Genomic DNA, 288,358 nt, shown 5'->3' on the forward strand with positions numbered 1-288,358 from the left:
TGCTAAAATGGACCAGGCCTCCCACTGCAGTTTCTGACTGAGCAGAATGGGCATTCTACCAGTATTATCAAGGAGTCAAAATTCCCCCTAAAATATCCAGTTGACTTCACAAGGCCTTCATTTCATCTGGTAAATGCACAATCTCAGAGACAATAGCACAAAATTCAACCCACTGTACCACCAGAGAGAGAAGTCTTAATTCTCTGTGTCTGGGCTATATTTAAATAAGTTCCAAAGTGAAAGCGCTGTATCCTAATTTTTTTATTGTATGATCATTAGGGCTTGAGTTATCTGTAGCATCATGACATCCGTCAGACATATCATGTTAGCATGAGCCTGCGCTGAGAATTAAGGCCAAAATCCAGCCTGGAGAGAACTGAGACAGTAAAAGTGGCCATCAACCTTTTGGCTTTCTGATTGCTGTTCAAAAACAACAGTTAAAAGGCCACCTTATCTAAGAATCAACTGCAGTATTTGGAGGAAATAAAGATCACTTACCTTTTCAGGTCTAGTTGTCTTTGCTGCCAATGACTCCCTGAACCTCCTTTCTAAGGAAGGCCAACACATAAGGCGTGTTGCTAACTTCTTCTGGTACTCCTGGGTACCCACCTGAAGTACCTCCAGGCGAGTGAGGTAGAGGATCTGTGCTCCACAGAAGCCAATGAGCGTAAAATCAGGTGGGCTGTAAAATGGGCATCTGGCCCGTTAGGCGGGTTAAGTTAAAATTACCCACAATGGATTTGGATTGTCTCCAGGTTATTTTTAACAATGAGAAACAAAAACATTTAATATCACCCAATTTCCTGTTAGATACTGGAAGCCTGTCTCTCCTCTGTCAAGGTTGGGTTTGAATCCAGACACTAGAATCAAGAAGACAATTAAGTTAACCCACGTATGGCACCATTTGACCTCATTGTCAAGAAAAATTCAAAGTGCGGTTGGGCAGCGTTAGCAGAAAATGTTGGTGGCATTCATTCATCCCAATAGGATTCTACATCTTTTAACAGCTACATTACCTTTTGAATAATAAAATCCATAATTAAACACATTTTTAAATTGTAGATAGACTTTAAGACTGCGCAAGAACCGTTGGTAATAAGTAACAGCTTTTCCCCAAGTCCATCAAGGCTCACACATTCATCATTTGAAGATCAGCCTGATACCAACAGTCTAACCCTTCTTTATTTTTAATCAGACATAACAGTGAATGCATCAGTGCACGACTTACATTAAAGACAACAAAATAAACTAAACAGTGCAAGCAGAGGATAAGTTAATACAAAATTTATTTCATGCTAGATTTCGTTGCATATCATATTGTGCATGCACGTATTCAGAACTAAATTGCATACAGTGCTGAAGTATTGATTCCAACTTTAGGAGACCAAATTGGAGTGAAGTCATTCGCTGACTTGGACTGGCAGTCCTGCCACGGAAAACGACACAGATAAATTGGTACTGTTCAACGGAATGCACACTTCCTAATTGAGAGTCTGCAAGTCTGAAAATATACAGTGGTGAATGGAAAGAGGCCCGGACCATCTGGATGAAGAGTTAATATCCATAGAGATACACATGTCCAGAAAATACAAGTTCACTAGTATGCCAACCTAATCAGAGACAGGGGCAAAAGTGCTTTCTGAATACATGGTTTTAACGGTTTGTTTCTGATGTAGCTCTGAAGCATGGAGGAGTGGTCAATATGACCAATTGCCACCTACACATATTTTTCTCTAATCTTGCACTGATTCGTGAATAATACAAAAAAAGCAATCCATTGCAAATAAATGTAGTTAATTATAATCCTTTTACATTATGATTACATCAAAGTATGTAAAATTAAAGGAATTTGGAAGGAAACAGAACTTCTGACTTAAAGGTTAATCATAGAATTACAGTTTCGATAACATGCAGTTCATGCTGGCAAATAATTACAAATCTTCTACAGTTTTTGTTTTCAGAAACAATATGCTTTAGAAACATCCAACAACTCAGGGTCAAATCTGTAACACACAATGGTCCTTAGAAATCTGTTTGGCTTGGAGTAGTTTTGCTTGTCCTAAAGAGGTTGGTCTTCTTCTCTTGAAATGTTCCCAGTGGGCAGATAATTGCCCACAGAGCGTCCAATTCTGTCCCAGCACATTAAGTTACTCTGACTGCCCCTGCTTGCATATATTTAGCAATGACAGGGCTGCCTTTGCAGAAATCTGCATGCAAAGAATACAGTGAATACTTGAGCTTCCTTCCCCTGCCCTTCAACATAAACGTGGCATTTTGTTCTGTTAAATAAATTGATAGCTACATGCAGAGGCAGCAGTGTCCATCTTCTAATGGCCTTTGCATGCACCCGGACTAACTGGCACCTCTACAGTGTATTGCTTGCAACTGGTTTGGCTTCCATGCATTGGCACCTCAAACTGTGCATGTTTGCCTGAACTCCTTCAGGGTCCAATGGCTCAAAAGATCCTGAGAAAGAAATCTTCAAACGTTGACCAGGTGCAGCAGCAGACATAAAGGTTACCCATTCTCAAAGAGCCAGTGTATTCATAATTGGACAGCTATGCTTCGATAGCAATGGGCTGCACCATCTATTATTGGGAACTGTATGTAGCTGCATCACCTCCATCTATGCACCAAACACATGCAGCATTCGGACCTCCAGTGCCACTGTGTGCCTGCGTAATGTCATCTAGAAACTACCACGGCTTGTTCCAACTAACGTCAACAGTAGAACCGCCAGAAGCAAGGTGCTACCCAGAGACATGCGTTCTTCAGACTTATTACCTGGTTTTATGCAAGACAGTATAGGCTGTAGGACTAAAGCTTTGGACCATTCTCAGCTACTAATCCATGCTATAAAATGGATGGTATGGGAGACGGAGAATGCCTCAATGGACAAGGAGAGCTGTAGAGCGAAGAAGACACTGAAGGCAATTTTAGTATATTTCTGCTCATGCCAGCTCTGTTGTTTAGGCTTCTTGAGTTTTCAAAACCTTTATGTAAGGAAAAATGCAAAGTACAGCATTGGATCAACAATAGAATGGATAATGATGAGTCTACATCATTGCCAGTCTTGTAAAGCATCTCCATGCATTTGCATGCTCAGAGCAGTATCACTGTTAATGAAAGACAAAGAGTAGTTACTAGGGATTGCTTCCACCTCCCAGTGTTCCCAACTCTCATTTCACCAGACAATATTTCCTAAGAAAGCACTTAGGTGATGTGATATTTATGAATATTACATTGGATATGCTGTTCATAGAGCTTACCCCTGTGATAATCTGATTATCGTTCAGTTTTAGGGAACAATTAATCTCTGTTTAGCCATAATATGATTTATTATATAATTTTAAGAGATTAGGACTGTAAGTTTTCGAGTAAGTTATTACTTCAAAACAGCTAACAGGTTAAAAAAATGAGCAACGTAATGTCTTTGTGTCATCCCTGAGATGGCAACAATTCAATCAATCGCCAAGTCAAATTGCAGCAAAATGAGCAACAAAAATGTAACTGCCAAGTCCAATTCCACTCAGCTTCTGATCTCCACAGATAGACAACAACCACTCTGTGCGCCCATATTTTCTTTGCCGCTATTGACTATTTATATTAAACTGATTGTGTGCAAAACAGTTGGCATTTGTTTCAAGTGGGCTGAGGGAAGAGTTGTCCAAATCAAGATTACGTCAAGGCTGGTGATGTGAATAAAAAAGAAGGTAGCCCTGATTCAAAAGCAGAATCTACATGCCAGGACAATATGGAAAGACTGGTCTTTTGAGACTTAAATTGTCGTGCACAGATGTCTCCAGCACATCAAACAGGGCAATTTTGAACTGGTAAATATTGATTTAAAGATAATTTTTGATTAGAGAACAAAAATACAGAAAGTAAATAAAAGGTTGCTATGTTGTGTTAAGGAATTTTTCTGAGGTAGGAATTATAATATAAAATGAGAAAGACAACTTAATTATTATCAGGCACCTAGTTATTAGTTACCCTTGGAGCCAGGCGGAAAGTGAAATGAATCTAAACTGTTGCCATAGCAACAGCATTGGCTCAGTGGAGATATTAGGCGGAAATATTTTAAAAGGTTTATCCATACTGCTTACATTTAAACCTTCTCATGTAAATTTTGTACACATCAAGGGGAATGATTTTAAAGCTGAGGAAATTCTTTCCATTCAGCCATGTCCATATCAAGCATTCCCGGGTCAGGTATTGCTTCGTATATTTAGAGACAGAATAAAACTCTTTCTAATCTGCTTCTGCAACATCTCACAATGCCTACCTCAGAGCACTTTATTTCCATTTTCTACACCCCCAGTGTGCAAGATTGCCAAATTAGTGAGGTTTCAGCACAGAACCAATCCCACCCAAATGTTATTGAGACTGTCCAGATTTGTTTTCGATATTAGTCAAGAGAGAGCGGAGTCTTTCATCATGTGAATGTGATTTGAAACCCAGGTGCAGAGGTCAAAGGCGAGCGTATAACTCACCAGATCACTGTTGCTTAATCCCCCACTCTCTTTCCAAATGTCAATTTTCAGCTTTCCAACCAGGAAAGTGCCACAGTTTTACATAAAACAGGGATGTGATTAAAATTGCTTTGCATCTGCAAATGAACGCCTCAGAAATATGAGTTCATTAAGTTAACTTTGAGTTAATGTTTTGACCTAGTCAGCAAGGTATTGCAGAGTTGACTCTATTCTGATTATTCACCTCCATAAGACCTGGACAATGAAAGTCAAACATAGCAAACAAACATTAAACCAACTGAACAGAAAATGTAATGGTCAGGATACTAGTAAAATAAGCTATGCCAAAGTCATTCTATTTGGATATTTTTTTTATATGAGTGAATAACTAGAAAATGTACTAACCAATTGAGTTTACCAAATTTAAGGTCATGAAAGCCCTTACGTAGGTCTTCGGTGTCAACTCTGTGGGGGGAAACCAGATTGAAATGTATTTGCTTTGAGGTTAAGCCTCGTAATATCTCACTCCATATAATGCCAATAATGACTGAAGGAATGCTTGGGAACTCTTTAGTCTTTCATATGAGTAGGAATTGACCTCTTTTGGATGCCAATTTGATACTATTCTGAAGTCCATTGAAGCGTTTAAAGACTAGACATGCAACCAATTCCATTTCAAACATGCACAAAAACTTAACATTGAACTGATCTACAAGAACACGTACAGGATGGATTTAAGCTGAAAGGTTTCCATCGTTCATGCTGGTAGAAACATACTTCCACGGGCCAACAATATGCTGACATTGAAACACACTAGTGAATTACTCTTTAGCCAATCTGTCCAATACGGAATCAAATTCAACACTTTGCTACAAAGGTAATTTTAGCTGAGGTTTTTGAGCTACTTTCTTATGAAAGTGTTGTGATCAAATTTTTAGTCTGGCTTTTAATTTACTTTATAAATTATATTTACATATTAAATGTTCTCTATAGAAGACTGTCCATCAGAAATGGCACATGAAGCTCCTATATACCACACCAATGGCATGGTTTGAATAATACTGTCTCTCTATGTATAGATCTATATATATACATATATATATACAATACACCAGTGAGAGGACTTGAATGAAATTCTACACTTTAATTCATGGCGCTTAGCGTCTTTCTAAAATCTCTATGGAATTTCATAGACAATTACTCTACACAACTAAGCATTGTTTATTAATCCATGATATACTTTCTCCAATGCAGCTGTATATCCTAGCAATACTAGATTTAACAGATTGATATGTATACCTATAAGGTTACTGTATCTTGCCTGTGTATTACGTACCCTTTCTTATTCCTCCATCGGGTGGACATGCAAATTCCCCGGTTGATAAGAGGAAGCAGGGTCCGTCTCTGGCATTCCTCTCCCTGGTGTTAGAACGAGTGAAGGGGAGGTGATCCTCAGGCGTCAGTGCCTGGTCAATATGAGGACAATCTTCGTTTGCCAATGCTGCATTTGCTGCATCACCGTTCTGTTTAAAATCTTCAAATATACAAGCAAAAGCTGAATGAAATGCTAGGTACTATGTTTGCGTTTCTTACTAAAGGTTAGTAGAATCTACGCTTTGTAACGTTCTATGCAATCTACTAAAGTACTCCAGAGGCAGCACATTCAGCCAATAAAATATTTTGCATTGGCAAATGAAATCACACTAGTAAGCAAAGGCACCAAAATTTGAGAGATAGGTTTCATAGTTCTAACTGCAAGTAACTAACTGCAAGATGCAACTTTGAGAGACAGAAACAATTAAGTTCTAAAACATTGGCTGATGGAGGAATATAAATACACACCACTATGATAAATGTGTTGTACAGGGATATCTTTATGTAATTTCTATAGTGGGAGACATCCATTTAGAAATATTGATTGCGGATACTCTGGTCAGTGGGCTTAAAGTGACTGGGGGATAGATCAGTGCCTGTAGGCCAAAGATTAATACTCTGTTTAATGTAGGCTAAAACTGTAAAGTAATTTTTGTTCACACCCAGTCATGTGTTCAATTTGTTTTACAGACAGCAAGGCTTTTAATCAGCTGTGCCTATTACCATATGGCAGTAAGTAGCAACAGTCTGATCCATCAGCCACTCACATCCCTCAGTAAAATCAAGTGCCAACTGAATGAAGGGTTATTGTCTTTGTTGTGAATAATTACTTCCCTTTGACCACTAATACATGTCCCATTATCATAAAATGCATCGTCACACATCATCTATCACCTGCACATGGCATTGTCAGAATGAAAAGGGTACATTTCTCCTCTTGCCCCACCATCCAGAAAAAAACCCGCTAAATATGGCAAGTAATGCTAGAATGGCGAAGAGCATTGTGAACATGGGAACAAAGGCTTGGAGGAAAATACTGAAGTAGTGGTGAAGGTATTAATATAGAAAGAAGATGACAAATACTATGAAGAGCATTGAAAATATGCTGAAGAAGGTGTAGTGGAGCTGGGGGAGGACAGTGGGCCACAGACTTCTCCAGCATTATGTATTTGGCTGCATCCTAATTGGATCGTTTAAGTACCAGCTCATTAATTAAACATGTTTAATCTTGTTTGTATTATGTTGCCAGACAGCAAGCAGAATGATTCATATGTATTAAGATCTCAACCTTGTGATTCTTCTCCTTTCTTTCTCTCCATCTCTCTGGTGACCTTTATCTATCTGTCAATATATATTGGCCATGTGTGGATAGTATAGGGGCACCATGTGGGTAAGTGAGCTTTGCCAGCTGGAGAGTTAGCTATAGAAATTAAATGCAAAATATGCATTATGTTTTGGCTTTGTTCAGTCAAATGCAACTGCACAGGGAAGACATAACCCTTAGGAATATTAGCTCATCTGGGAATTAAGTCATATGCTTTATTCTGGAGCACAGTTAATGAGGTATTCAACTAATCATTCTCACTATGCTGCTAGTTCCATGAACAGAACTGAGTTCCACATACAGGTACAAAAGCAAAATACTGTAGATGCTGGAAATCTAAAATAAAGCCGCAAATGCTGAAAATACTCAACAGGTCAGGTAGCATCTGTGGAGAGAGAAACAGAGTTAACTGACCTATCGTCAGAACTGGAAAAAGTTAGAAATGTAGCAAGCTTTAAGCAAGGACAGAGAGAGGGTAAGGCATCCGCGGGTAATGACAAAAAGGAAGGATAGTGATAGGGTAGAGAACAGAAGAGATTAAATTACAAGAGGAATGATGGTGTAAGGCAAAAAGGGATGGCATTGGGACAAGTAAAGAAAGAAAAGATAGGTGTAAATGGGGAATAGCAGAGTCATCACCAATGTCCAAAAACTGGGACAGAGACGATGCTCTGACATTGTTGGACTCAACGTTGAAGGTAGTAAGGCGCTGAATCAAAATATGAGGAGCTGTTCCTTGAGTCTACATTGAACATTATCGGAAACATCTAGGAGGCAGAGGACAAAGTGGTCAGAGGGGAAGTGGGGCAGAACGTTATGGTCACAGGAGACTGGAATCTCGGGATCACATTTGTAAACTGAACAAAGGTGATTCGCTAAGCAGTCACCCAGCCTGTGTTTTGACTCTTTAATGTAGAGGAGACTGCATCATGAGCAGTGAATGCAGTATACTGAATTCAAAGAAATACAAATATTGATGTTTCACCTGAATGGATTGTTTGGGGCCCTGAGCAGTGAGAAGAGGAGATAAAAGGACAAGTATTTCATCTCCTATGTTTGCATGAGATGGTGCCAGGAGAAGGGGAGGGGATTTTGGGAGTGATGGAGGATTGGACCAGGGTGGAGAAACTGTCTCTCTGGAGTGCTGAAGTGGATGTGTTCAGAGCTGGAGTAATGGAAATGGGCGGAGGATAATCTGTTCATATGGAGGCTGGTGGAGTAGAATGTGAGGACAAGGGAAACTCCATTATGGTTCAGGGAAGGAGGAAAATGGATGAGAGCAGAAGTGCAGGGATGGGATGGACAGGTCTAGGGCCCTGTAAACCATGCCGAAGTTGAGACTTCCAGTGGTGGCCATGGAGTGAACAGTCGCACATTTAGCAGCTCTACTCACCTCTAGTGGTCTTTTAATGGCTTTTAAGCTGGATTTTTGCAGGAATTTCTCAACAAAAGTTGCTAAAGGTGCACCTGGGAAGAGTCAGAGATCCGGGTGTATCAGGATTGGGGAGCAGACCTTACAAAGAGGAGGACGAGTTTTAATAAAGTTAAGGCGGCCCTGTATGCGAAAGACGTAAAATTTGGACTGCTCTACCCGGCCCGTCTCTGGGTGACCGACGAGAACCGGGAGCTATACTTTGGCTCGCCGGAAGATGTGGAGGTCTTTATGAAAGACAAGAACTTGGTGGATGCATAAGGACTTTAAAACCTGAACTGTGGTGGACTGAATTTTTTGTAAGAAAGTGGGCGGGGGGGAAAGTTTAGTGCGGTTCTTTCTTTCTCTGTCTGGAAAAATCTCAATCTTTCAATTCTGTAATTAAGTTGTGACTTTCAGGAGAAGGGCTTTTTCTGCTTGATTTGATTTTGATTTGTTGTTGTATGTGTCGAACTTCAGTGACAAGGGTTTTGAGTTGCGATGTTTTTTCTCTTCTATCGGAAAAAAGATGGTTGAGTTTCTGTATGCATAATTTTTTTCCGTTTGATGTTTCTTCTATTGTTTTGATTCTGTTTGAAGGTGATGGGATAGATAAGATTCTGTTAAGGGAGTGGGGGTGGGCCTCTACCCCTGGGCCTTGGGGGAATGTTTGTTTGTTTTCTGTATTGGATGTTACTGTGTTGAGAACTTATTTTCAGAGTGGGAGAGGAGATCCGGCAGGTTGTAGAATGTTAGGTGCTGGGGGAGAGAGCTACTAGGCTAGCTGGATAGCTAGTTAATGGAAGCAAAGTGGGGGGAGAGCTGAGGAGAGATGGAGTAGGGGAGGAGGGGAGGATTGGGGGATGGGAGGGGACTGCTGACGAGTAAGGGACCTTCGGGGGATTGGAGATAGAGAGCAGAGGGCGGTTGCTGCCGAGGGGCAGACCAAGGGAGGTGCGGGGCATGGGCTTAGGGCTGGCCTAGGAAAGGTCATGGCTGATCGACGGGGAGGGGGGAGCCCCGCCCCGACCAGACTAGTTATGTGGAATGTTTGTGGACTGAATGGGCCGGTCAAAAGGACCTGTGTGTTTGCACACCTGAGACTGAGACATGGGATGTGGCCATGCTGCAGGAGACACACTTGAAGCTGGGAGACCAATTCAGATTGAAGGAGGGATGGGACGGACAGGTGTTTCATTCGGGACTGGACTTTAAAACAGGGGATGGCCATCCTGATTAACAAGAGGGTGGCATTTGAGATTGGGGAGGATAGAGGGAGACCGGGGGGTAGATTTATTATAGTCAGTGGGAAGCTGGAGGGAATGGCAGTGGTAATGGTAAATATATACGCCCCAAACTGGGATGATGTCGCATTTGTTAGGAAGGTGCTGGGAAAGATCCCTGACCTGGACTCGGACTGGCTGTTTATGGGGGGTAACTTCGACACGGTCCTGGATCCGATACTGGGCCGGTCGAGTTCTAGGTCAGGGAAAGTATCAGCAATGGCCAAAGGGGGTTCATGGAGTGCATGGGAGGGGTGGATCCGTGGAGATTTGGGAGGCCAAAGAGCAAGGAATATTCATTTTACTCCCATGTGCACAAGGTATACTCCAGGATAGATTTCTTTGTACTGGATAAAACACTGTTAGCGGGGGTGAAGGACAGAGTACTCAGCAATTGTGATGTCAGACAATGCGCCACATTGGGTATGCCTACGGGCAAGCACGGGAAAGTCTCAGCGCCCACAGTGGAGATAACATGCCGGGCTGCTAGCGAACGATAAGATCTGTGAGGGAGGCCATCCGGGGGTACATGAAAAACAATGATACAGGAGAGACTGCGGCGGGAGTGGTTTGGGAGGCACTGAAGGCAGTTATCAGAGGGGAATTTATTTTGATTCAGGTCCATAGGGAGAAAACTGAGTGGGGGGAGCTGGACAGATTGGTAGGAGAAATCTTACAGGTGGACAGGAGGCACGCGGAGTCTCCGAATGAGGAGCTCCTGGGGGACCGTCAGAGACTCCAAATGGAATTTGGGCTCCTTTCCACAGGTAAGGCGGAGGGACAGCTGAGGAGGGCAAAATATGTATATGGGGAGAATGCTAGCAGGATGATGGCACATCAGCTGAGGAAGCAGGAGGCGGCGAGAGAAATAGGGAAAATAAAGGATATGAAAGGGAAGGTAGTGATAGACGTGGGGGGCGGTGAATGACGTGTTCCGTAAATTTTATAGTCGGTTATATGAGTTGGAACCCCCAGCTGGGATGGAGGGTATGAATCAATTCTTAGAGAGGCTAGAGTTCCCGAAGGTAGGTGAGGAGCTGGTGCAAGACCTGGGGGGCCCAATTTGGCTCGGGGAGGTGATAGATGGGTTGAGGGCAATGCAATCAGGTAAGGCCCCGGGACCTGATGGAGTCCCAGTGGAATTTTATAAAAAGTTCTCTGGGTTACTGGGGCCTGGTTAAGGCTTTTAACGGGTCTAGGGAACTAGGAATACTCCCCCCAACGCTATCACAGGCATCAATCTCTCTCATCCTGATGCGAGATAAGGACTTTTTCAGTTAAAAGTGCAGTGTAGATTAGTGTCTGATTGGCTGAAGCTGCCCCCACCCTAATTGCTGAGAGGCAGTTATCTGGCAGTCATCTGAGGCCTGTTAAGGGGCACAAAGGTACACATTGTTTTCTTCTCTTTGAAGTTTTAGTGTGAGTCGTCCTAAAGTCTGTATAAAAGACAGACAGAAAGCGCACATTAGTAAGCATTGCGCAGGTCAAGGAGACACAGCCTGAGTGAGTGAGACACAGACAGAGTGAGAATTTGGTAGTTTGGTGCAGTGAGGTAATTCGGTGAAGAGTGGGAGAAGGTGCTTTTTCCCTACTGTTTTGTTCTCTCTTTCTTCGGGCCTAATTTCGGGAGCCGTTCGGAGGAGGAGGAGCAGTCTCTGTGAGTATAAAAACCTAATGGAAACTTCCTGTTTTCCAGTTTTTTTCCCAAAGGTGACGTCAGAGGGAAGCTGTGATCTGATTGGTTGATAGCAAATCTGGCCCAAATTTTAAAAAAAACGCAGCTAAACTCATAAACTTAAATTAAACTAATTAATTAATTAGTGATGGCTGGTCAGGTGATGTGCTTGAGCTGCTTGATGTGGGAGCTGGCAGATCCCATTGCGAGCTGCAGCGACCACATCTGCAGTAAGTGTTGGCTGCTCGAAGAGCTCCGGCTCAGAGTTGATGAGCTGGAGTCTGAGCTTCAAACACTGAGGCACATCCGGGAGGGGGAGACTTACCTGGACACTGTGTTTCAGGAGGCAGTCACACCTGTCAGAGTAAGTAGTTTAAATCCTGCCAGTGGCCAGGGACAGCAGGGTGTGACTGCAAGTCAGGCAGGTAAAGGGAACCAGCAGTCAGGAACTCAGGAGCCTCAGCCCTTGACTCTGTCCAACAGGTATGAGGCACTTGCTCCCTGTGTGGATGGTGAACAGGGCTGCAGGAAGGATGAGTCAGCTGACCAAGGCACCATGGTTCAGCAGGCCATTCAAGGGGAGGGAGTAAATAGGCAAGTTGTAGTTGTAGGGGATTCTATTATCAGGGGGATAGATAGTATCCTTTGTGAGCAGGATAAAGAGTCCCGCATGGTATGTTGCCTGCCCGGTGCTAGGGTGCGGGACATCTCTGACCGGCTTGAAAGGATACTGGAGAGGGAGGGGGAGGATCCAGTTGTTGTGGTCCATGTCGGTACCAACAACATAGGCAAGTCTAGGAAAGAGGACCTATTTAGAGATTATAAAGAGCTAGGATTCAAATTAAAAAACAGGTCCTCAAGGGACATAATCTCCGGATTACTGCCCGAGCCATGTGCAAATTGGCATAGGGAGGTAAGAATAAGGGAAGTTAACACGTGGCTGAAAAAGTGGTGTGGGAAAGAGGGGTTCCTTTTCATGGGACACTGGCATCAGTTTTGGGACAGGGGGGACTTATACCGTTGGGATGGTCTCCACCTGAACCGAGCTGGGACCAGTGTTCTGGCGAAAAGAATAAATAGGGTGGTCAATAGGACTTTAAACTAAAGATTGGGGGGGAAGGGAAAGTCAGGGAACCAAGAGGTGAAGTAATCAGTGGGAAGCGTAGCTGCTTAGGAATACAAAAAAGCACGAAAAGACAGAACTCAGGAGAGGTTACGATAGTCCCCATCCCACAAAATATGACACAGTGTATGGAAAGGCTCAGTAAACAAAGGTCCACCACACTAAGAAAACAAAAAGGGACGGTCAATAGAGAATTAAAGGTGCTATATTTAAATGCGCGCAGTGTACGGAACGAGGTAGATGAACTTGTGGCCCAGATTGTGACTGGCAGGTATGATGTGGGAGGCATCACAGAGACATGGTTGCAGGGGGTTCAGGACTGGCATTTAAACATCCAGGGATTCACAACCTATCGAAAAGACAGGGAGGTGGGCAGAGGGGGCGGGGTTGCCTTGTTAATTAGGAATGAAATTAAATCAATAGTACTAAATGACATAGGGTCAGATGATGGAGAGTCTGTGTGGGTAGAGTTGTGGAACCACAAAGGCAAAAAAACCATAATGGGAGTTATGTACAGGCCTCCTAACAGTGGTCAGGACCGGGAGCACAAAATGCACCACAAAATAGAAAGTGCATGTCAGAAAGGCAAGGTCACAGTGATCATGGGGGACTTCAATATGCAGGTGGACTGGGTAAATAATGCTGCCAGTGGACCCAAGGAAAGGGAATTCATTGAATGTTTACAGGAGGGCTTTTTGGAACAGCTTGTGATGGAGCCCACGAGGGAACAGGCCATTCTGGACTTAGTATTATGTAATGAGCCAGACTTGATTAAAGATCTTAAAGTAAGGGAGCACTTAGGAGGCAGTGATCATAATATGGTAGAATTCAATCTCCAATTTGAAAGAAAGAAGGTAGAATCAGATGTAAAGGTGTTACAGTTAAATAAAGGTAACTACAGGGGCATGAGGGAGGAACTGATGAAAATCGACTGGGAGCAGAGCCTCGTGGGAAAGACAGTAGAACAGCAATGGCAGGAGTTTCTGGGAGTAATTGAGGACACAGTACAGAGGTTCATCCCAAAGAAAAGAAAGGTTATCAGAGGGGGGGGATTAGGCAGCCATGGCTGACAAAGGAAGTTAGGGAATGCATCAAAGCAAAAGAGAAAGCCTATAATGTGGCAAAGAGTAGTGGGAAGTCAGAAGATTGGGAAGGCTACAAAAACAAACAGAGGATAACAAAGAGAGAAATAAGGAAAGAGAGGATCAAATAGGAAGGTAGGCTAGCCAGTAACATTAGGAATGATAGTAAAAGTTTCTTTAAATACATTAAAAACAAACGGGAGGCAAAAGTTGACATTGGGCAGCTCCAAAATGACGCTGGTAATTTTGTGATGGGAGACAAGGAAATAGCTGAGGAACTAAATAAATACTTTGCGTCAGTCTTCACAGTAGAAGACATGAGTAATATCCCAACAATTCCGGAGAGTCAGGGGGCAGAGTTGAATATGGTAGCTATCACAAAGGAGAAAGTGCTAGCGAAACTAAGAGGTCTAAAAATTGATAAATCTCCGGGCCCAGATGGACTACATCCTAGAGTTCTAAAGGAGATAGCTGAAGAAATAGTGGAGGCGTTAGTTATGATCTTTCAAAAGTCACTGGAGTCAGGGAAAGTCCCAGAGGATTGGAAAATCGCTGTTGTAACCCCCCTGTTCAAGAAGGGAACAAGGAAAAAGATAGAAAATTATAGGCCAATTAGCCTAACCTCGGTTGTTGGCAAGATTCTAGAATCCATTGTTAAGGATGACATTTCTAAATTCTTGGAAATGCAGGGTCAGATTAGGACAAGTCAGCATGGATTTAGTAAGGGGAGGTCGTGCCTGACAAACCTGTTAGAGTTCTTTGAAGAGATAACAAATAGGTTAGACCAAGGAGGGCCAATGGATGTTATCTATCTTGACTTCCAAAAGGCCTTTGATAAGGTGCCTCACGGGAGACTGCTGAGTAAAATAAGGGCCCATGGTATTCGAGGCAAGGTACTAACATGGATTGACGATTGGCTGTCAGGCAGAAGGCAGAGAGTTGGGATAAAAGGTTCTTTTTCGGAATGGCAACCGGTGACGAGTGGTGTCCCGCAGGGTTCAGTGTTGGGGCCACAGCTGTTCTCTTTACATATTAACGATCTAGATGATGGGACTGGGGGCATTCTGGCTAAGTTTGCCGATGATACAAAGATAGGTGGAGGGGCAGGTAGTATGGAGGAGGTGGGGAGGCTGCAGAAAGATTTAGACAGTTTAGGATAGTCCAAGAAATGGCTGATGAAATTCAACGTGGGCAAGTGCGAGGTCTTGCACTTTGGAAAAAAGAATAGAGGCATGGACTATTTTCTAAACGGTGACAAAATTCATAATGCTGAAGTGCAAAGGGACTTGGGAGTCCTCGTCCAGGATTCTCTAAAGGTAAACTTGCAGGTTGAGGCCGTAATTAAGAAAGCAAATGCAATGTTGTCATTCATCTCAAGATGCTTGGAATATAAAAGCAGGGATGTACTTCTGAAGCTTTATAAAGCATTAGTTAGGCCCCATTTAGAATACTGTGAGCAATTTTGGGCCCCACACCTCAGGAAGGACATACTGGCACTGGAGCAGGTCCAGCGGAGATTCACACGGATGATCCCAGGAATGGTAGGCCTAACATACGATGAATGTCTGAGGATTCTGGGATTATATTCATTGGAGTTTAGGAGGTTGAGGGGAGATCTAATAGAAACTTACAAGATAATGAATGGTTTAGATAGGGTGGATGTAGGGAAGTTGTTTCCATTAGCAGGGGAGACTAGGACCCGGGGGCACAGCCTTAGAATAAAAGGGAGTCACTTTAGAACAGAGATGAGGAGAAATTTCTTCAGCCAGAGAGTGGTGGGTATGTGGAATTCATTGTCACAGAGGGCGGTGGAGGCCGGGACGTTGAGTGTCTTTAAGACAGAAGTTGATAAATTCTTGATTTCTCGAGGAATTAAGGGCTCTGGAGAGAGAGCGGGTAAATGGAGTTGAAATCAGCCATGATTGAATGGTGGAGTGGACTCGATGGGCCGAATGGCCTTACTTCCGCTCCTATGTCTTATGGTCTTATGGACTCGGAGAACTGTGGATCGTACAGGCCAATTTCCCTGCTGAACGTTGATGCTAAATTGCTGGCAAAGATCTTGGCCACTCGAATAGAGGATTGCGTCCCGGAGGTAATCGGGGAAGATCAGATAGGATTTGTGACGGGCTGACACCTGACGTCCAATATTAGATGGCTTATTGTTATAATGATGCCAGTGGAGGGGCGCGAGGTTGAGGTGGTAGTAGCCATGGATGCGGAAAAGGCTTTTGAGCAGGTGGAGTGGAAGTTCCTATGGGACATTTTAGGCAGGTTTGGGTTCGGACAGGGATTTGTGGATTGGGTCCGGCTGTTTTATCAGGCTCCGGTGGCGAATGTAAGAACCAACCGAGTCCGGTCAGAATACTTTAGTCTCTGTAGGGGGACAAGGCAGGGATGCCCGCTCTCCCCATTACTGTTTGCCCTGGCCATAGAGCCCTTAGCGATGGCCCTTAGATCATCAAATGCCTGGCGGGGGGGATAGTGAGGGGCGGGGTGGGTGGAGCACAGAGTCGCTCTATATGTGGACGATTTGTTGCACAGACCCAATGGGGGGGGATGGCCAAAATCATGGAGATACTAGGAGAATTGGGGCGATTTTCAGGTTACAAGTTAAATATGGGAAAGAGCGAGATGTTCGTGATCCAGGCGCTGGGGCAGGAAAGGAGACTGAGGGAGTTGCTGTTCAGAGTGGTTGAGAGAAGTTTTAGATATCTAGGGATTCAAGTGGCTACGGATTGGGGGCAGCTTCACAAGTTAAATCTGGGCAAAGCGGTGGATCAAATGAAAAGGGATTTTTGCAGGTGGGACATGCTCCCGCTGACGCTGGCGGGGAGGGTCCAGACGGTGAAGGTGACGGTCCTTCCGAGACTGCTCTTCTTTTTTCAATGTCTTTCGATTTTTATCCCAAGGCTTTTTTCAGGAAAATGAATGCGATCTCGGGTTCTGTGGTGGGCCGGTAAAACTCCGAGAGTAGAGAAGGCACTCCTGGAACGGGGTTGCGAAGAGGGGGGTTTGGCCCTCCCGAGCTTTATTAACTATTACTGGGCGGCCAACATATCGATGGTCAGGAAGTGGGTAGTGGGGGAGGGATTGGTGTGGGAGCGAGTGGAAGCAGCATCCTGCAAAGGTATGAGTTTGGAGGCCTTACTGACGGCACCCCTGTCATTTTCGCCGGTTTGGTACTCTATGAGCTTTGTGGTGTTGGCAGCCCTTAGGGTGTGGCGGCAATGGAGGCAACACATGAGATTGGAGATTGGAGATTGGAGATTGGCGTCAGTGTGGTCACCGATTTGTAATAACCACCGGTTTGCCCTGGGGGGTGCTGGATGGGGGCTATAAGGGATGGCGTCGGGCAGGAATTGAGAGATTTGGGGACCTATTCATTCAGGAGGGTTTCCCTACCTTGGAGGCACCAGAGGAGGAGTTTGAGTTGCCGGGCGGGAACGGGTTTCGGTACCTCCAGGTACGGGATTTTGTCCGGAGGCAGGTTCCTGGCTTCCCTCGCCTCCCCCTGAGGGGGTTACAAGATAAGGTGATGTCAAAAACAAAGGTTGGAGAGGGAACGGTCTCGGAGATATACAAGGGGTTGATGGAGTGGGAAGGGGTCCCGATCAGGGAGATGAAGAGCAAGTGGGAAGAGGAGCTGGGTGGGGAGATAGAATTCAAGCTTTGGGAAAAAGTTTTGAAGAGAGTTACTTCATCCTCGTCGTGTGCCAGACTTAGCTTGATCCGGTTCAAGGTGGTCCACAGAGCCCACATGACGGCAGCCCGGATGAGCAGGTTCTTGAGGAGGTGGAAGACAGATGTGGGCGGTGCGGGGGTAGCCCGGCAAACCATGTACATATGTTTTAGACATGTCCAAAATTGAGGGAATTCTGGCAGGGATTCGCTGACGTTATGTCAGAAGTCCTGGAAGGAAGGGTAACTCCGAGTCCAGAATTGGCAATATTTGGGGTATCGGAAGATCCGGGGGCCAAGGGGGGAGGGAGGCCGATGTTCTGGCCTTCTCCTCCCTGGTGGCCCAGAGATGGATTTTGCTGGGATGGGGGGACTAGGAGCCCCCAAAGTCAGGAGTGTGGGTCAGTGATATGGCAGGGTTTCTCAGGCTAGAGAAAATTAAATTCGCTTTGAGAGGATCAATTCAAGGGTTCGCCCTGAGAGGGCAGCCTTTCATAGACTACTTCAAGGAAAATTGAACGTCAGCAGTAAGCGGGGGGGGGGGGTGGAAACCAGAAGGCATGGCAATGTTACAAAAGGACAGAATACAGTTTACAGGCAGCTAGGGAATAGAACGGGGGGAGTTAGGGGGTGTTGTTCTGTAGGTCGTTTTTTTTTCTTTCTTTACGTGTGTTGGCTGTTGTTTAAGAGATGTGAATGTGTTAAACTGTGAAAATTACAAATGCTTCAATAAAATATTTTCTAAAAAAAAACCATGCCGGAGTTGAATCCTCAGTTGAGGAATAAGAAAGACAGATACTTGATGAATTCAAAATTAGACATTGGATTTTTTGGGAGGTGAATTATGCTGGAGAGAGGCGTGAGTGAATATGAGTTGTGGCAGGATTAGGTGTGGAAATAGGAGTTAGAAAGAGTGTGGAGTTGTGCATGGTGCTCAATTAATGGGGTTTCTTGTTGGACGTGCGACTAGAAGTGGAGGTGACCCATGTTTCCCATTGCCAATGGCCTTTACTCCAACAGGTGAAGAGTCATTTTTGTATCAAAAGCATCCCAACAGTACCCATAGGCCGTGTGGAAATGTACAGGATATCAGTTTACATTCTAATCACCATAGAAACATTCATTTAACAGACCAGAAATATAAAACATGCTAAAGAGAGGTCCACTATCAAAAGACAGTGAACTTGAAAGTAAAGCCAATAAGATGGAAATGATTATTGACAGTGTTATGGTATGATTGCTTCCTGCATTTATTTTAGTCTTGTCTCTGCTGTTTTAATGGTGATGATCATTGGTAAAGTTCATTGATTAACTTTACTATTAAAAAGATAAATAAATTTGTATGATAACGTTGCCAACCGTAATGCCAAATCCTTTGTTTTAGAGACTTAGTTCATTGCCAAATATTCTAGGATTAACTTCTCTATTTATACTTTAATATCTCTTTTTCTCTCAGAAGACAATTTGCTGAAGCAAAATAAGACATTTCTGTTTGTGATATTAGCAGATATCCGCACACTTAAAGCAGTTGCTTGACACTCCTATTTTAATGCAGGTGTTAACCTGTTTATTTTAAATGTGTCCATTAGTATACAAATAGCAATTTCTAGGCTAAAAATTTTTAATACTAAAATAGGTGTTAGAAACATCTTAATCGGATGTGATTATGTGACTATATTTCTCTCATTGAAAGAGTTAAACATCTTTTGTACTAAAATGCACAATTATTTTATGCTAATTCACTCAGAAACAACAGGGTAAGTGGCTTCTTTTCACATTAGGTAGCAGAGATATAATATTATTTGCACTATTGCACTATGTTTGTTCAAGGAGAATACACAGCAGACTTTTAAGAGCAACGGAGATATATTCACAGAAAGCCAAACTAAGGTCAGGAGTAATATTCTTTGCTGTGAACTCCTCTATGCTACTATTCTAGGAGTTTCAAGCCTAACCCTGTAAATATTTTCATGCAGCAAGATTTCTGCAGCTGAAGCAGTCATTAAGCTCCAGAGAAATTATTTGGAATTAATTTTCATTAATCTCGCATTTCCTTATACCCAGAGATTATTGTTTTCCCCCAATCTTGATCCTATAGATGACTAACCAGTAAACTATGAATAATGCTAAATACTTAAGGTAAATGCAGGTTTCTGTATCCGTTCTGGGATATAAATCGTCTACATATTTTGTTCTTTTTACCTAAAAGAAAAATTGGCACAAGTCATTAATTTACAGATTATACTAAGAATCCACAAAAGGCTGACGTTTTTGAATTATCTTGATGTTGAATGATTTGGTCCAAAGTAGAATCTACTGGGTTGACTGCACCCTATTTGGTAACATGCTTACTAAAAGGACATTTCTTACAAAACACTGGCATGGCTTAAATGTGCTGCCTTTCTAGAAACCCAAAGCTGGTTGGGATATAAAATGACTATCAGGGGTAGGTGCAAAGGAGGCATTTGAGGGTCAGATGGACATTCCTCTAAGAGGTTTCCTACCTGCTCTGTTTATTTCTAAAATCTCTTCCTGAGCGAGTGGGCATGTGTCACTCTGTGTACTGTGATGTGGAGAGTTTACACCAGATTTACAATAATTGGGGGATCCCAGCTGGGGCGGTCTCGGTATATGCTTCTTTTTCTTCTTTGGTAATTTTTGTTTGGCCATCGCTAAGGAGTAATACATTCCAAAATTATTGACAATGACAGGGACTGGCATAGCAATGGTCAGCACGCCCGAAAGAGCACAGAGGGCTCCTACCAACATGCCCGACCATGTCTGAGGATACATGTCTCCATAGCCAAGTGTAGTCATGGTTACCACGGCCCACCAGAATCCAATCGGAATATTTTTAAAGTGTGTATGTTGATCGGCTCTCAGGTCATGGGGGTTAGCACCTATCCTCTCAGCATAGTAGATCATGGTGGCAAATATCAGGACGCCAAGTGCCAAGAAGATGATGAGCAGCAGGAATTCATTGGTGCTTGCACGCAAAGTATGTCCTAAAACTCTCAGTCCCACAAAATGGCGGGTCAGCTTGAAGATTCGCAGGATTCGGACAAAGCGGACCACTCTCAAGAAGCCCAGAACATCCTTAGCAGCTTTGGAAGACAAAGCACTGAGTCCTACCTCCAGATAGAAGGGAAGAATAGCCACAAAGTCTATGATATTGAGAGAATTCTTGATAAACTCCACTTTGTTGGGACAGAAAGTGATCCTCATGAGAAATTCAAAGGTAAACCATACCACACAGACTCCTTCGATGTACATTAAGAAGGCTTCTGTTTCAGTTTCCTGAATAATTTCCATCCGGGTTTCATTTCCATTCCTTACAATCTCTGTTCTGTTAACGATTGGATTGAATGCCTCGTGGGTCTCAAGGCAGAAAGTGCTGATTGACACCAGAATGAAGAAAAGTGAAGCGAAAGCACAGTACTGTAAAGAGAAAAAGAATAGGAAAGTCACTTTCAATATTTGGAAGATCGGATCAAAGCATGCACAACGAATCATAAGAACATAATTATTTCTGTGAACAGAGAAAAATTCTAATTTCCCAACTAGCCTGCTCCTTACTAATTGCTCACAGCCCCACTTACTTGCTTTCTCACCATCAGGTAAGTTTAGTGGTCCCATGGTCCCAGTAGAAAATCCTGTTCAAAAGAAACACGGTTTGGAAAATCAGCACTACGAAGTAATGCTGTAGCTCGTAACTGTGGTCACCATGATCATATCTACTTGCTCAGAGCAAAGGACTACTCAATTTGCTCTCATATCATTCAAAACCCTTCCCCTCAGAAATGCATCCCATTTCCTCTTGAAGCCATGTATAGTGTCTGCTTCAATGGCCTTCAATAACTTATTCTGTAAACTCCAGCTTGGATTGTAGAAGTTTCATTTGATTACCCCTTGATTCCCAACGTCCTTATTTTTTTTTAAACTTATGCTCCTTTTAATTGGAGTGAATAATTTGCTTGGATCAATTTGCTCAATTTCTGTGCAATTTGGAAAACTTTACTTAAGTTCAATTAAAGTTGCCTTTCCAAAGAAAATCAGTCCAACTTTCTTATTCCACCTTCATAATTAGACTCCCGACACGTGGCATATTTGCGAAAGTCCCTTTACTATCTGATAAGCAATGTTAACCTTTGTACGATTGGTTGAACCAGAGCTGCACAGGAGACTCCAAATATAGCAAATTATAATTTTCACTTCAGAGATATGGGGCGGGATTCTCCGAGCCTGCGCCAGTTCGGAAAATCGCCGGGGGGGGGGGGGGGGCCTGAGAATCTCGCAACGCTGTTCTGACGCTGGGCTGCCGATTTTCCGGCGACCAGAGAATCGGTGGCAATTACGTCCGCGCAGTTCCCACGGCGATTCTCCGCGCTCGACGGGCCGAGTGCCGCCGAGTCCCACCGGCGTGGTTTACATATGGTCCCACCTGGCGGGACCTCGCCGTACTTGCTGCGGCAGTCGTCCTGGTGGGGGGGGGGGCGGTGGTATCCGACTCCAGGGGGGGCCTCCATGGTGGCCAGGCCCGCGATCGAGGGCTACCGATTGGCAGGCACGCTCATTCCGGCGGGGATCTATGTTCCTCCGCACCAGGCCCCTGTAGGGCTCTGCCATGTTGTGTGGGGGCAGGCCGGAGACAGCAATTTTAAAAAAATTATATTTTTATCAAACATTTTTTAGTAAATACAAAACCATAAAACAAAACAAACAACCAAACACAGCAGCATCAACCCCTCCCCCTCTTAACAGTTGACGGTGACTAGCTCCTTAATGAACACAATAAAAGGCCGCCATCTTTTGTAAAACCCCTCACTCCTTAATGTGTATTTAGTTTTCTCAAGATGCAAGAACTCCATGAGATCCCCCAGCCACATTGAGGCACTGGGTGGAGAAGCTGACCTCCACTCCCAACAGAACCCGCCTGCGAGCGATCAACGAGGCAAAGGCTAAGACATCTGTACCAGTCTGCAACTCTGGCAGGTCTGATACCCCAAATCTGGCCACTCGGGGACTGGGCTCCAAATCCCTCCGTAAAATCTCTGACATGGTGCTGAAGAAGGAGACCCAAAATCTCATCAACTGAGGACACACCCAGAACGCATGCAAATGATTTACCCCGCCCCTCCCAAAGTGCTCACACTTATCTTAAACTCCCTCAAAAACTGACTCAACATAGCCCTAGTTAGGTGTGCCCGGTGTACCACCTTCAGCTGTATCAACCCCAGTCTCGCGTACGACGAAGTGGCCTTCACCCTATGCAAGGACTCACTCCACCCCCTTCTTTAATGCTACCCCCAGCTCCTCCTGCCACTTAGCCTTAATCATCACCAGGGGCAAGGTGTCCTCCGCCATTATCCTCCTGGTAATTCTGGAGGTACTCCTCTCTTTCAACCTCACAGGCATCAAAACTCTTTCAAACAGTTAGGACGGTGGTTCTACCGGAAACGGCAGGAAAACCTTCCTCGCAAAGTCCCTCGCCGGCAGATAGCTAAAGCTTTCCGCCTGTGAAAATCTGAGCTTCTCTGACAGCTCCTCCAGGCTTGAGAACCGCCCCTCCAGAAACAAGTCCCTCACACCATCCACCTCGTTATCCACCCAGCCCAAAACCTGGCATCCAGTCCAACATATGGGGCGTCATTCTCCGCCGGCGGGAGTCTCCGTTCTGCCGGCGCCCGGGGGTTTCCCGACGGCGTGGGGCTGCCCCACAATGGGAAACCCCATTGACCGGCCGGTGTTACGGAGACTCCCGCCGGCCGGTCGGGGCAGGAATGTGGCGGGGCGGGAAGGAGAATTTTCGCCCATGGAGTGGGATTTTCCGTTGGCTGGCGCCAAAATTGTGAAACGCGATTGGGCGGAGAATATGTTCCGATGCCAAAGTCGCGGCAGGTGCCGATTTGAAGCCAAATCGCAATCCTATCACATCGACAGCGGCGTCAATGCGGTCCGGAATGCTCGTACAGTAGACACTGTTTGCAATGTAGCACAGGTTAGCACTGTTGCTTCACAGCGTCAGGGACCTGGTTTAGATTCCCAGCTTGGGTCACTGTCTGTGCGGAGTCTGCACGTTCTCCCTGTGTCTCCGTGGGTTTCCTCCGGGTGCTCCGGTTTCCTCCCACAAGTCCCGAAAGACATGCCGTTAGGTGAATTGGACATTCTGAATTCTCCCTCTGTGTACCCGAACAGGCACCGGAGTGTGGCGACTAGGGGATTTTCAGAGTCACTTCATTGCAACGGTAATGTAAGCCTACTTGTGACACTAATAAAGATTATTATTAAATTATTAGCGGGCCAGACCCGGTATTCTCCAGGGCCTAGGTGATTCTCCGCCTCCGATGGCTGAGTTCCCAATGCGGTTCCCTTGTGCTTTTAAAAATCTGAATCCAGCGTCGTGGCTGATGAGGGAGAGGGACAGGAGGTAGAACACAGAGAGGAGCGACTGCGGGCTGCCGGGCCGGTCACTGGCCGGGCTGGCTGGGGTGGGGGAGCCCTGCCAGGGCCGGGGGAGGGGGTTGACTGGGGACCAGGCCGAATGGCTGGGGTGACCCCCCGCCCACAGGACTGGGGCGGTCCAGGCCCTGACTGCCATTGCATCGGCCTGCAAGGCAGCCATCTTGTTGCGCATCTTACTGACCACCCTCTTTAGCTCCTGGTTCTGCAGAGTAACACCGGCCAGATGGGTGCCCCCACCCCACCATCCACCATACCCCCCCATCCGGCCGCCCTCCACTGGCGGGGCATCAGGCGGCACACCCATGGGCAACGCCTACTGTAGCCCCTAAGGGGTGCCAGATGGCGGCCGGGGAACATACCGCTACAAGGGCAGTACCAGCCGACGATACCCCTGGCTTCAGGGATAGGCGCCTGGGCCAGAGATCCCCATGGTGCCGGCCACCAATGGGGCACTGCGGACATTGTGGGTGAACATGCAAGGGTGGAGCCCGCAGTGCCATCCGGGGGCAGCATGTGGCCCGGTGAACCTGGTTGGGCACAGGGGTATGTAACATGCTAACATGTCGGTATTTCACCCCCTACAGACAATGGATATTGGAATCCAATCAGCAACGATATCCTTCCTGCTGGTCACCGCTGCCCTGGGGGGTGTCTTGTGGCTGTACGAGCTGCCGCTGCTTGAGGTGGAGGAGGAAGCTGCAGCAGCAGAGCGTGCCGCAGAGGAACAGGGGGCAGCTGCCCAGGATTGAGAGCGAGATACCAGAGCAGGCCGAGAAGGAGGAGGTGCCAAGGAGGCAACGCCTGTCATTCGAGGACCTGCGGGCACAACCGTTGAAGACTCCGGTTGAACAGCAAGGCAGTGCGACATATCTGGCAGATCATGGCATATCTGGCACCGCGGTGGTATGGGGGAGGACACCCATTCCTGCTGGCCGTCAAGGTGATGGTCGTCCTAACCATTTATGCGACGGGGTCATGGCTGATGACACCTATCTGGAGGCCACAGACTGACGCAGAGGCTACAATGACGCCCATGCAGAGCTGTGATCGAGCGGTGCTTCAACCTCCTGAAGATGCGGTTCATGTGCCTGGACCGCTCTGGAGGGGCCCTCCAGAATAATGCTGAGAGAGTCGCCCGCATCATGGCGGCCTTCTGCGTCCTCCACAACATCACACAACAGAGGGGCAATATGCTGGAGGAGGAGGAGGAATGCCAATCATCGTCCGACGAGGAGAATGCAGAGGAGGGGAAGGATGGCAGGACATGGAGCCCTGGCAGGCACGGAAGGCCGCATGACATGTCCGCAGGGCCAATGCACACGGGACGCTCTCGTCGCCTCCAGATTCACCAACCAAGCGGTGGGGGGGACTGGCCAGAGGCACGGACACCGAATCCCAACCCCACACATCTCCTCCACCCCCTTGCTTGCAACACCCTCTGTGATCCCTATCTGCCGCACCACGAGTGCGGGCCCTGGGTTGTCAGTAACACTGGCAGGAGTCAGACATCATCAAGCGATGTGGAGCACCAGAGCTCATCGCAGAGCGTGTTGTCATAATCCTCCATCCCATGGACAACATGGCGCCGGCCGTGCGCGGACCCAACCCGCCATCCGTGACCTCACAGGCCATCCCCTGGCCACCCCCCCAACAGTCCCCCGCCCCAGCAGAAGCTCCTCAGCCAGCAGCACGGATACTGGCCGAGTGTGACGGCGCTGGCCACAGTCCGTAGCCGTCACGCCGGCTTCATGATTTGTGGGACCACACGTGGTCTGCGCCATCGGGAACTCAGCCCATCGGGGCGCAGCATCGCAGGTGGGCCGGCCGATGGTGTGCCAATGCCGTTGCAATGGCACGCCGTGCGTCACGATGATGCCATTTCGGAGGGGGCGGAACATGGCTGACCGGCGTCAAACCAGCGGCGGCCCCAATTTCAGCATCAGAGCCGATTCTACGCCCGATCGCCGAACACAATTTCAGCATCGGGCAACGGAGAATCCCACCCCCTCTGTTCCAATTCTCCACACCCCTCACTATCCCCCGCCACTCACCCAAATTCCTCAATGCAATGCCCAAAGGCTCTATCACCAACGCAAATAAGAGAGGGGACATAGAGCATGCCTGCCTAGTTCCCCTATACAAAGAACAAAAGAACAAAGAAAATTACAGCACATGAACAGGCCCTTCGGCCCTCCCAGCCTCCGCCAATCCAGATCCTTTATCTAAACCTGTCTTCTATTTTCCAAGGATCTACTTCCCTCTGTTCCCCACCCGTTCATATATCTGTCTAGATGCATCTTAAAAGATGCTATCGTGCCCACCTCTACCACTTCCGCTGGGAAGGCGTTCCAGGCACCCACCACCCTCTGCGTAAAAAACTTTCTGCGCACATCTCCCTTAAACTTTCCCCCTCTCCCCTTGAAATCATGACCTCTTGTAATTGACACCCCCACTCTTGGAAAAAACTTGTTGCTATGCACCCTGTCCATACCTCTCATAATTTTGTAGACCTCAATCAGGTCCCCCCTCAACCTCCGTCTTTCCAACGAAAACATTCCTAATCTACTCAACCTTTCTTCATAGCTAGCACCCTCCATACCAGGCAACATCCTGGTGAACCTCCTCTGCACCTTCTCTAAAGCATCCACATCCTTCTGGTAATGTGGCGACCAGAACTGCATGCAGTATTCCAAATGTGGCCTAACCAAAGTCCTCTACAACTGTAACATGACCTGCCGACTCTTGTACTCAATACCCCATCCGATGAAGGCATGCTTGCTGTATGCCTTCTTGACCTGCGTTGCCACCTTCAGGGTACAATGGACCTGAACTCCCAGATCTCTCTGCACATCAATTTTCCCCAGGACTCTTCCATTGACCGTATAGTCCGCTCTTGAATTAGATCTTCCAAAATGCATCACCTCGCATTGGCCTGGATTGAACTCCATCTGCCATTTCTCTGCCCAACTCTCCAATCTATCAATATTTTGCTGTATTCTCTGACAGTCCTCCTCGCTATCTGCAACTCCACCAATCTTAGTATCATCTGCAAACTTGCGAATCAGACCACCTATACCTTCGTCCAGATCATTTCTGTATATCACAAACAACAGTGGTCTGAGCACGGATCCCTGTGGAACACCACTAGTCACCTTTCTCCATTTTGAGACACTCCCTTCCACCACTACTCTGTCTCCTGTTGCCCAGCCAGTTCTTTATCCATCTTGCTAGTACACCCTGAACCCCATACGACTTCACTTTTTCCATCAACCTGCCATGGGAAACTTTATCAAACGCCTTACTGAAGTCCATGTATATGACATCTACAGTCCTTCCCTCATCAATTAACTTTGTCACTTCCTCAAAGAATTCTATTATGTTTGTAAGACATGACCTTCCCTGCACAAAACCATGCTGCCTATCACTGATAAGTCTATTTCCTTCCAAATGTGAATAGATCTTATCCCTCAGTATCTTCTCCAACAGTTTGCCGACCACTGATGTCAAGCTCATAGGTCTATAATTCCCTGGATTATCCCTGCTACCCTTCTTAAACAAAGGGACAACATTAGCAATTCTCCAATCCTTCGGTACCTCACCCGTGCTCAAGGATGCTGCAAAGATATCTGTTAAGGCCCCAGCTATTTCGTCCCTCGCTTCCCTCGGTAACCTGGGATAGATCACATCCGGACCTGGGGACTTGTCCACCTTAATGTCTTTTAAAATACCCAAAACTTCCCCCTTCCTTATGCCGACTTGACCTAGAGTATTTAAACATCCATCCCTAGCCTCAACATCCATCATGTCCCCCTCCTTGGTGAATACCGACGCAAAGTACTCATTAAGAATCTCACCCATTCCCTCTGACTCCACGCATAAATTCCCTCTTTTGTCTTTAAGTGGGCCAATCCTTTCTCTAGTTACCCTCTTGCTCCTTATATACGAATAAAAGTCTTTGGGATTTTCCTTAACCCTGTTAGCCAAAGTTATTTCATGACCCCTTTTAGCTCTCTTTATTGCGCGTTTGAGATTTGTCCTACTTTCCCGATATTCCTCCAAAGCTTCATCAGTTTTAAGTCGCCTAGATCTTATGTATGCTTCCTTTTTCATCTTAGCTAGTCTCACAATTCCACTCGTCATCCATGGTTCCCTAATCTTGCCATTTCTATCCCTCATTTTCACAGGGACATGTCTGTCCTGCACTCTAATCAACCTTTCCTTAAAAGACTCCCACATTTCAAATGTTGATTTACCCTTAAACAGCTGCTCCCAATCCACATTCCCTAGCTCCTGCCGAATTTTGTTATACTTGGCCTTTCCCCAATTTAGAACTCTTCCTTTAGGACCACTCTCGTCTTTGTCCATGAGTATTCTAAAACTTACGGAATTGTGATCGCTATTCCCAAAGTAATCACCGACTGAAACTTCAACCACCTGGCCGGGATCATTCCCCAATACCAGGTCCAGTATGGCCCCTTCCCGAGTTGGACTATTTAAATACTGCTCTAAAAAACTCTCCTGGATGCTCCTTACAAATTCTGCTCCATCTATGCCTCCAACACTACATGAGTGCCATTCAATGTTGGGGAAGTTAAAATCTCCCATCACGACCACCCTATTGCTCCTACATTTTTCTATAATCTGTCTACATATTTGTACCTCTACTTCAAGCTCGCTTTTGGGAGGCCTGTAGTAAAGTCCCAACAATGGTACTGCACCCTTCCTATTTCCTCCTATACAGCTGAAAATATTTGGAGTTCATATTATGTGTGCGAACAATAGCCTTAGGTTCCATGTAAAACAGTTACACCCGCGAGACAAACTTGAGCCCAATCCCAAACTGCTTCAAAACCGCAAAATAACTTCCACTCAACCGTATCAAAGGCCTTTTCCACATTCAGCCCCACAATGATCTCCTGCTCCCTGCCTCTGGTGGGGATCGGATCACAATCAACAGGCATTAGAGGACAACCACCTACTCTTCACAAATCCTGTTTGATACTCCACAACAATGCTCAGGAGACACTCCTCTAATCTGAGTGGCAGCATCTTTGCCAGGATCTATGCATCCACATTCAGTAACAAAATTGGCTGATACGACCCACATTCTACTGGTCCTTCTCATTTTTCAGAAGGAGCGAAATAGATGACTGCATCATCGTCTCCAGGAGTGACCCCCGAGCCATTGACTCCACTAACAATGGTTGCAGCCGGTTGGAATTTTATAAAATTCCATCGGGAACCCATCTGGCCCCAGCACCTTACCCATCTACATATTTCCGATTTCCTTCCGAACTTCCTCCGACCCCAGTGGTTCTCTAACTCTTCCCGATCCTCCTCCTCCAATGTGGGACACTCCAACCCCTCCAAAAACTCCCCCATATCCAACTCATCCTCAGGTGGTCTAACCTATACAGCCTCTCATAGAACGCCTCAAAAGCCGCATTCACCTTCTCAGGCGTAGCCACCAGCCCACCTCCCATATCCCACCCCTGAAAAATCTGCCTGCTGTCTCAACTGGCAAGCCAAAAACCGGTTTGCCTCCTCCCCATATTCGTACATCACCCCCTTTGCATGCTGCAGCTGGCGCGCCACCTTATCCGTGGTCGGCACGTGAAACGGCGTCTGCAATACCTTCCTACTAGCCAATAGCTCCGGGGTGGGCGCTCCACATATCTACTGTCAAAACCACCTTTTGAACGGGCTCCGGGGTCCTGGGGGGGGGGGCGCGGGGCAATCTGGCCCCGGGGGGTGCCCCCACGGTGGCCTGGCCCGCGATCGGGGCCCACCGATCCGCGGGCGGGCCTGTGCCGTGGGGGCACTCTTTCCCTTCCGCCTCTGCCACGGTCTCCACCATGGCGGAGGCGGACGAGACTCCCTCCACTGCGCATGCGTGGGAAACTGTCAGCGGCCACTGACGCTCCCGCGCATGCGCCGCCTGGGGATGTCATTTCCGCGCCAGCTGGCGGGGCACCAAAGGCCGTTTCCGCCAGCTGGCGGGGCGGAAATTCCTCCGGCGCCGGCCTAGCCCCTCAATGTTGGGGCTCAGCCCCCAAAGATGCGGAGCATTCCGCACCTTTGGGGCGGCGTGATGCCCGTCTGATTGGCGCCGTTTTGGGCGCCAGTCGGCGGATATCGCGCCATTTTGGGAGAATTTCGCCCAAGGTCCCAGTTACAATAAAGAAACCACAAAACACAAAGCCCTCCAACATCCCTCCTTTTTCACAACAAAGTCTCTCTTCCACCATTCTCAGTTCAATCCAAAACCCTCAGTCTTTACAAATGCCTCCATCATGAAGAATTGATCCCTCGAGGTGCGCGTGACACTGCTGGGCAGACCACTCCAAATACACTCCACTTTTGTAAAGTTCTGCCATCACCTTGTTGAAGGCCACCCGCTTTCCCCCCAACTCCACCGTGACATCCTGGTAGATGTGAATACCACTGCCTTCCCACCTCACCGCATGGTTCTGCTTAGCCCATCACAGCACCTTCTCCTTCATCTGGTAGCTGTGGAAGCAACTATAGCAGCTCGTTGCTCGTTAGCCTGTGGCTTTGGCCGGATCGATCGATGGCCCAATCCAGCTTGAAGGGGGAGGGTTCTTCCTTCTCCCTCAACAGCTTCCCAAACATTGCTGAAAAGTATTCCATTGGCCTCGGGCCCTCCATACCCTCAGGCAGCCCCACGATCTGCAAGTTCAGCCACAGACCTGTTTTTCAGATCCTTGACCTTTGCTGTCAGGCCCTTGTTACTGTCCTCCACCTTCAACAGCTTGGCTTCCAAAGAAGTGAGCTGGTCACTGTTTCTCGAGAGCGCTGCCTCCACCGCCTCACCATGCTCCCGCACTGCCTCTGACATCTTCCCAATCACCTCCCTCTTCGGGGCCAACGAGTCCTCCACCGACTGTTTAAAACTTTCCAGCATTTCCCTACCAAGCCACTCAAAATGCTTGCTGAATGGCTTCTCAAACTCAGCCGCCAGCAAATCCGCCAGCACTACCATCATTACCAGAGCGACCCCACCCAGTGAGCTCACCTCTACCATCTTTCCTCCCACCGTACTCCTCACTGGACCCGATCCTGCTGACGGACTATCGCCCACAACTTTCTTTATAGTATTCTTTCTTTGGTTTTTAGACATCCTTTCATAATCAACTTTCAATTAGGAGAGGTTTCCAATCAAATTCTCTCCAAAAATTGGGTGGAAAAGGCCAAAAACCGAGGACTCTGGTGGGAGCTACCGAACGTGTGACCTCCTCTACATGTCACCACCGGAAGTCTCCCCCTGAGGTGTAATTTTGTCCAGTGGCTTGGTACAAATTTGTGGTTTGTGAGGTCATTTCAGAGTTAACCTCATATTTCTGAATCAGGGGCGTCATTCTTCGACCCCCCGCCGGGTCGGAGAATGGCCGTTGGCCGCCGTGAATCCCGCCCCCGCCCCCGCCGAAGTCTCCGGTACCGGAGATTGGGCGGGGGCGGGAATCGGGCCGTGCCGGTTGGCGGGACCCCCCGCTCAATTCTCCGGCCCGGATGGGCCGAAGTCCCGCCCAGAAATTGCCTGTCCCGCCGGCGTAAATCAAAGCTGGTATTTACCGGCGGGACCAGGCGGCGTGGGCGGGCTCCGGGGTCCTGGGGGGGGCGCAGGGTGATCTGACCCCGGGGGGGGTGCCCCCACGGTGGCCTGGCCCGCGATCGGGGCCCACCGATCCGCGGGTGGGCCTGTGCCGTGGGGGCACTCTTTCCCTTCCGCCTCCGCCACGGTCTCCACCATGGCGGAGGCGGAAGAGATTCTTCCCGCTGCGCATGCGCTGGAAACTGTCGGCGGCCGCTGACGCTCCCGCGCATGCGCCGCATTTCCGCGCCAGCTGCCGGGGCACCAAACGCCATTTCCGCCAGATGGCGGGGCAACAAACGCCATTTCCGCCAGCTGGCGGGGCGGAAATCCTTCCGGCGCCGGCCTAGCCCCTCAATGTTGGGGCTCGGCCCCCAAAGATGCGAAGCATTCCGCACCTTTGGGCCGGCGCGATGCCCGTCTGATTGGTGCCGTTTTTGCCGCCAGTCGGCGGACATCGCGCCGTTGGGGGAGAATTTCGCCCCAGGAGTCACAGGTATGTCAAACTGGTTAAGAATTGCGGATTCACTTCCATAAAGGACATTTGTATTTACGACAATTCAATAGTTTCACAGTCACTGTTACTGAGACTAAACTTTTTTAATTCTAATTTTACTCAAATAATAGTATTTTTAAATTCCACCAGGCCCATGGCGGGATTTGAACACATGTTGTCGGGGTATTAAATAATAAATAATAATCTTTATTGTCACAAGTAGGCTTACATTAACACTGCAATAAAGTTACTGTGAAAAGCCCCTATTCGCCACATTCCGGCACCAGTCCGGGTACATTGAGGGAGAATTCAGAATACCCAATTCATCTAACAGCATGTCTTTTAGGAGTTGTGGGAGGAAACCAGAGCATCCGGAGGAAACCCACGCAGACACAGGGAGAATGTGCAGATTTTGCACAGACAGTGACCCAAGTCGGGAATCGAATTTGGGACCCTGGCGCTGTGAAGCAACAGTGCTAACCACTGTGCTACCGTGCCGCCCAGTCCAGTATTAGTCCAGCCCTCTGAATTATTAGTCCATTGCTACCATGTTGCCATTTCCAGTTAATTCATTTATTGTAAGCATTTTGATGCCAGGATCACAAGCAAAATAATTTCTATGCTTGTAACCTCTAGGTGTCTTTCATGGTTGAGAGAACTGTTATAGAATTGTTCTATTTAATTAAAACTCCTCCTTGTATCCTTGCTTTGAGATTAATGAGAGAGACACACTCAGCCCAAATCACCAGGATTTTCTTATAATAGCATAAATGTTCAGAGCAGTGTGTGGGAGAATGCATGAATCCAGAAACGCTTTCTAATGAATCCTTTTCTTTTTTAAAAAATATATTTATTAAAGTTTTTTTAACACAATTTTTCTCCCTCACAAACAATAACCCCCCCCTCGTAACAAAAAAACCCGAGAAATCGCGCAGAGCAAGATATATACATGGCAAAATGATATATTTACCCAGCTTTGTACACTGGCCCTCACCCGTACGTGCCAGTTTCCCCAACCCTTCATGTTATCTCTTGCTCATCCACCCTCCCAGGCAGTCCCCCCTTTCCCCCCCCCCCCGCCAAGGTTGCTGCTGCTGCTGACCGACCTTCCTCTAACGCTCCGCGAGATAGTCTAGGAACGGTTGCCACCGCCTGTAGAACCCCTGCGCAGACCCTCTCAAGGCGAACTTAATCCTCTCCAACTTTATGAACCCAGCCATATCATTTATCCAGGCCTCCAGGCTGGGGGGCTTCGCCTCCTTCCACATTAGCAAGATCCTTCGCCGGGCTACTAGGGACACAAAGGCCAGAATACCGGCCTCTTTCGCCTCCTGCACTCCCGGTTCGTCCACTACTTCAAATATTGCTAGCCCCCAGCTTGGCTTGACCCGGACTTTCACCACCTGAGATATTGCTACCACCGCTCCTCTCCAGAACCCCTCCAGTGCCGGGCATGACCAAAACATATGGACATGGTTCACTGGGCTCCCTGAGCACCTTCCACATCTGTCCTCTACCCCAAAGAACCTACTCAACCTCGTCCTTCCACATCTGTCCTCTACCCTAAAGAACCTACTCAACCTCGCCCCCGTCAAGTGCGCTCTGTGGACCACCTTAAATTGTATCAGGCTGAGCCTGGCACACGAGGAGGAATTAACCCTACCTAGGCCATCAGCCCACAGACCTTCCTCGATCACCTCCCCCAGCTCCTCCTCCCATTTACCCTTCAACTCTTCTACTAGCGCTTCCCCCTCTTCTTTCAACTCCTGGTGTATTTCCGACACCTTGCCCTCCCCGACCCATACACCCGAGATCACCCTATCTTGAACCTCTTGTGCCGGAAGCAACGGGAATTCCCTCACCTGTCGCCTCACAAAAGCCCTCACCTGCATATATCTAAAGGCATTTCCCGGGGGTAACTCGAACTTCTCCTCCAGTGCCCCTAATGAATCCTTTTCTAATAGTTGTAGCTGTCACTGTTACGAATAGCAAGATTCTGGGCGCAATTTACCGGCTGCACCCCACCAGAATTGGGGTGCGACGTGGCCAGGCCTCTCCCGGGATTCCTGACGGTCGTTATGCCTCATGATCTTGCCCGGTTAAGTGAGTTTAAAAACCCACTTAGCCATGCTGATGCCGGATTGAACGGCCGCCCGGCATCTTTAGGCCTCACAGAACCAAGCGCTGATTGCTACTAGTCCCCACAAATGACAACCAGGCCTACCGGCACTTGGTGGGGTCTCCCAGGTATTCGGAGGTCTCCGAGGTTGGCTGGGAGGCCAGACTGGAACCATGGCACTGCTGATGCCACCCAAGCACCTTGGTACTGCCAACCTGGTGCCCTGACAGTGGGATTGACGATTGGCTGTCAGGCAGAAGGCAGAGAGTTGGGATAAAAGGTTATTTTTCGGAATGGCAACCGGTGACGAGTGGTGTCCTGCAGGGTTCAGTGTTGGGGCCACAGCTGTTCTCTTTATATATTAACGATCTAGATGATGGGACTGGGGGCATTCTGGCTAAGTTTGCCGATGATACAAAGATAGGTGGAGGGGCAGGTAGTATGGAGGAGGTGGGGAGGCTGCAGAAAGATTTAGACAGTTTAGGAGAGTGGTCCAAGAAATGGCTGATGAAATTCAACGTGGGCAAGTGCGAGGTCTTGCACTTTGGAAAAAAGAATAGAGGCATGGACTATTTTCTAAACGGTGACAAAATTCATAATGCTGAAGTGCAAAGGGACTTGGGACTCCTAGTCCAGGATTCTCTACAGGTAAACTTGCAGGTTGAGTCCGTAATTAAGAAAGCAAATGCAATGTTGTCATTCATCTCAAGAGGCTTGGAATATAAAAGCAGGGATGTACTTCTGAAGCTTTATAAAGCATGAGTTAGGCCCCATTTAGAATACTGTGAGCAATTTTGGGCCCCACACCTCAGGAAGGACATACTGGCACTGGAGCGGGTCCAGCGGAGATACACACGGATGATCCCAGGAATGGTAGGCCTAACATACGATGAACGTCTGAGGATCCTGGGATTATATTCATTGGAGTTTAGGAGGTTGAGGGGAGATCTAATAGAAACTTACAAGATAATGAATGGCTTAGATAGGGTGGATGTAGGGAAGTTGTTTCCATTAGCAGGGGAGACTAGGACCCGGGGGCACAGCCTTAGAATAAAAGGGAGTCACTTTAGAACAGAGATGAGGAGAAATTTCTTCAGCCAGAGAGTGGTGGTTCTGTGGAATTCATTGCCACAGAGGGCGGTGGAGGCCGGGACGTTGAGTGTCTTTAAGACAGAAGTTGATAAATTCTTGATTTCTCGAGAAATTAAGGGCTATGGAGAGCGGGTAAATGGAGTTGAAATCAGCCATGATTGAATGGCGGAGTGGACTCGATGGGCCGAATGGCCTTACTTCCGCTCCTATGTCTTATGGTCTTATGGACCTGGGCACCCTGGCAGTGCCACCTGGGTGCCACCCTGGCTGGCAGTGTGGAGGTGCCAAGCTGGCATTTGGCCCAAGCTAGAGGTGCCCTGCTGGAATGTGGTAGGGTGCGAGGGGGCTCAAGGACCCTTCAGCAGATGAGTTTGGGCGCTGGATGAATCTGGGGATCGCGTTGGGGGTGGTCACGAGATCAGGGTGCCATTGGCATCCTGATCCCTTCCTATACTGAGGAGCTTCGCTCGTCGTAGCTCCTGAGTGCAGGAAATGACGTTATGTGCGGCCTCGGGGGAGCCGAAATAGCAACAAAGTGTCATTAGATAGCGTGGTCGTTACGGGCGCGACAAGGGAACGAGCCTGCTAATCCCGCCAGAATGGACTCCGATTTCTTTTGGTCCGATCACGCCCTCCATTTGCAGCTTGGAAGTTTTTTAACTCTGTACTCCTCTCTCGAATAAGTCTTTGCCTATAGCAATGATCTCATTTGGACAAAGTTCTTAAATCCCAAGGAATTATCCTATACAGAAATGGAAGGAGAATCTGTGATTCAGTAGATTGAGTAGGGCTGTGAAATTTGACAACCCCTGAAAATGGTCTTGGACATCACGTTGCACAAGTAACTCATGCCTATTGTTTCCGATGCAGGCTGCCTGCTATTTGAAATGGTTGTTTCATGTATCCGATGCTGAGCACACTGCTGAAGGGCTGCATGCATGACCAGCAGTTGTAAAATCTTGGGAGGATAGCAAGGCTGCAAGCTCACCACTATTTAAACCAAGTCTGAACCCCGTAAGGGAGAGGTTTATTTTGGCTGGAGCAGGGGCTGTAAGTCATTTGAAAGTGATATTGACATAGGAAAGACACAAAAATGGCACCGCATGGCAAAGAATGGGCACCAAGAGTTTCTGACAATGTACTGGAGGCTTCGCGAAGGTGGATAAAGGAAAGATGTCATCTAGGCACAGATGACTTCCTCCCCACTGACTCCACACCAGACAAATTTGACAAAGTAGGGCCTGATAGCCATGGTAGTCAATGTCAGGGGTCCAACCCCAAAGGCCTGGAAGGAGAACCCCAAAGAATTCAATGACTCACATGAGTGATCAAGGTCTGTAAATGTATCTTAAAATGCCATCTTCAATGGTTGGTCTGTTGGACAGAAAAAAGAACAGGGGCAGGATTCTCCATTAGCCGACACCGAAATCGGGAAAGGCGACCGGGTGGAGAATCGGCTCCGATGCCAAAATTGCAGCAGACGTGAATTTGACACCAAATCGCAATGCTCCAACACTTCGACAGTGGCATCAATGCGTTCTGGAACTCACGCACAGTAGCTACCGTTTGCATACCATTAGCGGGCCTGACCCGGTATTCTCCAGGGCCTCCACAATGCTCAGCCTCCGATGGCCTGAGTTTCCAACGACGCAGTTCATTTGTGCTTTTAAAAATCCAAAAACCGGCGTGGCGGCTGCTGAGGGAGAGAGAGAGAGGGTACGGAAAGTGTCCAGTTGTGTCGCTCGCCGGGGAGTTTCTGGCAGGGCTGGGGGAAGAAGCGGGGGGTGGCCAGGAGGTGGGCTATGGGGTGGGGGTGGGCGGGCCTGGAACACCATAGCCACAGCCAGCAAGGCAGCCATGCAGGGGTGGACACCGCTAACAGCCCACTTTGAAATAGTGCAACGGGTTTCATAGATCCGCCCCCCCCAGGGCACCCTGCTGGGTGCCCTCTGGCCCGAGCCGACCCATCAGCTGTATGGGTGCACTCCAGCACAACCAGTGCCATCTTGTGAGCTGGGATGAGTGTGCATGGGGATTGTAATATGTATGTGCGGCTGCAGCTTGTCAGTCTCCCAAGTGTCAATCGTGGACCCGGCGAATCTCGCACCGTTTTTTATTGGAATCGATTGTGTTCCACATGGCACCGGTGTTAGCCCCTTAACAGTAGTGGAAATGGTCCAGGTGTGGCGCCAGTTTTTCTGTTGTGAAAGTCCACAAATTCTGCACTGGCATCAACGCTTAAGTCTCAGAAATGGAGAATCCCGGCCCATACATTTACGTTGCCTAGCACTGGAAGAACCTAGTGCCATCTCTGACTACAAGAGATTTGTATTTCTGTATTCCTTCTCCTTGAAGGGGGTGAGATATGGTTGGGAGACCCCCTCCAGTGCCAAAACATATTGTACCAATTTCTCCTGCAGGAAGACAGGCAAATGGACATAAGACTAGCAGTTCAGGAGCATGTGCCAAGTGGCTGGGAGAAGCAAGGACATTTTGCTCAGACTTCCTAAATCACTGATGAGACCTCAGCAAGAGTATTTTGTCAAATTCCAGGAACCACACTTTAGGGCGAATGTCAGGAACACAGAAAGTGTGGAAGGGAGATTTACTAGGATAGAAGTGGGGTGACGTCCTTCAATAGAAAAGCTCAGAACATAGATAATTAATGGGAGATTTAATAAAAGTATTAAAAATTATAATAATGTCTCACAGAGTAAATAACAAGAAGCCTGTTTTAATAGGCAAAAAGGTCACAAACTAGAGATTTAAGATAATTATCAAATTACTCGGCAGGGTTGGGTGCAGATGGGTGATTTATTTTACATGGCAAGTTCTGATCCTTTGGATCCTTCTGGTTATGTGATTTTAGACAAAGTAAGGGGGTGTGGAGTAATGTGGCTGTTATAGAGTGGAGGCTGAGGATTCAAGCCTATGTGATTGTTGTGTGCGGAAGCCAAATTGGAGCCCCTCCCCCCCACCTCACCCCCCCACAATCTTAAAGAGAGAGTACGGCAAAGGATTAACTGAGCAGTTGTTGCTTTAAGGGGGTGAAGACTGGAAATTCCCAGGCTGGGCAAGGAAGAAAAAGTAGACATGCAGTATGTTACCCTGAGGATAATCTTGAGGCGCTCTTCTGCAGGCTTGGAGTGAAGGAATCACCTCCGGTCAGATAGCCCTGATGATAATTCTGGGCGACTTGGTGGAAATATGTTTATTTTGCCTTCAATGCTGCCCAAGAGGGCTTGGGAAGTCTGAATGAGGGATGATGGCTTGGCACTATGTCCTGATGAACTCTGGCCATGGTGGGGTTTGACTGGCCATAATTCAGTATAAATATTCATAAAAATATTGCTGCAACAGCATGTGAAGTTAGAAGAGTGACATGAAAAAGCCACTGTGCCTCTACCTGTTTGTTCACCAATCTGATGATGATGAAGAATGTAGGCTCAATTGTCTTTGTTAAATAGCTTTACAGAAGTTTCCTAGTAGCTGAGCAGCTCCACCAGTCTTATACCAATCAATGCACCATGGGGAATGAAATTGAACAGATCAAGAAAGTCATGTATAACTTCCTGTCCTGAGGACCCGGGTTTGATCCCGGCCCCGGGTCACTATCCGTGTGGAGTTTTCACATTCTCCCGTGTTTGCGTGGGTTTCACCACACAAACCAAAGATGTGCAGGTTAGGTAGATTGGCCACGCTAAATTGACCCTTAATTGGAAAATAAATAATCGAGTACTGTAAAAAAAAATTTAAATGTATAACTTCCTGTCAAAGGCATCCAAGGGTGCAAATTATTTTAAAAATGCAACGACATCATGGAAATTTTAAGTCAGCAAATAGTCAACCATTTCTGGGGCAGAATTCTCTGATAATGGGGCTATGACCTCATGCCCGTGAGAAAAAGGGTGCAAATCACTCTGGACTTTCCTGGAGAAAGTCCAGAGTGATTCTCCGTTTTGCAGGGGGCTAGTAGGGCCCTGGAGTGCTCCTCGCAGCTCCGGCTGCCGACACGGGGCCCTGCACTGCGGCGGCAGCCCCGCGCAACATGACGGACCTACACCATGGACCGGCCCCAACAATATAGGCCCCCCCCGCCGAGATCGCCCCAGCCCGCCGATTGGTGGCCCCCGATTGTGAGCCTGGCCGTCCTGGAGGCCCCCCCAGTGATGGATCCTCCCGCCCCCCACCAGGGCGGCCGCGGACTGAGTCCGCAGCTGCCACTTCGAGCTCCCGCCAGGTGGAACCATGAGTGAACCACGCCAGCGGAAACTCAGCCAGTTGTCGGCGGCAAATCTCCGCGGGTGCCTCTTTCAATGGCCCCCGACTGGTGCTGCGTCGATCGCGCGTGCGCGATTGGGGCCGATTCTCCGGTCCCCGGAGAAACGCGGGAGTGGCGTCGGACCCGATCGTGGGTCTGACGCCCATTCTCCACCCCCGCACTGAGCGCGATTGCGGCACGGAGGCTCGGAGAATCCCGGCCCTGATGTCCGGTTGAGGTAAGAATTGAAATCCCAAAGTTACCAGAACTGTTATAAATGGCGCTTTGCGATTCCCGCCCCTCTTCAAAATCTTTGACTTTACTTTCAGTAAAGAAAAAAGCCACCCACCATCAGCACCACCCACCTCTATTCCACCTCATGATAATAAAGGCTCACTTAATCATTTAAAATTCCATTTGTCGTGTCAATGACAGTCCTGTTAGAGAATTTAAACAATTACATTGACTTTATTCGTCAACGTAATAATCTAAAGTCCACACCTGGACCATCATGATGGCCTAGCACAGCTGCTGCTCAGAGTTTGATGTGTGGCATATTTCCAAGTTAATTCACAAGTAACTCTGATTTGTATCTAACCTTGTCATCTTGGCCTGACCATGCAACAGCGTTAAATGATTCTGTGTTTCATTCTGAATACTGACAAACGCACCAAGGATAAAGGAGCTCACTTGGCAAGAAAACAGTGTTGGACCTCCATACCACGCTGCAATATTATGTGGAAATATGACCAAGAGAGTGGGTTATCGTCGTTCTAAAGCAGCTTACCTAAAGATCAAGAGAAGCGCATACCTTTTTTTCCCCCAGGGATGGGAGTGCGGGTCATTGCCAGGGATGGGAGTGAGGGTCATTTTCAGGGATGAGAGTGAGGGTCATTCCCAGGGATGGGAGTGAGGGTCATTTTCAGGGATGGGAGTGAGGGTCATTTTCAGGGATGGGAGTGGGAGACATTCCCAGGGATGGGAGTGAGGGACATTCCCAGGGATGGGAGTGAGGGTCATTTTCAGGGATGGGAGTGAGGATCATTCCCAGGGATGGGAGTGAGGGTCATTCCCAGGGATGGGAGTGAGGGTCATTCCCAGGGATGGGGGACATTCCCCGGGATGGGAATGAGAGACATTCCCCGGGATGGAAGTGAGGGTCATTCCCTGGGATGGGAGTGAGGGACATTCCCAGGGATGGGAGTGAGGGTCATTCCCAGGGATGGGAGTGAGGGACATTCCCAGGGATGGGAGTGAGGGTCATTTTCAGGGATGGGAGTGAGGGTCATTTTCAGGGATGGGAGTGGGAGACATTCCCAGGGATGGGAGTGAGGGTCATTCCCAAGGATGGGAGTGAGGGTCATTGAGAAGCGCATACCTGATGTTGTGAGTTAAGTCATGACATTTGTGACTTCCGGTTGTGGCTATGCCAAGGTAGGTCGCACGGTCGGCAGCTCCCGCCGATAACGGACTTTTGGGCCCATTTAAGAAGCTGCAGCGGCACTTTGACGATGATTCCCGGTGTGGGAAGGAAACAGTGAGGGCCCCCCAGCGCTGTATGGAGTGGACCAGGTGTGGGGCGGTCAAAAAAGCGGCTTTGGAGAAGAGAGACGAACGGGCACGAAAAAGCAAGATGGCGGCTGGCGGGGATCAGGCAGCGTGGGCCCAGTGGTCACGGGAGCAGCAGGAGTTTTTGAGAAGCTGCTTTGCGGATTTAAAGGCGGAGATGCTGGCCCCTATGACGGCGTCAATTGAAAGGTTGGTGGAGACCCAGAAGATGCAGGGGACGGCGATCAAGGAGGTGCAGCAGAAGGCCTCTGGTAATGAGGACGAGATTCTGGGCCTGGCGGTTAGAGTGGAGGCGCACGAGGCGCTGCACAAAAAATGGCAGGAGAAGCTAGAGAATAGGTCAAGGAGGCAGAACCTGCGGATTCTGGGTCTCCCTGAAGGCGTGGAGGGGTCGGATACTGGGGCGTATGTGACCACGATACTGGGTACGCTGATGGGCACGGGGGTTTTCCCACGGCCCCTGGAGCTGGATGGGGCGCACAGAGTCCTGGCAAGGAGGCTGAGGGCGAACGAGCCGCCAAGAGATATGGTGGTAAGGTTCCACCGCTTCACCGACAAGGAGTGTGTCCTGAGATGGGCGAAGAAGGAGCGGAGCAGCAAGTGGGAGAATGCCGAAATCCGCATCTATCAGGACTGGAGTGCAGAGCTGGCCAAGAAGCGTGCGGGATTCAACCGGGCCAAGGCGATCCTCCACGGAAAGGGGGTGAAGTTCGGGCTGTTACAACCGGCGAGGCTGTGGGTTACATATCAGGACCGGCACCACTATTTCGACACGCTAGATGAGGCATGGACTTTCATCAAGAATGAGAAGCTGGACTCGGGTTCATGGACTGCAGTATGTTGTGGGGGTTGTTGGTGGGGGAGCGGGGGCTGGGGGCGCGGGCGATGTTATGTTGGGGTTTTCCCCGTGTTTTTGTTTTCCCTTTGCCCTGGGCCCTCGAGGCTTTGGGCGAGGTCGCAGTTGGGAAGAGCTGCGTCACAGGAGGTGGGGTCGGCCCAGACAGTGAGCGCGGTTCACCGAGCAAAATGGTGGGGGTGGCACCTGAAGCTGGGAGTTTGAGTGTACCTTTGTTTTGTTTTTCTTTCTCTGTTCACACGGGGTAGGGGGGGGACTCTCTCTCCCCCACTTAGGTGGGGGGGGGGAGATTTGCAAGGGGAACCCACAGGGGGATTGGAGGTGGAGGCGGGAGCACGGGGTCAGCATGAGTCAGCTGACTTACGGGAGTGCAATGGGAGGGGTAGGGGGGTTAAGCGGATGCTTGACTGGGGGGGGGGTTAAGGGGGGGGCTGAGATGCTGCTGTGCTGACTGAGGGGGAATCGATGTTAAAGGGGAGAGTCGGGACGGGGAGCCTCCGCCTGGGGGGCTGGAGGGTGCGGGAGGCGCGGGCACGTGGCTGGCCTAAAAAAGGAGATGGCTAGTCAGCGGGGGGGGTGGGGTAGCCCCCCGACCAGGCTGATCACATGGAACGTGAGAGGCCTGAATGGGCCGGTCAAGAGGGCCTGTGTGTTTTCGCACTTAAAGGGGCTAAAGGCAGAAGTAGCCATGCTACAAGAAACGCACCTGAAGATCGCGGATCAAACCAGGCTGAGGAAAGGATGGGTGGGACAGGTTTTTCACTCAGGGCTGGATGCGAAGAACAGGGGGGTCGCAATTTTGGTGAGCAAGCGGGTGGCATTTGAGGCAGTGGGTATTGTGGCGGATAAAGGGGGCCGCTATGTTATGGTGAGTGGCAGGTTGCAGGGGGCCCGGGTGGTGCTAGTGCATGTGTATGTTCCGAACTGGGACGATGCAGGGTTCATGAAGCGGATGTTGAGTAGGATTCCGGATCTGGAGTCATGCAGTTTGGTAATGGGGGGGGGGGACTTTAACACAGTCCTGGATCCGGCACTGGATCGGTCTAGGTCGAGATTGGGTAAGAGGCCGGCTGCGGCCAAGGTCCTGAGGGGGTTCATGGACCAGATGGGGGGAATGGATCCGTGGAGCTTTGCCAGGCCAAGGGCGAAGGAGTTTTCCTTCTTCTCCCATGTGCACAAGGCGTACTCGTGGATTGATTTTTTTCGTGGTAAGCAGGGCGCTAATTCAGAGAGTGGAGGGGGTGAAGTATTCGGCCATTGCAATCTTGGACCATGCCCCGCACTGGGTGGAGTTGAGGCTGGGGGAGGAGAGAGGACAACGCCCTCTGTGGAGAATGGACGTGGGACTATTGGCGGACGAGGAGGTCTGTGGGCTGGTTCGGAGGTGAATCCAAAGCTATGTGGAGACCAATGATAATGGGGAGGTTTCGGTGAGTGTGGTCTGGGAGGCGTGAAGGCAGTTGTCAGAGGGGAGCTAATTTCAGTCAGGGCCCACAGAGAGAAGAGAGATAGGATGGAGAGGGAGAGATTGGTGGGGGAGATACTTAGGGTGGACAGGAGGTATGCGGAATCCCCCGAGGAGGGGTTGCTGAAGGAGTGTCGGAGCCTGCAGGCGGAGTTTAACTTGCTTACCACGGGGAAGGCTGAGGCTCAGTTGAGGAGGGTACAGGGAGCAGTGTACGAGTATAGGGAGAAGGCAAGTAGGATGCTGGCGCATCAGCTGCGGAAGAGAGAGGTGGCCAGGGAGATTGGGGGAATTAGAGATGGGGGGGGTAACACGCTGCTGAGCACGGCAAGGATTAACGAGGTCTTCAAGAACTTTTATGGCAAATTGTATGACTCAGAGCCCCGGGGGGGGGGGGGGGGGGGGGGGGGGGGGGGAGGAGGAGGAGATGAGGCAGTTCCTGGACCAACTGAGGTTTCCACAGGTGGAGGAGGGGCGAGTAGATGGATTGGGGGCCCCGATTGAGAAGGAGGAACTGGTTAAGGGGTTAGTGGTATGCAGGCGGGCAAGGCCCCGGGACCGGATAGGTATCCCGTAGAGTTTTATAGGAAATTCTCGGAGCTGCAGGGTCCGCGGTTGTTGAGGACTTTCAATGAGGCTAAGGAAAAGGGAACCCTTCCCCCGACGATGTCGCAGGCTCTGATCTCGCTTATCCTCAAGCGGGATAAGGATCCGTTGCAATGTGGCTCCTATAGGCCGATTTCGCTCCTTAATGTGGATGCCAAGCTGTTGGCCAAGATTTTGGCCACTAGGATTGAGGACTGTGTCCCGGGAGTGATCAATGAGGATCAGACGGGGTTTGTGAAGGGAAGGCAGTTAACACGAATGTGCGGAGGCTCCTGAATGTGATCATGATGCCCTCAGAAGGGGGGGATGCAGAAGTGGTAGCGGCAATGGATGCGGAGAAAGCCTTTGATCGGGTGGAATGGGAGTACCTGTGGGAAGGGCAGCACGGTAGCATTGTGGATAGCACAATTGCTTCACAGTTCCAGGGTCCCAGGTTTGATTCCGGCTTGGGTCACTGTCGGTGCGGAGTCTGCACATTCTCCCCGTGTGTGCGTGGGTTTCCTCCGGGTGCTCCGGTTTCCTCCCACAGTCCAAAGATGTGCAGGTTAGGTGGATTGGCCATGATAAATTGCCCTTAGTGTCCAGAATTGCCCTTAGTGTTGGGTGGGGTTACTGAGTTATGGGGATAGGGTGGAGGTGTTGACCTTGGGTAGGGTGCTCTTTCCAAGAGCCGGTGCAGACTCGATGGGCTGAATGGCCTCCTTCTGCACTGTAAATTCTATGATAATCTATGAAAAGTGTTAGGCAGATTTGGGTTTAGAGAGGAATTCATAGGGTGGGTCAAATTGTTGTATCAGGCCCCGGTAACGAGTGTGTCGACGAACCGGCTGCGGTCGGGGTACTTTAGATTACACCGAGGGACGAGGCAGGGGTGCCCCCTGTCCCCCCTGTTGTTTGCCCTGGCCATCGAGCCGCTGGCCATGGCGTTGAGTGAGTCCAGAAACTGGAGGGGGCTGGTTCGGGGGGGAGGGGGGGGGGGGGGGGGCACGGGTTTCACTGTATGCGGATGACCTGCTCCTGTACATTGCGGATCCGGTGGAGGGGATGGGGAGGTCATGCAGATTCTTAGGGATATTGGAGACTTTTCGGAGTATCAGCTGAATGTTGGAAAAAGCGGGCTTTTTGTGATACATGCGAGGGGCCAGGAAAAGAGACTGGGAGAGCTACCGCTTAAGGTGGTGGAGAGGAGCTTTCGCTACTTGGGCATTCAGGTGGCTAAGAGTTAGGATGTCCTGCACAAGCTCAATTTAGCGCGGCTGGTGGATCAGATGGAGGAGGACTTTAAGAGGTGGGACATGCTGCCGCTTTCCCTGGCGGGCAGGGTGCAGTCCGTAAAGATGACGGTCCTCCCCAGGTTCTTGCTCATCTTCCAGTGCCTTCCCATCCTCATCCCCAAGTCCTTTTTCAAGTGGGTAAATAGGATTATTACAGGATTTGTGTGGGCAAACAGGACCCCACGTGTTAAGAGACTGTTCCTGGTGCGCAGTCGGGGGGGGGGGGGGGGGGGGGGATTGGCGCTGCCGAACGTTTGCAGCTATTACTGGGCAGCGAATATATTCAGAAATGGGTAATGGAGGGAGAGGGGGCAGCGTGGAAACGGTTGGAACCGCCGTCTTGTAAAGATACTAGCTTGGGGGCACTGATAACGGCACCGTTGCCGCTTCCGCCGACGCGGTATACCACGAGCCCAGTGGTGGCGGCGACATTGAGAATCTGGGGGCAGTGGAGACGGCACGGGGGGAGGCAAGGGCTTCAGTCTGGGCCCCGATACGGAACAATCACAGGTTTGTTCCAGGTAGAATAGATGGTGGGTTCCTAAGCTGGCACAGAGCGGGTATCAAAAGGATGGGGAACTTGTTTATTGATGGGACTTTTGCTAGTCTGAGGGCGCTGGAGGAAAATTTGGGTTGCCCCGAGGGAATACCTTTAGGTACATGCAGGTTCAGGCGTTCGTGAAAAAGCAGGTGGGGGAATTCCCGCTGCTGCCTTCCTGGAGGATACAGGACAGTGTGGTCTCGGGCGTGTGGGTAGGGGATGGCAAGATATCGGAAATATATCAGGAGCTGCAGGAGGCGGAGGAGGCCCCGGTGGAGGAGCTGAAGGGCAAATGGGAGGAGGAGCTGGGTGAGGAGCTGGATGAGGACCTGTGGGCTGACGCCCTGGGCAGGGTCAATTCCTCCTCATCTTGCGCCAGGCTTAGCCTAATTCAGTTTAAGGTGGTGCACCGGGCGCATATGACAGAGGCGAGAATGAGTAAGTTCTTTGGGGTGGAGGACAGGTGTGTGAGGTGCTCAGGGAGCCCAGCAAATCATGTCCATATGTTCTGGGCATGCCCGGCACTTACAGGATTTTGGAAAGGGTCACAAAGGCTATGTCCAAGGTCTTGGATACTCGGGTAAAACCGAGCTGGGGGATAGCGATATTTGGGGTATCAGACGATCCGGGAGTGCAGGAGTCGAAAGAGGCCGGAGTTCTGGCCTTTGCCTCCTTGGTAGCCCGGAGAAGGCTCTTGTTAATGTGGAGGGACGCGAAGCCCCCAAGGTAGAGGCTTGGGTCAGTATCATGGCGGGATTTCTCAGGTTGGAGAGGACAAAGTTTGCCTTGTGAGGGTCCTTGCAGGGGTTCTCCAGGCGGTGGCAACCGTTCCTTGACTTTCTCGCGGAACGTTAGGTGGAGGTCAGCAGCAGCAGCAAACCAGAGGGGGAGGGGGGGAGGGCAGAGAGGGTGGGGGGCGGAGGGAGAGGTGGGGGGGGGTGGTTTGGGCGGTGGATGGATTTCATTTGTAAAGGGCAGATACCCCACCTTGTTTTGTCAAATTGTTAAATGGTTAAATGGTTACGTTGTTTTCTGTTTTATTGCTATATTTTCTTTTCGTAGTGGTTTGTAAAAATTATTGAAAAATTTTGAATAAAAACAATTAAAAAAAAAAAAAATAGTCATGACATTTGCACTCGTAGTACTTCCTGGAATACTGGAAAAGCTATTGCTGTAAGTGTGACAGCTGTACTGGAAATGGTGTATTCTGTAAAGTGTATTGATTCTCAGAGCATTAATCAACTCTATAAGGCTTTCTTGATTAATGAGTAGCACAATCCCAAGTTAAACCTTTATCATGATAAACACTCAGAAATATACTCCTCCTCAACTGTGCGACCTGGTGATTTTCCTTCCTTCCACCACTGAATATTCTCTGACTCCCATTGTATAATTTACTGAATATTCTCCTCTTCCTTACTGTATAATTCAATGAATATTGCCCTCCCCTATGTGTTACTGTCAATATTCTCCCTTCCCCTTGCATAACAAGCCAGTGAACATTTCTCTTTATAAAGTAGGATGGGAGGGGCGGGGGTGTGTAGGAATCTTATGAGTTAATTAATATTCATCTCCCGAAGTAATATCTGTGGATATTCCCCTCTCTCTCACTGCAGCCCGTGAATATCCACTCATATAACCATTATGTAAGAACAATATTTTGAAACCAATTTGTCTTAACTATGCTGTTATTGGCGAATTGAATTTTGATTTTCGCCATTCAAATTAGAAGTTCACCTTGAAACCAGTCCCTGAAATCTCCCAGTGACTTATCGACACTCAAATAAAATCATTATTTAGATGGGGCACAACACCACCCATTAATGACAGGAACAATTGAAGCTGGTCAACCTGAACCGTTTGTCTCACCATTGACCAGTCAGGTTGAGCATCTAAGGTCTGTCGTTTGCCCTGTGATGCTTCTCTAAATGATGGCCTCTCTTTTATACGTCAAAAAGTAAATTACCCCAGAACAAAACTGGTTGGTGAGTCTATGGACATGATTGTCTGGAAAAAATTCGAGTGTGCAGCGAGCGGGAATTGCCTTGCGTTTCCCAGCACTGGGTCCAGCGAGGCCGGCAATGCTATTCAACGTTAATTGGTCCACTTAACGAGGCCTGACAGGCTTCTCGCCACACATGAAGACTCGCCAGCTGATTCGTCGAGACCGCACTCGCCAGCCCCCCTGCTATCCAGGTCAAGCAACACTTAAGCTGCACTTGCTCAGCCATCCCCAGCCAGCGCGCAATAATGGCGCTGAGGAGACCAGCTCCAAGAATGGAGATACTGACCTGTGGAGGCTCCTAGACGCGGTGGAGGCCAGGAGGGATGTCCTGTTCCCCCGTGGGTCCTGGAGGGTGAGCACAAGTGCTGCATGGGACGAGCAGGCGGCAGCTGTGAGCTCGGGGAGCGTCACCAGGAGGACTGGCCTCCATTGCTGAAAAAAGGTCAACGACCTACACCAGGCAGTACAGGTGAGTAGACACCAATGCCCCAAACCTCCACCAAGGGCGCATCCACACCCCAACTCCCCACGTGATCCCCAATCCTCCGCCCACTACCTACCCCTTCAACCCCCTCAACCCTCCCTCCATCCACTGTGAACCACACATGTGGCGTGTGGCTAACGATGCCCCTCTGTGTCTCCTCAGGAAAAACTATCCCATAATTGAGGGAGATGGCCCAGATTGGTGGAGGGGTGCTGGACTTAAGAATCCTCACCTCCTTCGAGGAGCGGGCCCTGGAGGTGACTGGTGTGGCCAAGGACAGGGCGGTCACCTACATGGAGGCTGGCGGACGCTGTAGAGGTGAGGAACCACCAGGGGGACTTGTCAAATGTGAGCTGTTATTGCCTTACTGACTGACCCATGCCCATTCTCCCGCAGGTCCTCCAGCCGACAGCGCCAGCCCATCCCGGGCGGCCCCCTCTCCAGCCTCCCAGGACAACACCTCGAAGGAGAGCTCCGAGGATGCAACCATTATAGTCGTGGCACAGCTGTCACCCCCACCCTCCACCAGTGCAGATACACACACCTCAGTGGGGCACAATCTGGTGAGCATCACACTGCTGCTGATGTACATCAGGTGGAGGCAGGAACCCCCAGGCGAGACAGCAGTTGGAGGGCTGCTGGATCTCTGGACCCAGCTGGTTCCCAGTCTGATGCTGAGCCTGTGGTACAGAGGTACCCAGAGCTGATGGAGACGATAAGGAGCAGTCAGTGACGGCAATGGCTGAGGGTCTCGGCAGAATATTCGACTCGTCGGGGGATGTCACCCGTACCAGGCTGACCTTGATGAAGTTCTGCAGAGCTTGTCCCAGTCACAGTTGGGCATTGCTGAGGCACTGTAAAGCATGGTCCAGTCACTGAGGAGCATCGCCGAGGGCGTCGAGGACATCATGGTGCAGATCATGGGGAACCACCAGGGCTGGCAGAGCCAGATGATGCATGGGCGGCAGTGCTTGAACCAGATGCTTTTCTGTTCCAAGGTGAACCCCAGGGCCCTATGGACATCAACCAAAAGGAGGGGGGGGGGCGCTGTGTGCCAACCCGGACCCGTCCCATGGAGTGGCGACAGTGGCAACCAGCTGCCCCGAGTTCCACCCCTCTCATGAGGCGGCACCCTGGAGTCAGCACATGGGACAGGACGGCTTCATCACCGGGGCCAAATTTAGGGGGGATGCCATTTATGGTAGCGAGGGATAGGTTTAGGTATTTGGGGATTCAGGTAGCGAGGGAATGGATGGGGCTCCATAAGTGGAACTTAACAAAGCTGGTGGAGGAAACGATGGGAGGATCTTAAGAGGTGGGATACACTGCAGTTGACCTTGGCAGGGAGGGTCCAAGTGGTGAAAATGAATATTCTGCCACGGTTCTTAATTATTTTTCAGGCTCTCCCGATTTTAATACCAAAGGCCTTTTTTCAGAAATTGGACATGATCATTTTGGACTTTGTATGGGCGGGGAAGGTGCCGAGGGTGGGGAGGACCCTGCTACAGATGCAGAGGCAGCTGCGTTGCCGAACCTGCTTCATTATTATTGGGCGGCGAATGTAGGTAAGGTGCAGCGATAGTGGGAAGGAGGTACAGTGGGTTAGGATGGAGAAGGAATCTTGTAAGAGATCTCATTTGAGGGCGATGGTGATAGCAGCGTTGCCAATGACTCCGAGTAGGTATTCAGGGAGCCCAGTGGTGCAGTCCACGGTGAAGATATGGAATCAACTGAGGAGGCATTTTAGGATGGAAGGGATGTCGGTGCTAACGCCGCTGTACGAGAATCATGGGTTTGAGCTGGGGGGGATGAGTAGTGTATACATCATAGATCATAGAATTTACAGGGCAGAAGGAGGCCATTCGGCCCATCGAGTCCGCACCGGTTCCTGGAAAGAGAACCCTACCCAAGGTCAACACCTCCACCCTATCCCCATAACCCAGCAACCCCACCCAACACTAAGGGCAATTTTGGACACTAAGGGCAATTTACCATGGCCAATCCACCTAACCTGCACATCTTTGGACTGTGGGAGGAAACCGGAGCACCCGGAGGAAACCCACGCACACACGGGGAGGATGTGCAGACTCCGCACAGACAGTGACCCAAGCCGGAATCGAACCTGGGACCCTGGAGCTGTGCCGCAATTGTGCTATCCACAATGCTACCGTGCTGCCCTCCATGAGGTGGAAGAAAGTAGGGCTTGTAGCCATCTCAGATGACCACCTGCAAAGGACCATGGGAATTATGGCCAACCCAGAACTCAGACAGACTCAGAGCTTGTGTGTGTATTTGCAACCCAGATAGCTAGACGCAATCGAAACCCCCGCTCGTTTGCATTCTAATGGCCCATTTCCCCAGAACAAAAGAACTGTACTCAGGTAACCGATACAGATACAGACTAATCGGCGCCACTCCCTTTACTAAGGGAGCCCAAACAGCCAAGGTCAATGACCGCTAAGGTCACGCCCAGCCATCAAGGCACCCGCTCCTTCATTGGCCAAAATCGAAGGCAGTGTTCGAAGCCTGTCGAATTATTGGTTCCGAGTTAAGGACCGCCCCAAACAGCACGAAATCCCAGAGCGATAAGAAGAGACACAGCCATATGCTCGGTCTCTCTTGGATTTGGCCTATGCAACCCAAGTGCAGCAGAACGACCAGACAGACAAGTTCAAGACCAATGATCGCTACCAGATGGATGAGCCCAGCAGAAACAGAGCCACTTCTTCCACCCGTCCACGCAAGATCTGGACAAAGGCCTTGTCCATCTGCACAGAGCCGGTTGCCCTCAAGTTAACTATCGGTTATTGTAGTTGTTTAAAAAAATATATATATTTATTAAAGTTTTTTAACACAATTTTTCACCCTTACAAACAATAAACCCCCCCCCTCGTAACAAAATAGAAAGAAAACGCACATAGCAAGATATATACATGGTAAAACGATATGTTACAGAGCTTTGTACACTGGCTCCACCCCGTACATGCCAGTTTCCCAAATCTTTCATGTGTTCTCTTGCTCAAACAACCCCTAGGCAAACCCCCCTTCCACAGGGCATCCCCCCCCCCCCCTCCCGGGTTGCTGCTGCTGACCGACCTTCCTCTAACGCTCCACGAGATAGTCTAGGAACGGTTGCTACCGCCTTTAGAACCCCTGCGCAGACCCTCTCAAGGCGAACTTAATCCTCTCCAACTTTATGAACCCAGCCATGTCGTTTATCCAGGCCTCCACGCTGGGGGGCTTCGCCTCCTTCCACATTAGCAAGATCCTTCGCCGGGCTACTAGGGACGCAAAGGCCAGAATGCCGGCCTCTTTCGCCTCCTGCACTCCCGGCTCGTCCACTACTCCAAATATTGCTAGCCCCCAGCTTGGCTTGACCCGGACTTTCACCACCTGAGATATTGCTCCCGCCACTCCTCTCCAGAACCCCTCCAGTGCCGGGCATGACCAAAACATATGGACATGGTTCGCCGGACTCCCTGAGCACTTTCCACATCTGTCCTCTACCCCAAAGAACCTACTCAACCTCGCCCCCGTCAAGTGCACTCTGTGATCCACCTTAAATTGTATCAGGCTGAGCCTGGCACACGAGGAGGAGGAATTAACCCTACCTAGGGTATCAGCCCATACCCCCTCCTCAATCTCCTCCCCCAGCTCCTCCTCCCATTTACCCTTCAGCTCCTCTACCAATGCTTCCCCCTCTTCTTTCATCTCCTGGTATATTGCCGACACCTTGCCCTCCCCGACCCATACACCCGAGATCACCCTGTCCTGAATTCCCTGTGCAGGGAGCAACGGGAATTCCCTCACCTGCCGCCTCGCAAACGCCCTCACCTGCATGTATCTAAAAGCATTTCCCGGGGGTATCTCAAACTTCTCCTCGAGTGCCCCTAGGCTCGCAAACGTCCCATCAATGAACAGGTCCCCCATTCTTCTAATCCCCGCCCGATGCCAGCTCTGAAACCCCCCGTCCATCCTCCCCGGGACAAACCGGTGGTTACCCCTGATCGGGGACCACAGCGAGGCTCCCATTGCACCCCTGTGTCGTCTCCACTGGCCCAAGATCTTTAGCGTTGCCGCCACCACCGGGCTCGTGGTATACTTTGACGGCGAGAGCGGCAGCGGTGCCGTCACCAACGCCCCCAGGCTCGTTCCTTTACAGGACGCCATCTCCAACCTCTTCCATGCCGCCCCCTCGCCCTCCATCACCCACTTACGGATCATCGCCACATTTGCTGCCCAGTAGTAGCTCCCTAGGTTCGGCAGCGCCAACCCTCCTCGGTCCCTACTGCGTTCCAGAAAGCCTCTCCTTACCCTCGGGGTCCTATTCGCCCACACAAACCCCATAATACTCCTACCTACTCTTTTAAAAAAGGCCTTGGTGATCACGATGGGAAGGCACTGAAACACAAACAGAAACCTCGGAAGCACCACCATTTTGACAGACTGCACTCTACCCGCCAGCGAGAGCGGTAACATGTCCCATTTTTTGAAGTCCTCCTCCATTTGCTCCACCAACCTCGTCAGATTCAGTTTATGTAGGGCCCCCCAACTCCTGGCTATCTGGAGCCCCAGGTACCGAAAGCTCCCCTCCGCCCTCCTCAGCGGTAGATCCCCTCTCCCCCTTTCTTGGTCCCCTGCCTGTACTACAAAAAGCTCACTCTTCCCTACATTGAACTTATAGCCCGAAAAATCCCCAAACTCCCTTAGAGTCTGCATGACCTCCAACATCCCCTCCACTGGATCCGCCACATACAGCAACAGGTCATCCGCATATAGCGACACCCGATGCTCTTCTCCGACTCGGACCACCCCCCTCCATTTCCTAGACTCCCTTAATGACACGGCCAAGGGTTCAATCGCCAATGCAAACAACAGGGGGGACAGGGGGCACCCCTGCCTCGTCCCACGGTACAGCCGAAAATACTCCGACCTCCGCCGATTCGTCACCACACTCGCCATCGGGGCTCTGTAAAGGAGCTTAACCCAACTGATAAACCCTCCCCCGAACCCAAACCTACGCAGCACTTCCCAGAGGTACTCCCACTCTACTCGGTCAAAGGCCTTCTCCGCATCCATAGCTGCCACTATCTCCGCCTCTCCCTCTACCGATGGCATCATTATCACGTTTAGGAGCCGCCGCACATTGGTGTTTAGTTGCCTGCCCTTTACAAATCCCGTCTGGTCCTCGTGAATCACCCACGGGACACAGTCCTCGATCCTCGTAGCCAGCACTTTTGCCAGCAACTTAGCATCCACGTTGAGGAGCAAGATCGGCCTGTACGATCCGCATTGCAGTGGGTCCTTGTCCAGCTTTAGGATCAAAGAAATTGTCGCCTCTGACATTGTCGGGGGCAGGGTCCCCTCCTCTCTTGCCTCATTAAAGGTCCTCACCAGTAGCGGGGCCAACAGGTCTACGTACTTCCTGCAGAACTCCACCGGGAACCCGTCCGGTCCCAGGGCCTTTCCCGCCTGCATACTCCCCAAACCCTTGCTCAGCTCCTCCAACCCAATTGGTGCCCCCAAACCAGCCATCTCTTGCTCCTCCACCCTCGGGATTCTCAGTTGGTCTAGGAATCGTCTCATCCCCTCTTCCCCCGCTGGGGGCTGGGATCTGTACATCTCTTCATAGAAGGCCTTGAATGCCTCGTTTATTTTCATCGCACTCCGCACCGTGGCTCCCCTTCCATCCTTGACTCCCCCTATTTCCCTCGCTGCCATCCTCTTACGGAGCTGGTGTGCCAGCATCCGACTCGCCTTCTCCCCATACTCGTAGGTCGCCCCCTGCGCCTTCCTCCACTGTGCCTCTGCCTTCCCTGTGGTCAACAGGTCAAACTCCGTCTGGAGACGTCGCCTTCCCCCAAGTAATCCCTCCTCAGGGGCCTCTGCGTATCTCCTGTCTACTCTTAAAATCTCTCCCACTAACCTCTCCCTTTCCATGCCCTCTATCTTCTCCCTATGAGCTAAACTTAATAATGGTTAAGTTTTCTTAACCATTCATGGGGATATACTTTCTTCAATAAAGTATTGAAGAACTTTAAATACTTCCTCAACTCTTCTTCCCATATGGGGCACTGCTCTGCTCTGTTGGTCGCTGCGACCTTGGGTTCCTGTGGGTTCATTAAACGTTCCATCGCTTTTGTGGCCATTGCTTCTAATATCTCTTTTCCTACCGTTAATTTCTGTTTCCTATCGTTAATTTGAGACAGGGGGATAAGGCGGCGATTTGAACTGCGGGTATGGCCTAAGCTATTTTCCGGTGCACAATTCCCTCGATAGTTTTGACACAATCTAACGAGTTTACCTTATAATCCCTGTTAGTACGCATGCAGGTTAGATGAGGAAGATGCCTCCAATTGGCAAGAACTAAATTAAACCGCCCAGAGATATGTTGAGAATACAGAAAATCACCATAGAGCCCCCCATGGCCCGAAAAGGAAAGCGCCCTGACTGCACAGGCAGCATACACCCCCATGAATCTGGTGACCACACAGCGCAAGTCATCAGATCGGGAGGAGCCCGATTGCGTTTACACCACCCCATTATCCATCACCCAATTGAGAGATGCCTGCGCTAAAATTGATCCATTCGAATCCACCGCAGACCCGCATAATTTATTTGAGAGAGTACGCCAGCAAAAGATTATGTACGGTCTAGATGAAAGGGAGGAAGTTAAACTTATAGTAATGAGCCTTGACCAGTCCGTCAGCTCAGCTTTACCAGAATCCCAGAATGTAGGAGGAGGAACCCTACAGGAGATGAAAACGGCCATTTTAGATGCGATCGGGTACAACAAGGGAGACCCCGTAGAAGGTTTGAACTGTTGTAGGCAAAAGAAGGGAGAGCATCCGACCGCATTTGCAGGTTGCCTTTGGATCCATTTTACAGCAGTATTTGGGGATTTGAACCGCGCACACTTAGATAACGTCAACACAACTAAATGGGCCCATACTTTAGTCTCCCACGCCACAGAAACAGGTCAAAAGGCTTGTGTGAATGACTACCCCGCAGACTCCACACACAATGAAGTTTGGGTAATAAAGAGACTCTCCAGAGCTTGGGAACAATCCCTACACAGGAAGGCAGATCAGGAACAGGTAGAAGCAAATATGCACCCAGTTAGAACTAACCAGGACCCAGCATGGATAAATGAGGGTAGACATGAAGGACAGCTCCCCTGAGCACAGGCACTACGAGGTTTCTATAATTGTGGACACATGGGACATTACGCCCGCGAATGCTGACAAAACCCCCGAACCAGCAACCAGGCCCCCCCACCTAGGAACAACGTTTGGCCCATACATAGTGTTAGCGCCCGTTCAGATAATTCAGCAATCAACACCACAGATTGACGGTGTTCGGACTCCCCAACTTGGGTCTGCGACACACGCTGGGACAAATCAGGCAGACCAGTAGTCACAGGCACAGTCCGGGGGCATCCAGTAGAATTTCTTTGGGACACAGGAGGGCCCCGCACCACTTTAAACTCCTCCACAATGGCCCACCACAGACACCATCACCCTTAGTGGATTTACCGGACACGTACAGCAGGAATACATCACAACCCCCGTAGATATTCAGATAGGAACCATAAGCACCAGGCACCCCGTTTTAGTCCACTTGCCCCAAACAGCCGAGCACATTCTAGGGATCGATTTTATGAGCTCCCATACTCTTTCCTTTGATCCCGTGAATAGGTGTGTATGGAAAATGGTCAAAGCAGCGAAAGCCCCTGCTACGCTCACAGTAGGGGACTATGAACATAGGATTTGCTCAGTAGGAGACTATTGGTTTGATCCCGCAAACAATTAGTACTGACCAGACAATTAGAGAGGTCCTCAGGAAACATAAAGCTTCCTTCGTCCAACACAAACATGATTGTGGGAAGATCCCAGGAATGGTCACAATTTCAGGTCCCAATCCTAAGCCACAGAAGCAATACGGTTTCCCATAGCAAGCCGAGGGTGAGATTTCAAAAGTCATCAATAGCTTATTAGATCAAGGAGTAATTCGGCTGGTAGCCTCAATAAATAATGCCCCAATTTGGTCAGTAAAAAAACCCGATGGTTCTTGGCAGCTGACAATCGACTACCGAGAACTTAACAAGGTCACCCCTTTAGCAGTCCCCACCGTTGCCACAAGTCCCGAGACCATGCTCAAGCAGGGAGTACAGGCAAAGTACTTCACAATGGCTTTTGGTCCATCCCGCTAGACAAGACCTGTCAATATAAGTTTGCGTTCACATTTCAAGGGCAGCAGTATACATGGACATGCCTGCCGCAAGGATTCCACAACTTTCCCTCCATTTTCCACCGACAATTGGCCAACGGACTTTCCAAATTTTACCGCTCCGAGTGCCTTATACAGTATGTAGACGACTTACTCCTACAGACGGACACAAGGGAAGAGCATGTAAAGCTTCTTTTGGAATTACTAGGTCTTTTGCAATCCATTGGATGCAAGGTCAACCCCAAAAAAGCCCAGATCTTAAAAGAAAAGGTCCTTTATTTAGGCATCATTATCACCCACGGGGAGATTGAACAGAAGCGAATTGAGTCAATGGTTAAATTGCCCCTGCCCCGCAATATCACTGCACTCCGGTCATTCTTAGGATTAGTAGGATATTGTAGGAAATATATAGATGGTTTTGCCACAAAGGCAGCCCCACTCTCAGAGCTCCTTAAAAAGAACACCCCATGGGAATGGCTTCCGCAGCACACAGGCGCCATCGATGAATTAAAACGTGCCCTAGGCAGCCCCCACTTTGCAAGTTCCAGACCCACACTCTCCCTATGCCATAGAAGAAGCAACCACCGACCAAACTCTATCAGCAGTACTCCTACAGGAAAGACATGACCGCTTAGGACCCGTAGCCTACGCCTCACAAATTTTGGATCCCGTAGAGCAAGGATTTACAGCCTGCGAACGGCACTTGCTTGCAGTCTTTTGGGCAGTACAGTATTTTGCATACATCACAGGCCTTAACCCAGTAACGATTGTAACCGAGCACACCCCAACGCAGCTATTGTTAGATGGTAGGTTAAAGGACGGTTCAGTCAACCAGATCAGAGCAGCTCGTTGGACACTGTTGTTACAAGGAAGGGACACTACAGTCAAACGTACAAAGACCCACACATTTCTAGCAGATAACCTTCAGTATGCAGGGACCCCACATAAGTGCCAGATCATAGCAGCCCAACACCACACAGGACCCTTTATTCCGAAGTCACTGCCCACATGAGCAGGCAGTAAAACGCAGAATCCATACACCATAGACAACGCTTTAAAGATTTATGTAGACGGTTCCTCCATGATAGAAAATGGAAAGAGAATAACTGGTTGTGGAATTTATGTAGAAGATGCACAGGGACGCGCATTAGAAGAAGTATCTTTAAAATTGCCCGGCCACCTAGGATCACAAGCAGCAGAACTAGCATATGTAGTGCAGCCCCTCGATTCCTTTCCAACCCCCGCAGACATACATTCGGACAGTTTATATGTGTGCAATAGCTTGACAGAATTCCTGCCCCTGTGGGAATCTCAAGGATTCGTATCCGCTGATGGTAAACCCCTACCCTCAGCCCCATTGTTGAAACACATTCTTAGGACAGCTAAAGACCGCACGTACGGTGTTATTAAAGTGAGAAGCCATCATCGTTCCTCCCCATCCGGTAATGTAAAGGCAGACGCCTTAGCCAAGGCAGGATCACGCCACAGTCACTTTTGGCAACCCCCCGAAAGTGAACCGATGCACACAGTCGAAGTTTCTCAGACCAATATCGAGGATCTATCCCAGGCCCAAAAGGCAGACAACACTCTCAAAAGGTTTGACAAAAAGTACGACAAATGCAAGGACTCACTGACGGTACAGGAGGGTATAGTTTTGAAAAATGGAATTTATGTGGTCCCCACCCAGGACAGAAACCAGATAATTTACCAGTTTCATGACGGACACGGACATCAGGGGATAGACAATACCATTGCCCATTTAAAACCTTTGTGTTGGTGGCCCGATTTAAAAGCAGATGTCACACATTATGTTGAGAATTGTTTAATCTGTGCACAGAACAATACTGAAAGGTACTCCAAGAAGAGACAATTGATACACACCCGACCTGTTAATGGCCCTTGGACAAATTTGCAACTCGACTGCATTGGCCCCCTCCCCCTTGCAGGAATGGTTTCCAATACGTATTAGTGGTAATCGACACCTTTACAAAATGGATAGAAGCATTTCTCTCCCGCACAAACACGGCAAAGGCCACAGCTAAGATTTTGACCCAACAGATATTTACACGCTGGGGACTCCCCTGCAGCATTGAGTCAGACCAAGGTTCCCATTTCACCGGTAGAGTAATGCAAAACGATTTTCGGAATCAAACAAAAGTTCCACATAGCATATCACCTCCAATCCAGCGGCATTGTTGAGAGAATGAACCGCACTTTAAAAGCAACCATCAGAAAAATGGTGCAACAGAATAACACCACATGGGACACAGTTCTCCCATTCGCCCTTATGATTATCCGGAACACAGTATCCAGTTCCACAGGTTTCACCCCCCACACTCTCATGACCGGACGGCCCATGAAGGGAATTGAATATTTATTAGGTCTCGATTTGGCAAGCCCCACAGTCACCACCCTCACCCATGAAAAAGCGGTCCAACAAGTCACAAACAATATTAAAGCAGCACAGCTCGTTGCAGCTGTCCGACTAGATGCTACAAGGAAGCAGAGTAAAGCCTGCTTTGACAAAACAGTCCACCACACAGAGTATACAGTCGGTCAGCAAGTAATGGTTTCCCTTTACAATCACAGTTCTTTCCTCTCCCCCAAATTTCCAGGACCCTACTCCATTTCGGACAAAGTACAAGTGTACAAGATAACGTACCCCAATGGTAAAACTGGTTGGTTCCACATCAACCAGCTCAAAGTCTATGGAATCAAATGTAGCCACTCCCACCACATCTCTCTAGCAATAGCAGCCAATTCCGCCCTGTTCTTCGACAACCTAGTCCAACCCTCCCCCAGCCCTGACAGCATGTCCACGCCCACAGACCCGACCTTGTCTCTGCCCACAGGTACGACCTTCCACCTTGAGCTTGACTCCGACGACAGCGCTAGCCTCCCCGAATTGACCACGATCACTGACCACTGGTACAACCTCCCCGGCCCCAGTCACTCCAGCCCCCGGTACCATGACCAAGACATGTTTGGCCCTCTATACCCCCTTCCACAACCACAGCCATCGCCACCGCCCGACTACAGTAACTTGCCCTTCACTGCCACCGCCCCTACGCCTCATGACAAACGAACCGCTTTTTGGCACCGCGACAACTCTTGTAGACTGGTTAGACATGACGATTCGGATTCCACGACGTCCCACGCGGCCACGGCACTAAAATGGCAGACACGATTCTGGGAACCGGGAGATGGTGATGATTCGGATCCTGACTCTCGTTTCGTTAATCCTTTTAAAACGCTGTTTGGTACAGAACCCTGAGGTGTCCAGATGATGAGAAAAAGGAGCCGCATAAGAATTACGGTGTCCTACTTCCTGATGGAGCCTGCCCGCCTTTTTATTTTCCTTCTTTCTTTCTTCTGGTTACATGGATTTAATTAATGTCGGCCTCACACCCAATTTCTTGATACAGTCATAGTTACTCTTCCGACGCCACTTGCTGACCAATGGCCGTTAAAGGAACAATTGTTGGATCTCACATGTGGTACAAATTCTTTCCGCACGTTTAGGTTACCCAGGTAGGGAATAACGGCATTAATCCCCGCCCTGCCTGAGGACTCCAAATGCATTCGGTCAGTTAAGCTCGGGTAGTGGAGCAACGGCACTGATCACTGCCCTACCCGGGGATTCCACCCATTCTTGCCCTGCCGCAGCCCACACGCACCTCATGTCCTGTCACTTTGAGTACTCTGGAATGGTACTTTACACTTCGCACTGTCTTTGGCGGGTCTTAGTTTTCCCTTCTCTGCTTTTCATTGTGGTTTAAAGAATGTCCTTTGCCACAGTCTGTACACTCATCCCTTTACCTTCCGCAACCCTCTGGTCGTTCCCCACCTGCTATTTACACGTTTGACACACTTGGTTGCCACATATGCTGCTACACGCGAACTACCTCTGGACCCTGGGATGGCGAAACTCTATAAAACTGGCCGCCCTAAAATTCGGCTAGTTAAGATGAGCCTCAGCCATCACTGGTTGCAGTAAAGGAAAGACTGGATGGAGAAATTGTCCGCCCACTCCCCACATCGACCACCAGCTGCGAGAATCTCTGCACTTACAAAGAAATGTTTTTGGCAATGTCTTGTCTCTCAAAATGTTATTTCAAAATGAGGGAGTCACACATGGTGCCGATTCTAATGGGTAATTGGAGTTAAGGAGAGAAAGACAAATAAACAAGATATTAACCAAAGATAATAACAGATATTATGCTTTCACCCCCAGGAATATACGGAAAACGGAAGACAGAAGACAAGATGATGATGACCTACATTGTGATCATCGCTGGACTTCTACAATTGCGCGCGTTACAAGCCTCTGTACCACACACCACACCAGCCCCGAACACCACCACACATGACACCCCTAGCCCGGACACCACACCACACATAGAGATAGACACTGAAACCACCACTTGGTGCAAAAACATTGCCAAATGGTACCCCCTTTCATACACAGCAGAGGCCCTTCTGGTAATTGCAATAATCTGCAGTGTCATCCAGACACTTATGAGACTCCGCAAATGGCGAAAAAGAGCCTCCGGCTCCCCGATATATACACGCCCAGCCCCCTTCCTTGGAATTCACCCAACTCAACAAACTTTGTAATCGCTGATAAAAATAAAGACCGTAAACCTCTGTAACTTTGATAAAGTAGAAATGTGATGCTGCTGTTTTGAAATCTTGTATTGTACATGAGTTCATTTTAATATTTGTCAGCAGCATGAGAGTAGCTTAGATAGTGATCGTTAGATATCCCCTTGTGCAATTAAGTTAAATGTGTAATAGTGAAATGTTTATAGTGACCCGTTAGAAATTATGAATGTATGATGTATTAATAAAAATGTTCGGTAAATGCTCCAAAAACATAGGGCAGAGTAGTGTAGAACCTGTCCTTGACCAAGGGTAACCGGCACACCAGAGATGGATAAGGGATCAACAGTGTGTTTCACCACGTTTTGCGTTCAGGATCAAGAGGACGGGATGTAGCCATCTCAGATGGCCACCTGCAAAGGACCATGGGAATTATGGTCAACCCAGGACTCAGACAGACTCAGAGCTGGGGCGTGTATTTGCACCAACACATACCTGTCCAACCTAAAATTCATTAAAGCATGCCATTAAGTGATGGTCAATTGTAGTGAGGCATGTTAAGCAGCAATCAAGGTTTATTCTGTGTGAACCCATAACGTTGATGGTCACAAATGTAATTGTATGGAATCTTGCTTTATTTGATCCATAACGTCAAGTTGATTAGCTGGTCTAAGTGCATTCTAATTACAGCCAGTAAATAGTCATGTACCAATGGCATCGAGAGTATGAGGTTCCTTCACTTGTTTCCAATCCCACAATTCACCAGTCCCTACAGCCTAGTGAGACTTTATGTAAACTGGCACTGGTTAGAGATTGTGCAAACTGACTTTCACAGAAAATCATAGAATTGTTACAGCACAGAAAGGGACTATTCAGCCCACTGCCGACTCTCCAAATGAGCATGTCACGCATTGCCTCTCCCTCATCTCCCCATTACCCTGCAGGTTCTTTCTTTTCAGATAATCCAATTCCTTCTCGACTGCCTCAATTGAACCTTCCTCCACCACACTCTCAGGCAGCTCACCCATTCTTTTGCCAATTACCTTGAATCTGCCCTCTTGTTCTAGATCCTTCCACCAGTGGGAACAGCTTATCCCTATCTACCCTGTCCAGATCCTGCACGATTTTGAATATGTTTATCAAATCTCCAATCAAGGTCCCCAATTTCTTCCCTCCTGTGCTGAAGTCTCTGAATCTTGCTGGATAATGGTACCTTGATAACTCTTTGCTTCTTCACCAAAGTGACAATCTTCATATTTTTCATTCACCGTTGCAGCAGCCACAGTTTGTCCATGTTGGAAGGGTGGGTATTGCTTCCGGTGACAGAGGAGCAGATCAAGGTCTCTCTTGGAAAATGTTGAATTTCTTTATTGTCATTACAGGTTCAGCTATCCAGACAAATGGTGACATTTCCATCAATCCCTAGCTTGAGCCGTCTCTGTGGAGACAGGAGAGAGGGCAACGGAAACAACTTACCAAAGTCACAAACAACATCCTTGTTGACTGCAACTATCTCTGTTCGACTTGTCTGCAGCCTTTAGCTGAATCTGTCATAGCCAGAGAACCACCCGCAATAGCTTTCCTTCCCACTCCAGTCCCTTCCCAAACCATGACTTTTGGTATTCCCACGCTCTGTTCTCTCACTCTCTCTGTAGTCTCCTTCAGCCCTACAACCCCAAAAGATCTCTACATTTCACCAATTCTGATCTCTTCAGCACTCCCAATTTTTATCACTCCACCAATTGGCAGCCAAGCCTGCAGTCGCCTAAGCCCTATGCTGAGGTATTTTCTCCCTATTTATCTCCGCCTCTTCATCTCTCTTTCATCCTTGAAGAGGCCCCTTAAAATCCACTACTTTACTGAAGCTTTTGCTGATCTAGTCTAATGCCTCCTTACGTGACTCGGTGTCAAATACTGTTTCATAACACTGCTGTAAAGCACTTTGGGACATTTTAATACTGTAAAGGAGTTATATAAATGCAAGTTGTTGTTATGATGGAAGGAAATTCATCGATGATACAGTTGATAATGATAATCTTTATTATTGTCACAAGTAGGCTTACATTAACACTGCAATGAAGTTACTGTGAAAAGCCCCTAGCTGCCACAGTCCGCGCCTTTTCAGGTACACAGAGGGAGAATTCAGAATGTCCAAATTACCAAACAGCATGGGCGAAATTCTCCCCCACGCCGGATGGGAGAATCGCCCGGGCGGCGCGCGAGTTCCGCCACGCCGTCCCGACGCCCGCACGCGATTCTCCCACCCCCCCCCCAAACCGGCGCGGCGCGAATCACGGCTGGCCGCTGGGAGAATTGCCGCTTGCCGTTGGTAATGGGCGAGCGGCGATTATCCGGCCCGGATGGGCCGAGTGGCCTGCCCAACACGACAGGTTCCCACTGGCGCCATCCACACCTGGTCGCTGTTGGCGGGAACAGCGCGGGAGCGTTGGGAGGGTTGGCCTGTGGGGGGGCGAGGGGGGTTCCTGCACCGGGGGGGGGGGCGCTCAGAGGGGTCTGGCCCGCGATCGGTGCCCACCGATCGGCGGGCCGGCCTCTCTGAAGGAGGACCTCCTTTCCTCCGCTGCCCCGCAAGATCGATCCGCCATCTTCTTGCGGAGCGGCCACGGGGAGGACGGCAACTGCGCATGCGCGGGTTGGCGCCGGCCAATCCGCATATGCGCGGGTGACGTCATTTACGTGGCGCCGGTCGCGTCTTTTATGCGGCGCCACTTTTACGCGGCGCCACTTTTACGCGCGCCAAGGCCCGGCACGCATAAATGACACGGCGCCGCTCCTAGCCCCCCGGAGGCGGGAGAATAGGGGGGCGGGAGAATAGGGGGCTGGGAACCGCCTCCGACGCCGGAGTGAAACACTCCGGTTTTCACTCCGGCGTCGGGACTTAGTCTCCCGATGGGAGAATTGCGCCCCATGTCTTTCAGGGCTTGTGGGAGGCAACCGGAGCACCTGAAGGAACCCCACGCAGACATGGGGAGAACGTGCAGACTCCGCACTGACAGTGCCCAAGCCGGGAATTGAACCTGGGACCCTGGCACTATGAAGCAACAGTGCTAACCACTGCGCTACCGTGCCGCCAGTTGAAGATAGTTGGACTGGGGACACTACTGTAAGGTGATGCAACAAGTAATTAGGAGGGCAAGCGGCATGTTGGCCTTTATTATAAGGGGATTGCAGTACAGGAATGAAGTAACCTTGATGCAATTGACAGGTTTTCGTGAGATCTGGGGCGAAATTCTCCCCCAACGGCGGGATGTCCGCCGACTGGCGCCAAAGACTGGCGCCAAAGACGGCGCCAATCAGACGGGCACCGCGCCGGCCCAAAGGTGCGGAATGCTCCGCATCTTTGGCGGCCTAGCCCCAACATTGAGGGGTTAGGCCGACGCCGGAGAGATTTCCGCCCCGCCAGCTGGCGGAAATGGCGTTTGTTGCCCCGCCAGCTGGTGCGGAAATGCGGCGCATGCGCGGGAGCGTCAGCGGCCGCTGTCAGTTTCCCGCGCATGCGCAGTGGGGAGAGTCTCTTCCGCCTCCGCCATGGTGGAGGCCGTAGCGGAGGCGGAAGGAAAAGAATGCCCCCACGGCACAGGCCCGCCCGCGGATCGGTGGGCCCCGATCGCGGGCCAGGCCACCGTGGGGGCACCCCCCGGGGTCAGATCGCCCAGGACCCCGGAGCCCGCCCACGTCGCCTGGCCAACGGCGATTCACGGCGGCCAGCAGCCATTCTCCGACCCGGCGGGGGGTCGGAGAATGACGCCCCACATCTGGAGTACTGTGTGCGGTTTTGGGAAACACCCTTTAAGTACCCAATATTTGGCCACTTATGAGTCTCAATTGAAGTGAGGGTGGGATCTAGCACTGTTCTGGTCCCATCATGCACCAACAGTGCATCCTGGAACTCCCGCTCTGCCCTTCTTCCTCCTCACTCTCCTCCTCCTCTTCACTAGGCGCTGGGTCTCCCACCAAGACCACAATGCCCATTTTCCCCTGTTACTTTAATGCCTGGGGTGAAGGACAAGAAATACATACAACACTCAACGAGCACTCCGCAGCAGATAAAAGGCCTCTAATTAATATAATTTTCCAATGGAAATTCTGCACCTTGAAAGAAGCACTCCCAGCAGTTACAGAAATCTGGGGCGTGATTCTCTGAAATGGAGACAGAGGGCGAAATTCTCCGTTATCGGCGGAAAGTCCGCCGATCGGCGCAAAAAACGGCGCAAATCCCACTTGCGTCACGTCATAAAAATGGGCCGATAGTCTGCAGCCCGAAATGGGCTAGCAGCGACGTAACGGGATCCGCGCTTGCGCAGTGGTTCACGCCGTGCAGCGTCATACGCGCTGCACGGCGTGACGGCTCATAAGGCCGCGCAGCTCCCCCCCACCCGACCGGAACAGCCGACCGCAACACCCGACTTGAGGACTAGTCGTCGCTCAGCCCCGAGGTTCGAGTCACGCGATGTGGAGGCGCTCCTGGACGCGATGGAGCAGAGGAGGGACGCCCTGTATCCCGGGCACGGCCGCAGAGTTGCCCCACGCCACAGCCGGCGTCTGTGGAGGGAAGTGGCAGAGGCCGTCACCGCTGTGGCCCTGACACCACGGACAGGCACCCAGTGCCACAAGAAGGTGAACGACCTCGTCAGAGCAGGCAGGGTGAGCCTCCCCCATATCCCCCTCCCCCATATCCCCCCCATATCCCCCTCCCCCATATACCCCCCTCCCCCATATCCCCCCTCCCCCATATCCCCCCCATATCCCCCCCTCCCCCATATCCCACCCCCCATATCCCCCCATATCCCCCCTCCCCCATATACCCCCCTCCCCCATACCCCCCTCCCCCATATTCCCCTCCCCCATATCCCCCCTCCCCCATATCCCCCCCTCCCCCATATCCCCCCCATACCCCCCTCCCCCATATCCCCCCTCCCCCATATCCCCCCTCCCCATATCCCCTTCCCCCATATCCCCCCTCCCCATATCCCCCCATATCCACCCTCCCCATATCCCCCCTCCCCATATCCCCCCTCCCCCATATCCCCCCATATCCCCCCTCACCCATATCTCCCCTCCCCATATCCCCCCTCCCCATATCCCCCCTCCCCCAATATCCCCCCTCCCCCATATCCCCCCTCCCCCATATCTCCCCTCCCCCATATCCCCCCCATATCCCCCCTCCCCATATCCCCCCTCCCCCATATCCCCCCTCCCCATATCCCCCCTCCCCCATATCCCCAAGTGAATCCAGCCCTAACCTTAACCTCTGCAATGCACGCGCAACCGATGGCGTGCATTCATATACCTGCCTAACACTGTTGCCTTTTACCCCTGCCACCACCCCCCCCCCCCCACAGGAGAAGCGCGCACACAACAATAGGGAGCATGTGAGGACTGGAGGAGCGCCCGCTGATGAGAGGCCACTGACCGTACACGAGGAAAGGGCCCTGGAACTGGCTGGCGGACCTGAGGACCGGGAGGTTGCTGATGCAGAGGTCGGGGGCCCACGAGCAAGTCAGCCATCAACAGCCCGTCCCCATATCCCCCCTCCCATATATCCCCCTCCCCCATATCACCTGATCACTGCCTGATGTCTAACCATGCATGCTTCATTGTGTATCGCAGGACCAAACGTCCAGGCACCCATCCCCGCAGATGCACACCGCCCGCAGGATGCCCCTCGGAGACCACAGGAGACGGAGAGACCCGCACCCTCCAGCATGCGACGCCCGCAGGATGCCCCTCGGAGACCACAGGAGACGGAGAGACCCGCACCCTCCAGCATGCGACGCCCGCAGGATGCCCCTCGCACAACACGGGAGACGGAGAGACCCGGACCCTCCAGCATGCGACGCCCGCAGGATGCCCCTCGGAGAGCACAGGAGACGGAGAGACCCGCACCCTCCAGCATGCGACGCCCGCAGGATGCCCCTCGCACACCACGGGAGACGGAGAGACCTGGAGCAACAGGGAGACGACACCCCCGTCACGTGCGGGAGCGACCACCCAGCGATGAGGGGGGCAGCCACAGGCCCCCGTCACATCCGAGCCAGGACACCACTACCCAGGACACCACTATCCAGGACACCCCTACCCGGGACACCACTACCCAGGACACCCCTACCCGGGACACCACTACCCAGGACACCCCTACCCGGGACACCACTACCCAGGACACCCCTACCCGGGAAGACGAAATACCGGACAGTGACTCAGAGTGGATGGGTGGAGACGAACCCCCACCCCAAAGTGCCATGGAGTCAGAGTGGGACGAAGAGCACGACACAACGCCACTGCTGTCACCAACACCCTCCACCATCGCAGAAACACTCACCACGGTTGGGCACTTTAGTGCTGAGGCGTCTGGTACACTCACTGGTGCGCACAACACAGCCGTCCCGGTACAGCAGGTGGAGGTAGGAGCAGCAGAGGGACCGGGTGGTCGGAGGGCAGCCCAGGCCAAGCGAACATCTGCCGCCCAGATGGATCCCGGGTTCCTGCAGTTACCACACCCACACATAGATCCGATGCAACCACCGACACGGAGACGAGCGAAAAGGGTGACGGGTGGCTTGCGGCGGCTGCGGTCGCAGGTGGAGGAGTCCACCCGCGTCCAGGAGCTGGGAGTGGTCCCGGTCATGCGTGCCACCCAGGCTGACACCGCACGGGTGGCGTCCGCGGTGGAGGCAATGGGTGCGACGGTGTCAGACATGGGGAACGGTTTGCGAGGCCTGATGCCTTCCGTGCAGGCGGCGTCTGTGGCCCAGGAAATGGCTGCCCTCTCACAGGAGGCCATGAGCCAGTGCCAGCGCCAGATGGCAGAGGCGCTCAACGCCATAGCCCAGTCTCAGCAGGCCATGGCCCAGTCTCAGCAGGCCATCGCTGAGGGCATCGGCGCCAGTGGCCATGTGCGAGCCGGCGTCGCACTGTCACAGACAGGGTTTGACAACCCCCTGGGCTCCATGGCTGCAAACCTGCAGACCCCTGTCGATACCAGCACGGGCCTCCAGGACTGGCAGCGCCAGATGTCGGGGGCGCGTCGGATGGCCAGTCCGTTCGCATCCCCCACCCATGTAGAGGCCTGGGGGCCATCGGGCACCCCAAGGGAGGAGGAGGTGGTGTGGTCCGTCCCGGCTCCCGCTGTAGGGGAGGTCCCGGTACACCGCGACACCTCGGACTCCCCCCCTTCCGTCCCAGGTGCATCGGGTGGGCAACGGGCAGGACAGGCTGGCAGCTCGCCATCCCAGTCGCCCGGGCCGCAGCCTGGCCCATCTAGGCCAGGACGCCCCAGGAAACGGCCGCCAAAGGGATCCAGTGTCAGAGGGCAGGAATCACAGGAGTCCACCTCCAGTTCTGCTGTACCGTCTGGGGAACCACGTAGACGTAGTCAAAGGGCCCGTAAGGCCAAACAATTAGACACTGAGTAAGTTGGCATGGGTGCAGGGCACAGATGAGTTTTAGGGGCTAGGGCACGTGCATGAACTCCTTTGGTTATTAAAGTCAATGTTACACCTACCGAAGCTGCCTTTGTGCTCTGTCCAAAGTGTGCGGGCGTGTCATGTACGTTGAGCGCAAGTGTGTGTGTGACGGGTTGTCTTACCTCAGCTCCAGGTGAGTCTGCCCCCTTCCCCCTGGGCCGCCATCAACATCCCCCAGGCAGAGGACGGGACCGTGCGCTGCAGTGTCACAGCCGCATGCAGGGATGGTCCGGGTGGATGGTGGTACTGTGGCCATGGGTCAGACATAGTCCAACGATGTAGAGCCAGGAGCTCATCGGAGGCGGGTTGTCATCATCCTCCATGGCCTGCGATAGACACGCGTCCACCCGCAACTGGGTGAGCCCGGCCCGTTGTGTCGCCGGTGGATCGGCAATTGGGGGGGGGGGGTGGTGTGCATGCGGGTGGGGTGTGTGGGGTTGGGGAGGGGGGTGAGGGTGCTGGGTGGGTGGATGGGTGGGGGGTGTGGGTGGTCGGCTGTTGCCATGGTGTGCGGTCTGTGGCCATACTACCCGATTCCCACGCCCATCTAGTCAGTGAAGCGGGCGTCTATCAGTCTGTCCCATGCCCGCTGGGCCAGCCGGTAACGGTGGACAGCCACCCGCCTGTGTCTACCCCGTCTGCCCTGACCATTGCCCCCATCCCCCTCATCTGGGGAGGACTGCGCCTCTTCCTGCTGCTCCTCCACTCCGCCCTCCTCTGCCTGCGGCACATCGCCCCTCTGCTGGGCTATGTTGTGCAGGACGCAGCACACCACAATGATGCGGCCGACCCTATCTGACCGATACTGGAGGGCGCCCCCAGAGAGGTCCAGGCACCTGAAACGCATCTTCAGCACGCCAAAGCACCTCTCGATCACTCCCCTTGTCGCTACTTGGGCATCATTGTAGCGGTTCTCCGCCTCATTGCGTGGCCTCCGTATAGGCATCATCAGCCACGATCGCAATGGGTAGCCCCTGTCGCCCAGCAACCAGCCCCTCAGCCGGGGATGGCGTCCCTCGTACATGCCGGGGATGGATGACCGCGACAACACGAATGAGTCGTGTACACTGCCTGGGTGACGGGCTCAGACGTGCAGGATCATCATGCGGTGGTCGCAGACCACCTGTACGTTCATCAAATAGGTCCCCTTCCTATTAGTGAACACGGCCCTGTTCTCTGCAGGTGGCCGCACGGCGACGTGCATCCCATCGATCGCGCCCTGGACCATGGGGAACCCGGCAACGGCAGAGAAGCCCACGGCCCGGGCATCTTGGCTGGCCCGGTCCACGGGGAAGCGGATGTAGCGGTGCGCCATGGCATAAAGGGCATCTGTCACTGCCCGGATGCAACGGTGCACCGATGTCTGCGATATGCCGGACAGGTCCCCACTCGGTGCCTGGAATGACCCCGTTGCATAAAAGTTCAGGGCCACCGTAACCTTGACGGACACGGGGAGAGGGTGTCCCCCGCCAGTGCCACGCGGTGACAGGTGTGCCAGCAGGTGGCAGATGTGTGCCACGGTTTCCCGGCTCAGCCGGAGTCTCCTCCTGCATTCCCGGTCCGTGAGGTCCTGGTATGACTGCCGGGGCCGGTACACACAGGGCGCCCTCGGGTGCCTCCGTTGCCGTGGGGCCGCGACGTCCTCCTCCCCCTCCTCGTCCTGTCGGTCAGGTGTCCCTCCAGTCTGGGCGGCTGCCGCCTGCCCCTCTGCGGCAGCCTGCGCCGCCTCTCTGGCACGCTCCTCCTCCTCCTCCTCCTCCTCATCCAGGGCAACATAGACATGAGCGGCTGCCACCACGGCGGCCAACATCGCTGGATGGTCTGAAAACATGACGGCCTGGTGGGGGGGGAGGGGAGCGACGACATGTCATCATTGCCCATATCCCCTCCTCCCCCCAGCCAGGTGGCATGGACCGCATGGGTCCAACTGTTGGAGGCTGGCACCTGGCCAGGTGGACCAACTCATTTGCCCTCCCATCACCCACCCCGGCATGGACCCCTCCCCCCCAAACTCCACCCCAGCACGGACCCCCCCCCAACCTCCACCCCAGCACGGACCCCACCCCCCAACCTCCACCCCAGCACGGACCCCCCCCAAACCCCAACCTCCACCCCAGCACGGACCCCCCCCCCCAACCTCCACCCTAGCACGGACCCCCTCCCCAACCTCCACCCCAGCACGGACCCCCCCCCCCAACCTCCACCCCGGCACGGACCCCCTCCCCAACCTCCACCCCTGCACGGACCCCCCCCCCCATCCTCCACCCCAGCACGGACCCCCCCCCCCATCCTCCACCCCAGCACGGACCCCCCCCCCCTAACCTCCACCCCGGCACGAACCGCCTCCCCAACCCCCAACCTCCACCCCAGTACGGACCCCCCCCAACCCCCACCTCCACCCCAGCACGGACCCCCCCCCAACCTCCACCCCAGCACGGACCCCCCCCCCCCAACCTCCACCCCAGCACGGACCCCCCCCAACCTCCACCCCAGCACGGACCCCCCCCCAACCTCCACCCCAGCACGGAACCCCCCCACAACCTCCACCCCAACACGGACCCCCCCCCAACCTCCACCCCGGCATGGACCCCCTCCCCAACCCCCAACCTCCACCCCAGCACGGACCCCCCCAACCCCCAACCTCCACCCCAGCACGGACCCCCCCCCCAACCTCCACCCCAGCACGGACCCCCCCCCAACCTCCACTCCGGCACGGACCCCACCCCCCAACCTCCACCCCAGCACGGACCCCCTCCCGGCACTCCCCCGGAGCCCAGCCTACTCTAACCACCCCCCCCGCCGCACACACACACACACAAGCCGAGACACACCTCTCCTCATGCAATCAGTCTGAGGCAACGCCATTTCCTGCCCAGAGCCAACCCCCCAGGCCGTCACTCACCTCCTCGCTGGTCGGCGTGAGCCTGGAGCACCGGGTCACGCCGATGAAAAGGAGGTTTAATTCACGTCGACGTGAACGGTCATCACGTCGACGGGACTTCGGCCCATCCGGAAGGGAGAATATCGGAAGGCCGAAAATCGGCTGCCTTGCGCAGACCCGTGACATTCTCCGCGGCAGCGGCGCCATTAACGCCCCGCCAACTTTTTTCCCTTCGGAGACTTCGGCGGGGGCGGGGGCGGGATTCACGGCGGCCAACGGCCATTCTCCGACCCGGCGGGGGGTCGGAGAATGACGCCCAGAGTGTTCGCACCATCGTGAACGGCGTCGAGGTTCACGACGGCGTGAAACGGCCCCTATCCCGTCCGATTCAGGGCCCGAAAATGGGCTAGGAGCGGCGCTGCGTCATTGACGCGCGCCAGGCTTTCGCGCCGCGTAAAGACGGCGCCGCATACATGACGCGGCCGGCGCTGCATAACTGGTGTCACCCACGCATGCGTGGTTGCCGTCCTCCCCGAGTCCGCCCCGCAAGAGGATGTCCGACGGATCTTGCGGGGCTGCGGAAGAAAGGAGGTCCTCCTTCAGAGAGGCCGGCCCGACAATCGGTGGGCACCGATCGCGGGCCAGACCCCATTTGATGCCCCCCCGGGTGCAGGATGCCCCCCCCACCCCACAGGCCACCCCCCCCCCCTCAGCGTTCCTGCGCTGTTCCCGCTGGCAGCGACCAGGTGTGGACGGCGCCGGGGGGAACCCGCCGTTTTGGGCAGGCCGCTCGGCCCATCCGGCACTGAGAATCGCGGGGGTACTGGTGAATCGCCATTTTGGCTGTCTCAGGCGATTCACTGGACCGCGCCGCGCAAAACGCGATTGTGCCGATCTGGCCGCATCCGTGAATAGCGGGAGGGCGTCGGACTGGCGTCGCGGGAAAATTTGGCGACCCAGGCCATTCTCTGAAACGGCACGGGAGCAGAGAATCGCGCCCACAAACTTCTAGGATGAGACTTAGGCCTCAGCTGAACATTTTAACTGCCCTAACAAGCTTCCTCATGAAAAAAATGGAAACTCACAAAGGTAAAACAGACTCTGCAAGACTACGTTGTGTCAGCAATAATATGTTTGCAGTTGGTGGGGTTATTAATTACCTTGAATACCTAATTAAATAAAATTGAATAGTGCGGATGACCTCCCGATTTACCAGTAATACATCGGCAGGGACGGGGAATGCTTCCATTTTCAGGAGGGTATTATTTAGCCCACAGTCACCTTTGATCAGTGGGAATTTTGGTAAGAGACTAAGTAGAATTTTTCACTCTGCATCTCCAGCTGAAGATGCTTATAAACACTTTAGCCTTGTTTTGCACCCGTCTGCTGGGTTCCACTATAATTCACAATGCAAATGTTAAACCTCCTTTTCCTCCCACTAATTATAAATTCTGAAGTGAATGGGGTGGCGCTAGAGTATTTAGCTGTGATTCATGGCTGGTGATGCTACTTACTTCTGTCTATAGTCTCCTGCCTTTGATATTTAATACGTAGGTACAGCTTTAGCTGCACTAGATTACAATGATTAGTTCTTAGGCCGTACAACATAATCTGAGATCACCAGTGGAACTTCTGTAATAATCAATGAACAGCCAGTACAATAACGTACCAATAAGTCACTACCCAGTATAGTGAGTTAAACTAACCATGATTACACAGTGCAGAGGAACTGAGTCACAAAATAAATACAAATCTTGCACCAATATAGTCCCTTCAAGTTCTCTGGATGTCATAAAGTCTTTAATAATCAATCAACTAATTTTGAAGTGCAGTCACTGATGTAGGAAAATATGACAACCAATTTTACACGGAGTAAGATCCCCCAAACCAATGAGATTGATAATCAGTTAAACTTTTGGTGAAGCTCTTGATCGGGGTACCTCTCCTGCTCTTTATTAAACAGTTCCATGGGAGATTTTAGAGCTGACTGAACAAACATCATCTGAATACAGCACATCCTCAAACATAGCACTCTTTCAGTTATGTACTGAAATATCAGAGAAAGATCTATTCCTGAGGCAAGCTGACAAATATCGTACTTGTGATTCACTAACAGAGTTTTCTCCAATAATCACTGAACACAACATGTTGTAACAATCATTGCGAGTTCGCTTCAATAATCGCCAAGCACAGTTTATTTCAGCTGCTATTGATCAACCACAAGAGTGCAAAACAGCGATTGCCAACCACTATAACTTGCATTAACCAACAATGCCCAGTAGATGTGAGTCTTGCATGGTGTGTTGCTTCACTGATGCCAGGATAAAATGAATCAAGAAATGAGTGAAGAACATTCAAGTGGGGGAGGGGAGGGAAATAGGAAGATCCAAAAGTCATGGGCCATGTTGAAATAAGCCACTTCGGAAGGAAGAATATTGAGACCGTGTAGTCAGAGTTCCAGCATGCAGTTAAAGAGTACAACATCAAAGCTAGTAATCTCTGGATCAATAGACGTCTGGAGACCCCTGGAGATCTGGAGAGACCAGTCCAGGGTCCACCATGCAGGGCCAAAGGAGAAATACAGTGGACAGAGGGCTGGTATAGACAATCCAATCCAGTCAATAATACTCAGGAAGCTCAACACTATGGGGGATAAAACAACCAGCTCAAACATTCACACCCTGTACCCCTGGCATACTATGGTAGCAAAATGTACCATCTACACAAAGACTACAGCAATTCACCAAAACGCTCCATCTGATAATTGCAATTGTATAAGGTGTTAGTGAGGCCACACCTGGAGTATTGTGTTCAGGTTTGGTCTCCTTACTTGAGAAAGGACGTACTGGCACTGGAGGGTGTGCAGAGGAGATTCACTAGGTTAATCCCAGAGCTGAAGGGGTTGGATTACGAGGAGAGGTTGAGTAGACTGGGACTGTACTCGTTGGAATTTAGGAGGATGAGGGGGGATCTTATAGAAACATATAAGGGAATAGATAGGATAGATGCGGGAAGGTTGTTTCCACTGGCGGGTGAAAGCAGAACTAGGGGGCTTAGCCTCAAAATAAGGGGAAGTAGATTTAGGACTGAGTTTAGGAGGAACTTCTTCACCCAAAGGGTTGTGAATCTATGGAATTCCTAGCCCAGTGAAGCAGTAGAGGCTCCTTCATTAAATGTTTTTAAGATAAAGATAGATAGTTTTTTGAAGAATAAAGGGATTAAGGGTTATGGTGTTCGGGCTGGAAAGTGGAGCTGAGTCCACAAAAGATCAGCCATGATCTCATTGAATGGTGGAGCAGGCTCGAGGGGCCAGATGGCCTACTCCTGCTCCTAGTTCTTATGTTCTTATAACACCTTCTAAACTTATAACTACATCTAGAAGAACAAGAGCAGCCAGCACATGGAAACACCACCAACTGCAAGTGTCCTCCAAGTGACACGCATACTAACTTGGAAGTATAGCACTGTCGCACAGTTGCAAAGTCAAATTCCTGGAACTCCCTCTCTAACAGCATCATGGGTGTACCTACACCATGTTGTCTTCAGGTGGTTCACCACCATTTTAAATAAAAGCAATTGGAGATGGGCAACAAATGCTGACCTTGCCAGATACACACACATGAACAAATAAAAGATACTGTATTAGAATTAAGAGTAGTTAAGAATTGGGGGTTATCAGATGGAGAGGGAATGTCAAGCAGACTAGGATGTGTTTTGAGTGCATTAACAGAGATGCACGGGGCATGGTTAGTAAGTTGGCAAGCTGCAAGCACAAATTATCAGGTGGGATCATAATGTTGTGGCAGTAATGGAAACCTGGCTCAAATCAAAGAGAGAATTGGTAACTTAATATTCCTGGCTATGCCGTATTCAGGAAAGATATGGATGGCAAAGAATGGAGAGTGGGCACTGGCAGTTGAGATCAAAGGTACTGTTACAGCACTACAAGTGGATGACGTACTTTAAAGTTCAAAGGCAGAATATATTTGTTTAGAATCAAGGAGCAATAGAAGAGAGTTATGGATGAATATTAAAGACTATCAATCTTGGGACAAGATAAAGGAGCAAAATTTGCAAGATTTCAGTAAGATGAAAGAACTATAGAGTAGTGAAGATGGAGGACTTCAATTATCCTAACATAGATTGTGAACATATGACTGTTCAGGCAAGAGGAGGAGGAATTTCTGAAATGTAGGCAAGAGAATGTTCTTGCTCAGAATGTTTCCATCCCAGCAAAAGAAGCCATGCTGGAACTAGTTCAGGGGAACAAAGTGGGGCAAATGGATTATGTTTCAGCGGTGGAGCATTTGGGAAACAGTGATCACAGTACTATTAGGCTCCGAATAGTTAGAAAATTATAGAACTCCCCGGATGACTATGGATATAGAGATTAAAATCAAACCAAAAAGGGAGGGTTATAGCAAGTGTCAGGCTCAAAGTACAAGAGAGAACCAAATTGAACACAGATGTGCAGTGGAAAACTGGAAAGGAAGTGGGCCAAAGAGTGTGGATGAGAATAGTGTTATGGGCCAGGGTTTAGAGAACCCCAAAGTGTATCATGGAGTTCACCTGACCCACAACTTTTACTAGATTGTGGTATGGGGAGCACACGGCCCACTCTACAGGTGTGGTACAGCAGAAACGGATAAGTATTTTTTAAAGCAAACAATGTTTATTCTATGAACTCAAGTTAACCTTTTTAAAACATACAGTGAACATCTTAGCAACCATTAATTCAAATACTACCTCCAAAGAATACAACACTTTTCTTAAGGTGTCCTTTTAACATCCAGAAGACTTAAAGAAAAACATTTCAGCAGAAGCACATCAGGTTAAAGTCACTACTAAGAGCAATTATTAGTTTTAAATCACCAAAGGATCGATTTACATTCTTTAGATTACAGAGGGAGACTCTAATGCACCTTCTGGCTGTGACTGCAGCTATCCAGCTCTGAGAACGAAACTAAAACACACCCCACAGCAAACAGCCTAAAATTAAAGCAAAAAGCTGACAGACAGCCCAGCTCCACCCACTCTCTGACATCACCGCAGTAATAAACACCCATTTCTTTAAGGTACTCTCATTACAGATACTTATATACACACCCATTTATTAACACCCATTTCTTAAAGGTACTCTCACATGACACCTCCCCCTAAGAAAAAAAATAAACCATCAACTTCAAGGTGGTTTCATTTTTCACCTTTTCACCATCCTTTAAGAAATGCACACAGTAAATATACTTTATTGTTTCAAAAAACAACACACGCAAACAGGTATAATAATATAATCCATTTTTCTTTCTTCCTTCCAACTGAAATCCTTCTTGATTGACAGTCTCTTTGAACAAGAAGGTCTCTGCACGATCCGTCCATTTCTCTACGCCTCGGCATTTCTCTTTAAAGTCGGATACTTTAGTTCAATCTGATCATAGAGTCTCTTGTAACTCCAACACAAGAACATTGGTTATCACAGCTTTCAGGCCATTAAATGCCTGTTGAAACTCCGCTGTCCACTTGAATTTGTTACGCTTATTGAGCAAGTCTGTCAGTGGAGCGACCACGCTACAACATTTTTCACCAATGTTCGAACAAATCCACTCGTGCCAAGAAATCGCATTATTTCCCTTCATCCTGAGGGTATCAGAAACCCCTCAATAACTGTTGGTTTCACATCCATGAGGGGCAGCACGGTAGCATTGTGGATAGCACAATTGCTTCACAGCTCCAGGGTCCCAGGTTCGATTCCAGCTTGGGTCACTGTCTGTGCGGAGTCTGCACATCCTCCTCGTGTGTGCGTGGGTTTCCTCCGGGTGCTCCGGCTTCCTCCCACAGTCCAAAGATGTGCAGGTTAGGTGGATTGGCCATGATAAATTGCCCTTAGTGTCCAAAATTGCCCTTGGTGTTGGGTAGGTTACTGGGTTATGGGGATAGGGTGGAGGTGTTGACCTTGGGTAGGGTGCTCTTTCCAAGAGCCGGTGCAGACTCGATGGGCCGAATGGCCTCCTTCTGCACTGTAAATTCTATGATCCCATGTGACCATTCGACCCTGTCCAATTGTGTGGCCAAAGAAAGTGATTTGGGCTTTGTCAAATTCACTTTTGGCTAGGTTTATCACCAAACCCGCCTCTTGAAGTCGATCGAATAACTCCATCAGATGTTTCAAATGTTCTTTCCATGTCTGGCTGAAAATGACCAGATCTCGATGTATACCGCACAATTGGGTAATCCTGAAACAACTTTGTTAGTTAACCGTTGAAATGTGGCTGGGGCGTTTTTCATGCCAAATGGCATAACTTTGAATTGGTATATACCATCTGGAGTCACAAAAGCTGAAATTTCCTTCACCCTTTCGGATAAAGGTACCTGCCAGTAACCTTTAAGGAAATCCAGTTAGGAAATAAAAGCTGATTGTCCCACTTTCTCAATGCAATCCTGCAAACGTGGAATAGGATAAGAGTCCGTTCTTGTCCGTGCATTCACCTTTTTATAGTCCACACACAACCGTTGGGTACCATCTGGTTTAGGTACCATCACTATGGGTGAGCTCCATTGGCTGCAACGTACTTCAATTATGCCATTTTTAAGCATACTCTCAATCTCTTTGTTAACCTGCGCCAATTTTAAAAGGCTAAGTCTGTATGGATGTTGTTTGATTGGGACAGCATTTCCCACATCTACATCATGTATAGCCATTTTAGTACTTCCCAATTTATCTCTTCAAACTTGCCCACATGATATCTCTTTCAGGTCAGTCCGTTTTTAATTTGGAAGGTAACTGAACAATTTATCCCAATTTTTAAGAACATCCTCATTTTCCAATTTAATTTGAGGTATGTCAAATTCACAGTCATCTGGATTTGCTTTGTCACTTTGAGTTAGAATCATTAAAACCTCCTTTTTCTCTCCTTCCCTTTCAAAGTAACTTTTAAGCATATTCACATGAAACATTTTCCTTCCATCTGGCGTTTTTAGCACATAATTCCTTTCAATCTGATAAGATCCACAAAACCATGCTTTTAAAGGCTCACCTAAAACTTTGGACGCGATTCTCCCAGCCCCGCGCCGTGGCGGAGAATCGCCGCAACTGCGCCACGCCTCCCCGCGCCGCGCGCGATTCTCTGAGTTGCAGAGAATTAGCGCCATTTGCGCTGGCGCGTTTGGCGCAGCGCCGATCACGGGCCGCTCTCCACGGCCAGGCCGCTGATGCTCCGGCCCGGATGGGCCGAGCGGCCGCGCGGAAACGGCAGAGTCCCGCCGGTGCCATTCACCCCTGGTCGCTACCGGCGGGAACTCTGCGCGAAGGGTCGGGGGGCAGCCGGGGGGGGGGGGGTTCCGATGGGGTCTGGCCCGCGATCGGGACCCACCGATCGGCGGGCCAGCCTCTCCCACCCAGGGCCTACTTTGTTGCACGGCCGGACCCTGAACTCCCACGCCATGTTGCGTTGGGGCCGGCACGCTTACGAAGTCCCCCACGCATGCGTGGGTTGGCGCAGCGCCCATTTGGCACCGGGAAGGGAGGTTGGAGCGACGTGAACCACTCCAGCGCCGTGCTGGCCACCTATGGGAGCCAGAATCGGTTGTCCCTGCGCCCGTTTCGCCCCATCGTGAAACGCGACGATGTTCACAATGGCGCGAACACTTAGTCTCCATTTCGGAGAATTGCGCCCTTTATCACCACTGGCAAAACCATGAATTTTGGATTTCTTGTCTGCTACCCGTTTCATCACATTTTGTGCACCTTTTAAATGCTGTGTTGTCAATTCTCCTGCTCTATTTAATCGTTCCGTAACCCAATAATGTAACTTCTGATTTCTCACTCACCAATTTTTCCTTAATCAATTTAAGTGGCCCTCTTACCTCATGACCAAAAATTAGTTCAAAAGGACTGAATTTGGTTGATTCATTAGATGCATCCCTAATTGCAAACAGTACGAATGGAATTCCTTTATCCCAATCCTTTGCATAATCGTGACAATAAGCCCTCAACATTGTCTTTAATGTCTGATGCCACCTTTCTAACGCTCCCTGCGATTCTGGATGGTACGCAGTTGATTTAAATTGTTTTATTCCTAAGCTATCCATAACTCTTTGAATAACCTTGAGGTAAAATTCGATCCTTGATCCGATTGTATTTCTGTGGGTAGTCCATATCTGGTAAAGAATTTAAGTAACTCCTCCATGATCTTTTTAGCTGTAATATCATGTACTGGAATGGCCACTGGAAATCTAGTAGACATATCCATTATAGTCAAAAGATATTGATTCCCACTTTTTGTTTTAGGAAGTGGTCCTACACAATCAATTAGGACCCTTGTAAAAGGTTCCTCAAATGTTGGAATGGGTATTAAGGGCGCTGGTTTTATCATTGCTTGAGGTTTCCCTATCACTTAACATGTGTGACATGATTGACAAAATTTAACTACATCTTTATGTAGTCCAGGCCAATAAAAATGTTTCTGGATTTTAGCTTGAGTTTTCCTTATTTCCAAATGATCTCCCACTGGTACCTCATGTGCAACTCGCAACACCTCCTTTCTATACCCTACCGGCAATACTACTTGATGAACTTCTACCCACTTTTCATCCGCCTGCATATTTTCTCATCAAGACATCACTTTTACGGTAATAACACTCTGGTATACACTCAGATTCCTCTTCCGTGTCTGCTTTCTGATACATCCGTTTTATTTCTATATCTTTTTGTTCTAACTCCGCCAATTTTCCTGAACTAAAAATATCCGCCTCATCCTCCACCTGTTCTTGTTCTTTTTCAACCATCTGATCAAAAATCGTTTTTGATAATTGTACTTCAACTTCATCTTCACTCTTTGATTTCTCCTCTTGTCTTAACCTGTGACTTTGCAACCTTGTTACTACACAATCTGGAAAAACCCCAGGCTATTCATCCTTCAACACTTCAGTTGTCTGATTTTCCACTGGCTTATCAACCATAGTAGGTATCACTCCCACCTGTGATCCAGCTATAATCATTACCCAAGATAAACTGTATTCCTGGACAAGATAGTTTCTCTGTTACTCCTACTACCACTTCACCACTCTTCACTGGACTTTCCAACCTTACCTTATATAATGGAACACTACTCCTCACCCTGAATTCCACATATTACCACCTTTTCTGGTAATATTCTTCCCAAACTATATAACTCCTCATCTCTTACCATTAAAGATTGACTAGCTCCCGTATCTCTTAAAATTGTGACTTCTTTATCTGCTCCTCCTGATACACATGAGTAAACTTTACCCACACAAGTAAATTCTTCAAAGAGATCTGGCACCTTCTTATCAATCACCTCTTGATCAGGCTGTCCAATCGTTTGCACCTCCTTCGCTTCACTTGGGCTTTCCTTTACCACTTTAACAAACCCCACTGTCTTATCCTGTTTTGCCATATCAGCCTTCCCAGTGCTTTTCTTCAACCACCAACACTGTGACTTTACATGGCCTAGTTTATTACAGTGAAAACATTTGAAACTTTTCATTTCTTTTCCATCCTCCTGGATTTCTTTTTTAATCTGAGCTACACTCTCCTTATTATCTCCCATCTGATCATCTTTACCTTTACCACTTGAGTATTTCTCATGTCCTTAGTTTCTATCCCTCACAGGCTGAAAATTATGTCGGAAACCAAGCTTTGATTTATGAACTAATTCATAATCATCTGCCATTTCTGCTGCTAATCTCGCAGTTTTAACCCTCTGCTCTTCCACATGAGTTCTCACTACATCAGGAATTGAACTTTTAAACTCCTCCAAAAGTATACTTTCTCTGAGAGCTTCATACGTTTGGTCTATTTTCAAAGCCCTTATCCACCTCTCAAAATTACTCTGTTTGATCCTTTCAAACTCCATGGGCGTCATTCTCCGACCCCCGCCGGGTAGGAGAATGGCCGTTGGCTGCCGTGAATCCCGCCCCCGCCCCCGCCGAAGTATCCGGTACCGGATATTCGGCGGGGGCGGGAATCGGGCCACGCCGGTTGGCGGGACCCCCCGCTGGATTCTCCGGCCCGTATGGGCCAAAGTCCTGCCCAGGAATTGCCTGTCCCGCCGACGTAAATCAAACCTGGTATTTACCGGCGGGACCAGGCGGCGTGGGCGGGCTCCGGGGTCCTGGGGGGGGGGGCGCGGGGCGATCTGACCCCGGGGGGTGCCCCCACGGTGGCCTGGCCCGCGATCGGGGCCCACCGATCCGCGGGCGGGCCTGTGCCGTGGGGGCACTCTTTCCCTTCCGCCTCCGCCACGGCCTCCACCATGGCGGAGGCGGAAGAGACTGTCCCCACTGCGCATGCGCGGGAAACTGACAGCGGCCGCTGACGCTCCCGCGCATGCGCCGGGAAACTGACAGCGGCCGCTGACACTCCCGCGCATGCGCCGCATTTCCGCGCCAGCTGGCGGGGCAACAAACGCCATTTCCGCCAGCTGGCGGGGCGGAAATCCCTCCGGCGTCGGCCTAGCCCCTCAATGTTGGGGCTAGGCCGCCAAAGATGCAGAGCATTCCGCACCTTTGGGCCGGCGCGATGCCCGTCTGATTGGCGCCGTCTTTGGCGCCAGTCGGCGGACATCCCGTCGTTGGGGGAGAATTTCGCCCCATGTATTTTGACCAAATTCCTTCCTTAAATTTCTAAACCTTTGTCTGTAGGTTTCAGGCACTAGTTCATATGCACCTAAGATGGATTTTTCACCTCCTCATACGTCTCAGATACCTCCTCCGGCAGTGATGCAAACACTTCACTAGCCCTACCTACCAGCTTTGTTTGGATCAGTAATACCCACATGTCCTGTGGCCATTTCATTTGTTTAGCTACCTTCTCAAATGAAATGAAAAAGACTTCCACCACCTTCTCATCAAACCTTGGCAATGCTTGGACATATTTAAATAGATCCCCCCCCCCCACTAAGCCTTCGACTATGATGCTCTTTCTCACTATCCTCATCACTACCTTCCAACTGTACATTTCCCTTAATGTCTGCCAATTTTAACTGACTGTCATGTTTCATGCCCATTTTCTGAAGTTCAAACTCTCTCTTTATCTTTTCTCCTGATCGGTATCTCCCTTTCTCTTTCTTTTTCTTCTGCTTGGGCTATTCTTTCTGTTTTCCTTTCTTCGCTCTCTTTTTCCTCTCGCTCTCTTTCTCTTTCTTTTTCCTCTCTCTCTCTTTCGTATTCAAGCTGCTTTAATTCTTTCTCATGTTCCATTTGTTTAATTTGTAACTGAATTTTTGCCGTTTGCAATGAGTCAAACTATATCTCAGGCAACTTTAAATGCTTAGTCACCACCTTAATTACCTCATCTTTTTGCATTTTGTCAGGTAATGTTAACTGCAATGTTTTTGCCAAATCTAACAGTCTGCTTTTAGTCTCTGTCCGTAAGGTACTGCATGTGACCGTCTCCATGCCCAAAAACTTCAGAGCCTCTGAATGAGCCATTGTCCACAACACACTCCCTACTTAAACTGAAATACCACACCTGAAAATCAACCACAATATGCTTACCCCTCACTGTCTTTAAGTTCACTAAGCCAATCAATAGATTGACTTTTATCCCGGACAAGCCCCCAATTTGTTATGGGCCGGGGTTTAGAGAACTCCAAAGTGTATCATGGAGTTCACCTGACTCACAACTTTTAATAGATTGTGGTATGGGGAGCACACTGCCCACTCTACAGGTGTGGTACAGCAGAAATGGAAAAGTATTTTTGAAAGCAAAACAATGTTTATTCTATGAAGTCAAGTATACCTTCTTAAAACATACAGTGAACATCTTAGCAACCATTAATTCAAATACAACCCCCAAAGAATACAACACTAAGTAATTCATAAGCTGTCTTTTTAACATCCAGAAGACTTTTTTTTTAAACTTTCAGCAGAAGCAAACCAGGTTAAAGTCACTACTAAGAGCAGTTATTAGTTTTAAATCACCAAAGGATCGATTTACTTTCTTTAGATTACAGAGAGCCTCTAATGCACCTTCTGGTTGTGACTGCAGCTATCCAGCTCTGAAAATGAAACTAAAACACACCCTGCAGCAAACAGCCTAAAACAAAAGTAAAAAGCTGACAGAAAGCCCAGCTCCACCCACTCTCTGACATCACTGCAGTAATAAATACCCATTTCTTAAAGGTACTCTCACTACAGATACTTATATACACACCCATTTATAAACACTCATTTCTTAAAGGTACCCTCACACGACAATAGATTTGTGGGTAACATAAAAGAGATTGCAGGAATTATTTTATAAACATATAACTATCAGAACTGTAGTCAAAAGGGACCAAAAGGAAATCTTCCAGTGGTGGCAAAGGGCATAATTGAAGTACTAAAAGAGTATTTGCATCTCCATACGACCATAAAACATAGGAACAGAATTAGGCCATTCGGCCCATCAAGTCTGCTCCACCATTCAATCACGGCTGATATGTTTCTCATCCCCATTCTCCTACCTTCTCCCCATATCCCCTGATCCCGTTATTAATCAAGAACTGATCTATCTCTGTCTTGAAGACACTCAGTAATTTGGCCTCCACAGCTTTCTGTGGTAAATAGTTCCACAGATTCACCAGCCTTTGGCTGAAGAAATTCCTCCTCACCTTATTTTTAAAAGGATTGTCCCTTCAGTCTGAGGCTGTGGCCTCCGGTTTTAGTATTTCCTACCAGTGGAAACATCCTCTCCACGTCCACTCGATTTAGGCCTCTCGGTATCCTGTAAGTTTCAATAAGATCCCCCCCCTCATCCTTCTAAACTCCAATGAGTACAGACCCAGAGTCCTTAACTGCTCCTTATATGGCAAGCTCTTCATTATAGGCATCATTCTTGTGCACCTCCTCTGGACCTTTTCCAAGGCCAGTATATCTTTCCTTAGACACCAGGCCCAACACAGCTCACAATACTCCATATGGGGTCTGACCAGAGCCTTATACAGCTTCAGAAGTACATCCCTGCTCTTACATTCTAGCCCTCATGACATGAATGCTAACATTGCGTTTGCCTTCCGAACTGCCGACTAAACTTGCAAGTTAACCTGAAGAGAATTTTGAACTAGGACTCCTAAGTCCCTTTGTGCTTCTGATTTCCTAAGCCTTTTTCCATTTATAAAATAGTCAATGCCTCCATTCTTCCTACCAAAGTGCATAACCTCGCACTTTTCCACATTGTATTCCATCTGCCACTTCTTTGCCCACTCTCCTAGCCTGTCCTAATCCTTCTGCAGCACCCCCATTTTCTCAATACTACCTGTCCCTCTGCATATCTTCGTATCATCCACAAACGTAGCAACAGTGCCCTCAGTTCCTTCTTCCAGATTGTTAATGTATTTTCAAAAATGTTGTGGTCCCAACACCGACCCCTGAGGCACACCACTAGTCACCGGCTGCCATCCTGAAAAAGACCCCTTTATCCCCACTCTCTGCCTTCTGACAGTCAGTCACTCCTCTACCCATGCCGGTATCTTACCCTTAACACCATGGGCTCTTAACTTATTTAACAGTCTGCTATACAGCAACTTGTCAAAGGCCTTCTGCGAATCTAAATAGATTACGTCCACTGGTTCTCCTTTGTCTAACTTCCTCATTACCTCTTCAAAGAACCCTTGATGAAGCCGTGTTGACTCAGTCCTATTTTATCATTCTTCAAGTGCTCCGCAATCTCATCTTTAATACTGGACTCTAAAATCTGACAAATGGGCTTACCAAGGGGCTGGTTTAGCTCACTGGGCTAAATCGCTGGCTTTTAAAGCAGACCAAGGCAGGTCAGCAGCACGGTTCGATTCCCGTACCAGCCTCCCCGAACAGGCGCCGAATGTGGCGACTAGAGGCTTTTCACAGTAACTTCGTTGAAGCCTACTCGTGACAATAAGCAATTTTCATTTCATTTCATGACCGAAGTCAGGCTAACCGGACAATAATTTCTCGTCTTCTGCCTCCCTCCCTTCTTAAACAGGGGTGTTAAATTAGCCATTTTTCAGTCTTCTGGGACCCTCCCTGATTCCTGAAAGATCACCATCAATGCCTCCAATCTCTCACCATTAAAGAACAGGATGCTGCCATTGTCATAGCATAGGAGGAGATAGTAGACAAATTGAATAGAATAAAAATAGATAAAGCGGAGGTACTTAAAAGATTGGCACACTCAAAGTAGAAAAAAATCATCTGGTCCAGATAGGATGCAGCAAAGGTCGCTGAGGAAATACGGTTGTAATCTTCCATTCCTCCTTAGATATGGGGATGGTGCCAGACACTAGAGGATTGCAAATGATACACTCTTGGTCAAAAGAAAAGGAAGAGAGATAAACCCAGTAACTGCATGCCAGTCAGCCTAACAATTGTGGCGGGCAAATGTTTAGAGACAGTAACCTGAGACAAAATTAATTATTATTGTTTGGAAAAGATATATTAATAAATGACAGGTAGAACAGATTTTTAAAGGCAAGTTATGCTTGACTAACTTGATTGTATTCTTTGATGAAGTAGCAGACCAGGTTAATGAGGATAACATGGCTGATATTGTGCTTAAGGTCTTTCAAAAGGTGTTTGATAAAATACTATACAAGAGGATTATTACAAAATTTGAAGCCCAATGAGATTAAAGGGACAGTGGAGCCTGGATATTGGCTAAGGATTGGATTTTGTTTATTGTTACGTGTACCGAGGTACACTGAAAAGTATTTTTTTGCAAGCAGCTCAACAGATCATTAAGTACATGAAAAGAAAAGGAAATAAAAGAAAATACATAATAGGGCAACACCAGGTATACAATGTAACCTTGTATACATAACACCGGCATCGGGTGAAGCACACAGGGGTGTAGTGTTAATGAGGTCAGTCCATAAGAGGGTCGTTTAGGAGTCTGGTAACAGCGGGGAAGAAGCTGTTTTTGAGTCTGTTCGTGCGTGTTCTCAGACTTTTGTATCTCCTGCCCGATGGAAGTAGTTAGAAGAGTGAGATAGCTGGGTGGGAGGGGTCTTTGATTATGCTGCCCGCTTTCCCTAGGCAGCAGGAGGTGTAGATGGAGTCAATGGATGGGAGACAGGTTTGTGTGATAGACTGGGCTGTGTTCACGACTCTCTGAAATTTCTTGCGGTCCTGGGCCGAGCAGTTGCCATACCAGGCTGTGATGCAGCCAGATAGGATGCTTTTTATGGTGCATCTGTAAACGTAGTAAGAGTTAATGTGGACATGCCAAATTTCTTTAGTTTCCTGAGGAGGTATAGGCGCTGTTGTGCTTTCTTGGTGGTAGCATCGACGTGGCTGGACCAGGACAGATTTTTGGAGATGTGTACCCCTAGAAATCTGAAACTGCTAACCATCTCCATCTGATGCTGACAGAAATGTGTACGGTACTTTGCTTTCTGAAGTGAATGACTTGCTTTTTAGTTTTGTTGGCATTGAGGGATAGATTGTTGTTGCTGCACCACTCCACTAAGTTCTCTATCTCCCTCTTGTATTCTGACTCGTTTTTCGAGATCCGGCCCATTATGGTCATATCGTCAGCAAACCTGTAGATGGAGTTGGAACCAAATTTTGCCACGGAGTAAAGTAGGGGGCTAAGTACACAGCCTTGCGGGGCCCCAGTATTGAGGACTATTGTGGAGGAGGTGTTGTTGTCTATTCTTACTGAGGGAGCATGGCCTCAAAATAAGGGGAAGTAGATTTAGGACTGAGCTTAGGAGGAACTTCTTCACCCAAAGAGTTGTGAATCTATGGAATTCGCTGCCCAGTGAAGCAGTTGCGGTTCCTTCATTAAATGTTTTCAAGATATAGATAGATAGTTTTTTGAAGAATAAATGGTTATGGTGTTTGGGCGGGAAAAGGGATCTAAAGGACAGAAAGCAGAGTGGTGAATCGCCTTCTTAACTGCATAAGAACATAAGAACTAGGAGCAGGAGTAGGCCATCTGGCCCTTCGAGCCTGCTCCGCCATTCAATGAGATCATGGCTGATCTTTTGTGGACTCATTCCTTTATTCTTCAAAATCTATCTTTCTTTATCTTGAACGCATTCAATGAAGGAGTCTCAACTGCTTCACTGGGCAGGAAATTCCATAGATTCACAACCCTTTGGGCAAAGAAGTTCCTCCTAAGCTCAGTCCTAAATCTACTTCCCCTTATATTGAGGCTATGCCCCCTAGTTCTGCTTTCACCCGCCAGTGGAAACAACCTCCCCGCAACTATTCTATCTATTCCCTTCATAATTTTATATGTTTCTATAAGATCCCCCCCGCATCCTTCTAAATTCCAACGAGTACAGTCCCAGTCTACTCAACCTCTCCTCGTAATCCAACCCCCTCAACTCTGGGATTAACCTAGTGAATTTCGTCTGTACATCCTTTCTCAGGTAAGGAGACCAAAACTAAACACAATACCCCAGGTGTGGCCTCACTAACACCTTATACAATTGCAGCATAACCTCCCTAGTCTTAAACTCCATCCCTCTAGCAATGAAGGGTAAAACTCCATTCGCCTTCTTAATCACCTGTTGCACCTGTAAACCAACTTTGTGCGACTCATGCACTAGGACACCCAGGTCCCTCTGCACAGCAGCATGTTTTAATATTTTATCATTTAAATCATAATCCCTTTTGCTGTTATTCCTTCCAAAATGGATAACCTCACATTTGTCAACATTGTGTGCCATCTGCCAGACCTTACCCATTCACTTAAACTATCCAAATCCCTCTGCAGACTTCCAGTATCCTCTGCACGTTTTGCTTTACCACTCATCTTAGTGTCGTCTGCACTTGGTCCCCAACTCCAAATCATCTATGTAAATTGTTCTTGTGGGCCCAACACTAATCCCTGAGGGACACCACTAGCTACTGATACCACTAGTTACAGAGAAGCACCCATTAATCCCCACTCTTTGCTTTCTATTAATTTACCAATCCTCTATCCATGCTACTACTTTACCCTTAACGCCATGCATCATTATCTTATGCAGCAACCTTTTGTGTGGCACCTTGTCAAAAGCTTTCTGGAAATCCAGATATATCACATCCATTGGTTCCCCGTTGTCTACCGCATTGGTAATGTCCTCAAAAAATTCCACTAAATTAGTTAGGCACGACCTGCCCTTTATGATCCCATGCTGCATCTGTCCAATAGGACAATTTCCATCCAGATGCATCGCTATTTCTTCCTTGATGATAGATTCCAGCATCTTCCCTACTACTGAAGTTAAGCTAACTGGCCTATAATTACCCACTTTCTGCCTACCTCCTTTTTTAAACAGTGGTGTCACGTTTGCTAATTTCCAATCCTCTGGGACCACCCCAGAGTCTAGTGAATTTTGGTAAAATATCACGAGTGCATTTGCAATTTCCCTAGCCATCTCTATCCTTCTATGATTCTCTAAAGTATATAAAAAAGCAATAAATGAGCCTAGTAGTGTATTCTAATAATAGTGTATTCTAATAATCAACAATCACTCAGTAAAGTTTATTTTAACAGCCTGAAAGATCATTCAGAGCAGTGTCGCAAAGCACAGCAGGAAGGGATCATTGTATTACTGCCACCAATACTCTTTATTAAAGCACCATTGTAGTTCATTGCAATTATCAATAACCAATAAATGTTGCAGCAATCAGTGAGAAAGCAGTCCAGTATGTTACAAGGAATCGATTACCCAATGCTAAGTATTATAGTAATCAATGTTCACCAGCACAATGTATTATCTCAATAAGTCATCACCCAGTAACATGTTATGAAAATTGACGGCTATCCACTGAAGTCTAATACAATAAAGAGCAATCACTCATTACAGTTGTCAACGTATCAGATCTAATATACTGTACAACAGTAAACAGTGAGTGTCCAGTGGAGTTTAAGACAATTATCAGTGTTTATAGTTGTAAGTATTAATGTAATTAGGGAACACCTTGCACAGTGACAGTGGATCGTAGCAATCAGCGATCGCTCAGTGTAATTATAGAATCTTATAACATAGCGGGAGGCCTTTCTGCCCATCCTACCTGTGTCTGCTCTTTGGAAAGGGTTATCTAGTTTGGTGCCACTCGCCCATACTTTCCCCATATCCCTGCAGGTTTTTCTTTTCCTGCAATGAACGGTCATTGTGTTGATGGAAACAAAAGATTGCTTAATGCAGTGTATCGCTGTGGCTGGTGATTGTCCAGTGAGTAAAATTGTATTACAGTAATTGGTGATCACTTAATGCAGCATATTTCAGGAATTAATGATTGCTCAGTAAAGAATATTACATTAATACAGTGTATAACAGTAGTGATTGACGAGTACTTTGTATTTCAGTAATTAATGATCACCCTGAGCAGTGTATTACAGTAATCAGGTAATTGCAAAGTGTACTATGTACTTGGACAATTTATTGCGGTTATTACTAATTTAGCTAGCATGGTATTAATCTAATCCAAAAACAAGTATTACTGTGTAATACAATAATCAGTGATCATTCATTACCATGGAACTCGGAGATCAGCGATCATCTGGTATAGGAGTATACAATAATTTACTATCAGCAAGTATATGTTACAATAATCAATAGTCACCTAATTTAATCCATTAATGTAATTAGAGTTTGCCCAATGTACTGGACTATATGGTCACTGAACCCTCAGCAGTTCATTACTGAGTGCAGTGTGCTGTAGTAATCAGTAGTCACCTACTTCAGTTTCCCACAGCACATCTTCCCCAACCCCAATTAAGATCAATGGTAAGATCCTGGAAAATGTGACCCATTTTGCCATATATTGGAAACCTCCTCATGCCGAAGGCAGGCATAGATGACAAAATTCATCATCATCTCCAATGTGTCAGATTAGCCTTGATTGAGGAATGAGGACCAGGGGGCGAAATTCTCCCCCAAAGGCGGGATGTACGCCGACTGGCGCCAAAAACGGCGCCAATCAGACGGGCATCGCGCCGGCCCAAAGGTGCGGAATGCTCCGCATTTTTGGGGGCCGAGCCCCAACATTGAGGGGCTAGGCCGGCGGCGGAGGGATTTCCGCCCCGCCAGCAGGCGGAAATGGCGTTTGTTGCCCCGCCAGCTGGCGCGGAAATGCGGCGCATGCGCGGGAGCATCAGCGGCGGCCGACACCTTCCCGCGCATGCGCAGTGTGGAGAGTCTCTTCCGCCTCCGCCATGGTGGAGGCCGTGGCGGAGGCGGAAGGGAAAGAGTGCCCTCACGGCACAGGCCCACCCGCGGATCGGTGGGCCCCGATCGCGGGCCAGGCCACCGTGGGGGCACCCCTCGGGGTCAGATCGCCCCGCGCCCCCCCCAGGATCCCGGAGCCCGCCCACGACGCCTTGTCCCGCCAGTAAATACAAGCTTTGATTTACGCCGGCGGGACAAGCAATTTCTGGGCTGGACTTCGGCCCATCCGGGCCGGAGAATTGAGTGGGGGGTCCCGCCAACCGGCGTGGCCCGATTCCCGCCCCCGCCCAATTTCCGGTACCGGAGACTTCGGCGGGGGCGGGGGCGGGATTCATGGCGGCCAACGGCCATTCTCCGACCCGGCGGGGGGTCGGAGAATGACGCCCAGGATCTCAAATCCAAGTTTACTAGGCAGCAATGATCACCGCACTCCCATATGCTTCAGGGACCTGGACAACTTGAAACAGGTAGCTCAAGGCATTGGCAAAGTACCACAACAGTGCCTTCACAAGATCCTCCAGATCCAGTGGCGAGAAAGACGAGACAACAGTAACACCCTCTCCCAAGCCAACTTGCCTAGCGTTGAGGAGCTAATCAATCAAAACCAGCTCCACTGGGTGGGTCATGTTGTTCATATGCTTGGCACCAGACTCTTAAAGCAACTGCTCTAACTCAGAATATGGTTGTACACCAGACACCCAGGGTGTGTCAAAGCATCCCTAAAGAGCTGAAACATCCCTGCTGATTCTGGCCAATTTTTTTGAAAACTGTATTTTAAGATTATATTTAAAAAACAATGAACGGATATAAAACAAAACTGAATGTCAAATAGCTCCAAGCTATCAGACAGATTTGTGGATCAGACTTTCAAGAAGACAAAGACAATGACAATCATTAAGTACAGAACCTGAGTATTTCTGAAAAAAGAGACATGCTGTCAAAGCTTTTCATCTTGAACTCATCAGACCAGATTAGCAAGAATAAAAATAGTAAAGGGACAACAATTTATACTGCATCAGAAGAGGGTGCTGATTGGTTGAAAAGTGGACTTTGATTGGTAGACGCATTGCTATGGAGAATGTACCAGGGCACAGTAAACAGCCAAAATGTTGTTCTTTGCTGTTCTTTATATTCTGTTCAATTTTCTGACTTGCCATTAATGTTTGCAGAATTATGCGCCTTTTTCTTTCAATTTGATTCTTATAACTTCTTTAGTGAGCCACGGATGGTGTGTCCTTCCCTTAGGATCTTTCTTTCTTTCTCACTGGAATGTATCTTGTCTGAGCATTCGGAAACATCTCCTTAAATGTCTGTCACTGCATCTCTGATGACCTATTCCTAAACTTAATCTCCAAGTTCACTTTAGCCGGATCTGTCTTCATTCCCTCATAATTGCCCTTATTGAAAATACTCAAAGAACCTATCATCCAGGCTACTTTTGCCAATCCAATCTGTCCATTCTATATGTAGATTAAAATCACCCATGATTATTGCCATACCGTTTTTACAAGACCCCATCAACTCCTCTGGTATACCCTGTTCTACAATGTAGTTATTGTTAGGAGGTGGGGGGGGGGGGGGGGGGACATAAACTGTTCTCACAGTTAAGAGACTTCTTACCTTTACTATTTTTCCTGTACCAATGACTTTTTTTTATAGAAATCGAACATTGCCATAAGTCTCCATTCAAGCCTGAAAACTGAACATTTCTCCTCGTACCTTAGATTTCTAATACTGGGGGTAAACCTCAGAGTTTATTGTAACCTTTGTAATGCTTTAACATCTCTCTTCCATTTTGGTGACCAGAATTGGACATAGTATTCAAAGTGCAATTTGATTGGAGAATCATTCAATTTGATTGTGATTTATATTCTACTCTTTTAATTATGTATTTCATTACGCAATTAAATTTGATTGTAGCTCCGCATTGTTTGGACACATTGAACGTTGTCGCTACAAAAGACTTGTAGATTTTTATGCATTCTTGGGATGTGGGCGTATCTGACACAACCAGTATTGATTGCTCATTCCTTTTTTAATTAAATTTAGAGTACCCAATTCTTTTTTTCCAATTAAGGGGCAATTTAGCGTGGCCAATCCACCTACCCTGCACATCTTTGGGTTGTGGGGTGAAACCCACGCAAACACGGGAAGAATGTGCAAACTCTACACGGACAGTGACCCAGAGCCGGGATCGAACCTGGGACCTCGGCACCGTGAGGCAGCAATGCTAACCACTGCGCCACCATGCTGCCCTTTGATTGCTCATTCCTAGTTACTCTCACATAACGGTGGTATGAATTGATATAACTGAGTGGCTTGTTACGACACCTCAGAGGGACGATAAGAGTCAACCCATATTGTTGTGGCTTTGGAGTCACATATAGAGCATACCAAGTAAGGGTGAGAGTTCCACTTTTGTAAAGGATCTAAGTGAACTAGTTATTTTTTTATTCTAAGTCCTGGTGCAGGATGGTCGACTACAACGGGAACGTTATCCCGGCTATGGGATCCTGCCAGCTCGAGGTGACATGCAACACACACACGGCCACACTCGTTCAAGATAGTAGGCTCATCAAAGGATTCCCTGCTAGGCGCACAGGCATGCAAGGCTCTCCACCTCGTGCAACGAGTCCACTCTCTCTCTCCAGACGGCACGTCTGACTTCCCGGATGCAGAGTTCAACGCACAGCTCCAATCGCTCCTCGCCCACAACCAGGAGGCATTCGAGGGCATGGGAACACTGCCATACACCTACCGAATTCGCCTCAACCAGACGCCATCCCGGTCATTCACGCACCTCGCAGAGTCCCTGCACCACTCAAAGACCGCCTCAAGCAGCAGCTGCAGGATCTCCCGGACCAAGGGGTCCTATCCAGGGTCACGGAGCTCACGCCGTGGGTCAGCTCCATGGTGTGTGTCAAGAAGCCCTCCGGCGAACTCCGGATATATATTGACCCAAAAGACCTCAATCACAATATCATGAGGGAACATTATCCCATACCCAAATGGGAGGAGATCACGAGCGAAATGGCACAGGCGAAAATATTTACGAAACTGGATGCCTCTAAGGGGTTTTGGCAGATCCAACTCGATCCGTCCAGCCGAAAGCTGTGCACCTTCAATACCCCTTTCGGCAGGTTCTGCTACAACCGGATGCCATTTGGCATCATCTCGGCATCCGAGGTCTTTCATAGGATCATGGAGCAGATGATGGAAGGCATTGAAGGGGTGCGCGTATACGTGGACGACGTCATCATCTGGTCCACCACACTACAGGAGCACATATATCGTCTCCAACGCGTTTTTGCCCGCATACGGGAAAACGGCCTGCGCCTCAACCGAGCCAAGTGTTCTTTCGGCCAAACCGAGCTGAAGTTTCTGGGAGACCATATTTCCCGGTCAGGGGTCCGTCCGGATGCAGACTAGGTGAGCGCCATCACAGCCATGCCGCAGCTGGCAGACAAGAAAGCAGTGCTAAGCTTCCTTGGCATGGTCAACTTATTGGGGAAGTTCATTCCCAACCTTGCCTCCCACACGACAACTCTGCGCCACCTCGTTAAAAAGTCCACAGAGTTCCAGGGCAGCATGGTAGCATTGTGGATAGCACAATTGCTTCACAGCTCCAGGGTCCCAGGTTCGATTCCGGCTTGGGTCACTGTCTGTGCGGAGTCTGCACATCCTCCCCGTGTGTGCGTGGGTTTCCTCCGGGTGCTCCGGTTTCCTCCCACAGTCCAAAGATGTGCAGGTTAGGTGGATTGGCCATGATAAATTGCCCTTAGTGTCCAAAACTGCCCTTAGAGTTGGGTGGGGTTACTGGGTTATGGGGATAGGGTGGAGGTGTTGACCTTGGGTAGGGTGCTTTTTCCAAGAGCCGGTGCAGACTCGATGGGCCAAATGGCCTCCTTCTGCACTGTAAATTCTATGAACACACACACCAGCTGGAATGGGAGGAGCTCAAACTCACCACTGCACCGGTATTGGCGTTTGTTGACACGTCTCGTGCCACCAAAATCTCGACTGATGCCAGCCAGTCTGGCATTGGGGCAGTGCTCCTGCAGTGGGATGACACGGCGTCATGGGCCCCAGTTGCCTATGCATCGCGAGCCATGAGTCCCACAGAGCAGCGCTACGCGCAGATCGAAAAGGAGTGCCTGGGCTTGCTAACCGGTTTAGACAAGTTCCATGATTATGTGTATGGTCTTCCCCGGTTCACTGTTGAAACTGACCACTGCTCCCTGGTCAGCATCATAAACATGGACCTGAACGAGATGACCCCTCGCATCCAGCGCATCCTACTTAAACTCAGGAGGTACGACTTCCAACTGGTCTACACCCCAGGGAAGGAACTGATCGTTGCGGATGCCCTATCGAGAGCAGTGAGCACGCCGCCAAATGCAGAGGGGTTCGTATGTCAGGTCGAGGCGCAGGTGGCTTTCACATCGGCAAATCTGCCAGCTGACGACTCCAGTCTGGCCCGTATTCGCCAAGAGACTGCGGCTGACCCCCTTCTACAACGTATGATGCGCCACATGATGGGAGGGTGGCTCAAAGGGCAGTGCCCGCAGTTCTACAATGTCCGAGACGACCTGGCCGTCAGTGATGGTGTCCTTCTGAAGCTGGACCGGATTGTGATTCCGCACAGCATGCACAAGCTGGTTCTCGACCAACTACACAAAGGCCACCTGGGGGTCGAGAAGTGCAGACGGAGGGCCCGAGAGGCGGTATACTGGCCGGGCATCAGTGACGATATTGCCAACATGGTGCTCAACTGTACAACCTGCCAAAGGTTTCAGCCGGCACAACCTCCTGAAACGCTTCTGCCCCATGAGCTGGTGACGTCCCCCTGGGCGAAGGTGGGTGTGGACCTATTTCACGCACTCGGCAGGGACTATGTCATCATCGTTGACTACTTCTCCAACTACCCAGAAGTCATACGCCTGCACAATTTGACGTTGTCTGCCGTCATAAGGGCTTGCAGACACCTTCGCTCGCCACGGCATTCCGATGACTGTCATGTCGGACAATGGGCCCTGTTTCGCCAGCCAGGAATGGTCATACCATTTTGCTGCCTCGTATGGCTTTACACACGTGACGTCTAGCCCTCTGCACCCCCAGTCCAATGGAAAGGCGGAGAAGGGCGTTCACATTGTCAAGCGGCTCCTCAGCAAGGCTGCTGCTGCCGGGTCGGACTTCTACCTCGCCCTGCTGGCCTATCGCTCGGCCCCACTAGCCACTGGTCTCTCACCAGCCCAGCTGCTGATGGGTCGCGCCCTCAGGACCACTGTGCCTTCCATCCTGGCACCCACAATAGACCATGCTCCGGTCGCCAGAAGAGGTCATATGACACACGGGCAACTGATCTTCCCGCCCTGGCCCCTGGGGACGAAGTCCGCATCCACCTACCAGAAGGTGGCTGGTCAGCACCTGCCGAAGTTCTCCGACGCGTGGCTCCCCGCTCGTTCCTGGTTCGCATTCCTGATGGATCCGTTCGTAGGCGCAATCGCCGGGCTCTTCGCCTACTTCCACGCTCGGTATGCGACCTTACACTGACACCGTGTCCTCCTGTTGTTCCTGATAGCGACTTCTTGGAGCTGCCTGCTACCATGCCCCTTCCGTCGTCGCCCGTGGCCAGGCCCGCACCTCAGCCGGTGGTTCCAGACCTACCCTTGAGGCGGTCAACCCGAATTCGTCGCCCACCTACTAGACTGGACTTATGAGACTGTTTACACGTTGAACTCATGCAACCACTGTATTAACATGTTTATGTTCTTATCGTTACAGGAATTCGTTTTATCGTTCCACATTTCCCCGTTTTTTGTTATGGTACAACCTCATTATTATGTCACTCCCGACATCGCCCCTTGTATATAGTTAAGCCCCATGTACATGCTGTAAATATTACACACACACACATTTAGCTGCACTTAGTACACATCTCTATTTATAACCCCGCAGGCACATAATCTTGTAAAAAAGGGGGGATGTCATGCTATTCAAGTGAACATCACAGCACATACATACATAATGATGGACAGATCAACGGACCAATTAGCGCACACAACACGCCAGCCAATCACAGACAAGAGCATACACAGTACAAAACAAGGAACATGACACTTCCTGGGCAGTCCAGCAGGAGACTGCTCAGGGCACAGACCTCATTGCCAGCCACTCAGACAGTCACTATGTGCTGAGTACCAGAGTTTACTATGTCAATAGTTAAATGAAATAAAACTGCGTTGTACCATTCGCAACCGTGTTGGTTCGTCTGTGTCTGAGAGTAGCAACACTTCAAACTGTCTGTGTGGAGTTTGCATATTCTTCACGTGTCTGCGTGGGTTTCCTCCGGTGCTCCGGTTTCCTCCCACAGTCCAAAGATTTACTGGTTAGGTGGATTAGATATGCTAAATTGTCTGCTAGGCGGGGTTACAAAGATAAGGTGGAGGATTGGGTCTAGGTTAGGGTGCTTTTTCAGAGGGTCAGTGAGACTTGATGGGCCGAATGGCCTCTTTCTGCACTGTAGGGATTCTATGATTCTAAGACTGCGTCTCAACAGAGAGATGGTGTGGCAATTGTGCCACGTCCTCGCAGACATGGCACCCATTGGAGGAGGAGGACACCGGTTCCCAGTAGCCGTGAAGGTCACTGCAACCCAAACTTTCTATGCCACCAGTCACTCCAGGGCTCGAACGAAGACCTGTGTGGCATATTGCAATCTTCAGCCCACTGGTGCATCCGAGAGGTGAAGTATGCTCTGAATCCCCGGGCATCCATTTATATCACCCTCGACCTGGGCCAACCACCCAAGATGCCCGGGCTGCAGGATTCACCGTCATCGCCAGGATGCCCCAAGTCCGGGGCCATCGATGACATGCAGGTCGCCCTGCGAGCACTGGGGCATCAGGGAGTGCGCTGTATTAACAGGAAGGGGGTTCCACTCCCTGAATGGTCAGATCGTGTATGACCACCACCTCAGGATCGTGCGTGTGTGCCCGCTATCCTGGGAGCGTGCATGACCACTACATCCTGGGCATTTAGAGATCCCTGGTGTCTTCGAGGACCACCCCAGGATAATGGGGTTGGCTCATGGGACGAGAGACACTCGTCAAGGTCATGGCTGAACACCTGACTGCGTTTCAAGTGCTAACGGTTTGAGCACAAATAGGTATTCCATTCCTCTAAGAATGAATTATAGTTTCAAGAAGCTGGAATAGTTTGTGCTATTGATTTGGTTTCTGGTTTGTTGACACTGGCAAATAGGATTCTAAGTATGACAAGGTGTCTTTTTAACTTGCCACAATGCATGTTTTTCCCATAGTATCAATGATATGGGAGCCTTTATGAGAAAGTGAGAGGGTCATTTGATCCTCCAAGGAATGTGAAATATTCCCCATTGATATTGCAAGGAAACCTAGGACTGTGTATAAAGTGTGTCGTGTGTCATAATATCCACTCATGTATATAATGAGATGCAGACAGGCAGTGATTGACACACAGGATAACCAAAGAAACACACGACACATAACAACCAATCACCAGACAGGACACCACCACTATAAAGCACACAGGGCAATAAGACTCTCCCTCTCTCTACAGGACACAGCTACTCTGATAGTAAGTGTGTACAAGCCAGTGAGCACTATCACCATGAGGTAGAGAGTTAGTCTGGTCAAGCCAGTAGGGAGGTTATCAGTTAGATTGATAGAGTGTCAACTCACAGCAGACTATGTACAGCAATCAGGAAGTTCAGTCAAACAGTGTTAGACCATCTCCTGTGTCAGAAGCCTGTTTCTAGTTTCACTGCATCCAGTTGCAGTCAACGTTGAACCAACTTACTTAACACATCATACTGAGTGAGTGATTATGATTAGAAGTTACTATCAGAACAGCCATAATCTTATTAAATGGCAGAGCAGGCTAGAGGGGGCGAATGGCTTACTCCTCCTTGTTCATATGTTTTGTCGGATACATGGGAGGCAGAGAGTTGGCATGAGGTAGTGAGGCGTAACTGAGGAGGATTCTGGGAGAAGTCGGCTTGCTCACCACAACTGAGAAGGGCATTGCGGAGGACCCAGTGTCAAAGAACGGTAAAGCTCCAAACACCATGTTGCTGTAGTGTTTCCTTCCTTCCCTCCTCCTCAAACCAAAAAGAGGGAGGGAGAGAGAGCTCTTCATGGGGAGAGGGTGGATATCCTGGCCTTTGCTTTCCGAGTCACCCTGCTCGGCTGGCAATTGACAGCAACACCCAAGGCTGCAGGCCGGCTATCCGACCTGGCAGTTTCCCAGGCCAGAGAAAATAAAGTATGCCGTCCGAGGATCGGAGGATGGTTCCACTAATTGTGGAAGCTGTTTTCATTTCATTTCAACTTGTTCATAACCAGTGCTCAGTAAGGCAAGTAGAGTGGGAGGGAAACACAGGACATGTCACGAAATAAGGAAGGGGGAAGAGCAAAGGAGGTGGGGGGAGGGGAGGGCAGGAAGGGGAGGGAAGAACTGGAGAAGGGAGGGATAAAAGCACCAAGGGAAAACGTTGGGCATGTAGGAAAGGGGAGAACAGCAAGGGACAAAGGGTAGCAAAAGAAAGAGCGCACCCAGCGGGCGTGTTCCCCCCTCTTTCCCCCACAGCACGGCTAAGTGCTGGGAGGCAACCAGGGCGAGTGGTAGGCCGCATAGCGACGACGGCCGACCACCGTGGGCTCCCACACAGGGACCCCTGCACTATAGCTGTGCGGGGGCTCCCTCCCAGGGAAACAAACCCAGTTATGGCCCCCTCATGACTGAGTGGATGTACTCCGGGCCACTGTCTCGCCCAGCCAGGGCTTACCAGAAGTTTTTATTTTTGTGTAAACCACTTCTTTCTGTATCTGTCTTGATCAGCTTGGGCTGGATTCTCCGATTTTCAGGCTATGTCCCACGCCGGAGTGGGAACAGTGGTGTTTTACAACCAAAAATTCGGCGCAAAACGGCCATTTGTTTGGTGGGGGGCTAACAGGAAGGCAGCGTAAAACACCCGGCTCTAGCTGCTGATACGGCCGGAGAATTGCCGGGTCGGTGGCCGTGCATGTGCATGGCGGCAGCCTGCAGCAGCCACGCTGTGCAACATGGCGGCGGCCGCGCGCAGACCTGGCCTGCAAAATAGTGCCCCCCCGCCCCCTTTGGCTGTCTCGCGAGACCCAGGAATCCCCCAACAGTGCCCCCAGCCCCTGCCGAAGACCTCCCTGTCCGCGGATCGGCTCTCCCCTGACTGTGGCGGTGCTGGATTGAGTCCAGTCACCACGCCGAGTTCCTGACAAATGATAGCACATGCGGCGGATGCCGTTGAGAACTCGGCTGGTCGGTATCATAATATACACCAGTATATCATGGTGCAGACACACACTGATGGACACACAGTGGGACCAATCAACACACACAACACCGCAGCCAATCAACAGTGAGAGCACACGCACTATAAAGACAGGGGGCATCAGAGTTCCCGCTCATTTGAGTTGCAGCTAGCTAGGAGGATAGAGCTCACAGCCTGCAACACCGACATTCACCATGTGCTGAGTGCATCGACTGGTTAGGGCAAGGCCTTTAGTTAAAGCTGGTATCGTATTAACCCACAGCTTAAGTAAGTTTAAACAGTTAATGATTCAATAAAATAGTGTTGCATTATTTCAAGTGTTGGTGACCTGTATGTGATCCAGAACACCCAACACATCAGTCGGGGGCGGAGTATAGGGGGTGAGGGCCTCCGGCATTGTTCTGAGGCCGTTGATACAGTGTGCGGTATACTCCTAGAGTATGCCGCATTGGAGGGGGTGGAGCAATACAAACGTAGCACCAACCCTGATTTCGTTAAAAATATTGATTCTTCGACCGATCGCCGAACGTGATTTTCGCCGTCGGCGACCGGAGAATCCCGCCTCTTGTGCCTTAAATGATTGAACCTAATATGACAAGCCCCACAGGCCGAGATGAAAAATCGGGGGCAGTATTCTCCGTAGCCCGACGCCGAAATCGTGATCGGCGATGGGACAGTGAATGGATTCCGACACCGGAATCGGGGCCGGTGCCGGTTTGACATGCTCCGCCTCCTACAAACAGGTGTCATCGTGACGTGCGTTTCAACAGGATTGGTGCATCATCAGCAGGCTCACCCGTGATGCTCCGGCCCTGATGGGTCAAGTTCCCAATGGAGCGGGCCACGTGTGGCCCCGTGCGTGCGGGAAACTGGCATGCCGGCTACGGACTGTGTCCAGCACAGCCACACTCGGCCGGGATCCATGCCGTTGGTCGGGGTGCTTCTGCTTGGGCTGGGGGGACTGGTGCAGGGTGGCCAGGGTTGGGTTGTGGGGTCGCAGGTGGCGGGTTGTGATCATACACGGCCGGCGCCATGTTGTACGGCTCGGCCGGTGCAGGTCATCAGCCGTGCGTATGCGGGGTCCGAGAACCGACCATTCTCCGGCCGTTTTCGGCGCGGGCAGCGGGAGATTCAGTCGGTGCCGGTGCTAGCCCATCTCCGGCAACAGAATCGGTGAGGGTTTTGTGTCAATTTTTCAGTCGTGTAAGTCCATACATGCTCCGCTGGCATCTGGACTTAGTCTCCCAAACAGAGAATCCAGCCCCATATGTACAGTAGTTAAAGCTAGTAGCTGTGAAATTCATGCAACTATATATTTTGAACTTGAAAAAAATAATTAGTCACCATCAGCTGTTCAAAGAGGGGAGTGAGCGAGTGGTGCTGGTTATTATTATTGTTGGGAGTAGGTAATTTTTGCTGGTGGGAGATACAAGCTGTTGGGTGTTTTTTTTGTGTTGGATTTTTAAAATATATTGTTATTATGACACGGTACTATGTTGGAACCGCTTTCTGGACTGTTTGATGTTGATGTTGTGTTTGTTGTCAGTGAAAAATCTGGCCCTGGAACGGGTCGCTAGCCTGAGGCCAGAGGCTATGGTTTGAGGGGGCTGTGGGGTGTAGGGAGCTTTTAACCAATTTTGGGAGCTGGGATATTGTATTCAAGAACCGAGGTGTGCCTTCTAAATGACCCACCTCCACACTCACATTCCTCTGGCTCACAAATCGCACTGCAAATCTGATGCCGGTGGAGAGACAGAAATGGCAGGTGAAGTTACACATGGGTCAGGTGTGCAATTTGAAAGCCCAGGGGAAGATTGGGCCCAGCAGAGAGTGCAGATATATGGAATAACAGACTAGCACTTGGAGCTTGTCGTCAGGATGACCACATCGCTGACATCAATGACCTTTCTGGCCTTGCAATTGTAGAAGTTCGGGGAGATGAATGCTAACCTTATGCACCAATCATCTGTTTGATATATTGGCAGCGGGTGGGAGGGATTTGGGGGGTGGGGGGGGGCGGGTGGTAAACCGGTACTCAATAATGACAGGTGTAGGCACTGAGCACTGGCACCTGTTAATTTCCCGGCATGTTGTCTCATGTTGTATAATTCGAACATGAAATGCTGAATCTGAGGCATTCCAGAACTAATCGATATTTTAATCTTGATTTGCCAATCTCTGGAGGACTCTATAGCCGGACCTTTCAGCCCTGCTGAAGGCAATGGAATTTTGGCTGGCTCGACACATTTTCCAGCCCTGCCACCGGGTAACTCCAGCCGATGTTTCTCTCTTGTTGCTCCCTAGGTCCCTGTGAAAAGTTTATATTAAAGCATTTCTTATTGATTTGCCGTCTTTTTCACACATTTCTATTCTGTTCAAGTCTTTTTGCAATCATCTTTTCAATGAAACAACAGATAATGTTTGGCTTCTAAAGTTCAAACTGTTTTTAAAATTAACACAATTAAATGCATAAATATGTACTGGTAAACTGCAAACGAAAACCATCTGAAAATGAAGGCCTCTACCCCTTTAAGAGCTCTGTCAGACACAGATGGGCCTTTCCAGATAGACTCAGTATTCTAGGTGCGCTATACTGTTGAGAATCATAGAATCTACAGTGCAGAAGGAGGCCATTCAGCCCATCGAGTCTGCACCGGCCATTGGAAAGGGCACCTTACTTAAGCCCACCCCTCCACTCCATCCCCTTAACTCAGGAATCCAGCCTAACCTTTTGGACACTAAGGGGCAATTTAGCATGGCCAATCCACCTAACCTGCACATCTTTGGACTATGGGAGGAAACCGGAGAACCCGGGAGGAAACTCACGTAGACATGGGGGAAAGGTGCAAACTCCACACAGTCACCCGAGGCCGGAATTGATCCCGGGACCTTGAAGCTGTGAGGCAGCAGTGCTAACCACTGTGCCACCGTGTCACCCGAGAAGAATGGGAAATTATGTTTTTAAACTTTTAATTATTTTTACATAATTTCCTCCCCCTAATAATGACCCCACATATTTCAAACATGCGCATTCTTAAGTGATCTTGGGGACCAAAATAAAAGGTAAAGTCACCATAGTCCCAGATGACCATAGACTGCTTTCCCCTTTGAGGGGGGAGAGCAGACTGGTGGTGATTTAACCTAAGGATTACCACACTTCAGGTAAGTGGCAAGGCTGAGAATGAATAGCCTCAGCTAGTAAAGGAATTGAACCCACGCTACTGGCCTTGCATCATGAACCAGGGGCGGGATTCTCCAATCCCCCGCCGGGTCGGAGAATCGCTGGGGGCTGGCATGAATTCAGCCCCCGCTGGCCGCCGAATTCTCTGGCACCGGATATTCGGCATGGGCGGGAATCGCACCGCGCCGGTCGGCGCCCCCCCGGCGATTATCCGGCCCGCAATGGGCCAAAGTCCCGCTGCTGTCATGCCTGTCCGGCCGGCGTGAATCAAACCACCTACCTTCCCGGCGGGACTAGGCGGCGCGGGCAGGCTCCAGTGCCCTGGGGCAATCTGGCCCCGCGGGGTGCCCCCATGGTGGCCTGGCCTGCGATCAGGGCGCGCCGATCTGCAGGCGGGCCTGTGCCGAGGGGGCACTCTTTTCCCTTCGCCTCGGCCACAGCCTCCGCAATGCCCGACGCGTAGGAGACCCCCCCCCGCACATGCACGGGGATGACGGCAGCAGCCGCTGACGCTCCCGTGTATGCGCGGACTTCCGCCTCCCAGCGAAGTCCTTTCGTCCCCGGCTGGCGTGGCGCCAACGGCCTTCCACGCCAGCCGGTGGAGCGGAAACAACTCTGGCGCGGGCCGAGCCCCTCACGGTAAGTGCTTGGCCTCTAAAGGTGCAGAGAAATCCACACCTTTGGGGCGGCCCGACGCCGGAGTGGTTCACGCCACTCCATCCTGCCGGGACCACCTGCCCCGCCGGATAGGGGAGAATCCTGGCCCAGTTGTCTAGCCAAGTGAGCTAAACCAGCCCCCAAAATAATGGTGCCTAACATGAGACCAAAATCTTGACAAATGGATATAGCAATGATTTCAAGGGACAATTTGATGCATTCTGCAAAAAAAAAAACAATTGAGGAATTTAATCAGAAGCAGGCTAGGGGGGGGGAGATTGTTCTCCAAAAAAGGAGACAAGCTCTTTGGGCCTACTGTCTTTTCATCTGTTTCTAAAGCATACTTACGTTGTAAGATCATTTATAAATACTGTGAACAACAGAGATGCAGAGATAATTGTAGAGCTCGTCTGTGGATCACAGCTGTTCAATTAAACCTATTCCCATTGATCCCAATTTGCTATTTCCTATTCGCCAGTCAGTTCATTACTCACATTGCCACATCCTCCTTTTGGGTTGTATTACAGAGCTGTTCAACTGACTTCTGAAAAAAAAACTGGATCATTTGCCCGAAGAACCCCAATGCATTTTGCCACACAAGTTATTTTTCTTCAACCCATGCTGGCACACAAATATTTCGACCGTTTTCCTTAAATGCTTTTGTTCTGACCCACTGGGGAATAGGGAGCGTGCTCCATCCAATTCTCATTACTCATAACGAATATGAACTCTTGCGGTAATTGGGGGTGGACCTAACCCATTAACTGGGAAGGCTCCACAGTATGGCCTTTCGGCAAAGGTGAGCGTGAGGTCAGGTGTAAAGCCTGGATCTGCTATGTCTCTCTTGTGGGGACCATGAATTGGATTCAATTAGAATTGTTTTTTGGAGCAGGCAAGGAGCTGGACAGTATGGGCGGGATTCCCCTCTCCCGAGACAAAGTGCCAGCGCCGTCTCGTTTCACGACGGCGCGAACAGGGGCCGGGCACAACCTATTCTGGCCCCCACAGGGGGCCAACACGGCTCTGGAGTGGTTCACGCCGCTCCAGCCTCCTTACATGGCGCCAGAAGGGCGCCGCGCCAACCCGCAGGCGCATGCGCAGTTGGGGCAGCTCATTCCTGCGCATGCGCAATTGGGCAGCGCCATCCTGCACATGCGTGGGGAACGTCTTACGCGCGGCCCCTCACCAACATGGCGTTGGCGTTCTGAGGCCAGCCACGGAAGGAGGTAGGCCCGGGGGGGGGGCAGAGGCCGGCCCGCCGATTGGTGGGCCTCGATCGTGGGCCAGATCCCATCGGAGGCCCCCATCGCAGTGAAGGAGCCCCCCCCCCGCACCCCCCCCCCCCCCCCGCACCCCCCCCCCCCCCCCACATTCCGGCCGGCAGCGACAAAGGGTGAACGACATCGGTGGGACTGTCATTTTGTTCTCCGGCCGCTCGGCCCATCCGTGCCGGAGAATTGCCACACGCCGTTTGTGGCGATTCTCCGAGTGGCTTGGTGCGGTTATCGCGGCGCTGGTTTTGGGGGGCTGGGAGAATCGCGTGCGGGTGTCGGGGCAGCGTGGCGCGACTCGCGCGCGCTGTGGCGATTCGCCCAACCGGCGTGTGGGTGTGCAAATAGCGCCCTATATTACTGTCATTGTGTAAGGTGTCAGTCTATTACTGTCAGTGTGTGTGGTGTCAGTACATTACTGTCAGTGTGTGGTGCCAGTATATTACTGTGTGTGCGGTGCCAGTATATTACTGTCAATGTGCGTGTCAGTATATTACTGTGTGTGAGGTGCCAGTATATTACTGTGTGTGAGGTGCCAGTATATTACTGACAATGTGTGTGTCAGTATATTACTGTCAGTGTGTGAGGAGTCAGTATATGATTGTCAGTATGTGATTGTCAGTGTGTGAGGTGTCAGTGTGTGAGTGTCAGTATATTACTGTCAGTGTGCGAGTGTCAGTATATTACTATCAGTGTGTGAGGTGTCAGTCTATTACTGTCAGTGTGTGTGGTGCCAGTATATTACTGTCAGTGTGTGAGTGTCAGTATATTACTGCCAGTGTGTGTGTGTCAGTAAATTACTGTCAATCTGTGTGTCAGTATATGACTGTCAGTGTGTGAGGTGTCAGTGTGTGTGTCACAGTATATTACTGTCAGTGTGTGAATGTGAGGATATTGCTATCAGTGTTTGTGAGGTGTCAGTATATTACTGTCAGTGTGTGAGTGTCAGTATATTACTGTCAGTGTGTGAGTGTCAGTATATTACTGTCAGTGTGTGAGTGTCAGTATATTACTGTCAGTCTCTGAGGTGTCAGTATAATACTGTCAGTGCATGAGGTGTCAGTATATTACTGTCAGTGCATGAGGTGTCAGTATATTACTGTCAGTGTGTGAGTGTCAGTACATTACTATCAGTGTGTGAGGTGTCAGTATATTACTGTCAGTGTGTGAAGTGTCAGTATATTACTGTCAGTGTGTGAGGTGTCAGTATATTACTGTCAGTGTGTGAGGTGTCAGTTTATTACTGTCAGTGTGTGAGGTGTCAGTATATTACTGTCAGTGTGTTAGTGTCAGTATATTACTGTCAGTGTGCGGGGTGTCAGTATATTTCTGTCAGTGTGTGAGTGTCAGTATATTACTGCCCGTGTGTGTGTCAGTAAATTACTGTCAATGTGTGTGAGATGTCAGTATATTAATGTCAGTGTGTGAGTGTCAGTATATTACAGTCAGTATATGAGTGGCAGTACATTACTGTCAGTGTGTGAGTGTCAGTATATTACTGTCAGTGTGTGAGTGTCAGTATATTACTGTCATTACGTGAGTGTCAGTATATTACTGTCAGTGTGTGAGGTGTCAGTGTATTACTGTTACTGAGTGAGGTGTCAGTATATTACTGACACTGTGTGAGATATGAGTATATTACTGTCAGTGTGTGAGGTATCAGTGTATGACTGTCAGTGTGAGGTGTCAGTATACTACTGTCAGTGTGTGATATGTCAGTATATTACTGTCAGTGTGTGAGATGTCAGTATATTACTGTCAGTGTGTGAGTGTCAGTATATTACTGTCAGTGTGTGAGGTGTCAGTATATTACTGTTAGTGGGTGAAGTGTCAGCATATTACTGTCAGTGTATGGGTGTCAGTATATTACTTTCAGTGTGTGAGGTGTCAGTATATTACTGTCAGTGTGTGAGTGTTAGTATATTACTGTCAGTGTCTGAGGTGTCAGTATATTACTGTCAGTGTGCGAGTGTCAGAATATTACTGTCAGTGTGCGAGTGTCAGTCTTTTACTGTCAGTGTGTGAGGAGTCAGTTTCTGACTGTCAGTATGTGAGTGTCAGTGTGTGAGGTGCCAGTATATTACTGTCAGTGTGTGAGTGTCAGTATATTACTGCCAGTGTGTGTGTCAGTAAATAACTGTCAATCTGTGTGTCAGTATATGACTGTCAGTGTGTGAGGTGTCAGTGTGTGTGTCACAGTATATTACTGTCAGTGTGTGAATGTGAGGATATTGCTATCAGTGTTTGTGAGGTGTCAGTATATTACTGTCAGTGTGTGAGTGTCAGTATATTACTGTCAGTGTGTGAGTGTCAGTATGTTACTGTCAGTGTGTGAGGTGTCAGTATATTACTGTCAGTGTGAGTGTCAGTACATTACTGTCAGTGTGTGAGGTGTCAGTATATTACTGTCAGTGTGTGAGGTGTCAGTATATTACTGTCAGTGTGTTACTGTCAGTATATTACTGTCAGTGTGCGGGGTGTCAGTATATTTCTGTCAGTGTGTGAGTGTCAGTATATTACTGCCCGTGTGTGTGTCAGTAAATTACTGTCAATGTGTGTGAGATGTCAGTATATTAATGTCAGTGTGTGAGTGTCAGTATATTACAGTCAGTATATGAGTGGCAGTACATTACTGTCATTACGTGAGTGTCAGTATATTACTGTCAGTGTGTGAGGTGTCAGTGTATTACTGTCACTGAGTGAGGTGTCAGTATATTACTGACACTGTGTGAGATATGAGTATATTACTGTCAGTGTGTGAGATGTCAGGATATTACTGACAGTGTGTGAGGTCTCAGTATATTTCTGTTAGTGTGTGAGGTATCAGTGTATGACTGTCAGTGTGAGGTGTCAGTATACTACTGTCAGTGTGTGATATGTCAGTATATTACTGTCAGTGTGTGAGATGTCAGTATATTACTGTCAGTGTGTGAGTGTCAGTATTTACTGTCAGTGTGTGAGGTGTCAGTATATTACTGTTAGTGGGTGAAGTGTCAGCATATTACTGTCAGTGTATGGGTGTCAGTATATTACTTTCAGTGTGTGAGGTGTCAGTATATTACTGTCAGTGTCTGAGGTGTCAGTATATTACTGTCAGTGTGCAAGTGTCAGAATATTACTGTCAGTGTGCGAGTGTCAGTCTTTTACTGTCAGTGTGTGAGGAGTCAGTTTCTGACTGTCAGTATGTGAGTGTCAGTGTGTGAGGTGCCAGTATATTACTGTCAGTGTGTGAGTGTCAGTATATTACTGCCAGTGTGTGTGTCAGTAAATTACTGTCAATCTGTATGTCAGTATAGCGTGTGTGTCACAGTATATTACTGTCAGTGTGTGAATGTGAGGATATTGCTATCAGTGTTTGTGAGGTGTCAGTATATTGCTGTCAGTGTGTGAGTGTCAGTATATTACTGTCAGTGTGTGAGTGTCAGTATATTACTGTCAGTGTGTGAGGTGTCAGTATATTACTGTCAGTGTGTGAGTGTCAGTATAATACTGTCAGTGCATGAGGTGTCAGTATATTACTGTCAGTGTGTGAGTGTCAGTACATTACTATCAGTGTGTGAGGTGTCAGTATATTACTGTCAGTGTGTGAGGTGTCAGTATATTACTGTCAGTGTGTGAGATGTCAGTATATTACTGTCAGTGTGTGAGGTGTCAGTATATTACTGTCAGTGTCTGAGTGTCAGTACATTACTGTCAGTCTGTGAGGTGTCAGTATATTACTGTCAGTGTGTGAGTGTCAGTATAATACTGTCAGTGGATGAGGTGTCAGTATATTACTGTCAGTGAGTGAGTGTCAGTATATTACTGTCAGTGTGTGAATGTGAGGATATTACTGTCAGTGTGTGAGGTGTCAGTATATTACTGTCAGTGTTTCAGTGTCAGTATATTACTGTCAGTGTGTGAGGTGTCAGTATATTATTGTCAGTCTGTGAGGTGTCAGTATAATACTGTCAGTGGATGAGGTGTCAGCATATTACTGTCAGTGTGTGAATGTCAGGATATTACTGTCAGTGTGTGATGTGTCAGTATATTACTGTCAGTGTGTGATGTGTCAGTATATTACTGTCAGTGTGTCAGGTGTCAGTATATTATGTCAGTGTGTGAGGTGTCAGTATATTACTGTCAGTGGATGATGTGTCAGTATATTACTGTCAGTGTGTGAGATGTCAGTATATTATTGTCAGTGTGTGAGTGTCGGTACATTACTGTGTGTGTGAGGTGTCAGTATATTACTGTCAGTGTGTCAGGTGTCAGTATATTATGTCAGTGTGTGAGGTGTCAGTATAATACTGTCAGTGGATGAGGTGTCAGTATATAACTGTCAGTGTGTGAGTGTCAGTATATTACTGTCAGTGTGTGAGCTGTCAGTATATTACTGTTAGTGTGTGAGCTATCAGTACTGTCAGTGTGTAAGTGTCAGTATATTACTGTCAGTGTGTGAGTGTCAGTATATTACAGTCAGTGTGTGAGGTGTCAGTATATTACTGTCAGTCTGTGAGTGTCAGTATATTACTGTGTGTGAGGTGTCAGTATATTACTGTTAGTGTGTGTGACAGTATATAACTGACAGTGTGTGAGGAGTCAGTATATGACTGTCAGTATGTGAGTGTCAGTGTGTGAGGTCTCAGTATATTTCTGTCAGTGTGTGAGTGTCAGTATATTACTGTCAGTGTGCGGGGTGTCAGTATATTTCTGTCAGTGTGTGAGTGTCAGTATATTACTGTCCGTGTGTGTGTCAGTAAATTACTGTCAATGTGTGTGAGATGTCAGTATATTAATGTCAGTGTGTGAGTGTCAGTATATTACAGTCAGTATATGAGTGGCAGTACATTACTGTCAGTGTGTGAGTGTCAGTATATTACTGTCAGTGTGTGAGTGTCAGTATATTACTGTCATTACGTGTGTGCCAGTATATTACTGTGTGTGAGGTGTCAGTATATTACTGTTAGTGTGTGTGTCAGTATACAACTGAGAGTGTGTGAGGAGTCAGTATATTACTGTCAGTGTGTTGAGTGTCAGTATATTACTGTCAGTGTGTTACTGTCACTGAGTGAGGTGTCAGTATATTACTGACACTGTGTGAGATATGAGTATATTACTGTCAGTGTGTGAGATGTCAGGATATTACTGACAGTGTGTGAGGTCTCAGTATATTTCTGTCAGTGTGTGAGGTATCAGTGTATGACTGTCAGTGTGAGGTGTCAGTATACTACTGTCAGTGTGTGAGATGTCAGTATATTACTGTCAGTGTGTGAGATGTCAGTATATTACTGTCAGTGTGTGAGGTGTCAGTATATTACTGTTAGTGGGTGAAGTGTCAGCATATTACTGTCAGTGTATGGGTGTCAGTATATTACTTTCAGTGTGTGAGGTGTCAGTATATTACTGTCAGTGTCTGAGGTGTCAGTATATTACTGTCAGTGTGCAAGTGTCAGAATATTACTGTCAGTGTGCGAGTGTCAGTCTTTTACTGTCAGTGTGTGAGGAGTCAGTTTCTGACTGTCAGTATGTGAGTGTCAGTGTGTGAGGTGCCAGTATATTACTGTCAGTGTGTGAGTGTCAGTATATTACTGCCAGTGTGTGTGTCAGTAAATTACTGTCAATCTGTATGTCAGTATAGCGTGTGTGTCACAGTATATTACTGTCAGTGTGTGAATGTGAGGATATTGCTATCAGTGTTTGTGAGGTGTCAGTATATTGCTGTCAGTGTGTGAGTGTCAGTATATTACTGTCAGTGTGTGAGTGTCAGTATATTACTGTCAGTGTGTGAGGTGTCAGTATATTACTGTCAGTGTGTGAGTGTCAGTATAATACTGTCAGTGCATGAGGTGTCAGTATATTACTGTCAGTGTGTGAGTGTCAGTACATTACTATCAGTGTGTGAGGTGTCAGTATATTACTGTCAGTGTGTGAGGTGTCAGTATATTACTGTCAGTGTGTGAAGTGTCAGTATATTACTGTCAGTGTGTGAGGTGTCAGTATATTACTGTCAGTGTGTGAGGTGTCAGTTTATTACTGTCAGTGTGTGAGGTGTCAGTATATTACTGTCAGTGTGTTAGTGTCAGTATATTACTGTCAGTGTGCGGGGTGTCAGTATATTTCTGTCAGTGTGTGAGTGTCAGTATATTACTGCCCGTGTGTGTGTCAGTAAATTACTGTCAATGTGTGTGAGATGTCAGTATATTAATGTCAGTGTGTGAGTGTCAGTATATTACAGTCAGTATATGAGTGGCAGTACATTACTGTCAGTGTGTGAGTGTCAGTATATTACTGTCAGTGTGTGAGTGTCAGTATATTACTGTCATTACGTGAGTGTCAGTATATTACTGTCAGTGTGTGAGGTGTCAGTGTATTACTGTTACTGAGTGAGGTGTCAGTATATTACTGACACTGTGTGAGATATGAGTATATTACTGTCAGTGTGTGAGATGTCAGGATATTACTGACAGTGTGTGAGGTCTCAGTATATTTCTGTCAGTGTGTGAGGTATCAGTGTATGACTGTCAGTGTGAGGTGTCAGTATACTACTGTCAGTGTGTGATATGTCAGTATATTACTGTCAGTGTGTGAGATGTCAGTATATTACTGTCAGTGTGTGAGTGTCAGTATATTACTGTCAGTGTGTGAGGTGTCAGTATATTACTGTTAGTGGGTGAAGTGTCAGCATATTACTGTCAGTGTATGGGTGTCAGTATATTACTTTCAGTGTGTGAGGTGTCAGTATATTACTGTCAGTGTGTGAGTGTTAGTATATTACTGTCAGTGTCTGAGGTGTCAGTATATTACTGTCAGTGTGCGAGTGTCAGAATATTACTGTCAGTGTGCGAGTGTCAGTCTTTTACTGTCAGTGTGTGAGGAGTCAGTTTCTGACTGTCAGTATGCGAGTGTCAGTGTGTGAGGTGCCAGTATATTACTGTCAGTGTGTGAGTGTCAGTATATTACTGCCAGTGTGTGTGTCAGTAAATAACTGTCAATCTGTGTGTCAGTATATGACTGTCAGTGTGTGAGGTGTCAGTGTGTGTGTCACAGTATATTACTGTCAGTGTGTGAATGTGAGGATATTGCTATCAGTGTTTGTGAGGTGTCAGTATATTACTGTCAGTGTGTGAGTGTCAGTATATTACTGTCAGTGTGTGAGTGTCAGTATGTTACTGTCAGTGTGTGAGGTGTCAGTATATTACTGTCAGTGTGAGTGTCAGTACATTACTGTCAGTGTGTGAGGTGTCAGTATATTACTGTCAGTGTGTGAGGTGTCAGTATATTACTGTCAGTGTGTTACTGTCAGTATATTACTGTCAGTGTGCGGGGTGTCAGTATATTTCTGTCAGTGTGTGAGTGTCAGTATATTACTGCCCGTGTGTGTGTCAGTAAATTACTGTCAATGTGTGTGAGATGTCAGTATATTAATGTCAGTGTGTGAGTGTCAGTATATTACAGTCAGTATATGAGTGGCAGTACATTACTGTCATTACGTGAGTGTCAGTATATTACTGTCAGTGTGTGAGGTGTCAGTGTATTACTGTCACTGAGTGAGGTGTCAGTATATTACTGACACTGTGTGAGATATGAGTATATTACTGTCAGTGTGTGAGATGTCAGGATATTACTGACAGTGTGTGAGGTCTCAGTATATTTCTGTTAGTGTGTGAGGTATCAGTGTATGACTGTCAGTGTGAGGTGTCAGTATACTACTGTCAGTGTGTGATATGTCAGTATATTACTGTCAGTGTGTGAGATGTCAGTATATTACTGTCAGTGTGTGAGTGTCAGTATTTACTGTCAGTGTGTGAGGTGTCAGTATATTACTGTTAGTGGGTGAAGTGTCAGCATATTACTGTCAGTGTATGGGTGTCAGTATATTACTTTCAGTGTGTGAGGTGTCAGTATATTACTGTCAGTGTCTGAGGTGTCAGTATATTACTGTCAGTGTGCAAGTGTCAGAATATTACTGTCAGTGTGCGAGTGTCAGTCTTTTACTGTCAGTGTGTGAGGAGTCAGTTTCTGACTGTCAGTATGTGAGTGTCAGTGTGTGAGGTGCCAGTATATTACTGTCAGTGTGTGAGTGTCAGTATATTACTGCCAGTGTGTGTGTCAGTAAATTACTGTCAATCTGTATGTCAGTATAGCGTGTGTGTCACAGTATATTACTGTCAGTGTGTGAATGTGAGGATATTGCTATCAGTGTTTGTGAGGTGTCAGTATATTGCTGTCAGTGTGTGAGTGTCAGTATATTACTGTCAGTGTGTGAGTGTCAGTATATTACTGTCAGTGTGTGAGGTGTCAGTATATTACTGTCAGTGTGTGAGTGTCAGTATAATACTGTCAGTGCATGAGGTGTCAGTATATTACTGTCAGTGTGTGAGTGTCAGTACATTACTATCAGTGTGTGAGGTGTCAGTATATTACTGTCAGTGTGTGAGGTGTCAGTATATTACTGTCAGTGTGTGAGATGTCAGTATATTACTGTCAGTGTGTGAGGTGTCAGTATATTACTGTCAGTGTCTGAGTGTCAGTACATTACTGTCAGTCTGTGAGGTGTCAGTATATTACTGTCAGTGTGTGAGTGTCAGTATAATACTGTCAGTGGATGAGGTGTCAGTATATTACTGTCAGTGAGTGAGTGTCAGTATATTACTGTCAGTGTGTGAATGTGAGGATATTACTGTCAGTGTGTGAGGTGTCAGTATATTACTGTCAGTGTTTCAGTGTCAGTATATTACTGTCAGTGTGTGAGGTGTCAGTATATTATTGTCAGTCTGTGAGGTGTCAGTATAATACTGTCAGTGGATGAGGTGTCAGCATATTACTGTCAGTGTGTGAATGTCAGGATATTACTGTCAGTGTGTGATGTGTCAGTATATTACTGTCAGTGTGTGATGTGTCAGTATATTACTGTCAGTGTGTCAGGTGTCAGTATATTATGTCAGTGTGTGAGGTGTCAGTATATTACTGTCAGTGGATGATGTGTCAGTATATTACTGTCAGTGTGTGAGATGTCAGTATATTATTGTCAGTGTGTGAGTGTCGGTACATTACTGTGTGTGTGAGGTGTCAGTATATTACTGTCAGTGTGTCAGGTGTCAGTATATTATGTCAGTGTGTGAGGTGTCAGTATAATACTGTCAGTGGATGAGGTGTCAGTATATAACTGTCAGTGTGTGAGTGTCAGTATATTACTGTCAGTGTGTGAGCTGTCAGTATATTACTGTTAGTGTGTGAGCTATCAGTACTGTCAGTGTGTAAGTGTCAGTATATTACTGTCAGTGTGTGAGTGTCAGTATATTACAGTCAGTGTGTGAGGTGTCAGTATATTACTGTCAGTCTGTGAGTGTCAGTATATTACTGTGTGTGAGGTGTCAGTATATTACTGTTAGTGTGTGTGACAGTATATAACTGACAGTGTGTGAGGAGTCAGTATATGACTGTCAGTATGTGAGTGTCAGTGTGTGAGGTCTCAGTATATTTCTGTCAGTGTGTGAGTGTCAGTATATTACTGTCAGTGTGCGGGGTGTCAGTATATTTCTGTCAGTGTGTGAGTGTCAGTATATTACTGTCCGTGTGTGTGTCAGTAAATTACTGTCAATGTGTGTGAGATGTCAGTATATTAATGTCAGTGTGTGAGTGTCAGTATATTACAGTCAGTATATGAGTGGCAGTACATTACTGTCAGTGTGTGAGTGTCAGTATATTACTGTCAGTGTGTGAGTGTCAGTATATTACTGTCATTACGTGTGTGCCAGTATATTACTGTGTGTGAGGTGTCAGTATATTACTGTTAGTGTGTGTGTCAGTATACAACTGAGAGTGTGTGAGGAGTCAGTATATTACTGTCAGTGTGTTGAGTGTCAGTATATTACTGTCAGTGTGTTACTGTCACTGAGTGAGGTGTCAGTATATTACTGACACTGTGTGAGATATGAGTATATTACTGTCAGTGTGTGAGATGTCAGGATATTACTGACAGTGTGTGAGGTCTCAGTATATTTCTGTCAGTGTGTGAGGTATCAGTGTATGACTGTCAGTGTGAGGTGTCAGTATACTACTGTCAGTGTGTGAGATGTCAGTATATTACTGTCAGTGTGTGAGATGTCAGTATATTACTGTCAGTGTGTGAGTGTCAGTATATTACAGTCAGTGTGTGAGGTGTCAGTATATTACTGTCAGTATGTGTGTGCCAGTATATTACTGTGTGTGAGGTGTCAGTATATTACTGTTAGTGTGTGTGTCAGTATACAACTGACAGTGTGTGAGGAGTCAGTATACTCCTGTCAGTTTGTTGAGTGTCAGTATATTACTGTCAGTGTGTGGTGTGTCAGTTTATTACTGTCAGTGTGTGAGGTGTCAGTATATTACTGTCAGTGTGTTAGTGTCAGTATATTACTGTCAGTGTGCGGGGTGTCAGTATATTTCTGTCAGTGTGTGAGTGTCAGTATATTACTGCCCGTGTGTGTGTCAGTAAATTACTGTCAATGTGTGTGAGATGTCAGCATATTAATGTCAATGTGTGAGTGTCAGTATATTACAGTCAGTATATGAGTGGCAGTACATTACTGTCAGTGTGTGAGTGTCAGTATATTACTGTCAGTGTGTGAGTGTCAGTATATTACTGTCATTACGTGAGTGTCAGTATATTACTGTCAGTGTGTGAGGTGTCAGTGTATTACTGTCACTGAGTAAGGTGTCAGTATATTACTGACACTGTGTGAGATATGAGTATATTACTGTCAGTGTGTGAGATGTCAGGATATTACTGACAGTGTGTGAGGTCTCAGTATATTTCTGTCAGTGTGTGTGGTATCAGTGTATGACTGTCAGTGTGAGGTGTCAGTATACTACTGTCAGTGTGTGAGATGTCAGTATATTACTGTCAGTGTGTGAGATGTCAGTATATTACTGTCAGTGTGTGAGTGTCAGTATATTACTGTCAGTGTGTGAGGTGTCAGTATATTACTGTTAGTGGGTGAAGTGTCAGCATATTACTGTCAGTGTATGGGTGTCAGTATATTACTTTCAGTGTGTGAGGTGTCAGTATATTACTGTCAGTGTGTGAGTGTTAGTATATTACTGTCAGTGTCTGAGGTGTCAGTATATTACTGTCAGTGTGCAAGTGTCAGAATATTACTGTCAGTGTGTGAGTGTCAGTCTTTTACTGTCAGTGTGTGAGTGTCAGTATATTACTGCCAGTATATTACTGTCAGTGTGTAAGTGTCAGTACATTACTGTCAGTGTGTGGGTGTCAGTATATTACCGTCAGTGTGTGAGTGTCAGTATATTACTGTCAGTGTGTGAGTGTCAGTATATTACTGTCAGTGTGTGAGTGTCAGTCAGTATATTACTGTCAGTGTGTGAGTGTTAGTATATTACTGTCAGTGTGTGTGTCAGTAGTATATTACTGTCAGTGTGTGAGTGTCAGTATATTACTGTCAGTGGGAGTGCCAGTCAGTATATTACTGTCAGGATGTGAGGTGTCAGTATATTACTGTGAGTGTCAGTATATTACTGTCAGTGTGTGAGGTGTCAGTATATTACTCTCAGTGTGTCGGGCGTCAGTTTATTACTGTCAGCGTGTGGCGTGTCAGTATATTACTGTCAGTGTGTGTGTCAGTCAGTATATTACTGTCAGTGTGTGAGGTGTCAGTATATTACTGTCAGTGTGTGAATGTCAGTCAGTATATTACTGTCGGTGTGAGGTATCAGTATATTCCTGTCAGTATGTGAGGTGTCAGTATATTACTGTCAGTGTGTGAGTGTCAGTATATTACTGTCAGTGTGAGTGTCAGTCAGTATATTACTGTCTGTGTGAGGTGTCAGTATATTACTGTCAGTATGTGAGATGTCAGTATATTACTGTCAGTGGATGAGGTGTCAGTATATTACTGTCAGTGTATGAGATGTCAGTATATTATTGTCAGTGTGTGAGTGTCAGTATATTACTGTGTGTGTGAGGTGTCAGTATATTACTGTCAGTGTGTCAGGTGTCAGTATATTATGTCAGTGTGTGAGGTGTCAGTATAATACTGTCAGTGGATGAGGTGTCAGTATATTACTGTCAGTGTGTGAGTGTCAGTATATTACTGTCAGTGTGTGAGCTGTCAGTATATTACTGTTAGTGTGTGAGCTATCAGTACTGTCAGTGTGTAAGTGTCAGTATATTACTGTCAGTGTGTGAGTGTCAGTATATTACAGTCAGTGTGTGAGGTGTCAGTATATTACTGTCAGTATGTGAGTGTCAGTATATTACTGTGTGTGAGGTGTCAGTATATCACTGTTAGTGTGTGTGACAGTATATAACTGACAGTGTGTGAGGAGTCAGTATATGACTGTCAGTATGTGAGTGTCAGTGTGTGAGGTCTCAGTATATTTCTGTCCGTGTGTGAGTGTCAGTATATTACTGTCAGTGTGCGGTGTGTCAGTATATTTCTGTCAGTGTTTGAGTGTCAGTATATTACTGTCCGTGTGTGTGTCAGTAAATTACTGTCAATGTGTGTGAGATGTCAGTATATTAATGTCAGTGTGTGAGTGTCAGTATATTACAGTCAGTATATGAGTGGCAGTACATTACTGTCAGTGTGTGAGTGTCAGTATATTACTGTCAGTGTGTGAGTGTCAGTATATTACTGTCATTACGTGAGTGTCAGTATATTACTGTCAGTGTGTGAGGTGTCAGTATATTACTGACAGTGTGTGAGGTCTCAGTATATTTCTGTCAGTGTGTGAGGTATCAGTGTATTATTGTCAGTGTGAGGTGTCAGTATACTACTGTCAGTGTGTGAGATGTCAGTATATTACTGTCAGTGTGTGAGATGTCAGTATATTACTGTCAGTGTGTGAGTGTCAGTATATTACTGTCAGTGTGTGAGTGTCAGTATATTACAGTCAGTGTGTGAGGTGTCAGTATATTACTGTTAGTGTGTGTGTCAGTATATAACTGACAGTGTGTGAGGAGTCAGTATATTACTGTCAGTGTGTGAGTGTCAGTATATTACTGTCAGTGTGTGAGCTGTCAGTATATTACTGTTAGTGTGTGAGCTATCAGTACTGTCAGTGTGTAAGTGTCAGTATATTACTGTCAGTGTGTGAGTGTCAGTATATTACAGTCAGTGTGTGAGGTGTCAGTATATTACTGTCAGTATGTGAGTGTCAGTATATTACTGTGTGTGAGATGTCAGTATATTACTGTTAGTGTGTGTGACAGTATATAACTGACAGTGTGTGAGGAGTCAGTATATGACTGTCAGTATGTGAGTGTCAGTGTGTGAGGTCTCAGTATATTTCTGTCAGTGTGTGAGTGTCAGTATATTACTGTCAGTGTGCGGGGTGTCAGTATATTTCTGTCAGTGTGTGAGTGTCAGTATATTACTGTCCGTGTGTGTGTCAGTAAATTACTGTCAATGTGTGTGAGATGTCAGTATATTAATGTCAGTGTGTGAGTGTCAGTATGTTACAGTCAGTATATGAGTGGCAGTACATTACTGTCAGTGTGTGAGTGTCAGTATATTACTGTCAGTGTGTGAGTGTCAGTATATTACTGTCATTACGTGAGTGTCAGTATATTACTGTCAGTGTGTGAGGTGTCAGTGTATTACTGTCACTAAGTGAGGTGTCAGTATATTACTGACACTGTGTGATATATGAGTATATTACTGTCAGTGTGTGAGATGTCAGGATATTACTGACAGTGTGTGAGGTCTCAGTATATTTCTGTCAGTGTGTGAGGTATCAGTGTATGATTGTCAGTGTGAGGTGTCAGTATACTACTGTCAGTGTGTGAGATGTCAGTATATTACTGTCAGTGTGTGAGATGTCAGTATATTACTGTCAGTGTGTGAGTGTCAGTATATTACTGTCAGTGTGTGAGTGTCAGTATATTACAGTCAGTGTGTGAGGTGTCAGTATATTACTGTCAGTATGTGTGTGCCAGTATATTACTGTGTGTGAGGTGTCAGTACATTACTGTTAGTGTGTGTGTCAGTATATAACTGACAGTGTGTGAGGAGTCAGTATATTACTGTCAGTGTGTTGAGTGTCAGTATATTACTGTCAGTGTGTGAGTGTCAGTATATTACTGTCAGTGTGTTAGTGTCAGTATATTACTGTCAGTGTGCGGGGTGTCAGTATATTTCTGTCAGTGTGTGAGTGTCAGTATATTACTGCCCGTGCGTGTGTCAGTAAATTACTGTCAATGTGTGTGAGATGTCAGTATATTAATGTCAGTGTGTGAGCGTCAGTATATTACAGTCAGTATATGAGTGGCAGTACATTACTGTCAGTGTGTGAGTGTCAGTATATTACTGTCAGTGTGTGAAGTGTCAGCATATTACTGTCAGTGTATGGGTGTCAGTATATTACTTTCAGTGTGTGAGGTGTCAGTATATTACTATCAGTGTGTGAGTATTAGTATATTACTGTCAGTGTCTGAGGTGTCAGTATATTACTGTCAGTGTGCAAGTGTCAGAATATTACTGTCAGTGTGCGAGTGTCAGTCTTTTACTGTCAGTGTGTGAGGAGTCAGTTTCTGACTGTCAGTATGTGAGTGTCAGTGTGTGAGGTGTCAGTATATCACTGTCAGTGTGTGAGGTGTCAGTATATTACTGTCAGTGTGTGAGTGTCAGTATATTACTGTCAGTGTGTGAGTGTCAGTATATTACTGTCAGTGTGCGGTGTGTCAGTATATTTCTGTCAGTGTTTGAGTGTCAGTATATTACTATCCGTGTGTGTGTCAGTAAATTACTGTCAATGTGTGTGAGATGTCAGTATATTAATGTCAGTGTGTGAGTGTCAGTATATTACAGTCAGTATATGAGTGGCAGTACATTACTGTCAGTGTGTGAGTGTCAGTATATTACTGTCAGTGTGTGAGTGTCAGTATATTACTGTCATTACGTGAGTGTCAGTATATTACTGTCAGTGTGTGAGGTGTCAGTATATTACTGACAGTGTGTGAGGTCTCAGTATATTTCTGTCAGTGTGTGAGGTATCAGTGTATTATTGTCAGTGTGAGGTGTCAGTATACTACTGTCAGTGTGTGAGATGTCAGTATATTACTGTCAGTGTGTGAGATGTCAGTATATTACTGTCAGTGTGTGACTGTCAGTATATTACTGTCAGTGTGTGAGTGTCAGTATATTACAGTCAGTGTGTGAGGTGTCAGTATATTACTGTTAGTGTGTGTGTCAGTATATAACTGACAGTGTGTGAGGAGTCAGTATATTACTGTCAGTGTGTGAGTGTCAGTATATTACTGTCAGTGTGTGAGCTGTCAGTATATTACTGTTAGTGTGTGAGCTATCAGTACTGTCAGTGTGTAAGTGTCAGTATATTACTGTCAGTGTGTGAGTGTCAGTATATTACAGTCAGTGTGTGAGGTGTCAGTATATTACTGTCAGTATGTGAGTGTCAGTATATTACTGTGTGTGAGATGTCAGTATATTACTGTTAGTGTGTGTGACAGTATATAACTGACAGTGTGTGAGGAGTCAGTATATGACTGTCAGTATGTGAGTGTCAGTATGTGAGGTCTCAGTATATTTCTGTCAGTGTGTGAATGTCAGTATATTACTGTCAGTGTGCGGGGTGTCAGTATATTTCTGTCAGTGTGTGAGTGTCAGTATATTACTGTCCGTGTGTGTGTCAGTAAATTACTGTCAATGTGTGTGAGATGTCAGTATATTAATGTCAGTGTGTGAGTGTCAGTATGTTACAGTCAGTATATGAGTGGCAGTACATTACTGTCAGTGTGTGAGTGTCAGTATATTACTGTCAGTGTGTGAGTGTCAGTATATTACTGTCATTACGTGAGTGTCAGTATATTACTGTCAGTGTGTGAGGTGTCAGTGTATTACTGTCACTAAGTGAGGTGTCAGTATATTACTGACACTGTGTGATATATGAGTATATTACTGTCAGTGTGTGAGATGTCAGGATATTACTGACAGTGTGTGAGGTCTCAGTATATTTCTGTCAGTGTGTGAGGTATCAGTGTATGATTGTCAGTGTGAGGTGTCAGTATACTACTGTCAGTGTGTGAGATGTCAGTATATTACTGTCAGTGTGTGAGATGTCAGTATATTACTGTCAGTGTGTGAGTGTCAGTATATTACTGTCAGTGTGTGAGTGTCAGTATATTACAGTCAGTGTGTGAGGTGTCAGTATATTACTGTCAGTATGTGTGTGCCAGTATATTACTGTGTGTGAGGTGTCAGTACATTACTGTCAATGTTTGAGTGTCAGTATATTACTGCCAGGATATTACTGTCAGTGTGTAAGTGTCAGTATATTACTGTCAGTGTGCGGGGTGTCAGTATATTTCTGTCAGTGTGTGAGTGTCAGTATATTACTGCCCGTGTGTGTGTCAGTATATTACTGTCAGTGTGTGAGTGTCAGTATATTACTGTCAGTGTGTTAGTGTCAGTATATTACTGTCAGTGTGCGGGGTGTCAGTATATTTCTGTCAGTGTGTGAGTGTCAGTATATTACTGCCCGTGTGTGTGTCAGTAAATTACTGTCAATGTGTGTGAGATGTCAGTATATTAATGTCAGTGTGTGAGCGTCAGTATATTACAGTCAGTATATGAGTGGCAGTACATTACTGTCAGTGTGTGAGTGTCAGTATATTACTGTCAGTGTGTGAAGTGTCAGCATATTACTGTCAGTGTATGGGTGTCAGTATATTACTTTCAGTGTGTGAGGTGTCAGTATATTACTATCAGTGTGTGAGTATTAGTATATTACTGTCAGTGTCTGAGGTGTCAGTATATTACTGTCAGTGTGCAAGTGTCAGAATATTACTGTCAGTGTGCGAGTGTCAGTCTTTTACTGTCAGTGTATGAGGAGTCAGTTTCTGACTGTCAGTATGTGAGTGTCAGTGTGTGAGGTGTCAGTATATTACTGTCAGTGTGTGAGGTGTCAGTATATTACTGTCAGTGTGTGAGTGTCAGTATATTACTGTCAGTGTGTGAGTGTCAGTATATTGCTGTCAGTGTGCGAATATCTTACTGTCAGTGTGCGAGTGTCAGTATATTACTTTATGTGTGAGTGTCAGTACATTACTTTATGTGTGAGTGTCAGTATATTACTGCCAGTGTGTGAAGTGTCAGTATATTACTGTCAGTGTGTGAGTGTTAATATATTACTGTCAGTGTCTAAGGTGTCTGTTTATTACTGTCAATGTGCAAGTGTCAGATTACTGTCCATATGTGAGTGTCAGTATATTACTCACAGTGTGTGGGGTGTCAGTATAATACCGTCAGTGGATGAGGTGTCAGTACATTACTGTCAATGTTTGAGTGTCAGTATATTACTGCCAGTATATTACTGTCAGTGTGTAAGTGTCAGTACATTACTGTCAGTGTGTGGGTGTCAGTATATTACCGTCAGTGTGTGAGTGTCAGTATATTACTGTCAGTGTGTGAATGTCAGTCAGTATATTACTGTCAGTGTGAGGTGTCAGTATATTACTGTCAGTATGTGAGGTGTCAGTATATTACTGTCAGTGTGTGAGTGTCAGTATATTACTGTCAGTGTGTGAGTGTCAGTCAGTATATTACTGTCAGTGTGTGAGTGTTAGTATATTACTGTCAGTGTGTGTGTCAGTAGTATATTACTGTCAGTGTGTGAGTGTCAGTATATTACTGTCAGTGTGAGTGTCAGTCAGTATATTACTGTCAGGATGTGAGGTGTCAGTATATTACTGTGAGTGTCAGTATATTACTGTCAGTGTGTGAGGTGTCAGTATATTACTCTCAGTGTGTCGGGCGTCAGTTTATTACTGTCAGTGTGTGATGTGTCAGTATATTACTGTCAGTGTGTGTGTCAGTCAGTATATTACTGTCAGTGTGTGAGGTGTCAGTATATTACTGTCAGTGTGTGAATGTCAGTCAGTATATTACTGTCGGTGTGAGGTGTCAGTATATTACTGTCAGTATGTGAGGTATCAGTATATTACTGTCAGTGTGTGAGTGTCAGTCAGTATATTACTGTCAGTGTGTGAGTGTCAGTATATTACTGTCAGTGTGAGTGTCAGTCAGTATATTACTGTCTGTGTGAGGTGTCAGTATATTACTGTCAGTATGTGAGGTGTCAGTATATTACTGTCAGTGTGTGAGTGTCAGTATATTACTGTCAGTGTGAGTGTCAGTCAGTATATTACTGTCAGTATGTGAGGTGTCAGTATATTACTGTCAGTATGTGAGGTGTCAGTATATTACTGTCAGTATGTGAGGTGTCAGTATATTACTGTCAGTATGTGAGATGTCAGTATATTACTGTCAGTGTGTGAGTGTCAGTCAGTATATTACTGTCAGTGTGTGAGGTGTCAGTATATTACTGTCAGTATGTGAGATGTCAGTATATTACTGTCAGTGTGTGAGTGTCAGTCAGTATATTACTGTCAGTGTGTGAGTGTCAGTGTGCGAGTGTCAGTATATTACTGGCAGTGTGCGAGTGTCAGTATATTACTGTCAGTGTGTGAGGTGTCAGTGTGTGAGTGTCAGTGTGTGAGGTGTCAGTATTTTACTGTCAGTGTGTGAGAAATGTTGGCTGGCGTCCTGACCACGGGGTTGCATTTTCCGATTTTGAGGCTGTATCCAGAGGAAGCGTCTAGTCTTACGACCAACAAGTCGGCGCTGTTCCTGCACCGAATCTCTGCCCGGTGGGGGGCTAGGAGCCGCGCCCCATACTTGCCAATACGGACAGAGAATTACCGGGTCCGTGGCCGCGCATGCACATGAATGCCTGTGGCGGCTGCCCCGGACAACATTGCTCCGGCCTTGCTTGGACCCGGCCTGCTAGTTAGTGCATCGCTGCAACCCCCCTCGCCTTCCCCCGGACCGTCCCCGAAGTCCTCCCAGCCAGCGACTCGCCCCCCCCCGCCCCCGCCCCCGCCCCCGCCCCCATCGGACTGTGGCGGTGCTAGACACAGTCCGCAGCTGTCACACCAGGTTCTCGAAAGTTCAGAGGATATGCCGTCGGGAAGTCGGCCCATCGTGGGCGGATCTTCAGGGAAGGGCCTCAGTTGATGTCACGAGGCCATCCCAGCGCACTCCGGCCAATCGCTGCATGTGATTTTGGCATCGGCAATTGGAGAATCCCGCCCGCGGTTTTTGTTTGCCGTGTCAAAAGGTGGAGAATTTAGTCCAGTATTGGCAGAATGGGAAATTCAATTATGGAGTAATTTGGTACAGAAGTAGTGGAAGACTTTGGAGGAGACATTTCATAACACACAACAAAATTACATTTGATTAAGAAACAAAGACTGTATAAAAGGTACCCAACATTCATGGTTAATTTAGGACGTTATGGGTGGTATCAATTGGAAATAAAGGTTTTTCAATATCAAGGAAAAGCTGTAATTCTTCTTCTTCGTGCAAAGGAGATTGAGGAAAGATGTGATAGAAATGTACAAGATTATGACTGGTTGGATATCTGTTCCCATTAGCTGATAGTTTTGGATGAGAGATGCAAGGGAAATGTGAAGAGGAACGTTTTTCTGCAACTAGTGATAATGACGCAGGCCACGTTCCTCCCCTACCCAGCGGGGCGGGGAGTCCCGGCGGTATGGAGTGGCGGGAACCACTCCGGCGTCGGGCCGCCCCAAAGGTGCGGAATCCGCACCTTTAAGGGCCAAGCCCTCACCTTGAGGGGCTAGGCCCGTGCCTGAGTTGTTGGCGCATCGCCGTCCAGCGGAAAAGGCCTTTGGCGCCACGCCAGCCGGGGCCGAAGGGACACCGCCGGCCAGCGGAAATCCGCGCATGCGCGGGAGCGTCAGCGGCTGCTGACGTCATCCCCGCGCATGCGCAGGGGTGGGTCACTTCCGCATCGGCCATTGTGGAGTCTATGGCTGAGGCGGAAGGAAAAGAGTGCCCCCATGGCAGAGGCCCGCCCGCGGATCGGTGGGCCCCGATCGCGGGCCAGGCCACTGTGGGGGCACCCCCCCGGAGCCAGATCACCCCGCGCCCCCCCAGGACCCCGGAGGCTGCCTGCGCCACCAGTCCCGCCGGTAAGGTAGGTGGTTTGATTCACGCCGGCGGGACTGGCATGACAGCAGCAGGACTTCGGCCCATTGCGGGCCGGAGAATCACCGGGGGGGCCCGCCGACCGGCACGATTCCCGCCCCCGTCGAATTTTCGGTGCCGGAGAATTCGGCGGCCGGCGGGGGCGGGATTCACGCCGCCCCCCGGCAATTCTCCAACCCAGCGGAGGGTCGGAGAATCCCGCCCCTGGAATTCACTGCTCACGAGGAAGCTGAAATAATCAATCAATACAGATGGAAATTGGAAAGGCCCTTGAAGCAAATGAACCCTCAGAGCAGCAGGGACCCAGTGGGGGAATGGGACCGCCTGGATTGCTCCACAAAGACTTGATGGGCCACCTTCTGTGTCATAAATGACTTTACGATAAGGGTCTTCAGGAAAGATATATCAGGAAAAAAGGAGGGAAAACAGTATTAAGGAGAACATTGCAGTGCTGGATAGAGAGGATGTCCTAGAAAGGATAGGACAGAATCCATTTGGTTTGAGCTATGGAACTGTCGAGTTACCATTACACTGCTATATGTATTCTATAGGCCACCAACTAGTGAGAGGATTTATTGAACTATGTACAATACTCTACCCACGGCAGTAACTCTCTCCCAATCCAGTCCCTGTCAGGACAACCTACATCTCCGGGCCCTGCTTGGGCCGACTTTATATGTAGGTCTAACGAACTCCAGCGAGGAGATCTCCGCCTCCTACCAGGGAAGCCTGTACTCCACTAGTCCCAGAGGGAGATCAACAATGGCCTCTCCTTGGCCAATGAGCCTCAAAGCTCATCGATGAGCCTCAAAGCATGGCGGAAGGGAAAGTCAATCAAATATGGGGTGGTACGGCCCAGCAGGATCAACAGCAGTAAACCAGACATGGGCCGGGATTCTCCGAACCCGCGTCGGGTCGGAGAATCGCTATGGAGGCGCGGGAATCGTGCCACACCGCCCTGACGCCGGAGCGCCAATTTTCGGGCGCCCGTGGGATCAGCAACTCACCAGTTGGGGGCCGATGAAAGTGGTCCCCCCCCCCCGGCGATTCTCCGGACCTCGACGGCCCGAGTGCCCACCGGCATGAGTTACATATGGTCCCTCCTGGCGGGACCTTGGGGTTCTGTCTGCGGGGGCCGTCCTGGTGGGGGGACCCCAGTATCATATCATAGAATTTACAGTGCAGAAGGAGGCCATTCGGCCCATTGAGTCTGCACCGGCTCTTGGAAAGAGCACCCTACCCAAGGCCAACACATCCACCCTATCCCCATAACCCAGTAACCCCACTCAACACTAAGGGCAATTTTGGACATTAAGGGCAATTTATCATGGCCAATCCACCTAACCTGCACATCTTTGGACTGTGGGAGGAAACCGGAGCACCCGGAGGAAACCCACGCACACACGGGGAGGATGTGCAAACTCCGCACAGACAGTGACCCAAGCCAGGAATCGAACCTGGGACCCTGGATCTGTGAAGCAATTGTGCTATCCACAATGCTACCGTGCTGCCCTTTGTAGGGGTCTGCCATATTGCCCGGGAGCCGGCGTGGAGATGGGAACCCACGCGCATACGCGAACTCGCCCCGGCCGTGGAGCTCGCGCGAACTCGCCCCGGCCGTGGAGCTCGCGTGAACTTGCACCGCCCTCGGTGCGCCGGCTTTCGGGCGCCAGAGCTGCGGACACCACTCCCGCGCCTTACTAGCCCCCTAGGAAGGGGTGGATACATGCCACTTGAGGTCCATTGACGCCGGAGAGGCTCACGCCGCTTTTCACGCCGGTGTCAGAACTTGGCTGCAGGATTGGAGAACATACCTTACTGGTGGGACAAGGCGGCGCGGGTGGGCTCCGGGGTCCTGGGGGGGGCGCGGGGTGATCTGGCTCAGTGGGGTGCCCCCACGGTGGCCTGGCCCACGATCGGGGCCCACCGATCCGCGGGCGGGCCTGTGCCATGGGGGCACTCCTTTCCTTCCGCCTTCGCCACAGTCTCCACCATGGTGGAGGCGGAATAGACTCTCTCCACTGCGCATGCGCGGGAATGCCGTCAGCGGCCGCTAACGCTCCCGCGCATGCGCCGCCCAGAGATGTCATTTCCTCCACCATGGCGGGGCAGAAATTAGTCCGGCGCGGGCCTAGCCCCTTAAGGTTGGGGCTCAGCCCCCCAAGATGCGGAGCATTCCACACCTTTGGGGCGGCGCGATGCCCGACTAATTTGCGCCGTTATGGGCGCCAGTCGGCGGACATCGCGCCGATACCGGAGAATTTCACCCCTGAAATGGAACATGCTATGTACCATTTGAATGGGGTTCAGTTTAACAAGACAGCCCTAGTTAAAATTCTCTTTTTTTAAAAAAATATATATTTATTCAAGTTTTTTTAACACAATGTTTCACCCTTACAAACAACAACCCCCCCCTCATAACAAAATAACAAGAAATCGCGCAGAGCAAGATATGTACATGGTGAAAACGATATGTTACATAGCTTTGTACACAGGCTCTCTCCCGCACGTGCCAGTTTCCCCGATCCTTCATGTTTTCTCTTGCTCATCCACCCTCCCAAGCAAGCCCCCATTCCCCCCCCCTCACAGAACGTCCCCCCCCAGGTTGCTGCTGCTGCTGACCGACCTTCCTCTAACGCTCCGCGAGATAGTCTAGGAACGGTTGCCACCGCCTGTAGAACCCCTACGCAGACCCTCTCAAGGCAAACTTAATCCTCTCCAACTTTATGAACCCAGCCATATCATTTATCCAGGCCTCCAGGCTGGGGGGCTTCGCCTCCTTCCACATTAGCAAGATCCTTCGCCGGGCTACTAGGGACGCAAAGGACAGAATGCCGGCCTCTTTCGCCTCCTGCACTCCCGGCTCGTCCACTACTCCAAATATTGCTAGCCCCCAGCTTGGCTTGACCCGGACTTTCCCCACCTGAGATATTGCTCCCGCCACTCCTCTCCAGAGTCCCTCCAGTGCCGGGCATGACCAAAACATATGAACATGGTTCGCCGGGCTCCCTGAGCACCTTCCAAATCTGTCCTCTACCCCAAAGAACCTACTCAACCTCGCCCCCATCGAGTGCGCTCTATGGACCACCTTAAATTGTATCAGGCTGAGCCTGGCACACGAGGAGGAGGAATTAACCCTACCTAGGGCATCAGCCCACAGGCCTTCCTCAATCTCCTCCCCCAGTTCCTCCTCCCATTTACCCTTCAGCTCTTCTACCAGCGCTTCCCCCTCTTCTTTCATCTCCTGGTGTATTGCCGACACCTTGCCCTCCCCGACCCATACACCCGAGATCACCCTGTCTTGAATTTCTTATGCCGGGAGCAACGGGAATTCCCTCACCTGTCGCCTCACAAACGCCCTCACCTGCATATATCTAAAAGCATTTCCCGGGGGTATCTCAAACTTCTCCTCCAGTGCCCCGAGGCTCGCAAACGTCCCGTCAATGAACAGGTCCCCCATTCTTCTAATCCCCACCCAATGCCAGCTCTGAAACCCCCCATCCATCCTCCCCGGGACAAACCGGTGGTTACCCCTGATCGGGGACCACAGCGAGGCTCCCATTGCACCCCTGTGCCGTCTCCACTGGCCCCAGATCCTTAGCGTTGCCGCCACCACCGGGCTCGTGGTATACTTTGACGGCGAGAGTGGCAGCGGTGCCATCACCTGCGCCCCCAGGCTCGTTCCTTTACAGGACGCCATCTCCAACCTCTTCCATGCCGCCCCCTCTCCCTCCATCACCCACTTACGGATCATCGCCACATTTGCTGCCCAGTAGTAGCTCCCTAGGTTCGGCAGCGCCAACCCTCCTCGGTCCTTACTGCATTCCAGAAAGCCTCTCCTTACCCTCGGGGTCCTATTCTCCCACACAAACCCCATAATACTCCTGCCTACTCTTCTAAAAAAGGCCTTGGTGATCACGATGGGAAGGCACTGAAACACAAACAGAAACCTCGGAAGGACCACCATTTTGAGCGACTGCACTCTACCCGGTAGCGAGAGCGGTAACATGTCCCATCTTTTGAAGTCCTCCTCCATTTGCTCCACCAACCTCGTCAGATTCAGTTTATGTAGGGCCCCCCAACTCCTGGCTATCTGGATCCCCAGGTACCGAAAGCTCCCCTCCGCCCTCCTCAGCGGTAGATCCCCTCTCCCCCTTTCTTGGTCCCCTGCCTGTACTACAAAAAGCTCACTCTTCCCTACATTGAGCTTATAGCCCGAAAACTCCCCAAACTCCCTTAGAGTCTGCATGACCTCCACCATCCCCTCCGTTGGATCCGCCACATACAGCAACAGGTCATCCGCATAAAGCGACACCCGATGCGCTTCTCCCCCTTGGACCACCCCCCTCCATTTCCTAGACTCCCTCAATGACACGGCCAAGGGTTCGATCGCCAATGCAAACAACAGGGGGGACAGGGGGCACCCCTGCCTCGTCCCTCGGTACAGTCGAAAGTACTCCGACCTCCGCCGGTTCGTCACTATACTCGCCACCGGGGCTCTGTAAAGGAGCTTAACCCAACTGATAAACCCTCCCCCGAACCCAAACCTACGCAGCACTTCCCAGAGGTACTCCCACTCTGCTCGGTCAAAGGCCTTCTCCACGTCCATAGCTGCCACTATCTCCGCCTCTCCCTCCTCCGGTGGCATCATTATCACGTTTAAGAGCCGCCGCACATTTGTGTTTAGTTGCCTGCCCTTTACAAATCCCGTCTGGTCCTCGTGAATCACCCCCTGGGACACAGTCCTCGATCCTCGTAGCCAGCACTTTTGCCAGCAACTTTGCATCCACATTGAGGAGCGAGATCGGCCTGTACGATCCACATTGCGGTGGGTCCTTGTCCCGCTTTAGGATCAAAGAAATCATCGCCTCCGACGTTGTCGGGGTCAGGGTCCCCTCCTCTCTTGCCTCATTAAAGGTCCTCACTAGCGGGGCCAACAGGTCCACGTACTTCCTGTTGAACTCCACCGGGAACACGTCCGGTCCCGGGGCCTTCCCCGCCTGCATGCTCCCCAAACCCTTGCTCAGCTCCTCCAACCCAATTGGTGCCCCCAAACCAGCCACCTCTTGCTCCTCCACCCTCGGGAATCTCAGTTGGTCTAGAAATCCTCTCATCCCCTCTTCCCCCGCTGGGGGCTGGGATCTGTACAGCTCTTCATAGAAGGCCTTGAATACCTCGTTTATTTTCGTCGCACTCCGCACCGTGGCTCCCCTTCCATCCCTGACTCCCCCTATTTCCCTCGCTGCCATCCTCTTACGGAGCTGGTGTGCCAGCATCCGACTCGCCTTTTCCCCATACTCGTAGGTCGCCCCCTGCGCCTTCCTCCACTGTGCCTCTGCCTTCCCTGTGGTCAACAGGTCAAACTCCGTCTGGAGACGTCGTCTTTCCCCAAGTAATCTCTCCTCAGGGGCCTCTGCATATCTCCTGTCCACTCTTAAAATCTCCCCCACTAACCTCTCCCTTTCCATGCCCTCTGTCTTCTCCCTATGAGCCCTGTTGGAGATTAGCTCTCCCCTGATCACTGCCTTCAACGCCTCCCATACCACCCCCACCCGCACCTCCCCATTGTCGTTGGCCTCCAAGTACCTTTCGATACACCCCCTCACCTTCCCACACACCACCTCATCTGCCAGCAGTCCCATATCCAGCCGCCACAGCGGGCGTTGGTCCCTCTCCTCTCCCAACTCCAGTTCCACCCAGTGCGGGGCATGGTCCGAAACGGCTATGGCCGAATACTCCGTTCCCTCCACCCTCGGGATGAGCGCCCTGCCAAGGACAAAGAAATCTATCCGGGAGTAGGCTTTGTGCACGTGGGAGAAAAAAGAAAATTCCCTGGCCTGCGGCCTAGCAAACCTCCATGTGTCCATTCCCCCCATCTGATCCATAAACCCCCTAAGCACCCTGGCCGCCGCCGGCCTCTTTCCAGTCCTTGATCTGGAGCGGTCCAGTGCTGGGTCCAACACCGTGTTGAAGTCCCCACCCATTATCAGGCCTCCTACCTCCAGGTCCGGAATGCGCCCCAACATGCGCTTCATGAATCCAGCATCATCCCAGTTCGGGGCGTATACATTTACCAACACCACCCACGTCCCCTGCAACCTACCGCTCACCATCACATATCGCCCTCCATTATCCACTACGATAGCCTTAGCCTCAAATGACACCCGCTTCCCCACCAATATTGCCACCCCTCTATTCTTCGCGTCCAGTCCCGAGTGGAATACCTGTCCTACCCATCCCTTTCTTAACCTGACCTGGTCCGCCACCTTCAGATGTGTCTCTTGGAGCATGGCCACGTCCGCCTTCAGTCCCTTTAAGTGCGCGAACACTCGGGCCCTCTTCACCGGCCCATTCAGGCCCCTCACATTCCACATTATCAGCCGGATTGGAGGGGCTCTCACGCCCGCCCCCCCCCCCCCCCCTCCCCCCTCCGCTGACTAGCCATCTCCTTTTCTAGGCCAGTCCCGTGTCCGCGCCGCCCTCACCCTCTAGTCCCCCAGCCGGAGACCCCCGCCCCGACCACCTCTTCTGTGTCCCATTCCTTTTCGGCCAGTGCAGCAGCAATCCTCCCCCCCCCCCGCCCCCCCCGCTAGGCCCCTGTCTAGCTTTTTTGCTCTCCCATATCAACTGACACCTGCTGACCCCGGCTACCCCCGCCGTCCCATTGACCTCCCCGTGTGGGAGTGACCCAATCCGTGTGCATTCCTCCATTCCCCTCCCCGCCTTTCTTCCCTAGCGTGGGAAAAACCCCGCGCTTTCCGAAGCCTACCCCACCCCCTCTGGCGCAGCTCCTGTTGCGGCCTTGTCTCTCTCCCCAAGCCCATATAACATTTCCTGCGCGTGGTTGACCCCCTATGTACAACAACCATCACACATCAAACATCCCCCCCTCCCTCACAAATACTCAGTTTGAGTCCAACTTTTCGGTTTGTATGAAGGTCCACGCCTCTTCGGGCGTTTCGAAATAATAGTGTTGATCCTTGTGTGTGACCAACAGTCGCGCTGGCTGCAGCATTCCGAATCGCACTCCTTTCCGGTGCAACACCGCCTTGGCCCGGTTGAAACCTGCTCTCCTCTTTGCAATCTCCGTGCTCCAGTCCGGGTATATTCGGATCTCTGCATTGTCCCACTTACTGCTCCGCTCCTTCTTGGCCCATTTCAGGACCCTCTCTCTGTCCGTGAACCGGTGAAATCTCACCACCATCGCCCTTGGCGGCTCGTTTGCCTTGGGCCTCCTCGCCAGCACCCGGTGTGCCCCATCCAGCTCCAGCAGCCTCGAAGGGGCCTCCGCGCCCATCATCGCCCCGAACATCATGCTCGCGTATGCCCCGGCATCGGCCCCCTCCGCTCCTTCAGGGAGACCCAGGATCCGCAGGTTCTTTCTCCTCGACCTGTTCTCCAGGTCTTCGAGTCTTCCCGCCCACCTCTTGTGCAGCGCCTCGTGGTCCTCCACTCTCATCGCCAGGCCCAAGATCTCGTCCTCATTCTCACTGACTCTTTTCTGTACCTCCTGGATCTTTACCTCGTGGGCCTTCTGGGTCATCCCTAGTCCTTCAATTGCCGACAACATAGGTGCCAGCATCTCCTTCCGCAGCTCCTCGAAGCAACGCTCGATGAACTCCTGCAGCTCCAGCCCACACTCCGCTTTGACCCCGGCCACCACCATTTTGCTTTTCTTCCCTCGCTTCTCCCGCTGCTCCAGTGCCGCTTTTTTGGCCATTTCACTTCTGGTCCGGTCCATAAAAGTTGAAGGGGGACATCTCTCTTCCCTTCAAAAAAATTCCCGTTGGGACTCCTCTAACGAGCCCGAAAGTCCGTGATAGCGGGAGCTGCCGAATCGTGCGGCTTAGCTCCGCATAGCCGCAACCGGAAGTCGTTAAAATTCTCTTAAAGGTAAACGGCAAACATTTGAAAATGAAAGTCGATAATGATTGTGGTGAACAGACTATCAAGTATATCCATGACGGGCCCAAACTTTGAACTTGACCATCGCCACAGCCAAGCTTTCCACTTACACCCGGCCGACCTTCAAAATCTTTGGAACCACCAACACATCAGTGGCGTATAAAGAGCAAAGGTCCATCTCCCCCTGGTTGTTGTGGAAGGGCACAGGCCCAATCACGTGGGAAGGGACTGGTTAAACAAATCAAACTTAATTAGCTGGAAATTGTTTACATTTCCAACGGTGTCCCTCAAGCTGTCCTGGGAATGTATGACGATGTTTCTCACAATGATTAGGTCGGATAAAAGGGGCGCGATTCTCTGACCCCCCACCGGGTCGGAGAATCGCCGGGGGCTGGCATGAATCCCGCCCCCGCCGTGTCCTGAATTCTCCGCCACCAGAGATTCGGCGGGGGCTGGAATCGTGCCGCGCCGGTCGGTGGGCCCACCCCCGGCAATTCTCCGGCCCGCGATGGGCCGAAGTTCCGCCACTGTTAGCCCTCTCCCGCCGGCGTGGATTAAACCACCTTTTGAATGGCGGGACAAGGCGGCGCGGGCAGGCTCTGGGGTCCTTGGGGGGGGGGGGCGCAGGGCGATCTGGCTCAAGGGGGTGCCCCCACGGTGGCCTGGCCCACGATCGGGGCCCACCGATCTGCGGGCGGGCCTGTGCCATGGGGGCATTCTTTTTCTTCCGCCTTCGCCATGGTCTTCACTATGGCGGAGACGGAAGAGACCCCCTCCCCTGCGCATGCGCGGGGATGACGCCAGCAGTCGCTGACGCTCCCGCGCATGCGTTGCCCGGCGAAGACCTTTTGGCGTCGGCTGGCCTGCCGCCAAAGGCTTTTCCCGCCAGTCGGCGGAGCAGAAACCACTCCGGCGCGGGCCTAGCCCCTCAAGGTGAGGGCTTGGCCCCTAAACGTGCGGAGACTTCCTGCCGGCGTGGTTCCTGCCACTCCATTACGCCGGAACCCCCTGCCCCGGTGGGTCGGGGAGAATCGTGCCCAAGGTGTCAAAGCCATAATCTATATCAATACGAATTCGACCCCCAAGTTTTTTAGGGCAAGGCCAGTTCCCTATGCCCTACATCAAAAGGTTAAAAATGAGCTCAACAGATTAGAAGAACTGGACACAAATCAGACCGTTTCAGTTTTCCGAGTGGACGGACCTGCGGAGACTCCAAGTTAACCATAAATCAGGCTGCCCAGGCCGATAGGTAGCTGATTCCCCAGATTGCGGGCCTCCACTCTAAGCTGGCAGGAAGCTTCACCTCCTCTAAATTAGATCTCAGAGGCCTATAATTATGGTTTCCAGCACCTGCCAGGCATGCAGATTGCCAATGCGGAGGCATTGAGCCAACTCCCCTTACTGGAAAGTGTACCACCGCCACCAGTACCCCAGGAGAATGTATTGGCTTTGAATTTCTGAGACACTGTAATCATTCCAGTAGGCACGGAGTGAAAGGTCGAACTGTTTTATTTTAACTGAAAATAACGCCACTACCATGGCACACAAAACAAATGTCCCAGCCCAGGACTATTGGGAACTGCCGGTACAGGTCTCGGATCTACAAGTAAAGGTTCCACGAACAAGACCCAGTGGACCTCTGCCTGCTCACCAAGGGAACTTGTATTCTACAAAGCCCATGGGGAGATCAATCATTAATCCCCCACAGTCCTCGTGAGTGTTATCACAGGCACCTTAGGCAGGATTCTCCCGAATTGGCACGATGGCCTGACGCGGCGTATAAAACGGCGCGAAGCACTCTGGCGTCAGGCTGACCAGAAGTTGTGGAATTCTCCACACTTCCGGGACCTAGGCCGGCGCCGGACGGGTAGGCGCCGCGTCAGCCAGCGCCGAAGGGACTGCGCAAGTTAGCGCATGCGCAGAACCGCCGGCGTGGTTCAGCGCATGCGCAGACCGGCCAGCGTATTCTGCCGCATGCGCAGGGGGTGTCTTCCCCGTGCCAGCCATGGCGGAGCCCTACAGGGGCCGGCACGGAAGGAAGAAGTGCCCCCACGGCACAGGCCCGCCCGCAGATCGGTGGCCCCCGACTGGCGTGGCGTGATCCCCGCCCCCGCCCGAAAACCGGCGTCAGAGAATACGGCAGCCGGAGTCAGAGCGGCGGGGTGGGATTAACGCCGCCCCCCCCGGGGGTTCTCCACCCCGGCGGGGGGGGGGGGGGCGGTGGAGAATCCCGCCCCTTGCCTGTGTAACTGGACTCGTAGGGATGATACAAACAGGGTGGCACTATGAGAAATCTGAGCCCTTACTTTACCCATCAAGATGAACTGACCAGCGAGGATGGTGTGATTATGTGGGGCTCACAAATCATCATTCTACCACCAGCCAAGGTACCTCTCTTACAGGAGCTATGTAGTGCCAACCCTGGGCAAACAAAGATGTAGATGCTGGCCTGCAGCTATATGTGGTGGCCTGGCATTGATAAAGCTATCGAGGAAATGGGTCCCTGCATCTGTCGGCCACTCTCCACCCTTGGGAATGGCCAGGTAGCTCATGGACCGGTCCACATTGATGACATGGGCCCTTTCTTGGGCAGGGTGTTTTTAGTTTTGGTAGACACCACTCTAGGTGACTGTCTATAAAGGAGAAGGGGACCATCACAGAGGCAGCCAAAATGGAAGCCTTGTCCCATGTTTTCGCTATTCATGGACTGCCGGAGTCTATTGTGTTGTACAACGGCACCTCTTTACAGGGGACGACTTCCAGATTTTCATTCGAGCTAATGGCAATAGTCACACTAAGATGGCCCGATACCACCCTGTGTCTAATGGATTGGCCCAGATCACCGTTCAGCCTGAAAGAGCCTGTGTGAAAACAGTGTGACAAATCACTATGCCAATGACTTGCCAACTGTTTGTTGTCATACAATTCGACCCCACACCTCCGCAGGAGTCATACCTGCCGGGTTACTGATGGGCCGTCGCCTCAGAACTCACTTGGACTTAGTGTTTCTTAACCTGGCCTGGAGGGTGGAGGCACATGAGGCCTCCCAGAGAGGTCAACAGGCTACGCAGAGGGGCAATTGGTTGCTCCAGTTGGGGGACAAGGCTTTGGTTTGTAACTTCGCTTGTAACTTTGTAACTATGGTTAGCCAGACAGATTGTGTCCCAGTCTGGGCCTGTGTCAAACGTGGCGAATGTAAATGGTAGGAATGTTAAAAAACATATTGGCCAGGCGGCATGTGGCGCAATGGATGGCACTGCGACTGCGGCACTGAGGACCCGGGTTCAAATCCCGGCTCTGGGTCACTGTCCGTGTGGAGTTTGCACATTCTCCCCGTGTCTGTGTGGGTTTCGCCCCCACTACCCAAAGATGTGCAGGTTAGGTGGATTGGCCACGCTAAATTGTTCCTTAATTGGAATTTAAAAAATAATTGGGTAATCTAAATTTATTTTTAAAAAAACAAAAAAAAACATATTGGCCATATGGAAGGTGCGGGGGGGTGACGACCCTGAATTCAGAGTAAACTATTCCCACCACCCTGTAAATATTCCTGAGTAGAGGGAGATTGTGAACTCTCAAATCCACCCAGCCAGCTGTACCAGTGGAGGCCAGTGAGGCCAATTTCTCTACCGCTGAGGCAGTGCCTCCTGTTCTGTCACCGGCCGCTGATGACTTAACTACCTCAAAAGATGTTGAGGCTGTGATTAGCCTACGGAGGTCCAGGAGGACTCGAAGGTCCCTGGACCCCCCAACACCTCGATGTTTTTTGCCATGTATATGGAACCTGCATATAGTTATTGTGTAATGTGCTTTAAGGGACTTAAGGGGGAGGGATGTGGTAGCGCGGCTCCTTTAAGGGAGCAGAGCTGGCAGACCTCTTGATCGGTTCAAGGCCAATCACATGGGAGTGTGCAAAGCCCGGCCAATCGTGAGCTTGCGTGGTTCCCTGGGAACAGGGGCCTGGGCAGTGTGGACCCCGGAGCCGAACAGACAAGACCTATCCTCGTGTGTTCTGTGCCTGCATTGTTACCAGCCCATGCCTTTCATCAATAAACTCCTTGTCACTACTGGAAGCCTCGAGTGTTTCTCGTGCCACCACAAGCTCCTTGAAATCACATACCGTCTACATGGTGTTGTATACATGGACTTGCAAAAAAGTATTTGACAAAGTGTCACATAATAGGCGTGTCAGCAAAGTTTGTACCCATGGAATGAAAGGGACAAAAGCAGGGTAGTTGTAAAGAGTTGTTTTCTTGGTCTGGAGGAATGTGTGTAATCAGGTACCCCGGGGTTTGTGTTAGGGCCCTTGGGCAGGATTCTCCGACCCCCCGCCGGGTTGGAGAATCGCCGGGGCTGGCGTGAATCCCGCCCCCGCCGATTGCCGAATTCTCCGGGACCGGATATTCGGCGGGGGCGTGAATCGCGCCGCGTCGGTCGGCGAGCCCCCCCCCCTGCCCCCGGCGATTCTCCGGCCCGCAATAGGCCGATGTCCCGCTGCTGGAATGCCTCTCCCGCCGGCGAGAATCAAACCACCTCTCTTCCCGGCGGGACTAGTCGGCGCGGGCTGGTTCCGGTGTCTTCGGGGGGGGGGGCGGGGGGTGCGGGGCGATCTGGCCCCGGGGACTCCCCACGGTGGCCTGGCCTGTGATCGGGGCCCACCGATCCGTGGGCGGGCCTGTGCCATGGGGGCACTCTTTTCTCTCCGCCTCGGCCACAGTCTTCACCATGGCCGACGCGGAAGAGACCCCCCCCCCCCCGCATGCGCGGGGATGGCGTCAGCAGCTGCCGACGCTCCCGTGTATGCGCGGACTTCCGCCGCCCGGCGAAGTCCTTTCGGCCCCGGCTGGCGTGGCGCCAAAGGCCTTTCCCACCGCCCCTTTGGGGCGGCCCGACGCCGGAGTGGTTGGTGCCACTCCATCCCGCTGGGACCCCCCCGCCCCGCCGGGTAGGGGAGAATCCTGCCCCATATTTTTCTTAATGCATATTCATGATCCTGATTTGGGTGTACAGACACAAATCAAAGTTTTCATTGACACAAAGCTTGATCATGTTAACTATGAGGAGGATTATGATCAACTTCAAGAAGATTTAGAATGGTGGAATAAGCAGACAAGTAGTAGATAAAATTTAATGCAGAAAAGTGTGAAGTGATTCATTTTGGTAAGAAGAACGAGGAGAGGCAGTATAGAGGGTCAGTTCTAAAGGGGGTGAAGGAGCAGAGGCACCTGGGGGTATATGTACACTAATGATTGAAGGTAGTAGGCTAGATTGAGAAAGCAGTTAATCAAGAGCACCATCTAACGGAAACGTTTCTAAGTGTCATTTCAGGAGGGTTTTGCTGGGGGTTTATCTCCAGCTCTGTTGACGAGATCCGCACTGCTATCTAACCACACTGCGTCACTTTTCTGAGCCCTGGGGAGTTTCTCCCAGTACAAAGCTACACTTAGGGCACGATTCTCCAGCCTTATTGTGCTCTCGCTCAAGCAGAACGAGGCCGGTGAATAGTGGGAGGCCAAAAACGAGGACCGCAGCAGGTGCCAAACAGTTTGCAATGCACCCAGCCTGCTCAGGATCGCACCGTAGCATAGCGAAAAACCAATTATCACCTGTTAAGCCTTTTTTCCATACAATTAAAGAGAGCCACCCATCCCATATCCAACAGCCTCCTGTCATTCAGCGGCCTCCCCAGAAAGTGGTCACACTGGCACCGATTAGTACTCCTTTTGAAAAATGTGAAGGCAGAAGTGGTTCACTGGGGAGCCAAGGAGGTGAGTAGCCATCTTTGCTCACAGGCAAAGACCCCAGGGGAGCTCGGATTTCCGCCGCGGTGTGTGGCAGGGGATGGGGGGGGGGGACCCTGGGCCCAAAGGGCCTTGGGGTTCACCTTGGGATGGAGGGGCAGCTGGTTCAAGTCCCTGCTGCTCCTGCATCATCTGGCTTTGCCAACCCTGGCGGTTCCCCATGGTCCGCACCACCGTGTCGACGCCCTTAGCAATGCTCCTCCGTGATTGGGACATGCCCTGCAATGCCTCTGCAATGCCCACCTGCGACTGGGACAAGCTAAGCTGGAGGCGGGGGCAACCGTGCGTGGCACCACCATGCCAATCTCTGGATTGTGTGTACCCATTCCTGGGGCAACCTATGTCCCTGCCTGTCTGTCCCACCGACCACCCATAACCCCCACTGACTGCCGAGGCCTCTGGCTGCGCGGCTGAGGCTATTGCTAATATGGAATTGGGAATCATGGTTAAGTGAGCACTTCACACAACCCAAGTGGATTGTGTGGGCAGGCCATGTAGCATGTGGGAGTCATTACCTAGCATCGCAAACTGACCGTGATGCATGGACACTGTGCTTGAACACTGTGGGAGGCAACACCACACACGCAACAGCCAACATCCGAACACCCAGGGGATAGGACACAGCTCCGGGGACATGTCCATGGCTAGACGGTGATTGAGTGCCATGGAGAGAGGGGATGTCTGGAGAGATGGGCCGAGGGTTCGGAGGTCAGCCCGCATTGCGGAAGAAAGTGACAGAGGCGTCATACTAGTTGTGCACAAAGGTGTTTGTTATGTTTTACAATTCCCCACCCTTCCAATGGTGCTGCCCCCTCCCACACCCCCAGCCTCCTTATCTACCTACCCCCTGGCCCCTCCCTTCCTCCCCCGGTGCCCTCAGTGATCCTCGATGTGCTTTGCCCTCCTAGCTCTGCCACTACATCTAGGTGTGTCCCCAGGATATACATCTGAGATGGAGGCAGCCAGCTGCTTACCACATCCCCTGGCCCTCGAGGTCCCTAACGGGAGTCCACTGGGGGCCGGAGGGCCCGGGCTCACTTGTCGGCGGCACATGCACAACTGTGCCGCCCTGTCCCGTGTGCTGGCTGTGCGATGCGGCCTCATCAGAGGGGTGGAACTCGGGATAGCTTGTGGCCACTGTCCCACTCCATGGGACGGGTCCGTGTTGACACCCAGCACCCCCTCCTCCTGGTCGGTGCCCATAGGGCCTTGGTGGGAGTGGCAGCTCGAGCCATGGCTGCCCCTGCATCTTCTGGCTCTGCCAGCCCTGGGGGTTCCCCACTATCTGCATCATTGTGTTGACGCCCTCAGCGATGCTCCTCAGTGACTGGGACATGCTGTGCAGCGCCTCAGCCATGCCCACCTGCGACTGGGACAAGCTCCGCAGCGCTTCGGCCATTCCCATCTGAAACCGGGACATGTCCCGCAGAACTTCATGAAGGTCAGCCTGGTACTGGGTGACATCCCCCAGCAAGGCGAACATTCTGTCGAGACCCTCAGCCATGGCCGTCACGGACTGCGTGATGCCTTGGGCACCTTCACTTATGGTGCCGACGTCATACACCAGGCTCTCCATTGTGGTCACCACCCCAGCAGTGTTGGCATCGGTGCCCTGTATTGCCGGTGACATCTCCAGCACCTGTAGCCTCTGGGACTCCTCAAAGCGACTATGCATCTGCTGGAGTGATGCTGACATCTTCTGGATGTCCCAGCCGCAACGTAACATCTCCATCAGCTGCAGGAAAATCTCTTCCACAGGCTCAGCATCAGGCTGGGACCCAGCAGCCCTCTGACTGCTGACTCAACAGGGGGTTCCTGCCTCCTCCTGATGTACATTAGCAGCAGTGTGGTGCTCGCCAGATTGTGCCCCAGTAGCCTGACCACTAACATTTCCCACCGAGGTGTGTGTATCTGCGCTGGTGGAGGGTGGGGATGACAGCTGTGAGGCGACTATTCTGATGGCATCCTCCGAACTCTCATCTAAGGTGGTCTCATGGGAGGCAGTGGGTGGGGCCACCCCGGATGAGCTGGCGCTATCAGCTGGAGGACCTGCGGGAGAGTGGACATGTAGTCAGTGGGGGGATGGGTCAGTCAGTAAGGCAATCAGTACTCGTATTTGATAGGTTCTCCGGGTGGAGCCCGGTAGTTCCTCACCTCTGCGGCGACCGCATGCCTGCACGTTGGTGTTCGGCCTGTCCTCGGCCACACCGGTGACCTCCAAGGCCTGCACTTCAAACATGGTGAGGATTCTGGGGCGAAATTCTCCGTTATCGGCGGAAAGTCCGCCGATCGGCGCAAAAAACGGCGTAAATCCCACTTGCGTCACGTCATAAAAATGGGTCGATAGTCTCCGGCCCGAAATGGGCTAGCAGCGACGTAACGGGATCCGCGCTTGCGCAGTGGTTCACGCCGTGCAGCGTCATACGCGCTGCACGGCGTGACGGCTCATAAGGCCGCGCTGCTCCCCCCCACCCGACCGGAACAGCCGACCGCAACACCCGACTGGATGGCTGGCCGTCGCTCAGCCCCGAGGTTCGAGTCACGCGATGTGGAGGCGCTCCTAGACGCGGTGGAGCAGAGGAGGGACGCCCTGTATCCCGGGCACGGCCGCAGAGTTGCCCCACGCCACAGCCGGCGTCTGTGGAGGGAAGTGGCAGAGGCCGTCACCGCTGTGGCCCTGACACCACGGACAGGCACCCAGTGCCACAAGAAGGTGAACGACCTCGTCAGAGCAGGCAGGGTGAGCCTCCCCCATATCCCCCCTCCCCCATATTCCGCCCTTCCCCATATCCCCCATATCCCCCCTCCCCCTTATCCCCCATATCCCCCCCATATTCCCCCTCCCCCATATCCCCCATACCCCCCTCCCCCATATCCCCCTCCCCCATTCCCCCATATCCCCCCTCCCCCAAATCCCCCCCTCCCCATATCCCCCCTCCCCCATATCCCCCCTCCCCCATATCCCCCATATCCCCCTCCCCCATACCCCCCTCCCCCATATCCCCCCTCCCCCATATCCCTCCCCCATATCCCCCCTCCTCCATATCCCCTCCTCCCCCATATCCCCCATATCCACCCTCCCCCATATCCCCCATACCCCCTCCCCCATATCCCCCCTCCCCATATCCCCCATATCCCCCCTCCCCATATCCCCCATATCCCCCCTCCGCCATATCCCCCATATCCCCCCTCCCCCACATCCCCCATATTCCCCCTCCCCCATATCCCCCTCCCCCATATCCCCCATATCCCCCCCACCCCCATATCCCCCCTCCCCATATCCCCCCTCCCCCATATCCCCCATATCCCCCCTCCCCATATCCCCCCTCCCCCATATCCCCCATATCCCCCCTCCTTCATATCCCCCATACCCCCCCTCCCCCATATCCCCCCTCCCCCATATCCCCCCTCCCCCATATCCCCATATCCCCCCTCCCCCATATCCCCCATACCCCCCTCCCCCATATCCCCCCTTCCCCCATATCCCCCATATCCCCCCCTCCCCCATATCCCCCCTCCCCCATATCCCCCTCCCCCATATCCCCCATATCCCCCCTCCACCATATCCCCCCTCCCCCATATCCCCCTCCCCCATATCCTCCATATCCCTCCTCCCCATATCCCCCTCCCCCATATCCCCCCTCCCCCATATCCCCCATATCCCCCCTCCCCATATCCCCCATATCCCCCCTCCCCCATATCCCCCATATCCCCCCTCCCCCATATCCCCCATATTCCCCCTCCCCCACATCCCCATATCCCCCCTCCCCCATATCCCCCCTCCCCCATATCCCCCCTCCCCCATATCCCCCCCATATCCCCCTCCCCCATATCCCCCCTCCCCCATATCCCCCCTCCCCCATATCCCCCATCCCCCATATCCCCCCTCCCCCATATCCCCCCTCCCCATATCCCCCTCCCCCATATCCCCCCTCCCCCATATCCCCCATCCCCCATATCCCCCATAGCCCCCCTCCCCATATCCCCCATATACCCCCTCCCCCATATCCCCCATATCCCCCCTCCCCCATATCCCCCATATCCCCCCTCCCCCATATCCCCCCTCCCCCATATCCCCAAGTGAATCCAGCCCTAACCTTAACCTCTGCAATGCACGCGCAACCGATGGCGTGCATTCATATACCTGCCTAACAGTGTTGCCTTTTACCCCTGCCACCACCACCCCCCCCCCCCACAGGAGAAGCGCGCACACAACAATAGGGAGCATGTGAGGACTGGAGGAGGGCCCGCTGATGAGAGGCCACTGACCGTACACGAGGAAAGGGCCCTGGAACTGGCTGGCGGACCTGAGGACCGGGAGGTTGCTGATGCAGAGGTCGGGGGCGTACTAGCGAGTGAGCCACCGACAGCCCGTCCCCATATCCCCCCTCCCCTATATCCCCCTCCCCCGTATCACCTGATCACTGCCTGATGTCTAACCATGCATGCTTCATTGTGTATCGCAGGACCAAACGTCCAGGCACCCATCCCCGCAGATGCACACCGCCCGCAGGATGCCCCTCGGAGATCACAGGAGACGGAGAGACCCGCACCCTCCAGCATGCGACGCCCGCAGGATGCCCCTCAGAGACCACAGGAGACGGAGAGACCCGCACCCTCCAGCATGCGACGCCGGCAGGATGCCCCTCGGAGACCACAGGAGACGGAGAGACCCGCACCCTCCAGCATGCGACGCCCGCAGGATGCCCCTCGGAGACCACAGGAGACGGAGAGACCCGCACCCTCCAGCATGCGACGCCCGCAGGATGCCCCTCGGAGACCACAGGAGACGGAGAGACCCGCACCCTCCAGCATGCGACGACCGCAGGATGCCCCTCGGAGACCACGGGAGACGGAGAGACCCGGACCCTCCAGCATGCGACGCCCGCAGGATGCCCCTCGCACACCACGGGAGACGGAGAGACCCGGACCCTCCAGCATGCGACGCCCGCAGGATGCCCCTCGGAGACCACGGGAGACGGAGAGACCCGGACCCTCCAGCATGTGACGCCCGCAGGATGCCCCTCGCACACCACGGGAGACGGAGAGACCTGGAGCAACAGGGAGACGACACCCCCGTCACGTGCGGGAGTGACCACCCAGCGATGAGGGGGGCAGCCATAGGCCCCGTCACATCCGAGCCAGGACACCACTACCCAGGACACCACTACCCAGGACACCACTACCCAGGACACCCCTACCCGGGACAGCACTACCCAGGAAGACAAAATACCGGACAGTGACTCAGAGTGGATGGGTGGAGACGAACCCCCACCCCAAAGTGCCATGGACTCAGAGTGGGACGAAGAGCACGACACAACGCCACTGCTGTCACCAACACCCTCCACCATCGCAGAAACACTCACCACGGTTGGGCACTTTAGTGATGAGGCGTCTGGTACACTCACTGGTGCGCACAACACAGCCGTCCTGGCACAGCAGGTGGAGGTAGGAGCAGCAGAGGGACCGGGCGGTCGGAGGGCAGCCCAGCCCAAGCGAACATCTGCCGCCCAGATGGATCCCGGGTTCCTGCAGTTACCACACCCACACATAGATCCGATGCAACCACCGACCCGGAGACGAGCGAAGAGGGTGACGGGCGGCTTGCGGCGGCTGCGGTCGCAGGTGGAGGAGTCCACCCGCGTCCAGGAGCTGGGAGTGGTCTCGGTCATGCGTGCCACCCAGGTTGACACCGCACGGGTGGCGTCCGCGGTGGAGGCAATGGTTGCGACGGTGTCAGACATGGGGAACGGTTTGCGAGGCCTGGGGCCTTCCGTGCAGGCGGCGTCTGTGGCCCAGGAAATGGCTGCCCTCTCACAGGAGGCCATGAGCCAGTGCCAGCGCCAGATGGCAGAGGCGCTCAACGCCATAGCCCAGTCTCTGCAGGCCATGGCCCAGTCTCAGCAGGCCATGGCCCAGTCTCTGCAGGCCATGGCCCAGTCTCAGCAGGCCATCGCTGAGGGCATCGGCGCAAGTGGCCATGTGCGAGCCGGCGTCGCACTGTCACAGACAGGGTTTGCCAACCCCCTGGGCTCCATGGCTGCAAACCTGCAGACCCCTGTCGATACCAGCACGGGCCTCCAGGACTGGCAGCGCCAGATGTCGGGGGGGCGTCGGATGGCCAGTCCGTTCGCATCCCCCACCCATGTAGAGGCCTGGGGGCCATCGGGCACCCGAGGGAGGAGGAGGTGGTGTGGTCCGTCCCGGCTCCCTCTGTAGGGGAGGTCCCGGTACACCGCGACACCTCGGACTCCCCCCCTTCCGTCCCAGGTGCATCGGGTGGGCAACGGGCAGGACAGGCTGGCAGCTCGCCATCCCAGTCGCCCGGGCAGCAGCCTGGCCCATCTAGGCCAGGACGCCCCAGGAAATGGCCGCCAAAGGGATCCAGTGTCAGAGGGCAGGAATCACAGGAGTCCACCTCCAGTTCTGCTGTACCGTCTGGGGAACCACGTAGACGTAGTCAAAGGGCCCGTAAGGCCAAACAATTAGACACTGAGTAAGTTGGCACGGGTGCAGGGCACAGATGAATTTTAGGGGCTAGGGCACGTGCATGAACTCCTTTGGTTATTAAAGTCAATGTTACACCTACAGAAGCTGCCTTTGTGCTCTGTCCAAAGTGTGCGGGCGTGTCATGTACGTTGAGCGCAAGTGTGTGTGTGAGGGGTGGTCTTACCTCAGCCCCAGGTGAGTCTGCCCCCTTCCCCCTGGGCCGCCATCAACATCCCCCGGGCAGAGGACGGGACCGTGCGCTGCAGTGTCACAGCCGCATGCAGGGATGGTCCGGGTGGATGGTGGTACTGTGGCCATGGGTCAGACATAGTCCAACGATGTAGAGCCAGGAGCTCATCGCAGGGCGGGTTGTCATCATCCTCCATGGCCTGCGATAGACACGCGTCCACCTGCAACTGTGTGAGCCCGGCCCGTTGTGCCGCAGGTGGATCGGCAATGGGGGGGGGGGGTGCATGCGGGTGGGGTGGGTGGGGTTGGGGAGGGGGGGGGAGGGTGCCGGGTGGGTGGATGGGTGGGGGGTGTGGGTGGTCAGCTGTTGCCATGGTGTGCGGTCTGTGGCCATACTACCCGATTCCCACACCCATCTAGTCAGTGAAGCGGGCGTCTATCAGTCTGTCCCGTGCCCGCTGGGCCAGCCGGTAACGGTGGACAGCCACCCGCCTGTGTCTACCCCGTCTGCCCTGACCATTGCCCCCATCCCCCTCATCTGGGGAGGACTGTGCCCCAGCACGGACCCCCCCCAACCCCCAACCTCCACCCCGGCATGGACCCCTCCCAACCCCCAACCTCCACCCCAGCACGGACCCCCCCCAACCCCCAACCTCCACCCCGGCACGGACCCTCCCCCAACCTCCTCCCCAGCACGGACCCCCCCCAACCCCCAACCTCCACCCCAGCACGGACCCCCCCCCCAACCCCCAACCTCCACCCCAGCACGGACCCCCCCCAACCCCCAACCTCCACCCCGGCACGGACCCCCCCCCCAACCTCCACCCCAGCACGGACCCCCACCCAACCCCCAACCTCCACCCCAGCACGGACCCCCCCCCAACCCCCAACCTCCACCCCGGCACGGACCCCCCCCCAACCCCCAACCTCCACCCTAGCATGGACCCCCCCCAACCCCCAACCTCCACCCCAGCACGGACCCCCCCCAACCTCCACCCCGGCACGGACCCCCCCCCAACCTCCACCCCAGCACGGACCCCCCCCAACCCCCAACCTCCACACCGGCACGGACCCCCCCAACCCCCAACCTCCACCCCAGCACGGACCCCCCCAACCCCCAACCTCCACCCCGGCACGGACCCCCCCCCCAACCTCCACCCCAGCACGGACCCCCCCCAACCCCCAACCTCCACCCCGGCACGGACCCCCCCCCAACCTCCACCCCAGCACGGACCCCCCCAACCCCCAACCTCCACCCCAGCACGGACCCCCCCAACCCCCAACCTCCACCCCGGCACGGACCCCCCCCCCCAACCTCCACCCCAGCATGGACCCCCCCCCCCCCCAACCTCCACCCCGGCACGGACCCCCCCCCCAACCTCCACCCCGGCACGGACCCCCTCCCGGCACTCCCCCGGAGCCCAGCCTACTCTAACCACCCCCCCACCCCGCCGCACACACACACACAAGCCGAGACACACCTCTCCTCACGCAATCTGCGGCCACGCCATTTCCTGCCCAGAGCCAATCCCCCATTTCGGAGCAACAAAGGAACAGGAGCCAGCCATTGACCTCGCAAGCTGTCCTGCCCACTCAATTCGAGCATGGATGATTGGTATCTTAGCTTCATTTATCCAACTTGGTTCCATAATGCTTCATTTCTTCCTCGACAAAACGTACAAATCTTTGTCTCCATTTGAAATTTTTAACTGGAGAACAGTCCAAATTTGTACCATCCTTGATATGAAGAGGTGGTTTTTGACATCACCCCTGAACAGCCTAACTCTAATTTTAATGTAAGTCAGTGATGGGCAAGGAAATCTCCTGCTGATTAGTATGTATCCCCCTCACCCTCCATCAGCTGATGAATCAGTACACCTCCATATCGAACACAACTTGGAGGAAGCACTGAGGGTGGCAAGGGTGCAGGATATATTCTGGATAAAGACTTTCATGCCCATTAACAAGAATGGTTTGGTAGCACCACCGCACACTGAGCTGGTCGGGTCCTAAAGGGCATAGCTTTTAGAGTGGGTCTGCAGCAGGTTGACGGAACCAACAATAATAAAGACCTCATCCTCACCAACCTGCCTGCTGCAGATGCATCTGTCCATGATGATATCGGTAGGAATGACCACTGCACAGTCCTTGTGGAGACATATTCATATTCATACCTTCCAATGTGGTGTGTGGCACTACCACCATGCTAAGTGGGATAGGCTTTGAACAGATCTAGTAACTTAAGATTGGGCAACCATGAGGCGCTGTGGGCCATCAGCAGAATTGTATTCAACCACAATCCATAGCCTTGTGGCCCGGCATATCCCCCACTCTACCATTACCTCCAAACCAGGGGATCAACCCTGGTTCAATGAAGAATAAGGGGAGCATGCCATGAGCTACATCAGGCATACGGAAAAATGAGGTGTCAACTTGGTGAAGCTACAACACAGGTCCACTTGCATGCCAAACAGCATCAGTAGCAAGCAATAGACAGAGCTAAACGATTCCACAACCAAAGGATCAGATCTAAGCTCTGCAGTCCTGCCACAATCAATCATGAGTGGTGGTGGACAATTAAATATCCCCATCCTCAATGATGGAGGAGCCTGGCACATCAGTGCAAAAGACAAGGCTGAAGCATTTACAACAATCTTCAGCCAGAAATGCCGAGTGGATGATCCAGCTCCTCCTCAGGAGTTCCCCAGCATCACAGATGCCATCTTCGATTCATTCCACATGATAGCAAGAAACGGCTGAAGGCATTGGATACTGCAAAGGACTTGGGCTCTGACAATATTCTGGCAATAGTACTGAAGACTTGTGCTCCAGAACTTGCCGCGTCCTTAGCCAAGCTGTTCCAGTACAGTTACAATACTGGCACCTACCAGGCAATTTGAAAATTTTCCAGGTGTGTCCTGTACACACAAGGCAGGAAAAAGCTAACCCAGTCAATTACCGCTCCATCAGTCTACTCTCAATCATCAGTAAAGTGATGAAAGAGATCATCAACAGCACAATCAGTTGACACTTACTCAGCAACAAACCTGCTCACTGATGGGTTCCGCCAGGGTCACTCAGCTCCTAGCCTCATCACAGCCTTGGATCAAACATGGACAATAGAGCTGAATGCCAGAGATGAGGTAAGAGTGACTGCCCTTGACATCAAGGCAACATTTGTCTGAGGGTTGCATTAAGGTGCCTTAGGAAAACTGGAGTCAATGGGAATTGGGGGATCCACTGCTTGGAGTCATACCTGGCACACAGGACGATGTTTGTGATTGTTGGAAGTCAATAATTTCAGTCCTGGGATGTCATTGCAGGAGTTCCTCAAGATAGTGTCTGAGGCCCAACCATCTTCACTGCTTCATCAATGATTTTCCTTCCATCATAAGGTCAGAAGTGGTGATATTCGCTGGTGATTGCACAATATTCAGTATCATTTGCGACTCCTCAGATACTGAAACAGCCCATGTCCAAATGCAGCAGGACCTGGACAATATTCAGGCTTTGACTGACAAGTGGCAAGTAACACTTGCTTAACACAAGTGCCAGACAATGACCTTTCCAACCAAAGAGAATCTAACCATAGCCCAATGGCATTACTGTTGCTGAATCCCACACTACCAACATCCTGGGAGGGTTACGATTAACCAGAAACTGAACTGGACTAGCCATATAAATACTGTGGCTACAAGAGCAGATCAAAGGTTACGAGTCCTGCAGCAAGGAACTCGCCTCCTAACTCCCCAAATCCAGTCCGTAATCAACATGGCACCAGACAGGAGTGTGATGGAATAATCTCCACTTGGCTGGATGAGTGCGGCTCGAACAACACTCAAGAAGTTCGACACCATCCAGGACAAAACAGTCCGCTTGATTGGCACCCCATCCACAAACATTCATTCCCTCCACCACTGATGAACAGTAGCAGCAGGGTGTACCATCTACATGATGCACTGCAGGAACTCAACAAGGCTCCTTTATACAGCACCTTCCAAACCCATAATTGCTGCCATCTAGATGAACAAGGGCAGCATTTACATGGGAATATTACCACCTGGAACGTCTCCTCCAAGTCACTCAACATTCTACCATATATTGACTGTCGCTTGGTCAAAATCCTGAAACTCCATCCCTAACAACACTGTGGGTGTACCTACACTACAGCAACCGCAGCGGTTCAAGAAGACTATCACCTTCACAAGGGCAATTAGGAATGATCACACATTCTGGCCGAGCCAGTGATGCCCACATCCCATGAACACATTTTCAAAAATGCCCCTTTCATCTGGACTCCACCATGCCATAAAATAGTTTATCTCTCCACCATATAAACGTTGTGATCATTTCAATTAGATCGTCACTTAATCATCTACACTCAAGGTGTTACCAGACTATCTTCGCAAGCTGATCTTGTAACCCAACCCTCATGTGTCAGATATACAGAAACAACTTTGATGATACTGAGGCCAACAATCCTGTATCAAGTTCTGCTGAATAAAATTCAACAATGTTGATTTTTGATTGAAATCTCAGTAATTTTCCAAAAGGATTCAATACTGTGTTGACAGGTCCTTACCTATATTGTAGGCCAATGTCCCACAGTCTTTCTCAAGCACACTGAAGTGTCAGTTGACTAATTGGCCCAGATCTTTGGACCTTTCAGTCCTGGCTCCAGCTTGAATCCGGTGACAGAGTGAAAAGACCAAGTGGTTGAGCATAACTGCAGCGAGTTCAAGCTGCTCTAAGGTCTGTCTTCAGTTTGTTAGGTTTTTAAATGGACATGCCAACCCCAACACTGTTCAGCAACACCTCTGATAATGAGCACCAGCCTCCTCACCCCTCCAATATAGTTCAGCACCCCCCCCCCCCCCCAGAAGTGATTACCCTCCCCCTTACTCACTGCCCTGGCAGCAGGACCATGGGCAATGTGGACCCTGGAGTCATGCTTAGGCCTGTCATAACGAGTTCTGTGTCTGTTACTTTACTGCCTTTGCCTCTCCTCAATAAACCCCTTTGTTAACTACTGGAATCTCCAGTGTATGTCTCAAGCCATCACATTGCTGACGAGTTCAGTCGCAGCCTACAGTATGTCATGGATTTAGGGGGTAAGGAAGGAACAGTTCAAAACGGAAAGATGTTCCAACGTGAGCCGGAAATCATTAAACCATGAAAATGCCTATCATTGGTAAACTAGACCGATTTGACTAAGGGGCTGAGGTTTGGAGCCTGTACATCAAATGACTGGTAATTTTTTTACCGCAAATGTGGATAAGCTGAAGGTGATAGAATGATAGAATCCCTACAGAGCAAAAGGAGACCATTTGGCCCATTGAGTCTGCACCAACCCACCGAATGAGCACTCTACCGAGGCTTACTCCCTCGCCCTATCCTTGTAAGCCCACCTAACCTACACATCTTTGGACAGTAAGGGGCAATTTAGCAAGGCCTAACTACCTAATCTATGCATCTTTGGATTGTGGGAGGAAACCGGAGCACCCAGAGGAAGCCCACACAGACATGGGGAGGAAGTTCAAACTCCACACAGACAGTAATCCGAGGCCGGAACTAAACTCGGGTCCCTGGCACTGTGAGGCAGCAGTGCTAACCACTGTGCCACCGTGCCCCCCAAATACGACTGACAGTTTGGGAAGCCCAAAGGTCGAATTTAATTAGTAACATCATGTCCCAGGAAGCACCCGCCTCAAAGGCCTTTGACCAGATAGTGAAACTAGTCAAAGAATACTTCAGCCCAAGGCCCTCAACTATTCTCCAAAGTTTTTAATTTAATTCTGCAGTGAGGGACCATGAAGATTCCGCCTCAGCTTTCATAACCAGGCTTTGTCAGCTCGCATGTGCCGATCCTGGAAAACCGATTGTGTATTCCCTTACGGTAGAGGGGCAATATTTTCCCACAAGTTGGCTACCTATTCAGGAAATGGAGACCTGGATCTCGGCAGCCACGGTGCTCCTACTGTTTGTTATTCATGGAGTTCCAGAATCCATCATTTCGGACAATGGCATCCCACTTACAGGCGATGACTTTCAGGTTTTCCTTTGAGCCGATGGCACACAACACACGAAGATGGCCCCATATCACCCGGGATCTTACTGTTCGCTGAGAGGGCCATTCAGATCTTTAAGACGGCAATGTGAAAGCAATCTGATAAACCACTTCGCCAGTGTTTGGCTAATTCTTTGTTGTCGTATAACTCAACATCCCATGCCACCTCAGGGGTCACACCCGCTGAGCTGCTCATGGGCTGTCACCTGAGAACCTGGTTTGATCTTGTTCCCAAATTTGGCGGGGCGGTTGGAGGCACATCAGGCCTCCCAGCGGAGTCAGCAGTCAGAGCAGAGGGGCGCCTGGTGGTGCTGGATGTGAGACCCGCAACGTGATTCAGTGGCCTCACGCACCTGACTTTGGTGTCAGGACAAGGCTGTTGAATCTCGCAAGACGCCTCTCACAAGATTTGTGACGCTCGGCTCATTTAAATATACGTTCGCCGGATTCACCCAGCACCTGGGACTCAACGGGCACGAGTGGCCTGGGAGACACTCCTTGAAACTCATCTGACCAAGGGGAGCCGAGGGCACCAGAATCTACTCAACCAGCTGCACCTATAGAAGTCGGCGAGGCCAGTGCACCTGTCCTTGAGGAGATGCCTCCTGAGATGTCACTGAATGCTGACAATTTGTTTACCCAGAAGGGTGCTGAGCCTGAGGCTGGGCTGCTGAGGTCCGGGACAACCCCAAGGTTACTAAACCAACTTTTTTTCTCCTGTTGACGTTTATAATGTTTGTAGACTCTATATATAGTTAATCGTATAGTTGGAATCAGGACTTAAGTGGGGAGGAGGAGGGGGAAGGGTGTGGTAGCGAGGCCCCTTAAAGGGGGAGGGCTCGGTGGACCACATGACCGCCTCAGAGCCAAATGCATGGGAGCACACAAACCCCGGCCAATAGGGAGTTCACGGGTCTTGTGAGTAGGGCCCCGGGCAGCGTGGACCCCAAAGCCGAAGTGTTTAGACCTATTTTAATGGGTTCTGTGCCTGTTACTTATCTGTCATTGCCTTTCATCAATAAACTACTTGAAACTTCCAGAACATGTTCCAAACCACTACAAGCAGCTGATGGGAGGGGGGTGAACATTGTTGAGGGGTGAATATTGTTGGGAGGGGGTGAACATTGTTGGGAGGGGGGGAACATTGTTGGGAGCGGATGAGCATTGTTGGGAGGGGGCGGATATTGTTGAGAGGGGGGTAAACATTGTTGGGAGGGGAGCATTGTTGGGAGGGGTGAACATTGTTGGGAGGGGGGTGAACATTGTTGGGAGGGGGTGAACATTGTTGGGAGCGGATGAGCATTGTTGGGAGGGGGTGGATATTGTTGGAGGGGGTGGACATTGTTGGAGGGGGGGAGCATTGTTGGGAGGGGGGTGAACATTGTTGGGAGGGGGTGAACATTGTTGGGCGGGGGTGAACATTGTTGGAAGGGGGTGAACATTGTTGGGACAGGGGTGAACATTGTTGGGCGGGGGTGAACATTGTTGGGACAGGGGTGAACATGGTTGGGAGGGGGTGAACATTGTTGGGACAGGGGTGAACATTGCTGGAGGGAGGAGCATTGTTGGGAGGGGGTGATCATTGTTGGAGGGGGTGAACATTGTTGGGAGGGGGAGCATTGTTGGGAGGGGGTGATCATTGTTGGAGGGGGTGAACATTGTTGGGAGCGGGGTGAACATTGTTGGGAGAGGCGTGAACATTGTTGGAGGGGGGAGCATTGTTGGGAGGGGGTGAGCATTGTTGGGAGAGGGTGAACATTGTTGAGAGAGGGGTGAACATTGTTGGGAGAGGGTGAACATTGTTGGGAGAGGGTGAACATTGTTGAGAGGGTGAACATTGTTGGGAGAGGGTGTACATTGTTGAGAGAGGGGTGAACATTGTTGGGAGAGGGATGAACATTGTTGGGAGAGGTGAATATTGTTGAGAGGGGGTGAATATTGTTGGGAGAGGTGAATATTATTGGGAGGGGGTGAACATTGTTGGGAGAGGGTGGACATTGTTGGGAGAGGGGTGGACATTGTTGGGAGAGGGGTGGATATTATTGGGAGATGGTGAATATTGTTGGGCAGGTGAACATTGGTGCAAGGTGGGTGAACATTGTCAGGAGTGTAGTGAACATTGCCGGGAAGTGGGTGGGCATTTCAGGGAGTGGTGACTGTATGGGGAGGGTTGTGCTGGTCAGGGAAGGTGCTGAGTAAACTCTGATTTATTTGGAGCTGGGCTCCTGCGCAGACTTTACACCTGCTTGGAGAAACTCCTGGTAAAAACCAGTGTGAGTACAGGGCAGGCTGCCTATGGCGGGATAGGCATGGCTATCTCATCTTCCTGTTGTCATGAATGGTGCAGCATTGCAGGTTGGGATGAAATGTTTAAATTTCACATAACACCCTCAACACCCCAATATGCAGCAGCAGCTTAAGTTAAGTCATTTACTCCTGATGCTGTCGGAAGATTCAGGTCATTTTAGTTGTTTCATATGTGCAAATCGTCAAGATGAACTCTTATGTAAGTGGACAGACAATCGTTCAGCTACATGAATGCACGTGTGGCCCTGAATTATGGTCAATACCTAAAGATTTGGACAGTTTAACATTGGAGCAGTCGTGAGTTGATGGTGAAAAAAGACTGGTCAAAAACAGGTAACTTTTTTGGATTCATATTGTGTGGATTTTATCGATCAAGATAAGGGATGTCAGTACTATGTGGAACACCTCTATTTCAGATGTCCAAAGCAAGAACGGGAGAGTTAAAGCTTCTTGCTGTCTGCACAGCTCATGACTGGATGTGCAGTCCACCAATAATGCACTCGGGGACTGGCTGCATGCTCAACAGGGGGCCCAGATTCATACAATGCTAGCACAAGTAAAAGCTATCTTGTACTTCTTAAAACTAACCTTCACCTTTAAAGGGGGTTGCATTCTGGCTGCTGCAAGGGCTGGAACTGTTTGTGCAAAAGTTACTCAGAGAAAGGGAGAGGTGTGATTGAGCAGGAGACCAATGAGAGACCTTCTCCACTGCAGCACTGGAGGCCATAGTGATGGAGCCAGAGAGGAGGAGAGAACTCATCTTACTGCTTGGGTCTAAAGGGCCTCCATATATGGGTGGCACAGTAGCACAGTGCTTAGCATTGTTGCTTCACAGTGCCAGGGTCCCGGTTCGATTCCCGCTTCCGTGTCTGTCTGTGCGGAGTCTGCACATTCTCCCCGTGTTTGCATGGGTTTCCTCCGGTTTCCTCCCATAAGTCGTGCTTGTTAGGTGAATTGGACATTCTGAGTTCTCGCTCTGTGTACCCGAACAAGCGCCGAAGTGTGGCGACTAGGGGATTTCCACAATAACTTCATTGCAGTGCTAATATAAGCTTACTTGTGACAATAATACAGATTATTATTATTATACACTTCAAAAGCAATAGGAGCATATAACCACAGAGGACAATGTAAGGAGCCTGGCGCTGAGGACCTGGCTACAGTGCTGGAAAGAGTTCACTTACCTTGCATGAGTGGTCATAGTCCATGAATGCATCTTCAAATATCTTAACCTGCCCACCACATCGCCAATATCACATATTGTTCAATGCAGCATATACCCATTACTCACCCATCTGCAACCTCCAACAATCAGGACCCCTGTCCAACATTCATATGCCTCATTTCAGGTTCTCAAGCCTACAACTGTTAGTCGCCTCAAACCCACACCCACAGCCAACCAGCAGGCAATGCCAGGCACTTTGTGTAAATGTACCATGTCACAGTCACTGACATTCCTGCAGGACAAGGTGGCACATAACAAGAGGCAATAGCAAAGAACCACCAGAGACAGGCATAGCTAAATGTCCTCAGATCCTTGCAGGAGATGTTTGTTAGAAACTATTGACACAGCAGTCAGTGAGAATGTTAAAACTGGGTTCATTGAAACCATCCAGGATAACGCTATGTTCTGGTCTTTTGCACCTTCTGAAATCCCCATCTAGAATGAAGTACAAGCTCCAGATGTTGTGACAATGAACCTCTTGCTTTTGACCCACCCCACCTTGCAACTTAAGGAATGGTGCCTGGCCAGCCAGTGTAGCCTCTCCATGAAGGGTGAGAAGAAGAACAGTTGTCTGAATGCAAAGCATTGTAACAGACACTGGCACTGTATGTAATTTAGATGTTAGTATAGCAGTGAATCTGCATGTGGTGAGTCAGCAAATAGGAGTGGACTGCAAGCTGACCAGGAGGAAAGGTTACTGTGTGCCAGCCCACGAGAGGGTGAGGTCACAGGCAAGTTCTGCTGCAGAGGAAGCAGATGAGTCATTTGATGCTGTACTGTACAGGCAAAGCTGATGGGCATAGACACAGAAATACTTGAAACATTGGAAGAGATAGCCTGATGTCACTATCAAGGAGCATGGAGGAGGCAGCTCCAACTTTGCAGAGATGACGCAGAGCTTGGTGCCCAGCCTTCCCAGTGTAGGAGCGTGGCTAACTCCATGACTGAAATTGTGATACCCTAATGCAGCATCTGATGACTGATCTCCGTTGCATTGCTGCACCCAGCAACTCAATGCTGCAAAGGAGGCTCAGTGTGAAGTCCTGAGATCTTGTTGCCATGGCTAGGCTTCTTGCCATGCAAGGTCAGTTTGATGTCATCATGGTTGCAGATGCCGGTGCTCAAAGAGGCTTTCAAGGTCTTGCAGCAGTCCAGCAATCTGTGCTCCAACAGGTTACTAGGATTGCTGACAGACTGCCGTGGGCATTGGCAGTGGCTCTACGGAGCACAAATTTGCTGCCCTTTCTCGGGACAGAATTGGCGCTCTCACCACTGCTTCTCTGCCAATGCTCCAGTTGGTGTTTGTCAGCCAAGCAGCCCAACTTGCTTTTGCCCGTGCTGAGGTGATGCAGTCTGAAACTAGGCTAACCCAGAGCTGTTCGAGGTTGCTCTGAAACTTCATCTGCTGTTTCTCTTCGTGAAAGGCAACAGCCTTTCACCAGCCATGCTGCAGCCACTGGGGCAACACTACATTGGAGCACTAGGCCAGCCAAAGGCATTCATAAAGGCAGGCACCAAGGGAAAGCACAACGATTACTAGATGAGGTGCATCAATTGTAAAGGGATCGATTGTGATTTTCTTGAATAATAAATACCGGTGCATGTGGCCTGGAGACCCTTGACTTGGCAGCAGTACAAACTGGAAGGAAGATAACTTACAAAAAAGAAGTAACATGGTCAGACCCTGAGGAGGCAGGTAAAGAAGCCAATATTGTAAAGGATGAAGGAGAGCTATGTGCAAAGAAGCTAGAGGGTGAAGGCGACCAGCGTGCACATGCAGACATAACAAAAAAGCAATTATAGACGGAAAGAGGAACACACTGAATTCTCGTGAGAGGAAGAAGCAAGTCTCTTAGAAAGAGGTCAGTTTTTTGTTCGGCAGGAGCTCTGGGAAGCACTGTGGAAGCTAGTTTTTAAAAATCTAAAAATTTGAAACAAGGTATTATTGGTTGGTTGATTGGTTCAAAGGAAACACTGGAAATCTACATCATCGGGACTGTCATCATGTGAGAAAGAGAATTTGTCGAGGTGCGCCTTGTTGGAGGTAAGTGTACCTGTGAATCTCAAAGGTGAAAACTTGTTGTTGGATAGGAGTCCTGACCTATCCTGTGTGAATAAAGAACAGCATACTGTGGAACAGTGCAGCTACATTGTGTGGGGAAGGATGTGGGGACTCGTGGTTCTGCAATTAATTGTATCAACTATTTAAATATATTGTTTTATTTGAAGTATCATTTACATGTTAATTATTGTGTAATTTACATTGATTCAGATTTGTGTTAAAGTAGAAGTAACAGAAAGTTAAGTCTTGTTGGTAATTCTGTATTTTGGGAACTATTCAATAAGTTTGGTTATTTTGCAACTCAGTCCCCCACGGGTCAATGCCATCCTTCCTCTGTGAACAGCTTCTCCTCTTTACCTTCTCGGCTCCATCTCCCTGCCACGCTGCAGTCCAAGAGGGACTGCAACTAGAGCCCCAAGGACTTGGAAAAAGTTTGCTGCTCTAAAAAGCCTTTACTATACACTCCACTCCTCGCAAAGGTCCAGCAGCACCACTTCCTTCTGACTCAAAGAACTTGTGTGAGTTCCTCCAACACAACACATCGTACTTTCAACAAGTCTGTAGTAGCAAAAGAGAGTTCAAAGCATCTGACCTGTAAGTTCTATGGTAACCCTTTAAATAGTACTGGTGGTAAAGTGAGTGGCCCTCCTCCAGCTCAGTATTCAGCCATGAACGTTTCAGAGATTGTGTTGAAAGAAGCTACGAGGTCCAAAATAGCACGTCGGACACCAAATTATCATTGAACTCTAACTAATGTCTGCCCACTCTACTGTTTCCAATGCACACATGGAACACGTAGCTTGACGAAGGTCAACAGGGGTGACACTGTAGCATTTATTTGAAATCTGGGCTCCCACAGTGTTGCAATGAGTGGAGCTACCAAACTGGATTTTGCAACTGTAATGTCTATTAATGCACCCTGGTCAGATATAGTATAGCTGGAGTGAAGAGGAAATTTCCCTCTACACTGTTGAATCAATGCCTCATTCACTGCACTATTGTAATACGTATGAACATTGAACAATGTCAGACAAGAAAAGACCAACTAGTCAACCTGACCTGTCTAATACAGTCATGATGCCTTATGCATTGCATATAGATATTTCATACTCACATGGAGCCAAGTGATATCCTGGGTCAGGCAAATAACCAAACATAAGCCCAAGCCAATATGGACAGAGAATATCTGAAAATTTCCTTTCCTGTTTCTTTAATCAATTAAAGTTAGTCCAGAAGACCACATTGACCCTATTTATATTACAGGCTGCTGGTGGTCTCCTCACCACCCAGAAACTGATCCAGCTCAAAAGAATATTTAAATGTTTCCAATTAAGGGGATTTAGTATGGCCAATCCACTTACCCTGCACATTTTTGGGTTGTGGGGGTAAGACCCAGGCAGACACTGGGAGAATGTGCAAACTCCACACGGACAGTGACCCAGGGCCGGGATCGAACCCAGGTCCTCGGTGCCGTGAGGCAGCAGGGTGAACCCCCAGATCTAGCTCACTCTTAAAGGAATACAGCAAATCCGGTTTCATCACATGAACTGACAAGATGTTCCAATAGTTACTATCCTCTGAGAAAAGAAGAAGTACGTAACATTTAATCTTGTAAATGTGACCTTTGGCCCTCCCTAAACTATCCAATTAGTTTGTCCATGTAAACATACTCTAGACCACTCAGTTTGTTTTACAAACCTTGATCAAATCAACCCTAAGTCAATGCTTCTCTCAAGTATACAGGGCCACCTAAGGTAGTCAAGGTATTTTAAACTGGAAATTAATCTTAAGGCCCATCTCTTTTAACACGCTCTACCACAAAAGACCAAACCTGGACATAGGATTCTAACTGAGGGCTAACCAGTCTTGTGCAAAGACAAAATGTTATGTCTTCAGAATGCAACTAAATTTGCTTTAGCTGGAGCTTCATGGCATTGGTCGTGAACTCTTAGAAAATGATGCAGTTCTTTTACAATCGCCACTGGCTTTTGTTCTATTCTTTGAATATGTTTCTATTTGCCTCAGCAGACATTGTGTGGTGTCTCTGTGTGAGATTGCCAGTTAATGTTCAATTAAAAGAATTGGGTTAATTCTGCATAGGTATTTAGCTTCTAACAGACGAAGAAACTGCCCCCCCTCCCCCCCGCCAGTCTAAACCAGATGGAAATACAGGCTGAGAATGGAAAGGTTTTTGTCTAAACATGTTGCACCACCCAGTCTCCCAACAACACTTAAGTCAAGATCCCACAAACAGAAATATTTTCAGATACTGGCAGCTGCTGAAATGCATGGTTGAAAATTAACATGACAACAAGATTGTGTTAGCGTGCTTTGTTTTCGGGGGAAGGGAGTGTTATAGATGAAAAAAACAAAGGATTTGTTAAATATTAGAAATCACCAAAGAATGGATTGCATGGCACAAGGAGGGGAGCAGACTCTCAGCCTTTCATCTTTGACATTAGATTCAGATCTAGCCCATATTGGATATTTCACAGAGTTGTTCTGGTGAAAAGGAGGCCATTTGGTCAATCGTGTCTGCATCAGCTCTCCAAGAGAGCATTAAGAACCACAAAATTCAGTTTTGTAGAGCCACTGGTTACAGGATGCTAAAAAATGTGGTGGGGGTGGTGTCTACTCTCGGCCACTCGCAGCTTAGCCCACGCTGATCTCCATGGTTGTCTTGCGCATGTGCCGGAAGCATGCAGAGTGAGCAGGTCATAATCTAAGTGTAACACTAATTTGGCGCTCGACCTGCCATTTTGGACATTGCTGGTCATGTTAACAAACTCTCCTTATCACACACAGGTAAGTATGCATTCAACTGCACAAGGGATGCCCCGCCAACCCAGCATTGTTTAAAATATTACCATTCAAATTTCAAATGAGGTGCTTTTGACTTCCTTTTAGCTGCTGAAGAGTTCATAGAAATATTGCGCTACTAGCGTTGACACAAGTTCTTTCAGTCAGAAGGCAATGGCATGGAAGGTAGGATGTAGATTTGAAAACCCTCTGAGTGGTTTACCTCTGCTCTGTATGACGTTCTATAGTTGCAGTTTATCTTGGGCTAAGCATGTCAGGAAGATGAAGCAGAGAGGAGAAGCTCTTTACAGCGGGAGGAAGAAGGCTTTCAGCAGGGGGCTGAGGTTGGTGGCTCGTTCAAGAATACTACTCCTAGGCGCAAACTCAGGACCAGTGTCTGTGGCAGCTACACTTTATCCAGGAGGTGATCACTGAACTGCACCACCACCCTCATCCAGGCCTGGATGACACTGCCAGAGGTCATCAAGGTTACCGTGACCCTCAATTTCTATACCTCAGCATCCTTCCAAGCTGGAGCCTGTGGCACCACCAACATAGCTCAGCTTACCATCTTTCCCTGTCTCAGGGGGGTCAATGAGGCCCTGTACTCCAGAAGATAAAACTTTATTGTCTTCCCTCTAAGCAGAGAGGAATAGGAGGAGTGGGTGCATGGCTTTTTCAAGAAAGCAGGATTCCCAGGAGTGTAGGAAACCATTGACTACAAGCACTTGGCCTAGAGAGTGCTGCATTTCACTGGAGAAATGTTCTCCCACTGCAAAAGAATGGCATTCCCTTAACATAGTAAATGGCTTTCCTGTTGATTTCCTTTGTTTCCCTTTCTTTGTATCTGCCATATCATTTTTGATCCGCGGATGCTTAATGGACATATATCCTTAAGTCAAGCAGCAGAGAGAAGGAAGAATTCAAAAATTTCAACAGAGAACACTCTGCTAGCTTTGGACAGAAAAACTCACTTTTTGGCACCCGGGAGATGGGGGGAGACTCTGTCCGAGTGGTTGGATGGTGACCAATGAATTGGCCAAAAGGCCGTATTCTGCCCGGTAACAGGAGATGATTGGATCCTGCCTGAGTGGGATGATTCCAGAGACCTAAGGAAAGCATAGTTGAGACCTGGACACACAGAGACAAAGACCTGCTCTCTCTCTCCAGAAAGGCTGTGAGTTGATGAATTCCTGGATCTACAGAGACCTGAATGAATTTAAAGTGAGGAACTCAAACTGAAAGCAACATTTGAAGAGGTGAAAAGTGCTAGAAACAACCATCTGAAACAAAGACTTATCTTTTGACTTTCATCCTTATTATTTTCACCTCTCTCCTTCCCTCTGTGTTTGTCTGTTGTGTGTGCATGTGTAGAGGGTGGGGGCAAGTCAAAGTGGGAGATCAAGAATTAGTTGATGTTAACCAGTTGTATTTGCTGCATATTTCATTCTAGTTCTTGTTATAAATAAAAGCATTTGTGTTTACATTTACACACCTGATGACTGTAATTATTGGGCAGCCAAGGGACAAAGACTTTGGATAATTTTCGAAGAATTATTGGTTAATTCATTTGGGTTGCGACTCCAGATTAAGTGGGGCTGGAATTGACCATACACTAGCCCAGGGGGCCATAACAACATTCAATTGGTGTGAGACCTCACCCAAACCATCACATTGTTGAATTCCAGCTGTCCATGCAGAGGCCATGATGCTTTCAGCCTGCACCAGTCAAAAAATCACATCCAACCCAAGGGTGGCTGCTTAGCGACAAAGGCAATCTGTTCTTCATACAGCTGATGATTCCCTTCCATCACCAAACCACACATAGACCATACTTTTACCATTACAGCTAGGCTCCAATGAGGAACATCATGGAGCAGAGAATTAGTGTCCTGAAGCAACACTTCAGTTATCTGGACTACTTTGTAGAGAGCCCTGAGTACTCAATTCTCACCACAGCATGTCTCCCAGTCTATGAAGGCCTGCTAAGCCATCTACAACCTGTGCATCATGAAGACAACCATCATTGTCACCATAGCTTTTGCAAACACCTCAGCATAATAAAGAAGAAAAGGAGGAGGAGAAATAGGAAGAGCGGAGGCATCCAAGATGACATTGTTCCAAACTGGCTATCCGTGAGCAGCTCATCAAACTCTGGCTCCCTGGGAAACTTCCTCAGGTAAATGTGGCTCCACACTTCCCTTCCTCTCTATTATACAGCATTACAGTGTCCTCTTGATCAAAGACCTGAAATAAATGGAATCAGTAAACAAAATTCCATCCCTATTTCTCCAACAACAATTCCAATAATACATACAATATCCATCTATTTGCCCTTGTGCATTCCCTTCGTTCCTGCCTTGTGAGTGCCTTTTCCTCGTCTGGTAAACCCACACAATTCCATAACCCATGGCTGCAGCATGGCTTGTGGCTGGCAGCCGACTTTTAACAGGTGGTCTTGTAAGTCGTCCTCAGGCAACTCTGGGTGTTGATGGCCCAGTTTCAGACTGCACCACATTGAACTGGGCGATAGCAGTCTGGGCTGCTTGGTTAAGAAACAACCGTAGGAGTACTGGCAGTTGTGAGAGCATAAATTCTGTCATCCAGAATGAAGAAAACAGGGTTATGCAGCACAGAACTGCTGAGACTCCACTGGACAGAATATTAGCAATCCTAATATTCTGGTAGAGCACAGATTTCCAGACTGATGTGAGGGTCCGCAAGCCCCTTTAAGCATTGGTATCTGTGGCCACCATAGCAATGACCTGAGTAACATGGCACCAGGCAGATCTTGCACAACAGAGGTATCATGATCTCAGTCTGAGTTTCCACTGAAGCAATCAAATATTGGGTGCAATAGGAGCTGAGACATCGACCATCAGACACTGCACCATAGTTGAGCCCACAAGTGTATGAATGAAGTTGGCCAACTCTTTCAGGCTGGGCAGAATGCTCTGGCGCAAAGTCCTGTGCAAAGTTAGAATGGGACTCCTCCTTTTTCCTTGACAGTGACCACAGGATGTTTGAACCGAGCATTTCTGTGTGCGTGTTCATCAGCCTGTTCCTGTACACCAGCCGATCAATATCCTTATCAAAGTCCGGCAGCAGAACTTATCTGCAGCTAGCCCTCCGGCAAGCTGGCACTCACACTGTCCTTCGCACGTGGCTTGGCTGCAGCCCATTCTTGGCTGGTGACTCACAGAAGACCGATCCTGCCTCCATTCTGACCTATAATTGCGTGCAATGCCAATGGCTGAGCTGGCGGCTCAGAATGTCAGATCAATTGTGGATTCTTCGTCTTAAGATGTATGTGTGCTCTTCCCTTGGGCCTTCATCCTGACTCATCACTGACTTGCCAGGCAGTAAATCTTGGGTATCTGAAAGCATAAAGAGCTTGAAATGTATGAGGTGCACAGTTACATCATGTGCAGCTTGTACTTCACATAAGACTGTGGAATGAAGGTGAAGTGGGACTTGGAAAATGCATGAGGCAGGAATGTACCATCATCTTGGAGGGATTCCGCAATCCCAGTTACCTTGGACTCAGTGACAACCAGGCCAGTAATGATGAGTACCATCTCCTCCAAGGGGCTCAGAAGATGCAGCCCTCACCAGGGCTTTACCTCCAGTTATCAAAGAACAATAAAGCACAGGAACAGGCCCCTCAGCCCTCCAAGCCTGTACCGGTCATGACGCCAACCTTTGCCAAAACCCTCAGCACTTCCTTGTGCCGTATTCCTCTATACCCATCCTATCCATGTGCTTGTCAAGAGGCCTTTTGAACGCCATTAATGTATCTGCTTCCAATACCTACCCTGGCAACACGTTCCAGGCACTTGCCACCCTCTGCCTAAAAAGCCTGCCTTGCACATCTCCTCTAAACTTTGCCCCACGGACCTTAAACCTATGACCCCTGATGACTGACCCCTCCACCCTGGGAAAGAGTGCATGCCCATCCACTCTATCCATGCCCCTCATAATCTTGTAGACAAATGGCACCAGGCAGATCTTGCACAACAGAGGTATAATGACCTCAGTCTGAGCATCCACTGAAGCAATCAAATGTGCCACATTGTCATGAAAGAGAGAGGGGAGAGTGTCAGTGAGTGTATTACAATGTGCTTACATGATGTGCCTGTCATTACTGAATAGCTGGATGTATGCAGTAACTGTGAGATGTGGGTGTGAGGCTTGCAGCAGAGGTAAGTGTGTGAGGGTGAGATTTCATCTGAATGTTAGGCGTGAGTCTTAATTGCTAGAAACTGCTGTTGGTGAGTGACGTAGGTGTAGTCAATCGAGCAGGGTGTGACATTGGTGGTGTGATTGTAGGATATGGCATTTAAAGATGCATTCACTAACCTTGATCACTGCTGTGAGTTCACCATATCCAGGACCTCAGGGCCAGCCTCCTGGCATTGACCTCCATGGCTTTCTGCTGCACTGTCCTACAGTGTTTATCTGCAGAAAAATCCTCCTTTCCACTTTCTGTACTAAGGCTCCATTGCTGCATCTGGGAACCTAGGAGCCCTCTCTATGGCTTGCAGCGCCATTACCCACTTTCTTCACACACACAGGCTTTTCTGGTGACTTCCAGCAGCCTCCCATTTACATAGAAATATAGAAACATAGAAAATAGGAGCAGGAGGTGGCCATTCGGTCCTTCAAACCTGCTCCACTGTTCATTATGATCATGGCTGATCATCCAACTCAGTAACCTGTTTCCATTTACCCCCCCACCCCCCCCCCACCCCCCATACCCTTTGATCCCTTTAGCCTCAAGAGCTATATCTACCTCTTTCTTGACAACTGTACAATGTTTTGGCCTGAACTGCTTTCTGTAGTAGAGAATTCCATCAGCTCACCATTCTTTGGGTGCAGAAATTTCTCCCCATCAAAATCCTAAATAGTTTACCCCCTTATCCTCAAACCTTGACCCCTGGTTCTGGACTCCCCTGCCATCGAGATTATCCTTCCTGCATCTCCCCTGTCTCGTCCTATTAGGATTTTATAGGTTTCTATGAGAACCCCTCTCATTCTTATAAACTTCAGCGAGTATAATCCTAACCAACTCAATCTGTTCATGTACGTCAGTCCCTCTATCCCAGGAATCAATCTGGTAAACCTTTGCTGCAATCCCTCTATAGCGAGAATATCCTTCCTCAGATGAGACCAAAAACAGTACACAATACTCCAAGTGTGCTCTCATCAAGCCCATGTAAAATTGCAGCATGACATCCCTGCTCCTGTACTCGAATCCTCTCGCGATGAAGGCCAACATACCATTTGCATTATTCACTGTTTACTTTCAGAGACTGGTGTACAAGGCCACCTAGGTCTTGTTGCACATTCCCCTCACTCAATCTATAGCTATTCATATAATAACCAACCTTCCTGTTTTTGCTCACATTATACTGCATCTGTTGTATATTGTCCCACACACTCAACTGTCCAAATCATACTAAAGCATCTCTGTATCCTCCTCACCCTCCCACCCAGCTTTGTGTCATCTGAAAATTTGGGGATATTAGATTTAGTGCCCTCATCAAAATCATTAATATATATACTATGAATAGCTGGGATCCGAGCACAGATACCTGCAATACTCCACTAGTCACTGCCTGCCGCTTGGAAAAAGACCCAATTATTCCTACTTTGACAAAGAGTCATCCAGACTTGAAACATTAGCTCCCTTCTCTCTCCACAGATGCTGTCAGACCTGCTGAGATTGTCCAGTATTTTCTGTTTTTGTTTATTTATTCCTACTCTTTGTTTTCTGTCTGTTGACCAGATTTCTATCCATCTCAAAAAACTATCCCCAATCCCATGCATTCAATTTTACACGATAATCTCTTATATGGGACCTTGTCGAAAGCCTTCTGAAAGTCCAAATAAACCACATCCATTGGCTCATCAACTCTACCAGTTACATCCTTGAAGATTCCCAGAAGATTTGACAAACATGATTTCCATGTCATAAATCCACCAGAGCCAACTCGCACCTCATACCATTGTAATTTCCTTTATTTAGATTCAAGACTCTAGTTTCAGAATCAACCAAATCACTCTCCATCTTTTTTTAATTCATTCATGGGATGTGGGTGTCGCAGGCTGTGCCAGCATTTATTGCCCATCCCTAAGTGCCCAGGAGGGGGCAGTTAAGAGTCAACCATATTGCTGTGGGTCTGGAGTCACATGTAGGCCAGACCAGGAAAGGACAGCGGATTTCCTTCCCGAAAAGACATTAGTGAGCCAAATGTGTTTTTATGACAATCGTCAATGGTTTCATGTTGAACATTTTTCTTAGTTAATTTAAATTTCACCATCTGCAGTGGTGGGATTTGAGCCTGCGTCCCCAGAGTATTTCTCTGGGTCTCTGGTTTACTAGTCCAGTGACTAGTCCACTGCACCACCGTCTCCCCTTGGTGACGAAAAATTGATGAAGAATTCTATCATGTTATGGTCGCTCATCCCCAAGGGGTCTCGTACAAAAAGTTTGCCAATTATTCCCTTCTCCTTACACAATACCTTGTCCAGGATGGCCTATTCTCCAGTTTGTTCCCCAACATATCGGTCCAGAAAACCATCCTGTATACACTCCAGGACTTCCTCCTCCACAGTATCATGATTAATTTGATTTGCTCAGTCTATATGCAGATTAAAGTCATAATTACAGATGTTTCTTTATTGCGTGAGTCACTAATTTCCTGTTTAATGCCATACCCAACATTACCATTACAGTCTATATACAACCCCACTACTGTTCTTTGACCCTTGGGTTTCTCAGTTCTACCCTCACAGATTCCACATTGTCGGAGCTAATAGGCGGGATTCTCCGACCCTCTGCGCCGGAATCGCGCCCAGCGCGGGGGCAGAGAATAGCCGTTCACACCGGAAATCCGGCGTGACGGCGCATCCATGATTCTCCGCAGACCTGCCTGTCGCGCGCGCGGTCGGTGCAGCGCCGGTCGGGGGCCGTTGGAGCAGGCCCCCACGGTGATTCTCCGTGGTCGACGGCCGAACTCCCACCGGCGTGGTTTACATCTGGTACTACCCGGCGGGAGCTGTGACCCGCGGCCACGGTGGCTGTCCTGGTGGGGGGGGGCGGGGGTATCTGATTCCAGGGGGGGGCCTCAGCGAAGGTCAGGCCCGCAATCAGGGCCACCAATCGGCGGGCCTTCGCGATCTGTGGGGGCCTACCTTACTCCGTGCGGGCCTGCTGTGTGGCTCCGCCATGTCGGCGGCGCCGCACCAAGGTGAGCCGCCGCGCACATGCGCGGACCAGCTTGCAGCCACCGTGCGCATGCGTGGCCCGCAGTCTGGACAGCAGGGCCCCGCCAGCAACCAGAGCTGCGGGACGCACGCCGGGGCTCTGCTAGCCCCCTGGAAAACGAAGAATCACCCCGGACTTTCGAGGAAAAAGTCCGGAGTGATTCTCGCCCGTTTTCCGGCGCGTGTGGGGATTTCGTCCCCAAAAGGGAGAATCCCGGCCAATATCTTTCCCCTCTATTGCGTTAATTTCCTCTATAACCAGCAATGCAATTCCACCACCTTTTCCTTTTTGTCTATCCTACCTAAATACTGAATGCCCCTGGATGTTTAATTTCCTTCCCTGCTCACCCTGTGGCCATGTCTCCGTAATCCAGACTATATCATACCCATTTACACCTCTTTACACGATTAATTCATCCACTTTATTGTGAATGCTCCATGTAATAAGGCACAAAGTTTAAGGCTTTTCTTTTTAACATTCCTTGTCCCGTTCCCATTATTTTTCACTGTGGCCCTGTTTGAATCTGATCGTTGATTTCTCAGCCGATCAATTTTTTCTAATCCCCCTTTCAGTCTTTTGTTCTTGCCTGTGTTTCCTCCTCCTCTGACTCCTTGTATAGGTTCCCATACCCCTGCCATTTTAGTTTAAACTCTCCCCAAACGCTCTAACAAATACTCCCCCGGCCCTGCCCAGGTGTAACCCATCCAGTTTGTGTTGGTCCCACCTCCACCAGAACCAGTCCCAATGTCCTAGAAACTGAAACCCCTCCTCCGCACCATTTCTTCAGCCATGTATTCATCTGATATATCCTGCTATTTCTGCTCTGGCTAGCATGTGGCACTGGTGCACGGTAGCACAGTGGTTAGCACTGTTCCTTCACAGCACCATGGTCCCAGGTTCGATTCCCGGTTTGGGTCACTGTCTGTGCGGTGCCTGCATGTTCACCCCATATCTGCGTGGGTTTCCTCCGGGTTCTCAGGTTTCCTCCCACAAGTTCCGAAAGATGTGCCGTTAGGTGAATTGGACATTCTGAATTCTCCCTCAGTGTACCCAAAAAGGTGCCGGAGTGTGGCGACTAGGAGATTTTCACAGTAACTTAATTGCAGTGTTAATGTAAGCCTACTTGTGACAATAATATAGATTATTATTAGTAACCTTTTGAGGTCCTACTTTTCAACTTATTTCCTAACTCCATACATTCTGCTTTTAGGACCTCAACCCTTTTGTTAACCTATGATGTTTGTACCAATGTGTATCACAACCACTGGCTGTACACCCTCCCCCTCCAGAATGTCCTGTAGCCGCTCTGAGTCATCCTTGAGCTGAGCATCAGGGAGGCAACATACCATCCTGGGGTCTCGTTTGCAGCCACAGAAATGCCTATCTTTCCCCTTACAATTGAATCCCCTAAACTATTGCATTCCCACAGTTTTTACGCCTCCCCTGTGCAGCAGAACAAACCATGGTGCAACAAATTTGGCTGATGCTGCTTTCCCCTGAGAGGCCATTCCCTCCCACGGTATGTAATGCGGTATATCTATTTTGCAGGGCATTGTCCATAAAACATTAATGTACTGCCTGCCTAGTCCTCTTGCTCTGCTTGGTGGTCACCCACTTCATTCCTGCCTGTGGAGACTTAGCCTGTGGTGTGACCACCTCTCTATATGAGCTTTCCATGATACTCTCTGTCTCATGGATTCTCCACACTGTCCCCAGTCGCCACTCCAGCTCCAAAGCCAGAGCTTCCAGGGATGGCAGCTGGAGACACTTCCTCCGCACATGCTGGCCCCGGGGCACTGGAAATTTTCCTGGCTTCCCACATAGAGCAGGAGGAAAGCACCATGGCTTTGAGTTTTCCTGCCATGAATTACCCCTTTATATTAAACCTTTTGCAAGAGGCTTAAAATCAAATAATATCAATTACTCTAGCTGCCTTCCTCCCTGATCCTTGTTACTACAGAATATAGCCCTTGCAAACTAAAGACCACAAAATATAGACCTTAAAAACTATAACCTATAAAAGTAGTAAATACTTACACAACCTAATTCACCCAATCAGCTGCTTCCACATCCCCGTAGCAATTTTGACGCCTGATGTCACCTCAGGAGCTCCAATCCCAAGCTAGCACACCACTCTTAGTTTCGCTTTTCTCCCGTTCTTCATCTCCCTGGCTCCACTCTTGGTCTCGCTCTTTCCCGTGCTCTTTTACCCTCCTGTCTCTGCTCTCAGTCTCGTTTTTTCTCGCACTCTTTTATCATCCCAGCTCCGCTCTCAGTCTCACTCTTTTTAGAGCTCTTTTATCTCCCAGCTCCACTCTCGCTCATTCTCACACTCTTTTATCTCCCAGCTCCACTCTCGCTCATTCTCACACTCTTTTATCTCCCAGCTCCACTCTCGCTCATTCTCACACTCTTTTATCTCACCGGCTCCACTCTCAGTCCTGCTCTTTCTCGTGCTCTTTTATCCTCCAGGCTCCACACTCACTCTCACTCTTACTTGCCCTCTTTTATTTCCCAAGCTCCACTCTTGCTCTTTTATCCTCCTGGTTCCACTCTCAGTCTCACTCTTTCTCACGCTCTTTTATCCACCTGGCTTTTGTGGCATGGTGACACAGTGATTAGCACTGCTGCCTCACAGCGCTAGAGACCCGGGTTCAATTACATCTTTGGGTGATTGTCTGTGGGAAGTCTGTATTTTCTCCCTGTGGGTTGCCTCCGGGTGCTCTGGCTTCCTCCCACAATCTAAAGATGTGCAGGTTAGGTGGATTGGCCGTGTTAAATTGACCTTTGGTGTCCAAAGGTTAGGTACGGTTACGGTGTAACAGGGAATTGGGCCTAGGTAGAGCACTCTTTCAGAGGGTCGGTGCAGACTCGATGGGCCAAATGGTCTCCCTCTGCGCTGTAGGGATTCTATGATTCTACTCCTTTATCCTCCCTGCTTCTCTCTCAGCCTCACACTCTTTTATCTCCCAGCACAGCTCTCAGTCTCGTTCTTTATCCTCCCAACTTTGTTCTCAGTCTCACTCTTTCTCACGCTCTTTTAGCTCCAGGGCTCCATTCTCAGTCTCATTTTTTTATTCCCCAACTTCATTATCAATCTCACTCTTTCTCACAGTCTTTTATCCCCCCGGCTCTGCTTTCATTTTTATTTTCTTCTGTCATCCCTGCTCCACTCTCAGTATCGCTCTTTCTCAAGCTCTTTTATCTCCCCAGTTCCGCTCTCAGTCTCACTCTTTCTCGCACTCCTTTATCCTCCTGGCTCGCTCTCAGCTGTGCTCTTTTATCTACCAGCTCCACTCCAAGTCTCGGTTTTTCTTGCACCCCTTTAACCTCCTGGCTTCCCTCTCAGTCATGCACTTTTATCTCCCAGCTCAGCCTCACTCATTCGCGCACTCCTTTATCATAAGACCATAAAACATAGGAGCAGAATTGGCCATTCAGCCCATCATTTCTGCTCTGCCATTCAATCAGGGCTGATATGTTTCTCATTCTCATTCTCCTGCCTTCTCCTCATAATCCATGATCCCCTTAATAATCAAGAGCCTATCTATCTCTGCCTTAAAGACACTCTGCCGCAGAGGGCTGTGGAGGCCAAATCACTGGGTGTTCCATAGATTAACCACCCTCAGGCTGAAGAAATTCCTCCACATCTCAGTTCTAAAGGATCGTTCCTTATTCTCCTGGCTTCCTGCTCATTTTTGCACTCCCTCACTCTGTTCTCAGTCTCGCTCTTTCTCGCACCCCTTTATTCTCCCAGCTTCGCTCTCAGTCTCACTCATTCGCGCACTCCTTTATTCTCCCAGCTTCGCTCTCAGTCTCGCTCCCCTTTATTCTCCCAGCTTCGCTCTCAGTCTCGCTCTTCCTTGCACCCCTTTATTCTCCCAGCTTCGCTCTCAGTGTCGCTCTTCCTCGCACTCCTTTATTCTCCCAGCTTTGCTCTCAGTCTTGCTCTTCCTCGCACCCCTTTATTCTCCCAGCTTCGCTCTCAGTCTCGCTCTTCCTCGCACCCCTTTATTCTCCCAGCTTCGCTCTCAGTCTCCCTCAACCGCGCACTCCTTTATTCACCCAGCTTCGCTCTCAGTCTTGCTCTTCCTCGCACCCCTTAATTCTCCCAGCTTCGCTCTCAGTCTCGCTCTTCCTCGCACCCCTTTATTCTCCCAGCTTCGCTCTCAGTCTCGCTCTTCCTCGCACCCCTTTATTCTCCCAGCTTCGCTCTGTCTTGCTCTTCCTCGCACCCCTTTATTCTCCCAGCTTTGCTCTCAGTCTCGCTCTTCCTCGCACCCCTTTATTCTCCCAGCTTCGGTCTCAGTCTCACTCATTCGCGCATTCCTTTATCCTCCCAGCTTCGCTCTGCCTCACTCTTTCTTGTGCTCCTTTTTCCATCCAACTGCACTCTCAGTCTCGTGCTCTTTATCTCCCTCGCTCTGCTCTCTGTCTCGATCTTTCTCACACTCCTTTATCCTCCCAGCTGCCTCTCACTCTCACTCTTTCTCGTGTTCTTTTATCCTCCCAGCTCTGATCTCACTCTCATTCTTTTGGGCACTCCTTTATCCTCAAAGCTTTGCTCTCAGTCTCATTCGTTCTCGTGTTCTTTTATCCTCCCAGTTCCACCTTCAGTCTCAATTTTTCCCATACCCCTTTATCCTCCTGGATTAGCTCTCAGTCTTGTGCTCTTTATCTCCTTGACTTTGCGCTCAGTCTCGCTCTTTCTTGGGCTCCTTTCTCCCCCCAGCTCCACTCTCAGTCTTGCTGTTTCTCGCCCACCTTTATCTTCCCGACTTTGCTCTCAGTCTCACTCTTCTGCGCATTCCTTTTTCTCCCCGGATCCTCTCTCAGTCTCACTCTTTCTTGCACTCTTTAATCCTCCTGACTTCGCTGTCAGTCTTGCTCTTTCTCATTCTCCATTATCTTCCTGGCTCCGCTCTCAGCCTCACTCGTTCCCACACTCCTTTATCCTCCCAGCTCCACTCTGTGTCATTCTTTCTTCCCCTCCTTTATCCTCCCGACTTCGCTCTCAGTCTCCTCTTTATCGGGCTCTTTTATCTCCCTGGCTCCTCTCTCAGTCTCACTCTTTTTTGCGCTTTTTTTTCTTCCGGCTAACAAATGTTGAAATGTTTGCTTTAAGAAATCCAAGATGGTTCATGAGGTACAGGTTAGCTTTTATTGGTTCTAATCTTTCACTAACCTACTTAATGTTCAGCTACTCAGCTCGATGTTTATGTGTTACCTCCATCACTTTCATCAATCCCGGAATAAAAGCATGTTGCAATCCCAAACATACAAGTGGGCTTTAAGTATAATGCAGGTTTTTGCTCCACATCCTTTCAAACAGTGAGTTCCAGACTCTCCCCACAATGTTCTGGATGAAAAGAATTCTCCTCAATTCTCTTCTAACTCTTCTGTCAATCACTTTAAATCTATATACCCTGGTTATTGATCTTTCTGCTAACATAAGTAAATCCTTCCTATCCACTCTATTAGGCCTCTAATAATATCATTCACCTTGTTTATACCTTCCTCAGCTTCCTATGTGTCAAAGAAAACAACTCCAGCCTATCTAATCTTTCCTGATAGCCAAAATTCTCCATTCTTTGCAACACCCTGATGAATCTTCTTTGCACCCTCTCTAGTGAAATCACATCCTTCCAGTAATGCAGTGATCACAACTGAACACAATGGGCGAAATTCTCCGTTATCGGCGGAAACTCCGCCGATCGGCGCACAAAACGGCGCAAATCCCACTTGCGTCACGTCATAAAAATGGGCCGATAGTCTGCGGCCCGAAATGGGCTAGCAGCGACGTAACGGGATCCGCGCTTGCGCAGTGGTTCACGCCGTGCAGCGTCATACGCGCTGCACGGCGTGACGGCTCATAAGGCCGTGCAGCTCCCCCCCACCCGACCGGAACAGCCGACCGCAACACCCGGCTGGATGGCTGGCCATCGCTCAGCCCCGAGGTTCGAGTCACGCGATGTGGAGGCGCTCCTGGATGCGGTGGAGCAGAGGAGGGACGCCCTGTATCCCGGGCACGGCCGCAGAGTTGCCCCACGCCACAGCCGGCGTCTGTGGAGGGAGGTGGCAGAGGCCGTCACCGCTGCGGCCCTGACACCACGGACAGGCACCCAGTGCCACAAGAAGGTGAACGACCTCGTCAGAGCAGGCAGGGTGAGCGTCCCCCATATCCCCCATATCCCCTCTCCCCCAAATCCCCCCCTCCCCCATATCCCCCCCTCCCCCATATCCCCCCCTCCCCCATATCCCCCATATCCCCCCTCCCCCATATCCCCCCTCCCCCATATCCCCCATATCCCCCCTCCCCCATATCCCCCTTCCCCCATATCCCCCATATCCCCCATATCCCCCCTCCCCCATATCCCCCATATTCCCCCCTCCCCCATATCCCCCCTCCCCCATATCCCCCATATCCCCCCTCCCCCATATCCCCCCTCCCCCATATCCCCCATATCCCCCCTCCCCCATATCCCCCATATCCCCCCTCCCCCATATTCCCCATATCCCCCCCTCCCCCATATCCCCCCTCCCACATATCCCCCCTCCCCCATATCCCCCCTCCCCCATATCCCCCATATCCCCCCTCCCCCATATCCCCCATATCCCCCCTCCCCCATATCCCCCATATTCCCCCATCCCCCATATCCCCCCTCCCCCATATCCCCCCTCCCCCATATCCCCCATATTCCCCCCTTCCCCCATATCCCCCATATTCCCCATATCCCCCCCTCCCCATATCCCCCCTCCCGCATATCCCCCCTCCCCCATATCCCCCATATCCCCAAGTGAATCCAGCCCTAACCTTAACCTCTGCAATGCACGCGCAACCGATGGCGTGCATTCACATACCTGCCTAACACTGTTGCCTTTTACCCCTGCCACCACCCCCCCCCCCCCCCCCAGGAGAAGCGCGCACACAACAATAGGGAGCATGTGAGGACTGGAGGAGGGCCCGCTGATGAGAGGCCACTGACCGTACACGAGGAAAGGGCCCTGGAACTCTGGAACTGGCTGGCGGACCTGAGGACCGGGAGGTTGCTGATGCAGAGGTCGGGGCCCCACGAGCAAGTGAGCCACCAACAGCCCGTCCCCATATCCCCCCTCCCCTATATCCCCCTCTCCCGTATCACCTGATCACTGCCTGATGTCTAACCATGCATGCTTCATTGTGTATCGCAGGACCAAACGTCCAGGCACCCATCCCCGCAGATGCAGACCGCCCGCAGGATGCCCCTCGGAGACCACGGGAGACGGAGAGACCCGCACCCTCCAGCATGCGACGCCCGCAGGATGCCCCTTGGAGACCACGGGAGACGGAGAGACCCGAACCCTCCAGCATGCGACGCCCGCAGGATGCCCCTAGGAGACCACGGGAGACGGAGAGACCCGAACCCTCCAGCATGCGACGCCCGCAGGATGCCCCTCGGAGACCACGGGAGACGGAGAGACCCGAACCCTCCAGCATGCGACGCCCGCAGGATGCCCCTCGGAGACCACGGGAGACGGAGAGACCCGAACCCTCCAGCATGCGACGCCCGCAGGATGCCCCTAGGAGACCACGGGAGACGGAGAGACCCAAACCCTCCAGCATGCGACGCCCGCAGGATGCCCCTCGGAGACCACGGGAGACGGAGAGACCCGAACCCTCCAGCATGCGACGCCCGCAGGATGCCCCTCGGAGACCACGGGAGACGGAGAGACCTGGAGCAACAGGGAGACGACACCCCCGTCACGTGCAGGAGCGACCACCCAGCGATGAGGGGGGCAGCCACAGGCCCCCGTCACATCCGAGCCAGGACACCACTACCCAGGACACCACTATCCAGGACACCACTATCCAGGACACCACTACCCAGGACACCACTATCCAGGACACCCCTACCCGGGACACCACTACCCGGGACACCACTACCCGGGACAGCACTACCCGGGACAGCACTACCCGGGACACCTCTACCCAGGACACCCCTACCCGGGAAGACGAAATACCGGACAGTGACTCAGAGTGGATGGGTGGAGACGAACCCCCACCCCAAAGTGCCATGGACTCAGAGTGGGACGAAGAGCACGACACAACGCCACTGCTGTCACCAACACCCTCCACCATCGCAGAAACACTCACCACGGTTGGGCACTTTAGTGATGAGGCGTCTGGTACACTCACTGGTGCGCACAACACAGCCGTCCCGGTACAGCATGTGGAGGTAGGAGCAGCAGAGGGACCGGGCGGTCGGAGGGCAGCCCAGGCCAAGCGAACATCTGCCGCCCAGATGGATCCCGGGTTCCTGCAGTTACCACACCCACACATAGATCCGATGCAACCACCGACACGGAGACGAGCGAATAGGGTGACGGGTGGCTTGCGGCGGCTGCGGTCGCAGGTGGAGGAGTCCACCCGCGTCCAGGAGCTGGGAGTGGTCCCGGTCATGCGTGCCACCCAGGCTGACACCGCACGGGTGGCGTCCGCGGTGCAGGCAATGGGTGCGACGGTGTCAGACATGGGGAACGGTTTGCGAGGCCTGGGGCCTTCCGTGCAGGCGGCGTCTGTGGCCCAGGAAATGGCTGCCCTCTCACAGGGGGCCATGAGCCAGTGCCAGCGCCAGATGGCAGAGGCGCTCAACGCCATAGCCCAGTCTCAGCAGGCCATGGCCCAGTCTCAGCAGGCCATAGCCCAGTCTCTGCAGGCCATGGCCCAGTCTCTGCAGGCCATGGTCCAGTCTCAGCAGGCCATCGCTGAGGGCATCGGCGCCAGTGGCCATGTGCGAGCTGGCGTCGCACTGTCGCAGACAGGGTTCGACAACCCCCTGGGCTCCATGGCTGCAAACCTGCAGACCCCTGTCGATACCAGCACGGGCCTCCAGGACTGGCAGCGCCAGATGTCGGGGGCGCGTCGGATGGCCAGTCCGTTCGCATCCCCCACCCATGTAGAGGCCTGGGGGCCATCGGGCACCCCGAGGGAGGAGGAGGTGGTGTGGTCCGTCCCGGCTCCCTCTGTAGGGGAGGTCCCGGTACACCGCGACACCTCGGACTCCCCCCCTTCCGTCCCAGGTGCATCGGGTGGGCAACGGGCAGGACAGGCTGGCAGCTCGCCATCCCAGTCGCCCGGGCCGCAGCCTGGCCCATCTAGGCCAGGACGCCCCAGGAAACGGCCGCCAAAGGGATCCAGTGTCAGAGGGCAGGAATCACAGGAGTCCACCTCCAGTTCTGCTGTACCGTCTGGGGAACCACGTAGACGTAGTCAAAGGGCCCGTAAGGCTAAACAATTAGACACTGAGTAAGTTGGCACGGGTGCAGGGCACAGATGAGTTTTAGGCGCTAGGGCACATGCATGAACTCCTTTGGTTATTAAAGTCAATGTTACACCTACCGAAGCTGCCTTTGTGCTCTGTCCAAAGTGTGCGGGGGTGTCATGTACGTTGAGCGCAAGTGTATGTGTGAGGGGTGGTCTTACCTCAGCCCCAGGTGAGTCTGCCCCCTTCCCCCTGGGCCGCCATCAACATCCCCCGGGCAGAGGACGGGACCGTGCGCTGCAGTGTCACAGCCGCATGCAGGGATGGTCCGGGTGGATGGTGGTACTGTGGCCATGGGTCAGACATAGTCCAACGATGTAGAGCCAGGAGCTCATCGGAGGCGGGTTGTCATCATTCTCCATGGCCTGCGATAGACACGCGTCCACCCGCAACTGGGTGAGCCCGGCCCGTTGTGCCGCCGGTGGATCGGCAATTGGGAGTGGGGGGGTGGTGTGCATGCGGGTGGGGTGTGTGGGGTTGGGGAGGGGGGTGAGGGTGCTGGGTGGGTGGATGGGTGGGGGGTGTGGGTGGTCGGCTGTTGTCATGGTGTGCGGTCTGTGGCCATACTACCCGATTCCCACGCCCATCTAGTCAGTGAAGCGGGCAGCTATCAGCCTGTCCCGTGCCCGCTGGGCCAGCCGGTAACGGTGGACAGCCAACCGTCTGTGTCTACCCCGTCTGCCCTGACCATTGCCCCCATCCCCCTCATCTGGGGAGGACTGGGCCTCTTCCTGCTGCTCCTCCACTCCGCCCTCCTCTGCCTGCGGCACATCGCCCCTCTGCTGGGCTATGTTGTGCAGGACGCAGCACACCACAATGATGCGGCCGACCCTATCTGACCGATACTGGAGGGCGCCCCCAGAGAGGTCCAGGCACCTGAAACGCATCTTCAGCACGCCAAAGCACCTCTCGATCACTCCCCTTGTCGCTACATGGGCATCATTGTAGCGGTTCTCCGCCTCATTGCGTGGCCTCCGTATAGGCGTCATCAGCCACGATCGCAATGGGTAGCCCCTGTCGCCCAGCAACCAGCCCCTCAGCCGGGGATGGCGTCCCTCGTACATGCCGGGGATGGATGACCGCGACAACACGAATGAGTCGTGTACACTGCCTGGGTGACGGGCGCAGACGTGCAGGATCATCATGCGGTGGTCGCAGACCACCTGTACGTTCATCGAATAGGTCCTCTTCCTATTAGTGAACACGGCCCTGTTATCTGCAGGTGGCCGCACGGCGACGTGCATCCCATCGATCGCGCCCTGGACCATGGGGAACCCGGCAATGGCAGAGAAGCCCACGGCCCGGGCATCTTGGCTGGCCCGGTCCACGGGGAAGCGGATGTAGCGGTGCGCCATGGCATAAAGGGCATCTGTCACTGCCCGGATGCACCGGTGCACCGATGTCTGCGATATGCCGGACAGGTCCCCACTCGGTGCCTGGAATGACCCCGTTGCATAAAAGTTCAGGGCCACCGTAACCTTGACGGACACGGGGAGAGGGTGTCCCCCGCCAGTGCCACGCGGTGACAGGTGTGCCAGCAGGTGGCAGATGTGTGCCACGGTTTCCCGGCTCATCCGGAGTCTCCTCCTGCATTCCCGGTCCGTGAGGTCCTGGTATGACTGCCGGGGCCGGTACACACGGGGCGCCCTCGGGTGCCTCCGTTGCCGTGGGGCCGCGACGTCCTCCTCCCCCTCCTCGTCCTGTCGGTCAGGTGTCCCTCCAGCCTGGGCGGCTGCCGCCTGCCCCTCTGCGGCAGCCTGCGCCGCCTCTCTGGCACGCTCCTCCTCCTCCTCCTCCTCCTCCTCCTCATCCAGGGCAACATAGACATGAGCGGCTGCCACCACGGCGGCCAACATCGCTGGATGATCTGAAAACATGACGACCTGGTGGGGGGGAGGGGAACGACGACATGTCATCATTGCCCATATCCCCTCCTCCACCCAGCCAGGTGGCATGGACCGCATGGGTCCAACTGTTGGAGGCTGGCACCTGGCCAGGTGGACCAACTCATTTGCCCTCCCATCACCCACCCCGGCACGGACCCCCAACCTCCACCCCGGCACGGACCCCCTCCCCAACCCCCAACCTCCACCCCGGCACGGACCCCCTCCCCAACCTCCACCCCGGCACGGACCCCCTCCCAAACCTCCACCCCGGCACGGACCCCCTCCCCAACCCCCAACCTCCACCCCGGCACGGACCCCCTCCCCAACCCCCAACCTCCACCCCGGCACGGACCCCCTCCCCAACCCCCAACCTCCACCCCGGCACGGACCCCCTCCCCAACCTCCACCCCGGCACGGACCCCCTCCCCAACCCCCAACCTCCACCCCAGCACGGACCCCCTCCCCAACCTCCACCCCGGCACGGACCCCCTCCCCAACCCCCAACCTCCACCCCGGCACGGACCCCCTCCCCAACCTCCACCCCGGCATGGACCCCCTCCCCAACCCCCAACCTCCACCCCGGCACGGACCCCCTCCCCAACCCCCAACCTCCACCCCGGCACGGACCCCCTCCCCAACCTCCACCCCGGCACGGACCCCCTCCCCAACCCCCAACCTCCACCCCGGCATGGACCCCCTCCCCAACCCCCAACCTCCACCCCGGCACGGACCCCCTCCCCAACCCCCAACCTCCACCCCGGCACGGACCCACTCCCCAACCCCCAACCTCCACCCCGGCACGGACCCCCTCCCCAACCCCCAACCTCCACCCCGGCACGGACCCCCTCCCCAACCCCCAACCTCCACCCCGGCACGGACCCCCTCCCCAACCCCCACCCCGGCACGGACCCCCTCCCCAACCCCCAACCTCCACCCCGGCACGGACCCCCTCCCCAACCCCCAACCTCCACCCCGGCACGGACGCCCTCCACAACCCCCAACCTCCACCCCGGCACGGACCCCCTCCCGGCACTCCCCCGGAGCCCAGCCTACTCTAACCACCCCCCCCCCCCGCCGCACACACACACAAGCCGAGACACACCTCTCCTCAGGCAATCAGTCTGCGGCCACGCCATTTCCTGCCCAGAGCCAACCCCCCAGGCCGTCACTCACCTCCTCGCTGGTCGGCGTGAGCCTGGAGCACCGGGTCACGCCGATGAAAAGGCGGTTTGATTGACGTCGACGTGAACGGTCATCACGTCGACGGGACTTCGGCCCATCCGGAAGGGAGAATATCGGCAGGCCGAAAATCGGCTGCCTTGCGCAGACCCGTGACATTCTCCGCGGCAGCGGCGCCATTAACGCCCCGCCGACTTTTCTCCCTTCGGAGACTTCGGCGGGGGCGGGGGCGGGATTCACGGCGGCCAGCGGCCATTCTCCGACCCGGCGGGGGGTCGGAGAATGACGCCCAATATTCTGGATGTGGCCTAACTAATATTTTATACAGTTCCAGCATAATCTCCCTGCTCTTATACTCGAGGTCTTGATCAGTAAATTATCCTGCATACCTTCCTAACCACCATATCTACCAGTCCTGCTACCTTTAGGCTCTGTAGATGTGTTCTATAAGGTCCCACTGTTCCTCTACACTTCTCAGTGCCCTACCTTTTTGTTTGCCCTCCCCAAATGCATCGCCTCACATATCTCCAGGTTGAATTCCATTTGCCACTTTTCTGCACATATGACTGCCTTTCTGCAGTCTACAGCTTTCTCACTATCAACAACGCATGTTCGATTCCAACATTGGGTGACCATCTATGTGGAGATTGTACGGTCTCCCCGTGTCTGCATGGGTTTCCTCCGGGTGCTCTGATTTTCTCCCATAGTCCAAAGATGTGCAGGTTAGGTGGATTGGCCATGCTATATCGCCCCTTAGATTAGGTGGGGTTACAGGGATAGGGCGGGAGAGTGGGCCTCGGTAAGATGCTCTTTCAGAGGATCGACACAGACTCGATGGGCCAAAAGCCTCCTTCTGCATTGTCGGGATTCTATGATTCTATTTTGTAAATGTCCACTGCTCTGAAAGATTTTCCTTCAACTAGCTGTTTCCAGTCCACTTCTGCCAAATCATAACTCAACTTCATAAAATCGGCTTTTTCCAAATTTAAAAAGTTTACTCTTGGTCTATATTTATCCTTTTTAATAATGGCTCTAAATCTAACTGAATTTTGATCAGTATGATTAAAATGATCTCCCAACCATACTCCTATCACTGTTGCTTTCCTGACCCTCCTCCTCCACATTTCCCCCCAACTGCCCCACCTTCCACCCCACCACAGCCCCCAACCACTCACAACTGGCCTTGACTCTGGTTATATTTCCCAGAAGAATCTTCAGAACTGAATATTGGTTAGAGGGGGAGATGCATTCAGGAGACTCTTGCAATGCCTGCCTGGAACACCTTAACTATCTGGCAGTCACTCATTCCCTCACTGCCTGCACACTCTTGAACTGCAATATGATCACCTTCAGAAACGTGCTCTCCACACAGCAAAAAGAAGCTTTAACCTCTCTACTGTGCCAGACCTAATCTGGAACTGCTTGTAGGGAGGTTTGGCTGAATTCTCCTCTTATACCTAACCTGAAAGATTTAATGGACCAAAGTTAAGGGACTTCTACTCCATTTAGGTTGGATGTTGGGAGTTCTTAGATTAGGGAAAGGCCTAGTCTGCTTGAGCATGGTTTAGGAAAGTGCTTGTTGTAAAATATTTGGAGAATCTACCCTGTCTAACTGTACTAAACCTAAGGAGGAAATGCGAGACAGTCACTAATTTGAGAAGTCCCATTCTGCGGTACAAACATGCATAACATCCAGAAAGGAAAACTCATTGCCGGGCAATAACCATCTCCAAATGAGAGAAGCTTGCCACTCCTCATGACATTCAATGGCATGACTATCACTGAACTCCCCAATGCTCGACATTCTGAGGGTTGCCATTGACCAGAGGCTGAACTGAACCTGCTACATAGGTATTGTGGCTACAATAGCAGGTAAGAGGCTGGGAATTCTGCAGCAAGTAACTCACCTCCTGACACTCCCAAAGCATTTTTTGCCATCTACTAGGCACAAGTTACGAGAGTAATGGAATATGGTCCACTTGCCTGGATGAGTGTAGCTCCAATAACATTCATGAAGTTCACACCATCCACCACCTTAATCATTCAATCCTTCCTCAACTGGTGCACAGTGATGCTAATGTGCACCATCTATAATATGCACTGCAGCAAGGTGCCAAAGCTGCTTCAACAACATCTTCCAAACCAGTTACCTCTACCATTTAGATGGAGAAGGACTGCAGTCGCATGAGAACACCACCACTTCCAAGTTCCCCTCCAAGAGCCACATCATCCAGACCTGGAACTGGATCATCCTTCCTTCATCGCCACTGGGTCAAAATCCTGGAACTCACTTCCAAACAGCATTGTAAGTATATGTACACCACACAGGCTTTGGTGGTTCAAGAAGATGGGCTCATCATCACCTTATCAAGAACATCTAGAAATAGCAACAAATGCTGTCCTTGTCAGCAATGTGCACATCCCATGAATGAATAAATAAAACTCATTAAAATGGAGAATACACTCTCAATTAAATAGTGTAATCTTTCCACTCGCACACACATTCTGTGCTCACACACATACTCCCCCACATAGCAAGTTTTAACATATGGGGAACAGGCTTTCTGAAGCATGCATTTTGCATTACATAAATAATTCATTAAAATACTTAAACCCCAGAGCTACTACGCATCTCCACCCCCTCCCCTGCACCACCTCCAGCAATGATCTCTACAAATACTACACCTGACCATCTGCAATCTTATTACCAAGCTATAGATATGATTTTAACAGACTTCAGAAACAGGATGTAACCAGGTGGCTGACAGCTAATGGCCCTAACGTAATCTAGAGCCAACACATGGGAAATCTGAAAAAAATAAATATTAACGTGCACCGGCTTGACATTCATTTTGTGCCATTACATGTTTATCTAGGGTTTTTTTCTTCACTTAGAAACCAGCTTTCTACATTCACCAGCGCTTAATTTTACTCTATGTTCAAAAGAATGGGTGGAAAATCATGGACATCTGCAGGGAACGCCCACTAATGATTCCAGCACCTGACCCACAATAAACAGTTACATATAAATTTAGACTGGGGGGGGGTTACAGTCTCGGCGACCCCAATCCTCATCCAAAGAGCAATTTCCAATCAAATAATCGGGAGCAAGAATACTGAAAAGGGCACTAAGACCAACTGTAGCACCTTGACTGCTCTCCCATCTGGAGAGACCAGGGGCGGAATTCTCCGTTATCGGCGGAAAGTCCGCCGATCGGCGCAAAAAATGGCGCAAATCCCACTTGCGTCACATCATAAAAATGGGACGATAGTCTGCGGCCCGAAATGGGCTAGCAGCGACGTAACGGGATCCGCGCTTGCGCAGTGGTTCACGCCGTGCAGCGTCATACGCGCTGCACGGCGTGACGGCTCATAAGGCCGCGCTGCTCCCCCCCACCCGACCGGAACACCCGACCGCAACACCCGACTGGATGGCTGGCCGTCGCTCAGCCCCGAGGTTCGAGTCACGCGATGTGGAGGCGCTCATGGACGCGGTGGAGCAGAGGAGGGACGCCCTGTATCCCGGGCACGGCCGCAGAGTTGCCCCACGCCACAGCCGGCGTCTGTGGAGGGAAGTGGCAGAGGTCGTCACCGCTGTGGCCCTGACACCACGGACAGGCACCCAGTGCCACAAGAAGGTGAACGACCTCGTCAGAGCAGGCAGAGTGAGCCTCCCCCATATCCCCCCTCCCCATATCCCCCCTCTCCCATATCCCCCCTCCCCCATATCCCCCATATCCCCCCTCCCCCATATCCCCCCTCCCCCATATCCCCTCTCCCCCATATCCCCCTCCCCCATATTCCCCCTCCCCATATACCCCCTCCCCCATATCCCCCATATCCCCCCTCCCCCATATCCCCCGTATCCCCCATATCCCCCTCCCCATATCCCCCCTCCCCATATCCCCCATATCCCCCCTCCCCATATCCCCCATATCCCCCTTATCCCCCTCCCCATATCCCCCATCCCCCATATCCCCCCTCCCCCATATCCCGCCTCCCCCATATCCCCCCTCCCCATATCCCCCATATCCCCCTCCCCCATATCCCCACTCCCCCAAATCCCCCCTCCCCCTTATCCCCCATATCCCCCCTCCCACATATCCCCCATATCCCCCCTCCCCATATCCCCCCTCCCCCATATCCCCCCTCCCCCATATCCCCCCTCCCCCATATCCCCCATATCCCCCCTCCCCCATATCCCCCATATCCCCAAGTGAATCCAGCCCTAACCTTAACCTCTGCAATGCACGCGCAACCGATGGCGTGCATTCATATACCTGCCTAACACTGTTGCCTTTTACCCCTGCCACCCCCCCCCCCCCCACAGGAGAAGCGCGCACACAACAATAGGGAGCATGTGAGGACTGGAGGAGGGCCCGCTGATGAGAGGCCACTGACCGTACACGAGGAAAGGGCCCTGGAACTGGCTGGCGGACCTGAGGACCGGGAGGTTGCTGATGCAGAGGTCGGGGGCCCACCAGCAAGTGAGCCACCAACAGCCCGTCCCCATATCCGCCCTCCCCTATATCCCCCTCCCCCGTATCACCTGATCACTGCCTGATGTCTAACCATGCATGCTTCATTGTGTATCGCAGGACCAAACGTCCAGGCACCCATCCCCGCAGATGCACACCGCCCGCAGGATGCCCCTCGGAGACCACAGGAGACGGAGAGACCCGCACCCTCCAGCAGGCGACGCCCGCAGGATGCCCCTCGGAGACCACGGGAGACGGAGAGACCCGGACCCTCCAGCATGCGACGCCCGCTGGATGCCCCTCGCGCACCACGGTAGACGGAGAGACCCGGACCCTCCAGCATGCGACGCCCGCAGGATGCCCCTCGGAGACCACGGGAGACGGAGAGACCCGGACCCTCCAGCATGCGACGCCCGCAGGATGCCCCTCGGAGACCACGGGAGACGGAGAGACCCGGACCCTCCAGCATGCGACGCCCGCAGGATGCCCCTCGGAGACCACGGGAGACGGAGAGACCCGGACCCTCCAGCATGCGACGCCCGCAGGATGCCCCTCGCACACCATGGGAGACGGAGAGACCTGGAGCAACAGGGAGACGACACCCCCGTCACGTGCGGGAGCGACCACCCAGCGATGAGGGGGGCAGCCACAGGCCCCCGTCACATCCGAGCCAGGACACCACTACCCAGGACACCATTATCCAGGACACCCCTACCCGGGACACCACTACCCAGGACACCCCTACCCGGGACAGCACTACCCGGGACAGCACTACCCAGGACACCCCTACCCGGGACAGCACTACCCGGGACAGCACTACCCAGGACACCCCTACCCGGGAAGACGAAATACCGGACAGTGACTCAGAGTGGATGGGTGGAGACGAACCCCCACCCCAAAGTGCCATGGAGTCAGAGTGGGACGAAGAGCACGACACAACGCCACTGCTGTCACCAACACCCTCCACCATCGCAGAAACACTCACCACGGTTGGGCACTTTAGTGATGAGGCGTCTGGTACACTCACTGGTGCGCACAACACAGCCGTCCCGGTACAGCAGGTGGAGGTAGGAGCAGCAGAGGGACCGGGCGGTCAGAGGGCAGCCCAGGCCTAGCGAACATCTGCCGCCCAGATGGATCCCGGGTTCCTGCAGTTACCACACCCACACATAGATCCGATGCAACCACCGACACGGAGACGAGCGAATAGGGTGACGGGTGGCTTGCGGCGGCTGCGGTCGCAGGTGGAGGAGTCCACCCGCGTCCAGGAGCTGGGAGTGGTCCCAGTCATGCGTGCCACCCAGGCTGACACCGCACGGGTGGCGTCCGCGGTGGAGGCAATGGGTGCGACGGTGTCAGACATGGGGAACGGTTTGCGAGGCCTGGGGCCTTCCGTGCAGGCGGCGTCTGTGGCCCAGGAAATGGCTGCCCTCTCACAGGAGGCCATGAGCCAGTGCCAGCGCCAGATGGCAGAGGCGCTCAACGCCATAGCCCAGTCTCAGCAGGCCATGGCCCAGTCTCAGCAGGCCATAGCCCAGTCTCTGCAGGCCATGGCCCAGTCTCTGCAGGCCATGGCCCAGTCTCAGCAGGCCATGGCCCAGTCTCAGCAGGCCATGGCCCAGTCTCAGCAGGCCATCGCTGAGGGCATCGGCGCCAGTGGCCATGTGCGAGCCGGCTTCGCACTGTCACAGACAGGGTTTGACAACACTCTGGGCTCCATGGCTGCAAACCTGCAGACCCCTGTCGATACCAGCACGGGCCTCCAGGACTGGCAGCGCCAGATGTCGGGGGGGGGGGTCGGATGGCCAGTCCGTTCGCATCCCCCACCCATGTAGAGGCCTGGGGGCCATCGGGCACCCCGAGGGAGGAGGAGGTGGTGTGGTCCGTCCCGGCTCCCTCTGTAGGGGAGGCCCCGGTACACCGCGACACCTCGGACTCCCCCCCTTCCGTCCCAGGTGCATCGGGTGGGCAACGGGCAGGACAGGCTGGCAGCTCGCCATCCCAGTTGCCCGGGCCGCAGCCTGGCCCATCTAAGCCAGGACACCCCAGGAAACGGCCGCCAAAGGGATCCAGAGGGCAGGAATCACAGGAGTCCACCTCCAGTTCTGCTGTACCGTCTGGGGAACCACGTAGACGTAGTCAAAGGGCCCGTAAGGCCAAACAATTAGACACTGAGTAAGTTGGCACGGGTGCAGGGCACAGATGAGTTTTAGGGGCTAGGGCACGTGCATGAACTCCTTTGGTTATTAAAGTCAATGTTACACCTACCGAAGTTGCCTTTGTGCTCTGTCCAAAGTGTGCGGGCGTGTCATGTACGTTGAGCGCAAGTGTGTGTGTGAGGGGTGGTCTTACCTCAGCCCCAGGTGAGTCTGCCCCCTTCCCCCTGGGCCGCCATCAACATCCCCCGGGCAGAGGACGGGACCGTGCGCTGCAGTGTCACAGCCGCATGCAGGGATGGTCCGGGTGGATGGTGGTACTGTGGCCATGGGTCAGACATAGTCCAACGATGTAGAGCCAGGAGCTCATCGCAGGGCGGGTTGTCATCATCCTCCATGGCCTGCGATAGACACGCGTCCACCCGCAACTGGGTGAGCCCGGCCCGTTGTGCCGCCGGTGGATCGGCAATTGGGGGGCGGGGGGGGGGGGGGGGGGGTGCATGCGGGTGGGGTGTGTGGGGTTGGGGAGGGGGTTGAGGGTGCTGGGTGGGTGGATGGGTGGGGGATGTGGGTGGTCAGCTGTTGCCATGGTGTGCGGTCTGTGGCCATACTACCCGATTCCCACGCCCATCTAATCAGTGAAGCGGGCGTCTATCAGTCTGTCCCGTGCCCGCTGGGCCAGCCGGTAACGGTGGACAGCCACCCGCCTGTGTCTACCCCGTCTGCCCTGACCATTGCCCCTATCCCCCTCATCTGGGGAGGACTGTGCCTCTTCCTGCTGCTCCTCCACTCGGCCCTCCTCTGCCTGCGGCACATCGCCCCTCTGCTGGGCTATGTTGTGCAGGACGCAGCACACCACAATGATGCGGCCGACCCTATCTGACCGATACTGGAGGGCGCCCCCAGAGAGGTCCAGGCACCTGAAACGCATCTTCAGCACGCCAAAGCACCTCTCGATCACTCCCCTTGTCGCTACATGGGCATCATTGTAGCGGTTCTCCGCCTCATTGCGTGGCCTCCGTCTAGACGTCATCAGCCACGATCGCAATGGGTAGCCCCTGTCGCCCAGCAACCAGCCCCTCAGCCGGGGATGGCGTCCCTCGTACATGCCGGGGATGGATGACCGCGACAACACGAATGAGTCGTGTACACTCCCTGGGTGACGGGCACAGACGTGCAGGATCATCATGCGGTGGTCGCAGACCACCTGTACGTTCATCGAATAGGTCCCCTTCCTATTAGTGAACACGGCCCTGTTATATGCAGGTGGCCGCACGGCGACGTGCATCCCATCGATCGCGCCCTGGACCATGGGGAACCCGGCAACGGCAGAGAAGCCCACGGCCCGGGCATCTTGGCTGGCCCGGTCCACGGGGAAGCGGATGTAGCGGTGCGCCATGGCATAAAGGGCATCTGTCACTGCCCGGATGCACCGGTGCACCGATGTCTGCGATATGCCGGACAGGTCCCCACTCGGTGCCTGGAATGACCCCGTTGCATAAAAGTTCAGGGCCACCGTAACCTTGACGGGCACGGGGAGAGGGTGTCCCCCGCCAGTGCCACGCGGTGACAGGTGTGCCAGCAGGTGGCAGATGTGTGCCACGGTTTCCCGGCTCATCCGGAGTCTCCTCCTGCATTCCCGGTCCGTGAGGTCCTGGTATGACTGCCGGGGCCGGTACACACGGGGCGCCCTCGGGTGCCTCCGTTGCCGTGGGGCTGCGACGTCCTCCTCCCCCTCCTCGTCCTGTCGGTCAGGTGTCCCTCCAGCCTGGGCGGCTGCCGCCTGCCCCTCTGCGGCAGTCTGCGCCGCCTCTCTGGCACGCTCCTCCTCCTCCTCCTCCTCCTCCTCCTCATCCAGGGCAACATAGACATGAGCGGCTGCCACCACGGCGGCCAACATCGCTGGATGGTCTGAAAACATGACGGCCTGGTGGGGGAAAGGGGAACGACGACATGTCATCATTGCCCATATCCCCTCCTCGACCCCAGCTAGGTGGCATGGACCCCATGGGTCCAACTGTTGGAGGCTGGCACCTGGCCAGGTGGACCAACTCATTTGCCCTCCCATCACCCTCCTCGGCACGGACCCCCTCCAACCCCCAACCTCCACCCCAGCACGGACCCCCTCCCCAACCTCCACCCCAGCACGGACCCCCCCCAGCCCCCAACCTCCACCCCGGCACGGACGCCCTCCCCAACCTCCACCCCGGCACGGATCCCCCCCCCAACCCCCAACCTCCACCCCAGCACGGACCCCCTCCCCAACCTCCACCCCAGCACGGACCCCCCCCCCAACCTCCACCCCGGCACGGACCCCCTCCCCAACCTCCACCCCGGCACGGACCCCCTCCCCAACCTCCACCTCAGCACGGACCCCCTCCCCAACCTCCACCCCGGCACGGACCCCCTCCCCAACCTCCACCCCGGCACGGACCCCCCCCCAGCCCCCAACCTCCACCCCGGCACGGACCCCCTCCCCAACCTCCACCCCGGCACGGACCCCCTCCACAACCTCCACCCCGGCACGGACCCCCTCCCCAACCTCCACCCCAGCACGGACCCCCCCCCAACCTCCACCCCGGCACGGACCCCCTCCCCAACCTCCACCCCGGCACGGACCCCCTCCCCAACCTCCACCTCAGCACGGACCCCCTCCCCAACCTCCACCCCGGCACGGACCCCCTCCCCAACCTCCACCCCAGCACGGACCCCCCCCCAACCTCCACCCCGGCACGGACCCCCTCCCCAACCTCCACCCCGGCACGGACCCCCTCCCCAACCTCCACCTCAGCACGGACCCCCTCCCCAACCTCCACCCCGGCACGGACCCCCTCCCCAACCTCCACCCCGGCACGGAACCCCTCCCCAACCTCGACCCTGGCACGGACCCCCCCCAGCCCCCAACCTCCACCCCGGCACGGACCCCCGCCCCAACCTCCACCCCGGCACGGACCCCCTCCCCAACCTCCACCCCGGCACGGACCCCTTCCCCAACCTCGACCCTGGCACGGACCCCCCCCAGCCCCCAACCTCCACCCCGGCACGGACCCCCGCCCCAACCTCCACCCCGGCACGGGCCCCCTCCCCAACCTCCACCCCGGCACGGACCCCCCCCAACCCCCAACCTCCACCCCAGCACTGACCCCCTCCCCAACCTCCACCCCAGCACGGACCCCCCCCCCCCCAACCTCCACCCCGGCACGGACCCCCTCCCCAACCTCCACCCCGGCACGGACCCCCTCCCCAACCTCCACCCCGGCACGGACCCCCTCCCCAACCTCCACCCCGGCACGGACCCCCTCCCCAACCTCCACCCCGGCACGGAACCCCTCCCCAACCTCCACCCCAGCACGGACCCCCCCCAGCCCCCAACCTCCACCCCGGCACGGACGCCCTCCCCAACCTCCACCCCGGCACGGACCCCCCCCCCAACCCCAACCTCCACCCCAGCACGGACCCCCTCCCCAACCTCCACCCCAGCACGGACCCCCCCCCCAACCTCCACCCCGGCACGGACCCACTCCCCAACCTCCACCCCGGCACGGACCCCCTCCCCAACCTCCACCTCAGCACGGACCCCCTCCCCAACCTCCACCCCGGCACGGACCCCCTCCCCAACCTCCACCCCGGCACGGACCCCCCCCCAGCCCCCAACCTCCACCCCGGCACGGACCCCCTCCCCAACCTCCACCCCGGCACGGACCCCCTCCACAACCTCCACCCCGGCACGGAACCCCTCCCCAACCTCGACCCTGGCACGGACCCCCCCCAGCCCCCAACCTCCACCCCGGCACGGACCCCCGCCCTAACCTCCACCCCGGCACGGACCCCCTCCCCAACCTCCACCCCGGCACGGACCCCCTCCCCAACCTCGACCCTGGCACGGACCCCCCCCAGCCCCCAATCTCCACCCCGGCACGGACCCCCGCCCCAACCTCCACCCCGGCACGGACCCCCTCCCCAACCTCCACCCCGGCACGGACCCCCCCCCAACCCCCAACCTCCACCCCAGCACTGACCCCCTCCCCAACCTCCACCCCAGCACGGACCCCCCCCCAACCTCCACCCCGGCACGGACCCCCTCCCCAACCTCCACCCCGGCACGGACCCCCTCCCCAACCTCCACCCCGGCACGGACCCCCTCCCCAACCTCCACCCCGGCACGGAACCCCTCCCCAACCTCCACCCCAGCACGGACCCCCCCCCCCCAGCCCCCAACCTCCACCCCGGCACGGACCCCCTCCCCAACCTCCACCCCGGCACGGACCCCCCCCAACCCCCAACCTGCACCCCGGCACGGACCCCCTCCCCAACCTCCACCCCGGCACGGACCCCCTCCCCAACCTCCACCCCGGCACGGACCCCCTCCCCAACCTCCACCCCGGCACGGACCCCCTCCCCAACCTCCACCCCGGCACGGACCCCCTCCCCAACCTCCACCCCGGAACGGACCCTCTCCCCAACCTCCACCCCGGCACGGACCCCCCCCCAGCCCCCAACCTCCACCCCGGCACGGACCCCCTCCCCAACCTCCACCCCGGCACGGACCCCCCCCAACCTCCACACCGGCACGGACCCCCTCCCCAACCTCCACCCCGGCACGGACCCCCTCCCCAACCTCCACCCCGGCACGGACCCCCCCCCAACCCCCAACCTCCACCCCAGCACGGACCCCCTCCCCAACATTCACCCCAGCACGGACCCCCCCGCCCCAACCTCCACCCCGGCACGGACCCCCTCCCCAACCTCTACCCCGGCACGGACCCCCTCCCCAACCTCCACCCCGGCACGGACCCCCTCCCCAACCTCCACCCCGGCACGGACCCCCTCCCCAACCTCCACCCCAGCACGGACCCCCCCAACCCCCAACCTCCACCCCAGCACGGACCCCCTCCCGGCACTCCCCCGGAGCCCAGCCTACTCTAACCACCCCCCCCCCCCCCCCCCCGCCGCACACACACACACACAAGCCGAGACACACCTCTCCTCATGCAATCAGTCTGCGGCCACGCCATTGCCTGCCCAGAGCCAACCCCCCAGGCCATCACTCACCTCCTCGCTGGTCGGCGTGAGCCTGGAGCACCGGGTCACGCCGATGAAAAGGAGGTTTGAATCACGTCGACGTGAACGGTCATCACGTCGACGGGACTTCGGCCCATCCGGAAGGGAGAATATCGACAGGCCGAAATTCGGCTGCCTTGCGCAGACCCGTGACATTCTCCGCGGCGCCATTAACGCCCCGCCGACCTTTCTCCCTTCGGAGACTTCGGCGGGGGCGGGATTCACGGCGGCCAAAGGCCATTCTCCGACCCGGCGGGGGGTCGGAGAATGACGCCCCAGGGATGCAAACTTATCATGCATGTAATTCATCATTATAGCCAGAAGTGTTCTGTGCACATTTTTAAAAATAACTATTCATGTGTTGTTAGAAGAGCAAATTTTAGTGAAGAGTCTTCCAGTTGGAACAGGAGCATGAACAGTTTCCATCGTATTATTGACTTTTTATATCCTATATAAAAGTTTAGATCCTATTTTTGACTTTTTTGTCTGTTTTCTCATTGAACAAAATGAGGCATGAGAAATTAAACATCAAGCATGTCAAAGTCAGGTACAAAACATTTAGATGCAGAGGAAAATTTCCTCTCTACATATGTCAGACAAAGTTTAAGAAGGGCATTCCTGACTTCCGGGTGCGGCGATGACCAGCTGAGTTGCACGTTTCGGCAGCTCCCGGTGAAACGGACTTTTGGGCTCTTGACAGGAGCCCCAACGGCAATTTTGACGGCTAAAAACACTGTGCGGTAAACCAGAAGGGAATCCCCCCTGGATACGGATGGAAAAAGGAGGAGAAAGTGGCCAGATTGCAGTGGATCCTTTAGAACAGCGGCAAGGAAGGCAAGCAAAAACCAAGATGGCGTCGGAAGGTGGCAGTTTAATATGGGGCCCTGAACAACACGGGTTTTTGAAACGCTGTGTGGAAGAGATCAAAAAGGAAATGAAGAAAGAGCTGTTGGCCCCGATACTACAGGCGATCGAAGGGCTAAAGGAGGAACAAAAGACCCAGGAGCGGGAGCTTCGGGTCGTGAAGGCAAAGGCAGCCGAGAATGAGGACGACATACAGGGCCTGGTGGTGAAGACGGAGACGCAGGAGGCACATCAGAAATGATGTGTGGAAAGGTTGGAGGCACTGGAAAACAACGCAAGGAGGAACAACCTGAGGATTCTTGGTCTTCCTGAAGGTGTGGAGGGAGCGGACGTCGGGGCATATGTGAGCACGATGCTGCACTCGTTAATGGGAGCGGAGGCCCCGGCGGGTCCGTTGGAGGTGGAGGGAGCATACCGAGTGATGGCGCGAGGACCGAGAGCAGGAGAAATTCCCAGAGCCATAGTGGTGAGATTCCTCCGTTTTAAGGATAGAGAAATGGTCCTTAGATGGGCGAAGAAAACTCGGAGCAGTAAATGGGAGAACGCGGTGATCCGCGTTTATCAAGACTGGAGTGCGGAGGTGGCGAGAAGGAGGGCGAGCTTTAATCGGGCCAAGGCGGTGCTTCATAAAAAGAAGATAAAATTTGGAATGCTGCAACAGGCAAGACTGTGGGTCACATATCGAGGGAGGCACCACTACTTTGAGACGGCGGATGAAGCGTGGACTTTTATTGTGGAAGAAAAACTGGAATGAGCGGGTTATTAAAAAGAACGTTTGAACAAAGTGGTGGGGCGAATGTGGGGGGCAAAGAGGGGGGTTAAAAAGGGGGGAAAGAGGAGTTTTATGTACTAATCCTGCGATGTGGTAACTTTTCTCTCTCCCACAGGTGGTGATGGGGGAGGAGGGGAGGTGGAGGAGATGGGGCGTTGGCCATTGGGGGCGGGGCCAAGGGAGAAGCGCGGGCTTCGTTCCCGCGCTATGATAATCATGGCGGGAATAGAGAAGCAGGAAGGAGGGGGCGTCGCACGGTGCGAGCCGAGGTCACGGGGGGAAGCCGAGGTCGGCCAGAGTTTGCTGACTTCTGGGAGGAACATGGGGGGAGTAATTACGCTAGCGGGGGATCTAGCGGGGGGGTGGGAGGGGGGAATTACTGGGTTGCTGCTGCTGGGGAGAGGGGAAGCTGGTATGGGAGAGGATGGGTGGGGGGGCACCGCCTGGGGGAGATACAGCTGCGTGGGAACCGGGTGAGGAGCTGGAAAAAGGTGATGGCTAATCGACAAGGGGGGGGGGTAGGAAGCCCCCCAACTCGGCTGATCACGTGGAACGTGAGAGGGCTGAACGGGCCGATAAAGAGGGCACGGGTACTCGCACACCTTAAGAAACTTAAGGCAGATGTGGTTATGTTACAGGAAACGCACCTGAAACTGATAGACCAGGTTAGGCTACGCAAAGGATGGGTGGGGCAGGTGTTCCATTCGGGGCTAGATGCGAAAAACAGGGGGGTGGCTATATTAGTGGGGAAGCGGGTAATGTTCGAGGCAAAGACTATAGTGGCGGATAACGGGGGCAGATACGTGATGGTGAGTGGCAAACTACAGGGGGAGACGGTGGTTTTGGTAAACGTATATGCCCCGAACTGGGATGATGCCAATTTTATGAGGCGGATGCTAGGACGCATTCCGGACCTAGAGATGGGAAAGCTGATAATGGGGGGAGATTTTAATACGGTGTTGGAACCAGGGCTGGATAGGTCGAAGTCCAGGACTGGAAGGAGGCCGGCAGCAGCCAAGGTACTTAAAGATTTTATGGAGCAGATGGGAGGTGTAGACCCGTGGAGATTTAGCAGACCTAGGAGTAAGGAGTTCTCGTTTTTCTCCTATGTCCATAAAGTCTACTCGCGAATAGACTTTTTTGTGCTGGGTAGGGCATTGATCCCGAAGGTGAGGGGAACGGAGTATACGGCTATAGCCATTTCGGATCACGCTCCACACTGGGTGGACTTGGAGATAGGGGAGGAAACAGGAGGGCGCCCACCCTGGAGAATGGACATGGGACTAATGGCAGATGAGAGGGTGTGTCTAAGGGTGAGGGGGTGCATTGAAAAGTACTTGGAACTCAATGATAATGGGGAGGTCCAGGTGGGAGTGGTCTGGGAGGCGTTGAAGGCGGTGGTTAGAGGGGAGCTGATATCAATAAGGGCACATAAAGGGAAGTAGGAGAGTAAGGAACGGGAGCGGTTGCTGCAAGAACTTTTGAGGGTGGACAGACAATATGCGGAAGCACCGGAGGAGGGACTGTACAGGGAAAGGCAAAGGCTACATGTAGAATTTGACTTGCTGACTACGGGCACTGCAGACGCACAATGGAGGAAGGCACAGGGTGTACAGTACGAATATGGGGAGAAGGCGAGCAGGTTGCTGGCACACCAATTGAGGAAAAGGGGAGCAGCGAGGGAAATAGGGGGAGTGAGGGATGAGGAAGGAGAGATGGAGCGGGGAGCGGAGAGAGTGAATGGAGTGTTCAAGACATTTTATAAAAAATTATATGAAGCTCAACCCCCGGATGGGAGGGAGAGAATGATGGGCTTCTTGGATCGGCTGGAATTTCCCAAGGTGGAAGAGCAGGAAAGGGTGGGACTGGGAGCACAGATCGAGGTAGAAGAAGTGGTGAAAGGAATTAGGAGCATGCAGGCGGGAAAGGCCCCGGGACCGGATGGATTCCCAGTCGAATTCTATAGAAAATATGTGGACTTGCTCGCCCCGGTACTGACGAGGACCTTTAATGAGGCAAAGGAAAGGGGACAACTGCCCCCGACTATGTCTGAAGCAACGATATCGCTTCTCTTAAAGAAGGAAAAGGACCCGCTACAATGGAATGTGTCCCGGGGGTGGTCCACGAGGACCAAACTGGGTTTGTGAAGGGGAGACAGCTGAACACGAATATACGGAGGTTGTTAGGGGTAATGATGATGTCCCCACCAGAGGGAGAAACGGAGATAGTAGTGGCGATGGATGCCGAGAAAGCATTTGATAGAGTGGAGTGGGATTATTTGTGGGAGGTGTTGAGGAGATTTGGTTTTGGAGAGGGGTATGTTAGATGGGTGCAGCTGTTGTATAGGGCCCCAATGGCGAGCGTGGTCACGAATGGACGGGGATCTGCATATTTTCGGCTCCATAGAGGGACAAGGCAGGGATGCCCTCTGTCCCCATTATTGTTTGCACTGGCGATTGAGCCCCTGGCGATAGCGTTGAGGGGTTCCAAGAAGTGGAGGGGAGTACTTAGGGGAGGAGAAGAACACCGGGTATCTTTGTATGCGGACGATTTGCTACTATACGTGGCGGACCCGGCGGAGGGGATGCCAGAAATAATGCGGATACTTGGGGAGTTTGGGGATTTTTCAGGGTATAAATTGAACATGGGGAAAAGTGAGTTGTTTGTGGTGCATCCAGGGGAGCAGAGTAGAGAAATAGAGGACCTACCGTTGAGGAAGGTAACAAGGGACTTTCGTTACCTGGGGATCCAGATAGCTAAGAATTGGGGCACATTGCATAGGTTAAATTTAACGCGGTTGGTGGAACAGATGGAGGAGGATTTCACCAGATGGGATATGGTATCCCTGTCACTGGCAGGGAGGGTGCAGGCGGTTAAGATGGTGGTCCTCCCGAGATTCCTCTTTGTGTTTCAGTGCCTCCCGGTGGTGATCACGAAGGCTTTTTTTAAAAGGATTGAAAAGAGCATCATGGGTTTTGTGTGGGCCAGGAAGACCCCGAGAGTGAGGAAGGGATTCTTACAGCGTAGCAGGGATAGGGGGGGGCTGGCACTACCGAGCCTAAGTGAGAATTATTGGGCCGCTAATATTTCAATGGTGAGTAAGTGGATGGGAGAGGAGGAGGGAGCGGCGTGGAAGAGATTAGAGAGGGCATCCTGTAGGGGGACTAGCCTACAGGCTATGGTGACAGCCCCATTGCCGTTCTCACCGAGGAACTACACCACAAGCCCGGTGGTGGTGGCTACACTGAAGATTTGGGGACAGTGGAGAAGGCATAGGGGAAAGACTGGAGCCTTGGGGGGGGTCCCCGATAAGAAACAATCATAGGTTTGCCCCGGGGGAATGGATGGGGGATATGGAATGTGGCAAAGAGCAGGAATAACGCAATTGAAAGATCTGTTTGTGGATGGGAAGTTCGCGAGTCTGGGAGCGCTGACCGAGAAATATGGGTTGCCCCAAGGGAATGCATTCAGGTATATGCAACTGAGGGCTTTTGCGAGGCAACAGGTGAGGGAATTCCCGCAGCTCCCGACACAAGAGGTGCAGGACAGAGTGATCTCAAAGACATGGGTGGGGGATGGTAAGGTGTCAGATATATATAGGGAAATGAGGGACGAAGGGGAGACTATGGTAGATGAACTAAAAGGGAAATGGGAAGACGAGCTGGGGGAGGAGATCGAGGAGGGGCTGTGGGCAGATGCCCTAAGCAGGGTAAACTCGTCGTCCTCGTGTGCCAGGCTAAGCCTGATTCAGTTTAAGGTATTACACAGGGCGCATATGACTGGAGCACGGCTCAGTAAATTTTTTGGGGTGGAGGATAGGTGTGCGAGGTGCTCGAGAAGCCCAGCGAATCATACCCATACGTTTTGGTCATGCCCGGCACTACAGGGGTTTTGGATGGGGGTGACAAAGGTGCTTTCAAAAGTAGTAGGAGTCCGGGTCGAACCAAGCTGGGGGTTGGCTATATTTGGGGTTGCACAAGAGCCGGGAGTGCAGGAGGTGAGAGAGGCCGATGTTTTGGCCTTTGCGTCCCTAGTAGCCCGGCGCAGGATATTGCTAATGTGGAAAGAAGACAAGCCCCCGGGGGTGGAGACCTGGATAAATGACATGGCGGGGTTTATAAAGCTAGAGCGGATTAAGTTCGTCCTAAGGGGGTCGGCTCAAGGGTTCACCAGGCGGTGGCAACCGTTCGTCGAATACCTCGCAGAAAGATAGACGGAATGGAAAAAAAGAAGGCAGCAGCAGCAGCCCAGGATCGGGGGGGGGGGGGGGAACCAGAAGGACTCTCAGGGTTGTTAATATATACTGTATGGTATGTATAGGTCGTTGCTACAGATAATTATATATTGGACTGTTAAATTATATTTTGGGAGAGTGTTACTTGTGACAAGGCAGTTGCCAATTAGGGCTAGTTTTCATTTTTGTTATTTATTATTTATTCATTTTTTGTTTATAAAATAGGTCATTGTTATTTGTGTTGTTATAATATTGTGTAAAGGATGCACAATGTACTGTGTTGGTTGACCAAAAATTTTCAATAAAATATTTAATTTTAAAAAAAGAAGGGCATTCCTGCTGTGCCAGGGCAATAGTTTCCATTTCCCACATCAGCTACCTGTGACTTCTCTGGAGAAGAATGATTATGAAGCAGAGCAAATAGGTGACATAAAGCTGAGGAGAACATTTGGGAAGCAGCTTCCATTGTAAAATGATGTTCCGTGCAAATATATCAAAGGAAATAGGGAAGTCAAAACATGAGTAATTGACTGGGAGAAAAGAATAACTATACCAAGAGAAACTAAATTTTTTGCAGAATAAATTGAAGGGAAATTTAGCAACTAGAAATGCATCAAATGGAACATCTTTAAACAGGAGATAGATTTCAATAGAGGAAAAAGCAAGTGTCTCAAAGGGATTTCATGGATGAACGGAGATGTTAGCTCAAATTAAATATTTAAAACAGGGCAAAAGAATTAGCACATCAGGCAAATTGTTCTTTTTTAAAATCAAGGGAAAATTTATAGAGTATAGGAAATCTACAAAAGAGACATGAGAAAGGCAAAATGAGCAAAGCAGTAAGCCTTTTAAAGTCACATCAGTAGCCACCGAATAATAAAATAAATGGAGTAATAGTAAAAAAGGAGATAAGCTTGTCTTGGGAGTTAGGGAATGGAAATACTCTGCCTTAATTCCTACAGAGGAAGTGGACATTAGAATCGTAAAGCCACCAGAGGTGGACACTGTAGGGCACTCGTTATTAATCAAGAACTGGTAATAAAGAAGTGTCTCAAACTAAGGCAGACAAACTATCGAGGCCAACTGATTTAAATCTGATGATCCTGAAAGAAAGTAAGGGGAAAATGTCAAAAATCAGGATCAGTGCAGGAAATTGGAAAGAAACCAAAAATTTCCTACAAATATATTATCAGTCTGAATGGGAAAGAGAAAATGAAGAAGATGGAAACCAGAGATGATGTACCAGCAAAGAACAGGAAAAGAGATATAATGTTCCAAAATACTTTGGAAAGAAAATCTGTGCCCAGGGACTGGAGAGTGGTAAACATGACACTTGTTTTCAAAGATAGAGAAAGGGATAAGCTAGGAAATTATACGTCAGTAAGTATCACTTCTGTTTACTATATGGGGTGAAATTGCAGAAACCTGAGATCGGCCAGACACTGAATTTTTGAAAGGAAAGTCATGTTTGACCAATTTAATAAGATTCTTTGATGAAATAATAATGAGGATAGATAAAGGAAATTTGGTGGAAGTGTTCAAAAGGCACTTGGCAAGGAATCATATAAGAGATTTTTGGCAAAGAGTTTTGTACTCAGAATTAAAAGGTCAAATGTTTAAAATAGATAGGTAATTAAAGAGAAAGAAGTAGAGGGTGAGGGAATAGGAGAATTTCAGGATTGGACAGTATCAGTAGTCCTCAATAAGGGTCACTGTTGGGACTGTCTTTATTTCCTATCTAACTTCATATAAACATACAAATTAAGAGAAGGAGTAGGCCACTCAGCCCCACAGGCCTGTTCCGCCATTCAATAATATCATGCCTGACCTGACTGTAATTTCACCCTCATGTTCCTGCCTACTTCCTATTATTTTTCCCGCACTCATTTATATTTAAAATTATTACCACATTTTTCCTGTAATGTTTCCGTGCAAAATTCCTATTTATCATGGAAAGTATTTACTTAAACTTGTGACACTGTAATTTCACTCTCCTGCCAGTGATGGCACTGTCGTGTCTCAGTTTTACATTTTCGAGCTCCTTAGCATATACTGCAGAAAAATCCCTTTGCAGCAATAAACTCAACTATTCTTTGCCCGCTGAACGTGATCCCCACCTGAAGATCGCACAAGGTCTCCGCAATGAAAGATAGGTTCATGCATATATTAATAATCTGGATTCAGGAGTTGATGGGAAAATATTGAAATTTGTTGTTGATAATAAATTGGGGGCTACAACCAAGACTGAAAATTGTTATTGACATGCAGGATAGCAGTCAGGATGCAAATACAATTCAATATAGGAATATGTGCAGTCATATATTTGGGGAATAATGATGAAAGGAAATACATCCTTACAAAGGAAATACCTACAATAGCTGTGCAGCAAAGGAACCCTGTCTTGCATCAGTGCAGGACATTAAGGTAAGAGTGCAACGAGATAGGACTACAAAAAAGGTAAACGTTGTATCTAGTTGCCATAGACTACAACTGCAAGGATGTAAGTTTGAATTTATATATGACCTTGATTAGGCTGCCCAAGTACAACATGCATTTCCGGGTACCTCACTGTGGAGAAGATGCAATGGGCAATTTGCAGCATGCACCTAAGAGGTTACCAGGATAAAATATTATAGTTAGGAAAAGCAATTTGTGGAGCTGCTATGTTTTCATCAAATCCAAGAAAGTTAAGAGATGGCTCGATAGAGGGGTTCAGTATAATAAGGATTATGGTAGAGACAGATTTTTCCTTTGGGTTAAGGAAGATGGTAACAAAACAGCACAGATGTTAAGAATCACCAAAAGCACTAAGGCTAAAGTTAGAAAAAATGTCTTCACACTGAAATAATAATGACTGCAACATTATCTGCCAAAAGCCATTATTACAATCAACATCCATATTTTCTTAAAGGAATTTGATAATTCCTTGGAAAGGCTGATATGAAGGAATATGGGAAGTGAACAGAACAGCAATGTTTCAAAGTGGTGTTCCATGTGAAGAACTCATCCAGAGTTTGCTTGATGTCTAAATGCATTGTTTCTGTGCTGTGAAATTAGGTAATTTAGTGAATATGGTGCTAAATTACTGGCAGCCATGTGCTTTGGGCTCCCTGCCCAACAAAATCTGGATTGACTATTCATAGAATCCCTACAGTGCAGAAGGAGGCCATTCGGTCCATCGAGTCTGCACCTCCCCTACGAAAGCGCATCCTACCTAGACCCAATCCCGACCGAATACCCACCAAACTTAACCTTTGGACGCTAAGGGGCAATTTAGCATGGCCAATCCACCTAATCTGCACATTTTTTGGATTGTGGGAGGAAGCCGGAGCACCCGGAGGAAACCTATGCAGACATGGGGAGAAAGTGCAAACTCCACACAGACAGTCACCAAAGGTCAGAATTGGACCCAGGTGCTGCGAGACAGCAGTGCTAACCACTGTGCCACCGTACTACCATTGTGCTTTGGGCGTTCTATGCTCATTTTGATACAGATACAAAGTGAACAGAAGTGACTTTTATCCCACCAATCTGCTCCGAGTTGAGCAAAAGTCCCAGGGGTGAAAGGACAGTGACTAACCCACTGCATTATTCAATTCCACCAACTGTATTGTATGAAAGAGTTGGCAGGAACGTATTTAGTGCAGTGGAGTAAGTGCCTTGAAAAGTCACATCAAATATATGACATGGGGATGAATGTGACATGCTGCCCACTCCCCCCCCCCCCCCCCCCAACACACACCACTCCCCCCCCAACCAAATCAAATAAATACTTGACCGAACATTTGCATTCCATGAAGATGCTGTTTTCGTGACGATGACGAAGATTCAATTGGCGGACAGGTCAAATAAAAATCCTCCACCTGTCATGCCCAGAAATTGTTTCCAATCACCCTCCTCGCATATCATCATTCTCCTTAAAAAATAACTACCCCCCCCCTCCCCCCATGCCTAAGCTTGTCCTTGTAGTTTGGCATTGAGCGAGTCTGGTTCCTTCTCTCGATTAATGTGCAATTCGCTAACTTGCCCTGTGTTGGTCCCCGGTCAATTACAAACTCATTCAAGAATGAGAACGCCATGAAAATAGTAGTGATAAACAACAAAGCAATCCGATTTAAATGCTCTTATTCACTTTCTGAATGTGGAATTAATTGTAAGCAATGTTTGGGAACAGTTCCACGGCTATTCTGGTTTCTGCATTTGACATGAGACAATTCCTTCAATGTCTGTGTTCCTCGCACGGCGGGGATTGTTTTCTATCTGCTGTATTGTATATCATTGTAATTTACAAATAGGAATAAAGGCAACATTAAGCAGATCCGAGTGATTTCCACGTAATGTCACTATTGGTGACGGTACATTGATGAAGGTCATTTGTCTCAAGACGGAGGAATGCACACCGGTTCAGTGTAGTAGCTGCAGGGAAGTATTGGCGGGCACCCTGGATGACAGATCCCATTCTGGAGCTGTGTAATTGGCAAGGGAGGGTTTACTTCATTTTTAAACCCACCGGATTGATTCAAGGTCAAATCTGCTTGACATCTCCGTCCGCGCTTTGGATCAAAGGGAACTGTACCTGCTGCCGGCCTGTGTGTATTTCAGTGTTTGTGTGTCTGCCTGTGGACTGTAAACATCCGTTTCCCTTCCTTTTACTGCAGCGATTTCAGGAAAATCGGACACGGTGCCAGGTACCACCTGCTGGAGTGTGAAGGAAGCACACTGTTCCTGAAACCTTCATCCCGCCTGAATGCGCACTCTCTCTCACTATCTCTTACCCTATATCTCTGGGGGAGTGCAGTAAAATAGCATGATTTGTTTTTACTGCGGATGAAAAGGATTGTCTCTCTGAAATAAGGACCAAAGGACATTACAATAGGCCACCCTGGATAGAAATCCCACTGCCCGTGAGAAGGGGGGACTCGGGAATGTATACCATGCAACATGGAACATGCAAAACCCCTACTGTGAATGATGTGAGATCTCGCACATATAGAAATTTAGACTGTTTGCTGCTACTTTGGGTTAAAAATTGCCCTTTCTCCCTCTCCTGTCCTTCATAAATTCTCAATGTGTTCAGGAACCAGCACAACATTCCCATTTAATTGAACATCGCGTGTGCTCAGACATTGGCAAGCAGAGCCTGAATTACAGGCGGTGGCCCCAACGTTATGCAACGAGAGCGATCTGCGAGTTAATGCACAGATCTTGTCCCCAGGTAAGTACATCGGCCCATCAATAAGCTGGAAAATGGTGATTTCAATCTTTGGGACGCGGAGACGTTTGAGAAAAGGAAGAAGGTGCAGCATTATCTGTGACTGGTCAGAATGTGCAATATCACCGTCCACCTATCAGTGTTTAAATAATCTACAAATCGATAGCTATCATTTTCTGAGGGCAACGATAATAATGTATCATGGCATCCAGCCAGCAATATAGAAGAGGAAAAACGCTTTAAAACTCGACATCCATCTCAGGAGCTTTGTAGAATGTATAAACATGACCAATTTGATATGGAGTATGTCATACTTTGCAGAATTAGAGGTATACATTTGCACTTAGAGATGTTATGATTGTATTGATGTTGGCTCTTTACAGTAACATTATTCCTGTTCATCTGGCCATTTCCAGCCTCAGTCTTTTTTTAAACCAAAGATCAAAACATATTCAATGGCTGGAATCACTGGCTCCCTCCGGTAAGGTGACCGCCGCTCTTTTCTTTCTTAAGGATGAAACTGTGATCTGAGGTTAAAGTGACGACCCTCGGATCCCGCTGCAGTCTGCACTGGGGCTGGACGCCTGTGGAATACCAATGAGCCCCAATTTGAAACGCACTCCCGCTGCGCGCTGCCCTCAACAGCATGTAACAGAAGCACCAGTTCTCCGAAATAATGCTGGGTCCCGCGTTACAACCTATACCCAGTTCTCAGAAACCCCGCCAAGTAACCCTCCACTGTGACTGGCATTTCCGATGACTAATGTGGCTGAGAAGGCTATGCTCCCTGGAAAACTGCCATAAACAACAGCCCCTCGGCAAAGGACACTTTGGTGTTGTGAAGAGGGGCTTTGCGCTCACTTGAACCGCACATATCTGTCACCTCTACCTACCCCCCCCCCCCCCCACCCCACCCAGTGTCTGCTCAGTAGCAGTCATGTTTAGATATACACGGTTTTACTACAATCACCAGTGATTGCTAAACCCCTTTGAATGTGTCATCTTCCCATCCCCAGTGGAGGATACAACATCTCAGTCCAGTATTCCTGGAATTCTGTAATGATTATACATCTGCAGGTGCCCCCTGGTCTAGTTTACAACATTTATTCCTCCTCCCTCTCTACCTCCTTTAATAACTGTTTTGTAATCAGGTTCCTGTCGGCGTTAACTCAATGTGGACATGCCCCTGTTACACCCATTTCAATTGAATGACTTTCTACAATTTTTCCTCGGCTTATTTGACCAACCGGTTCTTTATTTCGATGTGGGTGGCGTGTGACTGTTCGAGTGCTAGTGTGAAGATTATTGGATGTCAAGATTTTTAAAAAAGATAATGTATTTATTTCCCCTTACCCGTGCATATTTCGAAGAGTAAGGGTCTTCAAAGAGAGCCCAAATGCGGCGCTGCCATTTCCTCCACCAGCCTGCTTTGGCTCCAGTTTCTGGGGAGCAGTCTCCCAGGGCCAGGCGTTTGGTGTCCAGCTCGTCCTCCGAGTCAGCGACCCCGTCCCCGGCGCCTCCCGCCTCGCCGTCGCCGCTGTTGATGTCGGGGGACTCGAAGCTGTCCAGAGCCTCCTCGGCGTCGCGGTGCTGCCGGTAGGTCATCCAGCAGCAAGGCTCCACGTCCGTCTCGTCGATGCCCCAGAAGGCGATCTCCTCCTCGTACAGGGGCCCGCACACATCGGCCGGGCAGTGCAGCTTGCCCGTGCGGTAGTAGTTGAGGATGTGGGCGAACACGCCCGGGTGCCGGTCGAAGAAGAACTCGTCCGCCTTGGGGTCGTAGTCGAAGTTGGCGAATGCGCCGGGCTCGGTGAGCCATGCCAGCCGGGTGCCGGGCAGGGTCTTCAGGGTGCTCCGGTACGTTTCGTGCCTAGTCCCTCCCACGTTGATCACGATGCGATCGTTGTCGTCGCCCTTGCCCATCTCCTCGATCAGACATGTCGCGGAGGGAGGTCGTTTTCCTGGGGAGCTGCCGCGGGAGGTGGCCACATGGACTGAGCTGATCATTCAGCACCACGGACAGCGACCAGGCATCTGCCTCTCCGCCTGCAGCCAGCACAGCAGCCCAGCCCAGCAACAGCCCAGTCTGCAGCAAGCCTCCCTCCCTCCCACCCCCTGCTACACACTATCCAGCAAACCTCCCGGCTGGCAATCTACATTGTTGTGCCTTTTTTTTATTTTGTGAAGATTTGGAGCCCGGCGGTGCTGCAAGGAGACAAGCGAGAGGAAGGAAAAGGCAGCAGCGGCGGCGGCGGCGGCGGAGACTGGAAGGAGGAGCTCCCCCCCCGACAGACAAACTGCGCAGCCGCCAGCCCCAAACACCATCCACAAGGTCCCAGAGCCCCTGGCATCTGCCCGGCACTGACACACACACACATCTCTCAATAGCTAAAGAACCATCGAGTTGCCCGCAGAACCGTTTACATTCATGGTACTTGCTACTGTGCCAAGCCGTGGTGTGTTTTTGAGGCCATGGTTGTTCCTAAAGCATTTCATTGTAGGAGGAGAATAAATATGATGGGGAGTCTGGAGGTTCCCCCATCCCACCCTCATTTGTTCATTAGATGTGGCCATCGCTAATTGCCTTGAGCCACCTTCTTGAACATTGTCCCATTATTTGACTGGGAAGTTCCAGGGATTTGACTCAATGGTGATGAGAGAGCAGCAATATATTTCCAATTCTGGATGGTGTATGATTTGGAGGGGATCTTGCAGGTGGTGCTGCCATTCCTAGATCTGCCTGCTGTTCCAGTCCTTCCAGGTGGTTGAGGCTGTTGGTTTGGGAGGTGCTACTGAAGAAACCTTGGCAAGTTTCTGTACTGCATCATGTAGATGGTAAACACTGCTGCCACTGTGCACCAATGGGGGAGGGAGTGAATGTTGCACAACACAGAGACACTCATGCACATACGCACAGATACACACAAATACAGGCATACTCACACAAGCAGTTGGACAGAGACATACACACACAAACAAATATGCACTGGCACACAGGTACCAACTTACACACAGACACACGTGCACACATATGCACACACATATACACACACACACATGGACACCCACATATCACATACATGCATCTTGTGCTTCAGACAGATTATTAAAGTTTACTGTCAAAAGAAGCAGTTTCTCAAAGGCTTCCTGTGCCTGCCAATATTTACTTCTACAGAGACTTTAGTATCAATCACACAGATTTCAACTTCAGAGGTCATTACAGTTAATGTTATAGACATATCGATATCAGTGTCACACAAAACAGGATTAATAAATATCCAGGAATGAATTAAAAGGCAGTATCAAGGGAGTTCAGATGATGTGATAACTTAAAAAGAAAAGTAATTATAGTTTCTGAATGTCATCTGAAATATAAGCTGAATTTAGCATCTTTAACACTTGGCCGGGATGTGTTATTTTATATCATACCCAGTGCACAAGTGCTTTGCTTTATGAGGAGCTGTTGCTGCCTAGCTGTATGCCTTGTGATTTGTGTACTCATGTGTGCCTTGCTTCATGAATTCAAATCACATTCTTTATTGTCTGTGCTTTTATGATGTGAGTATGTTTCTTCTTGTATTGTTATTTCCTTGGAAATTAAATGGATGGTGCAGAATCACTTTTACATTGGTGACAGGAGCCACACAGTTTAATGGACCATTTGTTATTCACTCTGTGCTTTCTTACGCTGTTATGTATGGACTGTAATTTTTTGGTGCATGTTACTTGTTATGTTTATTGTTCCAAATGTCATTGTAGAGTTATTCAAGGAAGCATCTGCTGCTTTATTATCTCAAATTGCTTTATCAATGACCTTCCCTCCATTCTCAGGTCAGGAGTTGGTCTGTTGCTAATGATTCTATAGTGTTTAGTCCGATTTATACTTTCTTTGATAACCAGACAGCCCCTGATTAACTGCAGCAGGACCAAGATAGATCCAGGCTTGAGAAACCCAAATTCTAGATAAATTACCATTATCAAACAAGATAAATCTCAGTATTTTCCTCTTACTCTTCAGCTACACAATCCAGTCCACCATTATCAACATCCTGAAATTTACCATTGATCAGAAGCTGAACTGGCCGAGCCATATTAACATCTTGGCTGCATAGGAAACCATGATGTGGAGATGCCGGCGTTGAACTGGGGTGAGCACAGTAAGAAGTCTTACAACACCAGGTTAAAGTCCAACAGGTTTGTTTCAAACACTAGCTTTCGGAGCACTGCTCCTTCCTCAGGTGAATGACCTGAGGAAGGAGCAGTGCTCCGAAAGCTAGTGTTTGAAACAAATCTGTTGGACTTTAACCTGGTGTTGTAAGACTTCTTACTGTGCATAGGAAAGGCAGAGACTGTACTCTCTGTGATGAATGGCTCACATTCTGACCCCTGACTCCTATCTACCATCTAAAAGGCTCAATTCAGGAAGGTCCACTACTATCTACTTAGGGCAACTAAGAATGAGCATTAAATACAGAATTTTCAGTGTCACCCATATCACAAGAACAACAGAAAGATATCTTGTGCATTATCGCTGTTGGTGTGTGCACTGCATTGTATTTTGTGAGGTCTTCTGTGTAGCATGCTGTGCAGTTTTACGTGTGCCTCATATGCTGTCTGATGTTCCCTGTGCCATATGGTGCATGCGTCATTTTGTATATTTGATGGACTGAATATTTAATTTCTGTCTGTTACCTTACATTGATTTATATCTTATATATTGTTTGGCTAGTGTTTACCTATATTTTTGTGTCTTGTGTATTGTATATTGTTGTGTGCTTTGAGTTGCCTGTTGTGCATTGTGTAATTCATTGCATGTTAACAATACAAAGAAGATGTATTTATACTGCAGATTTAATATCCTCAGGTCATTGCAAAGTGTTTCACTGCCAATGAGATAATTCTAAAATAATGTCCTAATTAAGGCAAGCTTAGATGTTTGCATTAAAATCTTCAGTATTGTGTTTCATTATGAAGCTAACAACCTCTGCACTGGATCGACCACATTCATTGGATGAGTGATGGCTGTATACCCAAAGGCCTTCTGTACGGTGAGTTGGCCACTGAGCCATGACCTCCTAGGCATCCATACCTCCACTGCAAGGACACCCGCGAGCAAGATATGAAGATGGTGGACATTGACACTAACGACTCTGGGAGACAGTCGCTTATGACTATGACTTCTGCAGGCTGACTGTTTTGAAATGCATTGGAAGAGGTGAGAAGACATGAAAAGCCCAGCTGGCTGAAAAGAGGGCCCAAAGAAGACAAAGGCCAGTGAATTGTGCACCTTCTCAGCTCACTGCCTCCCACTGTTGCAAATGTCAGAGAGACTGCCAGGCCAGAGTGGAGATCTCCACTCGCACCAGCTGATTCTCAACACAGAGTTGACCACCAGGACAAAACACATCGCCTTGAGAGGTGAAAGGCTGCCGCAAATTACATATTTATGTTGCAAATTGTGTTTTGGGTGCTGTTGCCTTTATTCTGTGGGTTACATGTGCTGTTCAGCTTTCAGCATTGAATCTTGTCAATTATGTATTGCCTAATATATATTGGGTTGGATTCTCCATCGGTAGGATCCTTCGCTTTGCCAGCAGTGCACTCACGCCCGCAGAATTCCCGACAGCGTGGGAGTACACACAATGGGAAACTCCATTGGCCGGCTGCCGGACGGAGGTTGCCATTGCCGGCGGGGGCGCGGCTGCATAGAAAATGGGTGTGGCGGGATGGAGAATCTCACCCATTGTGTCATTAATGGTATTTGTGTGTGTGTTTGTGTATGCACATTTGCATGTGTGGGTGGCTGGATTATCTGTTGTACACATGTCCTGTTGTTGTTTTTCCAAATTCAACATTGTGAACAGCGCCAATTTGTTCACTGTGCATTTGGTTTGCATTATTTGTTCTATTCTTTGTTTGCTGCTCACTTATTACATGGAATATGTGGGTATTAAGGAAAGAACAAAATATACAAGAGTAAATCATTCATCCTGTTTTTGGTTCAGTTTTATGTTGTTTTTTTCACTATTGTTGAAATGGTGTGGTTGACTTTTGATTGTTTTATGGAGGCATTGTTCACAGAATAGGAACTAGCTAAACTAGAGAGAAGCTCATCAGTCTTCCTTTTTACTTGAAAGCTTATGGAGCATTTGTCTGATTGTGACTGTTTGAGATTGTTTCATGAGAGGAGTGGTTGTGTTATAGAAGAGGATGTATAACCTTGTTTGGACAAGGTTATGTTCAAGAAAGTTCCACAAACTTTAAATAAGATAAATGACCAATTGAGAGATTAATTGGAGGGAGGCGGTGGCACAGTGGTATTGTCACTTGACTAGTAATCCAGACCCAAAGTGCTCTGTGGACCCGGGTTCAAATCCCACCATGGCAGATGGTGGAATAAAAAAACTAATTAAAATATCTGGAACTAAAAGGCTAACGATGACCATGAAACCATTGCTGATTGTCATAAAAGCCCAACTGGTTCACTAATGTCCTTAAGAGAAATCTGCCATCCTTACCTTACCTCGTCTGGCCTACACATGACTCTTACAAGACCTCTGAAATTGCCTAGTATTCAACCCCTACAAATGGAACAAAAAAGAATAAAGGCAGACGGACCACCTGGCATAGACCTAGGCACTGGAAACAACGGCAAACCCTGTCGACACTGCAAAGTCCTCCTTACTAACATCTGGGGGCTTAAGCCAAAATGGGTCAAAAGCCAAGCTGTTGTCATTCTCCCGGAATTATATCTTAGAGATAGCATCAGACACCGCCATCACTATTCCAGCAGAGGCTGCCAATCAGGAGGGAGTTGCCCTGGGAGTCCTGAACATTGACTATAGACCCCATGAAGGGGGTCTAGGTTACTAGGTTAAACATGGTCAAGGTTAACAGCACTAGGTTAAACATGGTCAAGCCGTCCTCCCTCAGCTGATGAATCAGTGCTCCACCATGGTGAACACCACTTGGACGAAGCACTGAGGGTGGCAAGGGCACAGAATGTACATCTGGGGGACTTCAATGTCCATCACCAAGAGTGGTTCGGTAGTACCACCACAGACTGAGCTGGCCAGGTCCTAAACAACATATCTGCTGGACTGGTGGCAGGTGGCGAGGGAACCAACAAGAATGAAGAACATACTCAACTTTATCCTCACCAACCTGCCTGATGCAGATGCATCTGCCCATGACAGCATTGGTATGAGTGACCACAGACTAATCCTTGTGGAGACAAAGTCCCATCTCCACACTGAGAATACCCTTCAGCATGTTGTGTGGCACTACCACCGTGCTAAATGGGAGAGACTTCAAACAGATCTAGTAACTCAAAACTGGGCATCCATGAGGCGCTGTGGGCCATCAGAAGGAGCATAATTGCATTCAACCACAATCTGCAACCTCATGGCCTGGCATATCCCCCACTCTGACATTATCACCAAGTCAGGGGCTCAATCCTGATTTAATGAAGAGTGCAGGAGAGCATGCCAGGAGCAACATCAGGCATTCCGAAAAATGAGACGTCAACCTGGTGAAGCTACAAAACAGGACTACTCATGTGCCAAACAGCATAAGCAACAAGTAATAGAGCTAAGCAATTCCAGAACCAATGGAACGGATCTAAACTCTGCAGTCCTGCCACATCCAGCCGTGAATGATGGTGGACAATTAAACAACTCACTGGAGGGGGCTCCACAAATATCCCCATCCTCAATAATGGAGGAGCCCAGCACATCAGTGCAAAGAGGCTGGACCATTTGCAACAATTTTCAGCCAGAAGTGCAGAGTATATGATCCAAATTGGCCTCTTCCGGACATCTCCAGCATCACAGATGTCAGTCTCCAGCCAATTCAATTCCCGCCACATGATATCAACAAACAACTGAAGGACTGGATACTGAAAAGGCTATGGGCCCTGACAAAATTCCAGCAATAGTAATGAAGGCTTGTGCTCCAGAACTTGCAGCACCCCTAGCCAAGCTGTTTCAGTACAGCTACAACACTGGCACCTACCAAGCAATAAATTGCCCAGGTATATCCTGGACACAAGAAACAGGACAAATCCTACCCAGCCAGTTCTTGTCCCATCAGTCTACTCTCCATCATCAGCAAAGTGATGGAAGGAGTTAGCAACAGTGCTATCAAGTAGCACTTACTCATCAATAACCTGCTCACGGACGCTCAGTTTGGATTCTGCCAGGGTCACTCAGCTCCCGACCTCATTACAGCTTTGGTTTAAAAATAGACAAAATAGCTAAATGCCAGAGGTGAGGTGAGAGTGACTGTCCTTGATATCAAGGCAACATTTGACCAAGTATGGCATCAAGGGGCCCTAGCTAAACTGGAGTCAATGGGGGAAACTCTCCATTGGTTGGAGTCATACCTGGCACAAAGGAAGATGGTTGTGATGATTAGAGGTCAATCATCTCAGCTCCAGGACATCACTGCAGGAGCTCCTCAAGGTAGTGTCCTGGGCCCAATCATCTTCTGCTGCTTCGTCAATGACATTCCTTCAATCATAAGATCAGAAGTAGGGATGTTCGCTGATGATTGCACAATGTTCAGTATCATTCACATCTCCTCAGATACTGAAGCAGTCCATGCCCAAATGCAGCAAAACCTGGATAATTTCCAGGCTTGGGCTCATAAGTGACAAATAACATTTGAGCCACACAAGTGCCAGGCAATGATCATCTCCAAAAAGACAGGATCTAACTATTGCCACTTGACTTTCAATGGAATTACTATCTCTGAATCCCCCACTATCAATGTTCTGGGGTTATGGGCTGCACGGTAGCACAGTGGTTAGCACTGTTGCTTCACAGCACCAGGGACCCAGGTTTGATTCCCGGCTTGGGTCACTTTCTGTGCGGAGTCTGCACGTTCTCTCCGTGTTTGTGTGGATTTCCTCCGGGTGCTCCGGTTTCCTCCCACAAGTCCCGAACGATGTGCTTGTTAGGTGAATTGGACATTCTGAATTCTCCCTCAGTGTAACCGAACAGGCGTCGGGGATTTTCACAGTAACTTCTTTGCAATGTTCATGTAAGACTACTTGTGACACTAATAAAGATTATTATCATTACCATTTACCTGAAACTGATCTGGATGAGCCATATAAATACTGTGCCTACAAGAGCAAGCCAGAGGCTAAGAATCCTGTGGTGACTAACCCAGGGCGTCATTCTCCGCCCCCCCAGAGGGTCGGAGAATGGCCGTTGGCCGACGTGAATCCCGCCCCCGCCGAAGTCTCCGAAGGGAGAAAAGTCGGGGGGGCGTTAATGGCGCCGCTGCCACGGAGAATGTCACGGGTCTGCGCGAGGCAGCCGATTTTCGGCCTGCCGATATTCTCCCTCCCGGATGGGCCGAAGTCCCGTCGACGTGATGACCGTTCACGTCGACGCGAATCAAACCTCCTTTTCATCGGCGTGACCCGGTGCTCCAGGCTCACGCCGACCAGCGAGGAGGTGAGTGACGGCCTGGGGGTTGGCTCTGGGCAGGAAATGGCGTGGCCGCAGACTGATTGCGTGAGGAGAGGTGAGTCTCGGCTTGTGTGTGTGTGTGTGTGTGCGGTGGGGGGGGGGGGGGGGTGGTTAGAGTAGGCTGGGCTCCGGGGGAGTGCCGGGAGGGGGTCCGTGCCGGGGTGGAGGTTGGGGGTTGGGGGGGGTCCGTGCCGGGGTGGAGGTTGGGGGTTGGGGGGGTCCGTGCTGGGGTGGAGGTTGGGGGTTGGGGGGGGTCCGTGCTGGGGTGGAGGTTGGGGAGGGGGTCCGTGCCGGGGTGGAGGTTGGGGAGGGGGTCCGTGCTGGGGTGGAGGTTGGGGGTTGGGGGGGTCCGTGCTGGGGTGGAGGTTGGGGGTTGGGGGGGGTCCGTGCTGGGGTGGAGGTTGGGGAGGGGGTCCGTGCTGGGGTGGAGGTTGGGGGGGGGGTCCGTGCAGGGGTGGAGGTTGGGGAGGGGGTCCGTGCTGGGGTGGAGGTTGGGGAGGGAGTCCGTGCTGGGGTGGAGGTTGGGGAGGGGGTCCGTGCTGGGGTGGAGGTTGGGGGTTGGGGGGGGTCCGTGCTGGGGTGGAGGTTGGGGAGGGGTTCCGTGCCGGGGTGGAGGTTGGGGGTTGGGGGGGTCCGTGCTGGGGTGGAGGTTGGGGAGGGGGTCCGTGCTGGGGTGGAGTTTGGGGAGGGGGTCCGTGCCGGGGTGGAGGTTGGGGAGGGGGTCCGTGCTAGGGTGGAGGTTGTGGAGGGGGTCCGTGCTGGCGTGGAGTTTGGGGAGGGGGTCCGTGCTGGGGTGGAGGTTGGGGGTTGGGGGGTCCGTGCTGGGGTGGAGGTTGGGGGTTGGGGGGGGGGTCCGTGCTGGGGTGGAGGTTGGGGAGGGGGTCCGTGCAGGGGTGGAGGTTGGGGGTTGGGGGGGTCCGTGCTGGGGTGGAGGTTGGGGAGGGGGTCCGTGCTGGGGTGGAGGTTGGGGAGGGGGTCCGTGCCGGGGTGGAGGTTGGGGAGGGGGTCCGTGCTGGGGTGGAGGTTGGGGGTTGGGGGGGTCCGTGCTGGGGTGGAGGTTGGGGAGGGGGTCCGTGCCGGGGTGGAGGTTGAGGGTTGGGGGGGGTCTGTGCCGGGGTGGAGGTTGGGGAGGGGGTCCGTGCTGGGGTGGAGGTTGGAGGTTGGGGGGGGGTCCGTGCTGGGGTGGAGGTTGGGAAGGGGGTCCGTGCCGGGGTGGAGGTTGGGGGTTGGGGGGGATCCGTGCTGGGGTGGAGGTTGGGGAGGGGGTCCGTGCCGGGGTGGAGGTTGGGGGTTGGGGGTGTCCGTGCTGGGGTGGAGGTTGGGGAGGGGTCCGTGCTGGGGTGGAGGTTGGGGAGGGGGTCCGTGCTGGGGTGGAGGCTGGGGCTTGGGGGTGGTCTGTGCTGGGGTGGAGGTTGGGGGTTGGGGGGGGTCCGTGCTGGGGTGGAGGTTGGGGAGGGGGTCCGTGCCGGGGTGGAGGTTGGGGGTTGGGGGGGGTCCGTGCTGGGGTGGAGGTTGGGGAGGGGATCCGTGCTGGGGTGGAGGTTGGGGAGGGGGTCCGTGCCGGGGTGGAGGTTGGGGAGGGGGTCCGTGCTGGGGTGGAGGTTGGGGTTTGGGGGGGGTCCGTGCTGGGGTGGAGGTTGGGGAGGGGGTCCGTGCCGGGGTGGAGGTTGGGGGTTGGGGGGGGTCCGTGCTGGGGTGGAGGTTGGGGAGGGGGTCCGTGCCGGGGTGGAGGTTGGGGAGGGGGTCCGTGCTGGGGTGGAGGTTGGGGGTTGGGGGGGTCCGTGCTGGGGTGGAGGTTGGGGAGGGGGTCCGTGCCGGGGTGGAGGTTGGGGGTTGGGGGGGGTCCGTGCTGGGGTGGAGGTTGGGGGTTGGGGGGGTCCGTGCTGGGGTGGAGTTTGGGGGTTGGGGTCCGTGCTGGGGTGGAGGTTGGGGGTTGGGGGGGGTCCGTGCTGGGGTGGAGGTTGGGGAAGGGGTCCATGCTGGGGTGGAGGTTGGGGGTTGGGGGGGTCCGTGCTGGGGTGGAGGTTGGGGAGGGGGTCCGTGCTGGGGTGGAGGTTGGGGAGGGGGTCCGTGCCGGGGTGGAGGTTGGGGAGGGGGTCCGTGCTGGGGTGGAGGTTGGGGGTTGGGGGAGGGTCCGTGCTGGGGTGGAGGTTGGGGAGGGGGTCCGTGCCGAGGTGGAGGTTGAGGGTTGGGGGGGGTCCGTGCCGGGGTGGAGGTTGGGGAGGGGGTCCGTGCTGGGGTGGAGGTTGGAGGTTGGGGGGGGTCCGCGCTGGGGTGGAGGTTGGGAAGGGGGTCCGTGCCGGGGTGGAGGTTGGGGGTTGGGGGGGATCCGTGCTGGGGTGGAGGTTGGGGAGGGGGTCCGTGCCGGGGTGGAGGTTGGGGGTTGGGGGGGGTCCGTGCTGGGGTGGAGGTTGGGGAGGGGGTCCGTGCTGGGGTGGAGGTTGGGGAGGGGGTCCGTGCTGGGGTGGAGGCTGGGGCTTGGGGGTGGTCCGTGCTGGGGTGGAGGTTGGGGGTTGGGGGGGGTCCGTGCTGGGGTGGAGGTTGGGGAGGGGGTCCGTGCTGGGGTGGATGTTGGGGGTTGGGGGGGTCCGTGCTGGGGTGGAGGTTGGGGAGGGGATCCGTGCTGGGGTGGAGGTTGGGGAGGGGGTCCGTGCCGGGGTGGAGGTTGGGGAGGGGGTCCGTGCTGGGTTGGAGGTTGGGGGTTGGGGGGGGTCCGTGCTGGGGTGGAGGTTGGGGAGGGGGTCCGTGCCGGGGTGGAGGTTGGGGGTTGGGGGGGGGTCCGTGCTGGGGTGGAGGTTGGGGAGGGGGTCCGTGCTGGGGTGGAGGTTGGGGGTTGGGGGGGGGTCCGTGCTGGGGTGGAGGTTGGGGGGGTCCGTGCTGGGGTGGAGGTTGGAGGTTGGGGGGGGGGTCCGTGCTGGGGTGGAGGTTGGGGGGGGTCCGTGCTGGGGTGGAGGTTGGGGGTTGGGGGTGTTCCGTGCTGGGCTGGAGGTTGGGGGTTGGGGGGGTTCCGTGCTGGGGTGGAGGTTGGGGGTTAGGGAGGGGTCCGTGCTGAGGAGGGGGATGGGAGGGCAAGTGAGTTGGTCCACCTGGCCAGGTACCAGCCTCCAACAGTTGGACCCAATGCCGTTCATGCCACCTGGCTGGGGGGAGGAGGGGATATGGGCAATGATGACATGTCGTCGTTCCCCTCCCCCCCACCAGGCCGTCATGTTTAAAGATCATCCAGCGATGTTGGCCGCCGTGGTGGCAGCCGCTCATGTCTATGTTGCCCTGGATGAGGAGGAGGAGGAGGAGGAGGAGCGTGCCAGAGAGGCGGCGCAGGCTGCCGCAGAGGGGCAGGCGGCAGCCGCCCAGGCTGGAGGGACACCTGACCGACAGGACGAGGAGGGGGAGGAGGATGTCGCGGCCCCACGGCAACGGAGGCACCCGAGGGCGCCCCGTGTGTACCGGCCCCGGCAGTCATACCAGGACCTCACGGACCGGGAATGCAGGAGGAAACTCCGGATGAGCCGGGAAACCGTGGCACACATCTGCCACCTGCTGGCATACATGTCACCGCGTGGCACTGGCGGGGGACACCCTCTCCCCGTGTCCGTCAAGGTTACGGTGGCCCTGAACTTTTATGCAACAGGGTCATTCCAGGCACCGAGTGGGGACCTGTCCGGCATTTCGCAGACATCGGTGCACCGGTGCATCCGGGCAGTGACAGATGCCCTTTATGCCATGGCGCACCGCTACATCCGCTTCTCCGTGGACCGGGCCAGCCAAGATGCCCGGGCCGTGGGCTTCTCTGCCGTGGCTGTTTTCCCCATGGTCCAGGGCGCGATCGATGGGATGCACGTCGCCGTGTGGCCACCTGCAGATAACAGGGCCGTATTCACTAATAGGAAGGGGACCTATTCGATGAACGTACAGGTGGTCTGCGACCACCGCATGATGATCCTGCACGTCTGCGCCCGTCACCCAGGCAGTGTACATGACTCATTCGTGTTGTCGCGGTCATCCATCCCCGGCATGTACGAGGGATGCCATCCCCGGCTGAGGGGCTGGTTGCTGGGCGACAGGGGCTACCCATTGCGATCATGGCTGATGACGCCTATATGGAGGCCACGCAATGAGGCGGAGAACCGCTACAATGATGCCCATGTAGCGACAAGGGGAGTGATCGAGAGGTGCTTTGGGGTGCTGAAGATGCGTTTCAGGTGCCTGGACCTCTCTGGGGGCGCCCTCCAGTATCGGTCAGATAGGGTCGGCCTCATCATTGTGGTGTGCTGCGTCCTGCACAACATAGCCCAGCAGAGGGGCGATGTGCCGCAGGCAGAGGAGGGCGGAGTGGAGGAGCAGCAGGAAGAGGCACAGTCCTCCCCAGATGAGGGGGATGGGGGCAATGGTCAGGGCAGACGGGGTAGACACAGGCGGGTGGTTGTCCACCATTACCGGCTGGCCCAGCGGGCACGGGACAGACTGATAGCCGCCCGCTTCACTGACTAGATGGGCGTGGGAATCGGGTAGTATGGCCACAGACCGCACACCATGGCAACAGCCGCCCACCCACACCCCACACCCATCCACCCACCCAGCACCCTCCCCCCCCTCCCCAACCCCACCCACCCTACCCGCATGCACACCACCCCCCCCCCCCCCCCCCCATTGCCGATCCACCGGCGGCACAACGGGCCGGGCTCACATAGTTGCGGGTGGACGCGTGTCTATCGCAGGCCATGGAGGATGATGACAACCCGCCCTGCGATAAGCTCCTGGCTCTACATCGTTGGACTATGTCTGACCCATGGCCACAGTACCACCATCCACCAGGACCATCCCTGCATGCGGCTGTGACACTGCAGCGCACGGTCCTGTCCTCTGCCCGGGGGGATGTTGATGGCGGCCCAGGGGGAAGGGGGCAGACTCACCTGGGGCTGAGGTAAGACCACCCCTCACACACACACTTGCGCTCAACGTACATGACACGCCCGCACACTTTGGACAGAGCACAAAGGCAGCTTCGGTAGGTGTAACATTGACTTTAATAACCAAAGGAGTTCATGCACGTGCCCTAGCCCCTAAAACTCATCTGTGCCCTGCACCCGCGCCAACTTACTCAGTGCCTAATTGTTTGGCCTTACGGGCCCTTTGACTACGTCTACGTGGTTCCCCAGACGGTACAGCAGAACTGGAGGTGGACTCCTGTGATTCCTGCCCTCTGACACTGGATCCCTTTGGCGGCCATTTCCTGGGGCGTCCTGGCCTAGATGGGCCAGGCTGCGGCCCGGGCGACTGGGATGGTGAGCTGCCAGCCTGTCCTGCCCGTTGCCCACCCGATGCACCTGGGACGGAAGGAGGGGGGTCCGAGGTGTCGCGGTGTACCGGGACCTCCCCTACAGAGGGAGCCGGGACGGACCACACCACCTCCTCCTCCCTCGGGGTGCCCGATGGCCCCCAGGCCTCTACATGGGTGGGGGATGCGAACGGACTGGCCATCCGACGCCCCCCCGACATCTGGCGCTGCCAGTCCTGGAGGCCCGTGCTGGTATCGACAGGGGTCTGCAGGTTTGCAGCCATGGAGCCCAGGGTGTTGGCCAACCCTGTCTGTGACAGTGCGACGCCGGCTCGCACATGGCCACTGGCGCCGATGCCCTCAGCGATGGCCTGCTGAGACTGGGCCATGGCCTGCAGAGACTGAGCCATGGCCTGCTGAGACTGGGCCATGGCCAGCAGAGACTGGGCTATGGCGTTGAGCGCCTCTGCCATCTGGCGCTGGCACTGGCTCATGGCCTCCTGTGAGAGGGCAGCCATTTCCTGGGCCACAGACGCCGCCTGCACGGAAGGCCCCAGGCCTCGCAAACCATTCCCCATGTCTGACACCGTCGCAAACATTGCCTCCACCGCGGACGCCACCCGTGCGGTGTCAGCCTGGGTGGCACGCATGACCGGGACCACTCCCAGCTCCTGGACGCTGGTGGACTCCTCCACCTGCGACCGCAGCCGCCGCAAGCCGCCCGTCACCCTCTTCGCTCGTCTCCGGGTCGGTGGTTGCATCGGATCTATGTGTGGGTGTGGTAACTGCAGGAACCCGGGATCCATCTGGGCGGCAGATGTTCGCTTGGCCTGGGCTGCCCTCCGACCGCCCGGTCCCTCTGCTGCTCCTACCTCCACCTGCTGTACCAGGACGGCTGTGTTGTGCGCACCAGTGAGTGTACCAGACGCCTCATCACTAAAGTGCCCAACCGTGGTGAGTGTTTCTGCGATGGTGGAGGGTGTTGGTGACAGCAGTGGCGTTGTGTCGTGCTCTTCGTCCCACTCTGACTCCATGGCACTTTGGGGTGGGGGTTCGTCTCCACCCATCCACTCTGAGTCACTGTCCGGTATTTCGTCTTCCCGGGTAGGGGTGTCCTGGGTAGTGCTGTCCCGGGTAGGGGTGTCCTGGGTAGTGCTGTCCCGGGTAGGGGTGTCCTGGGTAGTGGTGTCCTGGGTAGTGGTGTCCTGGGTAGTGGTGTCCTGGCTCGGATGTGACGGGGGCCTGTGGCTGCCCCCCTCATCGCTGGGTGGTCGCTCCCGCACGTGACGGGGGAGTCGTCTCCCTGTTGCTCCAGGTCTCTCCGTCTCCCGTGGTGTGCGAGGGGCATCCTGCGGGCGTCGCATGCTGGAGGGTCCGGGTCTCTCCGTCTCCCGTGGTCTCCGAGGGGCATCCTGCGGGCGTCGCATGCTGGAGGGTCCGGGTCTCTCCGTCTCCCGTGGTGTGCGAGGGGCATCCTGCGGGCGTCGCATGCTGGAGGATCCGGGTCTCTCCGTCTCCCATGGTGTGCGAGGGGCATCCTGCGGGCGTCGCATGCTGGAGGGTCCGGGTCTCTCCGTCTCCCGTGGTCTCCGAGGGGCATCCTGCGGGCGTCGCATGCTGGAGGGTCCGGGTCTCTCCGTCTCCCGTGGTGTGCGAGGGGCATCCTGCAGGCGTCGCATGCTGGAGGGTCCGGGTCTCTCCATCTCCCGTGGTGTGCGAGGGGCATCCTGCGGGCGTCGCATGCTGTAGGGTCCGGGTCTCTCCGTCTCCCGTGGTCTCCGAGGGGCATCCTGCGGGCGTCGCATGCTGGAGGGTGCGGGTCTCTCCGTCTCCTGTGGTCTCCGAGGGGCATCCTGCGGGCGGTGTGCTTCTGCGGGGATGGGTGTCTGGACGTTTGGTCCTGCGATACACAATGAAGCATGCATGGTTAGACATCAGGCAGTGATCAGGTGATACGGGGGAGGGGGATATAGGGGAGGGGGGATATGGGGACGGGCTGTCGGTGGCTCACTTGCTGGTGGGCCCCCGACCTCTGCATCAGCAACCTCCCAGTCCTCAGGTCCGCCAGCCAGTTCCAGGGCCCTTTCCTCGTGTACGGTCTGTGGCCTCTCATCAGCGGGCCCTCCTCCAGTCCTCACATGCTCCCTATTGTTGTGTGCGCGCTTCTCCTGTGGGGGCGGGGGGGGGGGTGGTGGCAGGGGTAAAAGGCAACAGTGTTAGGCAGGTATATGAATGCACGCCATCGGTTGCGCATGCATTGCAGAGGTTAAGGTTAGGGCTGGATTCACTTGGGGATATGGGGGATATGGGGATATGGGGGAGGGGGGATATGGGGGAGGGGGGATATGGGGGAGGGGGGATATGGGGGAGGGAGGATATGGGGGAGGGGGGATATGGGGGAGGGGGGATATGGGGACATGGGGGATATGGGGGAGGGGGGATATGGGGGAGGGGGGATATGGGGGAGGGGGGATATGGGGGAGGGGGGATATGGGGAGGGGGGATATGGGGGAGGGGGGATATGGGGAGGGGGGATATGGGGATGGGAGATATGGGGGAGGCTCACCCTGCCTGCTCTGACGAGGTCGTTCACCTTCTTGTGGCACTGGGTGCCTGTCTGTGGTGTCAGGGCCACAGCGGTGACGGCCTCTGACACTTCCCTCCACAGACGCCGGCTGTGGCGTGGGGCAACTCTGCGGCCGTGCCCGGGATACAGGGCGTCCCTCCTCTGCTCCACCGCGTCCAGGAGCGCCTCCACATCGCGTGACTCGAACCTCGGGGCTGAGCGACGGCCAGCCATCCAGTCGGGTGTTGCAGTCGGGTGTTGCGGTCGGGTGGGGGGGAGCTGCGCGGCCTTATGAGCCGTCACGCCGTGCAGCGCGTATGACGCTGCACGGCGTGAACCACTGCGCAAGCGCGGATCCCGTTACGTCGCTGCTAGCCCATTTCGGGCCGGAGACTATCGTCCCATTTTTATACCGTGACGCAAGTGGGATTTGCGCCTTTTTTGCGCCGATCGGCGGACTTTCCGCCGATAACGGAGAATTTTGCCCCAGTTCCTGACTCCTAAAATCTTATTCATCATCTACAAGACATGTGTAATGGAATACTCTCCAGTTGCCTGGATGAGCTCCGACAACACTCAAGATGTTTGGCACCATTCAGGGCAAAGCAGCCTGCTTGATTGGTACCCCTTCCACAAACATTCAATCCCCCCACCACCGACGAACAGTGGCAGTCGTGAACTTACCAAGGTTCCTTAGGCAGCACCTTCCAAACCCACAACCACTACCATCCAGAAGGACAAGAGCAGCAGATACCTGGGACCATCACCACTTGGAGGTTCCTCTCCACTTACCATCCTGTCTTGGAAATATATCACCTCTCCTTCACTGCCACTGGGTCAAAAGCCTGGCATTTCCTCCACAACAGCAGGGACTGCAATGATTCAAGAAGGCAGCTCACCACCACCTTCTCTAGGGTAATTAGCAGTGGACAATAAACGCCGGCCTAGCCAGCAATGCCCACAACCCATAAATGAATTTTAAAATGTTGTTGGCCTGGAAGCTGGAAAAATGCCCTGTTCTTTTAATAATTTCATGGAATCTGCTGCATCCACCTGAACAAATGGACAGTCGCCCCAAAGCATTCCGTTAGTACTGCACTATAAACGTAAATTATACTGCTCAAACCCTGCTCTGGGTTTAATTGGTCCTCCCAACCGCTGTCCCAATTGCCATTAACTAACTCAGCAATGGGAATTGAATCTAGAGGATATATATTTTTAACCAGTTTGCTATGTTTATCCTAATGTGCCCTTGGAAGACATCCAAAAAAGGTGGGTCAGTATGGATAGAGTTAGAGGTCACTTGTAGATCTTTTATGTCTGAATGACTATTTGCCCTTGTCGGAAAACATAACATATTGTTTGTATTAAATGCCAAATTCATAGTCCTTCAGATGTATACAGCAATTTGGCAGCAATCATTCAGTGGCTCAGAAATGGCCCAAGAGAAAAATCTGTTCCACTGTACAAACTGATCCTGACACCCAGGTTGATTATCCCTAAACTATCACAGCTAAAAATATTTCACTAGCTAAGCCGGGCATTATAACCCATCCCAATCACCTGAAATCCATACACTCATATTTTCCAGTTAATATGCCTAAACTCATTTGTGGCTTCTGTCCATTCTAGTGACTAGTCAGCATCCATTCAAACTCTTGGTATCTAAGTGTGTCATTGGAAGTCATTCACTGTTGGTTGCACCCAGCTGTCTTTTCAACCAGAACATGCTGTCAGAGGTGCAGAAAATAGGATATTTTTACTGCTTATTTCAGTCACATGTCTGGGAAAGGGCACTGGTTGGGGAGGTGACACTGAAAATGCGAGTCAAGTGCGAAGGGGATTATTAAAGCTGGTATTCTGATTTGCTTAAGATGCTGTATTCCGATTGAATTTGATCTCTGTTTAACACTTGTAATATTCAATGCTATGTTGCAATGATCGTGGCTGGGATGGAGCCCTAATCTTTACAGTAACAGGGCCAGGAAAGAGTATTGATTTATTGTAAGGCTGGGAAGGACACATGTTGACATGGGGTAAGGAAGGATTACGGAAGATGATGGTGATCAGACCTTCTACAGATGGTGATGGGTTGTGTAGTGATATGTATATGTGCTGGTATATAAAGAGTTAATAACTACACCATAGTGTAAGACTACCACTAGATGGCAGCACAAGATTCATGTATAAATAAGTGAACTCAAAGGATCTTGGGTCCCTTCGAACCAGGAGTGACTAGACAGCAGTTAGAGAGAGATATAGCTTAGTTAATACTTATAGTTAAATACAGTTAATATTTATTCTGATTTACTTTATCACCAGTGATAGTTCTGTAAGAGTGAACAAACTCATGAATATTTAATTTGTTATTCATTAAACCTATTTTGCTTTGAATTGAAGTTTGGTAGTTTCTGTGAAATCTAACCATCAGATCATTCTGGAAGTAAAGCAAAGAGTAACGACATATTACAAACAAGTAACATAATAAGTTGCTAAAGTTGGTGATAATGAGGCTGGGAGGTACTGTTACAAATGAAGCTGGGAGATAAAGTTCCCTCATTGAACTGGAAATGGGACTGACAATACTAGAAATGGGGCTAGGAGCTGGCCTACTGGTTGATGGCTACTAGGAGAGTTTGCTAATTGCAATTGTGATGGAATTGGGATATGCCACACTAATATTGGTACAGATACAGGAATGACTAGCGCTATCCAGGTGGAATGAAAGGAATGCTACCATTGATTATGTTGGGGCTGGGAGCAATTACTGAATCTGTTGATAATGGTGCTGACAGGGGATGATATTGCTGACAGTAATGGGGATGAGATAAATTCTAGCAATAAATACCAGGATTGGAGTGATCATTATGTTGGTAATGTTGGAGCAGGGAAAGTTAACTGCGACTAATAGCGATAATCATGGGAGACATATTATCAATAATGGAACCAGGAGGAATCTCTAAGAATTAAATGCTTTGCCTTTGGAAATATATGTTTATAGAGAGAACTCATTGATACTGTAATGCTGGGGCTAGGAGAGGTAATTAATATTGACAGAAGTAAGATGGGAGCATTCGTTGATGCTAGTTTAATGGGTCTGGCAGGTTTCATGAATATTTGTAGTGGAAATTAGTCGTGGAAATTATATTGACCACTAGTACCAGGGTTGGGAGGGATTATTGATGCTAACTATGGGAATGAGAATGAGAAGGATCACTGAGCTTGATAATGATGAGGCTCAGTTGGAAGTTGATAATGGTAGCAATGAGGCTGCCATATAAAGTTGATGCTGGCGTTTATGGGGCTGTGAAGAATTATTTAATATTGATAGCGTTGGGATTGGTAAGAATCACTGAGGCTGCTAATGGTGGGGCTAGGAGGTTGGTTCTGATAGGGCTTAAAAACAGCATCGATATTCAGATGATGTTGATAGTGCTGAGAATAGGAAGGCATCACCCATACTGTTCAGGATGGAATTGGGAGGAATCATTGTTGCTGGTATTGCTGAGACTAGTGGAAAAACCTGCAATGTCCAGATTTTAAAAAGAATATTTTTATTTTAACATTTTATACATGAAACAAAATAATGCAAAACATCAAGAACAACAAACCCCCCACCCCCACTGCACCAACCAACACCCTAATAACTCAAAGAAACCCCCCATCCCTACACCCCACCCCTTAGCAGCTGACGATAACCAACTCTTAAAAGTGTAGAATAAACCCCAACAGGACCGGTCTGTGAGCAATCAGCAAGACAAAGGCTAAAACATCTGCCCCTGCTCCCATGTGCGGCTTCAGCAAGTCCGACACCCAAATATGGCTCCCAGGGGACTGGGTTCTGGGTGGCGAAGAATGCCTGCTCTACAAGTGGCTCATTACTTCCCTTTGCCAAATGGTTATTCCAAAAATAATGGGTAACCTCGGGGCTAATAAGAGTAAGGAACTTAGGTAATTAATATCAGCAGAGAAAAGTACTGGTGAAACATAAGGGGCTAAAATCTGACACTTAATAAATAAATAATGATATTTAATAATAATGATTCTCAAGATCTGAGGGTTTACATCCTAGGATTCTAAAAGAGGCAGCTACAGAGACAGTGGATGGGCTGGTTATGATTTTCCAAAATTGCCTAGACTCTAGAATGGTGCCAGTAGATTTGAAGTTAGCAAGCATAACACAGCAATTCAAATAAGGAGGGAAATAGGGACCTATGGGCCAAAAGGGCAGCACGGTAGCCTTGCGGATAGCACAATTGCTTCACAGCTCCAGGGTCCCAGGTTCGATTCCCGGCTTGGGTCACTGTCTGTGCGGAGTCTGCACATCCTCCCCGTGTGTGCGTGGGTTTCCTCCGGGTGCTCCGGTTTCCTCCCACAGTCCAAAGATGTGCAGGTTAGGTGGATTGGCCATGGTAAATTGCCCTTAGTGTCCAAAATTGCCCTTAGTGGGGTTACTGGGTTATGGGGATGGGGTGGCGGTGTTGACCTTGGGTAGGGTGCTCTTTCCAAGAGCCGGTGCAGACTCGATGGGCCGAATGGCCTCCTTCTGCGCTGTAAATTCTATGATCTATGAATTTGCGTGGCATCAGGCATCTGAAAAATGCTAGAATCTCGTATCAAGGAAGTCCGAACAATGCACTTCGAAAATCATAGCATGTTAAGACAAAATTAATCTAGTTTTATAAAAGGGAAATTGTGCAGCAATTAGTGGATAGATAAAGGGAACTAGTAGAAATATTTCGATTTTGATAAGATGCCACACAAGATAAGGAATTGTGATGTTGGGGATAATATATTAGTATCGACACAGGATTGGTTAATGGACAGGAAGCAAAGAGGAGGAATAAATGGGGAATTGTCAATAAATTGGGGCTGTGACTAGTGGGATGCCACAAGGATTAGTGCTGAGGCCTCAGGTAGTTACAATCAATAACTTTGACAAAGAGACAGAAAGTAATATATCTGAGTTTGCTGATAAAATTAAGCTCGGTGGGAATGTAAACTGTGAGGACACAAAGAGATTACAAAGAGGTATAGACAGGTTAAGTGAAGGAATAAAAAGGTGGCTGATAGAGTATAATATGGGGACATTTGAGGTTATTCGTTTTGATAGAATAGCAAAGCAAAATATTTTTTAAAAGACTGCACTGCCTCCTCTAATCAGGCCAGCAGCCATGGAGCAAGGTAAGGATAGCAGTGCCAGTGACCATCAATATTACACTGGCTCTCAATTTCTACAAAATGTTGGTGTTCAGAGGGCCTTGGGGTGTACTTATGCAAGAAATACAAAGTTAGCATGCAAATACAGTATGCAATTAGGAAGGGAAATGTCAAGTTGGCCTTTATTGCAAGGGATTAGAGTAAAGGAATAAGAAAGTCCTGCTTCAATTGAATGGGCTTTGATATGACCTTGCCTGGAGAACTGTGTGCAGTTTTTGTCTCTATAGTGTAGGAAGCTTATACTTACATTGGAGACATACAGCAAGCTATTTGGGGGAATTCATTAAGTGTCTACAGTTTGACAGTCTGATGTAAATGAGGCTTGAAGCCTAACATGAGGCGGGTATCTGGCCTATTCAATCCATTGGTGCAATTTTCTCACAATGGGCTAAGAATTGGTCTGCACATTTTTTGGAAAATTTGCCCTTGGAGAGGGTGCAGTGACGATTCATCAGAACGATGCCAGAGAAGGCAGCAGCAGAGAGATGCAAGCCTGCGATGCAGCGTCTATATCCCCTAATAGGGGCTAAAAAGGCTGGTTCTGTAATATTGCAAATCAGTGGTTACCCCTCAAGCTGTTGACATTGGGAGATATAGACCCTGCATCGCAGGCTGACATCTCTCTGCTGCTGCCTTCTCTGGTGTCCAGCTACAGTGCTGTGGCCAGCAAGTTGCTGCTGTTGTTGTAGCTGATCATCTCGTTCCTCGTTTGAGGTACAGTCTAAGGCAGCATAGATAGCACCCATGCCGATGTAACAGAGCAATCCTCCAAAGCACAGAAGTTAAACCCCAAAATGTAGATGGTAACCTAATAACAGAAGTACTGTGGATGAACCTTTGCCCACGAGCAAGTGTGAGGACTAAGTGCTTACTGGCATATTTCCCTGGGATTATTTCAGCCCCTTCAATTGCTGCTGTGTTTTCACCTTGCCTTCTCTCGCGGATTTCAGGAAGACCAGGCATCCTGTGGACCCAATGTTAAAGTCAAAAGTGTGTATAAAATCATTCTAATTGAGCGATGAACATATGTTAATTGGCAACCTGCCTCTCCTGAGGGGTTTGTATGCAGGCAGTTTAGCATGCTGGAGTGAAACACGCAAGTCAGCGGGCTGGAGCGGCCTTCCCAATGCACTGTTGATTTTCCAGATTTTTATCCACCCACCTGAATCCAAACCCATATGCTCCTGCAAATTAGAATTCAGCCCAAATGCCGAAGCACCACCCACGATGGGCCGACTTCCCGACGACATGGAACACATGTCCTCTCAATGTTTGTAAACCTGGCGTGGCAGCTACGGACTGTGTCCAGCGCCGCCACAGTTGAGGGGGGGGGGGGAGCCGTTCCGCTGGCAGGGGGGACTTTGCCGTGAGCTGGGGGGACTGGTGGGGGGTGGTGAGGGGGATTACAGGGGGCCAGTTTTTGTGGTCCGCGCGCGGCAGCTGCAATGTTGTACGCCGCGGCTGCCGCAATGTTGTACGCATGCGCGGCCACGGACCCTGCTCTTCTGCATCCGTATCGGCAGGTAAAGCTGGAGTATTTACATGGCGCAGCTGCAAGTCCCCCACTGGGCGGAGCATCGGTGTGGGGGCACCGCCCACTTTTTGGCCATAAGACCAGACGCATCCTCCGGACATAGCCGCAGAATCCAGCCCCTTGAATAGGTACAGGCCACCAGTCCTTTTTCTTCTTCTGACCTAACTCTGTATTTTTTCCCTTCCCCAATGACCTGGCATATCTTTTAATTTTTAGAATCTGTTTCTCAGAGGACAAATAGAGATCAAGTTAAAGAGGCCATTTAATTTTGGAATTATGCTCATTTTGGAACCAGGTTTACTCACGACAGATGAAGATTATGTTGCCCGTTCTGTATTCATAGAAATTTTTTTTTTTTTTTAACAGTGCAGAGAGAGGCCATTCAGCCCATCGAGTCTGCACCGGCTCTTGGAAAGAGCACCCTACCCAAGGTCAACCCCTCCACCCCATCCCCATAACCCAGTAACCCCACCCAACACTAAGGGCAATTTTGGACACTAAGGGTAATTTAGCGTGGGCAATCCACCTAACCTGCGCATCTTTGGACTGTGGGAAGAAACCGGAGCACCCGGAGGAAACCCACGCACACATGGGGAGAACGTGCAGACTCCGAACAGACAGTGACCCAAGCCGGGAATCGAACCTGAGAAGCTGGAGCTGTGAAGCAATTGTGCTAACCACTATGCTACCATGCTGCCCATATTGAAATGGATTTTATTGAAGATTAGATCATGTTTAACCCAGGCCTTTCTGAATTACTCCTAATTGCTCTTCTTCCAATTTATTGTACTGCATTCACTGCACATAATGTAGTCTCCTTTACTTAAGGGATGCCAAATGCAGTTGGACAATCACTTTGCTGAACATCCCATTAACTCCACAAGCAAGACTTTAAGCTTCCAGTTGCTTGCTTTTTTAGTTTACCGTTCCCGTCCCACTCTAACCTCTATCCTGGAAGAACAAAACTGATCTACTGAGGTTCGATGGAAGCTTGAGGAACGGCACCTTATTTTTCGATTTGACTTATCATAGCCTTCTGGGCTCAACACGGAGTTCAGCAATTTCACATCATAATTTCTGCCCCACTTTTGCACACAAGTAGGTGCTAGTATTGATTCTGTTGTCGCCACTTACAACTCCTTGGGATCCAAATTTTGGTTCTTTTCTGACCACATTACCACTCCCTATTTTCTCAGAATTTCATCCCTTTTCTAACTTGATCACTCCTGCTATCCACCCTATTACACACCCCTTCTGGTCTTTCCTCCCCTCCATCTCTCCTTTTTCTTGCCTTTGTACTTGCTCAAAACCTGTTACTTCACAAACCATTTATCATAGAATGATGGAGCACAAATAGAGGCTGTCCAGCCTATGTCAGCTCTGTGGTATGGTTATCTGTTTAATCCCACCCTCCTGCTCTATCCCCATAGTCCTGTTTAAATAATTATTCCATAAAATTATTTTTTGAATGTTACTCCTGAATCTGCTTCCATCATTCTTTCAGACAGTGGATTCAAGATCGTAACAAATCGTTCAAGAAATGTGCCCCCATCCAGCTTTTAGTTTCTTACTAGTGTTAAATCTGTGTCACTTTTGCCATTAGATACATGTGCTTCCTTATTTATTCTATCAAAACTGTTCATTATATTGAACATCTGTATCAAATGTCCTCTTAACTTTGGCTGCTCTAAGTAGAACAATCCCAATTTCTTCAGTCTCTCTCCAAAATCGCAACCCTTATTCCTGGTACCATTTCAGTGATCTCTTCTGCAGCCTCTCCAAGACTATGATGTCCTTCCTAAAGTGTGATGTCCAGAATTGAACATAATATTCCAGCTGAGACCTAAACAGCATTTCATAAAAGTTTAAATGGAGAGAGATTGGACGGCCTGGTGCATGAATCACAAAAAGTTAGTGTGCAGCTACAGCAAGGGATTGGGAAAGCAGAAGGAATTCTGGCATTTGTTGCAAGGGAAATGGAACAAAGAATAAAAACAAAGAACAAAGAAAAGTACAGGACAGGAACAGGCCCTTTGGCCCTCCAATCCTGTGCCGACCATGCTGGCCATCTAAACTAAACTCTTCTACATTTTCTGGGTCCGTATCCCTCTATTCCCATCCTATTCATGTATTTGTCAAGATGCCCCTTAAATGTCACTATCGTCCCTGCTTCCACCACCTCCTCCGGCAGCGAGTTCCAGGCACCCACTACCCTCTGTGTAAATAACTTGCCTCGTACATCTCCTCTAAACCTTACCCCACGCACCTTAAATCTATGTCCCCTAGTAATTGACCCCTCTACCCTGGGAAAAAGCCTCTGACTATCCATTCTGACTATGCCCCTCATAATTTTGTAGACCTCTATCATCTCACCCCTCAACCTCCGTCGTTCCAGTGAGAACAAACCAAGTTTATTCAACCGCTCCTCATAGCTAATGCCCTCCATACCAGGCAACATCCTGGTAAATCTCTTCTGCACCCTCTCCAAAGCATCCACATCCTTCTGGTACTGTGGCGACCAGAATTGAACACTATACTCCAAGTGTGGCCTAACTAAGGTTCTATACAGCTGTAACATGACTTGCCAATTCGTATACTCAATGCCCCGGCCAATGAAGGCAAGCATGCCGTATGCCTTCTTGATTACCTTCTCCACATGTGTTGCCCCTTTCAGTGGCCTGTGGACCTGTACACATAGATCGCTCTGACTTTCAATACTCTTGAGGGTTCTACCATTCACTGTATATTCCCTACCTGCATTAGACCTTCCAAAATGCATTACCTCACATTTGTCCGGATTAAACTCCATCTGCCATCTCTCCGCCCAAGTCTCCAAACAATCTAAATCCTGCTGTATCCTCTGACAGTCCTCACCGCTAACTGCAATTCCACCGACCTTTGTGTCGTCTGCAAACTTACTAATCAGACCAGTTACATTTTCCTCCAAATCATTTATATATACTACGAACAGCAAAGGTCCAAGCACTGATCCCTGCGGAACACCACTGTTCACAGCCCTCCAATTAGAAAAGCATCCTTCCATTGCTACTCTCTGCCTTCTATGACCTAGCCAGTTCTGTATCCACCTTGCCAGCTCACCCCTGATCCCGTGTGACTTCACCTTTTGTACTAGTCTACCATGAGGGACCTTGTCAAAGGCCTTACTGAAGTCCATATAGACAACATCCACTGCCCTACCTGCAACAATCATCTTTGTGACCTCTTTGAAAAACTCTATCAAGTCAGTGAGGCACGACCCCCCCTTCACAAAACCACGTTGCCTCTCACTAATACGTCCATTTGTTTCCAAATGGGAGTAGATCCTGTCTCGAAGAATTCTCTCCAGTAATTTCCCGACCACTGACGTAAGGCTCACCGGCCTGTTGGTCTCTGGATTATCCTTGGTACCCTTCTTAAACAAAGGAACAACATTGGCTATTCTCCAGTCCTCCGGGACATCACCTGAAGACAGTGAGGATCCAAAGTTTTCTGTCAAGGCCTCAGCAATTTCCTCTCTAGCCTCCTTTAGTATTCTGGGTTCGATCCCATCAGGCCCTGGGGACTTATCTACCTTAATATTTTTCAAGACGCCCAACACCTCGACTTTTTGGATCTCAATGTGACCCAGGCTATCTACACACCCTTCTCCAGACTCAACATTCACCAATTCCTTCTCTTTGGTGAATACTTTTTAAAAATAAATTTAGAGTACCCAATTCATTTCTTCCAATTAAGGGGCAATTTAGTGTGGCCAATCCACCTAGCCTGCACACCTTTGGGTTCTGGGGGTGAAACCCACACAAACACAGGGAGAACATGCAAACTCCATACGGACAGTGACCCAGAGCCGGGATCGAACCTGGGACCTCAGCGCCGTGAGACAACAGGGCTAACCCACTGTGCCACCGTGCTGCCCTCTCTTTGGTGAATACTGATGCAAAGTATTCATTTAGTACCTCGCCCGTTTCCTCTGGCTCCACCCATAGATTCCCTTGCCTATCCTTCAGTGGACCAACCCTTTTCCTGGCTACCCTCTATCTTTTTATGTACGTGTAGAAAGCCTTGGGATTTTCCTTAACCCTATTTGCCAATGACTTTTCATGACCCCTTTTAGCCCTCCTGACTCCTTGCTTAAGTTCCTTCTTACTTTCCTTATATTCCACACAGGCTTCGTCTGTTCCCAGCCTTCTAGCCCTGACAAATGCCTCCTTTTTCTTTTTGACGAGGCCTACAATATCTCTTGTTATCCAAGGTTCCTGAAATTTGCCGTATTTATCCTTCTTCCACTCAGGAACATGCATCAAATTACCAAGTTCCAATTCCCACTCTGGATGTGTCTCACTCATTCAGGACGTGTCTCCTTCACCTGCGCAAAATAGGGATGTTTTACTGCAGCTGTATATGCAAAGCCTTGGTGAGACCTCATCTGGAATATTGCGTGCAGTTTTGACCCCCTTAATTGAAAAATATATATAATTATATCAGAAACGGTTCAGAAAATATTACTTGACGCATTCCTGGGATGAGGGGCTCGTCTTATAAAGAAAGATTGAACACATTTTAAAGAATGAGAGGTGATCTTACTGAAACATATAATAATGCTTTAAGGAGACTTGATAGGGTAGAAACCGACAGAATGTTTCCACTTGTGGGAGAGACTAGGGGCCAATTCAGCGACTCAAGTTAAAGTCTGCTGAAGGCATGTTTACCAGGGTGTTTCTCCGTGACTGCACACCGCGATCGAATGGCACTTTGGCGTTTTTTCAGCCTTGGGGAGTTTCTACCCTCTGAGGCCTCTCAGAGAGGGATTTCCTGCTGGTGAGTTTCTTCGCAGATCAGGGCCCAATTTTGGAAGGCTACCCCTGTCTTCCCCCCTGGGCCTGACCCTTGGCAGTGCCAACCTGGTACCTTGGCACTGCCAACCTGGCACCCTAGCAGTGCCAGATTGGCAGTATCAAGGTGCCACCCTACCCTGGCTCGACCACCCAGGTCTCCAATGGCCTGAGACACACACCCCCACCCCTGGTGCTGTTATGACTGGTCTACGTTTGTGTAAACTAGTACTACATAGGCCCTGGTGAGGTTCGTACGGATCATTTAAATATGCCCAGTGAGGGCGAGATTCGGATCACGGCGGGCAGATGGAATCGGGTGACTTGCGCAAGATTTTGTGCCCGACGCAGAGCCTGATTTGGGGCTCATGCGCGACTCACTTATTGTGGCCATATCCGCGCCGGGTTCATTGGGGTCACTGAATCGTGCCCTATAACTAGGGAATACAGTTTAAAAATATGTGATCGCCCTTTTAAGACGGAGATGAGGATAGTTTTATCCTCTCGGGGGTCATTAGTCTGGAATTCAAAGCCGAGTTAGACATTTTTCCTAGACAAGTGAGTCAAGGCTTATGAAATGAAATGAAATGAAAATCGCTTATTGTCACAAGTCGGCTTCAAATGAAGTTACTGTGAAAAGCCCCTAGTCGCCACATTGCGGCTCCTGTTCGGGGAGGCTGGTACGGGACAGAAAGATTAGCCATGAACTTATTGAATGGTGGAGCTGCTCGAAGGGCTGAATGGCTTCTACTTGCTCCTATGTTCCATTTTCTTATGAACTTATCCAACCTTCTTCAAAATTCTTCCCTGCCGAGGCCGCACCTCAGGCCATTCAAAGACCGATATATGTATATTCCCAGGTCTATGCCTGCACTTCCTTTAAATGTGTACCATTTAGTTCATATTGCCTCGTTTCATTCCTCCTACCAAAATGTATCACTTCACACTTCTGTGTAATTCATTTTATTGCCACATGTGTCTAGCCAATTCACCAGTCTATCTTTATCCTCCTGAAGTCTGCTACTATCCTTCTCATTGTTTACTCCATTTCCAAATTGTGTATTATCTGCGCATATTGAAACTGCGCCCTATATTTCCTAGTCTAGATCATTAATATATATCAACCCCTGAGGGACATCCTTCCAGCCTGATAAACAACATTCACCATGACTCTCTGCTTTATATCCCTTAACCAATTTTATATCCACATTACCAGTCTCCTTTTAATTCCATGGACTTTAATTTTATTAACAAGTCTATTATGCGGTATTTTGCCAAATGTCTTTTTAAAAAATATATATTTTTGTTGGAGTTTTCCATTTTTACAAATAACGCAACATCTCCTCAGGATTGGTACAGCACAGCATAGGTGCCTCAGCATACATGAATACAGAAATAGACAGGAGAACAACAACACAGTTGGTTAAGCTTAATCATTAAATTCAGTGCCTCTGCATGTACCAATGGATACACAGGGGAATGAGGGAGAAGAGAAAAAGGGCATGACAACATGGTAAAATGGCACACATCTTCCCACGTGGTGAATGCTCGCACAATCCATGAAAATCAAGGATAAGATCTTCATGCCATGTTCGGGTGCGCACCAGAATACATCTCCCCCAATCACACCAGAAGCATCAATAACATATTGTGATGTCCTTTTCTCAGATACAAGCCCTGTCTGTACCTTTGCAAGAACCAGTCAATGATTCTTTAATACCAAAATAACAAAGACGAAAATTACAGAAACAAATTTGTGATGCTAAGAGGATATATTACATATAACCACCAGGCGCAACAAATCCCCAAACTCCAGCACAGGACAGAGCGATCATCATTCCACACATTTATACAGAGAAGATCATCAAATATTCATCCAGTTGGTTCAGATTATAATCATTGCAGTGAGCATCTCCCAACACACTAACAAAGACTGGATAAAAAATTACTACCAAGAGCAGACGACCTCAGGATAACAGGATGCCAGGATTTAGCCATGAGCACATGGTCCCCTGGTGCACGCCCCTCACCACAAGGCAAAGAAAGAAAAAGCTGCTCATGCAAACCTCACTCAGCCTCCCAAGACATCCCGGTCAAGAAGGAACATCCAAGCAAAGGGAGCAACAGGATACAACCTACAGTACAAGCCATGGCCTGGCATTGTACACTCTCATATACAGTAGCCAGTACCAAGGATACCCACACCATGCCAAGACTCACTACATCACCAATCTCTCTCCTCTCAAACCACATCAGAGACACTGCATTTCCCCCATTGACACATGAAGATATACACCATCCTCCACCGAGGGATCCCCACCAACAAGGAGAAGGAGAATCGTCAAGACACCCACCAACTGGGTGCTTCATGAGGGGTGAGGTCCTCCACTCCTCGACATGTTAAGAGAGACCCCTGTGACATAATATATCAAATTGGGGCCTACATCAGAAAGTACCGACCAAGTAAGGACAGGAAACCCCAAAAAGAGAGGAACACCAGGATTAGCCAGGGAATGCCAGACTAGGTCGAGACTGATGTGTTGGGTGTTCTGGATCACAAACAGGTCACCAACACTGGAAGTGGTGCAACTCTATTTTATTATAAGGTTAACTATATTAACATACTTGAACTGTGGGTAAATGCAATACCAGCTTTAACTGTTGACCCTTGTTAGTCCTAACCAGGTGATGCACTCAGCACATGGTGAATGTCTGTGTTGCAGGCTGTGAGCTCTGTGCTCCGAGCTGGCTGCCACTAGAATGAGCGGGAACTCTCCTGTCCCCTGTCTTTATAGTGCGTGTGCTCTCACTGGTGATTGGCTGCGGTGTTGTGTATGTTGATTGGTCCCACTGCATGTCCATCAGTGTGTGTGTCTGCACCATAATATACTGGTGTATATTATGACATCCCCCCTTTTATATAAAGAACATGTGCCTCCATGACAATAAATATTGTGTAGTGAATGTCCCTGACTATGTGTGTGCATGTTATTTACATGACTATGTACATGAGGCTAATCTATTTACACAGGAAGGTGCCTGGTGCAGAGAAATAGGGTGTCACACCAACAACGAAATGAACATTATATACAAACTACTGGAATAATGAAACAGGATAACAGAACAGATCAAAGAGTCCAACATCGTAAAACTCATAAGTCAAGTCTCTGAGGTGGGTGACAAATTCTGGTTGACCGCCTCAAGGGTGGGTCAGGAGCCACCGGCTGAGGAACGGGCTGGGCCACGGCAGAGTGAGGAGGATGCAGAGTATTCAAATCTCCACATAGTCCAGGTTGGGACAACAGGAGGGCGTGGCACCTGTGGAGGATCACAGTGAGCGTGGAACAAGACGAAGGGCACGCCGATTGCGGAGGCGAATGGAACCATCTGGCAGACGAACCAGGAACGAGCGGGGAGACACCTGCCGAAGAACCACAGCAGTTGCAGACCAGCCACCCTCCGGAAGGTGGATGCGGACGTTCTCATCCAGCGCCAGAGCAGGGAGATCAGTCGCCCGAGCGTCATGCGCCGCCTTGTGTTGTGCACGAGACTGTTGCATCCACTGAAGGACCGGAACGTGGTCGAGGTCTGGGACGTGAATGGACGATATCGTGGTCCTGAGGGTGTGACCCATGAGCAGCTGGGCTGGCGATAGGCCCGTGGAGAGTGGAGCCGAACAATAGACCAGCAAGGCGAGGTGGAAGTCAGATCCTGCATCGGCAGCCTTGCAGAGGAGCTGTTTGACGATGTGGACGCCCTTTTCCGCTTTGCCATTGGATTGGGGGTGCAGGGGACTGGATGTCACATGCACAAAGTTGTACCTGCTGGCAAAGTTGGACCATTCCTGGCTCGCGAAGCAGGGGCCATTGTCCGACATCACAGTGAGTGGGATGCCGTGACGAGCGAAGGTCTCCATGCAGGCACGGATGACTGCCGATGATGTGATGTCGTGCAGGCGTACAACCTCCGGGTAGTTCGAAAAATAGTCTACAATCAGAACATAGTCCCTGCCGAGCGCATGGAACAGGTCAACGCCTACCCTAGACCAAGGGGACGTAACCAACTCATGGGGCTGTAGGGTCTCACGTGGTTGGGCCGGCTGGAACCGCTGACAGGTGGGGCAGTTAAGCACTGTGTTAGCGGTGTCCTCATTGATGCCGGGCCAGTACACAGCCTCTCGGGCCCTCGGTCGGCACTTCTCCACGCCAAGATGGCCCTCGTGTAGCTGTTCCAAAATGAGCTGGCGCATGCTGTGCGGGATCACAATGCGATCCAGCTTCAGGAGGACACCATCGACTACTGCCAGATCGTCCCTGATATTGTAGAACTGCGAGCATTGACCCTTGAGCCACCCGTCCGTCATGTGGCGCATGACACGCTGTAGTAGGGGGTCAGCCGCAGTCTCGCAGCGGATGTGGATAAGGCGTTCATCCGTGGCCGGCAGATTGGAGGCCATGAAGGCCACATGGGCGTCAACCTGGCAGACGAACCCCTCTGGGTCACAAGGGGTGTTGACTGCCCTGGACAGAGCACGGCTATGATCAGGTCCTTGCCCCGGGTGTATAGGAGCTGGAAATCGTACCGCCGGAGTTTAAGCAGAATGCGCTGGAGGCGAGGGGTCATATCATTCAGGTCTTTTTGTATAATGTTGACCAGCAGGCAATGGTCGGTCTCGACAGTGAATTGGGGGAGGCCGTACACGTAATCATGAAATTTGTCGACCCCAGTCAACAAGCCCAGGCACTCCTTTTCGATCTGCGCGTAGCGCTGTTCCGTGGGGGTCATGGCACGTGACGCATATGCAACGGGGGCCCATGATGAGGCCTCATCACGTTGCAGGAGCACCCCCCCAATGCCGGATTGGCTGGAATCCGTTGAAATTTTTGTTTCCTTCGTGGGTTCAAAAAATGCCAATACCGGGGCCGTGGTAAGCTTGGTCTTAAGCTCTTCCCATTCGCGCTTGTGGGCGGGAAGCCATTGGAAGTCTGTCGTCTTCCTGACCAGGTTCCGGAGAGCTGTGGTATGGGAGGCGAGGTTGGGGATGAACTTCCCCAGGAAGTTGACCATGACCAAAAATCGGAGGACCGCCTTCTTATCCGCTGGTTTCTGCATGGCCGTGATGGCTGCCACCTTGTCCACATCCGGCCGCACACCCAACCGGGAGATGTGGTCCCCTAGGAACTTGAGTTCCGTCTGGTCGAAGGAACATTTGGCTTTGTTGAGGCGAAGGCCTTGGTCTCGTATTCGTTTGAAAACGCGCTGGAGGCGACTGATATGCTCCTGCAGGGTGGTGGACCAAATGATGATGACGTCAACATAGACGCGCACACCCTCAATGCCCTCCATCATTTGCTCCATGATCCGGTGGAATACTTCTGATGCCGATATAATCCCAAACGGCATCCTATTGTAGCAGTATCTGCCAAACAGGGTATTAAAGGTACACAGCTTTCTGCTGGACCTGTCTAGTTGAATTTGCCAGAATCATTTCGAGGCGTCAAGTTTGGTGAAGATGTTGGCCCGAGCCATCTTGCACGTGATCCCCTCGCGCTTGGGGATAGGGTAATGCTCCCTCATTATGTTGCGATTCAGATCCTTTGGGTAAATGCAGATCCGGAGCTCGCCGGAAGGCTTCTTTACACACACCATGGAACTGACCCAGTCGGTTGGTTCCGTCACTCTGGAGTGCACTCCTTGGTCCTGGAGGTCCTGCAGCTGCTGCTTGAGACGGTCCTTGAGGGGTGCTGGGACTGCGAGGTGCATGAACCATAGGCGTGGCATCTTGTTTGAGCAGGATTTTGTAAGTGCATGGAAGCGTGCCCATGCCTTCGAAAACGTTGCGGTGCTGGTCGATGATGGCATTGAGTTGTGCCCTGAAGTCCGCATCCTGGAAGGCAGACGTGTCCTCTGGACCGAGAGAGTGTACTCGTTGAACGAGGTTTAGGAGTTTGCATGCCTGTGCGCCTAGCAGAGAGTCCCTCGAGGAGCCCACAATCTCGAAGGGAAGGGTGGCATTTCGCGAGTTGTGCGTCACTTCGTGTTGACATAAACCGGTAGCAGGAATGACGTTGCCATTGTAGTCCACTAATTGGCAGGTCGACGGAAGAATGGTTGGTTTAACCCCAAGGGTCTGAAAGGCTGACTACGCTAGGAGATTACCGGAAGCACCAGTGTCCAGGCGGAATTGTATCTGGGATCGGTTGACCATCAGGGTGGCACACCACTCGTCGTCTGGATTAATGCTGTGCACCGACAGCGGCTGGTGGTTTTGATTCGAGGACAGCCTGTTCTTTGTTATAACAGCAACTCGAAAAGGCTCCCTCGAGTCCTCGGTATCACTGGTCTGCGGGAAGTCGGAATCGGACTCAGTCTGGGGTTAGGTAACTGCTTGTTGCAGGGTTCTTCGTAGGTTTATTTCATTTCCTGGTTCAATTTGAGGCATTGTGCTGTCATTCCAGGTGAAGGATGGTTGTTTTACAGCTTTTAAAGATTTTTTTCTTTGATTTGGGACGTTTCCCTTTAAATGGGCGTGGTCCAGGGCCTCTGACGTCATGACGCGTGTGACGTAGCACATAGGAGGCGTTTGCACATGCGCAGATTGCGATTCGTTTACTGATGGCCGTTTTCCTGACTGCGCATGCGCGGCGTCGCACAACTGCGCAAGTGCAGTTCCTTTAGAAAGATAGCCATCGACCAAAATCATTCTCTGCTCCGGGATTTCGGCCTCGAGGTGAGTACTGACGCTTCTCTTACCTTTCCCTGCTGGTTGGAGTGTGTTTTCCTCACAGTATTTGCCAAATTTGTCCAGGACTGCCTGGAAGTCGCTCCTATTTTGCCCCTTGGAGAACTTGAATTTTTAAAAGATTTCTTCTGCTCTGGCACCGGCGATGGTGAGGAGAAGCTCAGTTTTTTTAGGATCGACCAGGTCTTCTAGTTCGGCTGCCAGCAGGAAGATTTCACACTTTTGCCGGAATGCCCGCCAGTTTTCGCGGAGATCGCCGTGGCACTGGAGCTGCTGCGGAACCCGGATCTTGAACATCTTGCCTGGGTACCGTTGCTGGTTGTCACTGTACGCTGAGGTATGGCTATCTGGACTGAACCAGTTCACTCCTGGTATCATGATGTGTTGGGTGTTCTGGATCACAAACAGGGGCGAAATTCTCCGTTATCGGCGGAAAGTCCGCCGATCGGCGCAAAAAACGGCGCAAATCCGACTTACGTCACGTCAGAAAAATGGGTCGATAGTCTCCGGCCCGAAATGGGCTAGCAGCGACGTAACGGGATCCGCGTTTGCGCAGTGGTTCACGCCGTGCAGCGTCATACGCGCTGCACGGCGTGACGGCTCATAAGGCCGCTCTGCTCCCCCCCACCCGACCGGAACACCCGACCGCAACACCCGACTGGATGGCTGGCCGTCGCTCAGCCCCGAGGTTCGAGTCACGCGATGTGGAGGCGCTCCTGGACGCGGTGGAGCAGAGGAGGGACGCAATGTATCCCGGGCACGGCCGCAGAGTTGCCCCACGCCACAGCCGGCGTCTGTGGAGGGAAGTGGCAGAGGCCATCACTGCTGTGGCCCTGACACCACGGACAGGCACCCAGTGCCACAAGTAGGTGAACGACCTCGTCAGAGCAGGCAGGGTGAGCCTCCCCCATATCCCCCATATCCCCCCTCCCCCATATCCCCCATACCCACCTCCCCCATATCCCCCCTCCCCCATATCCCCCATATCCCCCTCCCCCATATCCTCCCCATATCCCCCATATCCTCCCCATATCCCCCATATCCCCCCTCCCCCATATCCCCCATATCCCCCCTCCCCAATATCCCCCCTCCCCATATCCCCCCTCCCCCATATCCCCCATATCCCCCCTGCCCCATATCCCCCCTCCCCCATATCCCCCCTCCCCCATATCCCCCATATCCCCCCTCCCCATATCCCCCCTTCCCCATATCCCCCCTCCCCATATCCCCCATATCCCCACTCCCCCATATCCCCCCTCCCCATATCCCCCCCTCCCCCATATCCCCATATCCCCCCCTCCCCCATATCCCCCATATCCCCCCTCCCCCATATCCCCCATAATCCCCATATCCCCCCTCCCACATATCCCCCCTCCCCCATATCCACCATATCCCCCCTCCCAATATCCCCCCTCCCCCATATCCCCCCTCCCCTATATCCCCCATATCCCCCCTCCCCTATATCCCCCCTCCCCCATATCCCCCATATCCCCCCTCCCCCATATCCCTCCTCCCCCCTCCCTCATATCCCACATATCCCCCCTCCCCCATATCCCCCATATCCCCCCTCCCCCATATCCCCCATCCCCATAACCCCCATATCCCCCCTCCCCATATCCCCCCTCCCCCATATCCCCCCTCCCCCATATCACCCCCTCCCCCACATCCCCAAGTGAATATAGCCCTAACCTTAACCTCTGCAATGTACGCGCAACCGATGGCGTGCATTCATATACCTGCCTAACAGTGTTGCCTTTTGCCCCTGCCACCACCCCCCCCCCACCCACAGGAGAAGCGCGCACACAACAATAGGGAGCATGTGAGGACTGGAGGAGGGCCCGCTGATGAGAGGCCACTGACCGTACACGAGGAAAGGGCCCTGGAACTGGCTGGTGGACCTGAGGACCGGGAGGTTGCTGATGCAGAGGTCGGGGGCGTGGTAGCAAGTGAGCCACCGACAGCCCGTCCCCATATCCCCCCTCCCCTATATCCCCCTCCCCCGTATCACCTGATCACTGCCTGATGTCTAACCATGCATGCTTCATTGTGTATCGCAGGACCAAACGTCCAGGCACCCATCCCCGCAGATGCAGACCGTCCGCAGGATGCCCCTCGGAGACCACGGGAGACGGAGAAACCCGGACCCTCCAGCATGCGACGCCCACAGGATGCCCCTCGGAGACCACGGGAGAAGGAGAGACCCGGACCCTCCAGCATGCGACGCCCACAGGATGCCCCTCGGAGACCACGGGAGACGGAGAGACCTGGACCCTCCAGCATGCGACGCCCGCAGGATGCCCCTCAGAGACCACGGGAGACGGAGAGACCCGGACCCTCCAGCATGCGACGCCCGCAGGATGCCCCTCGGAGACCACGGGAGACGGAGAGATCTGGAGCAACAGGGAGACGACACCCCCGTCACGTGCGGGAGCGACCACCCAGCGATGAGGGGGGCAGCCACAGGCCCCCGTCACATCCGAGCCAGGACACCACTACCCAGGACACCCCTACCCGGGACAGCACTACCCAGGACACCCCTACCCGGGACAGCACTACCCAGGAAGACGAAATACCGGACAGTGAGTCAGAGTGGATGGGTGGAGACAAACCCCCACCCCAAAATGCCATGGACTCAGAGTGGGACGAAGAGCACGACACAACGCCACTGCTGTCACCAACACCCTCCACCATCGCAGAAACACTCACCACGGTTGGGCACTTTAGTGATGAGGCGTCTGGTACACTCACTGGTACGCACAACACAGCCGTCCCGGTACAGCAGGTGGAGGTAGGAGCAGCAGAGGAGCCGGGCGGTCGGAGGGCAGCCCAGCCGAAGCGAACATCTGCCGCCCAGATGGATCCCGGGTTCCTGCAGTTACCACACCCACACATAGATCCGATGCAACCACCGACCCGGAGACGAGCGAAGAGGGTGACGGGCGGCTTGCGGCGGCTGCGGTTGCAGGTGGAGGAGTCCACCCGCGTCCAGGAGCTAGGAGTGGTGCCGGTCATGCGTGCCACCCAGGCTGACACCGCACGGGTGGCGTCCGCGGTGGAGGCAATGGGTGCGACGGTGTCAGACATGGGGAACGGTTTGCGAGGCCTGGGGCCTTCCGTGCAGGCGGCGTCTGTGGCCCAGGAAATGGCTGTCCTCTCACAGGAGGCCATGAGCCAGTGCCAGCGGCAGATGGCAGAGGCGCTCAACGCCATAGCCCAGTCTCTGCAGGCCATGGCCCAGTCTCAGCAGGCCATGGCCCAGTCTCAGCAGGCCATGGCCCAGTCTCAGCAGGCCATGGCCCAGTCTCTGCAGGCCATCGCTGAGGGCATCGGCGCCAGTGGCCATGTGCGAGCCGGCGTCGCACTGTCACAGACAGGGTTTGCCAACCGCCTGGGCTCCATGGCTGCAAACCTGCAGACCCCTGTCGATACCAGCACGGGCCTCCAGGACTGGCAGCGCCAGATGTCGGGGGGGCGTCGGATGGCCAGTCCGTTCGCATCCCCCACCCATGTAGAGGCCTGGGGGCCATCGGGCACCCCGAGGGAGGAGGAGGTGGTGTGGTCCATCCCGGATACCTCTGTAGGTGAGGTCCCGGTACACCGCGACACCTCGGACTCCTCCCCTTCCGTCCCAGGTGCATCGGGTGGGCAACGGGCAGGACAGGCTGGCAGCTCGCCATCCCAGTCGCCCGGGCCACAGCCTGGCCCATCTAGGCCAGGACGCCCCAGGAAACGGCCGCCAAAGGGATCCAGTGTCAGAGGGCAGGAATCACAGGAGTCCACCTCCAGTTCTGCTGTACCGTCTGGGGAACCACGTAGACGTAGTCAAAGGGCCCGTAAGGCCAAACAATTAGACACTGAGTAAGTTGGCACGGGTGCAGGGCACAGATGAGTTTTAGGGGCTAGGGCACGTGCATGAACTCCTTTCGTTATTAAAGTCAATGTTACACCTACCGAAGCTGCCTTTGTGCTCTGTCCAAAGTGTGCGGGGGTGTCATGTACATTGAGCGCAAGTGTGTGTGTGAGGGGTGGTCTTACCTCAGCCCCAGGTGAGTCTGCCCCCTTCCCCCTGGGCCGCCATCAACATCCCCCGGGCAGAGGACGGGACCGTGCGCTGCAGTGTCACAGCCGCATGCAGGGATGGTCCGGGTGGATGGTGGTACTGTGGCCATGGGTCAGACATAGTCCAACGATGTAGAGCCAGGAGCTCATCGCAGGGCGGGTTGTCATCATCCTCCATGGCCTGCGATAGACACGCGTCCACCCGCAACTGTGTGAGCCCGGCCCGTTGTGCCGCAGGTGGATCGGCAATGGGGGGGGGGGGGGGGGGGGGGGTGTGCATGCGGGTGGGGTGGGTGGGGTTGGGGAGGGGGGTGAGGGTGCTGGGTGGGTGGATGGGTGGGGGGGTGTGTGTGGTCGGCCGTTGCCATGGTGTGCGGTCTGTGGCCATACTACCCGATTCCCACGCCCATCTAGTCAGTGAAGCGGGCGTCTATCAGTCTGTCCCGTGCCCGCTGGGCCAGCCGGTAACGGTGGACAGCCACCCGCCTGTGTCTACCCCGTCTGCCCTGACCATTGCCCCCATCCCCCTCATCTGGGGAGGACTGCGCCTCTTCCTGCTGCTCCTCCACTCCGCCCTCCTCTGCCTGCGGCACATCGCCCCTCTGCTGGGCTATTTTGTGCAGGACGCAGCACACCACAATGATGCGGCCGACCCTATCTGACCGATACAGGAGGGCGCCCCCAGAGAGGTCCAGGCACCTGAAACGCATCTTCAGCATGCCAAAGCACCTCTCGATCACTCCCCTTGTCTCTACATGGGCATCATTGTAGCGGTTCTCCGCCTCATTGCGTGGCCTCCGTATAGGCGTCATTAGCCACGATCGCAATGGGTAGCCCCTGTCGCCCAGCAACCAGCCCCTCAGCCGGGGATGGCGTTCCTCGTACATGCCGGGGATGGATGACCGCGACAACACGAATGAGTCATGTACACTGCCTGGGTGACGGGCGCAGACGTGCAGGATCATCAGGCGGTGGTCGCAGACCACCTGTACGTTCATCGAATAGGTCCCCTTCCTATTAGTGAACACGGCCCTGTTATCTGCATGTGGCCGCACGGCGACGTGCATCCCATCAATCGCGCCCTGGACCATGGGGAACCCGGCCACGGCAGAGAAGCCCACGGCCCGGGCATCTTGGCTGGCCCGGTCCACAGGGAAGCGGATGTAGCGGTGCGCCATGGCATATAGGGCATCTGTCACTGCCCAGATGCACCGGTGCACCGATGTCTGCGATATGCCGGACAGGTCCCCACTCGGTGCCTGGAATTACCCCGTTGCATAAAAGTTCAGGGCCACCGTAACCTTGACGGACACGGGGAGAGGGTGTCCCCCGCCAGTGCCACGCGGTGAAAGGTGTGCCACGGTTTCCCGGCTCATCCGGAGTCTCCTCCTGCATTCCCGGTCCGTGAGGTCCTGGTATGACTGCCGGGGCCGGTACACATGGGGCGCCCTCGGGTGCCTCCGTTGCCGTGGGGCCGCGACGTCCTCCTCCCCCTCCTCCCCCTGTCGGTCAGGTGTCCCTCCAGCCTGGGCGGCTGCCGCCTGCCCCTCTCTGGCACGCTCCTCCTCCTCCTCCTCCTCCTCCTCCTCATCCAGACATAGACATGAGCGGCTGCCACCACTGCGGCCAACATCGCTGGATGATCTGAAAACATGACGGCCTGGTGGGGGGGAGGGGAACGACGACATGTCATCATTGCCCATATCCCCTCCTCCCCCCAGCCAGGTGGCATGGACCGCATGGGTCCAACTGTTGGAGGCTGGCACCTGGCCAGGTGGACCAACTCACTTGCCCTCCCATCCCCCTCCTCAGCACGGACACCCCCCTAACCCCCAACCTCCACCCCAGCACGGACCCCCCCCAACCCCCAACCTCCACCCCAGCACGGAACACCCCCCAACCCCCAACCTCCAACCCAGCACGGAGCCCCCCCCAACCTCAACCCCAGCACGGACCCCCCCCAATCCCGAACCTCCACCCCAGCACGGACCCCCACCAACCTCCACCCCAGCACGAACACCCCCCCAACCCTCAACCTCCACCCCGGCAGGGACCCCGCCCAACCTCCACCCCAGCACGGACCCCCCCCCCAACCCCCAACCTCCACCCCAGCACGGACCCCCCCCAACTCACAACCTCCACCCCAGCACGGACCCCCCCCAAACCCCCAACCTCCACCCCAGCACAGACCCCCCCCAACCTCCACCCCAGCACGGAACCCCCCCCAAGCCCCAACCTCCACCCCGGCACGGACCCCCCCCCCAACCTCCACCCCAGCACGGACCCCCCCCCCCAACCCCCAACCTCCACCCCGGCACGGACCCCCCCAACCTCCACCCTAGCATGGACCCCCCCCCCAGCCCCCAACCCCCAACCTCCACCACAGCACGGACCCCCCCCAACCCACAACCTCCACCCCAGCACGGACCCCCCCAACCCCCAACCCCCAACCTCCACCACAGCACGGACTCCCCCCAACCCCCAACCTCTACCCCGGCACGGGCCCCCCCCAACTCCCAACCTCCACCCCAGCACGGACCCCCCCCTAACCCCCAAACTCCACCCCAGCACGGACCCCCCCCCAACCTCCACCCCAGCACGGACCCCCCCCCATCCCCCAACCTCCACCCCGGCACGGACCCCCCCCAACCTCCAGCCCAGCACGGACCCCCTCCAACCCCTAACCTCCACCCCAGCACGGTCCCCCCCAACCCTCAAACTCCAACCCAGCACGGACCCCCCCAACCTCCACCCCAGCACGGACCCCCCACCCAACCCCCAACCTCCACCCCGGCACGGACCCCCCCCCCAACCTCCACCCCAGCACGGACCCCCCCCAACCCTCAACCTCCACCCCGGCACGGACCCCCCCAACCTCCACCCCAGCACGGACCGCCCCCCAACCCCCAACCTCCACCACAGCGCGTACCCCCCCCAACCCCCAACCTCCACCCGGCACTGACCCCCCCCCAACCCCCAACCTCCACCCCAGCACGGACCCCCCCCCAACACCCAACCTCCACACCAGCACGGACCCCCCCAACCTCCACCCCAGCACGGACCCCCCCCCAACCACCAACCTCCACCCCGGCACGGATCCCCCCGAACCTCCACCCCAGCAGGGACCCCCCCCCCAACTCCCAACCTCCACCCCAGCACGGACCCCCCCCAACCCCCAACCTCCACCCCTGCATGGACCCCCCCCCAACGCCCAACCTCCACCCCAGCACGGACATCCCCCAACCTCCACCCCAGCACGGACCCCCCCCAACCCCCAACGTCCACCCCGGCACGGACCCCCCCCCAACCTCCACCCCAGCACGGTCCCCCCCCAACCCTCAAACTCCACCCCAGCACGGACCCCCCCAACCTCCACCCCAGCACGGACCCCCCACCCAACCCCCAACCTCCACCCCGGCACGGACCCCCCCAACCTCCACCCCAGCACGGACCCCCCCCCAACCCTCAACCTCCACCCCGGCACGGACCCCCCAACCTCCACCCCAGCACGGACCGCCCCCCAACCCCCAACCTCCACCACAGCACGTACCCCCCCCCAACCCCCAACCTCCACCCGGCACTGACCCCCCCAACCCCCAACCTCCACCCCAGCACGGACCCCCCCAACCCCCAACCTCCACACCAGCTTGGACCCCCCCAACCTCCACCCCAGCACGGACCCCCCCCCAACCACCAACCTCCACCCCGGCACGGATCCCCCCGAACCTCCACCCCAGCAGGGACCCCCCCCCAACTCCCAACCTCCACCCCAGCACGGACCGCCCCCAACCCCCAACCTCCAGCCCTGCAAGGACCCCCCCCCAACCCCCAACCTCCACCCCAGCACGGACACCCCCCAACCTCCACCCCAGCACGGACCCCCCCCAACCCCCAACGTCCACCCCGGCACGGACCCCCCCCAACCTCCACCCCAGCACGGACCCCCCCAACCCCCAACCTCCACCCCAGCACGGACCAGCCCCCAACCCCCAACCTCCACCCCATTACGGACGCCCCCCCCAACCCCCAACCTCCACCCCGGCACGGACCCCCCCCAACCTCCACCCCAGAACGGACCCCCCCCCAACGCCCAACCTCCATCCCAGCATGGACCCCCCCCCCAACCCCCAACCTCCACCCCAGCATGGACCCCCCCCAACCTCCAGCCCAGCACGGACCCCCCCCAACCCCCAACCTCCACCCCGGCACGGACCCCCCCAACCTCCACCCCAGCACAGACCCCCCCCAACCCCCAACCTCCACCCCAGCATGGACCCCCCCCCCAACCCCCAACCTCCACCCCAGCACGGACCCCCCTCCCAACCCCCAATCTCCACCCCGGCACGGACCCCCCCCAACCTCCACCCCAGCAGGGACCCCCCCCCAACCCCCAACCTCCACCCCGGCACGGACCCCCCCCCCAACCTCCACCCCAGCACGGACCCCCCCCCCCCCAACCCCAACCTCCACCCCAGCACGGACCCCCCCCAACCCCCAACCTTCACCCCAGCACGGAGCCCCCCCAACCTCCAGCCCAGCACGGACCCCCACCCAACCCCCAACCTCCACCCCAGCACGGACCCCCCCCAACCTCCACCCCAGCACGGACCCCACCAACCTCCACCCCAGCACGGACCCCCCCCAACCCCCAACCTCCACCCCGGCACAGACCCCCCCCAATCTCCACCCCAGCACGGAATCCCCGCCCAACCCCCAACCTCCACCCCAGCACGGACCCCCCCCAACCCCCAACCTCCACCCCAGCACGGACCCTCCCCAACCCCCAACCTCCACCCCAGCACGGACGCCCCCCAACCTCCACCCCAGCACGGACCCCCCGCCAACCCCCAACCTCCACCCCGGCACGGACCCCCCCCCCAACCTCCACCCCAGCACGGACCCCCCCCCCCCCCAACCCCCAACCTCCACACCAGCACGGACCCCCCCCCCAACCACCAACCTCCACCCCGGCACGGACCCCCCCCCAACCTCCACCCCAGCACGGACCCCCCCCCCAACCCCCAACCCCCAAACTCCACCACAGCACGGAACCCCCCAACCCCCAACCTCCACCCCGGCACAGACCCCCCCCAACCCCCAACCTCCACCCCACCACGGACCCCCCCCAACCCCCAACCCCCAACCTCCACCACAGCACGGACCCCCCCCAACCCCCAACCTCCACCCCGGCACGGACCCCCCCCAACCCCCAACCTCCACCCCAGCACGGACCCCCCCCCAACCCTCAACCTCCACCCCGGCACGGACCCCCCCCAACCTCCACCCCAGCACGGACCCCCCCCCAACCCCCAACCTCCACCACAGTACGGAACCCCCCAACCCCCAACCTCCACCCCGGCACAGACCCCCCCCAACCCTCAACCTCCACCCCACCACGGACCCCCCCCAACCCCCAACCTCCACCACAGCACGGACCCCCACAACCCCCAACCTCCACCCCGGCACGGACCCCCCCCCAACCCCCAACCGCCACCCCAGCACGGACCCCCCCCAACCCCCAACCTCCACCCCGGCACGGACCCCCCCCAAACTCCAGCTCCAGTCTGTCCCGTGCCCGCTGGGCCAGCCGGTAACAGTGGACAGCCACCCGCCTGTGTCTACCCCGTCTGCCCTGACCATTGCCCCCATCCCCCTCATCTGGGGAGGACTGCGCCTCTTCCTGCTGCTCCTCCACTCCGCCCTCCTCTGCCTGTGGCACATCGCCCCTCTGCTGGGCTATTTTGTGCAGGACGCAGCACACCACAATGATGCAGCCGACCCTATCTGACCGATACTGGAGGGTGCCCCCAGAGAGGTCCAGGCACCTGAAACGCATCTTCAGCACGCCAAAGCACCTCTCGATCACTCCCCTTGTCGCTACATGGGCATCATTGTAGCGGTTCTCCGCCTCATTGCGTGGCCTCCGTATAGGCGTCATCAGCCACGATCGCAATGGGTAGCCCCTGTCGCCCAGCAACCAGCCCCTCAGCCGGGGATGGCGTTCCTCGTACATGCCGGGGATGGATGACCGCGACAACACGAATGAGTCGTGTACACTGCCCGGGTAACGGGCGCAGACGTGCAGGATCATCATGCGGTGGTCGCAGACCACCTGTACGTTCATCGAATAGGTCTTCTTCCTATTAGTGAACACGGCCCTGTTATCTGCAGGTGGCCGCACGGCGACGTGCATCCCATCAATCGCGCCCTGGACCATGGCGAACCCGGCCACGGCAGAGAAGCCCACGGCCCGGGCATCTTGGCTGGCCCGGTCCACAGGGAAGTGGATGTAGCGGTGCGCCATGGCATATAGGGCATCTGTCACTGCCCAGATGCACCGGTGCACCGATGTCTGCGATATGCCGGACAGGTCCCCACTCGGTGCCTGGAATGACCACGTTGCATAAAAGTTCAGGGCCACCGTAACCTTGACGGACACGGGGAAAGGGTGTCCCCCGCCAGTGCCACGCGGTGACAGGTGTGCCAGCAGGTTGGCGATGTGTGCCACGGTTTCCCGGCTCATCCGGAGTCTCCTCCTGCATTCCCGGTCCGTGAGGTCCTGGTATGACTGCCGGGGCCGGTACACACGGGGCGCCCTCGGGTGCCTCCGTTGCCGTGGGGCCGCGACGTCCTCCTCCCCCTCCTCGTCCTGTCGGTCAGGTGTCCCTCCAGCCTGGGCGGCTGCCGCCTGCCCCTCTGCGGCAGCCTGCGCCGCCTCTCTGGCACGCTCCTCCTCCTCCTCCTCCTCCTCCTCCTCCTCCTCATCCAGGGCAACATAGACATGAGCGGCTGCCACCACGTCGGCCAACATCGCTGGATGATCTGAAAACATGACGGCCTGGTGGGGGGGAGGGGAACGACGACATGTCATCATTGCCCATATCCCCTCCTCCCCCCAGCCAGGTGGCATGGACCGCATGGGTCCAACTGTTGGAGGCTGGCACCTGGCCAGGTGGACCAACTCACTTGCCCTCCCATCCCCCTCCTCAGCACGGACCCCCCCCCCAACCCCCAAGCTCCACCCCAGCACGGACCCCCCCCAACCCCCAACCTCCACCCCAGCACGGACCCCCCCAACCCCCAACCTCCACCCCAGCACGGACCAGCCCCCAACCCCCAACCTCCACCCCATTACGGACGCCCCCCCCAACCCCCAACCTCCACCCCGGCACGGACCCCCCCCAACCTCCACCCCAGAACGGACCCCCCCCCAACGCCCAACCTCCATCCCAGCATGGACCCCCCCCCCAACCCCCAACCTCCACCCCAGCATGGACCCCCCCCAACCTCCAGCCCAGCACGGACCCCCCCCAACCCCCAACCTCCACCCCGGCACGGACCCCCCCAACCTCCACCCCAGCACAGACCCCCCCCAACCCCCAACCTCCACCCCAGCATGGACCCCCCCCCCAACCCCCAACCTCCACCCCAGCACGGACCCCCCTCCCAACCCCCAATCTCCACCCCGGCACGGACCCCCCCAACCTCCACCCCAGCAGGGACCCCCCCCCCAACCCCCAACCTCCACCCCGGCACGGACCCCCCCCCCCAACCTCCACCCCAGCACGGACCCCCCCCCAACCCCAACCTCCACCCCAGCACGGACCCCCCCCAACCCCCAACCTTCACCCCAGCACGGAGCCCCCCCAACCTCCAGCCCAGCACGGACCCCCACCCAACCCCCAACCTCCACCCCAGCACGGACCCCCCCCAACCTCCACCCCAGCACGGACCCCACCAACCTCCACCCCAGCACGGACCCCCCCCAACCCCCAACCTCCACCCCGGCACAGACCCCCCCCAATCTCCACCCCAGCACGGAATCCCCGCCCAACCCCCAACCTCCACCCCAGCACGGACCCCCCCCAACCCCCAACCTCCACCCCAGCACGGACCCTCCCCAACCCCCAACCTCCACCCCAGCACGGACGCCCCCCAACCTCCACCCCAGCACGGACCCCCCCCCCCAACCCCCAACCTCCACCCCGGCACGGACCCCCCCCCCAACCTCCACCCCAGCACGGACCCCCCCCCCCAACCCCCAACCTCCACACCAGCACGGACCCCCCCCCCAACCACCAACCTCCACCCCGGCACGGACCCCCCCCCAACCTCCACCCCAGCACGGACCCCCCCCCCAACCCCCAACCCCCAAACTCCACCACAGCACGGAACCCCCCAACCCCCAACCTCCACCCCGGCACAGACCCCCCCCAACCCCCAACCTCCACCCCACCACGGACCCCCCCCAACCCCCAACCCCCAACCTCCACCACAGCACGGACCCCCCCCAACCCCCAACCTCCACCCCGGCACGGACCCCCCCCCAACCCCCAACCTCCACCCCAGCACGGACCCCCCCCCAACCCTCAACCTCCACCCCGGCACGGACCCCCCCCAACCTCCACCCCAGCACGGACCCCCCCCCAACCCCCAACCTCCACCACAGTACGGAACCCCCCAACCCCCAACCTCCACCCCGGCACAGACCCCCCCCAACCCTCAACCTCCACCCCACCACGGACCCCCCCCAACCCCCAACCTCCACCACAGCACGGACCCCCACAACCCCCAACCTCCACCCCGGCACGGACCCCCCCCCAACCCCCAACCGCCACCCCAGCACGGACCCCCCCCAACCCCCAACCTCCACCCCGGCACGGACCCCCCCCAAACTCCAGCTCCAGTCTGTCCCGTGCCCGCTGGGCCAGCCGGTAACAGTGGACAGCCACCCGCCTGTGTCTACCCCGTCTGCCCTGACCATTGCCCCCATCCCCCTCATCTGGGGAGGACTGCGCCTCTTCCTGCTGCTCCTCCACTCCGCCCTCCTCTGCCTGTGGCACATCGCCCCTCTGCTGGGCTATTTTGTGCAGGACGCAGCACACCACAATGATGCAGCCGACCCTATCTGACCGATACTGGAGGGTGCCCCCAGAGAGGTCCAGGCACCTGAAACGCATCTTCAGCACGCCAAAGCACCTCTCGATCACTCCCCTTGTCGCTACATGGGCATCATTGTAGCGGTTCTCCGCCTCATTGCGTGGCCTCCGTATAGGCGTCATCAGCCACGATCGCAATGGGTAGCCCCTGTCGCCCAGCAACCAGCCCCTCAGCCGGGGATGGCGTTCCTCGTACATGCCGGGGATGGATGACCGCGACAACACGAATGAGTCGTGTACACTGCCCGGGTAAAGGGCGCAGACGTGCAGGATCATCATGCGGTGGTCGCAGACCACCTGTACGTTCATCGAATAGGTCTTCTTCCTATTAGTGAACACGGCCCTGTTATCTGCAGGTGGCCGCACGGCGACGTGCATCCCATCAATCGCGCCCTGGACCATGGCGAACCCGGCCACGGCAGAGAAGCCCACGGCCCGGGCATCTTGGCTGGCCCGGTCCACAGGGAAGTGGATGTAGCGGTGCGCCATGGCATATAGGGCATCTGTCACTGCCCAGATGCACCGGTGCACCGATGTCTGCGATATGCCGGACAGGTCCCCACTCGGTGCCTGGAATGACCACGTTGCATAAAAGTTCAGGGCCACCGTAACCTTGACGGACACGGGGAAAGGGTGTCCCCCGCCAGTGCCACGCGGTGACAGGTGTGCCAGCAGGTTGGCGATGTGTGCCACGGTTTCCCGGCTCATCCGGAGTCTCCTCCTGCATTCCCGGTCCGTGAGGTCCTGGTATGACTGCCGGGGCCGGTACACACGGGGCGCCCTCGGGTGCCTCCGTTGCCGTGGGGCCGCGACGTCCTCCTCCCCCTCCTCGTCCTGTCGGTCAGGTGTCCCTCCAGCCTGGGCGGCTGCCGCCTGCCCCTCTGCGGCAGCCTGCGCCGCCTCTCTGGCACGCTCCTCCTCCTCCTCCTCCTCCTCCTCCTCCTCCTCATCCAGGGCAACATAGACATGAGCGGCTGCCACCACGTCGGCCAACATCGCTGGATGATCTGAAAACATGACGGCCTGGTGGGGGGGAGGGGAACGACGACATGTCATCATTGCCCATATCCCCTCCTCCCCCCAGCCAGGTGGCATGGACCGCATGGGTCCAACTGTTGGAGGCTGGCACCTGGCCAGGTGGACCAACTCACTTGCCCTCCCATCCCCCTCCTCAGCACGGACCCCCCCCCCCAACCCCCAAGCTCCACCCCAGCACGGACCCCCCCCAACCCCCAACCTCCACCCCAGCACGGAACACCCCCCAACCCCCAACCTCCACCCCAGCACGGACCCCCCCCAACCTCCACCCCAGCACGGACCCCCCCCCAACCTCCAACCTCCACCCCAGCACGGACCCCCCCAACCTCCACCCAAGCACGTACCCCCCCCCCAACCCCCAACCTCCACCCCAGCACGGACCCCCCCCCAACCCCAAACCTCCACCCCAGCACGGACCCCCCCCCCCCCACCCCCAACCTCTACCCCGGCACGGACCCCCCTCAACCTCCACCCCAGCACAGACCCCCCCCCAACCCCCAACTTCAACCCCAGCACGGACCCCCCCCCAACCCCCAACCTCCACCCCAGCACGGACCCCCACCAACCTCCACCCCAGCACGGACCCCCCCCCAACCCCCAACCTCCACCCCGGCACGGACCCCGCCCAACCTCCACCCCAGCACGGACCCCCCCCCAACCCCCAACCTCCACCCCAGCACGACACCCCCCCAACCCCCAACCTCCACCCCAGCATGGATCCCCCCCAACCCCCAGCCTCCACCCCAGCACGGACCCCCCCCAACCACCACCCCAGCACGGACCCCCCCCCAACCCCCAACCTCCACCCCGGCACGGACCCCCCCCAACCTCCACCCCAGCACGGACCCCCCCCCAACCCCCAACCTCCACCCCGGCACGGACCCCCCCAACCTCCACCCTAGCATGGACCACCCCCCAACCCCCAACCTCCACCACAGCACGGACCCCCCCAACCCACAACCTCCACCCCAGCACGGACCCCCCCAACCCCCAACCCACAACCTCCACCCCAGCACGGACCCCCCCCAACCCCCAACCCCCAACCTCCACCACAGCACGGACCCCCCCCAACCCCCAACCTCTACCCCGGCACGGACCCCCCCCCAACTCCCAACCTCCACCCCAGCACGGACCCCCCCCAACCTCCACCCCAGCACGGAACCCCCCCAACCCCCAACCTCCACCCCGGCACGGACCCCCCCAACCTCCAGCCCAGCACGGACCCCCCCCCAACATCCAGCCCAGCACGGACCCCCCCAACCCCCAACCTCCACCCCAGCACGGTCCCCCCCCCAACCCTCAACCTCCACCCCAGCACGAACCCCCCCAACCTCCACCCCAGCACGGACCCCCCACCCAACCCCCAACCTCCACCCCGGCACGGACCCCCCCAACCTCCACCCCAGCACGGACCCCCCCCCAACCCTCAACCTCCACCCCGGCACGGACCCCCCCCAACCTCCACCCCAGCACGGACCGCCCCCTCACCCCCAACCTCCACCACAGCACGGAATCCCCAACCCCCAACCTCCACCCGGCACGGACTCCCCCAACCCCCAACCTCCACCCCAGCACGGACCCCCCCAACCCCCAACCTCCACACCAGCACGGACACCCCCAACCTCCACCCCAGCACGGACCCCCCCCCCCAACCCCCAACCTCCACCCCGGCACGGATCCCCCCCAACCTCCACCCCAGCAGGGACCCCCCCCAACCCCCAACCTCCACCCCAGCACGGACCCCCCCCAACCTCCACCCCAGCACGGACCCCCCCCCCAAACCCCAACCTCCACCCCGGCACGGACCCCCCCCAACCTCCACCCCAGCACGGAACCCCCCCCCAAACCCCAACCTCCACCCCGGCACGGACCCCCCCCCAACCTCCACCCCAGCACGGAACCCCCCCCAACCCCGAACCTCCACCCCAGCACGGACCCCCCCCCCAACCCCCAACCTCCACCCCAGTACGGACCCCCCCCCCCCAACCCCCAACCTCCACCCCGGCACGGACCCCCCCCCAACCTCCACCCCAGCACGGACCCCCCCCAACGCCCAACCTCCATCCCAGCATGGACCCCCCCCCAACCCCCAACCTCCACCCCAGCATGGACCCCCCCCAACCTCCAGCCCAGCACGGACCCCCCCCAACCCCGAACCTCCACCCCGGCACGGACCCCCCCCAACCTCCACCCCAGCACGGACCCCCCCCCCAACCCCCAACCTCCACCCCAGCATGGACCCCCCCCCCAACCCCCAACCTCCACCCCAGCACGGACCCCCCCCCAACCCCCAATCTCCACCCCGGCACGGACCCCCCCCCCAATCTCCACCCCAGCACGGACCCCCCCCCCCCAACCCGCAACCTCCACCCCGGCACGGACCCCCCCCCAACCTCCACCCCAGCACGGACCCCCCCCCAACCCCAACCTCCACCCCAGCACGGACCCCCCCAACCTCCACCCCAGCACGGATCCCCCCCAACCTCCAGCCCAGCACGGACCCCCCCCAACCCCCAACCTCCACCCCAGCACGGACCCCCCCCAACCTCCACCCCAGCACGGACCCCCCCAACCTCCACCCCAGCACGGAACCTCCCCCCAACCCCCAACCTCCACCCCAGCACGGACCCCCCCAACCCCCAACCTCCACCCCAGCACGGACCCCCCCCCTCCCAACCCCCAACCTCCACCCCGGCACGGACCCCCCCCCCCAACCTCCACCCCAGCACGGACCCCCCCAACCCCCAACCTCCACACCGGCACGGACCCCCCCCCCAACCCCCAACCTCCACCCCGGCACGGACCCCCCCCAACCTCCACCCCAGCACGGACCCCCCCAACCCCCAACCCCCAACCGCCACCACAGCACGGAACCCCCCAACCCCCAACCCCCAACCTCCACCACAGCACGGACCCCCCCCCCCAACCCCCAACCTCCACCCCGGCACGGACCCCCACCCAACCCCCAACCTCCACCCCAGCACGGACCCCCCACCCCAACCCCCAATCTCCACCCCGGCACGGACCCCCCCCCCAACCTCCACCCCAGCACGGACCCCCCCCCAACCCCCAACCTCCACCACTGCACGGAACCCCCCAACCTCCACCCCGGCACAGACCCCCCCCCCCAACCCCCAACCTCCACCCCACCACGGACCCCCCCAACCCCCAACCCCCAACCTCCACCCCACCACGGACCCCCCACAACCCCCAACCTCCACCACAGCACGGACCCCCCCCCAACCCCCAACCTCCACCCCGGCACGGACCCCCACCCAACCCCCAACCTCCACCCCAGCACGGACCCCCCCCCAACCCCCAACCTCCACCCCGGCACGGACCCCCCCCAACCTCCACCCCAGCACGGACCCCCCCCCAACCCCCAACCTCCACCACTGCACGGAACCCCCCAACCCCCAACCTCCACCCCGGCACGGACCCCCCCCCCAACCCCCAACCTCCACCCCACCACGGACCACCCCAACCCCCAACCTCGACCACAGCACGGACCCCCCCCAACCCCGAACCTCCACCCCGGCACGGACCCCCCCCCAACCCCCAACCTCCACCCCCAGCACGGACACCCCACAATCTCCACGCCAGCACGGACCCCCCCCCCAACCCCCAACCTCCACCCCGGCACGGACCCCCCCCAAACTCCAGCCCAGCACCGACCCCCCCCAACCCCCAACCTCCACCCCAGCACGCACCCCCCCAACCCCCAACCTCCACCCCAGCACGGACCCCCCCCAACCTCCACCCCAGCACGGACCCCCCCCAACCTCCACCCCAGAACGGACCCCCCCCAACACCCAACCTCCACCCCGGCACGGACCCCCCCCAACCTCCACCCCAGCACGGACCCCCCCCCAACCCCCAACCTCCACCCCGGCACGGACCCCCCCCAACCTCCACCCCAGCACGGACCCCCCCCCCAACCCCCACCACAGCACGGACCCCCCCCCAACCCCCAACCTCCACCCCGGCACGGACCCCCCCAACCCCCAACCTCCACCCCAGCATGGACCCCCCCAACCCCCAACCTCCACCCCAGCACGGAACCCCCCCAACCTCCACCCCAGCACGGACTCCCCCCACAACCTCCACCCCGGCACGGACCCCCCCCAACCTCCACCCCAGCACGGACTCCCCCCCCCAACCTCCACCCCGGCACGGACCCCCCCCAACCACCACCCCAGCACGGAACCCCCCCCCAACCCCCAACCTCCACCCCGGCACGGACCCCCCCCCAACCTCCACCCCGGCACGGACCCCCCCCAACCCCAACCTCCACTCCAGCACGGACACCCCCCCAACCCCCAACCTCCACCCCAGCACGGACCCCCCCCAACCTCCAGCCCAGCACGGAACACCCCCCAACCCCCAACCTCCACCCCAGCACGGACCCCCCCCAACCTCCACCCCAGCACGGACCCCCACCAACCTCCATCCCAGCACGGACCCCCCCCAGCCCCCAACCTCCACCCCGGCACGGACCACCCCCAACCTCCACCCCAGCACGGAACCCCACCCAACACCCAACCTCCACCCCAGCACTGACCCCCCCCAACCCCCAACCTCCACCCCAGCACGGACCCTCCCCAAACCCCAACCTCCACCCCAGCACGGACACCCCCCAACCTCCACCCCAGCACGAACCCCCCCCCAACCCCCAACCTCCACCCCGGCACGGATCCCCCCCCCCCAACCTCCACCCCAGCACGGACCCCCCCCCCAACCTCCACACCAGCACGGACCTTCCCCCAACCCCCAACCTCCACCCCGGCACGGACCCCCCCCAACCTCCACCCCAGCACGGACCCCCCCCCAACCCCCAACCTCCACCACAGCATGGAACCCCCCAACCCCCAACCCCCAACCTCCACCCCGGCACAGACCCCCCCAACCTCCAACCTCCACCCCACCACGGACCCCCCCCAACCCCCAACCCCCAACCTCCACCACAGCACGGACCCCCCCCCCCAACCCCCAACCTCCACCCCAGCACGGACCCCCCCCCAACCCCCAACCTCCACCCCGGCACGGACCCCCCCGAACCTCCACCCCAGCACGGACCCCCCCCCAACCCCCAACCCCCAAGCTCCACCACAGCACGGAACCCCCCAACCCCCAACCTCCACCCCGGCACAGATCCCCCCCAACCCCCAACCTCCACCCCACCACGGACCCCCCCCAACCCCCAACCTCCACCACAGCACGGACCCCCCCCAACCCCCAACCTCCACCCCGGCACGGACCCCCCCCCAACCCCCAACCTCCACCCCAGCACGGACCCCCCCCAACCCCCAACGTCCACCCCAGCACGGACCCCCCCCCAACCTCCACCCCAGCACGGACCCCCCCCAACCCCCAACCTCCACCCCGGCACGGACCCCCCCAAACTCCAGCCCAGCACCGACCCCCCCCAACCCCCAACCTCCACCCCAGCACGGAACCCCCCAACCCCCAACCTCCACCCCAGCACGGACCCCCCCAACCTCCACCCCAGCACGGACCCCCCCCCAACCCCCAACCTCCACCCCGGCACGGAACCCCCCCCCAACCTCCACCCCAGCACGGACCCCCCCCCAACCCCCAACCTCCACCCCGGCACGGACCCCCCCCCCAACCTCCACCACAGCACGGACCCCCCCCCCAACCCCCAACCTCCACCCCGGCACGGACCCCCCCCAACCCCCAACTTCCACCCCAGCATGGACCCCCCCCAACCACCAACCTCCACCCCATCACGGACCCCCCCCAACCTCCACCCCAACCTCCACCCCAGCACGGACTCCCCCCCCAACCCCCAACCTCCACCCCGGCACGGACCCCCCCCAACCTCCACCCCAGCACGGACCCCCCCAACCCCCAACCTCCACCCCTGCACGGACCCCCCCCCCAACCCCCAACCTCCACCCCAGCACGGACCCCCCCCCAACACCCAACCTCCACCCCAGCACGGACCCACCCCAACCTCCACCCCAGCACGGACCGCCCCCCCAACCCCCAACCTCCACCCCGGCACGGACCCCCCCCCCAAACTCCACCCCAGCACGGACCCCCCCCCAACCCCCAACCTCCATCCCAGCACGGACACCCCCCCAACCCCCAAACTCCACCCCAGCACGGACCCCCCCCCAACCCCCAACCTCCACCCCGGCACGGACCCCCCCAACCTCCACCCCAGCACGGACCCCCCCCCAACGCCCAACCTCCATCCCAGCACGGACCCCCCCCCAACCCCCAACCTCCACCCCGGCACGGACCCCCCCCAACCTCCACCCCAGCACGGACCCCCCCCCAACCCCCAACCTCCACCCCAGCATGGACCCCCCCCCAACCCCCAACATCCACCCCAGCACGGACCCCCCCCCCCAACCCCCAATCTCCACCCCGGCACGGACCCCCCCCCAACGCCCAACCTCCACCCCAGCACGGACCCCCCCCCCAACCCCCAACCTCCACCCCGGCACGGACCCCCCCGAACCTCCACCCCAGCACGGACCCCCCCCCAACCCCCAACATCCACCCCAGCACGGACCCCCCCCCCCAACCCCCAATCTCCACCCCGGCACGGACCCCCCCCCAACGCCCAACCTCCACCCCAGCACGGACCCCCCCCCCAACCTCCACCCCAGCACGGACCCCCCCCCAACGCCCAACCTCCACCCCAGCACGGACCCCCCCCCCAACCTCCACCCCAGCACGGACCCCCCCAACGCCCAACCTCCACCCCAGCACGGACCCCCCCCAACCTCCATCCCAGCACGGACCCCCCCCCAACCCTCAACCTCCACCCCAGCACGGACCCCCCCCCAACCTCCACCCCGGCACGGACCCCTCCCCCATCCCCCTCCCCAGCACGGACCCCCCTCCCGGCACTCCCCCGGAGCCCAGCCTACTCTAACCACTCCCCCCCCCCCCGTCACACACACACACACAACCCGGGACACACCTCTCCTCACGCAATCAGACTGCGGCCACGCCATTTCCTGCCCAGAGCCAACCCCCCAGGCCGTCACTCACCTCCATGCTGGTCGGCGTGAGCCTGGAGCACCGGGTCATGCCGATGAAAAGGAGGTTTGATTCACGTCGACGTGAACGGTCATCACGTCGACGGGACTTCGGCCCATCCGGAAGGGAGAATATCGGCAGGCCGAAAATCGGCTGCCTTGCGCAGACCCGTGACATTCTCCGCGGCAGCGGCGACATTAACGCCCCGCCGACTTTTCTCCCTTCGGAGACTTCGGCGGGGGCGGGGGCGGGATTCACGGCGGCCAACGGCCATTCTCCGACCCTCTGGGGGGTTGGAGAATGACGCCCCAGGTCACCAACACTTGAAGTGGTGCAACTCTATTTTATTATAAGGTTAACTATATTAACATACTTGAACTGTGGGTAAATGCAATACCAGCTTTAACTGTTGACCCTTGCCTAGTCCTAACCAGATGTTGCACTCAGCACATGGTGAATGTCTGTGTTGCAGGCTGTGAGCTCTGTGCTCCGAGCTGGCTGCCACTAGAATGAGCGGGAACTCTCCTGTCCCCTGTCGTTATAGTGCGTGTGCTCTCACTGGTGATTGGCTGCGGTGTTGCGTATGCTGATTTGTCCCACTGCATGTCCATCAGTGTGTGTGTGTCTGCACCATAATATACTGGTGTATATTATGACAACAGAGACCATACACCATCATAAAAAGGATACCAGGGGCGAACAGCCCCATCCAAGCCTCATCTAGGACAGAACACTGCCTCACTGGGGGGAGCCCAGTTTCAAAAAGGAAGTCTCTATATAAGACCTCTTAGAAGAGGGCACCTATCTCCTCCACTCAGCCTACCTTGGAATCGAAGAAGGACTTCAACAACACCGATCCACAGCACAGACTCTCACTCAAACCCTGTAGTCCACAGGTTACTATCTCCCCAGTGGAACCCCATCTCGAGAGGGAGAGAGCAGACCAGGAGGCCCCAAAAAGGAACAACTCAGGGTAGGGCAACCCACTCCACTACCTGACATACCCTCCACCCGACCCAGGCAAACACAGTTACTCCTGAAGGTAAAGTGACCACTGCTACTACCCACACAGCCAAATAAATATTGAAGAAGAGAAGTCAAGCAAGGTTTAGCTGGCTGCACGCAGGCGTGCACCATTACACATTTCTCCCTACTCCAGCAACTCCAGGGATTCCAACCATACAGAAAAATCACAAGGAACCCAGTCCTCTCTCGGATACATGATGTGTCTGGACCTTCGGAAGAGATAAGTACAGATTCTATTATCCCAAAATAACAAAAATCCAAAAGGCAATATGACACAGATTGTTCTAACTGGGGGCTTTTCTCACCCGCAATGAGGACTTACATTGCCATATCACCCACCACCACACCAAACCATCCACCCACCACCCTGCCATGACGCTACTCATCTCCTTTACAAACTAACTGAGGCGTAACTAAAATATGCTCCCTCTTTGTAAATGCAAGGATTACAGCACATTAAAAAAGAGGCAAAACTAGGTAGATACTGCACTGACCTCATGTAACACTACGGTCTCAGTATGGTTTTCGTCATAACAGGATAACAGGCGTCAACTGAATCTGGGCTCATAGATCATACACCCTTGTCAGGAAAAAAGACAATAACATAAAATTAGTGGCATAGTGACAAGGGGATAACGTTCAGGATTATTGATGAACTGCAGGATTGTATCACTGTCCACGGATCTTGGAAAGGCTAAAGTCATGACAAGATCATCGAGCCGCATTTAGGATTTTTCCAGAGTTCCATCGGAGTGCCTATATCTCTGCCATGCCCCGTTCCAAAGCCCAGGCAACAAGAAACCTAGGCAACCCACTGTGTGCAGCCACCTCCAACACTTCTCAGTGTGCATCGAGGACAAGGCCAACCCCAGACCTCAAAGGCCAGATACAACACGTTCTGTCAAACCCCAAAACGCCAGCCTTCAAATTGAGATTGCGAAACAAAAGCAGCCAACTTTCAAATTGGGCCGGAAATTTGTCTCACACTCCCCTCCGAAGACCGGGTGCATGAACACTCCCTGACCAGCTCTGTCGCCACCAATCAACCAGGATATTCGACATGCCATGCAACAGGATTTCCAAGGACTGAAGGCAAGCCCTCACCGGGGGGGACTGCCCTATCGAGTGACAGCATTCTCTGTCACTGTTCATTACAATCGCCAGAGCTCACGGAAAAGCAGTTGCTCCCGCTGTCGCATCATGTGACCCCTGCCAAATCACTTTGAAAGTCCATATATGGGCAGTGCAGCACGGTAGCACAGTGGGTAGCACTGTTGCTTCACAGGTCCAGGGTCCCATGTTCGATTCCCGGCTTGACTCATTGTCTGCGTGGAGTCTGTGCGTCCTTCATGTGTCTGCGTGGGTTTCGTCCAGGTGCTCCGGTCACCTCAAGTCCCGAAAGACGTGCTGTTAGGTGAATTGGACATTCTGAATTCTCCGTCAGTGTCCCCGAATAGGTGGCAGAAAGTGGCGACTCGGGGATTTTCACAGTAACTTTATTGCAGTGTTAATGTAAGTCTACTTGTGACAATAAAGATTATAATTATATGCAATGACCCTCATTAATCCTCTACATGGCCCAATCAAAAAACTCAATGGCATTAGCCAAACATGACCGCCTTGAAACATATTTGTGCTGACGTTCATTTATGATCCCAGACGTTTCCAAATGTCAATTCATTCTGCCCTGGATTATTGTCTCTAAACCTTTCCTCACCACCAATATTCAGTCAATGGCCTTTAATTTACCTGCTAATCTCACTCCCTTTTTTTTAATCCTCCAGTCCTTTGGCACTAATCCCCCATATCGGGAGATGATTGGAGAATTATGGCCAAAGTTTCTAAAATTTGTACCCTGACCTCTCTCACTTCACAATAGCTTTTTTTTTGTCTATCGTCAGTAACACTCTGCCTTGGGCTATCCTTTCATTATTTGCCTGTTTAGAAAATACTTTTGGGTAACCTTTTACGTTCACTGCTACTCTATCACCATACTCTCTCTTTGTCCTTCTTATTCCTTTTTTATATATTGCCTCGGTACATTCTGTATTCAGCTTTGTCTCCTACTGTGTTTTGAAGCTTTAATAAAGACGAATAGGAGTCAGACGAATAACATTAATAGGACGTTTATTTACGTCACGTACTATGTACAAAGGGTCCGGACAGACTTTACCGGGTCCTCTCTCTCTGACGGTCAGTTCCTATCTGGCCGACCTTAAACACACATGGTAATAGCCCCGTAGTTAGAGGGGGAACTCATGCTCCTCGGGCCACACGGGGAAAACAATCAAGGGGAGCTCAGTGCAGATTATTACACCACCCCATCCCCAAAGTCAGAAGACCCACAAAGAAAACACCGATGACGGGAAAGACTCAGAAGAAACCGGCGGAGCCCCACCGGGCAGGAGGTAGGTGATGCAGATGCTTTGGTCGTGGTACATCGTTGGCTGGTGGTGAGCCTCCGAATGTGGGCAAACGATAATGTCCTAGTCAGAGACCTGGGGCGAAATTCTCCGGTATCGGCGCGATGTCCGCCGACTGGCGCCCAAAACGGCGCAAATCAGTTGGGCATCGCGCCGCCCCAAAGGTGCGGAATGCTCCGCATCTTGGGGTGCTGAGCCCCAACCTTAAGGGGCTAGGCCCGCGCCGGACTAATTTCCGCCCCGCCAGCTGGATCAAAGGATCCTTTGAAGATCCTGTGTGCGGCGCAACCTTTGTCCCGATGTCGGGTAGCAGCAACCCCAAGTGAGTGCAGTCGGAATCCCATCGACATTTCAGCCGGGGCCACCCCGGCATGAGGAGTTCGATATGAGAAGAGGAAGCGTGCCAGTCAGGTACCCATCAAATCTGCGGTTTGTTTCTTCAGGCCCTGCTTCACAGTCTGCATGGCACGTTGTGCCAATACATTGGATGATACCGGATGATAAGACGCAATGTGAGTGTGGCAAATGCCATTCGCCTGTATGAAGGCAGCAAACTCCTCGCTTGTAAATGAGGCCCTGTTGTCTGTAACAAACACCTCCGGTGGAAAAGGATGTGCGTAGAAGCTCAATGGTTGCGCGAGAGGTGATGGGCGTCAGTTTGTGGACCTCCAGCCACTTCACATGCGCATTAACCGGCCACGCCCATGGGTGCAAAGGCGCTGCCGCCGAAAGCGTCTGATGGGCTTGGCACAGAGGACAGCATTGGGCCACCAGATCAATGTCTGCATCGATGCTGAGACACCGGACGTAACTCCTAGCCAGCATTTTCATTTTGGAAACGCCCGAATGAGCAGCCTGAAGGTCTTTCAAAACCAAGGGTTGACCTTTCGTCGGGAAGAAAACTCTTGTGTCCCACAGGAGGACGCCATCTTTAACGGTCAGCTCCAACATCTTGGGTCGAAAAAGCTTTCAAACCCACTGGAAGCTGTTGCTGCGGTCCACCAGATAAAACCAAATGTCACACCTTTGCTAACACCGGATCATACTGTGTCCAATCACAGATGCAAGTAGCCATCACTGGCAAGCTGTCCATGAAATTGAGGACTGCCACATCTCGTCGGCCGTGGGTAGATCTATCAAGACAATTGGCAATGGGAGTCGACTTAACGCGTTAGCATTTGCAATTGACATGCCTGGACGATGTTCGAATGATTGTTGGAATGCAGCCCATAGTAGAGCCCACTGGATCCGGGCTGAAGCAGTTGGAGGCGCTGCCTTATCCACGCAAAAGAGGCCAAGCGCATCTTATGATTTGACATGATGAAAAAATGGCGGCTATAAACATATTGGTGGAAGAGTTGAACTACGAAGACAACCGCCAGATCTTCTTCAATATGGGCTTATTACGTTCAGCAACCGATAACGTCCTGGAGCCAAAAGCTAAAGAACAGTTCTAGCCATCACCCATGTGGTGGGAAAGGGTGGCACCAATTCCGTACGGTGATACGTCACATGTCAAATAAAGGGGTTTTGTGGCATCAAAATGAGTGAGAACTTTGGATGAAACCAACGTCAGTTTCACCAAACCCCAGGGTTGGGTTTTCTGCAGATGAAAATGGAGGGGGGCCAGGATTGTTGCCAAATTCCTATGAAATGGCCATAATAATTGATCAGGCCCGAGAAAGAGCGAAGCTCTGTAACATCATTATTGCAGTACTTTGTCAGCGACTGAGTGTAGGCAGTTCCATTCCACTTAGTAGCCTAAATATTCCACTTCCTTCGTATTGAAGATGCACTTTGCTTTATGCAGACGGATGCCATATTCTGAAAACTGCTGCAAAACTGTCTCAAGGTTTTTGCGGTGTTCCATTTCCATTGGTCCCATAATTAACTTATTGTAAAGGTATACCGCAATGCCCTCATATTTTCGTGAGGCCTCGTGCAGTTGGAGCGGCAAATAGACATTGCTCAGATCCAATTTTGTGAAGATGGAGCCACCTGCTAGTGAGGTGTACAGGTCTTCGATACGAAGGAGTGCGCAGCAGTCCAAACGAGAAGCCGTATTTGCAGTTAATTTGTAATCACTGCAAAGGCAGACAGTTCAGTCCGGTTTCATGACCGGCGCCACCCAGGTGCCAAGGCTTTCTAACCACTGGAGTTCGGCTTCGGCCTTGCCCACAATGGCTTAGGGGACTGCTTGAGCATGGAAAAAACCAAGGTTTGGCCGACGGATCCACAGGAATTTTCGCTGCAGCCCCTTTATTTTCCCAAGGCCGTGCCCAAAAACGTCAGGGAATTTCTTCAAAACCGCATATAAACCACCTGTTCCAACCTTGAGGATACATCATCAGTCGAGCTGCAAATGGTGCAGCCAATCCCAACACAGCAGGTTGGGACTGTCGCCCTACACCACCATAATGTGAAAACTGAAAGACTGGGTGTCCGTAAACCACCGGGTGAGCGTGGAGCCCCCAATCGACAAACGCTATATGTAGCGAGGTGGGCGGCCGTATCAGCTAGCAACAATTTACTCACTCTATGTCGGATCTGGTCGAACACGTGGTGGGGATGTGTTAGGCAGGTAGGTTCGATGTGGACTGCACTCGATGCAGGGAAGCTAGGAACAGACGTCTAACACTGGAGAAGATCCAACACTGTTTTATTCAACGATAGAACTGATATACATATTCAGCTGTGGGTCAACGCTATACTGAACTGACTGGAGACCTTGTAGTAGCCTGACCAGACTTACTCGCTGCCGCATGGTGTTTGCACTTGCTACCTCGTGGACTCTAACTGTCTCAGTGGCTGGGTCCCGAGAGAGTGGGTAAACTAGTGCCCTCTGGCTTTATAGTGGTAGTGCCCTGTCTGGTGATTGGCTGCACTGTGTTGTGAGCTTACTGGCCATCCTGTGTGTCAATCACTGCCTGTCTGCATCTCATTATATACATGAGTGGATATTATGACACCTCACCCCCTTTTTTTTTAGATAAATAAATACTAAGGTGTGCGTGCGTATATATATATATATATATATGCCTGACTATATACAAACGGTGTCTAAATGAACGTATATACATAGGAAGGTGTCGATAGTGCAGATACATGGCAAACAAAACAATATTTACAGAGGTTAAATCGATCAAGTCACAAAATGTACAAAAGTTCAGTCTACAGATTCAGTCTTTGTGGTGGGCAACAAATTCTTGTTGATCGCCGCCGCCTGCACGTGGATAGGTGGGATCGCTGCCATCGCGGTGGTCGCATGGGCTGGCAGGATTGCTGGTAGATCGGTGGCCTCGTGGCAGGGTACGTCCGGAGGAAGCATCGTAGGCGGCGGGGAAGTTCGGTCAGGTAGCGGGCGTGGAACTCTTCGCAGTGCCCGTCTGTTGTGCCGTAGCAGGGAGCCATCAGCCATGCGGACAAGGAACAATCTTCGGGCCACTTGTTTGATCACAACAACTGTGGCTGACCAGCCGCCCCCAGGCAACTGGACACGAACATGATCAGTTGGGGCCAGCTCGGGTAGATCCGTGGCATGAGCATCGTATGTGGCCTTCTGTTGGGCCCGTGACTGCTGCATTTCCTGTAAGACCATGAGGTGGTCAAGGTCTGGAACATGAATGGCTGGAACTGTGCTCCTCAGAGTGCGATTCATGAGCATCTGCGCTGGAGACAACCCAGTGGACAGTGGGGTTGCCCTCTATGCCAGCATCGCCAGGTTGAAGTCGGAGCCTGAGTCTGCAGCTTTGCACAGCAACCACTTTACAATATGGACCCCTTTCTCAGCCTTCCCGTTTGACTGCGGGTTGTGGGGGCTGGTGGTTACGTGACGGAAGTTGTAGGACTGTGCAAAATCAGACCATTCCTGGCTGTAAAAGCAAGGACCGTTGTCGCTCATTACCGTGAGTGGAATCCCATGCCTGGCGAACATTTCTTTGTAGGCTTTGATTACCGCCTTCGACGTGAGGTCGGACAGTTTCACCACTTCTGGCTAACTGGAGAAGTAGTCGACCAGGAGTACGTCATCATGCCCCTTGGCGTGGAAAAGGTCTACGCCTACTTTGGACCACGGAGAGGTCACAATCTCGTGCTGTTGCAGCGTTTCCTTGGGTTGAGCTGGTTGAAACTTCTGACAGGTAGGGCAGTTGAGGACTGTGTCGGCAATGTCCTGGCTGATGCCCGGCCAATAGACCACCTCCCAAGCCCTGCGTCGGCATTTTTCAACCCCAAGGTGACCCTCATGGAGTTGGCCCAACACCATAGCCTGCATGCTCTGAGGAATTACGATCCTGCCGAGTTTCAGAAGGATTCCCTCCACCACCGTCAGGTCGTCTTTTACGTTATAGAACTGGGGACATCGTCCCTTCGGCCAGCCATTGGTAAGGTGCTGCATCACACGCTGCAGCAAAAGATCCTTGATCGTCGCCTCACGAATTTGGACCACCCGTTCGTCAGAGGCCAGAAGGTTGGTGGCACACAACTGCACTTGCGCTTCTATGTGGCAGATGAAGTCACTTTGTTCACACGGTGTGGTAATGGACCAGGATAGGGCATCTGCAACGATCAGCTCTTTGCTTGGCATGTAGACAAGTTCGAAGTCGTAGCGGCGTAGCTTAAGAAGAATTCGCTGTAACCGAGGTGTCATGTCATTTAAATCCGTCTGGATTATACGGACTAGAGGCCTGTGGTCTGTTTCTACCGTGAATTTTGGCAGGCCGTAAACGTAGTCGTGAAACTTGACTATCCCTGTCATGAGGCCCAGACACTCCTTCTCAATCGGAGCGTACCGTTGCTCAGTGGGAGTCATGGCCCTGGAGGCATACGCCACTGGAGCCCAGGATGAGGAGTCATCTCACTGAAGGAGCAGCGCCCCAATGCCGTCCTGGCTTGCATCAGTCGATATCTTGGTTTCCTTGGTTGGGTTGAAGAATGCTAGAACCAGGGCTGTGGTGAGCTTTGCTTTCAGCTCACGCCATTCCTCTTCATACGTGGGCAGCCCCTGGAATTCCGTCGACTTCTTGATGAGATGGCGGAGGGCCGTGGTGTGGGATGCCATATTGGGAATGAATTTCCCGAGGAAGTTGACCATCCCGAGGAAGCGGAGGACCGCCTTCTTGTCCTCCGGGATCTTCATGGCGTTGATCGCCGAGACCTTGTCGGCGTCTGGCCGCACACCCTGCCGCGAGATGTGGTCACCCAGGAACTTAATATCTGATTGACCAAATGAGCACTTGGCCCTGTTGAGCTGGAGACCATGTTCATGAATTCTCTGGAATACCTTCTTGAGGCGAGCGATGTGTTCCTGGGGCGTTGTGGATCAGATAATTACATCGTCAATGTATACTCGCACCCCCTCGATGCCCTCCATCATCTGCTCCATGAAGCGGTGAAATACTTCGGAGGCAGATATGATCCCAAAAGGCATCCGGTTGTAGCAGTCGCGACCGAACGGGGTGTTGAACGTGCACAGCTTGCGACTGGACGCGTCGAGCTGTATTTGCCAAAAACCCTTGGAGGCGTCCAGCTTAGTAAAGAATTTGGCATGAGCCATCTCACTGGTCAACTCTTCACGTTTTGGTATCAGGTAATGCTCCCGCATGATGTTGCGGTTTAGATCCTTAGGGTCAATGCAAATGCGAAGCTCCCCAGGTGGCTTCTTAATGCAGACCATGGAGCTGACCCAGTCTGTTGGCTTTGTGACCTTCGATATGATGCCCTGGTCTTGGAGGTCCTATAATTGCTTCTTCAGACGATCCTTGAGGGGTGCCGGCACCCGGCGTGGTGCATGAATTACAGGGGTGGCGTTCGGCTTGAACAGGATTTTATATCTGTATGGGAGCGTGCCCATTCCATCGAAAACGCTGTGGTACTGCGTGATAATGTCATCTATGTCGGCTTGCAAGTTTCCATCAGGCGAGGCCGTCGCCAGTGATGATGACATGGTGTGGACTCGCTGAACCAGGTTCAGGAGCTTGCAGGCTCGAGCACCGAGCAGGGATGCTCTGTCAGGCCCGACGATTTCAATCCACAGTGTTGCCTTGATCACCTTGTTGGATACCCCTAGTTGACAGGAGCCACTGGCAGCTATGGCATTGCCATTGTAGTCAAGGAGCTGGCAGGCCGGTGGAAGAATGCTCGGTCTGGCGCGGATGGTGTCGAGGTCGGATTTTGAGATGAGGTTCGCTGATACGCCAGTGTCCAGTTTAAATCAGATGGGAGCCTTGTTAACTGCGAGGACAGCACACCACTCATCGTCGGGATCCACACTGAGGATCGAGAGGCGTTTCGCCGTTGTGGTGGAAGGCAGCGCATGTGTAGTTATGATGCCCACCCGGTATGGGGACTTGAGGCACTCAGCATCAGGGTCTGTTGGGCTGTCGGGATCGGAATCTGGCTTGCCTTGTTGTATTGAGTGGACACTTCTGCGCCGCAGCTGGGATCGCTGGCTGATGAGCAGTGGAACAGATCTGCAAAGGGCTGCGTAGTGGCCAAGCTTGCCACACTGTAGACACCGGCGTCCTTTTGCCGGACATTGCCGCTTTAAATGGGCGGAGCCACAATTCGGACATGTCATGACGCCGACGTCAGCGCGTTCCGTGCGCTATCACGTATGCGCAGTGCGGGTGGTCGACGTACCCACCTGCGCAGTCGGGTTGTCGGGCTCGTCGTCCACTCGGTCGTGGCGCGCATGCGCAGGGACCCGGGAAAAGCGTGCGAAACGGCCACTCTCCTCGATGCTCAGGCCCTGCATTTGTGCAATGACCTGCACCCGTTCCTACTCGTGGGAGGCCAGCTTTGCAGTTTCTGCCACCCTGATGTGAGAGTAACGATTCTTAGCATGCTCATGTACAACGCACGTCTCGATAGCGACAGAGAGGGTCAACTGTGACTTTCAGGAGCTGCTGCCGAAGGGAGTCGGAGTGGACTCCGAAAACGATCTGATCCCGGATCATGGAATCAGCCGTCGAGTCATAGTTACATGACTGCGCTAGGACGCAGAGATGGGTCACAAAGGACTGAAAAGGTTCATCCTTACCCTAAAGCCTCTGCTGGAAAACGTACCGTTCAAAGCTCTCATTCACCTCAATGTTGTAGTGGCTGTCAAAGTTCAGCAGGACTGTTTTGAATTTCGTTTTGTCTTCGCCATCAGCGAACGTAAGGGAGTTGTAGATGTGGATGGCGTGGTCCCCGCGGTGGAGATAGATAGCGCAATCTTCATGGCATCCTATGCTGCTTCGAGGTCGGAGGCCTCGATGTACAAGAGGAACTTTTGCTTGAAGATTTTCCAATTGGCGCCGAGGTTGCCGGAGATGCGGAGCTGCGTAGGAGGCTGGATGATTTCCATTTCACCGGATGGCTGCTTGCTGGTCAATGCTGATTCACTCGAGGTAGGTCCGTCAAGATCAGTATCACTCTGGTACCATGATGTGTTAGGCAGGTAGGTTCGATGTGGACTGCACTCGATGCAGGGAAGCTAGGAACAGACGTCTAACACTGGAGAAGATCCAACACTGTTTTATTCAACGATAGAACTGATATACATATTCAGCTGTGGGTCGACACTATACTGAACTGACTGGAGACCTTGTAGTAGCCTGACCAGACTTACTCGCTACTGCATGGTGTTTGCACTTGCTAGCTCGTGGACTCTGACTGTCTCAGTGGCTGGGTCCCGAGAGAGCGGGAAACCTAGTGCCCTCTGGCTTTATAGTGGTAGTGTCCTGTCTGGTGATTGGCTGCATTGTGTTGTGTGCTTACTTGTCATCCTGTGTCTCAATCACTGCCTGTCTGCATCTCATTATATACATGAGTGGATATTATGACAGTGGGGTACCATGAAGACGGGCAGTTCCTGTATCTAATTCCATCTGAATTAAGTGGCCATTAGTTCGTACGGGGATGCGGATGGGAGCCACTTGAGATGCAGCCACACAGTTCAGCTACATGTTGGACTCATCTTCTGCTTCTTCAGGATCATCCAAATGAAGGGCCCACGCATGGGGCCATTGTCTACCTCGCCGTGTGTGGTCTGGGTGCTGTCTCTCTTGCAACCAGCGGCTTCGGCGACTCCGACATCCATACCGGAGAGGGAATGCGCTGCGGCCTCGTTCCTTGAGACTTTGGACCTGTTACATCGTGCCTGTCCCGTCTAGCCGGAGAAAGGTGGAGAGCAGGGCGTTATCAAATGACATTAACTTTCATACCTTGGGAGCTCCTGTACACTACCAGCAGCACTCTACTTTGAAAGAGTAATTAGCAAAGCCTGCTGGAACGTTAGGAAAGCTTTTCCCAGAGGCCCTTATTGTACGTCGAAATTATTAATACCACAAACCAAGCGGCCACCAAGCATATCCGTCAACACAGCCCCATATTCGCAATACTCTGCAATATCACACGGCAGGAAACATACTCAGCAACTGATCTCCTCCGAGGTTTCCGCCGTACTAAATCTGTACTGTTCCACAATGATGGATGGTGTCAAGTTAAAGTGATTCCCCACCAGCGCAATGAACTGGTCGAATGCTACTGCATCTGGTGTTGCTGCAAATGTAAGGCCCTGAATTATTGACGAATAATAATATCAGTCTGGCGTTCATATTCGGTAATGTTGTTGGCCCAAAAATGGATCACAAAAGTTCTGTATACTAGTTCCACAACTCAAACGGAGGGTCAAAAACATCCAGCTGGGCAGCACGGTGGCGCAGTGGTTAGCATTGCTGCCTCACAGCGCCGAGGTCCCAGGTTCAATCCCGGCTCTGGGTCACTGTCCGTGTGGAGTTTGCACATTCTCCCCGTGTTTGCATGGATTTCGCCCCCACAACCTAAAAAATGTGCAGGGTAGGTGGAGTGGCCACACTAAATTGCCCCTGAATCAGAAAAAAGGAATTGGGTACACTAAATTTATTTTTAAAAACATTCAGTCGATCAAACAAAGGCATAGTGAAGACTCAACGCTGTACCTTAGTCCCAAGTATTGTAATGGTACGAAGAGATGGCGTGGGCAGCAGAGTAGCACGTCGACAGTTCCAGTTTACCTTCATCGCCAGTTAAATAAAGGAGTCAGACCAGTAACATTAAGAAGGCGTTTATTTACAACACGTTCTATGTACAAAGGGGCCCAGACAGACTTTACCGGGTCCTCTCTCTCTGTCGGCCGGTTCCTATCTGGCTGACCTTATGTACACATGATAGCAGCCTCGTAGTTAACAGGGGAGCTCATGCCCCGCGGGCCACCCGGGGAAAACAATCAATCCGGCCCCTTGTGTTCCGTGCAAGTTATTACAAAACCTTCCAATTATCGTAAGCCCCTTCTTTGTCTCATTTTAATCTCTATATCTTTGGCTATCCCAGGAGCCCTAGCTATGGATGCTCTTCCTTTCACCCTTACGGGATCATCAATATTTAATTTTAATTCGCCAGAGCCCTTTTCAACTCAATGAAGTTAGCCCGCATCCAAGTTAATTACTTTGTGCTTGATCTTGCCTTGTTCATCTCCATAGTTCAATTCCGGCCTCGGGTGACTGTCTGTGTGGAGTTTGCACGTTCTCCCCGTGTGTGCGTGGGTTTCCTCCGGTGCTCTGGTTTCCTCCCACAGTCAAAGATGTGCAGGTTAGGTGGATTGGCCATACTATATTGCCCCTCATTGTCCAAAAGGTTAAATTTGGTTACGGGGATAGGATGGAGGCGTGGGTTTACGTTGTGTGCTCTTTCCAAGGGCCGGCGCAGACTCGATGGGCTGAATGGCTTCGTTCTGCACTGTAAATTCCATGATTCTATAACTATTCTAAATCGGATTCCTGTTCCCCAAATCCTCTCTCACTGAGACATGCTCCGCTTGCTCCTCTTCACATGCCAGGACAATATTCAGTGTTGCTCCCTTCCTGGTTGAGCTGCAAATGCACTGATCAAAACAATCTCCTGTGCACATTTCAGAAATCCCTCCCCCAGGTAATGGTGTACATCAATTGTGTTTAATTATTTGCAGGTTGAGAGCATTATTTGGGTTTTGTTGGAGCTCTATAAAGGACAACTGAATACTAAAACTATTGGCTGTTGTGTATGCTGCAATGTTTCACTCTGTTGGTAAATTTAGGGTGTAGTAAATATTGCCTCTAAGTCCATCCTTCACCAAATGGCTTAGCTGAAAAGAACACCCCTATTTGATTTTACATTGTTACTATCGCAGTCTATCCCTACATAACTATCCCAGAATTTGGGTAATTAAAGACCCCCATTATCACAATTTTGTACTTTATGCACCTGTCTATGATTTTCCTGCTAGTTTCCTCTTCTTTTTCTTCCCACTGTTTGGTGGTCGCAGGCGGGTTTTGGTAGGATCATGCAGCGACCGGTTGCGCCGCTCCCATGGTAGTCCCGATCATGGGAGAAGTGACCAACGGCTGCTACCAGCACTTATGTTGACAATGGTGGCCACTGCCGCATTTTGAATGAAACTGAATGAGGCTGTGTGGAATCTTCTGGCCAGAAGCGGCAGCAGAGAACAGGTGACACGCCCTGCACGTACACTTGATGTCCGGTGCCGTGTATGTGTTTTTGGCACCAAATCACAGAGCAGAGTTAGTTCCATTTTTCAGCTGCTAGCAAGAGGACTGTGAAGATGGATCATTTTCTTAAAAGCAAGAGACGGCCAGAGAATCAAATAGACAGTATACCTACCTATCTACAGTATGTAGATAGGCCAACGAGAGGCGAGGCCACATTGGATTTGGTACTGGGTAATGAACCAGGACAGGTGTTAGATTTGGAGGTAGGTGAGCACTTTGGTGATAGTGACCACAATTCGATTACGTTTACTTTAGTGATGGAAAGGGATAGGTATATACCGCAGGGCAAGAGTTATATCTGGGGTAAAGGCAATTAGAATCATAGAATCATAGAAGTTTACAGCATGGAAACAGGCCCTTCGGCCCAACCAGTCCATGCCGCCCAGTTTTTACCATTAAGCTAGTCTCAGTTGCCCGCACTTGGCCCATAACTATGATGCAATGAGGCAAGACTTAGGATACATCGGATGGAGAGGAAAACTGCAGGGGATGGGCACAATGGAAATGTGGAGCTTGTTCAAGGAACAGCTACTGCGTGTCCTTGATAAGTATGTACCTGTCAGGCAGGGAGGAAGTGGTCGAGTGAGGGAACCGTGGTTTACTAAAGCAGTCAAAACACTTGTCAAGAGGAAGAAGGAGACTTATGTAAAGATGAGACATGAAGGTTCAGTTAGGGCGCTCGAGAGCTACAAGTTAGCTAGGAAGGACCTAAAGAGAGAGCTAAGAAGAGCCAGGAGGAGACATGAGAAGTCTTTGGCAGGTAGGATCAAGGATAATCCTAAAGCTTTCTATAGATATGTCAGGAATAAAAGAATGACTAGGGTAAGAGTAGGGCCAGTCAAGGACAGTAGTGGGAAGTTGTGCTTGGAGTCCGAGGAGATAGGAGAGGTGCTAAATGAATATTTTTCGTCAGTATTCACACAGGAAAAAGACAATGTTGTCGAGGAGAATACTGAGATTCAGGCTACTAGACTAGAAGGGCTTGAGGTTCATAAGGAGGAGGTGTTAGCAATTCTGGAAAGTGTGAAAATAGATAAGTCACCTGGGTTGGATGGGATTTATCCTAGGATTCTCTGGGAAGCTAGGGAGGAGATTGCTGAGCCTTTGGCCTTGATCTTTAAGTCACCTTTGTCTACAGGAATAGTGCCAGAAGACTGAAGGATAGCAAATGTTGTTCCCTTGTTCAAGAAGGGGAGTAGAGATTACCCCGGTAACTATAGACCAGTGAGCCTTACTTCTGTTGTGGGAAAAATTTTGGAAAGGTTTATAAGAGATAGGATGTATAATCATCTGGAAAGGAATAATTTGATTAGAGATAATCAACACGGTTTTGTGAAGGGTAGGTCGTGCCTCACAAACCTTATCGAGTTCTTTGAGAAGGCGACCAAACAGGTGGATGAGGGTAAAGCAGTTGATGTGGTGTATATGGATTTCAGTAAAGCGTTTGATAAGGTTCCCCATGGTAGGCTACTGCAGAAAATACGGAGGCATGGGATTCAGGGTGATTTAGCAGTTTGGATCAGAAATTGGCTAGCTGGAAGAAGACAAAGGGTGGTGGTTGATGGGAAATGTTCAGACTGGAGTCCAGTTACTAGTGGTGTACCACAAGGATCTGTTTTGGGGCCACTGCTGTTTGTCATTTTTATAAATGACCTGGAGGAGGGTGTAGAAGGATGGGTGAGTAAATTTGCAGATGATACGAAAGTCGGTGGAGTTGTGGACAGTGCGGAAGGATGTTACAAGTTACAGAGGGACATAGATAAGCTGCAGCGCTGGGCTGAGAGGTGGCAAATGGAGTTTAATGCAGAAAAGTGTGAGGTGATTCATTTTGGAAGGAATAACAGGAAGACTGAGTACTGGGCTAATGGTAAGATTCTTGGCAGTGTGGATGAGCAGAGAGATCTCGGTGTCCATGTACATAGATCCCTGAAAGTTGCCACCCAGGTTGAGAGGGTTGTTAAGAAGGCGTACGGTGTGTTAGCTTTTATTGGTAGAGGGATTGAGTTTAGGAGCCATGAGGTCATGTTGCAGCTATACAACACTCTGGTTCGGCCGCATTTGGAGTATTGCGTGCAATTCTGGTCGCCGCATTATAGGAAGGATGTGGAAGCATTGGAAAGGGTGCAGAGGAGATTTACCAGAATGTTGCCTGGTATGGAGGGAAGATCTTATGAGGAAAGGCTGAGGAACTTGAGGCTGTTTTCGTTAGAGAGAAGAGGGTTAAGAGGTGACTTAATTGAGGCATACAAGATGATCAGAGGATTGGATAGGGTGGACAGTAAGAGCCTTTTTCCTCGGATGGTGATGTCTAGCACGAGGGGACATACCTTTAAATTGAGGGGCGATAGGTATAAGACAGATGTCAGAGGTAGGTTCTTTACTCAGAGAGTAGTAAGGGCATGGAATGCCCTGCCTGCAACAGTAGTGGACTCGCCAACACTAAGGGCATTCAAATGGTCATTGGATAGACATATGGACGATAAGGGAATAGTGTAGATGGGCTTTAGAGTGGTTTCACAGGTCGGCGCAACATCGAGGGCCGAAGGGCCTGTACTGCGCTGTAATGTAATGTTCTATGTACTGGCTAGGATCTCATAACAGAATCTGCTGGAGAGATCTGCACAGGAGAGTCCAGTGCACGACAGAACAGTGCTCGTGTTAGCTCTTTACAGAGCTCCAAGGCCACTACTCAACAGTCTACAAAGAATAAACTTAACTCAGGAACAAAGCAGTATGAAGATGATTTCTTGAGTTATGGTTTTGTCAATTCTGCCAATGCAAATAAGGGTGCAGAGCCATTGTGTTATATGCAGGGAAGTACTGGCAAATGAGAGATTAAGTTTCAGATTTTGAACGAGAAGTGATGTATGAAAAATTCCTTTTGAGATCCCAGAGTCAGTTATTAACTTACAGCTGACTCCAAATTAAAAGACTGCGCTGCTGTACCTGACCACATGAAAAGCCCATGAGGCTATCAACATTCTGGTTTAGCATCTCCCTGGAGTATCCAGTGCTGAGTAAAACACGCATTTTGTTGCTATTGCCCTTCGCGACAACCCACATGTGCAAGGTTAGATTTTCATTTTTCATATAGATGGAGACGGCACAAAGGAACCAGCGAAAGTCTGCATCTGACATACATATTGCCCTCTCCTCCTGTGAAACTGATTCAAGTGAGAGTGTGAGGACCCTTTCACATTAAAGGTAAGCGAATGTGGCGTGTGCCGCAAAGGTCTGGTGTGTGTCGCGAAGGTCTGGCATGTGCCGCAAAGGTCTGGCGTGTGTCGCGAAGGTCTGGCATGTGCCGCAAAGGTCTGGCGTGTGCCGCGAGTGTCTGGCATGTGCCGCGAGTGTCTGGCATGTGCCGCGAAGGTCTGGCAGCATGCCGTGAAGGTCTGGTGTGTGCTGCGAAGGTCTGGCATGTGCCGGAAAGGTCTGGCGTGTGCAGCGAATGTCTGGCGTGTGCCACGAAGGTCTGGCGGTGCCGCGAAGGTCTGGCGTATGCAGCGAAGGTCTGGCATGTGCCGCGAAGGTCTGGCAGCATGTCGTGAAGGTCTGGCATGTGCCATCAATGTCTGGCATGTGCCGCGAAGGTCTGGCAGCATGCCGCAAAGGTCTGGCGTGTGCCGCGAAGGTCTGGCGTGTGCTGCGAAGGTCTGGCATGTGCCGCGAATGTCTGGCATGTGCCGCGAAGGTCTGGCAGCATGCCGTGAAGGTCTGGCATGTGCAGCGAATGTCTGGCGTGTGCCGCGAAGGTCTGGCGTGTGCAGCGAATGTCTGGCGTGTGCCGCGAAGGTCTGGCGGTGCCGCGAAGGTCTGGCATGTGCCGCAAAGGTCTGGCGGTGCCGCGAATGTCTGGCGTGTGCTGCGAATGTCTGGCATGTGCCGCGAATGTCTGGCATGTGCCGCGAAGGTCGGGCAGCATGCCACGAAGGTCTGGCAGCATGCCACGAAGGTCTGGCATGTGCCGCGAAGGTCTGGCGGTGCCGCGAAGGTCTGGCATGTGCCGCAAAGGTCTGGCGGTGCCGCGAATGTCTGGCGTGTGCCGTGAATGTCTGGCATGTGCCGTGAATGTCTGGCATGTGCCGCAAAAGTCTGGCTGTGCCGCGAAGGTCTGGCGGTGCTGCGAAGGTCTGGCATGTGCCGTGAATGTCTGGCGTGTGCCGCGAATGTCTGGCATGTGCCGCGAAGGTCTGGCATGTGCCGCGAAGGTCTGGCAGCATGCCACGAAGGTCTGGCAGCATGCCACGAAGGTCTGGCATGTGCCGCGAATGTCTGGCATGTGCCGCGAAGGTCTGGCGTGTGCTGCAAAGGTCTGGCATGTGCCGCGAAGGTCTGGCATGTGCTGCGAAGGACTGGCATGTGCCGCGAAGGTATGGCAGCATGCCGCGAAGGTCTGGCAGCATGCCGCGAAGGTCTGGCGTGTGCTGCGAAGGTCTGGCGTGTGCAGCGAAGGTCTGGCGGTGCTGCGAATGTCTGGCATGTGCCGCGAAGGTCTGGCATGTGCCGCGAAGGTCTGGCGTGTGCTGCAAAGGTCTGGCATGTGCCGCGAAGGTCTGGCGTGTGCTGCAAAGGTCTGGCATGTGCCGCGAAGGTCTGGCGTGTGCTGCAAAGGTCTGGCATGTGCCGCGAAGGTATGGCAGCATGCCGCGAAGGTCTGGCAGCATGCCGCGAAGGTCTGGCGTGTGCTGTGAAGGTCTGGCGTGTGCAGCGAATGTCTGGCGTGTGCAGCGAATGTCTGGCGTGTGCCGCGAAGGTCTGGTGGCATGTCACGAAGGTCTGGCGGCATGTCACGAAGGTCTGACGTTTGCCGCGAAGGTCTGGCATGTGCCGCGAAGGTCTGGCGTGTGCCGCGAAGGTCTGGCGACATGTCACGAAGGTCTGGCGGTGCCGCAAAGTTCTGGCGGTGCCGCGAAGGTCTGCCGGGTGCCACGAAGGTCTGGCGGTGCCGCGATGGTCTGGCGTGTGCCATGAAGGTCTGGCGTGTGCCACGAAGGTCTGGCGTGTTCCGCGAAGGTCTGGCATGTGCCGCAAAGGTCTGGCTGCATGTCACGAAGGTCTGACGTTTGCCATGTAAAGGAGAGAGAGATGTGAGGAAAATTAAGAAAGGCCCTTTTGTACAACGTTTATATGAACAGTACTGCTTCGAATTACACTCTATACGCATTTGATAGATGAAGAGCTCATCAACCTCAGGAAGTGAGGTTATCCTTTATGTCCGTCTTCGAAAATAGCAAAAGTACAAATCAAAAATAAACATACTCTAGGTCCCCAAGGATGGTGAACAAAAAGCTTTGTTGCTGACAGATGCTGGAACGAACAAGTGGGTCAGATAGAAAACTATTAGTCCAAGATTGATGCCACAAGAGATCAATAAATAGTCTTAACCTCGTCTCTGAAGTTGTAACCTAATCTGAATTTCTCCAGGGTACATAACAACCTTTCTCACTTTATTCTGGTATCGACTTTCCCTGCCTACAACGAAGGGGGATGTAAACTAAAGCACCCCTTCAGCTACAGTATTTGTATTCATTCTTGAAATGTGGGTGTTGTTGGCAAGGCTAACATTTATAGCACTTCCCTACTTGCTGTCAGAAGAGGCTGGTAGGCCTGCAATCTTCAGTCATTTGATACAATTGATGGTTCGTTAGGGACCTTTAAAGGGTTGTTAAGAATCAAACAGTTGAGTTTTTATGACAATCCAACTACTCCATGGTCACTTTAACTGACACCAGCTTTTTATTTCCAGATTTTTGAAACCAAATTCAAATTCACAAATTGTTATGAGGGGATTTGAACTCATGTCTGTGGATTAGTAGCCCCGGTATCTACGTTTCTAATGCAGTTACACAACCACTACAAACTATACCCAATGTAATATAAAGCATTTTGCAATAATTGATGAAAGTCTATTTTTACATAAGTCCAGTAATTTTAGGTTGCATATTGCTTCTCTCAACAATATCCCTCCTTTGGTAATGCCCTTCTTATCTTTCTGTGAGAAAACGCCAATATTTTATTGCAACATTAAAGGTGATGGTAGCCTTCGTCTCATAAGACGATGGTTTGCTCTGTGGTGGTCAACTCGGTGTTAAGTATCACCTGGTGTGGCTCACAAGCCCTACACCAGCAAGGTAGTCTCTGCTGCTTTTATCGACAGTTGGCTGAAAGGTCCACCATTCATTGGCCTCCATTTTCTCTAGCCCTCTTCTTCCCAGCTGAATAAGACCCTTGAGCATATTTTGCCAAGCAATTGGTCTGTTGACAACGTGGACTACAACTCCATTTTTAAAAATAAATTCTTGGGATGTGGGCTCCGCATTTGACTGAAAGGTCTGTTGAGAGTCAACCACATCACTGTGGTCTGGAGTCACACAGAGGCCAAACTAAGTAAAGATTTAATTCCATAAAGGGTTTTAGTGAACCAGAGAAAAAGGCTTCTCTCTACCTACACTATTAAATCCTTTCATCATCTTAAACTCCTAAATTAGATCACCCCTCATCTTCTACACCCAAGTGAAATCAAGCCTATCTATGCCACTTACTCAGTATTATTCTACTGAATCCTCACTGTATCCCTCCAAAGTCAATATAAGTCAAGATGTGGTTCCCAGAACAGTGCAGTATCCCAGCTCGTGTCTGACCAGACCTCTGAACAGCTGTAACATAACATCCATCTGTTTGTATGCCAGCCTTCTTCAAAGATAGGCCAATAGTTAATTAGTCTTTTTAATCATTTTTAATATACTGTTAATCCCACCCACCTTATCTATTGACAATACTGTGCCAGCCGTTGTGTTGCAGGCAGGGCGGGACTTACAGGAAACAGATTGTTATATGGCAAACAAAGTCTATGTATTCAGCAAATAAAGTCTATTTAAGCAGCACACCACAACAAACAGTCTAGAGACTCTGCTTTAAGCAAATCTCTACGAACTGGTTGAAATCGCACTCGTGACCAAAATTACCGCAACTTCGCCCAATTAAGGATAGTCATACAGAAATTATATTCCTAAATTTGATCCCAGTTATTGACAGCCGCACGATCTTTAGAAATGGTTGGCAGGGGGAGTTTACCAAACATTTCCATTCTGGCTGGGAATAGTGATATCATTATATGCAGCATTTGTTTTTAGTGATCTGTGTACCTGGATACCAACATCCAGTTCCTCCTCCACTGTTCTTAATCTCAAAACATTTTAGTTTGTCTTTCTTCGATCCAAAGTGGATTACCTCTCAGTAAACCTTATCTATCACATATTTACCCACTCATTTAATATGTCTGTGTACCTATGTACCTTTGTACCTATTTACGTAACTTACTGCGTGTCATCTGCAAACCTGGAAATACATCTTTTTGAGTGTTAAAATTGGCGGGCTCAGTTTTTAAAATAAATATTTTTATTCAAATTTTCAGTTTACAAACATAAAAAAATTCAACCAGATTCATCAATATGCAAAAAAACTCCCCCTCCACCCAGCTCGTCCCCCCAATTTAACAAATATTATTTAGTTAACAATTTTCCAGAATAACACCAATACAACCATTTATGTACAACAGCTGACAGTATTCCAACCTTTTCATCCACCCACCACAAACCCCAAAGAAAAAACAACAATCCCCCATGCCCTCCCTTCCAAGTGGCACGGTGGCACAGTGGTTAGCACTGTTGCCTCATAGCTCCAGGGACCCAGGTTCAATTCCCGCCTCGGGTGACTGTCTGTGTGGAGTTTTGCACTTTCTCCCTGTGTCTGCGTGGGTTTCCTCCGGGTGCTCCTGTTTCCTCCCACAATCCCAAAGATGTGCAGGTTAGGTGGATTGGCCATGCTAAATTGCCCTTTGTGTCCAAAAAGGCTAGATGGGGTTACTGGATTAGGTTGGAGGTTTGGGCTTAAGTAGGGTGCTCTTTCCAAGGACCGGTGCAGACTCGATGAGCCGAATGGCCTCCTTCTGCACTGTAAGTTCTATGATTCCCTAACATATGATGGTGACTAACTCTCTGAAAAAGGAAATAAAGGGCTGCCAGCTGAGTTAGAATCCTTCAGCCGACCCTCTCATTAGGTATTTGATTTTTTTTCTAAGTGTAAAACTTCCATCAGGTCTCTGAGCCAAGCTGATGCATTGGGCGGGGACGAGGACCTCCAAACAAACAAGATTCACCTACGGGCTAGCAAGAAAGAAAGGCAAGAGCATCTGCCTTCTCCCCTGTCTGTAACTCAGGAAAGTTTGAGATCCCAAAAATAGCCACCAAAAGACATGGCTCCAAGTTGTCACCAAGAATGCCTGACATTGTCCTCAAGAAGGGACCCAAAAATTTACAAGCCCAGGGCAGGACCAGAACACGTGTGTGAGATGGGCAGGGCCCCGGAGCACCGCTCGACCTATCCCCTTCAGCAAAAATCCCACTCATTCGGGCCCTGGCCTAATACACCCTTTGCACCAACTTGAATTGTATCAGGCTGAGCCAAGCGCATGACAAAGGACAGCAGATTTCCTTCCCTAAAGGACATTAGTGAACCAGATGGGTTTTTACGACAATTGACAATGGTTTCATGGTCATCATTAGACTTTTAATTCCAGATATTTATTTAATTTGAATTTCACCATCTGCAGCAGTGGGATTTGGACATGGGTCCCCAGAGCATTTTCTGGGTCTCTGGTTAACTAGTCCAGTGACAATACCACTATGCCACTGTCTCCCCACTTACAGTATCAGCATTACCAACATACTCAGTACCCCATCTCCCTCCTTCAAATTCTTCAGGTTCGAGGTTCTGGTGGTCTGGATGCTTTGTAATCCTTCCATGTCTTGTTCGCCGTTCTGTTAAGAAAATGGTAGGCTCTGTTGGGCCTGCTTCTTGCATTTGGCTTGAAGGTTGAACTGACATTAGGGCATGCTTTCATTCTTTTCTTCCATTGCTTAATGTTGAACTATGCCTGGTCAGTTTACCTATTGTGTTGATCCATGGTTGCTGTTACTCGCGATCATTTCTGGCAGGGTGGATGAAGATGGTATCCATCTCCTTGCTGCTGCTTTTTCTTCTTTTTCCACATGGGCAATCTCAAAGCATTCTGAGGCTGAGGAAGAGCATTCCTGTGGCGAAATGAAAGCTGAGTGGTACCCTTATCTCTGATTTATGTTGACGATGGTGAGAGATTGCCACCAGGTTGCAGCATTCCTTATGGTTGTGGCATGCTGGCTAGAAATAGCGGTATGCACATTGGTTGCTGAGTTGACCAACTAGACCATTGTCGTAGTTGGCAGTAGAGGTGTCTGAGACTTCTGGGGTGAAATTCTCCGGTATCGGCACGATGTCTGCCGACCGGCGCCAAAAATGGAGCAAATCAGTCCGGCATCGCGCCGCCCCAAAGGTGCGGAATCCTCCGCCCCTTGACCGGCCGAGTCCTAACCTTGAGGGGCTAGGCCCGCACCGGACTGATTTCTGCCCCGCCAGCTGGCAGAAGTGCCCCGCCAGCTGCTGCGGAAATGACATTGCCGGGCGGCGCATGCGCAGGAGCGTTAGCGGCCGCTCACGGCATCCCCGCGCATGCGTAGTGGAGGGAGTCTCTTCCGCCTCCGCCATGGTGGAGACCATGGCGAAGGCGGAAGGAAAAGAGTGCCCCCACGGCACAGGCCCGCCCACGGATCGGTGGGCCCCGGTCGCGGGCCAGGCCACCGTGGGGGCACCCCCCGGGGCCAGATCGCCCCGCGCCCCCCCAGGACCCCGGAGCCCGCCCGCGCCGCCTTGTCCCGCCGGTAAGAGAGGTGGTTTAATCCACGCTGGCGGGACAGGCATCCTAGCAGCGGGACTTCGGCCCATTCGGGCCAGAGAATCGCGGGGGGCGGGGGGGTGGGGGGGGGGGGCGGTGGGCGCCAACCGGCGCGGCGCGATTCCTGCCCCCACCGAATCTCCGGTGCCGGAGAATTCGGCAACCGGCGGGGGGGGGGGGGGGGGGGGGATTCAATAATAAACAAGTCTCCTCCGCAATGAGAGAAAAGAAAAAGGTGAAATCAGGTTTGAATACTCATTAGTGTTTGAATTAGAAAGTTTTTGATGTATCTGAACTAAGATTTATGGGGATCACTTGTTTACAATAACCCTCCCAATCGTAAATCACATCAGGTTCAAGAGACTTGCCATTTGGCAAGAAAGAACACTTTAAATGGTGAATTCAGAAAACAGACTTCTCACCATGCTTCTCAGACCAAGTCATGAAATAATGACAAAAAACATTGATAAAATGTAACACCAACAGCTTTCAACAACTCTCCGTAATCATCGTTCTCTACCCCTCAGCCTTTCTCACTCTCTCTTTGTCCTTTTGCACCATGGTAAGCATCCTATCTGGCTGCATACAGCCTGGTATGGCAACTGCTTGGCCCAAGACCGTAAGAAACTACAGAGAGTCGTGAACACCACCCAGTCCATCACGCGAACCCGCCATTGACTCTGTCTACACCTGCCGCTGCCTTGGGAAAGTGGGCAGCATAATCAAAGACCCCTCCCACCCGGGTTATTCTCTATTGCAACCTCTTCCATCGGGCAGGAGATACAAAAGTCTGAGAACACGCACTAACAGATTCAAAAACAGTTTCTTCCCCGCTGTTACCACCCTCCTGAATGGCCCTCTTACAGACTGAACTAATCTTTGCAAGCATCTTCTCTACTGTTGTAGCATTCTACTCCCTATGCTTCACCGATGTCTATGTCTATGTATTCATATTGTGTAGTTATCGTATGACCTATGTTTTCCATGTATGGAACGATCTGCCTGGACTGTATGCAGAACAATACTTTTCACGGTACCCCGGTACACGTGACAATAAATCTAATCAAATCAAATCTCTCTCTGCCAAAATGGCTTCTCGAAACACCTATTTTATATCTTACAAATGTTGAATGCCCACCGTAGCCAATTGTTGGAAAATAGCATGAGAATTCACCCATTGTTTTCTTTTGCTAATTGTGCAAACTGGGCGCGATTCTCCGTTTGCCGACACTGAAATCACGGGCGGGATTCTCTGATCCTGAGGCTAAGTGTTGACGCCATCCTAAACGCAGTCGCATTTCATGACAGCGTCAACAGGCCCCCAGGAGCAGCGATTCCGAGCCCCTCAGTAGGCCAGCATGGCACTGGGCATCAAACGGGCGCCGCGGGTCTGCGCATGCACGCTGCGACCAGCGCGAATGCGTGCATGCGCTGTGGCTTCCTTCTCCGCGCCGGCCCCGATGCAACATGGCGTAGGGCTACAGGGGCTGGCGCAGAGCAAAAGAGGCCCTCAGCCCGAGAGGCCGGCCCACCGATTGATAGGCCCCCCTTGGGGTCGGAACCCCCTTCCCCCCACCCCCACCCCCCCCCCCCCCCCCAACAGGCCGCCCCCGGAAGGATGCCCGCCGAGGTCCCACCGGGTAAGACCACACGTGGACGCCGCCGACAGGACTTGGATGTTTTTTGCGGCCACTCGGCCCATCCCGGGGGGAGAATTGCCCGGGGGGGGGGGGGGGGGGGGGCGCGTAGAGCGGCCCCCAACTGGTGCTGCGCTGACCACGCCGGCGGCAATGGCGCCGATCCTCCGCTCTCCGGAAAATCGCCGGACTGGATTCGGGGCGGCGTCGCGCGATTTGCTCCCGGCCCGGCGATTCTCTGGCCCAGCGTGGGCTGAGAGAACCCCATCCCACAAAACGCGATTGGGCGGAGAATAGCTTCCGATGCCGGAAGGTGCCAGTTTGATGCCAAATCGTGATGCTAAACAGGCGTAAATGCGTCGCTCGCCGTGCGGGGTAAAATAGGTGTAGATAGACAGTCTAAGTTAGGTGTAGATAGACACTATGCTCCAGGGCCTCTGCAATTCACCATCTGCAATGGGCCGATTTCCCGATGGTGTTGTTCACTTGCTGAGCGAGAGAGAGGAGGTAGCAAATGTCATGGAGTGACTGTGGGCTGCTGGCCCGGACACCAGCCGTGCTGGCTGCAGCAGGGAAGGGTGCCAGGACCGCGGGCACCAGTGGATAACAGGCCGGGGGTGAGGGGGGTGATGGGGGTAAGGGTGAGTGCGGGGGGTGTGGGCATCCGCAATGGCCGCCCGCACAGATCGATGGGAAGTTGGTCAACACACAGGCAGGCTGCAGCTTGCAATTATACAAGGGTTGCAGCCCGGACCTTGCAGAAACTGACACAGAGAAAAGGTGGTTGGAAGGACATCCACGGACAATGGGCTCCAGGCAGAAAGTAACAATATGTGACAGACTTGGTGGCATTGGTTTTCTTATTTGGCAAGGCCTACGTGCTTCGGACACTAACGCCCATGGCTGACTCGGACCCGCCCCACCATCGAGGTGTCCACCACCAATTGGTTAAGATCGATCAGGGTGATCGAGCCCTGATCGATCCATTGGACATCTACCTGGGACCGCCCAAAAGCGGACAAAACCTGTCAGGGATAAAAGGTTCTGCGCAGACCACCACTCGCTCACTCGACCACCGACGACAACAACGTGATACCAAACAATGTGTGATTAGTCGAACAATTCCAGGACCAGGATACGGTAAGCCTGAACCCAATGAACGCAAGCAACCGGCAGACGCAGGCCTGGCGACCAGGGGAGGTAGATGATTCCCTGGATGAACCTCCCATGGGGAGATTAGAAGAACAACTGTGGAGCGCAGTGTTCTGAGGTGTGTGGAGCACAAACGTTCTGAGGTGTCTAGATGATGACAATCGGACATTTCCCAATAAGCATGGCATAGGATTTCCTGATGGAACCTGCCCCATCATCTGTGCTTCACGCACGCTCATCTTCTTTGTTTGTGCGTTATTTCATGCTCGTCTCCCCATCCCTTCTTCTCCTCCCTGCATGTTATTTGCAATTCGAACTGTCCCTCACCTCTCACTGATCAGAGTCTGAGAGCACCTTCATCATCAGCACTCACGCTGAGCCGTCCTTCCGCCCACGGATAACAGACTACCAACCCATACCACATTGTGTGCCGGCCACGCAACTCCACGATTGTCCTCCACTACTCAGAGCAATTGTTATATTCACTACCGTAAGTGCATACAGTTTTAGTTTAGGCAGGTATCATGGCCGGCGCGGGCTTGGAGTGCTGAGGGGCCTGTTCCTGTGCTGTATTGTTCTTTGTTCTTTGTACCTGCATATCCTGGGATCACCTCTCCTTTCACAGACTAGGGGGTAGTCCCTCACCAACCACACACCCTCGTCCTGCCATCTGACCTTGGACACCCAACACCACATCACCATTGCATTCCTGGAGGTTCTAACACCGATCTATTCAGACCGTAGGAAATAGCCCCTTCCTAGGAATACACCCTGGTCCTGTCATTTGTCCTTGGACACCTGACATATTGCCCTTGCGTTCCTGCCAGTTCAAACCCACCAGTCTGTTCACACCTAGGAAGGGGCTATGTCCTGTTCTTCAACACACTTGAGTAGTGGAGTAATGGCATTTCACCCGTCCTACCCGGGGACCCACAGAACCATTCAAAACGTTCAGGTAGTGGAGTAATGGCATTTCCCCTGCCCTCACATTCTTCGCCCGCCACGGATCATACACACCTCTCTCACCCCCAACCCCTCCTTCCCTCCAACTCCCACTATCTGGAATTGCTACTTACAGCACCAAACACTTGGGCAGGCCTCAAACCAAAACCGTTGCCCCACGCCCCACCGTTTGGTTGTGGGACGAAAAATGTATTCAGTGACTCAGGTCCCAACTCATCCTCTTCGTCACTCCTCTACAGAGGTCCCTTTGGACTGACCCCACATGCTATTTACATTTAGCAACCCTATGGTGATTGTTGCTGTGAAGAAATCGGGCTGTTCTATAATTCGCACCCCCCCCTTCCTCAGGTCAGACCTCTGAGCTCCTGGGACGAAACCGTATACAGCTGGCCGCCCTGAAATTCGGCTGGTTAAGCCAAACCTCAATCAGTATATGGTTGCGTTAAGAAGGAAGTGATCAAAGACAAGTTCCAACCACTCTAAGCCTCAGCCAAGAGAAGGCTGTGTTGGGTTCGAACATGTTTCGATGAAATGCGAAAAAGGGGGTAGGGTCACAGATGGTGACAATATGATAGAATGAACGCAGACATTAGGCGTGCGATAATAACAGAAACTATGCTTGGTCCCCCAGGACGCCCGGAGACAGCAAGCCCAGGATGACAACTGGCAGATGCAGAACCCAAGGCCAGAGCTTGGTGGGATGATTCCTGGGATTGGGGCTCTAACCTTCAGAGATACCCAATTGTTCGACTTCTCTCCCACCTGGCTGTCATGCTGATCCTGTTTACCTTAATCTACCTCAGCATCCTCACGGTCCAATTCCGTAGGTGGACAGCAGAGATCACGAAGCGTCAGGACATGGGACCCATGTTTACTGCACGGGCTCCATTAATTCAGCCAAACCAACGATACCCGGGGACTGATACTTGTTTTGCACTGAGTATCCAGGTTGGCTTGTATATGACCTTTGTAGAACTGTAAATTCTTAAGGCTGGCCTGTTTACATTGATCTCCACTACCATTGATATGTTCTACAATTTGTACCGGACAGTATTTCTCCACTTTTGTATTAGATTTACGATATTTCCCCACCTCTGCATTAGACTGCCAATTGTATCTTACAGTACGGACACTCAGCCCAGACGGTGCCTCGGGAGATGCAGGAGGGGGCTATTCGGCCCTTCGAGTCTGCTCTGTCATTCACTATCTTGACCACCGACGGCAACAGCGGTGATACCGTCACCAACCAGGGAGGGGACCATCCACGCCATCCACAGATGGACCAGCGTCGGGGGCACAGACGACCAGCAACAGGCATCCAGCACTGCCAGACGACGGATTCCAGATAAGGCCATATCTGCTCTGTCGTGTTGGGTGTTCCGATACACAAACAAACCAACACGGTTGTAGATGGTACAACTCTGTTTTATTATTCTGTACAATAATAACTATTAACTTCTGGCTGTGGTTCGTACTTCACCAGCTAACCTGTGGACCCAGCCCTAGCACTATCTTAGTGAGGCACTCAGCACATGGTGTATGTCTGAGTGGCACGCTGTGAGCTCTGTGCTCTGAGCTATCTCCTGGTGGAATGAGCGGGAACTGTGGTGTTCCCTGTTTTATAGTGCGTGTGCTCTCACTGGTGATTGGCTGCGATGTTGCGTGTGTGTTGGTTGGTCCATCTACCTGTCCATCGTGTGTGTGTGATTGCACCATGATATGTTAATGTGGATATCATGACATGCTCTGTACTTGCCAGTCACCTGGACATGAAGTTAGG

General features: G+C 52.1%; 1 protein-coding gene across 2 annotated transcripts; it reads right to left on the reverse strand.

Moving 5' to 3' along the window:
• Window positions 1-2,136: 2,136 nt before the first annotated feature.
• On the reverse strand, window positions 2,137-204,611 carry LOC140431057 (voltage-gated potassium channel KCNC1-like). Of its 2 annotated transcripts, none has more exons than XM_072518973.1 (4): window positions 203,687-204,611; window positions 19,930-20,863; window positions 5,809-6,006; window positions 2,137-2,993 (listed from the first exon to the last, which is right to left on the reverse strand). In XM_072518973.1, the coding sequence occupies exons 1-4, from the start codon at window positions 204,338-204,340 to the stop codon at window positions 2,854-2,856; spliced, it is 1,926 nt and encodes a 641-aa protein (XP_072375074.1). In that variant the 5' UTR covers window positions 204,341-204,611; the 3' UTR covers window positions 2,137-2,853. The 2 variants fall into 2 exon arrangements, with proteins under 2 accessions (XP_072375074.1, XP_072375075.1); XM_072518974.1 differs by lacking the exon at window positions 2,137-2,993 and adding an exon at window positions 3,087-4,937.
• Window positions 204,612-288,358: the final 83,747 nt, after the last annotated feature.

The sequence above is a fragment of the Scyliorhinus torazame genome, chromosome 10 (assembly GCF_047496885.1).
Source record: "Scyliorhinus torazame isolate Kashiwa2021f chromosome 10, sScyTor2.1, whole genome shotgun sequence".
NCBI lineage: Eukaryota > Metazoa > Chordata > Chondrichthyes > Carcharhiniformes > Scyliorhinidae > Scyliorhinus > Scyliorhinus torazame.

What these genes read in the sequence shown, in the direction of transcription:
- LOC140431057 (XM_072518973.1), bottom strand. Translation starts at nt 204,340, where the DNA reads ATGATCAGCTCAGTCCATGTGGCCACCTCCCGCGGCAGCTCCCCAGGA. An exon ending in TTTAGAAATAAACAGAGCAG is followed by an intron (nt 6,007 to 19,929) that starts GTAGGAAACCTC and finishes GTATATTTGAAG; the next exon opens with ATTTTAAACAGAACGGTGAT. An exon ending in CGATGGAGGAATAAGAAAGG is followed by an intron (nt 2,994 to 5,808) that starts GTACGTAATACA and finishes CCTTACATAAAG; the next exon opens with GTTTTGAAAACTCAAGAAGC.